This window comes from Neolamprologus brichardi, chromosome 10 (assembly GCF_056152115.1).
Source record: "Neolamprologus brichardi isolate AB-2024 chromosome 10, ASM5615211v1, whole genome shotgun sequence".
In the NCBI taxonomy this organism is placed as follows: domain Eukaryota; kingdom Metazoa; phylum Chordata; class Actinopteri; order Cichliformes; family Cichlidae; genus Neolamprologus; species Neolamprologus brichardi.
The window spans coordinates 22831152-23118906 of record NC_142113.1 but is presented as its reverse complement, the minus strand read 5'-3'; the positions used below and the strand labels follow the sequence as shown (position 1 = coordinate 23118906).

The 287755-nt window shown below is 37.6% G+C and overlaps 3 protein-coding genes across 6 annotated transcripts; 2 read left to right on the top strand and 1 right to left on the bottom strand.

Annotated features, from left to right (window-relative positions):
* Positions 1 to 117546: 117546 nt before the first annotated feature.
* Positions 117547 to 174709, bottom strand: gabrb2b (gamma-aminobutyric acid type A receptor subunit beta2b). The gene is made up of 10 exons (XM_006784992.3): positions 174289 to 174709; positions 174054 to 174151; positions 173446 to 173513; positions 145983 to 146203; positions 133767 to 133849; positions 128462 to 128599; positions 126397 to 126549; positions 122920 to 123164; positions 121669 to 121809; positions 117547 to 121541 (listed from the first exon to the last, which is right to left on the bottom strand). The coding sequence occupies exons 1-10, from the start codon at positions 174369 to 174371 to the stop codon at positions 121194 to 121196; spliced, it is 1578 nt and encodes a 525-aa protein (XP_006785055.1). The 5' UTR covers positions 174372 to 174709; the 3' UTR covers positions 117547 to 121193.
* A 12277-nt stretch (positions 174710 to 186986) lies between these two features.
* Positions 186987 to 218667, top strand: gabra6b (gamma-aminobutyric acid type A receptor subunit alpha6b). Its single transcript, XM_006784991.2, has 10 exons — positions 186987 to 187410; positions 187562 to 187686; positions 188073 to 188140; positions 189191 to 189411; positions 190834 to 190916; positions 191114 to 191257; positions 191542 to 191694; positions 196217 to 196494; positions 203587 to 203843; positions 213088 to 218667. Exons 1-10 carry the CDS (start codon positions 187325 to 187327, stop codon positions 213098 to 213100), a joined length of 1428 nt encoding a protein of 475 aa, XP_006785054.2. The 5' UTR covers positions 186987 to 187324; the 3' UTR covers positions 213101 to 218667.
* A 29610-nt stretch (positions 218668 to 248277) lies between these two features.
* On the top strand, positions 248278 to 285694 carry gabra1 (gamma-aminobutyric acid type A receptor subunit alpha1). Of its 4 annotated transcripts, none has more exons than XM_006784990.3 (10): positions 248278 to 248500; positions 250802 to 250904; positions 255694 to 255806; positions 256713 to 256780; positions 258466 to 258686; positions 260741 to 260823; positions 263681 to 263824; positions 267791 to 267943; positions 280809 to 281011; positions 281660 to 285694. In XM_006784990.3, the coding sequence occupies exons 2-10, from the start codon at positions 250825 to 250827 to the stop codon at positions 281978 to 281980; spliced, it is 1386 nt and encodes a 461-aa protein (XP_006785053.1). In that variant the 5' UTR covers positions 248278 to 248500; positions 250802 to 250824; the 3' UTR covers positions 281981 to 285694. The 4 variants fall into 4 exon arrangements, with proteins under 4 accessions (XP_006785053.1, XP_006785050.1, XP_006785052.1 ...); XM_006784987.3 differs by having other exon boundaries at positions 250799 to 250904; XM_006784989.3 differs by lacking the exon at positions 248278 to 248500 and adding an exon at positions 248524 to 249296.
* Positions 285695 to 287755: the final 2061 nt, after the last annotated feature.

Sequence of the window (287755 nt, the reverse complement as noted above, 5' to 3'; positions counted from 1 at the left end):
GATGCTACAAGTGTTTCCTAGCAACAGTTCGCTGCAAAACCCTTCTCCTCCTCCGCCTCCCACCTTCTCTCCTCCGCTCGCCTCCCCCTAGAACTCCCTCCATCCCTGAGATACGAGTTGCAGCAATGCACCACTTGCTTTAGACCTGAAATACATTCTAATTCTCCTGACCCTCCCTCCCTCTCCTTCCAGTTCCCTTCAGCACGCTGCCAGGCCTGCATCAAATGACATTCAGGCCGCTGTCATCTGTAAAGAAAAAGCATACAGCCAGGCTATTCCCTGTGAAGGTTGAAGGCGCTGCAACTGAGAAGTGTTGGCAGACAAAGTACTAAAAGAATGCAGCAATATTTTACCTTTTACACGGTGAGCGGTTAATGTGCATGAGCCTGACTCTTACTCTTTCATTTGATTTCTTTAGCACCTCTTTGCTGCTTAGGTAGAAAGAACATCTCACAAAAGCAGGCTTGTGAAAAGACTCTGTGCTCTGTTTATGGCCTGGAACAGCTTTGAGGGTCTAAATCAGCTTTCGCAACACAGCGGCCCAGTCACACCAACTTGGCTCTGTCGATTTGTAAACATATTCATGGGACTTGGGGAGCGGGTATTTAGCCAGCCTGAGCAGACAAACAGAGCGCTGTAGGGTGTGGGATAAACTTGATGGTGCTGGTGGCAGCAGACAGGGGGCACCAAAGTCTTAATAATTTGTTCTATTAAAAGCATTTCCTATGTTTGAAAGGGCATTGAACTGAAGTCTGCCCATATCTGTAGGGAACAAACCAACAGCATTTAGCGAGACAGTACATTTCAGCATATACAGCATGTCCATCTATGTTTTTCATCTGTCTTGTGAATTTTCATAAGCCGTAACAAGCAGTGAGACAATGGAGCAAGAGACTGAGGTAGCCGAGGCTTAAGATTTCAGTCACATTCAAAGGTGCGTCCTTACATCATATGGTTGCAGTGTTATTCTACAAATGTAATCATATAATGCAGTGTATGCACAGGGCCTGTGGGACACTACACTACAGCATATGGTTGCAAAAATCGTATCAAACTACAGTGGAAGGAGCCATAGACTCTTTAAAAACTCACCAGCGTCTGTCTGTCTCTTTATTTTCTAATGAAGCTGTCTGGTGAAGTACAAATTTACCAAAAGGTAGCCATGTAGTAGCACTTGTGCTGAAACAAATAATCAGTTGACACCTACATTTACGTCATGTTGCTTCAAAACCTTCATTCTCAGAGAACTAACACAGCCCGTGACACAGCAAAAAAAAGAAGTGAAGGACAGAAAAGCTGAAGTCACAGGTGACAACGTAAAACTAGCTCACTGGCGAGGAAGGGAAAGCTCAAAGGCTCAGACTGGAGCCTTTGAACTGTGCATGAGTGGACACAACAACAGAATGTGATAGGCCAAGAGGATGGACGTCTCACAGGCCACGTCCAGCGACATGCATGCATCAAGACACGGTTCTGTGATTGATAGATCATTGCGGAGGAGGGAGAGAATATCAAGCACAGCAAGAAAGATTTCTGAATCACATCCTTTTGCTTTGATGGGGAAGAAGGCAAAGGTAGGCAGCACAAGAAGGGACCGAGTAGGAAAAAAAATGAATGAAGAGAGAGCAAAAAAACCTGGAAGTCAGTCTCTCATTATCTGATCAGCTGGGGACTAAAAAAAGGAGAGATTTCTTAGAGAGAGTTTGATTCAGGGTCTCTCCTTTTATATAAAACTCCAAGATTTGCACCGGCTGAAAAAAGCCATGCAGGAAGAGCAATCACAAAACCCTCACAAATTTCACATTTGGCACTTAGCAGTACTTAGAAATTCTATTTTGAAAAGAAATTGAGAAACATATTGTGTTTATGAGAAAGCAGATCCCAGGTGTTAAATGTGGCAGACACAGACAGAGAAGCCACTGGGTCGATTAGCCTGCTCTGTGAGGTTGCATTGATGAGCAGACAGCCCAGATAACCCTTATTTTCACGTCCAATATTGTTGTTCCAAACTCGCATAGGTGAAATTGACTTGTGTAAGTGAGGACAATACATTTCAAGTAAGTTCCTATCTAATGCCTGCTCTCATCTAAACAACATCTCACTTGAAGTCTGTTCATTAAGAGGTACCTAATTACGCCCACATTATCTATAATTACAGTATTTTTACATCACGCTTCCAAGATAAAACTCCTTTAATGTAGCTTCAGTGTATAATTAGCATTAGTAGGCTCCTACTGCACACATAATTAGAGAGAAATTGATACTAATACACCTGTGTAACAGTGCAAAGGGAAAAAAAAAGTACTATTATATCCCCAAGTTACAAAGTAAACCATTTTACAGATATGATGGTTGCAAGACAATGTGTGTCTGTGAATATTATACACTGAAACCTGCAAAAGGCTTGGTTTTATTTGGGTCTACCTGCCCATGATGTTCAGTTTGCAGCTGAAATAGAATATCTCATCTTGATGAGCAAGATGAGGAGATGTATTTTAAGCAGCTTCAAGAACCACGAGAAAGAAGAGTGATTATTATGAATCTATAGCTACAACTGAGTAAAGCTAACTGATGTGCTATTTTTATCCAGCTGCTAAAGTCTATAGAAGGGCAGTGGCTTGCAGTATGTGTTAGCGGGATTGGTTCATTATTGGTTTTTGTCTCTTTGCTGAATAAGTAAATAACTGAAACCAGCTGATGCCTTTTATTTTATTTGTAATAGATGTGTGTATAAATGTTTGATTTTAGGGGCTCGTGGTTACATTCAAGAGGTGGTGAATTTCTTTCTTTTTTTCATGGTGGCCCCATCAAATTTTCTCAGGCTGTAGTTGCTTCTGTAGCGATATAAGACAGAGAGGGACAGAAACTGCATTTTGCATAGTTACCTGTTGGTCTCTTTTGACTCGGCTATCCATGATCTCAGAAAAAACTTGTCAGCTCCTTCCTCTGTCACATTTTTCTGTTTGCTGCAGGGATATCCATATTTAGACTTTTTTCCCCCCCAGAAGATGGCAGTAATAATCCACCAGACTAGGCCACTGAGGCAGGCAGGAAGCACGTTGCAAAAGCAAGAATCTCATAGGTTAATTACATAGCACTCTCATGCCAGGGAACGTGATCATTCAAACAGTATCTAACTTGATAGAAGCACAGAAAGAGATCGGGGGAGAGAGAGATAAACAGAAAATGTGTGCAAGAGAGAGAGAACCTAAACAGAGAAAAAAACCAAACTTTTGTGTTGCTTGCTAATAATCACCTTGGCTTGATTTGTTGTTACAGTTTTCAGTGCCTCTTTTTCCTCTTGTCACTGTCCACATAATTACAAACAAGGACTGGGAAAGCTGGTGGGTCAATTTAGACAAACGCACTGACTTATCTTGAAGGAGGTTAAGTGGTAAGTCAGATGAAATGTTCACAATCACAATGTTTACACACATAAACACAGAGTTGTGTCTAATCAGAGATGCCACGTGACGGGATCCGTTGTGCAGCACTTCATGAGAACAAAGAACGTCATGCTATAAATAAATGAATAAAGTAAATGAAGGAGTAAATGTTTAATGTTGTAAGCCTGAAGAATATCCACGAAAACATTCAAAGGAACATCTAACAGTTTATTCTAATGTCAAACTTTCACCTGCTGCATCGCAGCTCTAGATTGGTCATTGTTTTAAATATATTGAAAAGTCCATTGAAAGTCAGCAGACATATCAATAGACTGTGGTAAAAATATGATTTCCATAATCATTTTAAGGCTTTCAGGGAATTTCCATGCTTAGCAGTAGCAGGCTGATTACACAAATTTAAACAACCAAAGTCACACATTAACTCAAAAACATATGAAAAGAAAAGACCGAGACCTTGACTTTGCCTAACAGTACTTCAACTGGAATTGCTTCTCCTGAAGTTATTTTTTCTGCTATTTTTCAAACGCATTTATTTAGTTTTTCAACCTAATGATGGCTTTCTTCACATACGTCGTCATCTCTTTGGAGAATGTTCAATTACTTTAGAGTTTCATGAGGGACTATACATAAAGATGGATTGAATTCCTGCAAATGTGATACTTTTGCGAAACATATTTCCATCACTCATGAGAATTAAATGGTGTAGATTCAGTTATTACGCCGCCATAAGCTCTTGTGGTGGTGGGGAAGGTTTTTGTTGGTGGTTGGCATATGCAATGTGCACTTTGCACTTGTTTGCAGGCATCTTTCTGTTTAATTATGCCACATGGCTGTATGGCTGCTCATAATTAAACAGAAGCAATAAGGAAAAGTGAGGATGATAGCTATTGGAGAGAGCAAGGCTACAATTGCTTAAAAAGGACCTAAAAACTATAATCATTGGCTGGAAGCATGACCATTATTAACACAAGTAGTGTCCCCACAGCCAGATAGTTTAAAGAATGCAGGAATGCACAGGGGTACCTTTTAGTACAGAAAGCATTGACCAAATTGTTGAAGAAGCTCAGTATGTGTGGGAGACCCATTTATACTATACTCCCACGGTGGCAGTGTTCTTTTCTTATCCCCATTTCCTGATGAAAATTGCATTTTGCCACTCGAATAAAAATGGTTTGAATATTTTTCACAAACTGACACTGGGGAAAACCCCCCTACAGAATCTTCTAATAAAAGTGGTATAGCAATTTAGTTTTGGGGATATATGCTGCCTCACATTTTGAGTAAAGTGCAACTAAAAAGTTAAAACATGCAAAGTTTAGCTATATTTACAGATTGAATAACTATTCATATGTCATATCTTAAGATTCAGAGATTCAGATTTCTGTTATTATCAGTCAATTCAATGCATTTGCAGTATGGTCTAGGTAGTTGGTGACCCAGACCGTAATAAGCATCTGAGTTTTCAACAACAGATCTATTTAGTACATATGAAACTGTAGCCAACATTAACAAATAGATGATTAATCTTTAATTAATGTTTCTGGAGAAAACCATCGGTTATTGGCACAATAACATAACCATAGTGATCCATAAAAATAAACATAAACATGGCAGGTAAAGTTTCACATCTGTCACACTGAAAACTAATCTAAAAAAAAAAAAATACAGGTCAGATCTGACCTAGGACAGCCTCAACGTGCACAGTTTAATACATGTTTAACAGAACCTGTTCAAACTAATCCTGTTTTGGATTAGTTTAGGAAAGGTTATTTAATTTCATGGTGAAATAATAACATTTTTATAATTTTCAAGTGTCAAAATGGGTAAAATTTGACCCCAACAATAAGGTAACAGTCAGAGAATCATAGGAGCACCAATGCCCAGAAGCTACTGTGTTGATCTTGGAAATAGTTTTGATTATATAATTAAGATATTTTTGTAGTAGTAGTGACTCACTCTTAATATAGTTTAGCCAGACAGCTTTATTTGTATCTGTATTTTATTTTTATTATTTTGCCATAGTTACACAGTGAAATTAAGAGAGACAGGAATGTGGAGAATAGGGGGACACAGTGGTGAACACACCCAACTTTACTCATGTGTAGATGGTCATCGACACCCTCTACCCTCATGGTGTCGGAACATCCCAGTGCACCCACTGCACAATAATAAAGCCACTGCTGTGGTTAAAAACTATTACTAAAAATACTTATTTGTGGAGGGTTAGCTTTAAATAGTTACTGTCAGACTAAGCATGTCACAAAACATCCTATATTTTTATATCTATGCAGAGAGGCTCTTGTGACTGGGACTGAATGTTGAAGAATGTAAGTAAAAGGTAAATTTCTGTCTGAGAGAAAGGAGGCAGTAAAAAGCAACAACAGCAACAACAAAAAGACAAGACAAGAAAGTTATGTGACAAAAAAACAAGAGCTCTGAGAGTTCTGAGCAAAACTTTAAAAAAAGAATTTTCAATGAAATAACAAAATGAAAGGGGACAGGAGTCATTGTGTGCTGTGCAGGCTGATCCTCTTCAGACAGCAGGATGCCAGTGAGTGGGTAGTTGTGCTAGAGGGCCGCCCAGTAAGGAGTGACATACATCATAGACACTGCTTTCCCCTGCACCATTGTCTCCCCTGCTATCCTTCAAAAGTTACCTCACTGCTAACACATAATATATGACTTTTGCTAAAACTGGCAAAACTGAAACATTGTAAATATATGCGATCATTAAAATACTTGAAACATCTACATGACCCTGTAAGTGTACCATAACTCTACAAAACCCCAAATCTCTACGGGAAGATGAGCCTGTGTGCCTTTTTCGTGCTGTGCGCAGCTAGGCCCCACGGGCTAAGGCCCGACCACCCTCAGACACCCTCCACAGGCCTGGCTCCAGCCCTGGTAACCCTATCATTGGCACGGGGAACTGTTCCCTAGATTTTTCAATTCTTCTGCATTTTTTGAATCGCTTTTTGTCTGGTCCCTCACCCTGACCAATTTGCCAGGAGACTCCCAACAACATAATTCCTGGGATCCCTGGGACAGACAACCCCCTCTACCACGATAAGGAGGCGATTTACTGAGGTATCTGGGGGTCTTGAAGAAGGGAGCAAGAGATCGACATAGGGATTGTTGTCACGGCTGCAATGATGCGACCAGTGTCTGTCGTGGTGAAGAGAGATTTACCAGTCAATCTACGGCCCTAGCCTCAACTATGGGCACTATCTTTGGGTAATGACCGAGAGCAATATCGCAGATACAAGCAGTGGAAATGAGCTTTCTCTGAAGGGTGGCTAGCCTCTCCCTTAGATATAGGGTGAAGACTTTGGCCATCCGAGAGGAGCTCAGAGAAGAGCCGCTACTCCTCCACATCAAGAAGAGCCAGTTGAGGTGGCTCAGGAATCTGACAAGGATGCTTCCTGAGCACCTCCTGGGTGAGGTGTTCCAGGCATGTCCCACTGGGTGGAGGCCCTGAGGGAGATCCAGGACACGCTGGAGAGATTATATCTCTCATCTGACCTGCAAACACCTTGGTGTTTCCATGGATAATCTGGAGGAGGTTGCTAAAGAGAGGGAGGTCTGGGCTTCTCTGCTTAGGGTGCTGGCCCTGCTCCTTGGCCCTGGATAAGTGGAAGAAAATGGATGGACGGATAATTCATTAATTATGTACAACAATTTTTGACAAACTTTGTTTCATATCTAGGTGGTGTGCAGCGGATTTATTACGTTTTGCTGATGAAAAGAGCTACCAGACTGGGGAAACATTGATTTCTTTGAATACAAAATGACTACCTAAAAGATTCTAAAAGCCCATTTGATCTGTATTTAAAATAAGAAAACAAATAAGATGATAAATACTTAATTCATCCTATTTTTATGGAATTTTTTCAACATGAAAGACACACATCTAATGGACAAACAAAAAACGAAAAACACGTTTGGTATTATGTCATTCACAGATTCACAGATAACCAGTAGCCCTAACAAAATGATCAAAGCTTACTAACAGTGTGAGTAGAACCTGCAATGACCTGGAGTATTATATCTTTCTCTGGAGCTTTTTGATCCAGGGTCAGTTATAAGAATCTATTTATGTTTATGTTACAGTGAGCTGGCAAAGTTGAGGTTGTCTGAAGGCAAACAAATTATAAACTACTTTATATAAAATGACAAAGTTAGTGAGTCTCAAACTCTTTAATGATCCTTTACATACTACGAAGAAATTAAAAATAAAAAAGGCCATACCTCATTAATATCATCATTCATCAGATAGAGAGTATTATTAATTGAAATGGCTTTCCTCTGGTATAGACATTGCTCCTTACATAACTAAAAATCTGATTCCTTTTTCATGCTTGGAAACAACAGTCATGTTCGGTTATTTCGTGCATGTGTTTTAAGCCACATGCACCTAAAGCTCTGTTACTTATATTCTACTCATCCTTAACCTCAAGGATGAGTAGAATATAAGCAATAGGAACGATGTCCATAAATTAAATGAGCAAATTACGAGTGCTCTTCCGTCTGATAAGTTATGCAAAAATTTGTTCCATTAGCATGGAAACACTTGAATCTTTCTGCCTTCTGCCAAATGCTTTTAGGGAAAAGCTTTACGCGAGGTGACCGTGAAAAGGATTACGTTGGTAAGAAAAAAAAATGTAAGAATATAATTATGGAGATATTCTGAAAAGATGGATTTCAGGTGCCTTAAGGTATCAAATCCTTCAATGGGATTTTACAGAGTAAAGATGGTTTAGAATACTATGTCACCATAAACTACACAAAAACAAATCAAATACACACACCATCATCTAGACATGTATGCATATGGTGCACACATATTCAGATTCAGTCATAAATTTGAGCTCCTCCTGCAAACACTGAATCAAACACACACTCATATATTCACACGGAGAAAGCTCATATCTTCAGGGTTCACCTTGACTTAGCAGAGGGCTCCCTTTATAAATCCCACCTTATCTTGGGTCTCAAAGACACCCAGATATATGACAGAGGAATATGACTGAAATATGTAACACTATCAACAGCACTGATGGGCAAACCCTTCGCACATTCACCTACATACGCACGTGTGCAGTGGGAGAGTTGTGAAAAGTGTTATATCACAGAATAAATTGCATTGTTGTGGTTAGCATCTTTATAGTAGCACTGTAAAATGCTGTTGCAGAAACTGTGAAACTAAGCGGGTTACATCCCCCTCCAGTTTTGAACAGGGCCATTGGATAACCTTCTGTGGGTATCACTCAACATATACTTTCAGCACAATAACTTGTGATTTATAGCTGGCACAACAGTTCTTCTTCTGTCCTTCTACTGGATGCTATTTACTTTGCCCTTTGGTCCTTGCTCCAAGCTAACATGTAATGCATCAGTTTCTCCACTAAACAGAGACAGACTTGTGTCAAAGAGCAAACTTCAGAAAAACCTCCACACGTTCAAGCCGATCTTGTAAACTGTCAAAGTAACAAAAAGCTACCTTGACAGAATTACTTTTAAATACAAGTTTTTAACATTGCAAAATGCTGACAGGTAAATTGCATATACAGTACTGTGTATAACAGTCTTGAGTCACTCCTCATTTCTTTATATTTAGGAGAATGGGAAATAGGTGCAGTGGAAATACAGTGTCTAAGGGAAAGACAAGGTATTTACAATTCTACCAAGATTGAAAGTAAACTCTGTAAGTCAAGTCTTTTTGCAATTTCTTTATGTAATCTTCAAGAATAGGTTTCCAGGCTTCTTAAAGGACATTCCAAAGCTCTTGCTTGGATGTTGGCTGCTCTTTGATGCATTCGGTGTCAAAATGATCCCCCACTGCTTCAACAAGGTTGAGGTTAAGGCTCTGGAAAGGACAATCCATGTGTGTTGGTATCACCTTGTTGATGCAAAAATACTATTTCCTGCCTGTTAAACTTTACGTTCCCTATCCCTTTGGCATTTTTTGCACAGTCATCTAAAGACATGAGACGAATTATGTGTTTTTGTGATAGCTGCTAGTGACAAAGTGCCTAAAAATAAAACTGGTTCTTTGCTAAGCTGTCTGTTATGTGTAGGCACAACACTGTTTTATCACTGGTTAGGCGAGTTAGTGTCAACTGGCTTAACAAACAAGGACAAGAAGAGAAGTATGGTGGAGAGAACACAGGTAGAACACTGAGGTTGGAGCCCTGACATCCAGTGGGACAACCTACCTGGAGAGTTAAGCTACTGGGCATTTATATTGCCCCTCCCATGATTAATAGGGCTGTCACTTATGACAAATGTTGCACTGTGTATGCGACCTACTTCAAGATAGAAGACATGTAACATTTTGCTTCCTTTCCCCCCTCTTTCTTTCTTTCTTTCTTTCCTTCCTTCTTACTTTCTAAATGAAACACTCCCTCTACAGCTTCCCTATCTCCTGCTTTTTTGTTGCTGGAATTCTGCCAGTGTTCCGTCTTTATCTGGGGCTATAAAGTTCCTTTGCACTGACAATGGGTTCTTGCTTTTTCCATGTGACTGCAGAGGGACTGTCCTCAGTAGGGCATTACTGAGTCTTTGAGGCACTAAGGTCCCTTACAAGTGCATTCAATACTGACATCAGTGGGGGAAAGCAGGACAGATGTTCTGTGTTGGAGTCCTGCACCTTGTATCACTATGCCCAGAAAGTTAATGGAAATGCATGCAAAAATGATATCATTTTTTAAATTGGTAAAAACTGGTAAAGATTTCACATGCATTCTGTCATGGGTGAAGTAATTTGCTGGGAGGTCCTGGAAGAAGAAAAAATGAAAGAAAACTGGCAAAACTGGACTGATACTTGACTGTTTTAATTGTAACACAATCTTGGGGTGGGCCCGTTACTTTTAACTTTTGTCCAAAGTGGTGGAACAGTTCTGTGTCTATTTTTGGTACCTTTGTGGTTGTGTGGAGTACTTTTGAGCTCAGTCTCCCTAAGGGTCTGTCAACCTGCATGGAACAAAAGATTCTGAGCACAACACACCCACATCTTCATAAGCTCTATGTTTCTAGTATACTGTTTTGTTTGAGTAATCATAACATATAGATACTTTACACAAAATGTACACAGCTTCTTTTTTTTTTTTTTTTTGCAAAAGGTTGGATGTTATCTGCATTTCTTAATTTTGTTCCATTAAAGTAAAAAAACTTGGAGGCTGAGAAGGACAAGTGCTATTTAAAGTTGTAAAGTTTGACAGTGTGTGTACCTTCTGACTTGGCAACTTTGCAGTAAACCCTGAAAGTCACAAAAGAACAAGCTGCATGATAGCTGAGTGCCTCGGATGTATTTCAGGGTACAAAAAAAAAAAGTTTGAAAAAGGTAAAAAGCAGGAAAAGTAGAGGACACTGAGGAAACGTGTTTGTGCATGTAAGGGGATTTGAGTTCAATATTTTCAGTTATCATTTTGTATTGTTTAAGCTATTTAATTTCTATTCACTTTGCTGCATCAAATGTTAGGTGTATGCAAATATTTCTTACTTGAAACAAATAGCTCACTAAAGCAAGTTTATAAGACTTTTTATCCTGTAAACTCACCAATCAGAGATGCTAGATGGGATCGATCTGATGGTTTAAAATCCTCGTCATCATATATACAACAACCTAGTGTCGTGGCAAAGCGTGTAATAGACACACAGTCAAAGTGGGATATGGACACGCATGCAAAATTTGCAGTAATCTACAGTAAGAGCAGAGGGCCATATTTTATTTCAAGACAACATAAAAATAATCACGGGAAAGTGTTTAAACAGACATTAATAACACATTTACACGTAAATACATATTAGCCACCTAACGTAATCATTTCCAGCAATTAAGGACCCTGGAATGTACTAGATATGTTTTTGCACACTATGTGAGGACAATCGTGGTTTTAAATATATTATCTCCCCCAACTGGTAAATGCAACTTCTGCATGCGTGTCCATTTCATGCAGAGTGTGAAATGGCCATGGTGGACCAACGTGTCTATTACATGTTTTGCTGTGATATTGGGTGTATAAAGGAGGTCAAATCAAGTTCCATGAACTAAAAGGACAATTTCCTTTAAAAATAACTGAAATATTTTAATGCCAACTCTGTAAAATACATACGGTGTACATAAAGCACAGAAAATGGATGCAACTGTTAATGATTTAATACCTCTTAGCGGTATTCATAACTAATCTGTAGAAATTACTCATAACCAGTGTTGGGCAAGTTACTTTGAAAAAGTAATTAATTATAGTTACTAATTACTTCTTCAAAAAACGCCGCGTTTTCTTGTTAGTAACAGTAACGGCATTGTAACAATAGAAAAAGTAATTAGATTACTCGTTACTGAAAAAAGTAATGCCGTTACTTGTAACGCTGTTATTCCCATCACTGGTCATAACTAATCTCTACACATGTCTGGTGCTCTTTAAAAGCTAGGAGATTATAGATATGCTTAATTTCAATTCAATTTTATTCATATAACGACAAATCACAATAAAACAACCCCCTTTGAGCAAGCACTTGGCGACACTGGGAAGGAAGACCTCCCTTTTAACAGGAAGAAAGCTCCAGCAGAACCAGGCTCAGGGAGGGGCGGGGCCATTTGCTGCGGCCACTGAAGGAGGATGGGAGGAAGAAAAGATAACATGTAAGTCAAAATAGCAGATGAGCAAATAATTTGTGCATGTAATAGAAGTGTGAAGGCTTTGGAAGAAAACACCACAAATGAAGTTCCTGGACGACCATTTTTTTTTTTTTAACTTTTGATTAATTTGTTCCCACTTTTAATTGTTTACCACCTGCCTCTAACACACACACACACACACACACACACACACACACACACACGCACGCACGCACGCACACACAAAATAAATAATGAAAAATAATCACAAACTAGTTAATTATACACAACAGCAGCATAAGCCAGCCTCTTTCTCTGAGTAAAATGTAAAATGACTCCACAGAGAGTACACATCTGTACTATTTCTAACAAGCAGTACATTTACTGCTTGCAATAAACAAATATAGTAAATGTTCAACTTGGCATAGTAATTTAAGTGAAAAAGGTTTACCTTCAATGCGTGCATTTATAAATGCATCACTCTGAATGGTAATGCAATGCTAAGAAACATCAGGTAAGGCCATCAGGCTTTCTGAGAGCCTTGCTGAACTCATTAATGTCGAAACAAGATGGACTTTATGTTTAGTCAGACCAGTAGAATTAAATGAAAGTGGGCTTTACATTCAAGGGTTGCTCACAAAACTGGTGATGTTCCATTCAGCTCTGATTCCTGGGTTCACTAGGATGTGGCTTGTCTAATAAAGAAGAAAAAACAACAACTATCAAGACATGGTAGATACTATAAAAAAGTTAAAGGACTTAATGGGTGCCCTCGCTAATAGATTGATGCTTGGTGAGGAATGCTGAGATCAGAGTTCAGCAAACTGACTTGGGTCCCAACAGTGGGGTGGGTGTTAGTTAAATTACGCTTAAGATTACCCAGTGTATTCAAATGGGACACTAGAGGTGCTGACCAACCACCCATATGCAGTGAAGTGGTTGTAATATTGGTGTCACCACTGCTGTGAATCAAAGTGCCAAATAACACATAATCCGTAGAGAAATGAGACACCAGTGGTTTGACAAAATGAGTTTTTTTTTTCAATGCCTTGAGAATGACGACCAACTGTCAGTCAGCAGCCTCACTGTCTACGTTTTACTTGTGTTCTAATTTTATCTCCCTCAGTCACATGTGGCCCCAAATGGCTTATATGTGGCTGTACAATCTGCATTTGTCTGCTGATGTCTTCACACACCGTAACACATAGCTCCTGCCAATGTGTGAACGTTACGTCTGTATACTGAGACACACATCCTTGTGTTGTGAGGATGACCCTGTCTGTGACTTTATATTCCTTAGATTGTGTTTGAGATATTCTGGAGGTGTGTGTGCAGTGATGGAAAGGATCGTGACAGCTCATGTCACCCTTTTCACCAGCCACTGGGGCGAATCACAGAGAAAAATAAAAAATAAAAAAGGAAAAACTAAGACCCGTGTCTTGGCTTGCTCACTTGAGGCTACCTAGAACATGACAAGTCCATTCACACATCCTAGGGAAAAAAAAGACACACACACCCACACACACACAAAGGAATACGCTGGTAGATGAGCAGATATAGACACAGAAAGACGCATAGTCTAAGGTTAGACACAGGCTTTTAAAACTGACATTTAGCTTTTATCGACTGCATGTATTTTGTGAGCTCTAACACTGGGGCTTATCTTCCATTGGGAATGTAGGGAACATGCTAACCATACTTTCCCTTTATGATATCGACTGAACTTTGTTCTGACCTGGTTTTCAGCTGTTGACATGTTGAGCTTGTTGTAACCATGAAAGAACCCCGAAGGAAAAATTTCAGACTGAAAAATATGTATAACATTACTACCTAAACCCAATTTCTCACCTTAAAATTGTCTCATTGGAATTTTCAGATTTTGTAAGAGCACCTCTTTCTTTTATGAGTATTTATACGCATGACAATGTAGATGACAAAGACACGTATTTATGCTCAAAGGGCAGAATAATGGTCACGCATTCTATTTGCATAGTAAAGTCCAAGGTTAATCGGTTGCTTAGTGTCCTCAAGCAAGTGATGAAAGTCATTTTAGCTTTACAGTCCTGATGACATGTCAGCCAGCGTCCAGTGTCAAATCGATCAGTGGTTGCACCAATGCACAATTGTGTGCTTACGTGTAAATGGATCTCATGATCTTTCTTTCAGTAACCACGATATCTTGTTATTTCAGTCTCCTAATATCTATGCCTTCCTTTCTTTTTTGTTTAAACTTAATCACTTATCTTTAGACCCTTTTTTTCTCTTACCATTTGTTTACTTTCTCTTTCTTACTATTTTACTTACTTTTCTGACAAGAATCCACTTCTTTTCACTCCCCCCAAGTCTTACACCTCGTCTCTTTCTGTCACCCTTCTTCTTTTCCCCCAATAATCCTACGTTTATAAATCTACCCTATAGCTCCTATTTAATCTTATGTATCCTGTAATCCTGTATTTATCATCCACAATGTTTGTAACAGTGCTTTCTGTAGAGAGGTTTACTCTGTACTGCTCTCTGTACCTGTGAGGAGAAATGCCCCTGAATGGACATACATAACGTGCAAGAAGAAAAACACTTCTCAACTTATTTGGAATATATCTGTTTTTTTGTTTGTTTGTTGTTTTTAATGTGTCTCAGTGATCCCAGGGGCAGTGCCATCTAGTAGGGTCTCTCCATTCTATTTGAACCCAAACTATTTTTACTATTTCAATACTCAAGAAAATAAATATTAATACTAACAAACTAATAAAATAAAAATATAGCACCCTAAATAGTGAAACATGTTTTCAAAGAACACTACATGGATGATCATCGTGACTAAATTTCAAGCCAACTATTTACCATTTATGGTAGTATTTTTTTTTAATATTTATTGTTTAATAATTTGAATGTTTGTTAAGAACAGACAAAAGTAAAACTAAAAGGTTCATTAACTTACAGTTTGCTATTTATTAATGATGATTATGATTATTAGATTATGATTATTATAAAGTTTCACCCATTTAGCAATGTGAGAGGTGACTTGATGTCATATTGAATCTTGTTATTGTAGCCTTTTGCCTGGCTAGCTGAACTCAGTTGAAGTCAGTATTAATTTTACCTCTGTATGTTCACATGGACAATTTTTTTTTTTTTTAAAAAAAGGAGAAAATCCACATTTAAAAAAAATATCATGTGGATTTGGCATTACACTAATTGTCAATCAGTAGTCAGTCAGCACAGTGTGTCAGATCAGGCTATCTCAGAGTTTTGTGACCCAGGCTTAGTCATATCCCTTTAATTACGGGCCATTATTTGTGCTGCTGCCTCAGTATAAGTGAAAACCGATCACTGTGGCTGGGTCTACAAATCTGTACACTGTGCACTTATGTTTTGCTTTTATTTGGTATTGTAGTGTGATCCAGTAAATAGTAAAATAAGACCGCAATCCAGGATTTTCTTTCTTCACATTTACTGTTTCTGTCTGCAATTTAGTTATAGTAGTTACAAAATTGTAGTAACAAAAGATATAAATCAATTTATGTAACTATCGTTACTATTTGGAAAGCTATAGTCTTTCAGTCTTTATGGCATAGTTGCGTTTATGTATTCTTGTCACTTGTGAGAGAGTAGGGCCCAAAAGCTTTAACCAGCAAAGTAAGATTGATAACGTGATGGTAAGTCCAATAACTCACCAATTTCATCAAATGAAACCTCGGTGGAATAAAAAGAACATAAGGTTTCTCTCCCGAAGAGAATGAAAAATGTCTTTTTTCCCAAAAAGAACTTCTTTCTGCATGGACATGTACGGGTCTCACATACAGCCTTTGTGATGTTCACCACTTTTCCACTTCACATTTTTTAATGGATAGAGGGCTGAGATCTCACACGAAAGCATCATCTCTGTCTGTCTGTATCTGCTGTCTCACATCATCTTCCTCTCTACTTCTTTATTCTGGCACCTCTCCACATCCTTCACTCTCACATCACAGGGAACATTGTCCAGAGCAGACAGAAGATGCTGTCATGACGCATCTTAAGAGACAGATTGCGATGAGAGCTGCGTCTGACATAGAAGGTGGATATAACAAAGGCCCAGGAGAGTCTCTTGAGGTTTTGTAGCTGACAAGCATTGGGATCAAGCAATGGGACTGTGTGTTGCAGTATGCAATGAGGCACGCAATGAAGTGCTCAGAGCTTGGTTCTAAATGATGTGGGCTGCATATCAAATGAACAAATGATGGACAAAAAGATTTGAATGGACATCAAAGTAAACATAAAAGAGAAACCAGACAAACAAAAAAGGCTGCATGATAGAGAATGACTTCCTAAACCCAAATGTTGACAGACTATGATTTTATGATTCTGAAGTTGACTGCCCGGCATGGCAATGTGAATTTAAAAGGGTAGAGAACCGTGAGGCTGCATAAAAGGACCAGAAAGATAGGCAGTCTTTACCGCTCAGTTGCTATGGATACAGCTGCTGTGAAATCTCTCAAACAGCAAGCAGTCATCAAACTTGCACTGTCACCACTACCACATTGATCCCATTATGCCTTAATACATATGTATAGCACCTGATTTTCACCTTGGTCCGACCTCCGTACGCAGTCTATTCAGTTTATCACAATTTAGCAGTGAGATTTGCCAGAGTTCACTGAGTTCAGAGATTAGCTGATCAGAGATACAGCTAAATGTTATTCTGAATATTAACAGGCCCGTTCTTTACTTTCTTGATTAATCATTTGCTCTTCAATCTGCTGTGCCTAGACATACAGAAAACAGATAAAAGCTGCGAAAGATCACAGAGGAAAAGGTTTAAATATCAGATGTAAGCTGGCAATTAAGTGATTACCAAAATGCTTGATTTTGATGCTTTTCTGTAGAAATTATTCAGTTATTCATTTGCTGCTATTATAGCACACCTCTGAAACATTTAGTAGACACTTTAAGTTTTATTTAATTATTTGTACATTAGTCTGTGGAGTTCCTTTCACTTTTAAAATCATAGTTCAGTACTGAGGTTCTTGGTTTACACTTTCCCAAACTTTTATGAGGGGTTTAAGATGCTCATTTGTAGCATTAGCGACTACATCTGACACACAGCTTCGCTGCATCACTGCACACAGACACAGTTCCTACCCTTACTAACAGCTTAAGTCTTAAAAATTTAGGCAAATTTTGTAAAATTTTTTCAATAACATTGAAGTATTAAACGATTTACATAAATGTTAACCTGACTGCCAGACATATTAACATTAGCTGTTTAACTATTTACCAGATTTAGCCATCTGCTATCATTAGCATAGCGGCTAGCAGCTACGATCCAGCTAGGATAAGGGACACGTGAGGGACCTGGTGGGTTGCTTGCTGTGCAGAGCAGTGACGGAACGATAGGTGAAGTTTCTAGAGTGTGTCCATAGTGTGGTGAAGTGAAATCTGGACCCAAGCAATTGAATCAGATGGTTCCAGGTCTAAAGAGCACAGCTGAGGATGTAAAGAGCTGCAGACCGAGGCAGAGCAGCGCGATTGTTGGGCGAGAGCGATGGTGCAGGCAGATGTGTTTCTTATTTTGTTGTACTGCAGCCAGCTGTGAGGTCAGTTTTAAAATGCAGGCAGTGATCAGTTCAATCTATCACAGTGAGTGCTGTTTTTTTACATCTTCTAAATTTTAGCATAATTAATACAACACTTTATCCAAAGTTTATTTTTAACTTTTCCATAATGTTCTTCTTTTACAATAATTACATTATTTTGGTAGGTATTGCATCACCCATATGGAAAAGAAATAGTAAAAACATATGATTTACTCATGAAAGTGGCCACTTTCTCATTACTTTCATATATTTTGTTAGTAAGTATCCAAAACATACAAGTTTCATTATATAATTTTTCAAGGGATCTTATATGTGTTTTCACTCTTGTATGCTTTTCATACAAGACAGATACGAACTTTATAAGATTTATGTATATCTTTTCCATATGGGCACCTGTTGTACCCCTTGTTTATTAGTATGTTCTAAAATATATTTTACCTTAATAATCTGAAATGAAATGACTTACATTAAATTCTGCCTTTCACGTTTTACACAACTTTAATTTCCAAAATATGTAAAACCTCCAAACTTAATATTAAATATTTATTTTGCTGAATCTAATTTATAATTGGGAATATTGATTGAAAATGAACAATTTTAACAAAATTGTTAAAAAGTCGAACTTTCATTCTTCGCCATTATGTCTGTTCTCGCAGGTCAAATGCTTCCCCGGGGTATCACAAAAGGTAGTGAGTATTTTTCTGGATATTGGTACGGCAAGAATGCCTGCTATTAGCAGTGCTGAGAAAGTCACCAAAAGTACCCTGTATTTTACTAAAGTATTTTTATTTTTTATACCAGAAATGTAATTGTACTAATGTAAGAGCACTTTTGCTCAATTAAAGATTTTTCTCACTTTCTTTTGAGCCACTTGAATTATTTTCTGTTGGTGTGTCACGGACATAGTGTCAGGGCTCTGTGTGCAGGCGGATGGAGAGGAGGATCCAAATGCGAGACTCGGACACTGAATACAACTCAAAACCTCAGCTTTATTGCTGGCATGAAGACAAAATATGAAGTGACCACTGAATATTGAGAACAGACGCACACAGGAATAATCTGATGGTACGACGCAACACCGAGCACAGGAAAACACAGGGCTTATATACACAGGGTGGTAATGAGGGAATGGGCAACAGGAGGGAGACACAGCTGGGAGAGATCAGGGCTAACGAGACAGGGGGAGCAAAGCTGCACACACTAACATAAGACAAAGACTTTCACAATAAAACAGGAAACATGAATCACTACTCAAAGACACGGACTCAACACAGAGAGGCAGACAGAAAATAATACATGAAACTCAAACAATACATGAGACAACAAATCCTGCCAACGAATAAACAGAAAGATAGAATTCTAATAATAATTGACAAAGCACAAGAGGAACAAAACGATCATTCTAAAAACAAACCAAAACATAATAAACTCAAAATGCTGGGTCGAACCGACCCAGAACCGTGACACATAGGCTGGAGACTGGTATTACAAAAACAGTTTGCAGATTGAAAAACATTTATTCACGAATTCTATTCAGTGTAATGGAAAACTGATGTTGGATTTGATTTGAGGTATCAGAGAGTATCACCTGCTTCATCAGCAAAGTGTTTTTCTGAAAGCTCAGGGACAATGAAGTGAAAACACAGCCCTGAGCAACATGACATTCAACTGTCTTGCCTAGAAAAACAAGCAATGGCAAAATTCAATTCACAGGTCCCATCTCCTCGTCTGACCCTAAAGCGAGTTAAGCGATAGTTTGAGAGCATTCTCTGGAAGATTAAATTCCCCTCTAGCTAAATCTCCTTGTGTCCTATTTGATTCCCGAGGCAGAAAAGAGAGAGACATAATCACCTTCTCAAATATTTTGCTCTGTTCTTGGTCTGGGGGAACTTGAAATGTAGTAATGCTAAGAGAAACCTAATTTTATTGACGTATTTTGTTCCTAATATCTTTTTTAACAAATTTGATGAGCTCATAAAGTTTGTTGGTCACGTAGAGGCTACACAAAGAAATGAATACAGGCAAGCATTTAATTGATTTATTACTGTGAAAATATTAGTTAGTTAGCTTGTCTTACACACCAACAGGCATGAGCAACATTGGTATTAATCTGCCATTATTTATCTTGGTGTAAAATCTGTTTTGATTTCAAAAAACATCAAACTGAAGTGAACAACTCTACGGCCGCATATTAGCACATTTGCCCATTTGCCCATCAGCTGGTTTCTGCCTTTGCTACTGTTGCTGGGCAGATAAAAAGGTTTATTTGGTTGTTTAAAACAGCCTGCTGTTACACGAAATGAAGCTAAAGGCTTTAGAAACTGTCAAACAGGCAAATTTGTGATATTGGACTCAAGTCAAAAATGCTTCGACTTGAGTTTTATCAGTTAAGACTCTTAATATGTTGGTCATTTCTTGTTTTTCACATTTTAAAAATGCTTTAAAATGTTCCCATTTTGGTAACTGTAGGAAGACCTAAAAGAGACACAAAGCTGAACTAAATCACCCTAATACATCAACCTCTTATTCCTCACTGTCTTCAAAATGTAAGAATGGCTGTGGTTGGACCATTTCAGAGGTCATTAACATTTGAAATGGTTATTGTTCAGTCTGAGAAAGTACTGCAATTAAATACAAAGAGAGCAAAGACGGATCTCACATTGCTCCCTCAAATAAATCAACATCATTAACGTGAACAGCATTCTTCTTTATAGCACACCTGTGCAATCTCCTTTTAACAGCAAAATCTCGAACAGATTTCTAAATATACTCTTCATAAATAATAATATAGTCCAGCCAACAGAAGTATTTTCTTTTCGGTGTAAGTGAAAAACTATAACATCTATGAGCTTTTTGCGTTTCTCTGTATAACCTTTCTATTCAGCTGCATCCCAGTGCAAGATCTTATTCACTGCTGGCCATTTTGGGAGACATATGACAATGGCATCTGACAATGCTCATGCAAAGTTCTGTGTATAATGGTGATTCATGGAACCTCAGTGGCAAATTGCCTTCAGCCTCCTTCATGTCTAGAGCAACATTAGATATTATGCTCAGGCATATATGAGAAACCCTGTGCATAAAATGTTTTTGTTGCCTTGCTCTAAGTCAGACCTGACATTGGGCCTCTGCAATGGAACAGCCTGTGGCCACAAGCCTCACCAGTAATCAGCGAACAAAAGAGCTGAAATGGAGGATCAATGTGAGTTAGCGTTATCTCCCTTAGTGCCTGCAGCATGTTGCACAGGAAGGAAATGTCAGTGAGGTAAACTGATTCACATTCAGTGCTGGCTCATGGCTATCAGCTGCAGGCTCTATAGGGCGTGCAGCTCTAAGAAGGATTCACTGCTGGTCCTGTGAAGGTTCAACCAGCCATCTATGTTGCTAATGTCAGGCTAAGCAAGCCAGTCTCCATATCCTGGCGGCACACAGCCCCCTGCCCTCTACAGAGGGCTATAAATCTACCCTGAGGTAGAAAATCTATGCTTCTAACTTTGTGTGCTTTATTGTAGCCGTTTTGTTTTTTATCGTTTAGTTCATTGCTCTGCTCTTAATAACCCCGTCACAGCAGTTTTCCAATGCAAAAAGAAAATACTCATTCTGTTCTGTGTTTTCCATAAAAAATACAAAAGATGTTATTTACAACTTGTTCTGCTGTCTCCATGTTGCCCTCAAAATCTATGAATATTTAAATCCATGGGGAGATAAGATGTGCTATATTTAGTAAGTAAACCTTGGACAAGTGTAGCATGGGTTTCCTTGAAAGGCCATCCCAGATTAGGTAATCATGAAAAAAATATGACTGGTCCCCGGGCTGAATTCTGTTGCACGAGATGATTATGCACTTCAAATTCATTTTGTCCTGAACAGCTATGTTTATTTTTAGATTACAAAAAAGTACTTACCACTGTCTTGATAGTTTCTCAATAAATGCAGTTTCCAAAACATCTATCTATCTATCTATCTATCATACATCAGCATCTTCTTTTGCTCCTGCTTTTTTCCCTCGGGTGAGAACGGAGCGTCTGTTCCTTAACGACTTCCCACCTGCTTGACTAATTACCAGCCCACAACAAATCAACTGAGCATGCATGAAAGACAATGCTGTGTAATGTCTTTTAACATATGTGTACATCTACAAAACTGAGCTAAGTGATGTTAAATCGTGGGGAACTTAAGAGAAAAACAGAGAAACCTGTGATCGATCCTTTGAATCGATCAGATTGGTGATAATTTATGTGGCTTTGTGGACCTGTGTGTGATTGAAGTCAGTGCTGATGGCCACATATTTAATCAAACAGTATGATGAAACACAAGTACCCCCAACAAATGTTTGCCATACTGAGCAGTTAATGTTTGTTTTGTTTTAAGGCATAGTGCATACAAAGTATTCCTGTAACATTGAACTTTGAGCTTTTCAAGAGGAAATACCGAGTACTGAGGAAAATAAAGCAAGCTTAGTTTGATTCATTTCTTTTTTCTCCAGCCTTCATTTAGATTCCAGCTTCTAACACAACTGTAGACTGAATACTTGTGAGTGCTCTTGACCTTAGAAGAACCCTCCAAACATCAAAAATATAGAGACGAGAAGAACATCGCGTAGATGTGATTCATTTCAAATTGCTATATGAAAGCAGCTGGATTAAAAATGGCAATTTGTGTATGCAAATTATTATTTTTATATATATCTCTGTGTGTGCATTGCGTACATGGGCATTTTCTCTGCAAGTGTTTGTGCATTGTGACTGTGTGTGTTCTTGTGTGTGTGTTGAAAGTAAAAGCCCCGCCTCCCAAGTTTGGCCTGTTACATGCTGGCAAGCCAACGTATGGCTCAGAGCATTCCCAAGGCTTCCATCTAATTGGTTCTCTACAGGGAACATTGATGCTTCCATGCATCCCATATTGACATTGCTTATTATATCAGAGCCTGACAGTTAACTTTAATCACACACACTGAGCTCTAGACTTTAGCACACCCTGCATGTTGTAAGCATTCAAGGAAAAGTGCATGCCATTGAACATTATTATTGGCCATTTATGTTTTACTGTCACAGGATGTCCTCATTGACATTTAAATGAATGTCTGCTATGAACACAGTGATAAAATCTTTGCGATTACGGAGTAAACAAGTACACTAGATCAGGGATGTCGAACTCATTTTACATTGAGGGCCACATACACTTTAATTTTGAGTGTGCAGGATTAGTGAAAGTCCACTTTGTGTCAGGGTAAAGATGTTTAACTGCACATTTAATTCCTGGGTTATCTTAATATAAGAAATAAAAGTGCAATTTCAACAGCACTTCTCTGTTTTTCTACATGATAAATATGTAAAATTACAAAAGAAGTTCTGGTAGCTCACTGCCCAGTCTCCCGTATTTATGAAAATTTACTTTTTTTTAACCAATATTTGTATAGTAGACAGTGAAAAACACAGACCTTTCAGTCATTTAACATCTATTACTTAGCTACTTTGGTGCAGTTAGGCCCAGAGATACAGATTTTATCCATTATTGCCAGGTTGCAAGAATTAGTTCTTGTTGAATCTTACTTTTCCTAAATAAAATAATAATAATATAAGAGCTGAATTTTTGCCTTTTGCCTGTACATATGTACAATCCAAAGTTTTACTAAAGCACATAAAACTTTTAATACCTGTATTAAATATCTGTCAGTACTGAATTCATAACTGGCTGCTTACCCCTCTGTATACACTTCATCCGCAGTCTGTTTTTTTAAATTGGTAATCTTTTGACAGTAGGATTTAACAATACCTTCTGTGCAGTCTGCACACATTTTTAATCTATTCCACACAGATCTAAATTTATACTCTGAACTTTTTAAAAAACAAAAAAAACATAGCTGATTTTAAAACTCCTCGAACTCTGCAAATCTAAAAGGATAATTATACATTATTTTATTTGAAGGATACGTAATCATGTAAAACATTCATTAAAATACACAAAGTGCGCTCTATATTACACGCTGAAACATGCAATTGCATACCGTTCAGCTTGTGCACAGACGTGAGCATAGTGTGGAGAATCTCTTTCTAAGACCCCAAATTAAAGCAAAACATAACAACATACATGCAACATGTAGTATTTAATGTAGCCATTGCTTGTTCTAACTACTTAAAGTGCATTTCTCCACACTATCTTAAAAATAATTTAGAAGGAATTAAACCATATGTGAATGAATTAGGAAGCCTGTCTAAGCCTGTGCACGTTTGACAGGTGGATATATGTAGGCTGAATTAGAGAGCTGGAATGCAGCAGATGGTGAGACAGCCATATGGGGGCTAAAATACATTGAGACTGTCAAAATCAACGCCAAGTAATGTGTGGAGGTATAAAAGAGCATTTGCAAATGAATTCTCAAGAAACTCTCAAAATAAGTTACATATCACAAAATGCATAGCCCAAGACCTTAGGGAGACTTAATTCCATTATACACATATCACTTTCTAGCTTAATTTCTGTTGGTTGCACAAAGTCACACCTTTTAAATTGAGACCACCTATATGGATGCAATTTAAAGACAGACAATTACACCAGAAAGACTAAATTAAGTTCCGAAGAAAATTAAGTGAAAATTGTGCAAAGTGTGGCTGTAATGAATATACCTATCTCTAGCTGATGTAGCTCTACTTGCTCCCCCATAGAAAAGCCTGTAATGAGAGAATAAGGAATCAATCAATTACCAATGTTCTCACTTATAACACTGATTAAGCCGGGTTGGTGTGCTTCTCCTCCACTTGTAAGACAACTAATTTAAAGTTGGTTTGAATCTGACATGTGTGATTGAACAAGGGCCAGAACGCATAAGGAGCGTGGGCTGACGATCGATCTCCAGCAGTGCCAAAATGCTAATGTGGAAGGCGATTAAGGCCGACAGACCAACAGGGGCTAGTGACCTTAAATCCAAAGATGAGTCCTTCAGCCCAAAGTCAAGTCACATCTGCTGCCTGCAAAGCCACAGCTGTATTCTTAGCATCCTATTTATCATTAATAATTTTGAACACTGTCAGTGCTGCACACCTTAAATTCAGTATGTCCACTAAAGGACAACAAACATAAAAATCAGTAAAAAAGCATAGAAGAAAAAACTATAGAAAATATTTGTATGTATTTTTGCATGGTGCTAGCTAATGCCCAATAAAATACAAGGACCATTTGGTTAATTCCAATGATTTATTCTTGTAGGTCTTTAATCTGCTGTTTATAGATTACAAATAAAGTTATACTTTCAGTCCAGTTAAGAAAAGCAAAGTATCCAGCATTTAACCATTTAATTGGAAAAATGTCCTGGCATGGTCAAGATCCCTGTCAGATTGTCAACTGCTACACTGATCACATGTATGGAGATCTAGGCCATATGCCAGAATATCTGTACACATGTCTAGTGTCTAGACATATGTATGAGGAGTTTGGAGCACAACATTGTGGTATTCAAGAGCAACAGGAAAGTTAGGGAATGTGGAATGATGTTCAGTGTTACTAATCTTGTAACATACTTGTATACTCACTGTTATGTACTCACTCATAAACTTTGTTTTGACAGATTGCTAAAATCATTTTATGAATAAATCCTCTGAATAGAAACAAACAGTGTACTTCCGAGGTATTGGCTTTCACTACTAAATTGTTAATGATTTCTTTTGTTAATGCATATTCCAAATGCACGGCATATTTTGTTCATGCTTGGTATTGCTGAACACTGCGTAATACCCAGTTCAGTAAACTGATAAAACTGTACACATGCCCAACTATATGTTGACAGTTTTTGATAGAGCAATCTGGTGTCAGAATACAATGATTATTTGCATGTTGGCTTGAAATCCCCCACTGCTGGTACTGCAGCTTAATGTAACTTCTGCATCCATACATTTCACGCTTTGGAGAGGCAAAGTGTGAAATGTTCACAGTGGGCCGGCATGCCTATGACATGCTTTGTTGTGATTCTGGGTCGTTCAGGCCCCACACAATCTGGAGATGGATAAGTGGAAGAAAATGGATCGGTGGATGAATGAATGGTTGGAAAGTGCAGCAGAAGTGTAGAAACGACATGTATACTGTCCAACTCAAGCTAAAATGCTAATAAAATCCCAAAACAAGAGACGACGCTCTCTATCCACTGAACTTCACTCAGGGCCAGAATATTTTTTAACTCTGTATGGAGAGTATTTGTTGATGTCTTCAGAAAATGTCTTGTCCAAAGGAAGTGCAAGTGCAAGACCATTTCGGTGGATCTACCTTGGATATTTATTTCCCCTCTAACTGACCAAGTCCCAGTTTGTGCCATGTAAGTAATTCAGTTTTTGTATTCCCTGTACATAATAATAATAATAATAATAATAATAATAATAATGGATTGCAGTTATATAGCGCTTTTCAGCGCATATACATATAGCGCATGTAGTTGCACAGTGAGTTTACTTGTAATTCCTTTATTTTCTTGAGATGTTAACACAATACGTTGAGTGCAGATGGGAAATGAAAGCCCCACTCTATTTAGTTTGTTGAGAAAAACAGATGCAGAAATGGACTGATTGGGTCCACACGTCATTAGACATTCTACTATATAGCCCTCACCCATGGGCTGCCTTTGATGAAGAACAATGCAGTCAAGAGAAATTGGATTTACCATGTTTTATTTGTCAATGGGAAGTCTCTGAAAATGCAGACCTGTTAGTAGATGGCCTTCTTATCACTTAATAGGAAATGCTGAACAATCTGATTACCCCCCTCCCTTCTTATTTACTCTAGATCCATACAACTGAATAAGGTAGACATCTGGGTTTGTTAAGGTGTGGGCACAAATAACACATGGACAAGGTCATGCTGTAGCTTATGTATGACCTTATTAGGTGAGAAACCTATCAATTTCAAGGCTACTATTTATTAATTCTTTTGGTAAAAAGTTGCATGCCATATGTTTCATACAGACACGATAAGTAAGAGTTCATACATTTACCCTACTGTAATTAAGGGGATCTATTCCTGTATTCACTCAAAATGATTTATGTCAAATTAAGTAAAAAAATTATCCAAGTCAATAAATGTTTGTACTGAACATTGTGGTCCTTACCAAATAAAGTTGATTCCTTTTGCAGAAATTAAAAAAAGGAAGCTGATATTTTGTTTGATTAGTCTAAAAATGGGTAAACTGTTATTAATTCTCATGTTTGGATATTTATTTTCTCAGCATTTAAAGTTGTCAGCATGGTGCATTCTGTGTTGTGTTGCTTTGTTTACGCTGATTAGTCATACGCAAAAAAGCAATAATACCATCATCTGTGCAGAATGTCAATAAAATGTGTAGGATTTGTTGCTCTAGGCAAAAACACTTGCACTGTTTTATAACGCTCCCACTAGTCACATAATTGCCAAGCATTTGAGTAGACGAGTGATGCAAAATGTGGCAAATTCTCATAAATCCTGCCCTGTGTTCGCCCTCTGCATTTTGAATGTCTTACCTAGACTTGAATAGAATACCAATTTGGAACATGCAGTCACAAAAAATTCTAATCGAAATCAAAGTAAAATACACTTGCATTTATACAGCAATTCTCTAGTCTTAAAAACACTTATTCTTTAGATTACAAGTCACATTTAACCACACACATACATTTATACACACTTTACCTCAAATACATGGCCAATTTAGAATCGCCAATTAACCTAACATGCATGTGTTTTAATTGTGGGAGTAAGCCAGAGTAAAAAGAGAAAAAACATACATGCACAGTGAGACTTTTTAATTTCCAAACAGATATGCCCAAGACAACCTGGAGAATCAAACCAGGAAGTAGCTTGCTGTGGGGTAACCACTGGCCCATGACCCAGCCCACACCGGCTCTTTAACCCAACAAGTGTAATTGTCACGGTTCTGGGTAGGGATGGGTATTGATAAGATTTTCACGATTCCGATTCCATTTTCGATTCTGTTTAACGATTCGATTCTTTATCGATTCTCTTATCGATTCTTTTTAAAAAAGGAGAACACTAAGTTCGATTAGCTTAGAACTTTTTTTAATATCTTCTCTTTGAATAAGATAAAATTTAGGAGTAACATGGCCTTACAAACCCAACAGTGAGATCTTAAGAGATCCAGCCCATCTTCAATGGGGTGTCACAGGTCCCCAGGAAAGAAAATTGTAAATGTAAAATAATACAATAAATATTCTTCTGTAGCAATTACACAAGAATATCCAGTAATGTCCCTGCCTACAATTAAACACATTCACTTACCGAAAATCGGGGGCATCTGCTGTGGCAAATGGGTGCAAGCCTTTTACCACAAACTTAGTCACTGCTCGGTGACATTCGTCTATCCTGGCCTGAAAGGAGACGCTACCGGTAGAACTGCCAGCATCTGAGCCAGCTGCGTGAATCTCGTGAATCATCGTGAATCTCAACCCAGCTGCTGCTGGGTTGAGATTCACGAGTCCGGAGCGGAATTAAAAACACGACATTCATTTAAGGTTATCGCGTGTTTTGTGAGCAAATGCTTTTGCATATTCGTAGTGTTTCCTCCCTTAAATGAAATATCTACTTTTCAAGTATTGCAAGTTGCCCTGTTGTCATCCGTTCTCGTATATCAAACTTTTGAGCGTTTGAGCCGCCGTGTTTCCTGCCAGGTAAATGACGCTCCGCAACGTGGTGACGTCATTCCGGGCGACTGGAATCGATAAGGGAATCATTTGCAAAAATGGCAAACAATTCCAAGGAATTGAAACAGTGGGAACCGGTTCTCAACAAGAACCGGTTTTCGATACCCATCCCTAGTTCTGGGTCTTTCTGACCCAGCTTTTTGAGTTCTTGTGTTTTTATATTATGGTTTATGTTTTGTGTCCTTTGTTGTACTGTGTTTGTTACTTCCCTAGGTTTCAGTTATGGTTATCATAGGTTTATTTCTTAGGTTTTGTAATATGGCTTCCCTGTGTTCCATGTTGTGTCTACTGTGCCTTTCTGTACCATGTTTCAGGTTCCTATGTTCTGTCTCCCCAGTTGCTGTTAAGTTTACATGTCTAGAGTTCAGTCAGTGTGTTTCCTGTTTTACTTTGAAGGTCCGTGTCTCATGTCAGTGTTTCTAGTTTTGCTTCCCTTGTCTCGTCCAGCCTGATTACTCCCAGCTGTGCTCTCCTTCTGTGTCTCATTCCCTCGTTATCCCTCAGTATATTTCAGCCCTGTGTTTCTCTTTGTCAGTCTTGCGATCTCCCTCATGGCTGTGTTTCCCTGTGTGTTAGTTATCCATGTCCCGGTTTAGTTTTGTTATATTTTTCGTGCCATTCTGCAATAAAGCAGGTTTTTGGGTTTAATTCCTGTGTGGTAAATTTTGCGCTTGTGTTCTTCTCCTGCCTGCACACAGCTGAAACATGACAGTAATTACAATAAACTAGCGTCTGTGAATGTTGCTCAATGTTGTGTATAGTTTGATTTGAATAAGTTCTTTAATACAAGAGGGTCTTGAGAGGAAAGACTGTGCAGGGACTCATTTGACATGGAAATGCATTTGGAGACTTCAGCTTTATCTAACTGGCATCTCAAGAGATCTTAAGTCGTGTAAGTAGGTAAGAAGAGCAGATTCAGCTTGGTTTAAGGAAAAGCATCAAGTAGCAGTGTAACTGGATCAGGTAAAAAGAAACACATTGAAAATGTTTCATTGTTTTTCTTGAGCACTCACAAGGCATGACTACACTGAAAACAAGGGTGTAAATGTGTTTATGTAGACTTGCATGTATTACAAGATTACTTTTTGTACTCATGGGGGAAACAGGATCACACCAAAATAGGAGAGTGGCAGATGTCAAGTGTGGACAGTTTCAAGTGCTCTTCAAGCAGTTATAATCACAGTGTTCAGCATGTAATGTCTTGTGTAACATTTGAGTTTGTCAGCCTTGGCTGAACTTGACTAGAACTGGAAATAAGCAATCTGGTGAAAATTCTTCTAAAGTATACTTCCACGGTAAAGAAAAGAAAATCCAGAAAAGGTTACTTTGCTTCAGCTGTTTAATTAATGTGAGTTTTTTGATATTTTTTTAAAATTAGCTAACACGGTTGTAAAGGAAACTCAGGAAACTCTTTTTTTTCCCTAGTTTTAGGACCTAAATAAATCATGGTAAATGGAATAAGCCTTAACTTTATTTGTGACACGAAGTTACAAAAATAACTACAGTACTGTGCAAATCTCTAGCCACCTATCATTTCTTTATATTTTACAAGAAACCAGACTTTTTAAAGCAGTTGATCTTCAGACTTTCTGAAGATCTTTTGAAGGTTTTCTTTGGACATTGCCTCCTTTTTCACTAATTTCCAGTGCAATCTTTGTACCTGACCATTTCTTTGTTTGTTACGCCACCTAACACTGACCCATGAATAATTCTAGCATAGAGAAGGCAACCAACTCAAAGGATGAACCAGTGTTGTGTCTCCCCATAAGAATTTTAAATGGCATCTTTAGGCGCATAGATAATTTGTCCCTATTTGTTGAGCTAAATTTGCAGTTTGATGATTTTATTTTATTTTTTTAACCAACAAGGTGAATTCTAAAGAGCTATTAGCCAAATACGTATTGCACAGCATAATGTGCAGTCTGTCCTTAAATATTTGAGGAAACATGACAAGTGGAGGGCAAAAGTAGAAGTAGCAAGCCTTAAGAACACAGGACCTGAGAGATGCACCTGGCTCTTCATCAATCTACTATTCCCCAAAGCCTCATAAGAAAAGGTCTCAGTGGAAGAGTGACTGTCCATTCTCAAGGAAGGGAAACAGGGAGAAAAGGCTGGTGCATGTCAGGTCTCTGAATTGAAAAATCAGTGGTTTTAGTGTTTCTTCTACAAGGGAACATTTGGATCTTTGTTAGAAGGCCAAAAAGACTTTACTAAACTCACGAATCTTAATCATTAAGGCATCGCAGGAAATAAGCGTTTCAGGCGCTACAGCAGAGGGAGAGGAGGGTTATTGTCAGGCATTGAATACTGAAAGGAAGGTAAGTCTTTTCTTGAGATAATGCTTACTTGGAAAGCAGAGAGCAGGAAACTCTGGGGTGGAGGGAAGCCAGGTGTGTCAAGGTGGGATGTGAAGTGAGTGAACCAAGTTTTCTGACCTTTTCTCTCTTTTGCAGTGATCTGGAGGTAAGTGTTAGCAGGAGGGCAGGCAGGTGAGATGTCCGAGCTTCTCTAATTCCAGAGTACTGAGCAGAGGTGTCGAGCAGAAAAAAAAGGCAGGTGAGTATTTAGCAGTTGCGTGGTGGGAGAAAAACCAGAACACGAAGGCCAATTTGCCATGATAGCATAGCAGACACTCAACCTAGACCATGACAATCTTAGCATTTAAGCTTAGTGGAGTGAAACACTGCCATTTCTAAGACTACTGTGTTTTATATCTCAGCTAGCTAAAGGTTGTGATTAGCCAAATAGTGAGAATTGTTTTTTTTTTTTTTGAATAAGCTCTCGTGCAACCTTGATGATTCAAGTGACAACTTTGTTTATCAATGCCACGGAGAAAGTTAAATTCTATAGCTGTCCTCTAAACATCTGTTATGTGAGATTAAGGTAGCACCTCATGCACTAACATCAGGAAAAAGAGTGACATATCCAGTCAAGGGAAGAACATTAGCATGCTGGTGGCTGCTACGGATCACAGCATTCTCAGTCACTGATGAATTGCATGGTGTCCCAGTCTCTAGTCCTCTCCCTCCCAGAGGGCCAGTTAATCTGAGGTTTACCCCATCATCCACTGCCTTCTCCCTACCAGATGACTATTTTACTTTTAAAAGCTTTCATCAAAATTTAATTTGTATGTAAATAGAAATTCTATGTCACAAGATAAGTTCTGTATTTTGCAGAAAAGTTTAGAGAGGTAGAAAAAGAAACAATTTCATAGTAAACTGACCATGTAAAGAAGAGGCTGCGGTATTCTGATCGTGTGAGGCACTGAGCAAAATTAGAGTGTTCAAATTGAATATCAAATAAAAAGCTAAAAAACGTATGGGCTGGGATCATGATTTTTCTTTTGCTTTTTTTCTGAGGGGACGTACGACCTTGAATGTGGAGTGGAGTGAACATTACATGCACATGCAAATTCAGTAAATCTATAATGCCTTCTTCCCTGGATACACTTTAATAGGAAGTTGAGGGAGAAAGCGTAAGTCACACCTTTGTCTGAGCAAAGACTAAGCTAATCCCTCAGTTGTTTTATCAGTAAATGAGCCTTGATATGACTTCACTTTCAGAAAGACTAACTTTTTGTCTCATCACGCGCACATGCGCACAACCAGTAAGGATCACCTTGACATAGTGCTGCTCTTTAGCAGAAATTCAGAGGACCACAGATAAACTACTTAAGTGTACAAAAGGAGGACTGCACATGTTTTTTAATGTGAAACTTCCCTGAAATCATTTGGCAAGTATACTGCTCACTCCAGATAACAGAATGATGTATTCATTATATCAGTATGCCCTTGGGAAAGATAATATAGAAATAGAAGTGAATTCCTTTCTTTTCTGGCTTATCCCACTGTGAGCAGTGAGCTTCTGAGACAGCTATGCCAAAATACTGGAGGGATGATACAGGAGAGAGCACATACATTCAACCATGCAAATTCACACATGCAGACCTGGAGATGCACATTCAACATCTCCCAGGTCTGGTGCAAAAATAGGCTTTTTTTTAAAAATTTTTATCTCTGGAACACTTTCCTTCTTTGGGGAGATCTACCCAGTCTCAGTGTGCAGAGCTGAGCCAGAAGACTGGTGTCAGAGCACTGAGGCATTACGATGATATGACACAAGGAACCACCTTGTCACCGGAAACAGGGACACAGAGAGACAGCTGCCAGAGACTGGAGCCAGTGTACCAGTGGCTTGCTGAGACACAGGGTCCTCCTAGACATGCACATATGCATATAATTTCCATTTCACTTGATTAACCTCACATATGGTACTCTACAGCATGCTCAGACATGTTTGATATGCTCTCAGTCAAACAGATAAAACACATGACACAGATCGTTGCATTTACAAAGGAGGCACCACTAATCTAATAGATTATATTACAGACATTTAAAGGACTTAAACATTTGCTGTATACATGTTGAAGCATCTTTGAGCAACATAATTTCCATTTGTTTTGAGCTACAGCAACCCTTTAAAAAATAGTTTTTCTGATATAACAATAATTCAAGTTAGTAAAGCGTACAGTTGTTGTCAGAAGTATACATACACTCATCGTTAGCATCAGTGTAAACGTTAAGCCCTTTTTCCATTAGTACCTATTTGGATCAACTCGCCACGAATTCGCCAAAATTCGACTCGGATCAACCAGTTTTCCATTACAGTCCCGTAGTACGTAACGTGCGTGGTTGTCATCATATCAACACGTCATATCAATTTCCGACAGGAACACTTCAAAAAAGGTGGACGTCGAGACAAAAATATATCGGCTGCTTGGTTTGTGATTTTAGTCAGAATTGGGGATACAGCGTTGCTTTCTGTAGCCATTTCCCTCGTTGCTGGGTTTCAAAAATGGGGGTTTTAATTTTCATGAATGAGACGTTCACCAGCTAATCGGTGGCATGCAGTCTGACAACATCACATTATACTACCTGCTTAGATCGCTTGTAATTAAAAAAAGTACCTAGTGCCAGGTACTATGACCTAATGGAAAAAACTGAAAACCATAGCGAAATGTACCGAGTCAATCTGAGTAGGTACTAATGGAAAAGGGGCTTTAATGCCTTCAATTCTGCCACCTCCAGCTCTGCCTCCTTCTTTTTTTGTCAGTGTCACCATCTCCAAACCGTTATTGCAAATCTCACTACCATCTTGTTTTACTCTTGCTGCTCTCGTATGTAACAAATCACCCCAATACTCATCTCCACACTGCCTGCTCTCTCTTCTTCACTGTGTGTCACTTTGGATCGTTAACCCCAGGTTTTCATATTCGTCTGCCCTCAAAACAACAACAACAACAACAACAAACTTTATTTATAGAGCACATTTAAAAACCAGCGGTATACCAAAGTGCTTAACATAAAAGACAGAAAAGTAACATGAGTATTATAAGGCCTCAGCAAAGTATCAAATATACTCACAGGTCATTGCCACTAATACACAGGGGTAGTATAAAATGCATATCAAGTGTTGAGAATAGATTCCTTAATGTAGATCAGAGTTAAAGAGAATGTAGTTTGTGATTGCTTACAACATTATAATATTGTGGTAATGGGTGTAAGGATACAAAATAGAAAATAGGTCTGGGATGGGAACAAAGAACTGAGGTGCAGGGCAGAAGGACAATCAACCCCCACCCCCAGGGCATGAAGCAAGAGTTACTGAGGGTGAGGGGCAGACAAAGGGCAAACGGACACTACCTTAAAAGGAGGTGGGGGTCAGGGTGTCAGCACCCTTGGCCACTGTACTAGTGTATTTCCATTGTGGGGGTGTTTACTGTAGGGGGGAGAAGACCAGAGGTTATAACTGTAACTGTTGTGTGGAGTTCTTTAGATCAGCCTTTAGCATAGGACTGCATAGGAATGCAGTGTGCTGATCTCCAGATGCATCTGTAAGAATAATGGGTAATAAAAGGATTGTGTAAAACATGGAAACATCTCAGCGTGATCTCTACCAGGACCAAAAGAATCGCAGAGACCGGCGTTGTCTCGACACAAGTAAAAACATAGTAAAAGCACAAGCCATAAAAAATATGTATAAAGAAAAATAGAGTAAGTCTAAGAATCAGGTACGAGCATTAACAAGCAGGAAAAGCAAGATTAAACAAATAGGTTTTTAACCGTGATTTAAAAGATTGGATAGAATTGGACGCCCGGATCGCAATCGGAAGGTTATTCCACAACTCTGGTGCAGCCAGGGCAAACGGCCGGTCACCTCTAGATTTACTGAAACCTCTGCTCCTTGTGGCTTCCTCCTTACACCTGCGTCCCTCTCATTCCGACTTTCATTCCTCCTCTCTCCAGAGCATGCCTCCACCTCTCCATGTTGTCTTCCACCTGCTTTCTACCCCCATTTTAGATCAGAATGTTGTTTGTTAACATCACAGTCCATTACGATTGCATACCTGACCTCATCTGACAGTCTGTCCATCACCACCTCAAACAAGAAGGGGCTCAGAGCAGATCCCTGATTTAATCCCATCCAGACCTTGAACCTATCTGTTACTCCTACTGTACATCTCACCGCTGTCCTCATACATGTCCTGTACCACCCTCACATACTTCTCTTCCACTACTGTTTTTCCTGTGCAATATCACAGTTAGTCTGTTTGCACCGTGTGATATACTTTCTCTAAATCCACAAAAACACTGTGAAGGTCAGTCTGACCTTCACTATTCTTCTCCATCAACACTCAAAGCAAACATAACATCTGTAGTGCTCTTTTTTTTAGCATGAATGTATAATGCTGCTTATTGATCATCACCTCTTTCATCAGCCTGAAGAATAAGATTGCATAAGACACTTAAAATAGTCATGTATGGTAAACAAATTAATTAAACTAAATGTAAAACCATCCCCAAAAGAAACAAGGAAAACATTGTTTGTTGAAAAGGTCATGTCTTACATGACAAAGCTGAAACATTCAGACATGCATATGGGTGAAAAATGAAAATCAAATCATGAAACATAAGCCAATTTGTGTTATGCAAATAATCATCTAAAGCCTGTTGTGTGTGCTACATAATATCTCAGAAACAACATAAAATCTTAAATGAGTCTTTTTTTAAATAACAGAGACATATCAAACTATTAAATGAGCGACATTCAGGCTGAGAGCTATCAATTAAAAGGAAATTAGTTTTGTGCTCAGAGGGAATACAAAGTTACTCAGGTTCCTCCTTTTCATCAAAGTCTTCTGGTGGCTTATTAGCATCAAACAATTCATTCAAAGGAAACTTGATTTGAAAGCGCATGGCACTGAAAAATGAGGGCAAAGTTAGGCAAGACAAATAATGAGCAGAACTGTCAGAAAGAGAGCAATAGCAGACCAAATTTAGTAAAGGTCAGCAAGGCACTGAGTAAGAAGGCGGAACACTTCTACATGCATTTTCATGTGAAATTATTTAAATCTTCTCAGCTTGCTGCTTGAAGGACAAAAGTTTCCCACTACTCCCCCCTAGTATTCACAGTAGCGGATGAAACAGGAGGAAGCTGTAAAACTACTCTTCATTACAATGAAGAAGAGGAGATTTAAATCAAGATGACATTCAGCCCAAGTCTGTGCAATGTATGGAACCCACATCCATTGAAAAGCAGACTTCTGCTGCAGGAGGAAACCAGTCCAAGTAGAGCATATGGTCTGAAATGTAATTGACAGATCGACTTCAGTGGCCATGTACACTTTATCAGCATGAGGCCAGTGATTAAAAAGCTTGTCCCACTGGATCAATATGTTCAGGCTCCATATAATTAGCTTGGCCTTTACCTGTTTCATTCTAAGGACCTACTGCAGTAATTATTGCCAGTCATAGCATGCTTTAGGACATCATTGAAATGGATATTGGCTTAAATCCTGTCACCAGTCAATTTAATGATAATAGTATAGTGTCTGCTAAACATTGTATTAAAGTGCAGAATCACGCTGACATGGGTGGATGAAGCGAGGCTGGATTCCACCACAGGATTCCAGCCTGATTTGTGTCTATGCTCGTATCACACCTGTCATAAAGGAAGCCGCAAATGTAATTGGCCCAGCATGGTGGTTGACCTGCTGAGTTGAATGCAGGCCTATACAGTTTTGCTATTTAAAGCTTCTTACACATTCCTACATTATAAGTAAGCAAACAATAAAAAAGCATTTGTTTGGTCATTAATCCTTCTATTCAGCCTACCGATCTAAATTTTTACTATGTTTTTTGGGGGGGATGAAAAAAAGGTATTGTTCAGTTTAAAATGATCTTGTCAAACACAGTCAATTTGTGATATGGTAATGGCTTGGCCCTTTGCTACTTGCCTATTCTTCATGAAGGCGGTGCCTGGCCATGGGCCATTGCTAAGCTTGTAGCTCATTTTCACAGGCCAAGCCAGGGGGAAAATTATATGCCAACTAATAAAGACTCTAGGTGCCGCAGCAGAATCAATAAAATTGGACAAATGACTGCATTTGGATATGCATTACTCTGGGACAGAGCACACTCAATCAAGTTTTACAAGTGTACTGATGGATTTGCATACATATGATGCTAAATTTCCTGATATGAGCATAACAGTTGTGTCTTTTCAGTATGTTAATACTTCTGATTTGAGAAGCAGATTTAAATTCTTTATGGTGAAGGTTTAATATGGAGGCTGAGTCACTGCACTGTTGCAGTTGCCAAGTCTTTTGAGATCGTAGAAATGTAAGTGGGTGCTTGAAAGGCAGAAATTACAATTTCAGTTTAATTTTATTAGATTTAGAGTTGCAGTTTTATTTCATAGCACTGTGGCACCAATTTAGTTTTTAATGTTTTAATCAGCCTTTCTTTGTAGGATACATCATCAAGACACACTGACAGACAAAAATTGCTATTTTTAACATACGTATATAAATAACAGTTTTTAGTCAGTGTGCCACAAAATAAACAATTTATACTTGTTTTTAGGAATGAGAATTGAGATTCGGTTCTGGTAGAGAATTGTTAGTCTGTTGGAACGTCCCGACACAGATCACAGCAAAAAGGGGAAATGCCTCCAATATGCACAAATGCTTAATCACGCAACATGCAATTAATTTGCACAAATGTAATGTCTTTGATATGCTGCTTAGCAATAACGATGATGACTCTCAAAGCCTAGCCAATGAGAACCCAAGAAGAATTGATAAGAGAATCGATAAGGAATTGAATTGATAAGTGATATTGATAATGGAATTGCCAAATTCTTATCTATTCTCACCTTTACTTGTTATCAAGATAATATTATCAATATTTACTAACAAGAGGGAAAAGGTAAAGAGCCCCACTGGTCCAGTCATGCTATATTTAGAAATGATCTGTTGAAACCAGTCAGTCATGATAAAAAACAAACAAACACACAACTGACAACTGCAAGTAAAAGCAAGCACAATCTTATTTATTTGGCAACTTTCAAGATATATATGTATCCCAGACAGATGGTGACTGGTTACTTCATAGTGTTCTTGTGTTAGTATTTACTAATGATTATATCTACTAATTTACCCTTTCACTTGGCCACTCAGTAACAGCTTGACATGTTTTTTTTAATGATGTTTACAGTGGGGCAAAAAAGTATTTAGTCAGCCACCGATTGTGCAAGTTCCCCCACTTAAAATGATGACAGAGGTCAATAATTTGCACCAGAGGTACACTTCAACTGTGAGAGACAGAATGTGAAAAAAAAATCCATGAATTCACATGGTAGGATTTGTAAAGAATTTATTTGTAAATCAGGGTGGAAAATAAGTATTTGGTCACCTCAAACAAGGAAAATCCCTGGCTCTCACAGACCTGTAACGTCTTCTGTAAGAAGCTTTTCTGTCCCCCACTCGTTACCTGTATGAATGGCACCTGTTTGACCTCATCATCTGTATAAAAGACACCTGTCCACAGCCTCAACCAGTCAGACTCCAAACTCCGCCATGGCCAAGACCAAAGAGCTTTCGAAGGACACCAGGAAAAGAATTGTAGACCTGCACCAGACTGGGAAGAGTGAATCTACAATAGGCAAGCAGCTTGGTGTGAAAAAATCAACTGTGGGAGCAATCATCAGAAAATGGAAGACATACAAGACCACTGATAATCTCCCTCGATCTGGGGCTCCACGCAAGATCTCATCCCGTGGGGTCAAAATGATCATGAGAACGGTGAGCAAAGATCCCAGAACCACACGGGGGGACCTGGTGAATGACCTGCAGAGAGCTGGGACCAAAGTAACAAAGGTCACCATCAGTAACACACTACAACGGCAGGGAATCAAATCCCGCAGTGCCGGACGTGTTCCGCTGCTGAAGCCAGTGCATGTCCAGGCCCGTCTGAAGTTTGCCAGAGAGCACATGGATGATACAGCAGAGGATTGGGAGAATGTCATGTGGTCAGATGAAACCAAAGTAGAACTTTTTGGTATAAACTCAACTCGTCGTGTTTGGAGGAAGAAGAATACTGAGTTGCATCCCAAGAACACCATACCTACTGTGAAGCATGGGGGTGGAAACATCATGCTATGGGGCTGTTTTTCTGCCAAGGGGACAGGACGACTGATCCGTGTTAAGGACAGAATGAATGGGACCAAGTATCGTGAGATTTTGAGCCAAAACCTCCTTCCATCAGTGAGAACTTTGAAGATGAAACGAGGCTGGGTCTTCCAACATGACAATGATCCAAAACACACCGCCCGGGCAACAAAGGAGTGGCTCCGTAAGAAGCATTTGAAAGTCCTGGAGTGGCCTAGCCAGTCTCCAGACCTCAACCCCATAGAAAATCTGTGGCGGGAGTTGAAAGTCCGTGTTGCTCGGCGACAGCCCCAAAACATCACTGCTCTTGAGAAGATCTGCATGGAGGAATGGGCCAAAATACCAGCTACTGTGTGTGCAAACCTGGTAAAGACCTATAGTAAACGTTTGACCTCTGTTATTGCCAACAAAGGTTATGTTACAAAGTATTGAGTTGTATTTTTGTTATTGACCAAATACTTATTTTCCACCCTGATTTACGAATAAATTCTTTACAAATCCTACCATGTGAATTCATGGATTTTTTTTTCACATTCTGTCTCTCACAGTTGAAGTGTACCTCTGGTGCAAATTACTGACCTCTGTCATCATTTTAAGTGGGGGAACTTGCACAATCGGTGGCTGACTAAATACTTTTTTGCCCCACTGTATATGCACACTTGACCTAAGATGTTGGTATTAAGTTCTTTTTACATATAATAATAACATAATTTTACAAAACACTTTTCAGTTGTAATTCTAAAGGAGTGCTTAATAACAGACATTAAAACAATATTGTGTTTCCTGGTGTTACTAGCTAACTGTTAAATTTGTTTTTAAATTGTCCAGTGGGAAACTTTCATTGTTTGTTTATTTTCAGATTTTAGTTTAACTACACAGAGTCTAGTAGCAGTGAATTTTGTTCTTGGATCCAGTCTATTTCTTCATCTACAAACAAAACATCTACATTGCATCTAGCTTAATGAGAAGTAATTGAAGAATGAATTAAGAATTAAAAGAACGACAGGCACGAGTCAGTTTTGGTGAGCCTTTCACAACAAGGAAGAACATTCATTTAACAGTTTTATTTAACAGTTAGCATTCCATTAAAATTGAGAACATTTGTCTGCAGTTCTTTTCAAGTGAGCTGAGTTGTTGTTTTTTTGTTTTGCACTTCCTATTTTATTCATTGTATTCAAATTTTAACATTTTCTCAACTCCTCATAATATTTGGCTTCAGATTGTTTTTTTTTTAAAAAAAACAACATTTTTTAATTAATCAGTGATTTGTAAAGCACTTTGACAGTTTTAGTATGACTAAATAATTTACTTGTTATTCTGTGTTCTTACATAATACATATAGGCAGTGTATTTTGAACATGACCCACATTCAGTAAGGTTTGGAGCACACATCCTCCCCTAACTTCAAAGCAGTATTCCCAGATCTACAAACCCTTTAATTTCCTTCCTGACTGAGGCCTCACCAGACAGAAAGGTGAACCAGAGGCCAGCCAGTCAAGGCAAAAAGCTTGGCTTGTTATCACACAGAGGGAAAGGAGAGCAGAAGATTCTGTAGTCATTGTAAACAGAATGTAGTCTAGGTTGATCCAGGATGATACATCACTTTTTCTACTGCTATTATTATGTCTGTATAAATAATTGCACAAGTAATGATCATAAAACAATCTGATGGGATCATAAGATTAAATTTATGGCATGAACAGACGGTGGTAATTGGTGATGACATCAGTGTTCACAAAAAAATACAGCTCATTTTGGAGTAAGCTGACAGCTTAGTTAAGAGTGTGCTGAGAAATCAAAGTTGTCCAGAGTTGTCCATTTTAGCATGTACTCACTTTACTGGGTCAAACTGTAAACCACATAATTTTATACTCCTGGACACTCTCAGTTTATCCAATTTAAATAGCTATTAGTGGAAAATATCCAGTTTAAGAAAAGAAATTATCAGAAGACTAACACATTTTAAAGTCTGCAAAGTAAACTGATGAAAACATTCCAGGCAATGAATTGGATGTGTCCTTACATGACATGACTTTGCATCTCACACTTTCTCTCGCACACACTCACTCTTCAGTGCATGAATGAGCAGATGAATAAGCTCCATGCCTAATTTACACTTGATTTCTCCCATTAATCTGCAGTCTGCAGATGTTGTTAATTTATTTTACTCCTCTGACCTCCTGTTGTCGCAGCTGTTGGAGGTTGGGAAGGGGAAAGTGTGTGTGTGTGGGTGTGCAGGTGTGCATGTGTCTAAATGAGCGTTTGACAATATGTAGGTATTTGTTCATGCACATGACATTGTGTTTTTGTATATGCCGAACCTGTGCCAGTGTAGTCTGGTGTTAGGGCATAGGAACAGGTGGAGGACAAAGTGATACATGCACAACAAGGAAAGCTAGTTATGTTTTTTTGAACTGCAGCCACCTCAGTTCAAGAGATGACGTCTGTTCAGGATGTGAATGGACCTCATCTCAATTTTTTCTGTTCAATCAGCTACATGAGAACTAATGTGTCCGTTGGTATGTTGAGGTATAGTGTAGACCACTGTAATAGAGTTTTTTACACCAACCCTACAAAGCTGACCTTTCAGCTTTTTTATGTATGTGTAATGTCTTACACAGTACTTTTCTTAAAAGTATTGTAGTATGTTACTTAACCTCTTAAGCCCCAACGCCCCCTGATGCGGGGGCAAAAGGCAGGAGATCAGTAAGGCTTGGGGCTTAAGAAGTTAATTACTGCATTGTTTTCATGTTACTCTGTAAAAACAGTTCCACACACCAACACAAATTGCTGTTCTGATGAGGACATGAGATATGATCTTTACTTATGAAAATCATGAAGGAAAGTTGATAATCAGCCCAAAGAGACTTCAAAGCAATCATCACAGTGATTTTTCTTAAGGAACATGAACCAGTACAAATGGAGGCTACAGGGATACAAGCCTGACTGCTCATCACTACCTTTGTCACCTGTTGAGGAACAGGATCTGTCTGCTGAGCTGGGGTCAGTACACGCAGTGCTTTAATATTATTTTGGGGTCTTCACTAGGTTTGTTGTAGCATGCCTGTGCAGATGCTTGCAAAGAGCTGAAGTCTTGTTAGCAGTATAATGTAGTTGTGTTTTCCCTAGATGCACTTACCATCATACTCTTGTCCTTTCACAACATATGTAAATATCTCTGCTCCTCAAAAAGCTGCAGACCGCCGTACCATTTTCCTTCCCCCATCACAAAAACTAAAGTCACCTGATAATTTGAACTTTGTGACATGGTGCGTTATCCTGGTGGAACAAGCAGCCATAAGAAGATGGATACACTGTTGTCGTAAAGTCATGTACATGGTGGGGAACCATACTCAGGTATGCTGTTTAAACAAAGCTCAACTGTTGCTAATGGGCCACAATGTGCTAAAAAAAAAATATCGTCCACAGCACTACACAAACACCACCAGCAGTGTGAACTGTTCATACAAGGCAGAATGGATCAATGCTTTCAGGCAACACAGGTTTTTCCAATCTTCTATAGTCCAATTTTATTGAGCCTCTAGAGTCTCAGTTTCTCTCGGTGTGGTCTTCTGCTGCTGTAGTCCATCCGCTTCAAGGTTTTGCATTCAGAGATGTTCTTCTGCATAACTTAGTTGTAATGAGTTATTTGAGTTACTGTTGCCTTTCAGTCAGTTTGAAGCAGTCTGGCCATTCTAATCTGGCCTCTGGCATCACCAATCCAACTTTCGCCTGGGAGCTGTTGCTCACTGGGTGTTTTCAATTTTTCCACTGTCTGTAAACTCTAGAGATGGTTGTGTGGGAAAATCCCAGTAGATGAGAAGTTTCTGAAAAACTCAGACCAGTGACATTTGGCGCCACTGGATTCAGATTCACCTTCCTCCTCTTTTCTGATGGTCAATTTATACTTCACAAGGTTCTGTTCTCCATATCTACATGCCTAAAATCATTAAGCTGCTGCTTTGTGATAGGCTGATGGCTGTTTTGATGCTGCCAAAATACACAAAATATTTCACACAGATCAAAAAAATGAAACATAATAACTATAAAGAAGTGAAGGGCACATGTTAACTTAAGACTTATGTTGTTTTAAACCTCATTCTTGCTTCTATCATTGCATGCTGGTCTAATTTTTGTTATATATGAAGAGTAGAGAGTAAACAACTTAACGAGGAACCATGGAAACCCGTTTATTTGGTTCTCTATATAGGTTTGCATATGTGTAAATGCAGTCCTTTGTATTTTCTCTTATTGAATACATATGATTAGATGGAGATCGCATGAAATAAGCAGCAACAAACTGAAACTACAATGACTTTAATTTTTAAAATGATTTCATCATTTAATACCTCTGAAATTTGAACCTCTGGCAGACAAAAACTTCAACAAATTAAATGACTTAAAGCAGCGGTCTGTGAGTCGTTTGGTACCGGGCCGTGAGAGTTGAGGCTCAGGTGTCAAATGTATGGTTTTCAGGGTTTTTATCAGTTTTCAGCGTTATTTTGTTATCGTTTTTATTGTTAACTCGGTTTTCCTGGGTTTTTTCACGTGTGTTATGAATAAATCTTCTTTTTTCGGTACCGGTACTAGTTTTATTTTGTTGTATTTATCCGCGACACCTTAAAGGCCGGTCCGTGAAAATATTGTCGGGCATAAACTGGTCCGTGGTGCAAAAAAGGTTGGGGACCGCTGACTTAAAGGTTGGCAAATTTAACAAAAATGATAACTAAACTTCATAAACTCTTGTAATTATGGTGGTGTTGCATTCCTTTTTCTTGGAAAAAGGAATGCAAGATTTTTCAGCTTTGCTGGAGATCAATGGTGTTTGTTTTTTTTTGTTCATTCAGATACTTTAAGTTTTATTTCTAAACTTAATTGGAGGCTGTTAAGATATATCAGAAAATCGATTTGCCGTTTGTAAGTCTGAGAACAACTCTTGGTTGCAAATGCTTTCAACCTCCTAGACAAACAAACTTTTGGACTAATTCCAAAATGTTTTCCAGTCAACAGAAATTTATATTCTCTATATTTTAATGTACACATGGTACACATGTTTAGCAAAACCCTCCGCTTTTATCTCTTGTGTATCATGGCAAAAGTGATAGCAATAAATGGCTTAAACTAATGCGTGTGGCTGAACACCTGTTTCCACTATGATCACTTGTTATTACTTGCACCCGTATCAACAGTAGGCAGCCTACTCCACCAACTAATAAGCTCAGCAGATGTCCATATAAAGATGGTGTTGAGGTGTTTCCATAAAATCTGATGACTTTCACCTGGCAGAACTACTTTTGGATGTAGACTTAATTTTGACTCGCTGTTTAACATTTTTACTCAAATTTTCTCAAGGTTTTGGCCAAAAATCCACTTTGTGATATCAGATTTGTCTGTTGGAGAAAATTTAGTTTTGACCTAATCAGTCTCTGGAGAGCAACATATCCATGGCAGCGTATTAGTTTTTGTCCAGGATTTATTTTTAAAAGCAGACCAAAGTAAAACAATTCATTATTCACCAGTTCCCCAATTTGTCTTTTAGGGCCCATGGCTGGGCTTTATAGCATTTTCCAATTTTGCTCATGGTACTAATCATTATACTTATACTACCCACTGGACCATTTATTCTTTAATTAAGAAATGCCATAATACAGACCAATCAATTTACTCAGTGAAGGGGACAGGCTGAAAGGTATGGACCCAGGCAAGCACAATTTGTTGGCAAACTCGAGAAGGGATTAACATACTGGAGAAATCCACTGTATTTGATTGCTCGCATAACCCTGATTGTGATAGTGATTGATCCTTCTTCACGTTTTCCTAACCGCTAAACAGAAAGGTTAAAAGCTAATCATATTGATAACTCACTGACTCTATTGATCCTGCTCAAGAGTTAATTGGGTATTACTCATTAAAGTTTACACTAATTAAATAAACTAGAAGTTTAAGCAGTGGCACAGACTGAGCTTGTTATTGTAGACTTACTAATTGTCTTTGGAGAAGCCTCCTCATTACCTCCACAAACAGAAGTCTGCTGAGGTGTGAGCTAGCTCAGCAGAGGGAAGGGCACCTGTGGGTCAAGTTTCTTTTTATCATCACAATCAACGCTGGCTGTTTGTTATCAAAAGACACAGCATGAGCTCAGCCAAAGTATGTCAGGACATTCTCTAAATGCGCACTAATTAGAAGCAATGACTGACATGAGGAGAACAGCTTGAGGCCTCATCTCACAGCATGTTTGCTTTTACTGATAGATAGCTGTTTTACCTTAGTGCTTCCTCTCTATGAACAGTGTGTGCTAGAGCACAACAACTTGGGCATAATGGAACACGTGTGAGTGGCTGTATTGACCTGTCAGACAATGATCTGGCTGTGTTTTCAATATTTATAATAGAAAGAGAACTTTGCGGTTCCCTTTGAATTTCTGTCAATGTTAGCATATGTTCATGAATTGCAATAAGATGACAAACACACCTATTGTGTTGTTTTGTATGTCTGTGGTGTTTTTTAAATAATTTTATATCAGATTGCAACTGGCAGGAACCTTAAGTGAAAATATTTTAATTATTAATTCGAAGAAGCAGAAAAAATAGCTCTGCAATTACAAAGTATTCAATTTATAGTAAGTCATGTAATGTGCATGTCTTATTCTAATTATAGGCAACAAAAATAAGAGAAAAAAATGAACATTGCATGAGTAAAATACTTTTACTCTTCCTCAAAAGTTTAATTCCTGGCCTAAATAGAATGCTGATGCTCACGTCGAAGCCATACAGTGCCTCATACAGTATGTCTCCATTATACAGTGTTTCACACCAATTGCACAACCTGCTGCAGGGCTGATGCCTGTGGCAAGTAAACGAAAACATGACAGATACGGCGTGAGCCAAAAATGCTCAAAAACAACTGACTTTTCCATGTTGTCAGAAACCTCACTGACAGTGCAACTGTGGGTGGGTGTTACATGGCGGTGAGCTCGATGGTGGTAGCGGCTCTTGTATCATCTGCGCCAGTGGAGGCAGTGAGGCCATATGTCTGAACTGAGGGGAGCTAACCCACAGAGCCCTTGTCCTGTGGTCAACTGCTAGGGCCAAACTGGCAGACCATATGGAGATGAATAATCTGTGTGTTTTGAAGTATTCTCTGGACTCTCATTGCATGGTTCAGTGGCATATTAACAAGAACTGATACATTCCTGTTAAAGTCTCTTGTTGGGGAAAAAAATAATAATAATTGGAATGCCATTGCTTCTAGAGATGGTGGATGTTATGTGGCACCAAAAACAGATCGGTTGAGAATATTTTTAAAGCCAACATCTTGTGTCGTTAACCTTGTACTGTGTATGCCAAGTAAAACACACCCATTTTATTTACTTAGCTGGAGAGAAGTTTAATGACCGTGTATGTACTAATGCTTATCACACCATTAAACTTGTGATATAACGCTGAAGGTGACCTGAGGTGATATCGAGGTCTTGAAAGCATTTAAATATAGGCATATTGGCTCATAATTTGAGACAGCCTGTCAAAGATAGCTTTTATTGTGCTGCATTGCATTCATCTTTTCACACATATTAATTCAGCACTTTATTCTATGTGCTTAAACACTTTTTTGCCTTACACCTCACCCATAGCCATTATAGAATCACCATTTAACCTAAAGTGCATTCATTTGGATTGCAGGAGGAAGCTGGAATATTCAAAAGCAAAAAGGCTTTAGCTGTTAAGAATGCAGCGTTCTTAAAAATCTAGTAGTATAAATTGTCAACTATCCCTTTAGTTTTGTCTGAATCATACTTAGAAATCTGGCAGACACCTGACTTTAGTAAATATAAAGCAAAGTTATCTCATTTAACAGAATATTTTACCAAAAGGAGCACAGTGCATAGCAAACCTCTGCACTGTGTCTTGTATCATAAAAACCAGTTTATCCAAAAGGAAAAACAACAGAAAGGACCCGATTTTATTGTCATTCTGTGCAACAAAGCACAGCAATCATCTCTGCACTGAGAGTCAGGCCAGTTGAACTGGTGGTAGCATACTGCATGATAATAAGTGGCCAATTAGGAACACTGGTGAAAGGTTTCATGCTGTGTTGCAGTAATAGAATAATCAAGATGCCCGCTTTGACAGTAATTGAAGCTTTGCTTTGCCTGCACCTGCAAAACAGTCCACTAAATGAGATTCTCCTCTGTGTCTCTGTATACATGTATGTAACTGAAAAGCAGGTTGTGTTAACATATTTCATATTTCAACTTGACAACTAAGGACACAACAATTTAATAATTCTGAGATAGACAATCATTAATGTCATGAAGCAGTTTCCATTCACTCTTTTCACAGACTGGCATACCACTTATTTTATATCTTACATAATATGTAGAAACACTGAGTAAAACAACAAAAACAGGAAGTAGAGAGAGATAGAGTCCAAATGGATTAATTGAAACCTGCTGAAAAAAGTCAAGGATTTTAAGACCAACTGGCAAATGCCAAAACATGCAAATAAAATACAATTAAAGCTATTATGAATATGTAAATGCAAGTTAATACAATCTTCTCCTGTTTTTTGTTGTAAGAGCATTATGTATCTTGGAAAATAAAACAACCAGAGCTGCCATTTCCAGGGGCAATTGCAAATATCCCATTTCAAATTCACAGCCTGTAAGTATAGTGCCTTCGGCTCAGCAGCATCTCATTATCATAAATTTTCTGACAAGAACTTCTGCAGACATGGATCATTTAAGATGGAAGTGTAGATGAATATGCTACTGACCCTTGCCTGGCCCCCTTGAAAAGATGAGTAAACCAGGATAGAATGGTCTTCCAGAAATCAATACGGTATTACAATTTTATTGGCGTTTATGTAAGAACCACAGCTCCATAGCAACCAATCTGGAGTCAAAAAAATCTAATATAGCCAGAGGAGCAGAACACCATGTTGAAGTATCTTAATATGATTCGCTTACAGTGTTCGTCTCACTTCACATTACTTGTCAGCTCAGACTTTGGCAGAAGTTTAAACAGATTGCGATGGTTCCCATGCCACAGGTTTCCATTTGACCCACTCAGGGTGCTATTTTGCAGTGCATAAACAACTCTGACATTCATAAATAATACCTTTCCTTAGGGTAAAGGAGACATGCAGCCATGAAACTGACTGGCAGTTTTATGCATATTCTGTTGGCAACCTATGAGCGTCACTGTCCCAGCACTTTCTCTGTTTCTGATTCCCGGAGCCATCTATTTGCCATTCAGTCACTGTGCCTGGATGGTAAAATTCCTTCATCCGTATATTGCTTTGTTTTTTGCTACATTTTGAGTTCATTTTTCTCACAACACTTTGGCTCATTAATAATTTGTGTTTGTGTGCTGCAGAAAAGACACCGCAATTACATTTAATGAAAAATTGCAAGGATTGTGTGGACGGGTGTCAGACTTAATCTTTCTCTTCTCTGTCTTCTCCTGCTGTGTTTACCTCCTTATCAGTGCTCACCACCATAAGAGTTCCTTGTCAGAGTCAATCAATGCCAGCCCAAAAATGCTGCATTGTTCATCCCACTGGAAAAAAAAAAGGTAAACACTATCATTGGTCATGAATGAGACAAGTGTCGCAGGAACAAGGAGATTTGTGAAAATATTTTTTTTCTAAAGCTTCTCTCGCCTCTTTCTAGCTGCTTGTCATTGTCAGATCCCCTCATCTTAGTGTTTGCAAGGCTCTTGCAGTTTTGTATTGCCTTTTTACATGAGACTCTTTCATCCATATGCATGCCTTGTTCAAGGTAATAAGTTACGGCACTCCTGAGTCCCCCCCACGCGCTTGAGTGTGTATGCCTAATAGTTATGTGCGCAGATTAAAATCAATGAAAATTTGTAACGGTTGAGGTAGTCAAGGTTTGCTGTAATCGTTATTGAAAAGTGCACAGAGCTTATCAAAGTGCCAGGGCCAGGTGAAAAAGAAATATCTGACAGTCCATATTTAACAGCTATTTAAAGAGGCAAACCACAGTGGAAGTGAGTGTACCTGACAGTTTTCACAATCAGTTAATGTTTTGCTATGTTTGTCTTGAGGTAATGTGTAACCTTCGGAAAGGTGTGAATATGCTTGGTGAATTGTGAATAGAATACCTTTGGGTTTTAGGCTGTTTGTGGGATAACATTAGCAATTTGTTGTTTTAGACCCTGGGACCTTGTGATGGGCAATTTTGTTCCTGTAATTTCTGACATTTCACAGAATGCACTAATAATAATGCCAATTCTCCAAAAGTTGATTCTGTTCATCTGGACGTAGCGTTTTCTGGGAGAAACGTTTCGTCACTCATCCAAGTGACTTCTTCAGTCTCAGCTGACTGCAGGTTTCCCCAATGTTATAAACAGTACATTTGCATAATGACTGAAACCAGCCCACTGAAGGAACAATGGGCTGTGAGGTCAGTTCCTTAATCATAATTATGCAAATTCTCATCAACAACCACTGACCAAAACCCATTGATCAAAGACCACTGATCAATGGCCATGAGTACCATTCACAGAGAGTTGGGGAATGGCTGCAATCACAGCATTGTAAGATGGCGAAAGATGTACCCTTAGGCCCCCTCCTCGATTCAGAGATGGTCTTTCCCTTTTTACGTGAAAAGGGAAAGACCATCTCTGAATTGGAGATTTGGAGATTTATTTTCCTGGATGATTGAGAATGCATCAAGACGAAATAATGCCAATTAATAGGAAAAATAATTGCAATGGTAGAAAGATGCCCCAAAGCTATTAATTTTAGGCATATCAGGAGAACTTTTCTTTAATCTTTATTTTAGAATTATGGTGGGGGAAAGATTGCAGTACAGGAAGACAGGGACATGTGGAACTTCTGTTATTGTTGCTTCTTTACTCACAAGCATCTGAAGGTCAAATTCCATCATGTTGTACTCCTGGTGTGACCTCCTCTTGCTTCTACTTGCCAGAGATGGCTGCCAAGAGGGAGACATATCCTGTATTCCTCATAAAAGGTCATGTGGAGGTCTGCATGAGAGATATGAAAGGTCAGCGTGACTTAGCACTGATATTAAAGTGACCTATCTCCACCGCAGAAGAGAGTGATTAAGACCTATGCACAGACAACTGCAGACCCAGGCAACTAAAAGTGGTCCTGGATTGATGGTGTATGATTGTGTGAGTGCTGAGCCATCAGTGACACCTGCATGACAGTTACGCGAGTTTGAATCAGCCCAGTGTGAACAAGTGCATGACATACTTCTGCTCCAATGGCACCATGACATCAGTTCCTGAAAAGTACAAATAAGAAAATAAACAACTTGTGTAGTCAGCTGAAATGCTGCATATTGACTCTACAGTTTGATGTGAGCAAAAGGAACTTAAATTACCCAAAGATAAAAATAAAAAGTAGTTTTTAATGCATGACAGATCCAACGGCAATATCTAAAGAATGTTTTTGCCCTTGAATGGTGTATGACTTGTTATTTACCAACCTAATTCTCTTCTTTAAGAAGTAGAAAACAAACATCAACACATTTAGTTCAGTTCATGGATAAGAGATTAATATCTGTCAGTAACAGATTAATCCTACTGACAGACAACAAAAAACTTTACTATCCAGCCTGCAAAGGCTACATAATATGGCAGCGTTTGATTGGATTGTGAAAAATATTAGTCATCTTAGTTCATTTGCCATTACGATGCTAATCCAGGTGATTCTCAGGAAAGATGTTCTGGCCTCTTCATCTTAACAAACAAGAAGAAATAAAATTAATGCCAGCTACAAAAAAATATTGCCAGTGACTCAGTAGGTATATACATAGAATATACACTCACCAGCAGGTTAAAACACATGTCTAATTAGCTAAACAAATATCAGTCACTTGCATTTACGTACACAGACATAGTCAAGACAGCCATCTGAAGTTCAAAGCAAACATCAAAATGGGAAACAAATGAGATTTAAGTAACTTTGAATGTGGTGTGGTTGGTTGTTGTTGTTGTTGTTGTTGTTTTTTGCACAACCATCACTAGGGTTTTGAGGTGTTTTGGCCTCACCAAAATAATGGACAACAAAAGATTGGAACACAGTGTTGCAACACAGCAGGGTCAGAATTTGGTGTAAAAAATATGAAAGCTTGAATAATTCCAGCCTTGTGTGAATGGTTCAGGCTGATGGTGGCAATGTAGTTGTGTGGGGGATATTCTCTGGTTGGTACCAACTGAGCATTGTTTAAGTGCTACAGTTTCCTTGAGTATCATTGCTGGCTATGTTCATGCCTTTATGATCACATCTTCTAATGGCTGCTTTCAGCAGGATAATGCACAATATCACAAAGCTCATATTGTGTCAGACTGGTTTCTTGAACATGATAATGAGTTCACTATACTCTAATGACCTTCATACTTAATCTCAGTGTAATATAGCACCATTAGGACACAGTAGAACAGGAGGTTTGCTTTCTGAATTTGCAGCTGACAAATCTCTCGTGCTCTCCTTGTTGAAGAATTCAACAGAGTTCTGATTGGGTCCAATCCACCCCCTAACAATGTGTAACTGATGAAGTGACCGGTGAGTATAAAGTCATGAGTGATGCATCAGGTTAGGACCGCATGAAATGCATGACAGACATCCAGTTTTCTCATTCTGTTGATATGATATTCACTGTTTCTATCGACAATGTGGTCTCCACTCATTAATGACACCTGCATACTTTTAGACAAAAAAAGGGAAATAAAAATGTGTAAGGTAGAGTTTGCCACATTAATTAAATAATAGAATTGTTTCCAATAAGTGTGTGCTCAGGATAAATAGTATCCCAAGTCCTCTAATCTTCAGCCAGTTTCCTTCATTTTATTAGTAAGATCTGACTAAACAAAGAAATTATGAACAGAAAATACTTATTTTTGTATCTTGCCTTCCTTTGAAAAAAGAAAATCATGTACACAATACATGCTAATCTGATGATGTGCCTTTTCACTAAGATACTCCTAATTACGTTGCAACATCGATGGCCCTCCTGCCATTTTAGATTTTTCATCCCGTCTTGTGAGACTGTTCGCACACATCTGAATGAGTTTCATTGTCAGCGATAAGCTGAATTTAAATGTCACTTTCCTGCTGTCTCCATAACATCAGGAGGTCTGCTCTGATTTGCTCTGTCAGTTTATGGATGCTTGCCAACCACTGTTACTGCCTGTCCCTAGGTTTGATGGCTGGAGAGTGAGATGGGTGGTTTTGCATTCAGAACACACTTAGACTGTGTTTATGCCAAAGACATTTCCATTACCTGACAGGGGATCAAGAGAGCTTGGCTATGATCCCCATGGCAACGTGACACAGAGAGATTAGACCAGATAGGAGGATAATAGGACATAGAGCATTCTTATTTGTCTGTGGTATCCCTGCAAGTATTTTCAAATATTACCTTTGCATGTTCATGTTTAATGTTTAAAGTAAACCTTACTAGTCTTTCAACAGCATACCATATTGACATATTTCTGCTTTAAAGAAAAGAAAGCCAAAAAAGACCACCTTCGTCTAAGAGACTTCAGATACATTCAGTTCTCCAGTGCTGGACTCGTGTAGTTCACTTGTCAATAGAGAGATGTGCTTTTAGCCCTCATAAATGCTATATATTACGCAGCTATCCACCTCCTCTTTGTAGTGTACATATTGCTGTAATTGTATTAACTGCAGGGTCTTTGGAGGTCTGTAAAAAGCATATCCATTTTAGATATTGTGGATGCTGACTGAAACATGGGAAAAATATAGAGAAAAGACAAAGTGCATGCAAGCAGCTGGTTTGTTTATTTACAATACAGTGCAAAAATCTTGAGTCACCCTTCGCTTCTTTATATGTTGCTTGAAAAATAGGAAAGTGCAGTGATTTACTGAAACGTCCAAACCTACATGTAAATACAAAACAGAGTTTGTACAATTCTAACAAGCTTGGAAGTCAGTGTTTGGTATGACCACCTTTATTCTTCGCTGCAGTCTGAACTTTCAATGCTATCTGAGAAATAGCTTTTAGCTTAGCAATCAGGAAAATGAGTTATCAAGACATCTTGTTTCTTCAGAAATAGTTTTCTGCAATCATAATTTTTGATCACCAATCCCACTGGCTGAAATGCAGACTATGACAGAGCCTTTACTGTGACTTACAAACCAACATTTTCAAATTTGGATTCATTACTCCCGCTGATTTTCAGTCAGTTTCTTGTGTAAGTTGGCATACAGCATCCTCATCTCGCTGTTTCTTTCCCTCTACTTCTTTCGAGTCCTCAATTTTACACTATGCTGAGATATAGTCAGTTTTTTGGCTCATAATACTTTGTTTCACCTTGTTGGTGCACAAAAACTATTGTATACCAGTCTAACGGTGTTGTTTTTTTAGATTCAGCTGACAAAATGGGAACAGATTTTGTGTTTTTCCAAACTCGATGCTAGTAGTACAGTGCCAAAGACATACAATTGGTACTTTGATAAGTTGCCTTTTAAACATAATACTAGCTCATCCTTGAGTTAGGTGCCTTTTTATGCTTGAATGATTTATACTGTAGATTAGTGTTAAATAGTGCCACTCTCTTCTCCTCTGCCAAAAAATAATAAAATAAAATAACAAAAGAAAGAAACTTTCTCTGAAAATACATTAAAAGAAAATCCATGGAAGCAATATATATATATATATATATATATATATATTAGGGGCGCAACAATACTCGTATCGATATTGAACTGTTCGATACAGTGCTTTCGTTTCGGTACGCATATGTATCGAACAATACAAAATGTTTTATTTATTATATCAACTTTTATCACCTTTTCTTCTGACAATGCTGTCTGTGTTGAGCGCTCAGTGGGTCTGCGTTCGACTACTCCGCCTAGTCTGCACTGTCGAGTGCAGATCCACTGAGCGCAGCGCAAGCTAGCAAGACAGAAGCTAAGCTCGTTGCAACATGGCAACTGCCTCAACGCTACCCGAAATTGAACCTCCCCCACCCTCATTCAGATCTGGCGTTTGGAACTATCTTGGTTTTCATGTGAAGTATGACCCTGATGGTAAGCACGTCATGGACAAAAGTAAAACAGTATGTCGGATGTGCCACGCAATGCTCAATTGGTGGGAACTAGTGCGTTAGTGCAGTTAGCTTGTTAACGTGGAGATTTGCCATGTTATGGCATTAATGTCATTTTAACGAGATTAACGCTGACAGCACTAGTGGGAACACAACGAATATGACTGCACATTTACGCCGACATCATCCTAGTGCAAAGACAAGTGGAAGCAGACAAAAACAACAAGCACGCATGCTACGAATTTTACCCGAGTCATTTAGACAGCCGTTAGCACATGATTCTCCTTATGGGGACCTGATATGTTTAATATGCTGCTGAGAGTATACCCCAGAAGAAGCGTATAGTATAGCTTTTATTTTGGAAAGAGCCATTTCTCTGTAATAAACTCTCTTTTCCAAAGATGAGTGATTTCTCAATCAGATAGATTAATTTTTTTATTACTTTGTTGTTTCAGCAACATTAATTTAAAAACTGTACTTTTGAGTTAAAATATATATTTATAATTTTAATAAATGACAAATTAAAAAGGCATGAACACTTTTTTTGTATCGAAAAAATATCGAACGTGTATATATATATATACGTGTATATATATATATATATATATATATATATATATATATATATATATATATATATATATACACGTGTATATATATATCTATATACATATAGATATATATATATATATATATATATATCTATATGTATATATATATATATATATATATACGTGTATATATATATATATATATATATATATATATATATATACATATATATATACATATATATATATATATGTATATGTATGTATGTATGTATATATATATATGTATATGTATGTATGTTTGTGGTATAAGTTTGATTTCACATACTGTCTGTGTCACCACAGTGTTGCTATTAGCAAATACAAATTACAGACCCTGTCTGTCACTCACATAGTGAGTCATTTAAGAAGTGATGGTGTAGAAAATGAAGTAAGAGGAGAAACGAAACCTGATGGACATCATCAAGGTCACAATGTTGCACAATCAGGGAGCTAAGCTGCAGATCTTAATGTAAATGCAGAAACAATTAAAATGCAGATCACAAGCTGGGGAGGCTTTGGGAAATGAGGCGTTTTGCCAAGACACACTCTAATAAATTCTATGTACAACCTCATTGCAGCCTGCTGCCTCTCTGCAAACTCAAGCAGCTTCTATGGGCTGAAAACATAGTTTGTCCATTCTAAGTGCTTAGACAGACGGTCCATTAGTCTACTTTAACATTAATCTCCATCACAGCACTCCCACTATCTTTCTTCTCCTCCCACAATCCATTGTTCCCAAAATGAAACTGCTCGCAACATTTTAGTGGATTGATTGGGACTCACTACAACCATCTAAAAAATTGAGGTTTGACCTACTGATAATCCATCTCTGTAAATAGAAAATGAACTAAAATATAAAGTAGCCTGATCGACTGTCTCCCTCCCTATCCCTTCCTTACACATCTTTACCTGCAGTTTCTATATACACTATGCTCACTCTAAATATATCCAGTTATCTCTATGTCTTTAAACTGGAAAACACCAATATGTATTTCCCTACAAACCTAAACATCCTATTCAGTATTTAATTTACATGAGTTATAAACAGAAAGATCTGACCTCCACCATACTCCGATGTGGCATTTCCTTGAGTTCTCATGCAGTTGTACAAAATTAAAAGGAGACCTATCCACCATTAAAAGCATCATAGCACCCTGAAAGTTTTCCAAATGGCATGTTTTGTTAAGAATGTCATAAAGTATGTGCACTTAATAATTGTTTGGGGAAAAATGACTACATTCACAACCTGAAAACAGATAAAAAAAACATTGTCTGCCTCTTTTTTATTTTAATTTCAATTGTCAACTTATATCAGTGTATGTATATCAGCAGTTGTTCATTTTCATTATTGTATCATTCAATAAAGAACATTACCATCACTTTAATCATTAGAGGTGCCTCTACATGTTGCATTAGAGGTGCCTCTACATGTTGCATTGTGGTCCACTCACACGCAGCACCAAAAAGAGGTCTTTTTATGAAACTTACTTAGGTTTTAGTAAAGGTTTTGTAAAAGCAAAACTTTTTTTAATTTTTGGGATACATTACAACGTGATATAAAATTGTTATGTTTTTAAGTTACTTAAAATGGCAGTGGTCCCAGGCTAATGTTTTGCTGACTTGTCCATCTCTTCCCTCTGTGGGTTATAGATTTCTCAATAAAAATTATAGGAAAGTGGGGAATCATAATATGTAGCATTGGACTCTTTAATCTGAAACTTCTATACTGCAACTTCTGTTGTAAAATAGATTAAAATTACATGACTTTTCTTTTTTTGGAATAGAGACATTACATATCAACTCAGCTTTCCAAGTTTCTAGGTTTGCTTTCAGATGCTGGAAGAGCATGAAATGGCTGCATGGCAGGAGATTCAGGAGTGAGTACTAGTCCATCGGAGTCTGGGCTAGGGAAACAAACAATTGTCAGATTTTCTCAAAGCATGCGGTCAGAGACTTTCCCATATCATCTCATATGCAGAGACAATGCTTAAGCTTATCCAAGGCAACAATATGAAACAATGCAGCAACATTGGCCATGCTGTGAAATGCAATGAGCTACGGATCTATGCATATAAATAATACTGCCAAAACCCATTGTGTATCTTGCATTTTTGTTTTACCTAACTCTTTAATCACATGTGCAAGGGGTTGGCCTCTAAATGTAAATGTAAAAACTAAGAGCATAAAGTGGAATGCATCACAATCAATGAAAAAAAAACATCATAGCTTCTGTAAAGCTGTTCCTGTAAACAGGAATAATAGTGCTGATAACTCCTTGAGCTTTAACTTTTGGAAATTAGTATCAATAAAATTGATTTTAGAGGACTGGGTATCTTGCAGGGAAAATCTCATGCAGCTTATGAACTGTAGTTACAGAAAAGACAGCATTCACTAACATTTCCAAATACCAATTAAAATGTAATATTCAGCACTTTGGCACCCTGCTGAGCTGTGAATAAGCTGGTGCTTTTTGTGGTAAATTTTACAATTCTTTTTAAGAATTTATTTATTTATTAGATTTTGCATCTTTAACCATAAAAGAGAATGATCTAACAGAATACTCTGTCTGTCTGTCTGTATTTCTTTATTTCTGTTTCAAATAATTAGATCCCCAAATAAAGTTGTTATTTTGTTGGTGAAGGAAGCTAACACACAAACTATAACAATTACATAATGAAGCTGGGTTTGAGCTATTTTTGAAAACAGACCCCAAAATGTTTAAATTTAAACTCATATTGTAATTTACCTTATTTTCTGTAGTCTACCCATCTCTCACTTTCACATATCTAAATACACACCTGTCTATTTTCAATTCTCTGTGCCCACATGTGGTTGACTCGCTTAAGATATTCCAAAATACTAAAACACTGAGGAGAAATTGGAGTCTAAATTAAACATTCTGTAATGGGTGCAGGGGCATGATTTCTCAAGACACTCGTCTCTATGTTTTACAGCAACAATCTGAAAATACTTTTAAATTAAATTTAGATGCAGATCTGGTAAACTTATCTGGATTTGAGGCATGAGGTATGGAGGAGTGATATTTTTCTCACCTGTTAACACTTGGACAAGCTAGGTTTTGGTAACCTTATATTCACAGAAAGATACACTAAAAAGTACATGTAAGGTGCATGTGAAATAGCCATATATGTGACATGAATGTCACTTTGGGAACAGATGACATTGCAGAGTAGGCGATGTGTAACAATGGTAGTCATTGCATGCAAAAGATGTTGGCAAGCTTGTCAGGAAATATGACACATTCAAGCACAATTTTGCTAAAGGCCTAAGTGTTGCTGCCATATATAGAATAAACACAGACATGTTTTGAAGGCATGCCTAAGGGCATAAAGTTTATTCTGTACACATCCTGCTCTGCTTTATGGTGCTGCTGATTACTGGTTCACACTGCGACATAGGTGGATATGGTTTATTCATCTGAACCTCATCAAATCAGTTCTAATCACAGAATGAACCAAGTGTTTATAGGCAATAAAAATCAAGTGATTAGCTACTTATACATCTGCAGAATGGAATCACGTAATTGAAGTATAATTCAGTAATGCTAATTGTACGTTGACTGTTATGGGACTGGTAGCCTCAAAGTTGTGGCATAATAATGTGTCATACAAGTACACACACACACACACACACACACAGAGAGAGAGAGAGAACATTTTATTTTATAAATTAAACAGAACTGAATTAAATTACTTAATTCATATACAATGAATGAATGAATTTGGTACGTTGGATGGCAAGGGCATCCAACGTCCAACTTAAAGTGCTGGTTGCATTGGTTAATTTTATTAGTTTAGGAGTGAAAGCCTGAATCCAATGTGGTTTTTGATCCTGCTTCCATTTCCTCTATTAATGTTCAGTTTTTGTAAGTAATAACCTTTCTGTTATTAATCATTCCTTGAACTGCTGCAATGTTATTGCATCTCTGATTTTGGCTTCCTGTGAACTCAGTCCTTTATTATACTGTAGAAACACAGTGTAGGTAGAAAAGAAAGATAAGATAAGATAACCTTTATTAGTCCCACATGTGGGAAATTTGTTTTGTCACAGCAGGAAGTGGACAGTGCAAAAGTTATATAGCAAAAATTAGAATATAATAAGAATAAATACAATACACAACTGTACAGAATAGAATAAAATAAAATACTACATACAGTAGAATAAAATAGAATAAAATATACAACAGGATTAAAATACAAATTCTATATACGACTGAGTAAAAATACAACTTTGTCAGAAAAGAGTATTGCACTTAGTCTTATTTGTTTTGTGTGTGTTTGATCAGTTGAAGTTTTTGTTGTGGAGTCTTAGAGCAGTAGAGAAGAAAGACCTGCGAAATCTCTCCGTCCCACACCGTGAGTGCCGCAGCCTGCCACTGAAGGAGCTGCTCAGTGCTGTCAGAGTCTCCTGCATGGGGTGGAAGATGTTGTCCAACAGGGATGACAGCTTAGCCACCATTCTCCTGTCACTCACCACCTCCACTGGGTCCAGAGGGCATCCTAGAACAGAGCTGGCACAGAACACATAACTGTATATATTTCATGAAGTTGTTGAAAAAAAAAAGAAATGTGACGCTGGTTAAGTCTTACAACAGGGGAAGGTTTCAGTTGTGTTCAAGTGGTTAAATTATTCATGCTATTGTGGGTTGGTGACATGTCGGGTGAGTTAAGGTATTAAGAACCTTTACTACTGCAACAGCGATACATAATAATGGGCACACTTTGAAAACACCTTTCCCTTTTACCATTTTCTATTTTATTCTAAAACTGTGTGACCTTAATAAAACAACAGCAATTCTTTATACCTTTTACTTGTATTTTGCTAGTCTTACTTCTATCTCTAAATCTAAATTAAGTAACACAAACGGCATCGTATCCTGAAGCAAAAGGCTTCTCTGGAGATACAATGTCAGAAATGACACCAGACCGTGAATGTGTTTGACAGCTTTCACAACTGTAGGTAGAAGCCTTTTGAGTGTCAGACACTATCTGTCCTGCAGATGCAAAGCTATCACATCTTAATGCCTTTGTTCTACAATGCACTTCTATTCACCTGTTCATTTTTGCTATTATATTCAAAGGCTTTTCAGACAGGTGTTAACCCTTTAAATCCTGAACCATGAAATAATTGTTTATTTAAAGAGTTTTTCATAAACTTTGTGACAACTAAATAATAAATTAATTAATATGCAAACTAATACATTTGCATATATTTGTATCATATTTGCTATAGCTTGTAAAAAAAAGACAAAGGAAGAAAGATACAGGCCAATTTTCCGCAGTGTCAATGCAACACTTTGAAGTTTAACATAAGTTACTACACTGGTACATGTTACAAATAGAGATATACAATATAAAACAGTCAAATGAATAAATAACCCAAAAGCAAGACCAAATAATTTTCCCCCAGTGGTTCAGTTTTTGTAACACGTGTAGATTCTATTACTACTATGTGAAAAGTCTTCCAGTAGTATGGCCAATATCTTGTTTTAGCAGACACTATATTTAACAGAAGAGGAGAGGACTACCATAGTCGATATCTGCAATTCACTAACAGGACAAGGACATAAATGAGGTTTGAACGGAACATTTATTATGAGAGAAGATAAACCAAAATCAAATATTTTGGTGGATTGGTAATCTAGAAAAATAACTTATTTCTGCTTTTAATATTGCTAATGTGCTATTACTCCGCTTACTATTGCCAGCCTACACAAAAAGTATTATTATTAGCATCACTTTTCCTAATAATAATACAGTAATAATTATTATTATCATTCCAACTACTGTGGCAAAGGAAATGCCCAAATATGGGAGAAAAAAGTGTTTCTTATCTTATTGTAGGGACCATGTCTATACTGTCCTCTGTGAGCCATCAACTTCTGTCCAGTGATGTCAAGTAAGACCTGGAAAAAGTGTTATTTTGACTTCAAGACTTTATAATTGGCTGATTTAATTTGACAATCCTTTAAGACTGATGGATATCTACATGGTATTAGTCTTTAAGGTGTACTAGCTACTGTTTGGTTTGAGTGCAGTGTAGGGTAGTGAAGTATGTGCAAGAGTTTATCTTGACTGACAAAGCAAAGCAGAAGCCCACCTGAGCTTAATTAAGCGCTCTGTGTGACAAATGCAGATGATATGAACAGAACTCCTGATATGAACATGTATTGGCTACCTTTAAATGAAAGTGATCTTTCTTGGGGAAGATTTTATATAATTTGACCAGGATAATGTCTGGTCAGGGAAAGAATTATATTTATTTAGTGGCGTATCTAGGGTGTCCTTCATTAAAGAGGATGCACATTGTGTATTATACACCAGGGAAAACAGTTCGACCCCTTTTTTATAACCTGGACTTATTATTATCCTTTTTCTTATGCTTATGCTTTTGTGTTTTTTGCATTTTGTGTTTTATATCAGTATTTTGTGGAAATTTTGAGACAGAAAGAAGAACCAGTGGGTAAAATGTAAGAAATATACAGAGAATAAAGACACTGGTCTAATTTTTCTTGCAGTTATTTATGACATTTTCTCCAATGAGCCACACAAGAGAAGACATTCTCTTTTTGTGAAACCATCTTTGTCATAATAATTTCCTGAAACCTTATGCGATAGCTAGCTCTGATATTTGCAGATTTTTAATGAAGCCAAGTTCAGTCATAACAATGGTATGTTAAAATGGAATTACATAATTATGAGCTTCGAGTATTTTGTAGTATATATTGTGTTGTCTTTATTTTACTTGTCTTTTGTTCATAGCTTATATAAAGCATAGCTGTTTGGTGCATGCAAAGACAGAAATCCTTTTGCCTCACACAGCTGTCATGTTCCTTTCTTCTGAACTTATTTCTTAGTTTTAAACAAATATATGTTTATTATTAAGTAAATTGATACCTTAGTGGTGCCCTTATTATTGTGCTCAGATGAGAAGTAAATCTTCATTAAAAAAAATACACAATACCTATGTACAATGACATTCTGTTACACTTGCACCTGGACTGTAACACACTAGAGACTAAACTGACATCACTAAACCCAGCTGAAAATTGCTTTGCAGCCATTTGACAGAATCTCAATTTCTAGGTCACCAATTCCCCAAAGGACCCTCTGTAACTGGTGTAAGAACATAAAAAACCCCCAACAAACAAACAAAAAAACCCCCATCATTGTTACAGCAACAAATGATGCAGATGAGAAGATATAAACAGGACAAAATGCTGAATGTCATTCATGATTACAGCTTTATTGTTTTTCTAAATCCTGGATTTAGTTTTGGGTTTAATACAAGTACAATGACTGGTTGCAAAAATCCTCTATCTACAGAATTTGTTCATATTTCCAACAACACTGTCTTGCCGGTTGTCTCTTACAACAGTTAGCTTATATACTTTGTTAGGAAACAAGTCACCAAACGTTTAGGTCAACTTAAAATAAAAGTTTAATGCCATGAAAATTCTTAACTAACTAATGTACACCTCAAATATTACACTGAGGCTTATGCCAATACAGACGTATCTTAAAATGCAGTGCTACAACTTCCCAAGCTGTTTTCACAAAATCCCAGGCTTTCAGTGACTCATGTTGTATATGTAGTGAATGAGTTACACTAGGATAGCAAAATTGTGATAGATTTAATCTTTGCACTTGGTTTAGATATCTGCAGTCATGCTCTTGAAGTCATTTCACAACATGATGACCTGATTCTGTAGCTGACCTTTGGCTTCTACTCAAGCGTCTCTCATTGGTGTCTGTGAAGGCTAGTGAATCCTATTTGACTTAGTAAGACAGGAAGTTGATTTTCCCTTTAAGGCTAAAGGCCAAAGACCTGTGTTCATCTTAATGGGAGGTCAGCGCACTCAGAAAAGTAGATATATTGCGTATTAGAGAACAAATTCTATAGGATAATATGTCCTATAAAAATGTTCCAAGGTACCAACTTGCAATAGACAGTGGAGTCTCTTGACTGATGTGCTTGCATGAGAGAACACTTGGCCATACAAGACATTACAATTTTAATCTTGTAGTATTACTACTGTACCTTACGAATCTGAATAAAATCCTCAGCTCACAACTTATCAACCTATATGCTTGTGCTCTAACTGCAGATTCTACCCCCTCTACTTTGTTGGAATAATTCAGATAACCATTTATCAGAACAAAATTTAAAAAAAAACGTAGAAATGTGTATCCTTTTTACATTGTAATTTAAGGCCACTGGAAGGAGAACAAAATTCCTTAAGAGAACATTTTTTCCAAGAGGTACTAGTGCTGCCTAACAGGAGGCACTGCTTTAAAGATTACCATCAGGAAACAAAGGTCTTTGTGTACAGTAAACACTACTGATCAAGCGTTACTCTGCACTGTGTACCCTAAGACATATCAATGGCTGTTTTTAGCTAGGCGTGTGGAAAGCCACATTGCCCAGAGGTGTATATTTGCTGTCAGGTATATACAGTCATGTGAAAAATAAAGTTTTCACGTGACTGCATACAGTCTTGTGATACACTAAGTAAACCCTTACTGCTGCAAGGAATTAAGAGGCTAAGTATCAGCCGCATACTGCTACTCAAATGCAGCATCTGATTATGTGGCAGCTAGTGTGATCACTGCTATAAAAGCAGTAATTTCAGCAGTTTGATGATCTGTGGCATTAATGTGTGTGTTAACACAATGCCAAGGGGCAAAGACATCATCGATGATCTATCTGGAGTCTTTTCCAAATAATTTGAAGCCCATTATTCGACAGTGACAATTAGTATTCATAAGTTCACAATAATTGCTCAGAAGTACACTTTCCAGTAAATTCACCCCAAGGTTAGACTGTGCAATGGTTAGAGAAACTGTAAAAACCCCAAGGGTTGCCTTCTGTCAAGCATGGCTTAAATTTGCAAAGTTACATCTGAACAAACCATACGACTTCTAGAACATGGCCCTTTGGAATGATAAGATGAAAGCAGAGATGTATCCGCATCCGCAATCACGCCCAACCACATATACCAAATACCAAATGGTGAAATTGCCAGTGATCACAAGTGTGGCAAAATGGGGTATACAACGCACATAAAAAAATGGCAAAATCTGTAACAGAATGACTAAAAAAAGAACTAAGGATAAATGACTTAAAGAAAGATGGGCCAAAATTCCTACACATTTTGACTGACCGATAAAGTCATACTGAAACCATTTATGATACGTTATTGATGTTAAGGTGGTTTTAAAAGCTAATACATCATGGGGTGTACTTCATTTTCACGGGGCTGAAGAGAGTCCTGTGAAATCCCCTGGTTAGTTGTAGAAAATTTGACTAACACTGACACTAAATCCTGATAGAGACATGTGAGGTGCTGAAGCCAATGCTCGTGTGAGCAAACCTTCTTTAACACATTTTCCAAATGACTGCATTGACAATTCTTTAAAATCCCAGCTTTAGCACAAATTTCTGTTTTTACTGAAATTTGGTTGTTTTTGTAAGGTATTTCAGATTGTTTAATAAATTACATAAAGTTTTTGTGCTACTACACTTTTAATTTGGTTTCTTTATTGTCATGAAAACGTAAATATCTTAAATACATGAAACTTAAACGTCTTAGTGGTATGGATGCCTACTCTTCAGCCTGTGTGGTAGGGTCATTGTGCATTAGCCATGATCCCATAGGTTTTAAAGCTTGATTTGCTTATTGCAAAACTGCAGCACTCACTTTTTCCTGTAAAAATGAACATAACCTCAGGCTACTTAGGAAAGAAATATTAAACCCACGCTGCACTGTTATTCGATTTCCAAACTACAGTTAACAAGGCATTTGGTTAGATGGGTGGCTGGAAAGTACCAGAAAGTGTCAAAGTAAAGCTAATGAAGACAAACACCATAAAACTCAACCAGAGAACTACTTTGACCTAAAAATATAAAAAGGAAGCTTTGAAAGGAATTTCAAAATCCTCCAAACATACACATTATCATTGTAAGTTTTTTTTAAGGTAATGCAAAATGCTTTTACATGAAATATGAGTTTCTATTATGAAAAAACCTAAAGAACCAATTAATTGGTATTAATTTAAATAATTATTTATTTTTGTTTTTCTTATGGTGTTTTCTTAAGTTGCAGTCTTTTTGGCCTCTCAGGGTCACTGTACCATTTGGAACAATCCAGATATTTGCCAGAAAAAGAAAATGCATCATTTTTCATTGTGGCATGAGAAAGGGAAAAAAAATCTAGTACATGTTATACAGTGGAAGGTTTATTTCATTTAAATGCCTTGTATCAAAATAGAGAATCAGCAACAATAAATTTCTTTAATATCCGCAATGGAAATCTATTATCTAGGAAAAATTCGTCCCAGTCAAATGAATCTAGAAATACCTACTTCGGTAACAAAATTTTTAAATATCTGTACCCTTAAAATTCTCTATAGAACACAATATACAGGACAAAGGTTGATCCAAATGGCCTTATGCACTCAAACCTATGCACCTACTGAAAAGACAACTCTGCTGCAGAACTATATATATGCAATGTGGTCCTGACCCTTGTCCAGCAGTGTTCTTGTCCAGCAGGGTTCTAGGGTTCAGCAGGGGGTACTGTGCCGAGTACTGTGCGGTTCTTGTGCGCCTGGAGACCGGGAGCTATGAATGGGTTACTGCAGCTTCCCGCCCTCATTTTCAGATACATTTTGTGACAAAAGCACACATACTTTCACCCTCTCTCTTTCTCTTTCTTACACTCACACACACACACACACACATACACACACACCTACACACACACACACACACGCACCACAAGAAGGTTATTGTTTTATGTACCTGTGCATTTTCAAATGTTTGTGTTCCAGTTGTGTTTTTTTTCCTTACAGGTGCAGCAGAATTGCACAGTACATTGTGCAATTCTATTTGTACTCTGTCATTTTTACGTCTTTCCCAATCCCCCCATCTCTTCTTTTTCTGCCTGTACTGTCTTAGACATTGTCATACTGTATACCACATATAATGTAATAACTGAAATAACATGAATAATAATCAAGAAATAAACAGATGAACCTGAAAAAGTAATAAATAAAAGCAAGTTTGTGGCAGACCTCACAGCTTGACCTTTCATTTCCTTCAGTGTTTCTCTGTAATATGCCTCCCACATTACAGAGAAACACCTCGTTACCAGCTTATTCATGGCTATCCCACCTGTTTGACTCATGCAGTGGGTGTACTCACCTGGGTCCAGACCTTTGAATTTGTCCATTTCAGCTGGCTCGTATCGTGGTGACATGAAACACTGGATTCGCTTTTGAAAAAGCAACTTGTCCTGTTAACACAGAAAGAGGACTAATGATTAGCCAATGAGCACCATGGTTGAAATTAATTCCTACTTGAATTTTGATGCAGCTACAGTATACACACACAAATATAAAAAGACATAAATATGTTGGGATCAAAGGATTTAGTTTCCTAAATACTTTGTATCAGTAGCAAGTGAGGTTGGTGGATTTACTTTCCCTATGAAGGGGGGGGGGGGGGGGGGTAGAGTGGATGATGGATTATGTACTGTGTCTGTATGTGTCTGCCTCTTCTTTGTGAACTGTGTTGTTTGTGAAGTACAGTAGATTGTTCTTATTAGCAATCACTAGAGAGGAACACTCTCACATAGTTGCAGAGGGTGCCTGTCCAGAGAAACCACAAGTTCCCCAAACCCTTGAGATTGTTCATGGGGTTTCCAAACCCTGCTTCTTCCTGCCATGATGGATTCAGTGTATTAATAATGGACAGGGTCACTATTATTCTGGGACATCCAATTTAAAGTGATGAAAAAGTAATACAGTGAAGCTGAGTACAATGAGAAATACGAAGAAAGAGATATAAAGGGGTTTCTTAGAATGTAGAGATGTGCAGAATATCATATTAGTCCAGTGTAAATTACTCTAGTGCAATTCACTAAGTGCTCAGAGTATTGAAAGCTTTGGCTGGACTCCTGGGAGCAGAAGCATAAAACTTTATAGATTCAGTAAAAGCCTGTGTATGCACAAAAGCAAAAATGTACAGTCTACGCCAGATTTATGAACAGCTATAAGCACATTGTTTTTATTATATATCTCAGTCATCAGGAAATATACACACAAGCACCAACCTAATGACAACTCCCAAAAGTAGCGGATTCCGAGTCCATAGTTCCACCAGCTAGCGTCTTTAGAAATTTAATTTGTGAAGTCATAATTTTTGGGGAACTTACTAAACATATGGCTTGACTATGCTGGAACGGAAATGTCAATATGTCAAGAGATCTATGACGTCTGAGCTCACTCCATCTGCTAAGGAGGACCATATGATGCAGCTAAAAGTTCTGTAAAACTTGGAGAAGTTTAGCTTAACTTTAGAAAATCTAATCTGTTCCAGTTTTCCAGTAAGTTGTGCATGGAATTTCATCATCTTTTTGGGGCATATGTGTAGTTTTATATTGTACTCTACAAAAGTCACAAAGTGCACAATAAGTCTTAACAAAACTGAACAAAAACTGCAATTTTATTACTACATTTTTTCCATACATGCTTGTTGTGCAGGGATACTTCCCATTGTCCCATTTTCCATTAGCAAGGACTCTTTTACAATTAAATAATAGAAGAACTAATCTGAAATGTGGCTTCCCAAATTAATTGTGTCTTTATCTCTTTCAGTGTTAATGTGGGATATTTGGAAAGAAACAAAGTCAGAGGAAGGAGAAAGTGACAGTAAATGATTTCTTGACTTGAAGAGGTGTGAGATGATGTTTGAGAAATTAGCCAACGGAGGGGGTGTCCCCTAATACATGTATTCACCCCTGTCCCACACTGGGTGAATTAATTGAATCTATTCATCACAGTGACTGGATCAATTTACCCTTTGAGGACACCGGCCCCCTTTATACAAAATTAAGTCAATCTGATTTACCAAACTCCTCCTCTTTACTCTTTTCTCTCTCTCTCTCTTCTGCTGTTTTGTTATCCGTCTTTCCTCACTCAACATATTCTCTAAAAGCCTTAGGGCAGAGAGAAAAAGCACAAAGTATATAAATAAAGAGGCACGCACACACAGTGATGAGAAATCCACTCCAGGGTAATGGAATATAAAAACAACGTCTCCCTAATTTTCAATCCAATTATTTTATGATTAATTCTTTAAAGGCAGACTGGACTACAAAATGTGGTCATCATTCACTTCACCTGATTAGCTAGCCAGTCCTTTGCCAAAGGAGTTGCGGGCAGATTTGGTGCTGCAGCAAGAAACTCAAGGAACTGCAGAGGAGAGGCAGATTATAATTACATTGTTATGCAGATTACGGATATTGTCTGAGGTGGATGGTCTGAGCGTGTAGGTGCATGTTGAATCAGCCCCTCCGCTTCCCCCTCCGGACTCTTTTTTCCTCTTTTCTCACTCCCACTGGCTTGACAGGAAACAAGAGAACAAGAGAACCATTTATGGTTTGATATTTTGAAGCCTGAGGATAATTATCACGACATACAGTTATAGCTTGTTTTTGCTCATGTTGGACACGAATGGGTGAGCATTCAAAACGTACAAATACAGCATAATGAACCCGCCCAGTGATTGTGTTCTATTGCAAAGCACCTCCAGTTTACATTTCCCTGAGGCTTATCAGTACTGAAAATGTATTTTCACATTTGACACCAGCCTGATTTGGTTTATCCAATAATGAAACCTAATGTTTTGCATCAGGAAGGTCAGCGCTGTTGATGAGTGGGCCACTATAAATGTTTAAGGTTCGGATGTACATCCTGTATAACTGAAGGATTTATTTTGACACTGTGTTTGTGAATGTTTTCATTTTGTCCATCCATTTTTGTTTCTATTGTGTGACCCTGTCTGACTTTTTTTCTCATACAATAATCCTTAAGCTGTTTTAATGCTATATTGCTTCAGGCAACAAAATGTTATACTGGCCTTAAGTCATTACCTATTCTTTGACACCTTTTGTGCTTTATTGTCCAGGTGAAGATTGGAAATGTGAACTTAAGTGAAACTGTTCAGTGTCTGACTCACTCCCGATGGGTGTCACACCCCTTGTCACCAATTCTGTTCATAACTTTCATAGACAGAATTTTTATGTGCCATGGGGCAAAGGGTGTCATATCGGTTGGTCATTCAGAGAGATGAGACCCCAGCTCACACTGGGCTGGTTTGCAACTGAGTGTGAAGCAGCTGGAATGAGAATCAGCACCTCCAAGACTGAGGCCAGTGTTCTGAGTCGAAAAAGTGAGGATAGACTACTTCATGTTGAGGAGGAGTTCCTGCCTTAAGAATTAAAGTTCAAGTATCTTGAGGATCTTGTTCATGATTGAGGGAGGTAGTGAAGCTAGAAACTGACCGGCAGATTGGTGCAGCCTCTGCAGTGGTGCACATACTGTACTCGTGATTGTGGTGCAGAAAGACCAGAGCATAAAGGTGAAGAAGTCAGTTTACTTGTTGATTGATAAACCTACCCTCACCTTCAGTCACGAGCTGTGAGTAGTTACTGCAAGTAGTAGTGAATCACAGTATAGCCATTGTTCTCTTCTTTATCGAAAGAATCCACCTGAGGAGGTCAATCCAATATCCAAAATCAATCATTACATTCAATTGTCTGCCTAAAAACACATTAAAATGCAACTTTATGTTTGGTACCAATTCTGCTTAGATAAATATATTGTAATCCCTAAGTTTCACATCAACGCCAATTCACACAATGTATTTCATAAGGACGTTAATTTCTTTAATAATAATTAAAGTTCCAAAGATGGCTTACATGAAGATCTCCGGTTTTCAACTTTAACCAAAGATGGTAGATGTGCTTTTCATATGGGATGCAATGCTTATTACCACAAAAAGGCAAGTCAGAAAATGGTTTTTACCAATCCTGATGAGTATATTTTTGTCTTCTTTGTTAAGCACATTGAGTTTGCATGTATTGCAAAGTGCTATATAAATAAAATTGCTTTTGTCATTTATTTTATACTTAAAACACACTCAATTTCTTATAGATACACTAACCACCAAGATAAACGTTGCTGAGACAAACTTTCCCCACTGTAGTAGAAGACAAAAGCGTTGTGACAAATGCAACAAAAATTAAAAAAAAAAAACACTATAATGTGATGGGCTGTTATATGCCTTGAGGCTAAAGCGCTGAAATGAAGTGTTATTATAAGGAGACAGAACTTAAATCCTGAGCCAGAAAAAGTCCCAAAGGTTTTGTAAGGGCTTGTCACCGTAGGGTTAATTTAGAACGCACTTTTTTTGAGAACACACAAATCTTTTTGTTTTTGTTTTGTTGGCACTTGCCATTAAGATCCAATTAATTCTATTTTGTTTTGAGAAATTTCAGTAAGTGTTTGTACCGCGCTGTACCGTGAAGAAACATTAAGAAAAGTTGACCCATTAATTTCTCAACATGAAATATTTTTTGGAAGATAATAAATCTTGTCTTCGGTTAAGTGTTAAATAATGCATATTGTACGTTCACAATTTCTGCAAATTTCTCTCCGGTGTAATGAACTTTACTTCAATTAAGAGTTCACCACCTTAATTAACCCCTTGATTTTTTTTTTTTTTTGACTTTGTAAAACCTTTTTGATGACTTGCCAAAAGAAAGCACCTATCAGGAGCTGTCCACTCATCCATCACCCTGCTGTTGGGTGGACTTTAATGACCTTTCATCTATTATATCCCACTGGCAATAGTCCATGAATATTTCATTACAACAAGGTTGAACTTTATCATTTACAATGTAACCATATAAATTCATGGTTTCCCTCATTTCACCCAATTTTTTGTTACATTGATCTTTATCAATCTTTAGTAATATTCATACACCCTTTCAAAATAATGATTATGTTAGAAGTAGAAGCTTTTATTCTATAATGTTTAAATGCAGAAACAGAAGAAATGCTTTACAACAGGATCAGTGAATATCAAACCAGAGAGGTCTAATTCATAATGTACATTTTAGCCACCATACAAAAACCAATGATCTTTATTGTCCATTGGCAAGGCGTGCTGTTACACAAGAGTGTACCTCTTGGCTGCATTGCAGATATAAAATTCATATTCTGTGGCCGAAGCTTGATCTTCCTCCTTCTCCCTGCAACAATGCCTGAACAGAATGTAATCATGGTAGAAACAGGGCATCAGTCTTTTGCTGCACCTGCCACTCTGTATTTATTTCCAGTGTTCTCAAAAAACAACAAAGCAAATGTTAGTGTTTAATATGCAAAAAGTCATCGTCAAAGCTCATAAAAGTGTAAAAACATGAACTGAGTGGACTATGGTCGTTGCTGTGGTGACAAGCTTTGCGTTTATGAATCTTATAACCTCAAATCAACTGTCAAACATCTGCTCAAATGTGGCATAAGAACAAATAAGAAAAAAAGTCATGCTGTTCTCTAGGTCAACACTTCACAGTATAAATTTATCTTGCAACAGCTGGCTGTGAGCATCGTGTTCTAAATCTTTCCAGATGTAAAATGCACAAGCCATAATTGTTTCTGCCAGACAAAAAATGCCTCCCACTGAAATATTGCAGTTGTTTCTGTCTCACAGAGAACTGAGCAATTGTTCAAACATCCAGTTTTGGCTGTTCTGGAACCAAGCCAGCCCTATAATGCTGGGAGGAGAACAACAAAAGACCAAAAAGAAAAAAAAAAGAGAGAACTACATGTTCCTTCTAATACATCTATTTCTATATAGCTCACGCATAAACAACAGGTGAGCAAAGACAAAGACAGCAGGAGCAGCAACAACAAAAATATAGAAACACAACAATAATGAAAGAACAGGAATAGGAGGAGGAAAAAAAAGATGACTAAGTGGTTGAGCGATCAACCCAGAAATTGAATGAGTAATTCAACAACAGTATGAGGTGAGGGACTAAACTGATCAACCTCCTGACTGACAGTGAAACTGCTGACTGGTTGCCTGAGTGACTGATATCCATGTGAAGCTTTACTGATTCGTAGCATACTAATCATGACATTGCACAGGCAGGCAGGGCGAGAGGGTGAAAGTGAGAGTGAAGGCATAAAAGAGCAAAAATGGAAGGAAAAAATAGTGAGAAATAGAGCCAGAGATGGAATAGCAGTAGGTGAGCAGAGGGAGCTATGTGAGGCTTCGCTGGAGTGCAGTTTCAGGTTGCTCCAGATAAGACTCAAACAGGAAATTGCAATATGGTGGTAAAGTGTCTCAAGTGGAATACTAAGAGACTCTTTCTGCTTCCATAAGCCTTCAGCAGAGGACAGTATGTCATTGAAATCTTTTAATGCATTTTCTTGATGATTATTACCACAGAGGTCAGCTTGGTAATAGCCCTTTAAATGTTTGTAATTGCCCTAGTTATGAAGCCTCAATTTCTGCCTTACACTGCACCAAGCCAGCAGTATGTTTTCACCAGGACAAGTGGAGCATTTTTGAGAAATGTTTTACTGTTTACAAGATTTTTTCCAATTGTAATTTTTAAAGTACTCAAGAAAACATCTCATCCAGATAGAGGGTGTTTACATATATATATTTTTCTGCATATAATTCCTTCTGCTCCTGCAATCCTTTGAGAGGCTTCAAAGGACACATTTAAGTTTCAGCAGATCTGCCAAGTATCCAGCAGGGGGGAGTGCTGATCTCTACTAAAAGGGACAGAAAACACGCACCTATAAAAATCACATATTTGACCCACAACAGATCAATCTTAGAAAGGCTGTTTACAACCATATGAAACAGTGCAATCCTTTAACTTTATGATAAATATTTCTTGACCATTTCACCTCCCACCTAAGACAGAGCTTAATGTTTTAAAATGAACCATCAACCTACACTTAAAGAGAAGTTACTGACACAATGTCATCAAACTGCTGACTAAACTTTTTTTTTTTTCAAAGCGGCAAAATTGAAATCTGCACGTCCACTTACCAGTAGAATCACGTGCAGTAAATTAGGGACCACAGGTAAACATTCCACAGGGTATGCAGCATGGTGCAGATAGGAACACCACCTAATGAAAAATGACTAACTATAACAATACACCAATGCTGTGCCGCATTCTCCCACAGACAAACACACACACAAAATACACTGGTGCTGCAACAGACTGTGTTCTGCTTATTCAAGAATGCAGTTCATTTTCAAGCATTTTATTGCATGTACCAAAGTGATTGTATATTGGGTTCTGAATGCGTTAGAATATGACGGTGACCTACATCTAAATACTGTGCCTGAAGGTATCCTGCACAGACCAACTCAGTTTTGCAGAGAACTGTGTGTGTTAATAGTATTTTCCAAATATAAGATGTAATATTGAGCTCTTTCTTGTTATTTGAGTGGGTGCATTATAGAGCTGAAACTCTCAAAGCTTGGCACAATCGTATATGAAGCTTTGAATGTGGTTGTGAGTGTAATTTAAACCAGAATATATTTGTGTTTGTGTTATAAAAAGTAATAGTAACATGTGAAACACTAACCCTCTCTTGAAAGTTATACAACTGATGATGTCATGTGCTTGGAGGGGTCCAGGAAAAATGACTCAAATGCAAGAGTTTCAGGTAAAAGGAGACAAAAGAACGCTTTTTACGGCCTTTTATTAAGGCTGTTTTCAAAAGTTTCAAAAGTTAAAGGCTACACACACACACACACACACACACACACACACACACACACACACACACACACACACACACACACACACATACACAAAATAAAATAGGAAGTAACTGAACTTGGAAATATGCAATACAGAGACTGAGACTTGACAACAAGAAAACACTAAGAAGGCTGGACTAATAAATACCAGAATTTGAGTGAACTGAAAACAGAATAACAATGCTAAGAAAAAATAATATTACAAGAATAATCACAGAAACAACGACAAAGCTCAATCTACAAAAGTAATTGAAACTAAAGCTCTAGAATAATGAAAAGCAAACTAGAAACTCTCATTAACAACCAGAAATTCAATAAAACCCAATAAAAAGCCAACGGTCCATTACAGATGGTGTTTCTGCTTCCATGAGAATGTGAGGATTTACTTGGGTCTGAGTGATGCAAATTTTGATTTGGTGCAAGGCTATGTGCAGATATTATTTGTATTGATATTCAGTGTGACTGTTTGGATTTGACTGTTGTCCAAGTGCAATCTGCAAGTGACTATGACCCAGCTGATAACCAGTTCTTTAAATTCAGAATGTAAGTGGCGCTCACTGCAGAGTAAAATGAACAGAGGTTGACCTTGCCCAGGTTCTACGTTGGAAACAGTTTTAAATTAGTGTGTCCTCCACAGCTGTGATAGTAACTACACAACAAGAAAATACAATATGAAAACTTAATTTAAACTTTTTTTTTTTTTCCAAAAACAGCGATCACAGTTAAGTTAACCGTCTGGGGTCTAGGGCATAATTGAATACTTTACCTTTATATTTCTCCTTTTGCTTCTCTGTTATATTTCTCCATGTCTGTCTAGTCAGGTCAACCTCACATGTCTGAATTTACAGTTATTTTATTTATTCTATTTTGACATGCTTTTTTAATACAATTGACCTAAAATCCCACACACAAAATCAGAGTAGCAAGTAAGTACAATACTTTGTTACTTTACTTAAATAGCTTTTTTTCTGACTACTTTTTACTTTCTACATTTTTAAACAAATATCTGTACTTTCTACTTCTTACATTTTCAAATTAGGCTCGTTACTTTGGCTTTAATGCTTTTGGAGGGAGTTATTATTTCATCACTGCCAGCCTCCAAACATCAAACCTAAACAGTAACACATGACAGGCAGTCCGGTTCGTTTATCAGTTACCAGAGAATGTCGCATAAAAGAGATGATATGTGCTAAAGTCAGTGGTTAAAAATGGGTTGTGTTTTCTGTTTTTGTTGGGGTTTTTTGCCACAATACAAAAATGACTGCAGGTGTTTATAAATTGCGGTTGTGGTGCTTCAGCATCTAGCTAGCCCTACTGAAGATGATCGAGCATAAAGGGAGTGACTTTTTTTAAGTGTCATGTAATTTCAAATGCATTGTTTCTATCAGGTCAATGAACATCAGCAAACACACAAAACCTTTGTGTGCAGTTTGTCGTACAGTGGTTGCTAACTAAAGGTGGAGAAAGATAAGAAAAACAGGACAGGAGAGTTATTGCAGGAAAAACAGGTTAGTTTGCTGTACTGTGACAGATTTAAAGTAAAGAACAGTATGTGACTGGTGCACGGTGGCTGTGGTTTCATGATCAGATTTAGGTTACATCAAGTGTAGCAGAGATTAATATGAAGCCAATAGAGATCTATTCACAAAATTCCACCTTCACACCAACTTATTGCAACTTACAACTAACTATACTGTCTAGTATAAAAATGGCATAAACAGTGTACTGTTGGTGTAGAGGATGGAAATCAGCCAGGACAACTTCTGAAACATCTGCTCACATCTTGCTGAATTCAGCTGTGTAAATCCACAAAGAGCAGCTGATCACAGGAGCTCTCAATAGAAATTGTTGTGAGTTATGATTCTTTTTCCCACAGCGAACCCAATTTTAGGGTTTCCCCCACTCGCTGAATCTACTTTAACCACTGACTGTACACATTTTCCTGTTTAGAGATAGATATATGTTTTTTATTTTGCGTCTTTTTCTTCAGATTCAAGCTGAGTATAGATACAATTTAAAAAAACTTAGACTACAGTTTGTATTCCCTTCAACTGATATTATTTTGGCATTATGTTAATATAGCACAAGGTTCAGTTAGCTTTGCACAAAAATAGGAACAGCCTCCAAAGAGCTACTTTTAACTTTCTTATTTTCAGTACATTTAAGAACCTGTACTGTTTAACTTTTACTTGAGTAAAGAAGTTGAATAAGTTCTTCAACTTTTATTGGAGAATTTTTAACAGTAGTATTTGTAGTTCTAATTAAGTACAGAATTTCTGTAATTTTGCCAACTGTGGTTGCCATATAATTGTTGGGTGACAACAATTATATGCTGTGTAGCAGGTATGTTCGCTGTGTCTTTTTTTTTTTTTTTTGGGGGGGGGGGTTATTCAGAGTGCTTGCTAGAGCTGCCTTAGAAAACTATGTTTTTACCATTTCTTCCAGCACTAAACGTGATGATAGTATTAAGAAAAAACATTGGGTATATTTTTTTTGATTTCGTGTGGCCTATGGACACAATTTAAAAGCTTGTATATAGTTTGAAGTCCACACTTTCAATGTGACCAGATCTTGTCGCTATGCCATCTTAAATCAGTCATTTTATTTGGACATGCCAGCGTGACCCCAGAGGGTTACGTCTCTAAAGTCAAATAAGCAGAGATAATGTGGGAAGTTTATTTTAATGCAAGAAAGAGGCAGAGGAGGTTCTCAGAAAGCTGGATTTGATTGGCAGAGGTGAAAGTCCACTGAAGGTGTGACAGATTGTTGGCTAGAATGAGGCTGGCAGATCTGAAAGAGCTGTAACAGAGCTGAAAATCAATTGGTAGCTGCAGTGGTTGGGTTTGCCACTATAAAAGATCAGAGTAGTATAAATGGACATTATTATTCTAGGTTTAGTTCAGTGTCAAGTTTACGTCTTTCTGTTTTGTTTCTTGTGTCCTGTTTTACTTTGAAGGTTCACATCTTATGTCAGTGTATTCAGTTTTACTTCCCCTGTCTCGTTAGCCTAATTTCTCGCAGCTGTCTCTCCCCCGTTTCCCATTCCCTGATTACTCCCCTGTGTATATAAGCCCTGTGTTTTCCTTTACTTTCTGTCGTGTTTTACTCTCGAATTATTGTGTGTGGTTTGTTTACCTGTCCGTCAATTTTATTTCTCCCCAGTTTAGCTAGTCTGCTGTTCAGTCTGCAACCTGCAATAAAGCTGTTTATTTAAAGTTCACCTTTGCCTCTGTGAGTCCTGCATTTTGGATCCTTTCTCTCTGCCTGCTTGCACACAGCCAAGGTACTAGATGGATATACTGCAGTGTTTTAATAGGTGTGGCAAGTGAGTGATGATTTAATCTGTGAAGATAGATGGGGAAGTAGTGTTGAGATATATAATCAGAAGACACTGGAGATAAGTAATATAAAGGAAAACAAAATTACATTTAATTTGTGAATATTAAGAAATGTTAAAATGCTCAAAAGTGAAAAGAATTTAGTATGGTTAAGGTTAATGTAACTCTAACTGTGAAAGTAATAAATGCATTAATTAAAGAAAGCCTATGTCTGTGAAGGTTCTCAGTCATCCAAGGTCAAATGGTGGGGAGTCCCAGATATAAATCTGGGACTCCCCACCATTTGACCTTAGAACTGAAGAAGCTTCTCGGATGAGAGGTGAAACGTCTTCAAGCAACTTAAAGAAGTCCAGACGCTTTTCTTTGCAAGCTCCTTTGACTAAAGAAAGCCTACTTCCTCTTATAGTAAATATTCTGCTTTCAAAATAAAATAAAAAGGAAAGAGATTGCATTAATATATGAACACTTGATTGGAAACTAGTATATCTGGAGAAAGATGAATATGCTACCAATTAAAAAGTTGTATGCTCTGTTAGCTAAGAGGCTAAGATATGCTAAGCCAGCTGTGAAAACAACATTAGAGAGAGAAGAGCTGGTTTCTGACCTGACTTTTCAGTAGTAGTAGTTCTCTAGGTCATTGTGGCTGCAGGGGCAGTGACAGTACTGTTCCCCAATGCCTTGCTGTAGGATCATCTCCATCTGGTCCTTAAAAGTGAGCTCTGCAGCCTCATTTACACACCCCCGCACTGATGCTGCCCTGTCTGGAAACCTGATGGGACAGTTCAGGGCAAAAGTCATCATGCTGGTTTAAATATAGCACACACAGAGCTTGAAGGGATTGAATAGAGGCCAGGGTCAGGGGATAAACCCCTTTAAAATATGGTAGTCCGAAGTGTTCCTTAGTTCATGGTAATATGGGTTTTAGAGAGAATTTAAGCTTAAGTGTAATGTCATGCTGTAAGTGTTAAGTGGGCTTCTGCAGCCTGTCTCATGCAGCACAGCATCATCATAGTTCCTGGGGATGTAGTGAAAACTCTTTTTCCTCACAGGCAAGAGAAAGGGGAACACCTGGTAAGAGTCACACAGGTGCTGTGAGACAATTGCCATACCATACTAGGATTATGACACACTTATATTCAAGACAGGTACTTGGACACATAAAATACTATGCAAATGTTTTGAGACGCCCAACATTTTTAACCAAGCTTTCGTGTCTTTCTTCAGGAATTGTTCTCCAGGCTTCTTGAAGGAAATTCAAAGCTCCTCTGTGGCTGCCTTTTGTTCTGTTCTCTGTCAAGATGATCCCACTGTTCCCCAATGTTTCAATAATGCGGAGGTCTGGGCTCTGGAGAGGGCAATTCATGACTGATAGTGTCCCATTGGGTGTTTTTCTATCCAGGTATGCTTTTACTATACTGGCACTGTGTTTGGGACCAATCAAACACTTTGCAGACTGTAGTGGATCAGAATCTGACTGTACTTTTCTGTGTTCATAATTCCATAGATTTTGATCCCTAAAACCACTGGTTGAAATGCAGCTTCAATGCATGACAGAGTCTCCACCATGTTTTACAAATTGTAGACTGTTGTTGCTGTTCTGAACTCCTCCAAATACACTCATGATGATTTGAACCCAAAATTTTAAACTTGGATTCATCACCCAATAAGACCTGTTGCCACTGTTTGCCTCCCTTAAAAATGGCTTCTTAACAGCTACCCTTCCACTGACCATTTCCAACAGAGATAACTAACTGATATTACAATGTAAGGTTGATGCTGGGAGTACAAGTATTATTTTAAAGACATTTTTTTTCTCTTGAGCCCTATCGTCAGCAAATTTCAACAAACCCCCAAACCTTTTTGCTGGGTTGAAAAGAAAGTATGGTTAGACATATTGAGAAAACACCAATCAAGTCAGTAATACCAGCAATCAATTTATCACTTTGACAAATTGATTGACTGTCAATGTACTGGGACAGTTCTAATCTACCCAGACCTCACTTTGTAATCCATAATCCAATGGACCTAAAGGCACTGTCACTTTGAGTGTCTTGGTAATAGACACAGCACAATTCACCCAGAGGTCCTGTGTCCAAGCCCCAAAGTACAAGAACTGTTAGTTTTAATGTTGTGGCTGATGGATTTTTATGGGCTCAAGGTAATCCTATAAATAACTCTTGATCTAATAATGACTCGCGTAACTATGAGAGATTAGGATAGAGGCAATGCAAATACCTAAAGGAGGTGAGTTTTATGTCTGACCCAGACACTGAAACACTCCATTAACATGCGATTATAGACAGTACCTATGGGCACATGAAATGAAGGTCAATTGCAGAATGGCTGAATGGTTTGAGGGCAGACTGCCACAGCTCAGGCAGAGATTCTTTAGCTGATGGCACATAGTTTGATGCTTCCCTTGAGCTCTCATATTACTGGTGAAATCAGTAGTTAGGTTGCATGCTCAGGTATGTAAACCTTTCTGAGTTTTGGGAAAAGAAACAAAGAAACAAACAAAACAACAACAACAAACCTGTATGCCACTAATCAGCCTTTCAAGACATTGGCAAAGTAAGTAATGACAAAATGAAAATGGTGGTTATAAAATTTTAGTGACAGTCCAGCTTTTACCCGCTGGCTCTATAAACCTTTTCACTCCTTGACTCAGTTATTTATGGGAATACATTGAAGCAATATACACAAAGCCCACAAAGGCTTAACCTGCCTTACAGCATCCCTTCAGTGATGGAAACAGAAGACAGAGTTTACTTTGCCACAGCATCCTTTTATTTGTGACATGCTTCTGTCCTCTGTTTTCCCTTGATGTGTGGAGTGATTTAGTAATATGAAAGATCAATGTTTCTTTATTAATCCCTAGCAATAATAGTGTTACCTGGATCTTAAGCAATATTCCAAATACTGATGTCAATTAAGAAAATATACTGTACTTATTGTATGTGCTTCTTTTCAACTTCAGTCACTGCAACAGTAATAACTTTATTGTCATCTACACCTAAGGATTTGACAAACTGGTGATATACTAGGACTTTCTTGTTGATACCAGAGGTCAACTGGTGAGACTGGCCAGACTGCACCAAAATTGGACAATAGAAGACTGGAAAAAACTTTGCCTATTCTGACGAGTTTTGATTTCTCCTGCAGGATTTGAGTGGTACAGGGTCAGGTTTTGCATAAACAACATCAAAGCATCCATCCTGCCTTGTATCAGTGGTTCAGGCTGCTGGTGATTGTGGTGGAACATTTTCTTGACACACTTTGGGGCACTTAGTACTAATAGAGAATTATTTAAATTCCATAGCCTACCCGAATATTGTTGCTGACCATGTTGATCCCACTGAACCCATCTTCTGACGGTTGCTTCAAAGAGCATAACATGCAAATGAACATGAAAATGAGTTCATTATATTCAGTGGCCTCCATGGTCACCATATTTCATTCCAATAGAGCACCGTAGGATGTGGTGGAATTGCAATTTGCGTCATTATTTTGCAATCTTGAAATCTGCAGAAACTGCAATGCTATCATATCAATATGAATAAAAATCTCCAAACGTTTCCAGCACCTTGTTTAAACTATGTGAACAAGAATTACAGCATTCCTGAAGGCAAAATGGAGGTCCAGCCCAGCATCAGCAAGGTTTATCTAATAAAGTGGCTGCAGAGTGTATGTTCGGGATTTGCCATAGCTGGCAAGATGTGTTGTAATGGCTGAATCAAACATTACATTCAGATGCGATCAATGTCCAATGGTCAAACACAGGTAGATGGTTCAGGAAGCAAACAGTTAACTAAAGGGACACAATCTGAAAACAGCCCAAAAATTTCAACAAGCAAATCTGACGGAGTGGTCTAAAAATGTCAGGGGTCCAAATGAGAGACAAGAAAATACTGGAAAGCAACAAACTGCTGAGATAATCTGACAGTAAATAAAGGGAAACATTCACTATCTGTGCTGAGTGAATGATTTGCTGTTGGGAAACAGGTATGGCAGGCCTGTGTCTGAAAAACAGAAACGAGTGGAGGCAGCAGAACTAGCAATTGTAAAATGGAGTGGGCTGTTACGTACATTATATCTTTAGCTATGCATAACTTTGCTAAGGGCATTTTTGCAGTCATCCACTAGGTTCTATAGCAGTAATGCAAATTTGGCTCAGGGATGCTGCCCTGAAGTGTTGGGATAATGAAACCCTCTTTGGAGCCTCCATGTCAGTGTCAGCACATTCAGTAGCTAAAGTGGTAATAAACTGCTCTGGCATACAGGCTCCCAGCCTTCATGGGTACAGCTCACACAATATTGGCTAATGAGGCTCAGGATCTGTGCGTGGTTTTTATGTTTGGACCATGTCCTGAATAACTTTTTTTAAAATGTTATTTATGTATTTTGCATTGTATTCTCAATTTTATTGTTGAGACTAAGATGGATTAATCATCTGTAATGTGCAATTTCCCACAGCTTCTTTTGGAATGGTATGCCATACCATTGTGACTTAGTGGCTCTTAGTTTATACAGGTTTATAGTCTATGACATTTTATTTCATCTAAGGGAAGCTTTTACTGCCTTTACCTTTGGAAGGCTGGATAGCGTAAACGTTTAAAACCCACAAGAACATAAATGGGAAAGAAGGTCAAAGCACACTGAGTGCGCTATTAATAGGACTTATTTTCTGTGGTGATATTTAAAGCACATTTCTAAACCTTTCTGAAGGTACACTGTTTTTATACCATCTTTCTTTTTGTCTTCTTTTCTATATTTTGTTTTCCTTTTAACCCAACAAATGAATTCTCTTTGAACTTGTAAGGACTTTTGATGATCAATAAATGAAACTGAAATCATTTGGAATGTAGTGAAAACTTCTGTGAGTTAGAACTTTACGTTTTCCCACACTGAAAATGTAAGCGCTTTAAACCTTAGCACTCAAAGTGAGGTTTTATAGTTTTATTCTGTTACAGTAATTATTGTAAAGACCCTATGCACAGAATATACATTCTGAATTATTTTAATATTGCCCTCAACATGACACAAAGGGCATTTCAGTTTCATTAGCTGTAGTTACTCATTTTATATGAGCCACTTAAAGCTCTGTTGTCAGTCTGCATAGTCTTCTGAATTCTCGACTTAGTAAAACTGAGACAATATTTTTCAAATGAAGACTGAAATAGACTTACTAATATACATGGTATTTAGCAATTAGCTGACATTTGTCCAAAGCAATGAGTGAGCTAGCAGCAGGAATTCACTGATTTCCTCTTGATTGTGAAATTAGCTGCAGCTCAGATTGAGAGAGCCTCTGATTACAGAGTAATGACTTTGGGTTTATTCTGGTAATTTTAGTATCTGCTTTGTAAATGATACAGCCTGTAAGTTCTCGTTGTTATGTTAATACCAATTCTCTTTTCAGAAACCAAGTGAATAAATTAATTAATATTAGGTAGTGACTGTGTTTCTTGGTATGGGAAGATGCAGGGAAATCTGGAAAGCTGTTCTCATTTAGCCGACAAGCTTTATTTCATTATGAAGTGTTCGATGGCTCTGCTGCAAAGTAATTTTGAATCCAAGTGGAAACCATGCAGTAATGCTCTATTCAGGAACAACAATGTGTTTTTTTTTCTCTATCATGTGAGGTTTTTGTAAAGCTGCTCAAACACAAACAACCATTTAAACTCCCTCTACAGACTCAGACACTCCACACGTACACATGCAAACAAATGTCAAAACCAATTGCACATCTACTGCAAAACCAAGTGGTACCTCCAAAAGAGACTGAAAATGGTTGCAGCTATGAATAATGCACAGGCCTGCAAATAGGTTAGGATTGATTTAAATGTATTACTTGTTGCAAAGTGATTTGATACCATCATTTATTCTCTGAATCGCTCAAATGCACAAGAGCACATGGGGCATGCAGGAAAGCCTCTGAATAATTATATGGCATTAGATGGAAATGGAAACTGCAAGCAAAAAAACTTAATTCACTAAAGGTGTATTGTCATGCATATATATGTACATGTGTATAATGCAATTCTGTGCTTCTGAGTGCATTTTAATTGACCTGAAAAGGGAAATGAATCTTAAATGTAATGTGTAGAAAAAGAACCCTCAAATACGTATGATCTGTGAGCCTACTCAGTGTTAGTATGCCAAAGAACCTGCTTGCCAGTTGATTTCAGCTCACTTTTGGAACAATACTAAACATAAGGCTTAGCTAATAACGGCGGACAGCAAGTGAATGACCTCTACTTACAAAAGACAAGGATAGTTGCACCTTGTCTATAGCTACTGTATATTTCATTCTGACACTGCATTTCTGTAGCTCAAACAGTCACAATGAGAGCTGAAGCATACACAGCTGATAGTCACATACCCACAGAGTCTGGATAAGGAGTTTCTTTTAACCATAACAAGTCCATATGTTTAATGACACAAATGTCCTAACAGCTAGCAAACCATGGTTTTGAATTTTGCTATGACATTTATTTTAACTAGAGCATATAAATTTGCATGCCGTTATCAGTGTTTATACCATTTCACATCACATCTTTCATGCATTGTTCCTTTTGGTTTGCATTAGCAAGTGAACTACATTAAAGATAGAGCTGTAGAAATCTACAAGAAGAAAACTGTGTCTATATTAAAAAAAAGAGATTAATTTTGAAATTAATTAGATTAAATTAAGTTAAATTCACGTGAAGAGCAAAACAATGCCATGTGAGGTGCCAGAGGCAAGTGGTAATAGCACAAGTCTTTTATTTAACTTTGATTCTGTTGAGAATAGACTCCTTGATATAGATCAGAGTTAAAGAGAATATAGTTTGTGATTGCTTGCAACATTATAATATTGCGGTTAATGAGTGTAAGAATACAAAATAGAAAATAGGCCTGGGATGGGAACAAAGAACTGAGGTGCAAGGACAATTAACCCCCACCCCCAGGGCATGAAGCAAGAGTTACTGAGGGTGAGGGGCAGACAAAGGGCAAACGGACACTACCTTAAAAGGAGGTGGGGGTCAGGGTGTCAGTACCCTTGGCCACTGTACTAGTGTATTTCCATTGTGGGGGTGTTTACTGTAGGGGGGAGGAGACCAGAGGTTATAACTGTAACTGTTGTGTGGAGTTCTTTAGATCAGCCTTTAGCATAGGACTGCATAGGAATGCAGTGTGCTGATCTCCAGATGCATCTGTAAGAATAATGGGTAATAAAAGGATTGTGTAAAACATGGAAACATCTCAGAGTGATCTCTACCAGGACCAAAAGAATCGCAGAGACCGGCGTTTGTCTCAACAATTCCTAGACAGTTACTACTGCTAAAGGCTGTAAAACCTGTGAAAATACAGTTAAAAGACCAATGTGTTCACAGGCTGTTCACAGGCTGTATCGACAGATGTGTTCTTCTTAGTTCATGTGATTAGCAGGTTAAAAGTTTATTTCTCCTAAAATATTTATTAACTTATCATAAGGTATTCTCATTGTTATCTGTAGTTTGTGGATTTCAGCTTATTTAAAAAATATGACTGTAGGCAGAAACTAGATTTAGTAGAGCTGAGCATCTTCAGTTATCAAAGCCCCCAACTCCCAAGTAAACTATAATAGACTAATCCTCATCTAGCATTATTATACCAGGCACTTTTGTATAATAGTTGACGTCTGTATATGTAGTTTTACTCACAGCTTTGTGTTTCATGCTGATGTTGGAAGTGGGTAACATATGAGACCATAGTCCTGTTTAGCAGTCTTTTTAATTTTTCTCCTTCCACTCTTTATGTCGTCTTACTCTGGCTGTTATGTGCTTGCAACATGACTGGCTGGAACAGTTAATTCCAGCAGTGTCCTCTCTGTTGTAATAAAAGTTCAGTTCAAGATGTGCTAGGTTTAAAATTGAATTATCCTTAGATGTAGTAAGATTTGAACAGAGCATGACTGTGCTTCTGTATGCCTGTGTGTTTGGTTGAGAAAGAGAAAGAGGTCAGGAGGTGGGAGAAAAGAATTGGGAGCTTTCCCCCTGTCAGCATTCAGAGACACTGGATTTCCGTTTATGATACATTTAATAGAAGATTTATAGTACACATGAACAGCCTGTAGATTTCCAGAGTACAGAATCATTTTAGACTTAAAAAAAAACCCAAACACGGTTCATGAATTAAATTGTTTATGTATTGCGAAGCACTGAAGATTGCAATCTCAGATTCAAGTGTATTACAATCCTATACTGATACAAGGAGCATAAAGCTGTCTCTTAAAATCATTGTAGAGAGCCATAGTGACAAACGGCAATGAGGTCGCTAGAGAAGCATAACATTGCCATGAACTGCTGTGTATGCTTGTGCATAAACCATGAAGTAAAAATCTATAAATCACTTGCGGAACTTGACAGAAGAATACCAGATGCAAAAAATGTTGTTTACGCAAAGTGCTGTTGTAAATTCTTTTCCGTGTTGTCATCCATAATATTTGTTATCATTTTTTCCAACATTTGTGGGCCTCCAGATGTATTAAATGAAGTAAAGGGAATTCAGGGTTATATTGTATCACTGCTTACAGTTGGATTATATTACTTTACATTCATTTACAAGCAGTTAAAAGTTTGTACGTGTTGTTTTCATGCCTATTAAGCTGTAAAACCCATTCATTGTTTTGTCTTTTTACGTCTCTGAGCCTGTGGCACCGTGGAACTTTGTTTCCAGTCACCTTTCCAGTCACCGTAATTGTCGTGAATGGGACAACTTTAGTGGACTGGCATAGAGAAGGATAGACAGGAGAAGCCACTCTAGAAGTGTGGAGGAAGAACTAAATTCAGGACTAATCAGCAGTGATGGGAATAATGGCGTTACAAGTAACGGCATTACTTTTTTCAGTAACGAGTAATCTAACTAATTACTATTCCTATCGTTACAACGCCGTTACCGTTACTAACAATAAAATGCGGTGCGGTCGCATTACTATTTTTTAACAAACAGACGGTAGAAGCTGTCTTCACCTTACCGCTTCTTATATCAGTTGCACGGAAGTAGCTGTAAGTAAGTAATCTGGGCGCTACAGCTTTAAGCGCTCCCGCGCTCATTTTCTGGCAGACGATCACTTTTTGGCACAACACCTGGAGCAAAACAATCGCATGTGTGCTGCTGTTTGACTGAGGAAGAATAAAGTAGTCTGGTAAGCCAATCACATGACTACTTCAAGATTACAAAGCAACAAGGTGATATATACCAGTTTTTCAAATTGTGTTGATAGGCCACATAAAACCAGAGTCATGATAAACAATATATACGCGTGTTTTTTCCTCAATAGTTTCGTCACGTTTACTGTTTAAGGACACCGCCAGCAAGCACTCTCTGCTTATGACCAAAAAAATAAAAAAACAAAACAAAAGCAGCCCTTTTGTGTTGGTGGAAAAATGCACCATGTCGACCAATCAAAAAAAAAATGATATGGCAACATGACATTTGGTTGTTTAGGAAGATGGGGAAGTTTTAGGCGTGACGGAGAGAGAGAGAGAGACACACACACACAGGAAGACAGCAGAAACAGAGAGAGAGAGCGAGTTTTGAGATGTGAGAGATTTGTGACGTTTAGCGTGTTTGGAGTGTGCAGTTAATGTGTTGTCTTGTGTAGTTAGTGTGTAGTGTTGTGGATAGTTTTGTGTTGTGTGTCAGAACAATGAGGCGACTGCTGAATGAAAACAGGAGCAGTGATACACCTGCTGCTGTCAGACCTGCAGGTATCAGGCTGTGATGGTCTCCTTTATAGTGGACAGAAATGATTTTTTTGGAGTGGCACAAATAATTTATGTGGCATCTTATTTAATGCAGAACAGCTGATTGTTATATAAATAGTTTGAAATGGTTATTTTAAAAAAAGGTAAAAGGTAAATGGCTGCAAATAACTTTGTTGTTTGCAAAACTTTGTACATAGGATTTTAAAATTGACAATTTATATTTGCATTTAAAGTTATGAAATATGATTCAATAAACATGTTTGTGGTTGTTACAGCAAAAAAAATAACCTTTTTTACTCGGATTTTATGTTTTTTGTCTGATTTTAGATCAATTGTGTTAATACAGTATGTCAAAATGAAAACATAACTGTAAATTCAGACACGTGAGGTTGTGCTGAAAAGGATGATACCAAACAAGGCAAAGAAAATAGTTTTAAAGGTTAAATGTGGAGGGAAAATCAAAAGTAGTTAAAAATGGCCAATTATACCCTGGACCCCAGAGGGTTAAACATTTTTTTATAACGCAATAGTTACTTTTCAAGTAATTAATTACTTTTAGAATATTGTAACTCAGTTACTAACTCAGTTACTTTTTTGAAGAAGTAACCAGTAACTATAATTAATTACTTTTTCGAAGTAACTTGCCCAACACTGCTAATCAGTACAAAGCTTGAACGTAAATAATTTCTTAAAGCAAAAGAAAAAAATCAGGTCAAAATGTAAAAAAAAAAAATACAACAGTCTTTTATTGCAGAGTACACCTCATATGATATGATGGGTTAGTCATGCACTTTGACTGCGCTGAGAGTACAAAAGTGTTTTGCATGTCTGTCAGTTGAAAGATCATAGATATGAAAGAGTATGGCATCCTTTTTATTTTTACATGGGACAGACATGACTGGGGGAAAGAAAAACAGCGGGGAAGAGGAACGATGATAAAGGGCAAAAAACAAAAACCAACAAAACAAACAGACAAAAAATACAAATCAATCACCTGTTGAGAAAAAAGATAAAACAAGCAAAAAAAAAAGAGCAATATAATAAACAACATCATCGCGATGATCTATGTGAATATAACAGTAAATATTGAATATTATTGTGCAGCACGTAGGATCGACAAGAGTATGCCATCTTAATAAAATACTACTGTCCTGGTGTGTGTGGGTGGGTGTGTGCATCTGTAAACATGCATATGTATCTGTGTGCTTGTAAGTGTGTATGTGTGTCTGTTTTCTTGAAAGAGACCAGCTGCTCACAGAAGCACCATTGCTGGCTGCAGGGATGTGATTCCTCATATCAGCAATTCTTATGGATGAGAAATAGAAATGTAAAAAGGCAATGTATGATGCACATCATCAACCACATGCGTTGTATGAATGTATGCATAAGTTCTTTTTATTCTTCTATTTTATTCTTATATAATTTGGTCACTCACAAACGTGCATGTAAGGAATAATCAAAGCTTCCCAAAACTTGTTTTCCTCCACATGTAAAATCCACACATCAAACAGTTTGGGTGTTTCAGTTGGGTGTCTCTGAACCTTTATGGCACCAGGTGTACTTGTCGATGTTAGGAATGTTTAACCTTGTGCTTAGTCATTTTCCAATGCTATAGTATGACATGGGCATTAAATGTACAGCTTACTTCTTATGTTTAAGGGCTACATAAAAGTTCCAATGGTGCCACTTTGAGCAACCTGCTTGTAGAGTGTCAGTGCAGCTGACAGTGATATACAGAGGTAGACTGCAGTGAAAATGAGCTAAAGAAAATTTGTTTTGCAATAACTTAAAAGTGACTCCCAGAATTTTCGGCATCTTTTTGAATATTCTGTTGATGTGCACCGTCCTTTGCTCTCGGGGCTCAAAATTATAAGTGCAGTAACACAAAACAACAAAATTACTAGTAAGCAAAAATAGCTGCCTTGCAATAATGGTAAGATTAAGTGAAATTATGCATCCAAATGATTTAAAATGACCTTATTTGTATTCTGCAGCTCCCAAAGATGATTCTTAGCATTAAAAAGCATTAAAGACTTTCTGATCCATATCAACACTCACACAAATAACAATTACGCAAAGACAATTTAAGTGATCATTTGGATCACACAGTTCATTACAATTATGATGATAAAAAATAAGTATAAGCTATGGAAATTATTATCCACTGCATTATTCATGCACTGCCTAAAGCGGACAGAAAAAGGGAAAAAAAGCACTACTTTGTTAAGTCAGTTTTGCAATTTGAAAGGATTTAAGTAATTAATTGTATCTTAAACATGTTTTACTCTGCTCCTTTACTACATACTGTACATAGAAGGAAGTCAGCGCAAAACATACAGTTCAGGTCAGTAGGTCATGGGATTAAAATTTAATAAGGGACCAACACACTTTTTTATTAAAAAAAAAAGGGGGGGGGGAGGGGGGTTGGTGGGTACAACTGTCTCAGCATTTCATAAAGGCTTTTTTTCTTAATTCTTTTCATAGTGTGAAAACAATACTATTGACTAAATATTGTGAGTAAATATGAATCTTGAAGGCTCTAATTTAGGGAGATGATAAAAAACAGTTTTATCCATTCTCAGTGGAATCCTGTTTGATTCATTTAAAGCTGAAATGTGGATGTGATTTAACTCATATACAATGATTTAGCATAAACAGGTACATCCTTTAGGATATTAATACAAAGACCCAGAAGAGAATTTAACTAAAAGCAAGAGAAGCAGGAGAGCAGTGATGGTAAAGTATTAAGTCTATATGACAGAGCAGGACATGTTTAGTCTTTGGCCCATTTTGTCATGTTGTTTTGATGTCATGTTAGACAATTTCACCCCTCATGCAGTACAACTGACAGCCATTCAAAAAGGGCTAAAATGTGTGGGCATTTCCTTTCAGCTAGCCTCAAAGTGAAAACTCCTGTGTCTAGAAAAGGAAACTGGGCATGACACTGACTTTGACACAATCAATCTGATTCAAGCGCGAGACCGTGCCATAGAGCATACAGTAAGCTTTTTCTAAAGACGATGGTGAGTGGCTCAAAGGATCACTGCCACCTGTTTGACACAAACAGATGTCTTTTACTTATGCCTTGGCAGCTGAGAAAATAGGTTTTGAATTTCCGGGCCTTTTTTGTGTAGCTGTGATGAAAACGGATCTCTTTTAGTACATTGAAGGGTTTCTCGAGTCGTTCATATTAATAACCTGCCAACCTTATGTGCATGTACTGAAGGAACAAAACCACAAAAAGAGGATGATAATCAATGAAACTGGATTGTTATTGCCAGCCACACATAGATCAAAAAAGCAATTGGAATTCTGTTGCCCTGTGTATTTTAAAGTGCTTGAACAGTCAGCCCCATTTAAAAGCCAGGACAGCTGATTGCAGGGCCACCTGCACAAAGTGTGGGGAGGACTACTTACCAGCGTCAGGTTCTATTTGCTGCATTTGCAGCGTTGGTAGGTTACGAGGACAGCTGACCTCAATAGACAAATGCAGGGTGCAGTGAGAATGCCTGCTTGTTGGCTCCAGTGCAGATCACTACAAGTGTGGGTGAGCGCACACTGTTAGATAAACACACAGGAAGACGATTGGAGTCACAGATAAATGCACACAGAGAAGATTGCACCAACAGCCCTGTTCGTGCAAATATTTGAAGGTGCCAACCAAGGGCTGCTGCCGAATGTTAAAATGTGCAAAATCTTTTTTTTCTTTTTTTGCCGCTCTCTTTTGCCAGTTTCATGTGTTACTCAGTTATAGAACAACACAAACACCACACAATCACACACAGAGCAATAACAAGACAAACATCAAAAGGTCTCCTTTCTTTGTCCTTGACAAATATACATATGCGAACACCAATATTTAATACAACATGTGGCCTAATACTGAGTGTTTGCTCAATTCAAGACTATGAAAATGATTCTGCCATATAAAGAGGCAATTACAGAAAACGGTTACATCCACCTACATCGTCTTTAAAGCCTTGAATAGTTTAGTGTCTCTCTAAATATTCAGTATCTATAACTATAACCAGAACTTAATGATTTCTAATCCTAAACTGGTGACTGAGCTTCACTGTTGGTGTCTCTTAGTTGTGTAACTAACAAGTTGGTTTTCAAGAACAATGTTTTAAAATTTGTCTGTAGCAGTAGTTCAGTTTTTCTGTCTTAACCCACTTCGGAAGCTGAAAAGTTCATGGCCCACACATCGCAATTTTTAATCAATGAGTAACAATAACAATGATTCAAGATGGGGATGAGCTCATGGATGAACCTGAGTGCAAAAAGTAATATATTATCTCTATTCAGTGGTAAAGTCCCACTTTTTCAGTGATACAATTTATCAAGCAGCAGAGCTGTGCAGCCCACAGGCATGAGGAAGTATGATTAATACTTACCAAAGGGACAAATAGTTCCCTTAGTCTTTTCAATAGTAATTACAGCAAGATAATAGGTCTCAGGAGACTCATAAAAATTGTTAGCCTGCACAGGCAGTTTTATCAAAGTAATCATCTACTGTGTATTACTATTTATACCATTGCTAAACAAACTCCTGAAAGCCACATAGCATATAATTCAGAGAATTATAAAAAAATGAGTGGTGAAGTTTGAAGTAGATGATGTTGCACTGGAAGTAAGTCTTTTATTTTGGAAAAACAAAGCAAAATAAACCAACTGTTATAATTAATTGTATATTATATTTATACATGTATGCAAGCATAGAAATAGACTAATAGGCCGAATTATACCTACTGATCAAACTAAACCCAGTACAGCAATGTTGACTGAGGGGATCTTGATGTTCCACATGAACAATGAAAAAACCTAGGTCTGTTTCAAGTAAAAACTGGAAAATTCTCAAACATCTAATTTCTCAAACATCTAACTCAAACATTTAATTTCAAACCAATTAAGCATGTATTTATTTGCCTGAGATGGATGCAAATGCATAAAGATCTGGGTATAATTGTTGAAAAGGTCTGACAAAGTGTTAAAGGAGTAGCTTCAGTTTTTGCTTATGGTTTACATACTTCGGTCAGTCATCAGCTGATTTTGCCAGTGAAAATCAGCAGTAGTAGAAGAGGAAGTGAACTGCAGTGGTTGTGGGACTTGATATAATGCCATTGTGGCTAGGTTTCAACAGTACAATAGTCACCAATTAGCGTACAGCTATTAGCTGTCTTTTGCTGTTGTTCCCAATCTATCTAGGTAATGTTTTCTGAAGTACAGAAAATGACTTCTTTTGCGTCAATAGGTAAGTTTACATTGATGATTAACATGGTATAATGGATCCTTTTAACAAGGCTGTTCTGCATTAGAAAGCAGTAGGAAGTTTATATATTTGGCATGATTTGGCAAAAAATCCATAGCAACCTTTCAGCTACTCTAATTCAAGTAATCTGGGAGAAAACTAGACTTGCGCCTCCTTTTAACTGTGATTTCATGATTTAGAAAACAGTTGATGACATATTTGATTCAGGCCGTGGAGATAAAGCCATATCAAGAGCAAGAAATTCTCCAGAGAGAGTGAGATTTAGTGGCTTAATGGCATAGGATCATGAATTTCAATCACAGGAGTTTTCCTCCACTATGAAGCCACACATTTTATTTATTTTTTGCTTCACTATTTCCCTCTATATATTCATGGATGAAGCAACTACTGTAGCCACTGAGGCTTTATTTTCAAATCTGGAATTTTTTTCCCCTTTTAAACGTAATTTGTAGTTATGCATCCTGTAAGTATAGTTCATAAATCATTTAGCAACATACAATTAAGTTCTATCGTGTTTTGCTGCTAAAGTAAATCACTTCAGCATAAAATTGTATCAGAAAAACAGGTCAATAAATAAATTTCATTTATTTGTTGTTGCACTCACAAAAATGTAGGTCATGCAAGTATAGTAAACAGTTGCATTACTGACTGTTCTTCCAGGTGTTGTTGTTGGTGGGTGATGCACTTATTCAGATCTTTGAAGTAATCAATGATTTTGTAGCTTGCCATGAATTCTCTTTGTGCTATAATAGCAGTCCAAGATAAAAGTCACTGGCTCAGCTGCTTGTTGCTGCTACTGAAATTTCTATTGTCCCTTCCAGTATATTTCCTTTTGGCTGGTTAGTCTGTATGCTGCTGACTGTATTTACACTTGCAAAAAGCATAATATTTATTTTCCTTTAGTCTTTTCCAGTGTCTTAGGCAGTGCATTGAGGCTTTTTATTGTTTTTTTTATTTCATTTTAGAGACTGAAGCCTTCACATTGAAGTATTTAAACAACATAATAATGTGTTTCCCCCAGTAATGCGTCATTTGGGGAAGTTCTGACTTTAATTCTTCATCCATTCATTTATCCACTTCGCTTCAACCTGAGAATGGTAGTAATAATGGCTCAGTATAAAAATGACTATGTTTTACTTTCTTACTTTGAGTACGTTTCACATTTCATTCCTGCTGTAATTTTTACTCGCCATCCACACGCATCCATGCATGCGTGCTCATACATCTCTCCCTTTCTTGTTCATCCTCCTGTCTTTCCTAACCTGGTGGGATTTGCTCCTCTTGGATAGGCTCAGAACCAGATGGTGCTCAAAGGCTTAAAAGTTCTGACTGGCACCGTTTCTGATTTATGTTTATCTGTGAGCTGCCTCGCGTGCTGCTGAAAACATCCGGGCCAGTGGTTCATGTCTGTTTATGCATAGTGCAGCTGACCTTTGGGATTTCAGTCTTACAGTTTTCTGGGGACAATCTGCCCAATGAAGCAAGGCACTCGATGCTTCATAAAACCTTGACACCACAGGCGTACACGTGTGTGGGTTTAAGTGTGTATCCATGTACTTGAGACATGCTGAAAAAAATAAATAAAAACACAAATTTACGTAATTATCAGGTTCATGGTGGGCTTAACTTCAGAAATCACGTACACTGTCTCACAGAGTCACACAACTGTGAAAAACGGCAAACCACTGAAAAGGGCAATTTAATATCATGGTCTGAAACTCTGAACAGTATCTTTCCTTATCAGCCTTGTCATGCAAACAGCAGTTGGTGTTCATACTGCATGTGCTTCTGAAGAGGTGAGCGATAAGGAAAGGGAGGAGGAGAACTTAAAAAAAAAAATGAGGATGTGACTGAGATACTAAAATGAATCTGTTTGTCTGCTCCAAAAGACAAACACCATGGCAACCACATGATGACACAAAAGAAGAAAAGATTGTCCAAGTCTCAATTCTTGAAATTGCTCCTGAGTTGATTGGTTCAAACATTCAAATGTGTGCTGCATTTACAACCTTGTGAATCCAAGTAAGGATTAATGCATGATGGGATTTTCTGTGAATGTTGTAGAAAAAAAACACTTAAGTGTTTTATAAAACCTTTTTAAAAATAATGTTATGAAAATACACAAACTATCCAAATGACCATTATATTAAAACCTATCTAAATTATCAAATGTCAAGGCTTTAATGTGACACTTCCACTATTTCCGTATCATCATTCCGAGTCATAAATCTGGCTGTAAAGGCTTTAAAGATATATCTAATTTAACAGCTAAAATGACCAAAGTGAGTCAGTCCAGCAATGGGTATTGTCGTGTATCAATTATTCACCACGCACTGTTTTTAATAAATTGAGAGTAAACCATCAGGTGACACTGTTCTCTGTTTATAGATCTTTGACTTTGGAGTATGACTTGCAGGGTGTTTTGCCTCTAAAATGTTCCCTGAATAGAAAGGCAATGACAGAGAAGCACAGTGACAAAGAGGGACAGAGTAACAAACAAGAAAACTGCGTTTTTGTCTGGGCTTCTAATTGTCTCGTAGTATGATTGATTCTGTTTAAGAAATATAACTCTTTACTAAGGACAATGCCAGCCAATTGACTGTAAAAATAAAGCCACGTTTGTATCTCTGAGAAAAGGTGTGTGTGTTTGTATATATGTGTGTGTGTGTGCACTTTTGCCTGTGCTGCAGTTACCTAGATTTGATTTTGTCCTAGTTTGCTCAGGTCCGTAATTCTCGTGTATCAGCCATACGCAAAAACGATCAAAAGCACAGCCCATCTCCTCTGATTGGAGGATGAAAATTAGTCAACTTTACGTGCCCTTCAGAAACATGACTCATTAAATTGGTGGACATATAATCAGAAATGGATTTGTGTTTCAAAGGGATGAAGAGAATAGTGCGTGTGTTCAATGAATGGTACTGACGCACGAGGGAGTCACATCTTGTTCTTTGTGTACTTGTTGAGAAAACAAGCAAACATGTGACCGCAATCTAGAGAGGTTAGGCAGGATACAGAGTGCGTTATGTATGCTTTTTCATTTAAATGTAGGTTTAATTGTATTTTTTTACATGGATGTCCAACTATGGACAGTTGGAGGTGTTTTATCCTTTCTCTTGACTTTACATACCAATTTTGCTATTATTCATATTTTATCTTCTCTCAAAATAAACAAAATTACCTTGATCTCTCACTCACACACACACACTCTTTAGCTCCTCTGTGCCCTCATCATGGGCAACATTTTTCCTATTCCCCTTCCATTAGCAACTGAAGGTCATCTTAATGGGGCCACTGGCAGACCAGTGGAATTGCAATTTAAGACAAAGACAATTAGACATTGATAGGACAACCCACCCCCACCTCTGACACATCAAACCCACATGTCTATGTATGCACACATACAAATCATTCAACTCCTCTCACAAATCCTTGGCTTCATTGCCATCATTCTCCCACTCTCAGTCATTCCATCTGCCATTCTCTCACTCAGTCACTCCATCTGTCCCTTTCAAGTCTCATTGACCATTTTGCTCATTAGCTTCTTACTCACAGTTGCCCACACGTGGAGAATGCCAGTGTTTACAGCTTCAGAAAATTGCTTATTTGCAGCTGGAGAAAACGGATTCAAATATATAAAGAGAAACAATGAAAACTGTGTACACAGATTCTACATTTAAAGCATTTGACTCTACATATCATGTGCTAAATGGTAAAAGAAATGTTTCAATGAAATTCATCACACTGTGTCTGATTATCAGGCAACAAAAGCGCTTTGGCTGCTTTGCAGAGTTGTATATAAACATAACATATACACAAATATGTATCTTTTGAGAGGGCAGCTGGATCACTGAAACAGGGCTTAGAAGGAAGAAGGGACTCAGCTATATATTACATATATTTAAGCCATGGTTTTAAACCAAAGCCTATAAATATATAAATAATACAAAAAATATATTAAAATTTGTCCACCAACCTGTTGACCTCAATTATGCAAACAAGTGTCTTATAGAGCAGTTCATTAGCACAGTGACCATAAATAAAGCTTAACATGCCAAAGCAAAAAAAAGTGGTGCTTAACACAGACTTCTGTCCGACCATGGTTACAAACATTATTATATTTCGGTTACTTTAGCTAGGCTAAATTTACTTTAGTCTTGTGGTAACCTAGTTGAAAAAGATGGAGTAGGTTTATAGCAGTGTTTCCCAACCTTTTCGAGCCATGGCACATATTTCACATTAGAAGAATCACACGGCACACCACCAAACAAAAATGTCACAAAAAGCGCCAGGTATAGCGGAATTGGCTCGGTTTGTCCCCAGCAGTGTTGGTCAAGTTACTTGTAAAAAGTAATCAGTAACTATTTACTGATTACTTCCCCCAAAAAGTAATCCTGTTACTTTACTGATTACATATTTTCAAAAGTAATTAGTTACTTAGTTAGTTTTTAAAAACATGATTTACAACCCGAATAGGTGATAAAGCAATAGATCTTTCAGCCCAATTCTACTTTCTGCCTAATTCATCATGTAAAATGTAATCAAATGGAAAAGTCTCTTTTTAAAACTTGTTTTATTAGTTTTCAATTCAATTCAATTCAATTTTATTTATATAGCGCCAAATCACAACAAAAGTCGCCTCAAGGCGCTTCATAGATACAGAGAAAAACCCAACAATCATATGACCCCCTATGAGCAAGCACTTTGGCGACAGTGGGAAGGAAAAACTCCCTTTTAACAGGAAGAAACCTCCGGCAGAACCAGGCTCAGGGAGGGGCGGCCATCTGCTGCGACCGGTTGGGGTGAGAGAAGGAAGACAGGATAAAAGACATGCTGTGGAAGAGAGACAGAGGTTAATAACAGATATGATTCAATACAGAGAGGTCTGTTAATACATAGTGAGCGAGAAAGGTGACTGGAAAGGAAAAACTCAATGCATCATGGGAATCCCCCGGCAGCCTACATCTATTGCAGCATAACTAAGGGAGGATTCAGGTTCAGGTTATGCTTTAGCAAAAAGGAAAGTTTTAAGCCTAATCTTAAAAGTAGAGATAGTAAATTTTTAAAGTTTTAATCTTTTAACTTTATTCACCAAGCAAAAAATAAATTATATGCAACATTCTCTGACTGGAATAAATTTTTAACATTTAAACCTATTTTCTGCACATTCCATCACATAAAATAAAATATTTTTTTGTGTTTACACTCAGTCTTTCAAATAAATACAAGTGAAACACAACAGAAAATAAATAAAATCAAAGCCTCAGCGGTCCTGTTGCTCCTTTTTCACCTTTATAGCGGGTGTGGGGTAGGTGGAGGTTTGCCCTGGTGCAGGTGTGCCGCAGCGGTCAGTGAAGGAATCCGCGAGTTTGTCTGTGAATTTCACATTCCGTGGTAGTGCACTCGGTGCTTGCTCGGAAGTTTAGGGGTTTTTTTGCTGTAAAAAGTTTTCTTCCCACGCCCATCTCTGGTCCCCAGTATACTTTTTTTGCTTTCTTCTAACCACTACTCATGCTAGGGCCTTCATCTGGGTCAGAATTTTCTCCAGGACCAGGTCAGATTGAATACTTTTTCTTTTCAAATATTTATATATTGCTATTAAGTGCTGCCTCTTCTCACAGCATGACTATTATGTAATTTCTTCTGTCTTCTTCTGTTTTACTGGCAGTTGGTAACCCATTTAATTAGAGCAGGTAGTTGTACTGCCCTCTAGTAGAAGAGAATATAATTGTTCTGCCCATTACGCCGGTCACTTAGAGTATTAATCAGGTGTAACCAGATAATCTTCCACGGCACACCTGATCATTTCTCGCAGCACATAGTGGTTGGGAAACACTGGCTTATAGCATAAGCTGAAATAACAGTGTCAGTTCCCAAATGCTGCATTTGCTGTCTATGGTACTGATCACAAACTAGAAGGATGTTATTGATATGATTATTGCCATACGATTTTATTTTTGCACTTTCAGTATGTGTGAGAGAAAGAGACCAACAGAGAGTGAGAGAATGTGAGACCGTGTGTTTGCTCAGGTACAATGTGGCGGCAAGAATCTAAAAAAATGCCTGCCCAGGGGCCTATCATAGAGATGACATACATAGCAGTCAGGGCTGCTAACCCACGCATTTTATTTTAACAACTCTATTGTGAAATTACTTTGACGGAAAGTGAGTGTAAAGAAATCATGATTCGTATTACAAGGAAAACTTTCAGGAGGACCTATAGTCAAAGATATCATAGCAGGATTGATTTGGTTGGTTAAATATTTTGCTTAAGATACACTGAAATGCCAGTTAAGTGTCTGTACTTGCCTGGTCTGTAAGGATAAGTAGCACTACAAGTAGGAATAGTCACAGTAAGGATTTAAATATATCTCTTCCTCGAACTCATTTATGATAGCTACTGCATACTACAGTTATAATACAATCTTCATGCCAGACAAACTTTAAGATAATAATAGTGATGATACTAATGATAATCACAATTCTTAAGTCTCTTTCAAATGTGAAAGATGGAAATGACTACACCTAAATCGATCATTTAGTCAGCAAGAGAATTCATTCTTATCCAAAACAATTGCTATTGCAGGGATCATTTAACGCAATTTTGACAGCGTCTTTTTTATGTTTTGTTTTGTTTTTTGATGGAAACTGTACCGTACATACCATAATGATACAATGGAAGCAATGGGGAAGGGAAGATAAATGCTGAGATATCTAAATAGATTATACCTTCTGTCTTCTATCTAGCCAGTAAGATAAATCCCCCTAGGGTATGACTCATCTCAGGAAGTCAAAGCAGTGGAATCTAGTGTTTTCCGGTAATGCGTACAACACCAAGTCGCGACTGCTTTAATTTGGAGGGCTGTCGTGTTGAGTCAAGGGAGGCTAGGAAGCCCTCTTAGATTTTGTACATGTTTGTACGTGTGTGTGTGTGTGTGTGTGTGTGTGTGTGCGTATGGCTGGTTGCATGGGTACACCTAACACAATCCCAGTTGATGAATAGTTTAGCTGAGTTTCATTCCATCTCATTAAAGGCGTTACATGTCTCTGTGGTTCTGGATTCTTTCTAATCTCATTAAAGCTGTCAAAAAAAGAAAACCATCAGTGAGGAACCAGCAGGCCGAGATAAAGTTGCTGTCATAGCCCTTTATTGGATAAAAAGGGTGACGGTGTTTGGTCAAGTTAAATTATATGTCCATGTGTGTGTGTGTGTGTGTACGTTAGCGAGTGAGTGACAGAGATAAAGTGAGAGAGACAGAGACAGTGAAGAACATTTGTCTCTACACAACAATTTGCATAGGCTAGACTTACATCACAGATTGCCAGGAATGATAAATTGAATGGACAGGGAACAGTCTCACCATCATCAGACTATTACTTTCTCCTTCACTCCATTAAGATATTACCTAGATGTGGCTTATTAAAGTAATTTAGATAGAACTTTCTTGATATCACGGGTAATGAAACAAGGTCTAAAAGGATTATGTCTGGGTTTTTTTTCCGAAATAAACAGGATAGCTCATATGCTATCCTGTTTGACTCCAGAATGATGATAGGGTTGTATTCAATAATAATGTCTCATAGGTAAAAGTAATATCATACAGTACAGTGTGATTTCATGTGTTAAGCAACATAATAACTATCTTCACCACTAGGACATACATGAAAAACCCCTACACACTAGTTATGCATTTAAAATCTGTAAAGCTAGGCACAAAGGCACAAATGAATGCAGGCCTATGCAGCATTATACTCCTTTATGGTTTAACTAATTCATGCATATAATAATTAAAGGCAAAAACAGTAATAAGCTTGGCATCTTTGTTAAGTCTGTAATCTTACAAAATCAACATTATACACAATGAAAACCAATATGGCAACAAAATATTTACAACAACCTGCCATTACCGGAGCCAAGCATGGCATGTAATTATAACTGTCAAATCATTAAAATCACTTTTCCAACTTATTTTCTTCTTCAGAGAACATGCTTGGAAAACAGAATTATGCTGTGATTGCCTTGTAGTCCAGGCTAATGATTCACTCTCGAACAAATGAGTGATGAGTAAGCGATGAGTGACAATTTTATTTGCACACACACAAACACACACACTGGTTTTGACTATCTTAACTACTATTCCACGTGTGTGTCAATTTTCCTGCCAGAAGACGAGTTCACTTGACATTAATACATGTCAGTAAGTGAATGAGTCTCCACCAGTCCTGAGTTGAAACAGGTGCACCAGCTGGCAATGCTTGAGAGAAGCAAGTCCCATCTCTACTTCCAGCTTGTCCTCCAAACATACTCACCCATTCCACAAACAAATGTCCTCACAGCTTGCATCTTCACCACTTCCTTCTTCTAACATTTTCCTTTAAAGCATTCCCTCTCATGTCTAACCTCTTTAATAATCCATGACTTCTTCACTTGCTAGATACATTTCTCTGTCTTTTTTATGCTTTTATTTTCTAGGTAGCGTTGTGATGAAAATACTAATTTTGCTCCAAGGGTACTTAACTCAACACTAAGCTCTGCTTCAGTGTTTCTTTCAAGTGTAGCTGTGGTGGCATGAAAGAGCAGTGCATGTGTCTCAAACTCACTTACATACAGTATGCTGTTTAGGTTAGGTCAGAACAGTCAACAACAACTCCCGTACAGTTGTTTATTTGTATTAAGTATGTAAGTGTAAAGAAATGTAGTGATGCAAGTGCACACTAAACCACTAATACCTCCTCAAGTACCAGTAACTCAGTAAGTGAAAGGTTGACAATGAAGTGCAATGGTAGAGAATGTGAAGAGAGGAGGAGGTCCCAAATGCAGACATTTACAAGTGAGTGAAGTTGAACAGGAAGCGAGCTGTTTATTGAAGGCTGGAAGATACTACAAATAAAAGGCAAAATGAGAGACTGAGACTTGACTAACTAAACCGGGCAAACTGAAGCTAAGCTAAAACACAAGGAAACCAGAACATGAGACATGAACGAGGGAACTGGACCATGATGCAAGAAACACAGAGAGCTAATCAAAGGACAGAGGAAAACAGTCACAATATAATCAGAAGAGGGGAATTAGGGAAACTGGAAACACACAGGGAACAACTGGAAGGAGTTGACCTAACAACACAGAGGAAGCAAAACTAAACACACTAAACACAGGATGCGACACTGTCAAAGTAAAACAGGAAACACTAAGACGCAGACAGGGGAGACACGGAATGATATCATGAGGGGAATATGTAAACCAGAAAGGGAGACAAGACAAAGGGAAACACGGGCGTAACTTAAGAGACAAACACAGAGGACATGACAGACTCACCCAGGAAACAGGGAATGACACATTGACAAGAAAAAACAGATCATAGGACTAACTAAACTTAGAACCTAACCAAGACTGAACTCCATACCAACTGTAAACAATAGAACTTAAACATTTCCCCAAACAGCAAAAAGGAGTCAAAAATACGAAAGACATTCAAAATGCTGCATCAACAACCCAGCACCCTGACAGGTTTAGAGCAGCAACGTACAGCGCCACGAAAAAGTTTTAACTTTTTTCTGATTTCTCAGCTTTTTTTTAAGATCAGCAAACAAATTTAAATTTTAGATAAAGATAGCCTGCTTAAATACAAAATTCAGTTTTAAATGATTATCTCATTAATTAAGGGAAAAGAGCTATCCAACCCTCTTTGGCTTTACCACCCTTTCCATCATGTACTGCCATCAAACTTTTGTTATAACTGTAATGAATAATTTATGTTTTATTGTGGAGGAATGTTATTTACTTATTTGTTTAAGGTTATACCAAAGCATTTTGGACACAGACTTTGACTAGGCAACTCTACAATTGTCATTTCGTTTTTCTTGAGCAATTCAGACAATGACTTGCCAGTGTGTTTCAGATCAAAGTTTAAATTGTTAAACAATCTTACTGCCTGTAACAAGTTCAAATACCATGGATATTGTATTTCAGATCAAATGTAAATGGTAAATGGTAAATGGCCTGCATTTGTATAGCGCTTTACTCAATCCCTAGGGACCCCAAAGCGCTTTACACTACATTCAGTCATTCACCCATTCACACACACATTCACACACTGGCAATGGAAAGCTACATTGTAGCGACAGCTGCCCTGGGCGCACTGATGTATGTAAGACAATGGTGACATTTATAGCCAGTGTAGGATAACATATTTACAACTGAGTATCCTCTTATATAAATTAATTTTCAGGCTGAACACCTTGAGAATGAGACAGAGGTTTAGATTTAGGACCACAAGTTATCGGTTCATTGTGGAAACACTGGTGTTGTTATGTCTTTGTGGGAAGGTGATTTTGGTGTAGCTTTTATTTGATTTTTTTGTTGGGTTTTTTTTGTTATGTGATTTGTTTTGTTTTTGTTTTGAATTGTGGACTTTAAGTCTGGAATAAATAAAGATTATTGCTGAATCATGAACACTAACTTTAATGGAGACAAGTAAGCCTTGCAGTTTTTTAGATGATCCAGGGTTTTTTTTTTTTATGGCCTTCTGAATAAGCTCTCAATCACTCTTGGTTCACCAGGTTCACCATATTTCCAGGTATCTTTTTTCCAACTGTGGATAATGGCTCTCATCTCATCCAAAAGCCTTAGATATTGTATTACGGCCCTTTACAGACTGACTGTCTTGTTTCTCACCTGTTTCCTTAGATCATGTTTCATGTTTCTCTTTAGATTAGAGCATTATGTACTGGTTTTTGAGGTATTTCAGCCTAATTCACTTTGTAAGACAGGCTCTCTCAAGTGATGGAATCAATTTTTCACATAAGGCAAGGTTTGGAAAGCTTTTTTTTTTTCTTCCCCTTAATAGATGAAATCATCAAGAAAAAAAGTATTTTCTGTTTACTCAGGTTATCTTTGTCTAATATTATACTTGTGATTATTTGAAACATTTAAATGTGACAAATATGCAAATCAGGAAGGGGGGTTACATTTTCATGGGACTGATAGTGAGTTGTTGTTGGCATTCACCACCTGAAAGCAAATTTATTGTTTGGGGAGTGTTATTGATTACAGCCTCCTGGTAAAACTAACTAGTGTCATGACAACTGGGAAAGAAGTAATGAAATGATATTTAGGGACCACAGACCAGCAGTTTAAATGTGTCCTAATGTTTTGTTTTGTTTTTTCAAAATAAAGCACATTCTTAAAATAACAAATTTTTTGTATGTATGTATTTAATAATTACAAAATACAAAAAATATAACTTACTGTACACAAATATATGTTTGCGTACACTTGCATAATGTCATATATCAGTATTCTCAGTATCAGTATTCTCAGTGGATGCGTTAGATTAGTTTTGTTTTTTGTTTTTTTAAATTGGTGTTAATAAATACAGCATTGATCCTTGTTTCACTTCCATCACTATACTCAGTCTGGTGGAAATAAAAGGTGAAATTTTAGACACTGTTTACTATTTTTAGAATGCCCAAGGTTCCACAGTATAGCATATTATTATGGTGGTTTATATTATTGAAAACATCCCAATGCACCTCAGCAGTTTGTTCAGTTTGTTTGAGTGTGCAAACTTCTAATGTAGCAAACATTTCCCTATTGGAAAAGGCTAACAATCCAATTACTCTAAAAGGCAAAACCTCACTAATTAATCATAGTAACATGTTTGGGTTTCTGTAAGAGATTGATGAATTTCCCATCACATGTACCTTAATTAAACCGTGCCTAGGACATGTTTCCCACCCTCTTTTTTTTCCTTGAGGTTGCATTGTCTATTGGATACTCCTTCAACACTCAGCATAAAATAGTGGGTTACATGTTATAATTACCTTCCAGACTAGCTTTTTACTTATTGGCTAATTTGTCCCCCGATGATGAATTCAAGCCTTGCCAGTCCATGGTCCTTTGAAATATGCATACATAAAAATAAGTAGTTTTATTTTATGGAAAACGTAAACACTTCAAGTTTTTGCTGGATAAGCGCCAAAGAAAATAGATGAATGTTGTTGTTTTTTTAATTTTGCTGTACTAACTAGTAATATATCATCACCCTCTCTTCAGCAAGATGGTTAAATCAAATTTAAAAAAACAAAAGGGCTACAAAGTCACACCAAGACATTCCGTCTTTAAATATAGTCCATAACAAAAAATGGCTTTAACAGCAGTACAATTGTTCATCAACAATGTTATTATCTCTCAAGAGAACAGTTGCAAAATTTCATCTCATATAAAACATGCCAATGAAGAGGAAGGACTGCAGGGCAAGTCTCATTAGGGCTAGAATATTTTAAATTCACCTTCTTTTGAGATGCAAGGACAACAACAGTGACTTTAATTTGTTTCAGATTACTTTGGTGACCTCTGTGACTCTACAAATAATTAAGGTTGCTCTGTATCTTATTTTCAGTCTTTTATTTGACTGAAAGGACTAAGTCTGTTTTTTGGAATTGATGCTCTGTGGCCATGCAATGATCAGTTGGAGAGGTTTACACAATTAAACTGTAGGGAGCTACATCTCCTTTTTGTTTCATCAAGACTTCTGGCAATTAGACCACAAAAAAGGCCTGGGGATATTTAAATCTAAAGCCATTTCCTTCTCATTTATGTTGAAAAAGAGTCACACAAAGTCCCATGAGGTAAGTGGTTTCTTCACATTATAAATAATTCATTTCAATGTTATTTTTTTAGAGGTTTTTGCTCATCTACTGGGAATAACATTACATCTAACTGTTGTAAAAGTCTCAACAGTAAAGAGATTTGTTTCATACTGAGGAACCAAAGAGCCAAAAGCAGGAATTAGTCAATTACTTCACAAACGTTATGACATCTTGTGCCTTTCTTTCAAAGTCAGTTCTCGAGAGGGTGAGAATAATAGCATCATGTAACTCTGAAAAAGCATTAAATGAACGTTGTATGAATGAAACGGATTGATACAATATAAAGGTGTGATGTCAAGCATGTTATTTTATTATCTGCTATTAACTGGAGTTAATAAGCTCTTATTAATCATAGTTATTTTTTTTTTAATAAAAAAGCCTATTTTCATTGCTAAAACATCAACATCAAAGCATCATTCTTTTGTATAAAAATACTGGAAGCTGGCAGTGCTACCCGTCAGGCTCCTAGTAGATGCACCTATGATATTCGTTCAGGTCACCAGGATTTGAACTCAACCCAGAGTTTTAGTAGATGCATCTATTGTATTAACTTGAAAGTCTTATGTCGACTCATTTATTGTATTCACTTACACAACTCAATTGTCCACGCTTCCCGCCCGGCCAATGGGGTAACGACAATACCCCATCAACGTTTTACAGCTTTGGAGTAACACTGACATGGTACAATAAACAACAGATACTTACAGAAAGCACAGAAGTGAATAAGGCTGATATTGCTTACATACTAGTCAATCTGGGATGTATGTTGACAGATCCCATTAAAAACCAAAAATCCCTTAAGTAGTTCTCTACCTCGGCCCTCTGAGAACTGCAGCAATGTCCCTTTTGCATTTTAAATCCTACTAGAAATGCACAGAGCTTTAGAAATTTTTCAGTAATGCTAACACATCAATGTGGGCTCTGATTCAATTTTCTGACAATCCACACAAGGGGTTTACTCCATGTAAGACTCCTTGTTGAAAGACTTTCTCCCGACATCTCGTTTCAGATTCCCATGACACCCCAAGGAACAAATAGAATATTGCCAACACAGTGTTACAATTCAAGCAAGACGCTAAAATTGGAGAATGAGTCAAGGAGAGAGGGATTGGTTTTTTTTTTTTGTTGTTGTTGTTGTTGTTTTTTCATTATTCCTTATGTTTTGGGACACATGAAAGAATTCACAGTAGTTCTTCAATTTCCTTTGTTGTTTATCCATCTGCATTTGTCACAGCACATGTTGTGTAAGCTTCTCTCGAAAATGTTAAGCTGTTATTGTGAATAAAGTAACAGCAGTCCTGTTACAGAAATTAAAGCTTTGAGTATTGATAGTTTACAGCTCCTGCTGCTGTACTGTTTCATAACATTTAAACAGGTCACTGACATCAGAGAATACACAAAAAACAATATACCGATCTATAAATATTAGAATATAGACAGATTTGATTTCATTTATTTTACTTACTTACAAAGTGCTACGAAACCATTGCTGGAATCATTGCTGTGAGAGCCTGATTTTGCTCTTTTGTTTCCTCTGAACAGAGCTTCACTGACAACTTTGTGTTTTAGTGTTTACTGTTAAACATATTTCTTGCAGGGCCTTTGAGGTATTAACGTATGAAATTAGCTCCCTACCAAGTTGAAATCATCAGTATATTTTAATGTTTTTTCCTTTTGCAAAAAGAAAAACTTGTCAACATTGTTCAATTTCAGATGGTACCTTTTCATTGTCTTCCTCTTTGCATTTTGCTTATTGGAGTGTTTGCATTTTATAGCTTATTTACTGTGTGTACCTATCCAATGAATTCAGATGGAAATATGCTAGTGGCTAAATTTATGAGAGCAGGCTTCATTCATTTGTATTCACCCATTAACTAGAAAATACATGTGCATGAAAATACCACTGGGTTCATGAATTACCGTATTTTATTCTTACTATTGTGCATGTGTCAGTCAGAATCAATCTAAACCAACAGACCTGTACAATCTGTATACTATCTGCATACTGCCAGACCCCCATGTCTCTATGTAAGGTGAAGCTGAGAAAGCATTTGTGTTGTAAGAGAGAATCCTACATTGCTGAGGAAAAAAAGCAGTAGAAAGTCCAACTGAAGAAACTGAAACAATATTGTCTGAAGAGCACTGAATGAGGACCAGAGATTGTTTGAAACTGAAACTGAAAATTATTGAAAATTGACACTTCCAAAGTAAAAGTAAGTGGTGGGTTTTTTTTTTAAATTTACCCTTTATTCATACAGGTAGTCCCATTGAGATCCAATGTCTCATTTGCAAGAGAAACCTGTTCCAGACAAAATTATTAAAATGTCATATTAAAATTAAATAATTATTAATTTAAAAACAAAAAAAGCAAAACAAAAACAAAACAAAAACTAATGTACATAGTCATATTATAAACAAAAACAACTTCCCAGAGACGATTTCACAAAAACATTTGTATGTATTTTGAAGTCTGCAAGTGAAATCAATTGAGAAAGCTTCAAATCCTTCTGCAACATGTTCCATGAAGATGGAGAAGAAAAGGAGATTGCCTTAGTCCAATCTCTGCACGAACTGATGGAATGATGAATGTAGGTGTTTGTGGACAATGACGCTTAAGTGTTTACCAAGAAGCTCTAGAATTTATAGTTCTTAAAACAGCCTCTTATTTTGCATGCTTTTTGTATTGTGTTGCAACTTCCCCCTTGTTGTGCCCACCTACCTTTAGTCTCCAACTCTTTAGTTTGTCTTTTGTGAAATAGACATTTTTGAGGTTTTAGTTTTAAAACCTTTTGTGTACATTGGGACCAAATGGGCCTCATCACAGTTTACATTTAGTTAATTTCTCTTCACAGCACCTATTTCATGGTGGAAAACCTGAGATGTATGTAGATATATACCTATATAGACTTTCTTTTTTTTTACATAAACAAAATAATAACGTAAATATGCAAAGAAAATGATGTTTTATGGAATCTGTGGCTTCATAACCAGGGAAAAAGGACTGTTTTCTATTTACAAAAAAATACGAGTTATAATCATATCTTTGGTCTCTGTTCTTTTGCAGCACTAATTTTTTCCCCTGTGTTTTTTCTATAACGCTGCAAATAGAGATAGCCTTATTAAATCAACTCTGGTGTGTTGCCATTTGTTAGCATATTAATTAACACAACAGGCCAGTGTCAGCACCCTACATCTACTGTTCAAAATTGATTTGGGGATTGTAATATTGACACAGGAGCAGAAAGCTTGATTGAAGCTACAGGGAAAAAAAACTCCCAGCAAAATTCATTAACACACTCCTTGTTAGCTTGTAAACAATAAACAAAACTAGTTGTGTGGTATTAGTTATACGCTCTTGAGAAACATAATATTACCATAGTTTAATTAATAAACTAATTTATTTGACTTCGATGCAGGTACAAACACGTGAACTTTGCAACCTCTCCAGCTGAGGCCCTTTTCTCCATATAGATGGGTAATAACCAATAATGCTTGGTTATTGCTTGCAGACATGCTGAGAATCAGCAAAGAAGCAATGCCAACATGAGACTGCTGCCAATAATGAGCTAAGAGCAGGTACTCACCAGGCACCGTCTGTGCTGCGGTGCCATTTCAGCACTGGCCAGTTTAAATGGCCACACATCTACTAACCAAATGGCCTTCAGGAGGAGCCAAGAGGGGCTGGCTAACTGAGCAAGTAAATGACTCATCGTGCACAGCCACATGGTTTCAGTAAAACAACACACAAAAATAAGGCTAGATGCGTTAGGTGAAGCACATTAGCGTTCACATACAGTATCACATGCATCCTAGACTCCTAGAACAAATACAACTTAACAATACTGAAGCTTGGTAACTGTATGAAAACTATGGTGTAAGAATTGGCAACATAATTTTACAGTTTGGGGTCATCAGTAAAGGTTATGCTTTATTTTGAAATTGTTCAATTTTCCTACCTCTAATATCTATGATTTATATGCAACACTTCAATTAATTAGTTTTAAACTTCTATTTAGCAACAAAATGGGAACTTTTTAGAATTAATAGGGGGTATGTTATATCAGCTGTTAGAAATCCATCCATCCATCCATTCTCTTCCCAGCTACTATAGGGTGAGAGGCAGGGTACACTCTGGACAGGTAACTCAATTCCCCTTCTTTGCAAGCCAGTGTGGCAGAGGACACATTAATGTTGGTGGTCTATTGAGTACACATTATTCTTCAAATAAAAAAAAACAAAACCGTGGTCTTATATTTTTATTATTTATTCATGGGTCCACAATTATGCTAACAAGTAGCATAGCTTCCAAATAATATTCTGCATGAAGTTTGAAAATCAAAATGCACTCAACTGCTCAATGTAGGCACTGAATGGGTCTGTTGAGAATAACTAAAACAGTCCAGTGCATTTTAATGCTAAGAAGATATTTAATCCCTTGTGCAAGGACATATAGTACAAGTAACCCTATGGTAGCAGGGTAACATGTTTTTGAAACCAAAACTTATATAATCCCTTAAATTCCTAATGTTAGCCACATTGTTCAGGTCTTTGTTTATTTGTTTAGGTTTTTTTCACTAAGAAAACTGAGAGCTAAATTCTTTAATTTAAGTGTTAAAATGTTTAAACTTTGTGTTGTGACTGCTGTTGTAATGTTGTATAATATGCAAATCTCAGTGTGAAGGTGCCTTTCCGTGATTGGTGGCTCCAGAGGGCGGCTCATACGGATTGGCTAGCTACCTGGAGACAGCTTATATCATAGGTGCCAAATTTGGCCCGCAGCCTAATCATATTTGGCCCGCGAAGCCATACCAAATTACTATTAGAACTAGCCTACTGGTATTATACAGCTAATATATATATTGTTTAGTATTAAGCTTTGCTTGTTCCATATTCAGTTTTTCAGCAAAAGTTGTTCGAGTCCATAAGAAAAGATTCATTCTTATATCTAGAGGAAGATTTTTTTTTTTTCCAATAAATATTAATGTTAGCCCGCGGCTTTGTTCCAATTTTGAATTTTGGCCCACTGTGTATTTGAGTTTGACACCCCTGGCTTATATGATGTCACCGCCATGGACGGCCAGTCATTTATCCTCGGCTCATCCCAGCCAGCAGACCTTTTGTTACTTGCCCAGCGCTGTTTGCTTATATACAGGAGTAAGTAGGGGTGGACTGCATTTTTGTTGATTGTAGTTTTCTCATGTTTTTCTTAGTTAGGGAGGCACGTTGCTGTCATTTGGTCTGTTTCTTTTGAGAAATTTGTTAAATCCTTGAGATAGGCTCCTTGTTTGTTGTTTTGGCGTCAGCTCCTACTTTTGTGTTGAATAACCTAATGAATCAACATATTGTAAATAAACCATTATCAAACTTTACCAATTGTGTGATGTGGCTGTTTGGGGTCTGGCGAGGATGGATGACCCTTATGTTGTGAACAAATCCCAAACACAATTAGTATATAGTGTGTTTACTGTAGTGTAAAATTTTATCCAGTTCATTCTGTGGTAGCAGTTTATTGTTATTATTATTAGCAGTAGTATTAGTATGCAGGTGGTGTACAATTTACTTTATTACAATAAAACCATGATGGAAGAGAGAGTGAAGCAGGGTAATGTAGTGCATTGCAAATTAAAATGACACATCTGTCAGTTTTAATTTCTCTATACGTCCTACTCTAGTTCTTATTTGTTGTTTTCAGTTACATTTTTGTCCTTCACTTTTTCCGATTTTTATTCTATATTTATCCCTTTTCTCCCATTATATAAATTAAGGTCATTGATGCAAACATGGATTATATGCAGCCCATCCTAATGCAACTGATACTGGGATTTATCTTGTAACACAGGTTGGGTGGACAAATTGTTTGTTCGGTGTTATGCAATTAATCTGCTTTGCCATTTAGAATTTCTTTATTGTTAAGGATAAAATGGGTAAGCTCTATGTATTTGCATATGGATTAGTAGAATGGTGTCAAAATCCTTATGGAAATACACTTGGACATTTTTCCGTTCTTAAGAAAACATGAGTACTATTTTTTCAATTTCTCACCATCATATTAGTATAAATTCTGAGCTTATTCAGTACTTCGTTTATTGGAATAGATTTTTTTGGCTTCAGAAATTTTTCATAGACATAGCCAATAAAAATGAATGCAACACATGAAACTGGAAATTATATTGAAAATAATTTGCCCATGAAAGCAATACTTTATGTATTATGCTTTCACATTCTTAATCCCTGCTAATGTAAAGAGATTGCGGGTCTGTTCTCCCACGCAACCATTTCTGTTCCATAGCTTTTTTTATTCCTCTGGATCTTTTCACAATGAAATTAATTAAAGACACAGGGAATAACGTATTGAAATAATATTCCTGGCAGAGAAAAGTGATTTTATAAATACAATTTCCGGTCCTTTTAATAGCATCAAGTGCTTTGGAAGATTAGGGACAAACAAGGATTCATACATTATGTCTTCATTTACAGATTATCCTATTCAAGTGGATTTGTTCATTAAACTCGCTAACCACAAGGAATCAAAAACATTTTTGTTCAAGGGTGGCACAGAGAAACTTCTGTCTGAATTTCTTTTAAAATTTAAATAATGTTGCTAAACTGGCCTTATTTAATGCTACTAATGTTGTGTAACAGGAAGGATGTTAGTGCTTTTAAGTGGAAGTGGAGCTATTTCAGATATATTCAGCCATGTAATTTAGGGCTAATGTAGCTAATGTACCATTTTCTTGGCACTGACAGACAGTCCAGTCTTTAAGGTTCAGCTTCTTCCTTCACTCGTCTTTCCTATCCACATGGGCAAATTAACACATAATTGTACAACATTTCTGCACAGCTATAGGGCACCCTGTGGGTTTGGTGTAAGCATCTCATGGTGTGGTATTCAAAGAGCCTCTCTTCCTCTCCTCATGCTACTCCCAGGAAGTAGAAGCCATGTTAAAAGAAACAAGTTATTTTCTAAGTGTTCAGTGGGCTTTTATACTGTATACAAGTTATGACATCACTAATCTTGACTTTAGAAAATGGCAGGACAGGAGTGGAGGGAGGAGAGTCTGGATGATGTATCATTTTCCATCTGGTCTATTTTTGGTCACCTTTGGATCTTTACCTAGAAACATTTCCTGGGGGCCGTCATTGTCTAATTTACGTTGTCATATAGACCGTACATGATGTGCTGAATACCCCTGTAAATGTCTGGGCACGGAAACGTAAAATACATACACAAAAAGGAAATTGTGAAACACATCAAACTATTTACAGTATTTGTGTTACTACACTATCCCATTTGTCCTACATATTGCTCGTACCCTTCTTACTTCCTGCTACCCCCTTTGCTATACCTCTGAGGGCAGCTGGTATTGTCAGAAAAATAGCAGAGAGGTAGAAGTAGCCAAGGGTATAAAGCCTGCTCTTTCAGTCCATTTTCTCTCCCTCTAGGGAGCTCCATCTTCCTCATGATTTTCTTGCTGTTTTCTTTTCTTGCAGCCTTATTCAATGCACATTTCAATCAGCCATCCATATAATCCATAGGTAAATTTCATCTGTAGTTTTTCAGGCATGCAGGCCACTGTAGTCTTTGGAGCTTGAAAAAGAAGCCGAGTAGACTTCTTTAAACTCAAGCAGCCTGAAAATTGACTTTTATCTCAGAGAGTTTATAACAACATTAAGGACAATGTTTAAAGAAGTCCAGTCGTCGTCTTTTTCAAGCACCCAACATTGGACATGTAGCAACACATTTGTAAGAACCTTTGCTATATCTTGATGTATGTTGATCAACCAAGTCACTGTCAAAAGAGACTAAATGAGACATTCTGTTTTTTAAAAACATTAAAAATGTCTAACATCAAACAAAAGTGAGAACATAAATAATATTCATAACCAAATATGGATGACCAAGACAATAAAAAGTCATGTATATTTGGTTTGTAAATGTGTTTGTATGTGAATGCATATTTCTATGTACTGTATCTATCCAATCCTTCTGGGTCTTTGCTGGTATGTGATATTCATTCATAATAGAATATACTAAATGCCTACATTCATCAGTTGGCTTTATATGACATTTGAATCAGGAAAATATACCAGATGAGAACTGCTATCGATATTAAGGTGTAGAAAAAGCAGTTTTCCTCACTGGTGATTTTTCTGTGTGAGTGAAGTGAGAAGTGACGCTCTTAAAAAGCACAAGGCGGTAGCTACCTAGTGACAGTCAGTATGACCTTAACTCCATATCCTGAGTAGTGTTAAAAAGAAACCGAACTGCAGTTGTTTGTGTTTATGCTATGTGAACACATGGCCTCGTTAGAAGATGTAAAATGATTACAGAATTTAAACTGGGAATGTCTGAAAATTGTTTTATTGTTGAAAATCTTGAAAAACTGTGCACACTCGTATTCAGCAGATTTGCTTTTTGAATCTTGGGCTTTGTGACAGCAACGTGGGATTTTTATCTACACTCACTTTGTATTTTGCTCACTTAATGAATGCTTTATCAAGATTTCTTTAATTATCTACAGATTCCTGATGTAGATGCATAGCAAAATTGCTTTTACTTTAAATGTGTTTATCGGACCTATATTAAACATATTTCTGAATAGACTGCACAAAAGAGAATAATTAATTAAAGAGCTTAATGTATTCATCTAAGAAAACAAAAAAACATTACTACACAAAGTTGGAATATATGCATTTTGTTGATTAGCTGCCAGTATTTTTTTTTAAATCACTGTTGAATGGAATGAACATTTTTTTCAATTTGTAGGAAAATCTGGCTTTTAGCCCAGAATTTTAAAACAGTTTCTTACAATAGATTACGCTCATTCTAAGACCAAAGCAATGCATTAAGAAAATGTGTTTTCTGCTCCCAAAGTAGACAAATTATTGCAGTTCTAAACGTCCCACAAATGGACATTAGTGGTTGTAGCAGATCTATACATTTGTTTATCTTCATCCAACAACCTGTTTGTACATAAGGAGAAAAGAGTGTGCTTTCATGATGATACCTAATGACACCACCTTATTATCTGATGTGTAATTATTTTAATTCAACCAATGTGTTTCTCACATTAGTACACATCAAAGTCCTCTAATGCATGTACTGTATCGATAAAGGATTAAGATCAGACCTTTTTGGGTCACTGCTGTCCCTTAAGGTATTGCTAATATTTTTCTAGATTATTTAAACCAGGGGTCGGCAACCTTTCTGATGATGAGTGCCATCTATAATTTCCTCAGAAGTCAATGTGCCATAGAATTGCACTAGCAATAAATTTAATAACGCCTTATATTAACAGTTACACACTATATAGAACAACTTTATAGAATTATATTTGTTCGCAGATGTTGGCAGCTATCAGCGAATAGTTTTCAGCTATTTTGAAACAAAAAAAGGACACATTTTATCCATAACAAGAACTCCATAACAGCAAATGCACCATACAACAGAAAATGCAAGTGCTATTTATGGTCTCCTCACAACAATGATAAAAAATAAAATAAACTGGACCAATATGGCATGTTTGTTAATACAGGGATGCTCATGTTAATGTGATCTCTGGTCTCCCACTCAGAGACACAGGTCTCTGAGTGTCCTGCATTCAGAAAGCTACCTGAGGACACTCTTTGTGTGAGAGAAAATCTGCTCACACTGATATGTAGAGCCAAACACTGTCAAAAAGGCCTCTGCAATGTTCTGAAGACAGTTAAACTTGTCAGGTAGTGATGTCCAGCAGGTGAAAATGCAAGTTTCATGAACACGCACAGCTATGGATTACAGCTGCGTTCGTAGTTCTTCAAACCTTGACCCCCACAGAGTCGAGCTTTTCAGTTCAATCAGCTGAATTTTTATGTCCTCTGTGTCCAGCCAGTTAATGCGAGACAAATCCAGCTGCTCATTAAATTTCTGGTTTGATACAACTTGTTGGTATATGTATGATTTATATACATTTTATATCAGATAAAAACTTTGGTTGTAAGATTCAGATAACTATTTATTAAAAGCTAGACATTTTAAATGAGAATAAGAAAGAAAAGTATTTCTTTGTGCCCCCCTTTCCCTGTTAATGAGACCCGCCCCTGCACAGTTACCAGCCGTCAGCTACAAAGGATCCTGGTGTTATTTGTCTCTCAGAAACAGTTCATAACTTTCGGTCCAACTCATTCATGTCACCTAAAAGGTAAACCTGCTTCCCCATCACCTGTTCAGCTCTGATGACTTAGTAAGGACATCTCCTGGTTTCATCTTCATGTTTCCCTCTCACCACATATCCAAACCGATATCATAACTGATACTGATGACTTGTAGACAATAAAGTGAAAGTGAAAAAAAAAACCCTGAAATAAGTACTTTTAAATACAGGTTTATTTAATATTTCATATTACTTTTTGGTCTCTTATCAATATGTTTCGCACAGACTTGACAATAAGTCCAGTATCTTCCTGATTTAAATTCTGCCTATTCTGCAATCCAAACTAGAAGTTTGTACCCTCTTATTTAAAAATCCACCGCTAATGTTATGTCTGAGAGAAATAATCAAATGGGATATTTTCATGAAGTATGAGTCACCATAAGAGCTAAGAATTAGTTTCATTTTCTAACCATAGACAAAATGCATGTTAGAGTTTGGGTGATTTCCTCAACAAGTAAACCAGAGGCAAGACACACATATAAGCACACATAATCACAAGGGCACACACAGTGGGACTGGCTGACAGTATCTTAAGTCTAATCAGAATCTTAATTAGTCTGCTAGCAGCGTCCCATTAACATATATTCCTCCTAATTAACTAGGGACACACACATGCAGAAGAAGAGAAGCAGAGGCACAGAAATTAAAGATGTTTCATGAAGTTACATAATATGGGAAAATAAATTAACAAAGTAGAATAACAAAAGTAAAGCTTGAATCCACCAACCTTATTCTGCCTTTCTCATAGGAAAAGGTCATCTCAATAGATACAGTGGGAAAAGAGCTTTTCAAGCAAAGTCAACAAACACATTTAACCATTACTTTACTCTAGATAATGAAAATGAAGGTGAAAGTAATTGGTCAGTTATCTCACAGGTTAGTGTCAGACAACATCTGAATAAACACAGATTTAATACATAAAGTATATAAAAGGAAAGCTGAGTAGAAGAGTAAGATGTGTTAGGAACAGGGGTACGAGGAACACAGATGACCACAGGCTTCAGAAGATTGTCAAGAATCATTATTTCATGGGTAGGTGCATCAAGTGCCACTATGCACAGATTTGTACAGGAAATGGGCTACAACTATTGCATTCATAATATCAAGCAATTCCTAAACCAATGTCAGAATATTCTTACCTGGGCTAAGCAGAAAAAGAACTGGAACAGATTCTGTAGATGATTGCTAGAGTTGAGTCTTGGATTATCAAAAATTGAATCACATAAGCATTTATATAAAAATGGAAGGTGGGCTTTTATATTAGGATACACTGAAACACACTGAAACACACATAAACACGCGCACATATACTTCCGGTGTCTATATTTATCCAGATGCTCTAACACAAAGTCATACTTTTGTATTACAATTATCCTTCAACACTGAGTCACCATTAAAAAAATGCTGGTATGATATATTGGCTGAACAGTCACTGCTTCCCTTTGTAAGTTTAATCTTAAACTGAAGACTGTGGGTGATGACCAAAAAAGGTGTTGTGGGTGAAAGATAAAAAGACACATTTCACACTTGTTCTAATGTCTTTGTTGCGATGCCAAGCTTGCCTACCGCTCTATGTCATGACTCATGTACTCCTATTCAGAGCCACAAGAGCTCTATTTCTACACCACGGTGGCTCTGTTTCAAATCTCAGCATAACACTCTGCTTGTGTGGAATGGAAAAGGTTATGCATAGTTACATACAATTTTGTTGCTATCACATGCAAGTTCTTTTGATTTATCTGGCTTAGGTTGGACTACAGTCATGTTAAAACATAGGTGTGTGTGTGTTTCATTATAATGGGAAGAGTGTTTAGAGAAAACTCCAGCTCCAGTGAAAATGGGCCCTTTCAATTTTTCATTCAACAAAATTCTTCAGTGGGAAATCTACAGGTGCAGAGGCTTCTTATGGCAGTTTTACTAATTTTACAGATTTGTGTACAATATTCCAAAGTTCATACTCATTAACCTTCTGAAGTGTTGGTATGTGCTTTCCAGAAGATCAATCACAAAAAGAAGCCATCATGTGAAGATATGCGTAGCCTATTTTAGAGTTTAGAAATGTGTTAGAATGTAGAATTATTGTAGAGACACTGACACTGCCCTCGATGTAATAAAGGCCTGTGTGTTAGGAATTTAGGAGTAGATTTCTAGGAGACCCTTCCCCAGTTTGAACTGTGAAAGTGGGACAAAGAGAGGTTAATATAGAGTAGAAATTCCTCAGGGCATGCCTGGGTGGGAGTCTCAAAGTTTGTAACTAAATAACTTTGGTTTGGAAGGGAAATGGACTTTTATGACCCTCAGGAAGGCACGTACATAGAGATATACGCACATAGTGCTTTAACTGTTACGCACACACATCCACGCGCATACACTCACTCACGTGCACTCACATAGACACACGGATACGTGCACACACAGGCACTCACGTGCTCGTGCACATAGACACAGAGTTTGCAGCACACCGTGGGGGTTTTATGATAGGGTCGCTCCTACAAAACTGTGTTTCACAGACAAAGGAGTAAAGATTTTGCAGAGGGACACCGGCCTGGCAAGTCTTCCCTTCTAGAAGAATGCATGCTTAAATGAAGATGAATGAAGATGAATAAAGATGAATAAAGTTTTTGTGAAAATGACTACTGAGTCCGGTGCATCTCTGGAGGCCCGAGGAATAAAAAAGAACCAGGGTAAAACTGATTTCCCAACACATGTCAGAAAATGACCAGTTTTAGCTATATTGTACTGCATAAGCATCAACTGCATTATATGTTGCAGTTGGTCATAATTCAAGTGCATTTGTCTACATTTTGTTAATTTTACACAACTGGGATTACTTGCCATGCATTGAGATCACTCTGCTTTTCCCCCTCATTTGAAATAAGTGCAAAACAGGCATTCTCTGAACTGTATATAATATTTATTATCAGGGAAATAATTTCACTTCCCAAGTAAAGACATAATTTTTACAGAGCTTGTCTTTCAAAAATGTGCAGCTATGTTCTTATGAGTGCTATATACAAGGGTTTTCCAAGGTGGAGGGTGTTGAGAGTGAGTAGGATTGATGCTGCTTGGAAAGAGGTCCAGGGCAGCAGGAGGCTAAGGCTTCTTCTGTGACTATGTGCAGACATACTCAGCCAGAAAGATGTGTCATTTAGGCTTTTAAGATGTCATTCGTTCCAGATTCTCCTAAATAGAATCTAGAATTTCCAAAACCCCTAACTTTCCAGGAATTAAGAAAAAAAAACATTTTCAAACCATTTACAACCATGTATTTTATATGAATTAAATTTTAAACAAGGTATCTTGACAGGATTTCATTATCATACAAATCATTACATTTTCACTATCCCTAAGGGGCAATGCAACCAATAAGCATTGTATAAATATGAAAAATGCTCAAACTTGTTTTACAAGGTTTAGAGAAAAATGGGTTTTGCCATTTTTACATTGGAATATAGAAGTATAAAAATATATGAAACAAAAAAGTGCTGTGAAGTACAAACACACATCCAAACTGTGCTTTGGAAATGCATTGCTATCTGGCCAACATGCACCCACTTCCCACACTCATACTCAGATACATCATGTGTTACAGCACTATTATTAAGATTTGTTTTTAAAATCTGAGTTATCTTTATATGTCTACAGCTGATGTGGATAGAATAACTTTGTTTATTATCGTACTTTAAAAAAAAATATTAGCCATGTCTAGATTGTGGTTATGGTCAAATACTGTACCATACTTTTAATATAGTTACTGTGTACTGTACTGTATCATGAGCATTATATTAAACAGGAGAAGGGAAATAAATTACAGGGAGAACAGATAAAACAAATGCACCAAGCCGCTTTTTTTTTTTTTTTTTTTTAAAGTACAAGTATATTGTAGTCGGTGTTGTTAATAGTGTGAACTGTGCTGACCTGAGATGTTTCACTTTGGGTCTGATACAAGGCATTATTAGCCTCTTAATCACATGACCTTTTGTATTTGTGTGTTTTTGTGTTAGTGGTGGTGTGGTGGTGTGGACTAAGCTGTGTTTAGCTAATTATTGGTACAAAAATCTCGTATACATTTGCTGAAACATTATAGCAAAAACACCCTGCAAAGGAACATCAACTACATTCATCAAGACATGTTTACATTTTGGCAAAAACAAATACTTATTCTCCGATTAATAGCATAAGATCAAAGTGATCAAGTGACATTGTTGAATAGATTATTTACATTACATCTGCTTTTGCATTCTCTCTTTCCATGTTACAATATAAATGCTATTGAAAATCTTTTTTGTTTTTGTTTTTTTTGTTGTGTAGAAAGTTCGTAAGTATTTATTAATATGTATTAATATGTTTCAATTTCTGATTAACAATATATATGTTTGCTATATACATATATAAATATGCTTTTGGAACATGTTCCCAAATTTTTTGTTGAACTCCTCAGAGATTTACACCAACAATCATTTTCTAGTAGATCTCTCTAAAAGTGACCCAAAAAGAGAGCAAGAGAGAGAGAGAGATAGAAAGATATATTAAAACAACAAAGACGACAAATTTTGTGACATAATCACCATAACCATTGAACAAAAATACAATATTTCACTTACAATGCACAGTTTTCAATCTTAAGAAAGCAGTGTGAAATTGACTATTTTGATAATTAACATATAAATACCAGAGCTGAAAGCTCACTTGAATCTGCACTTTATTGATAATTAAAAGTGTGTCTAACTTGTTTGTGAGCTGTTGGAGAGTGACTATAATGGTTAAGTAAATTATTTCTAGAAAAGAAAATTGTATTTTAATAACACCACAAGTAACTATTAAGACATTTTTTAATAAACCTGTAAACATTATGTATATGTATTTGTGAAATGAATTAAACACAAAAACTGAGTGAACATTTGGGAATTAAAAAAAAAAGATTTACTTCTACACAGAGCATGCAGTGGGTCATAACTGTTCTTGGCCACACTTTGATTCAACATTAACATATTAATGCTTAGAGTATTCACTCATGCCTTAAGACTCAAAATGAATATCACTCCAGAGGACTTCAGCAATATGCGCAAGATTGTGTTTTAGGTAAATATCTGAAGTTAGCTTTCCCCTCTTCCACTATATTTAACAATGTTTATGTAGGTACAATTTCGCATGTGAGGCTTTGCTACTCTTTTTTTTTTTTACCTCTAGTTTTGTTTTTGTTTTTTAACAGAGCAATTTGATGATCTAAATAGTATAGAGCTACAGGAAAGGGACTTTGAAACTGGTGTATCGCTGCCCTAGGTTTGTTTTAAATTGAAATTGAAATATATAGTGTAAAAAGATCAATAAGGTTTCTCTTAAAACCACTCCCATGAGCACCAGATGTTAGAAGAACTATTGAGCCTCTATGGCTTATAACAACTTTTGTGCATAATCAGTTGTTCCACATAAATTCCACCTTCTGGGCAGTACTGTTAGCAAGTATTTTGTCATTGTTCTAAATTCATTGTGTATTGACAGCTGTATATTTTGTGATTGTCAAAATATTTTTCAATGTAAAAACAATACATGATAATTTTACACCCATATATAGTATACAAGTCTGGCTTGGGATTAAGATGAATAAATAAACACATTTGAGTCAAAGAAACAGAGAAACAGTCAAAATAAATATTCAAATCGTGGTGTCAGTTGCTACTATAATGACATAATGCTTGTATATTTATGAATTCTATTCTTTCCATCAAACACAGGCACCCATTTAATTTCACTGACTGTTTTTTTTTTGTACAAAACAAGAGACAAAGAAACAATCATTATATCATCAAGCAATTTAAAGCAAACCCATGTATTAAGAATAACAACGATAAACAGATAAGAAACAAATTAAAGGAAAAACAATGAAGTCATTGATCACTGAAGTGGGGAGAACCGGTGGCTTTGTTTTGCTGATAGTGGCATTTTGTGGGAAGGTGGTCCAAAAACTTACCAACCAATAAACCAAACAGAGATTTTGGTTATTAGATTAGAATACAACTAAGAGAATATGTTTTGGATTAATTTTCCATCTCTTCAGCAGAGTTCCACAAAATTGGGGAATGAATGTGAAAATGTACTGAATTGATTTTTGTGACACATGGTGGCCCAGCACCATCTTAATAGATTATATGTTGGATTATCCTTTAATTTGTCATGCATCTGTTAAAATAAATCTCATTTATGTGAATAACAGGAATAATATTGTTTGTTCCCTTAGCTGTCTGACACAGTGGATAGCACCCAACAATCACAATAAACTCACTGTATTTCCTTTTAACATGCAACTCTTACTCAATCAATCTGGAATGTTTTGGTAATTTCCCCATTTTAAAATGATTTTTCAAATAACAAAATCCTAAAAAAGTATATTTCAGGCCCCCGTGTCCCATATAAACATGACATTTTGATATAATTGAGACAGAAAGCCCTATTAACCTGAAACTTGCTTCAAGCACTTTGAATTAGTATCGGTAAAAGTAAATGGTCATTATAAAGTGTCAGCTTATCCATTCATATCTCATTTATATAACAGTTTGGCAATTACTGTTTAGTTTAAATCTAAAGTAATAAAAACATAAGAAACGCAAACATTTTAAATAACGGAAAGATGCACACATCCCATAATACATACAATGTTAAACAAATACTCAGGAACAGGCACCTTATGTTTGTAATCTCTAGTGTAAGGTTTTCACGTGTAAGCCAGCAAATGTTCTTTTCCAAGTTATGACAGATCCAGTCCGTAATTTACCAATTCAGTCTAGCAATTACAAGATCACATGGATAGAAAACAAACAAGATACAAAGACAAAATTAGCAACATATTTGCTGTTTGGTCTTGCCCTCATGAATGTCCTTTTTTTAAAACATTTTTTTTATCCTAATTAACGTAATAAAGCCAGTAAACAACATTAAAGAAAGAAAAAACAGTTGGAAAGATCATCCGTGACCATTTGTCAATAGAGTTTACATCAGACAAGTCAGGGATGGTGATTTTTAGCTGTGAAGCACGCCTCCGTAGTCTGCTTTTCTTTTGAGTCATGTGACGCTCCAATGCATTTCGGCCAAAATTGTGCCTGGCCAGCCCTGCTTTGCGATACTGTAGAGCTGAGCTGTCATATGTCAACATGGTATTCCGTGGGTCATTGAGACCCAGAGCCAGCTCTGAAACACCCATATCGTTCTTAATATCCAGGGTGCCCAAAAGGATGTTTTCATGTGGGTCCATCTGCCCAAGTAAAAGAGTAAAGTTAGTTAGATTCAGGTTTATGTAGTGTTGGGTTTATTTTTGAGACATTGGCATTGACATTAGCACAAAATTCATTTGAAATCACCTGCACATCATTTTCAGATACCTTATTTTTTTGATCACCAAGTCCAATTGCTGCATCATCCACAAAGATTGGTTCCCACAATGACTCATGGCCATCCATGTCACGTTGTTTCATTCTTGCATACAGCGTGTCATCTCTGCCAACTACATTCCCCACCAGCCACTGCAAGGACATTCAAACAAAACAATATTGCTGTGGTTCAGTTGATGGACTGGATTAAAAAAATGTGTTACTGTTACATTTTGCAGTTTATGAAATAATTATCTTCTAGTGTTTCCATTTCAAATTCCATGTAGACATAACCTAAATGGTTAACAGAACAGAATTCCTAAATTGCTATATAGACTGTGCACTCTTTGAAATAGGTCACAGGATATAAATGCAGTTATTTTTCTATTTGGTTCTCTTTGGCATTTTGCCTTGAGTATTTCAGCAGTCCAGGTGCAGCCATGTTATGGTGACCATTTGCATTTTGTCAAGGCAAAAAGCTATCTGTCTCTGAGACCCTCCTTCTCTTTTTCACGAGTCATTTTGGCTTCCAAACACGGGCTACAACAATCCTACTAAGCTGCTTTAACAGTGAATGTTGTTAATTATTATTCTGGACTCTTTAGACAATCGGAATAATCCATTTTCACTGTAAATGCGATTTCATGCATTTTCATGCATGTAGAAGTAAAACATCCGATGTGGTTTGCCTATGTATTCAAATATATGTTTCTAGTTTTTAATTGTTTATGTAAACATTTTTCTGAAAACCATACTAATTCTCAATAAGGGCCCCATTATACCGGTCCTCTTGTGGTGGCAGAGCAGCATTATACAACAAAGTTGACGTCAATTTGACACCAAGTTGCAACAGTTCTGTTGCAAGCCACCCTTTTGCCAATTGTGTAACCCGGGACATTGTACTACTGCTGCCAATGCTGGGTTGAAGACACAAGGATCACATTGGTTCTCATCACCATTTTATTGATTGCAGACTCTACAAAGTGAGATGTTGCAGCAGTTTGAAAAGATGAGACTTTGTGGAAAAAAAAAAAACTTCCAGTTTTGGCTTCTTATTATCTAGATATTATCTATTGTTCAGGAGAATACTGCAGTGGGTACCTTACCTCAGGCGAGCATAAATGGATGTGGCTGTGTGAAGATGTCAACTATGTTGTGCAAAGTGACCAATGCAGTGAGTATACTGGACTCAACAAGTCCTTTCTAAATGCTGGTAGGCAGGTAGATGACCAAATTACAGGGACAAGCTAAGCTATTAGTTACCTTGTTTGGATCCATTCTCATCTTTTCATTGTTGGCCATAGCTGTCTTCTCTGCTGCCTTTTTCTGACGCTGAGGGCCCCGGCCAAAGAAGATGTAGTTTACTAGGGCATACTCCAGCAAAGCCAGGAAAACAAAGACGAAGCAGCCCATCAGGTACATGTCTATGGCCTTGACATATGGGATTTTGGGGAGCGTTTCTCTCAGGTGAGTGTTAATGGTAGTCATGGTCAGCACAGTGGTAATACCTTAACCACAAAAAAACACAAAAAAAGACATTGAGAAATTCAATAGTCAGATTTAAAACTGCAATTTTGCCCTTTGACCTCAAGATCAAGGTCAGAGGTCCAGTTTTCAGAAAATCGTGTCAAACTAATAACTCAAGAAAGAAGTCATACCATAGAGAAATCTACGACAAATCTTGGACAAGTTTGAGTCCCGGTGCCTGTGAGTCTAAGGTCAAGGTCAGAGGTATACTTATACTGAAAATCTTACCAATGCAATAACTCCTGAATGTGGCGATGTAGGATTTTCAAATTGATGCCATAGGTGCATCAACTAATAATCTCAAATGAGTTCAAATCTAAGTGACCTTGAACCTCAATGACAAAGTCAGAAGTCAATTTTTTTAAAAACCTCATGAGTACAATAATTCAAGAAGGAAGGAATATTAATAACATTGTGAAAGTAAGGCCTTCACATATGGTGAAGGCCTTAGTGTATAATATTGGGAAGTGTAAAATCTTCTTAATAATAGTGACCAAATAAAAGAAAATAAAATTGAAAAAAGACTGAGATTGTGGAAAATAGATTTCTTGCAAATAGCAGAGCAAATCAATAATATGTACTCTTTTTTAAAAATGTCAGTAAGAGGGACAAATATAGAAATGTGTGAGGAAGCTTATGTTCTGACAGTTGTGTTCACCTTTCAGAAAAAGGGAAAGCTTGCTGTGCACCATTGGCTGATATGCCTCCAAATACTGGCTGCTGATTCGATTGATTAGGTGACCTTGATCAGTGAAAGTAAAGGGTTTGCCCCATGATTTTAAAAATATGCTTTAGAGAAAGGACCTGAAGTGGAGTATTTTGAAATTCAAATGTCAACCTTGATCTTGTTCATTAGTGGAGAACTCCTATTGAGAAAGACAGTTTTTCCAAAGCCTTCCCAAGCAAACTGTCAGACTATGCATATCAATGTGTTGAGAATTTGCTTATTATGCACGGCACACAAACCCCTGCAAGAGTTATTACATGGCAATTTTTCCCTTTTTTTGTAATTTTTAACACAATGTTCGCTCTTGGATGTACATGTGTTGGGCTTACATTAGCACTGTTCTATTCATATAAAGGAAATAAGAAATGGTAAGAGAAGCCAGATTCTAATGCTTATATAAGAACTTACTAAAATGGTTAAATTACAGTGCTTACGTATCCTCCTACATATGCCTCATTCATTGAAAAAACAGCAGTAAAATTCTAGTGAACAATTGGAACAAAATTTCTTAAGTAGCGAGTAACATATAAATAAATTAGAATACATTAATTTAACAACCATTAAAATGCTGCATTTAAATTAAATGACAATAAGAACAACAACAAAAAATAACATCAAGTACTATAAAAGTGCAAACTCTGCTGAGGCAGTTCACTCATTTCATTTTAATGGAGTAGTATTGTGTTTTGTATATCAGAATTATCTGTGTTTGGCCAAGTTTGTGCACACAAACACTGTATATTCAGTGTATATTTATTTAGTTAATTTTGTTGTTTTTTTTAACGTACTTGTTGTACAGTAAAAATTGGTTAAGGGCAGCACGACGTGTGTTTACTTTGATTACACAAACATTATGTACACAAACTTTATTTTATATTACACTACAGTATATTTCTAACTAACTATGCAGTTCATTTTCTTTCTCTTGCCAATACTTTCTTTAAAGATTTAATACATTTTCGGGTAAACCTGAAAGAAAGGAAGATGTGAAATGTAAAACTGAGATCAGAGGTCAAATGGCATGACCTTACAGTATTCTGTAGGGCCATGATATCCTGTCTCTCAAATGAAAATACCATGAAAACTAGACACTGTTCATATTTTTGTAAGTGAGCAAACCCAGAAATTCAGCAGAAAATCAAATAATAATTCCACCCACTGTATATTCACTGTATATATTATTTGGGGTGATCATGGTTCAGGGGGTTGGGATGCTCATCTTGTAACTGGAAGGTTACCGATTCAATCCCCAGCTCTGTCTGTTTTGGTCATTGTGTCCTTGGGCAAGACACTTCACCTACTGCCTACTGGTGGTGGCCAGAGGGGCTGATGGTGCAATATGGCAGCCTCGCTTCTGCCAGTCTGCCCCAGGGCAGCTGTGGCTACAACTGTAGCTTGCCTCCACCAGTGTGTGAATGTGAGAGTGAATCAATATTGGAATTGTAAAGCGCTTTGAGGGTCTCGAAAAGCGCTATATAAATGCAATCCATTATTATTATTATTATTATTATTATTATTATTATTATTAATGCATCACATTCAAAATGAGCAACATTATCAACTTATTTTACTTTTTTTATATATTTAATTTGATTTTTATAGCATTTAAATTGTGCTAGTCATTGCATCCAGGCTTTAAGAAACATTTAAGAAACATTTTGCAGAGCATCCCAATTAATTAATATAAATTAATACTGGTCAAAATAGGATTCAGACAATTTTCCCAAGCTGTTGTGATAAGAGCTTAACAACAGCACATAGTGATCATGTGATATAGCCCTTACAAGTCCATTTTAATGCCTGAAAGGAGGTCAGGATAAAGTAGATCCTGAATCTAGTATGGTGAAGGAGGTGGCCAAACATTTCCCAATTCTGATCTGCCTCTATTATAAAACATTAACTTTTTTTATTAAATCCCATGCGTGCCTTCCCCTGGACCGCTACATATAGCCCAGTCGTCAATCAGCAAAATTGCCTTGTTGACAAAAGGGAGGGGTTGGGTAGAAATATAGATGAAGCTGAATGAAATTCGGTAAAAAGAAGACAGTGAACCACTGATAAACACAGAGTAGCTCGTTACAAATCTCCCAGGCAACATGGGATTTACATAATCAAGGATGACTGGAGGAAATTGCGGCTCCCCAAAAAAGAACAGACGGTTTCTGGTTTAAAAGTAGAAACAAATCAGCCTAGTCAACCATCATTATAGTTCTATGATTTAACGCTATACTTGATTAATATTTGACCCACTAACACCCACAATACTTGAAAAAGATACAGTAACAGTGTGGTTTATGTGTAAAGTTCAAAATGTTCACAAAATCGAGGAAATAAGCAACTAGAGATAAAATGAGAAAAGACGAACAAGAGAATGTAACATGCATGCTCTTCATTTTTGTATTTAGTACAGCCAGCACACAGGTTGGGCAAGCTTTCAAATACATATTCCCCTTTTATTGGCATATTTATTGTTTTATGAACCTTACCTAGAGCCACTCTGGCAGCAGAGGCATCGTAGTTGATCCAGAAGGAGACCCAGGAAAGGATGGTGATGAGAATAGAAGGCATGTATGTCTGTAGGATGAAGTAACCAATGTTTCTCTTCAGCTTAAAACTCAGAGACAGACGAGGGTAAGAACCTTTGGATAAAGGAGAATAATAATAATAATTAAAAATAATGTTTAAAAAAGAGAAAATGTCACGGTCTGTGGAGACAGACCGTGCGGTGGTGTGTGTGGTGGACCCAGGTGCGAAAACAAATGAGTAGACGGGAGTGAACCTAAACTGAAAGCGAGCCTTTATTATGGCTGAACATAGAGTTCAAACAAAAGCAGAAATACTGTGACTAAACTATAACTAAACTGGGAAACTGATACTGTGATAAACTATGAAGACTCAGAAAACTATGACGATGACTGCAAAGACTGGCCGTGAAAACATGGAGGGGGGGAACACAGACGACGCGACACAGACTGAATGAAACACAGAGACTAAATACACATAAGGGATGATCATGGGAAGTGGAAACACATGAGGGGGAACAGCTAATACACATGAACCTAATGACAGGATAGGGAAAGCGAAACTACACTGACATTAGACACAGACTTTCAAAGTAAAACAGGAAACATGGAGATTAGACGTGACCTGACCTTAACATAACCACACAGACATGACGCATGACAGGTAGACGCACGAACCAGGGAGACTGAGTACAGGAGGAGATGACATAAACAACTAAGAAAACAAAGGGCTAAACAGCACCCTAGAAACCCTAAGCTAGAGCATAAATGAATACAAACGATACATAAAACTCAACACTGGGTCGCACGACCCAGGACCATGACAGAAAAGATGTGAAATGCCAAAGATATCAGGTGTGTGGCAAAAAAATATGAACACAATCATCAGTAATCAGGATCAGTTTGAACCAAGTAATTTAAATTTGTTCTTTCCAATATCACTGACTGATGAGCAACTGTTTTTTTACTACCTTCCTTAAAAAAGGTCATGGCAGACACTCAAAATAAAGCTTAAAAATCTGAAGGCTGAAACATGCTTCATTAGGAAAACAGGGGTTTGTGACCATGTTGATCATGTGGTTCTGTCAATGACAGTGGTGTTCTGTCAGGCCCGAGGAAAAATCTCTGCAACTCTTGACTAAAATTTGTTTTGTGGTATCCACAGGATAAAGTCTAACTTTCGTGATCTTGTGACTTTTGTTCTATGAAGATGAATGAGGACAAATCCAGGTTATTCCTGTATAGCCTGTTATTTGAAATGTCAACATATATGTGATAGAAACAAAATTTGGTATACAATAAAGTCTTACTACAATTGTCCAACTACAACACATTTCTTTGAGGTTTTTCAAATTAGCACTATAATTATGACAGTTTTATAACCAAGCTGTAGCCAGTGAATGTTTGACACCAGGGGAATTCCCTCATTTCTGTACCAGGTAATAAAATCCAGCACACTTCAGGTAGACACTTGGGTAAAGTTTCTTGCATACTAATAGTATACCAATACACAACAACACACATACATACACGCACAAGCAGTGTGTGCAGACAAAACAAGCTTTCATTGGTGCAGCTGCAACATTCATATTGAATTTACGTTATGCTATCATTCAGTACAGCGGCTTTAACTAATTACCAAAAAAAAAAAATCACTGTCCTGCTTACAAATGCTTGTTTGCATGACAAAATTATGAATAGGAAAAACTTGAACATATGAATATTTCATTATATCAGGCAGTGTTCTTTTGTGTTTGCTGTTAAAATGTTATGGTATCATCTGCCTCCGAAGATAATGATTCATTCAAAGATCTGCATGCCTGTTTGTTTTCATGATGTTTAGGATTTCTGGAAATTATTTTTTCATATATATAAGTTGAAACAGTGAAAAAAGTCAGTACTGATAAAGTATGAAACATCGAAACTATTTTATGAATATACAGAGACACTGAGAGATATAATAATGAAGTAAAATTACTAGTAATAATAGTAACAATGATAATGAATCATGATTTTTCTGATGCGTTACCTGTGGAGAAGACAACATTCTTGGAAATGAGCTTATGATCCACAATGGAGAACTGGGGAAGTTCGATCTTGTCTACTCCTGTCACAGCATTATCTCCTCCTCGCCAGTAGAATTCAATGTCATCTGTAGTGTAACCATCTGCGAGACAGTACAAGGAACAAGAATCACTGATTGACAATAAGGTCTCTGTTCACAATCCATCCCATGTCATTCTTGTATATTTAATTAGTAACGATTAGGTTTGCATTTGTTACCAGTTTACAGTCTTTTGACTTTAGATGCAGTCACTGGGCTTTGGTTTACTGGTGAAAAATTCATGGCAGTCCGCAAGGAAAAACTCTTTTATTCATTTGAATTTTTTTTGTAAAAGTATGTGCATTTTAAATATGCTTCCTATTCCTATTTGCTTCCTTCTCCTCAAAAGGCCTGCATAGTGTATATATGGTTTGAAATGTTTTTAAGTTGTGGGTTTGTTTAACTGCTATTATTTTCTAGTCAAAACAATCTACTTTTGTGCTCTTAACACTCCTTGAACCACACATATAACAGTTCGCCATACTGCAACCTTGGAAGAATGAATGCTGGTTATTAATTTTTGAGTAACTAACATATTAATTCTGTGCAGATACAACTTTCTGAGCCATGTGCTTATGGTGAATTGACAATAAAAAAGCAGTGATTATCAATCTGTGTTGTGGACACACTCAGGGGGGAACAGAGCTACTGCATGACTGAAGTAGATGACTGAATGGGGGCATGTTAGGAAAAACTGTCAACAAACAAGGACTACACACACCTCTGCACTGTAATAGCATAGATGAGTAGAAGTTTGACCCAGTGCTCTTATAACTTAGTTTTTAGTTACCTAAAAACTTTAACCCTTAGACTTACTTTGCAATTTTATTTTACTTTCATACTGAAGTTATTGTGTCAAAGTGTTTAGCACATTCAGATTGTCTTGATTCCCATCCCATATGAAATTAACTGCAAGGAATATAGTAAGAGACACAAAATAAATAATTAGTTGAGAGTATATCTATTAATTACAAAATGGTGAAATAAGAAACTTGGCTTTGTAACTATTAACTGGCACAAGATTACAGAACTTAGATAAAACAAAAAAAACCCAATACGTTTTAAATAATAAAAAAAACACGGGGTGACGATATCTATTTTACACTAGCACAAAACCTTCTCTTATGGATTCCAATGTCAGAGAGCACCGCCAGACCAAAAATAAATGAAACTGTTCACGATAACATCAGAGGAGATAGCAATACAATACCAAAGCTATTTAACTGGGATTCTGGCATATCTCCCTGACCAAATCTGACTCCAGGCATTTTTATCAAGCTTATGAAATAATGTCTCAGTTGATTTGTTTTAATGGGCAAAGAAGGATTTTGGAAGGAGATAAAACACTGGCTTTGATATTGCTATGGGCAGAAGATAATCAGGGATAATAAAAAAAAGTTTTTTTTTTATATACTTATTATAAAAGAATACCAAGTTCTAATACATATATTAAATACCACTGACATGCGAGGTCATAATAAAGCATTAAGAATCAAAACAATCATGTTATTCTTCACATCTATACTTTTTTTTCTAAATATATTGTAAATAAAACTTGAAAACACATTTAGCATTTGCAAACATTTGAAATAAGAATACTTTGAAAGATGCTGTGACTCCCTAAATTTTGACTGTTTATTGAAAATTATATGAATTAAAGTCACCAAGCAAGTCCTTTGGATTATTTTTTCCCACAGTTTATCAGATGAAATGCATATCAACTTAATACATATTAATAGACATTCTGTGATGCGTAAACACATGTGTCCACATACACATTCGCAAACATCACCATCACTCTCACACAAAAATCGACACTTGAAATCCACCCCCACGACAAATGCCTGCTTCACGCGTATCCCAGCGAAGCTGAGAAGGATACTCCACTCTAAATATGTCTGCAACTAACTTTGATTTTACAAAGTTCAAAGCGACTTTAATGTTATTCCTAGTAATTAAAAAATATCTTTAAAGTTTTGCAGTATACAGCAAGCTGCGGCTCACTTGGATGCCTGGACAGGGGCGGAACATCTAAAGATAAGATAAATAAATAAGCCATGCAAGCCCACGTGTGGAAACCATTCACACCCCAGAGAATGTCTGCAGTTTCCAAAATGGGCTCTGATAAGCAGTGATGGCAACAGCGAGATAGAGTGGAAGTGGCTGTACATATGATGGGGATCGCTGGTGCAGAAAATATAACTATAACTTGACAGAGATGCTGTAATGAAATGATGGTTTCATTGTGAGCACACATCGACTGAAACATCAAATGTAATGTGCCTTTTACTTTCCCCTCAGTATATGTAAAAGTTATCTAATACATACATAGCTGTCTTAATTAGTTTGTTTCATTCTATGGCTTTTAAAACAGCTTTGCTAAAATGACCAATTTTGTCGTCTTGTGTAGAGCCATACATTTTGTAAAGTCAAAGCTGCTACACGAGGCCCAAAAAATGCTTCTTGGCTAGTGTTCAATGTTTAACGGCTGACTGATCCTAATCTTGGTATGATTTATTGAAAAGGTTCACAGCTACTGTTGTTATGAAGTCAGTGTTGTATCTTTTGATCAAATCAGTTTCCTTTTGAAGGTAGGACTATACAGCAGCATATAAACTGTATATTACTGTAACAGCGACACTGAGCATTATAAATAATGTAGGAATGGTATTTTCAAATGCGAGAAAATCCTTCAATAATAGTCTAGGTATGAAATTTTGTATACAAATTCAAACTTTTGTACCATAGGATCTTAGTTGATCTGAATTGAAGCATGATTAATACTTTGAGATTTGTGTGCACGGTAACAGATTAATTAACTTTAACAGTTTTACATCTCGCTATGCTGATAAAGTTTCCGCTGTTCCAAAACCTTATTTACTTGTTATGGAGCACTTTTGCCATAGCATGAATAAAAGCTGGTAAATCAGTGGTTTTACATTTGCCTCTAAGTCACATAAAGTTCGATTTGAAAATAGAATGGCTAATGGAACGATACATACAGAGTACGAAAGAAACACTTGTGGTGGAACTTTGAGAAAGGAAAAAAAAACACTGATGAATTTATAAAGGAGATAGATGGATGGAAACCAGCACTCTACCCTTTTATATTAGCACTGGGAGTCCTTTAAACCTTTTAAGTGTGCATGTGTGTGTGTTTTCAGAAGTTTTGTCTATTGGGTATTTTGGGCATGTTTTAGTGGCTATGATAATTACACATACACAACCATATCTATATGATGGATGCTCACAGCCACAGTTAGTAATATCCAGCTAGTTTCTTAAGAGAAAGAAAACACTCCAACCACATTAAAAGAGAAGGATGTGCGCTTGTGGTACTAATGACTAGACATATTGTGAGGTGAGCTCATATGTACACCACTAATGGTCCACTCCTCTCCATCTTCCCCTCAGTTGTTTACCATCATTCTCTGAACTCAGACAATTTGTTCAACTGGACACTACAAAGCAGGGGGTTACATCTGCAGTAAAAATATACATGAAGTTCCCAATTAGATTTTATTATAGTATTTTTTCTTGTCTGTCCCCTTGGCATGACAAACTATATATAGATGATATGTGGCAGTTGTGTGCATTTGTGTATGCAAACAGCAACAAGGACCTGCCATGATCCACTTCTATTCAAAGATCACATGAGTGACTAACAATACTCAGACTGGCCATACCCACAAAGGTATAATTCGTATAAATACCAGGTAACAAACTGGTAGATAAACTTCTTCTACATAACATGGAAGCTCCACACATATGAGCAAAGCTCAAAAGGGTATTGGAACAACAAAATATCAAAGAACCAGGAACTGGCGGGTAAAGCAGCAAATAGATAATAGACAGTGAGACAATGTACAATATTAAGCCTTAACAATAATGAGCACCTTGAAGCAACTGTTATTGTAATTTGGTGCTATATAAATAAAGCTCAATTGAAATGAACAAGTGCTGATGAGCCCTTTCCATTGTAGGAATAAGGCCCATACCATCAACGCTTTCAATGTCAAAATAGATATTGGCTTAAATAATAAAATGGCCACAAGAGTTGGTGTGCCAGTAACATCAATACAAACAAACTTCTGAGGGCACTGGTGGGTTATAAATTCAGCAATCAGTTTACTTTCTAAGCAATAACTAAATGACAATAATGACATAACTGACAAAACATGCATGATACATTTAAAATGTTTTCTTCCATTCTACTTCCCTTTATTACCCCTTTCCTCAAATAAATCACCCAATTTATTTATTTATTTACTTACAAATGTGTGTGTGTATTTATTTTTATTTTTTTATTTATACAGTTTCCACTTCAGAATATGCCTTGATGTATTTTGTAACTATTTAACCGAATACAGAAAGCTTGATTTTAATTATTTTCTTATTGGCATTTATTCTGTCAATGTATTTTTTGTTCTATAAATGTCTTTCAGAATGGATACAGAATATATCCATAACTGAAATGCAGTTATCGAGCTTTATATGCCTATCATGAACCAAGCAAACATTGGGGTATGGACAATGTGGTTTGTGTATAATAATCATGAATTACTACAACAATACTCTCACAGACACTTTTGTAGCAGGCTGCTAGATTACAAATAGCGTGTTTCATTTGAACAGTTTGTAAAGCAGCTGTGAAGTTGCATGAACCCTTAGCCATGAGTACAGAAAGTAAAGTTCCAGTCAAAATAAAATCATCTGACATGACAGTCATCGTAAAACTATGATAATAGCAATCTTAATAACAGATAACTGTTACAACAAGCATATTTGCATTACTGTTTTGTGTTAAAATCCATGTATTGTGTGATCCTGATGTCCTTTAAACCTTCATGCTATAATTCCCTTCATACATTAACACCAGATTTACGCCTTTCAGTGTGTAATGCCCTTTAGCTGCATTGCAGGCATTCAGATGTATTTATCATTATTCACCATTAGTTCTTACTAAAGCTAAATTTCAACCATTTCTGTTTGGAGGTAAATTAAATTTCTTTGTAAATGAGTGGCACATTCACTCATTTTACTTTAACTTTACTTTACTATTAAAGTACAAAGGAAGAACACGGGCTAAAAGGGACAAATATAAATTGCTAGACATAAACTTAGAATTTTAAACTGTTAAACTGAGTCGACATATTAATTCAGCTCTGATAGGAAAACACATTAATCAAAAAAAGAACACATTGTGGTCATTAATGAATCAATTACTTACAACTTTCTATCTCAAGTGTGCAGTTTTGCTCATCCAGTGGATACCTTCTCAGGTCCATCATACAAGCAGCAGTGGTAGTTATCCTGAAAAGAAATCACAGCAAAATGAGAGAACAAACTCTATTTTTCAACAGGGTAACTACAGCAGGGACTAGACAAAGATATATAATATAGATGCTGTTAGTTGTGAGAATCAACTTTTTGTTTTGTTTTTTTCTTTTAATTGCCTCGTTTTATTTACTTTTAATTTATTTTCTAAATAAAATTGATGACCATTTGCTAGCTGCATGGCACTGAGTAACTGAACAAAATCCAAATCTTGCAAAAATAAAATAATACATAAATAAATAACCCCAAATTATTTTATATATATTTTTTAAAGACTGGAATGGTGGTAGTGGTGGGAACTCCACTGGGCATTATAGCTGAATAGCTAATATGTCCCAATTCTAGCTTTGTTTGGATAATCCTGTGGGTTCTCTGTTAGGTTTCACCTGGAATATGAATCACTGTGGGGTTTATACTCTGTGGGACAGTGGTGACAGCAACAGAAGAGAGAGATATACTGCAAAAGTCAATTGAATGTAATAATGCCATAAAATCCCATATGGAAAAGATCTAGATAAATCTTATAAAGTTTGTTTCTGTCTTGTGTGAAACTTGTATGAAAAGCATACAAGAGTGAAAACAGATATAAGATCCTTTGAAAAATTGTATAATGAAACTTGTATGTTTTGGATACTTACTAAAACAATATATGAAAGTAATGGGAAAGTGGCCACTTTCATGAGTAAATCATATAAGTTTTTATTATTTCTTTTCCATATGGGATGTATGAGATAAAATTAACCTTATTGAAAACTTTGACTTTGTAGGTCATTATTGTTGTGTGAATAAAATGATGATGTTAGTGTAACTGGAATCAGCACAATAAATGAAAAACTTCAGACTGAAAGATCAATATTATAATTTCATTTGTTTACTTATAGCAGTTACAAAAAATGTCATATAACTTAAATAAGTACGATGTTACGTTAGGGTCAGAGTTTTATTTAAGTGTGCACCCGTCTTGTCAGACATTACCTTTTTCATGAACATTACTGTTTATTGTGAGATGCTGCACAGACAAACAAAAATGACATAAATTGTACAAAGCTATTCTTTTAATAATTAAAAGAAGAATCTAAGTTTCTTTGAATATTAAACAAGGAAATAGCTTTATTATAGCATTATTACAGCATGGTACTGATGGGTAAAAACTCCTAACATACAGCTATATAAAAACCTCAAATATCTGAGTTGTTCAGTTAATACATTCCATTAAAAAAGTACTTTAAATGACATTTTCACATAATTTCCTGTTTTCAAGCTTAAATGGGACTTGGCTTTCAAATATAGCACCTGATGTGCCACAAATGAACACTTCATGACTCCATGGAGCATGCGAACATCAATAAAATCATAGATTATTATCTTCATGGGAAATGGTAAAGATAGATAAAACAGCTTGGAGGGAAAAGAGAAATGTTAGATTACTGCCCCCCAAGGCTTAACTTATCCTTTCCCTTTAGCATAATAATTCAAATGTGAAAATATGTCATGATTTCAAGTGAGGGATGAGAGGCAATCTAAATAGAATCTTGGTGTTTTCTTTGTTTGTTTTGTTTAACATTTTTTATTAGATGGTATTCCTATGTTTCATGTTTTACTAAAAAGACACTCGAGGAATTGATCTCAGCAATTTGTCAAGACCCTCTTTGACCACATAACTCTGACTCTTTTGATGTGAACCACAATCAGGAGCATAATCTTTATAGTTCTACTACACATACTATTCTGATTTCTAAATTGCTGTTTTTTTATTGCTATTAATACTATTTAATGCTTTAGTTTGATATAGTTACTCCACAGTGTCGCATTCACCTAACACATGAAAGCTTTGAGACCAGGAGGAGACACAAATTTCTTTAGGGTTGTATCAGGAGAGGCATTTAGTGTAAAAAAAAGAAAAAGAAAAAGAAAAAGTAGAGTTAGCTAAATCGAGCATGTTAAAACAACCACTGTGTTAACCCTTTGTGAATAACAGAACAACCTAAAGCAGTTTCTATCTTAATTTCTTGTCATGGATTATGAGAAATTAACCAAAGAAATGTGCTGCTGTGGTAAATGTGCTTATATGTGTAAACAACCCTGGTCAAAGAACCAGAGCTTACTGTTTTACTACTTCTATCCTATCATATTCTGTGGATATCTATCACCATAAAGGCATTCAGCCTTTCAGTCAATATCAAAACAAATAGGCAGTAAGGGATAATAAGGGATAATAACAGAAGGCAACCATGAGTCAATAGATAAGGTTATGTTGTCCATCAGACTTTGTGAAAGGAACATAAGGATGAGGCTGTGAGTAATAGGCTGCCATTCTTTCCTTGACTCTGGTCTTGTGTGAGAACTTCACTCCCACTGAGGGAGTTGCCACAGAGCAGCACAGCATGGTGGGTAATCGTCTAGGCACACCTGACAACATAGATAAATTTGTGCCAGAGGAGAGGCTCATCTTGAGTCCAATCCTCTGTTACACAGCAGAGATAACCATGCTTATGTGCCTCTGTGCCTCTTTCGCTTTCTTTGTTCTATCTCTCTTTTACTATGCCATTATTCAAACAGCCACTATGATGCCAATACATTTATATTCATAAATTACAAACACCTACTATACAAACACAGAAAGATTAATGGACATTCAAATTAAGGATATAATCAACATTACATGATATTATTTATAAGCAAAGATTTGGAAACAATCATGCAGCAGCGTTACAAGATTTTACTAACACCTAAGAGGCATCCCATAGTCTGTGTCTATGGCAAATATATTAAAAAAAATCCAACAACTGACAACATGTGTGCAAAGAAGCTAACATTGGAATTGGAGACAATATTCACCTTTTATGCTCCACTTGCTGGATTATGGGACGTTTTAAAAAAGAAGACCTGAAAGATTATTTTTATTATTAAAGAACTTATCCCTGCCTCACTTAAACTGAGCATCCATCACATCAGTTATTCTTCTGTGGCCCACTTCCTACCATGGAGAGGGGAATAGGATCTTTTAGGAGACTACTTAGTTCAAACACCTTGTTAACTTCAGCATGTCTCACCTATTGGATAACGTTTATTGACAACTTCAGTTTATTCTGGAACTGTAAAGATCACTCCAAGATACTTGCTGCCAATCTATGTCCTGCTCTTGGGACATCTAATACTAATTAAACTCTGTGAATAATTCAATTCAATTTTATTTATGTAGCGCCAAATCACAACAACAGTCGCCTCAAGGCGCAACAAGGACAGAATACATAGGCAGGACACCATACATAGTCAGACAGAATATGCTCCTTCCTCCTTAGCTAACTCCATCCACCCTATTATCCAAAGCTTCCAGAGGATGTCCCTGTAACAACCTGCAGCCAAGCCACCTGTCACAGCCAGGTGGCTTGGCCAGAACTCACTCACTGGTCAACGTTCCACACTGAAGCTGAGCCAAATTGAAGATATATTACGCAGTAGTGGTCACACACATCACCAATCAGATGCTTATCATAGATTAGACAGACTCCATGCCACTTGTCTAAACAGTGATCCTATGTGGCAAGATCAAAAGCATTAACCAAGTGTACTCAGAGTGCACAGCTAATGCATTTAATTTATAAAGTAATATATTACAAAAATGATCTTGATTTTATGTTTTAACCCAAGCCTGGTTAAACAAACACAACAGTGCTATGATTACTTTTCAAAAATCTCCTCTGCGTTTCCAATTCATCGTTTCGACTATAAAAGGCCAAAAGAGTGCGAATGGGCATTGTATACAATGCCAGTGACAAGCAGCTTTCATAAAGAAGATGAATTTAGAAGCTTTCCTGCTTCTAAAACCAGGTAAAACTGAGGTATTTGTACAAACAAACAGTGGTAAAGGTAAAAAAAAAAATGTGGTAGAAAACAAGGCGATGCCTACCAGTGTAAGTGTCTAACCAGACACTTGTTGCTCTCCTTTCATGCAGGATCTCTCAAATTACAAAAACATCCTGCCTCAAAGTGATGCTGAAAAACTAGTTTCATCCATTTATTGCTTCTAGGATATCTATTGTAATTCATTTATTATTATCATCTTGTTCTAAAAGCTCCCTGCAATGCTTAAGTTACTCCAGAATGCTGCAGTACTGTCAGGACTATAAAGACCATATATCACCTATATTGTGACATGGTCCTCATATCAGAGTACCCTATCATCCCAATAGATATTTTTTTCTCAGACTGCAGGCCTACTTGTGACTCCTAGGGTATTTAAATGTAACATGTGAGGCAGAACCTTCAGCTTTCACGCCCCTGTTCAGTAGAACCAGCTCCAAGTTCAGGAGACTGTTTTAAAGAGTTGGCTTAAAACTTATAGTTAGAGCTGGATCAGATGAGCCTGAACCATCCTTCCATTATGCAGCAGTAGGGCTAGTCTGCTGGGGCTTTCCATGCTGCTCTGAGCACTTCTTCTTCACTCTCTGTGTTTACAAATCTGTGTTTGTATTTAACCATTAGTTATTATTAAACTCTGGCTCTCTTCCACTCCCTTCTTTTCTCCTCTCTCTTTCTCTCCCCTCACCACCAACAGATTGTGGTAAATGGCTGCCCTTTCTGAGTCGGGTTCTTCCAGAGGTTTTTTTTTTCCTATCAAAAGGAAGTTTTTCCTTCCCAGTGTCCCCAAGTGCTTGTTCGTAGGGATTGTGTGATTGCTTGTCTTTCTGATATTGCAGGATTTTTACCTTACAATATAAAGAATCTTGAGGTGACTGCTTTTGTGTTTATGGTAAAATTAGGGCTGTTCAATATAACAATATCAGATGGCGATATGAAAACGTCTATCGTTTCATATTACGCTATTGTTTGTTTCGTGGTGTCGCAAGATAAACTGTTTACGGCAATATTTTTCATAGTTTTGATGGTCACTGTAGAATTTCTTAAAGTTCTTTCTTTCTCTTATACTTAATATAACCACCCTACGGACAGACAAGCGCCTGTTTTTATGCGTTGTCATTAGCAACAACGACGGTAAAACCATCTCGTGGCTCTGCCGTCCGCTTGTTTATTTTCCACATAAACCTTTCACAATAAAGCTGAAGATCCTGTTGAGATTTTTCAAAATAAACCGAATCATGTGAAATAGTATGCACAGTGTTTACAGACGAGAAGCTAAAAAGAGCCATCAGGTGCTAAAAAATAAACCTTAGAACAGGCTTTTCCCCGCAGCACGCTGTGTAAAAAAATACTCAGAGAAAACTGCAGCCGTTTCAACTTATGTAACACTCGACTCCAGGTACACCTCGCCTAGCTGAAAACACTTCACGCAAGTAGAGTTGCCGAGATTCACAGAATTTACAGAAAATGTACAATTTTTGTGATATATATATCGTTGTCGGCACGATAAATGTCTTATATCGCGATAAGAGATTTTGGTCATATTGCAGAGCCCTACGTAAAATTAAATTGAATTGAACAGTACTGAATCTGAACAAACAACACTTAAATGTGGAGTTCCTCAAGGCTCCATTCTTGGACCTCCACCATTTAACGTACAGTATGCACGTTCCCTGTTGCTCAGATTACATAATATTATAATTTCCTATCATTGTTAGCTAGAATATACACAAAGAAAAAAAAAGTCTCTGCCAATAGAAAGTGTGACACTTAAATCTTGAAATCGTGGAGTCATTCGTTCACCTAATTTTCACAGCCACACAACGACAATTACAGTCTCAGGCTTTTCCCATCTTTTCCCCAGCTTTTTCCCATTTAAAGCAAATACAAAAAACAAAACAATTTTTTTTAGGAGATTACTTAATGTTACTTATAATTTCAATATTAATATTACACATTACTATTACTTTACAGGTATAGTAAAATAAGATCAGACAGCTCTTATGATAAACTTAAGTATTACTTTTTAAATATGTTTGCTAAGAAAAAGAAATGTTGTAATTTACTTAGTTATTCAAAAAATGGAGGTAAAATAATAAAACGAAAGCCATAGAAAGAATATTTTAGGACAGAGGATGTGAAGAGAGACAGTGAGCAGTCTATCATAACATTTCCTTCTAATGCCAGTAAAGAAGTTCAAAGGGAAGAGTTCTAACATTAACATGCTGTTTCATATTACACACCTCAGGGATTACCACCCCACAGAGTGTGACGGTGAGGTTGTTTGAGCCTAAGAGGTTTAGATAGATTCTCCTTTTCTTTCTCTCTTGTCCCCTGTCTTTGTCAGCATTTATTTCACACTGATGGATTTACTGCTGGTGATGGGCCTCTGTGGCTTCCATGTGTTTAACCAAGGAGTAAATTGCCGGTTACTTTTCGGCAACTTTCTGATCTCTGTGTCAAGTCGGAGTCACCGGTGTAGAACTCAGAGCACAAGCGTCTGGCAGGGCTTTTAGAAAAGATAAAGGTTATGCATGTTTGTATGAGGTAATGTGTGAGCATGTTACGTAGCTGTTACACTGTAGAAGTGTGCATCAGATTGCCTATGTTTACTGCTGTCTTGCTCTCCATTTACCCTCTCATTTCCCCCAGTTGTTCCATCCATTAAATGATGCAAAGCCACATTTTTCAGTCTGCTTACGCTCCCTGGTTGCTAAAAAAAAATAAAAAACATTCCCTGAAAAAGCTGCCAACCACACTAAGTCCCATATGTTGCATCACCTGCAGTGACCCTCCATATTTTTCAAGCTGTGCTCAGAGATTGGCTTGCTGGATTGATCTAACTTGTGAGGTCAAATCAGGGCCAAGTAGCTTTAAGGGAAGAGACTGGATTTCAGGCCAAAGAAATGTGCGGGCTGTTGGTCACAATCACAATAAAAGTATTCAGGGTGATAAATATGAGTGATTAATGCGTTGCAATGATTTACTTTTGTTTTTTACTTAAATATTCTCAGTCACTTATTTGTACTCAATTTATGCTGATCTTAGTTTATAGTAGTTGCAACAGAAACATTTTAACTTTTACAGTCAAAAACATAACAAATAATTAATTGTACAAAAACATTATAATTTAGTACAGTTAATTTATAAATACATAAAAAAAACAGTAGCACTCAGAGAAGTAGGTCCCTTTTATTTGGGGTTTTCAGTGAAAAATATCGTAAATGTTCCTTGCACTGTACTTGGAATAGAGTACCCCTGCATAATTGTAGTCTAGCCATTTTCTGTGATTATAAACAAAATACTCCACTCTGATTGCTCGCAGAGCTCAGAGCTCATTGAAACAGTGAAACAGAATGTGCTGTGCACCAGAGCTGCATTATTTGATATTTAAGATAATGACAGCATTTAGAGAGTCATCATCCCCCATAGCCAGCTGCTTCCCACCCACTGATGTCCATGAAAATATAGTAAGTAGGATGCTCTAGGTAAAACATTAACATTTAATCTTAATATTCAAAGACATTTTTTTGTTAATTCTCAATCAGGCATTAGTTGTGCATGCTAAGAGCTCTCCTAAAGCTGGGTTTAAAGGTGGGTATTTTTCAGTGATAAACACCCTATCTACCAACAAATACTCCCTATATATAACAAAGACAAAACACCAACTCTTGTTTTGGTTTCTCAGCCCAAAAATGCTTGCAGTCTTATTATTTTATATTTGCTTTTGCACAAGTAATATTTGCCCTGGAGTCAATTTTAGCTTTTTGCTTTTCTTGAAAGCTGCAACAATTGTGGGTTTAGTTCTAAAACATCTGCAGATGCTACATTTAATTATATTTTCAAAGCATTTTTCTTTGTGACAGTACATCTTCCTGAAACACCACAGGTCACTGAACATGGTTGTAGGGATATTTATTTTGGTCATCCTGTAACTTCATATGCCAAAACTGTAGAAGTCCCTGCACCTGGCTTGTTTTCATCTAGAAATAAATCTTTATAAAGCTTGAAATTGCTGTTTTATCTTTATGCGCCTATAATAACAAAATAGCCAAAATTTATTAATCTGTCACGGGTACGGTGTACATTTTAGGACATCGTCAGGTCTCAAGAAAAAAGTTGTCAGGTATCAGACAACTTTTTTCTTGAGAACTGAGACCTGACAATTTTTTGTCTGATACCTGACAACTTTTTTCTTAAGAACTGAGACCTGACAATTTTTTGTCTGATACCTGACAACTTTTTTCTTGAGACCTGACGATGTCCTAAAATGTACACCGTACACAGGTTTTGTTAGATACATGATGGACTTAGTTCAGACTGCTTCCAGTCTAACCTAAATCTAATTTTTTGAATTGCATCCACCTATCCATTTTTCTAAACCATTTATCCAAATAGAGCTGTAGAGATAGAGGGCACGTTCTAGAGAAGCTGATAGTCCATCGTGTCACTATGTTTTCGTACTGATTTTATTATGCATTATTGTTACATTTTTTCATTCAAATGTTTTTAATTGATGTCAGACTACAAGAATTTCCACTTGCATAAATTTAATTTTAATGCATGCTTGTGTCTACACATTTTTGTAGTCTAATTGAATTTATTAACATAATAAATTAAATAACTGCACAGCTTTAGTAGGTCTTCAGTGGGCATTAATATGCTGTATCTGCATGTGCTGTGTGGATTTATGAACACTCACTGACCTGCACAAGATTCCATGACCCAATTTAGGATTTGCAAAAATCTGGTCATCCTACTTACATGATATTGAGTGTCAAAGGTGAAGGATTTCTTCCTCCAATTTCAGTCTAATCCTACTCCATCCAAAGTAATATTTGCACTTTGTGTCAGGTTCTTCAGTGGATGGGAAACGTTCAAACCCATATTTTGTGTGATTATGGATTTTTTTTTTCATTTGAATATTGCATCAGTGTGTTGATAGCTGTTCATTTTACATTTAACTTGGATGACCTGACACAAGAATGATTTGTACTATTTGAGTTCTATTTCAGTATAATCTGACCTTCACAATCTGCTACTGCCTCGAGCTTTCTTCTGTTGAGTTTTGTTCACTTTAGACATTCTACACATGAAGCACTTTGGCTTTGAAGCAACAGAGACTTTTTGGCTGCTGCTCGATCCATCAAAGTTTAAATCTGGTAGGTGTCCTTTATATGAAAAGTTTATTGAACTGTGTGCAAGATAAGACAGTATAAATGAGAAATATATCAGTCCAAAACTGTTAAATACAAATGAATTAAAAAACAAACAAAGGAAAACATTTCACACACACACACTCCTCCTTGAATCGCAACCTTATCGTGGTGGAGGGGTTTGTGTGTCCCAGGGATCCCAGGGGCTATGTTGTCTGGGGGCTTTAGCCCCCTGGTAGGGTCTCCCATGGCAAATTGGTCCTGGGTGAGGGACCAGACAAAGAGCGATTCAGAAGACCCTTATGAAAAAAACACAGAGGGAACAGTTTACCCTGCCCGGGATAGGGTTACCGGGGCCCCGCCCTGGAGCCAGGCCCGGGGAGGGTGCCCGAGGGCGAGCGTCTGGTGGCCGGGCCTTAGTCCATGGGGCCTGGCCGGGCACAGCCCAAAGAGGAGACATGGGCCCATCCTCCCGCAGGCCCACCATCCGCAGGAGGCGCCATAGGGGTCGGGTGCATTGTGTGCTTTTGCTTAGGCTGCTGCCCCCGCGACCCGGCCCCGGATAAAGCGGATGAAGATGGATGGATGGATGGATGGAAAACATTTCCTCCCAATTATAAAGGAAAGGTTTGTCAATTAAAATATTTTTATTATTCTTACACTACACTTTTAAAAGATTACTAGTGATATATTTTGCAAATATAGCTTGCTCTGCATAATTAATCAAGCAATTGATAGTATGTGATGAGCAAACAAAACAACAATAACCTAAGAAGTGCAGCCAAGTGAACCCTACTATTAGGCCCTTGAAATTTGCTGATGATACAGTGCTCATAATTATCACTTCATCTGCCAAAACAAGGAGGAGAAGTGGATTATCTGATGGTGCAGCTCTAACAAGCAGTTAAACATGCTTGGAGACACTGGGCTGCAATCCGTACTGACCACTCAAGCACACAAAAAATATTGAATAAATAATTAAAAAAAAAAAACTACCAGCAGAAACTCAAAGCATTTTAAAATTATATTGAGTTTATTCTTGGCTCTATCAATTTGCTATTTAGTTCTTCAACCATGCTTCAAAAATTTGAAAAGGAGAATTCTCTCCAGCCTTTGTGCACCTTCAGGGTCAGGGAACATACAGGTAAAGTCATCCTGACCCCAAACATCTCTAGACAACCTTTTTGACTATCTCCCTAGCTGAAAAGAACAAATGATTTTGTTGATTTTCTTTCATGATTGGCCACATGATTGGATTGTTAAAGTGGAGGTCCTCTATAATGCAATGGGGCATAACATTTGAAAAAGTCTTATAAAATTTAGAGTATTTATAGACAAATTCACAAATATAACAATACATTTTTAAAGCTTTGTATGTTGTTTTTTTTTTTATTCCATTTTCTTTCATTTTCCCTTTTTTGCATAAGAGCTTTGGATTTCTTCCATGAAAATTGACTGTTGATTATTCTGATTTTAGCACAAGACAATGTATTATTTAGAATTTTCCACATAGTGCTTTCTTCTTCCATTTCTTCATCTCAGAAAAAAATGTCTTATTCTTCCTTCTCCATCCACTTTATCCAACAACAGCAATGAAGAGTATCACAGAAAAATATAATAGCAAGATTCCATTTTAATCCTCTTCTTAACACATCTCTCATCCTTTGTCTTGTGCTCTCTCAATCTCTATTAAATTTCACCGTCCCAGAGCAGATCCGGTTCATCGTCATGGTAGCCATTAAAGTGTTATGATTTTCAATAACATTTTATAGACTTTGGGCATAAGAGGCCTATTTACACAATGAAATGATGAGACATCAGTGAGGAGTAAGAAACGCATGGTCATCATGTTAACTTCGAGAGGTTGAAACTCAGTGGAATGATCAATCAATTTATATAGTGCAACTAGGATTTCTGCTTCGGGTCTCTGGGAAAGAGCTAGGTTATGTCATATTATCATATCAAATACCTGCATGGAGAAAAACCATTGAGATATTTAAAGTAGTTGCCCTCCTAAAAGTTTGTTTTAAAAAACGTTGCAAAAGCTGTGGTTTTTTTAGGTAGAGAAGTATCTTGCTGAATGCGTACAGCATCGTTGTCAGCAAAGATTACCAATCGTACTTCATAATTTGTCACCTAATGCGCTTTGATTTTCAGTAGGTTAAATAAATTTAATGGCTTAAATATTTAATCATCTCACAGTGTTAGTCAACCCCATCAAAATTACTTTGATCATGAAAATGTTTAACTATTGTTAGGAAGAAAAACTAATCTAACATCATTTGTGCAAATCTAGTTGACATGTAGTAACATTGGGGTAACAGGAAAAAAACACCAATGTGCTCAGAAAGGTGTAGCTGGCAAGGCAACAACAGAAACGGTTTTATTAGCAGTGGTACTGAAGAACAAGATCTAAACTAACTGAAATGACATTTACAGAGTTCAGCGTGCTGCAGCTGACTATCTAATCAGCCTTCAAATGAGCAATGTTAGTACTGAACGTCCCTGGTGGATCTCGAAAGAAACAAAAAAGTAATTTAATTTCAGATGAACTTTCAAGGCTTTACACCTACAGCTATTCTAAGTACATCTGCTTTTTATACTTGGTGGTGAGGTAAATTATGCAGAGAGCATGCAAAAGACTTGAATTTAGTGTTACACAAGCCTTTAGTGAGGCTTGGCTTGGTGATGTGCAGACGTCTTTTAAATGAGGACACAAGTAGGTCACTTCCTCAACATTATCATTTTTGCTTAGGGGGAATGTTGCACCTCCCATCAGTAGTTTTCTTCATCTGGCTCTAATGAGCTAATTACTGACTTGGTCCAGTGCAGCAATGGTTGTCTCACTGTTACCTCACCTGCAAGATTTTCTTTTTTCCAGGATGTTTTCAAGATGTTTAAAATAGAAAGTATGCTGACAAGGATTAAGTGTGAATTGTCTGACAACATGAAGTAAACGAGAACACAATTCTTGTGCAGCATGTTTGTCATTATTTCTTACCAAGGTCATGCAGCGTTTATGCATTTAACATTTTTAGTTCTTGTTCTTGTTGTGTTGACAAAAATGTTATTTTAAGAGATTAAAATCTCACCTTAGACCATATAATACGGTACCATCTGGGTGCAGTCGGATCATTCTGTTTTTTACTGTGACACCATGGACAAACGATTTCTTGTCGTTGAGGAAATAGGTGTCAGGCACCCAGAGCTGGTCAGCAACCCGGTTATCTAAGGTCAGGTTGAGGGGGATGTCAGAGTAGGACAGCCGCTTGTCTCGCCATGCCTGCTGGAAGTACATTGTCAATGTGTAGTCCTGCAAGTGCACAAAGAGGGGCAAAGGAGGACAGAGAAAAGAAAAGAGCAAGAAAATAGAGGGAAAAGATAAAATGGTAGGAAAGGAGTTGGGGAAGCATGGAGGAATAAAACAGAGAGATGGAGAAAAACAACAGAAGAGGTGGTTACTTCCCCCAAAAAAACAAGCATTTTACACAGCTGGTCTGTAAGACTTTTCTTATGCAAACTCCTAGATTAGACCAGACTAGACAGGCTTCAATATTGGATGAAGTTCCCTTTAAAGCAAATGAAATAGTAGCACTACAGGCCAAAAAACCCTCAGTACAAAGCAACTGGGAATTCCTTCTGTTCATAGAAACATGAGGTTAAGACAGATAGTGTGAGAGAGTGTGTATGTGTCAGAGAGAGGAAGAGAGCGAGGGAGAAAGATGGCTCGGGTTTGGTGTGTAAGTGTGTGTATGTTTTTGTCAGTATGGCTCTGGAGTATAGCACATGTCGGTGGCATGTCCAGTTGGTTTAATGCGAGCGCTTGTGTGTTTTTGACTCATGTGACTCATACATAGAAGAGAGAGAGAAAGACAAAGCGAGAGAGACTGCATATTTGAGAAAAATCAAAATAACATCCAAGCAACCTCAAAAAATAAGTTTTACCGAGTATTTCCTACATGCTCTATTTGCTTTGACAGTGGCTGTCTTTCTGGGATTAAGAACTGTTTGGGTTATGGGTTTGCTGTGTTGTGCTTGCATAACATATTCACCCATCTACTGTTTGCTCAGCCCAAAAGTGGAACGCTAGATATCTCAGTCAAGTCAAATGAAGAAATGTATAGAAAGCGCGCTCTCTCACAGAATGTATTCGAATTGCAGAAATCACAAACAGGAAAGGATCTGTTAGTATCTGTTAGTAATGAGACAGAGAGCTTACCTGCCTACCACACAACTAAGGGCTCAGCTTATCAAAGGAAAGCTGAGCTCTTCTTTAGTTCAACATTTGTTAAAAACCCTTAATAAATTCTACAAATTTTGATCATTGTAGTTCTATGTGTGACCTGAATTAAGCTGAATGGTATTCTTTTTTTTCTGTCACTGGCTTTTGGATTTGGACAGTAGTTCTGCTGTGAAGCAATGTTTTGATAAGAGTGTTCCTGTTACAAGCATTCAAGGTTGAGGGTGCATGGAGTGCAATGCAAATTACTGCTGACTGTTTATTTCACTTTTGCAATTAGTGGGGTAATGTGCCAGGAAATGTACCACTGCAAAAACAACTACATTAGCAAACCTTAAAAAAAGATGATCAAATAAATCCCTCAAATCTACTATGTGAGCCAGCATGTTGACTGTGATCTTAGCATTTAAATTCAAAGAGCAGCAAGCACTGACTGTGATTTTTGTCACAGCTAATTTAGGCTTGCTATTACCTTGCTCTGTCTGTAAAATGCCATGATGATAATACAACATTACAGTAAATACTGACACCAACATTACATCACACAGAACATGCAACTTGTAGGATGTTACTGAAAAAAAAGAGAAGTGGTGATATGAGCTGCAGTTATGGAAGCACAGTTTGCTCAATTTGTTTATTTATGAATGCAATTGTTTATCATGAAGTTTGTATACAACACTGCACAGCATTGTCCACAGCTCAGTCTATTGAACTATTTATTTGTATTATTTAATCTTATATTTTTATATAGCTAACATTGCAGCTTCCTTCCACTTATGGTGTATTAAAGCTGACCTTGTGGCCTAGGAGGTGAATAAATGATCAAACTCTGTACACTAGCAAAACTGAACATGAGGATTTGTCAGTAAAAAACTTGTCAAAATAAACCCATAAGTCATAGCGGTAGATGTGAAAAACACCATTGTAATAATACAGTATCATTCTATATTGTACTTTACAGTATAGAGCAGTAGTACAGTACTTTTGTGGTAGAAACTATGCTGCCAGTAACAGACAATGACTATATGAATAAATGTACAAGGAAATCTGATCTACAGTGCACACATCACCTGAAACTCATAGAGCAGCTTAATAATTTATTTTAAAAAAATACAAGAAGTGTGATAAATTGCAAGAAAATTCCCTGTTGGTAAATCTGGGGCACGTTAAAAATAGTCAAGCCAGCAGTCAGATGCTCATGTAGCTTACTGCAGTAAGAAGCCTACCAATCATCCATGAAAAACTAAGTTAAACAAACTTGCTGTCTCAGGGAACTTTTTGTCATGACTGGCACATCCACTTCCTGGCAAAGAGGCTGAACATGCATTTTTGAGTATGCCTGTTGGCTACAGATCTGACATCCAACAGCACCTTGGGAACTAGAGGCTTGGATATCGACTGTATGGAGTCAGGAAAATGGGAGCAGCTTTCAGAGTAAAACCGCTGTCTGACTTAAATCGGTTTTGTCATGTTGTTGTTGTTTGTACCTTATTTGGCTTGGGTGCTGACAACCATAGGTTTGGGAACTGGGTTTTTCAAGACAGTAGAGTGGCAATACTAGCATCCAATACTATAATTAGACTTGGAATAGGAACAGAGTGACACTGGTAAATTTAGGGTCACACATAGTTTGGGATTGTGTAAACACCCATTTCATATAATTTCATTATAGTCTTTGTGCCATTTACATGGATTCATGCACATAATACCTTACTGGCAATAAATCAAGAATGTACATTATTTACTTAATTTATGATAAAAAATAATGGGAAACCTCACTTCTGCATCTCCATTTAAAAGTTCATTAGGAGGCTTAATAACATGTTGGAAGACTTTTGGAAACAAGAGATGCTAAAACCCAACGTTAAAGAGACATTAAAATTAAAACAAATGTTTTATTGTGTCTTTTCAGTAAATAACTACAGTGATCTAATTTCTGGGTAGCCTCAGTCTTGCGCCAACAGATCCTTTACTGCACGTGCTGCCTTTGCAACATTTCTGTCCCGGATTGGAGGTTACGTAACAGCTCACACTCTGCTCTTTCTGCCATGCTATGCACCACAGCACGTGTGGCTGAAGAGATGCTTGTTGAAATGTTCCCCTCCTATACTATCTCCGATGCCCTCATTAGACACAGCATCACACAAAAGCATTGATGTGATACATGAAACATTAGGAATGCTTTTGTACCTCTTCCTCACAAACACACAGATGTTTTTGTCTGGACACTGAAAATGACATTTCAGTTATGTGTTGCACCATTTTACAAATGTTCCTTGTAGAACTGTAGTTTGTACACAAGGGTCTGTTAATGTGTTGTAAATGTGTATGCTCTTCTTGTGGCATTACAGTCTTGACTAATAAAGGAACACAAGAAAAGAACAGTGATTTTTACCTACAACTCTCTACAAGTTTTCCATTCTTAAAGAATTCTTTGCACTACATAATAACTCTTTCGATCTTATGTTGCACTCACAATTAGGTCCATATCTATTTGGACAATGACAATATTGTAGCCGACACACAGAGACTACACTGATGATAATTGCATCGTGATTTCTTTCACGCTCAAATTCAGAGCTCCAATGAACAGATGTTTCATCTGCATAGTCTGATCATTTAGGTTTGAGACTCTGAACTGTTGGGATTATGTGTAAATTTGATTATAATTTGTAAACAGTTAATTCAATGCTTTTGATTTAAAGGTTAAAATTGTATCTTTTTGATTAAATATCCACTCCAATGGTGCACAGAGGCAACATTACAAAAAACAAAACAAAACTGTGCCACTGCCCAAAAACTTCATTTAAAGCCACAATTCCCACAAGGCAAAGTCCACTTTCTGAATCTGAAATACTCTTTAGAAATTGTGTAAAAAAATAAATAAATAAAGGACAGCCTTGGTGGAAAAAGAAGGGTGCTAAATGGCCTGCGGTTTGGTTATTAAACTGAGTGAATGTTTCAGTTGTCATCCCCGAGAGCCTATTATTGCACACCGATCTGCTTGAGGAGGCTGTGGTTTGCTGAGCAGGACAGGCCCTGTGGAGGTGCCACTGTGGCTAGTTTACAGTGAACATAAAGCTCCCCTCAAAAACAGTTATAGTGCATCTCTCTTGTGGAGGAAAGAGGTTGTAAATCACCAGAATAACTGCAGCGGGTGTGTGCATGTAAGTGCAAGGGAGGCTGTCATAACAACAATCATAATGAGCATCGGTATATAAACTATGCTGGAGAGAGATAGAAAGATGGAGAGAAATGAAGAAGGAGACAGAGTGAAGCAGGAAGAATGATATTGAATTTATGTGTGCAGAATATGCTGTGCTCCCACACTGTCAAAGAGGGGACAATGCGAAGTGATCATTAAATTTTCACACACAACCCTATGACATGATCCATTATATCTAATAACCAATATCCAATTCAGCAGGATGTTTTACACTCTGCAATAAATGTTTCTTTTTGGAAGGTTAAATATATTATTAGAGTTTTTTTGGAACAACTAAAAAAAGAAATTCTATAATCTATAAGACAGTTGGTCAAACTGCTTTTGATTGCTTGTCTATAACATGTTGTTAGTAAGTAAGTCTGTTAAAATACTGTAGAAATTTTATTTTATAGAAATTACAACTCCATATATAGACACTGGAAATATATAGTACTCTTCTGAAAAAGCAGTAGAGTCAATCATGTCATGGGTGCACTCCACTCTATATCCTGCTGTAAGATTGTTTCTATATGCTTATTCTGCTCAGCTTGCCATCAGCATTCATCGCTATAGAGGTACTGTCATTATAAGTCTTAAGTTGCAGCTATCTCAGTGAAATGCAAATGGGAAAGGCAACAATTATTTCCCAGAGTATATTCAAGTAAGTCCTTTAAACTGCTTATAATCTTGAGCTATCTTACTCCTAGCTATGGATGATGACCCTCAATTAGTTGTAATGACCAAGATTTCTTCTAAAATAAAACAAATCTGTGTTTAATCCAAGCACGTATCTTATCTAAAAACAGTACACGGGAGAGTTATGAGTCATATACAACACAGAAGAACACATGGAAAGCCCCTCCATCCACTTAGGAAAGTGATTCAATTCCAGACAGTTTAGCTCAGGTCATTATGTTGAAAGAGTGACAAAAAAGATACTCAGAGTCACGCAGCAAATTAAGTGATAATCAGTAGCTCTATATAGTATAAACTACTTCATGCCCATGTGTGTATATGTATATCTTAAGTGAGCAGGTAATCTGCAACAAACTCCAACATATTCTGAAAGGCCATGCAGATGGTTTGTTCCCAAAATGCTCAAACCATTATTTCTGTCATAAATTGTCCTTGAATATCTTTTCTCCAGTACACTAGAAAAAAATAAAACTATAGCTCCTTCTACATCTTTTTCAAATACATTGGTGAAGACCAGTTTTGTGAACTTACAAAGAAGAAAAACTACTGAAAACCCCAAAATAAAGGTGCTCCAGCTACCCAGTCTGACCTCGTCAACACCACTCATCCTTCAAGCCGCCCTGTCTACTAACCCTTCACATCTCATCCTCATCGCTGCACGGCATTAAAGCTTTTTCTTCAGGTCTTTCTGTCTTATTCTTTTTTGTCTTGTGTTGTAAGCCCTTGTATAAACTCTGCTTTGTGTATCTGACAATTATGTTTTCTTCTTGTTTTTGGAAAAATAAGTAAAACAAAACAAAACAAAAACAACAAAAAACAAACAAACTATATAGTAGCATACTTTTTTTTTATCAGCATCTTACCAAGACGACACAAAAATATATACAATCATCCATTTGTGATCTACATATTTGTTTTTTAGTACAGGTTTTACATCGAAGGCTCTTCCTGATACTAATTATCTCAATTTATCCTAGTCAATGATAAAATATTTTTTTCATATTTAGGGGAGACTAAAAAGATGGTATGTTTTTGCATTCAACTTCAACCAATTATCCACTATCAAGTCTGGGTCACAGGGGCCTCAGTCTAAGCAGAGGCACCCAGACATCCGTCTCCATAGGTAACTTTTCAAGTATATTGCCTTTAGCATGTCCTAGGACTCCCTCGGAGCGTCCAGCAGGACATGACCAAAATATGTGACTTAGGTGGCTCCAAAGAGACATCCTAGTTAGATGTCAAATTAACTCACTACACCTTTCTCCCTTTCCCCCCGCTTCTAAACAAAACAGTAACTAGGGATGGGTACCGGTATCCGGTGCCATGATGGCACCTCAAATCCGATGAAACACTTGGTGACGCATAGCGTTTTTTTAAAAAGCCAAGAAATGCGCCGTATTTGATAGCTTGCTGCGAGACCTCACACCGTGCACATCTACTGCGGATGTGGTGCCTGTTATCGGACCCGGAGTTATCAACATCCCCCAAAAACCCGAAGAGTAGAGTCCTGGCCCCTAGCCCTGCCAGTGTAGCAGAAATGATGACGGATGATGATGGCAACAGCAGCCGTTCTTCTCTGCGTGAGTAGCTTAATGTTGTTCGTGTGTAATTTACGTTGAGTAGGCTAACCACGTTATTACATTAATGCATGTAAGGTGAACTAGCAAACACTGTTGTAGTTACATGCGGCTGTCTTCTTGTTTGATGGCAGATACTCCCTTCACCCTGGCCAAAAAGGCTAAAATGACCAAAGAAAAAGTGGAAAACAGCTAAACATGAGAGGTTTTTGGACAAAGTTTATGTTTTTTTCCATTGTTTAAGCACTGCTTCCAGCCAAGAGTGATACCATATATGCCCCATAGCTGCAGAAAAGGCTAACATTGTTATCTTTTTACAAAAAAACAGCTGAACATGAGAGGTTTTTGGACCAATTTTGTGTTCTTTAAGCACCGGTTTGAGCACCGGTTTGAGCACTGTTTAAGCACCGGCACCATTTCAAAAGTACCGGTTTGGCACCGGTATCGGATAAAACCTAAACGATACCCATCCCTAACAGTAACATTAGAATGCCACATTAGAACTTGGGGCAGCAAGTTCACTCCAACCTGGAGTGTCCATCTTTTTCCAGTCTGAAGCCACAACCCTCTCATAGTTTCAGACTTGGAGGTGCTATTTCTCATCCCAAGCACTTCCCACTCAACTACAAACCACTCTAGTGTAAGCTGGAGTTCATGGCTTGGTAAAGTCAAAAGCACAACATCAGCAAAAGGCAGAGACAACATCCTGAAATCATCAAACCTGATAACCTCAACCTCTTGGCTGTGACCTGGCTGAGTGGCTGACTCTAAGTCTGAGTTATTGCTACCAATGCAAAACAAGCTCACACTATGGTAACACACGGACTGGACTCAGTAGCTTGCAACAACTGGACTGATATCCGACACTCTGAAGAACTCTAAGGACACCCTGAAGGATGTGATTGGATACCTTGACTAAGTACCTTGACAAAACATATTGATTGGGCAAACTCCAACTGACCTTTAAATGTCCTTGGGAGGATAATGAACTGGTCCAGTATTTTGCAACCAGGATGCAAACCAAATTGTTGCTATTGAATATGGGGTTTGACAAATGGAGGGACGCTCTTCTTCAGTACACTGGAACAGACCTTCCCAGGGAGGCTTAAGAGTATTGGAATACACCCTCCAGCCAATCCTGAGGTACCAGTCCATGTAATGTTGCAGAGGTGTGTGTCAGCTAACCTAGGTCAGGCCCACAATATCCGGGGCATTAAGGAACTCAATGTGAACTTCATTTGACCCAACTTCTTAGTGGCAGGGTTGTTTAATTATCTACTCCAGTGATTGGCACAATATTTGCCTAGTTCGCAGACTTCTCCCAATATGGGAATTGGATTGAGGAAATGCAGTAGCATCCCATTATCACTGTATACTGTGTGAGCAGAGCAGCGCTTTCCCCTTCTCAGCAGGCTTATTCACTCATTCACACACATTCATACAAGCATATTTTTCTAGTGTCTACATGCTTTCTATCTAAACTTCACAAACACATTCACACTCTGATAAATGCATTGGGAGAAACTCAGAATTCAGTATCTTGCCCAAAAGTACTTTGGCAGACTGGAGCAGCCAATGATCAAACCACTAACCTCCAAACTACAACCTACTCCACCTTCTGAGACACAAACACCCCAACAGTTTGGAAAAATCAGTTTAAGACCAACATGGCTGCCAAAGCTGCATTCCACTTGGCCTACTACCCTTGAAAAGGTCTTTTTAGCTTGATGGCCCTCTGTTCACCTTCAGTTTATGGGTTGCCACCACAAGTATAGGCTCCAACTGTGTTAAAGCCACAGCTCCATACAGACATTTTAGCAATGCAGGTGTGGAACATGGTACGCTGCCACCATATTGAATGGTACACTAGGACGGTACACCACCTGATCCAGGTTACAACCAAGTTGTGTTCAGCTGATTGCTCAGCTCACACTCTATTTAGTGTTTATATATTTTTTTTCTTTGCAAGCTCCTTTGACTATAATATATATACAATTTTAAAGCTTAAGGAGTATATATAGCTATATATTCTAAGGCATAATGTAACTTTGATATGGTAAATTAACAAAAACTGTGAACCAAATACACAAAGCAGAAAAATACATAACAGAAGTCATGGAAAGTGATTTGTTTTGATTGTAAGTGTACAAGGCTGGACTAGAGAGGAATACAAAGTCTACATCAAGAGAGAAAAGGTGAGGTCCAGAATAAGGATTACTAAATACTATAGATCTCCTTCTTCTAACTAACCTTGAAGAAAGTTTTCCTATTGAGAGATGTGGAACAGTGTGGTTAGTTTGCAGAAAGGAATAGTGTGTGTGTGCATATGGGGTGGAGTGGAGAGGTATGGGGGCAAATGAAAGGCACTGGAAAGCTCAGTGGAACGGTAATGCAAATTGCTTTTATTCTCACTGCTCTTCATTCCCAGTCAGCACCAGCTATGACCTCCCTCTGAAACATTGTCTCCCCTCCATTTTTATTTCCTCATCTCCTCCAACTATTTATTTTTTTCTTATTTCATGCTATTTTTTCCCATTTGAGCTCAGATTTTCCCCACTCCTTTGATGAATATCCTTCCATCTATTTCCCCTGGAGCTTTTCCTCTCTCCCTAGATTCTTCTCTCCATCTTTCTTAATCTCAGAGGACTTCTTGTTGCATTTACTGCATGTGGTTTGGGAAATAAATAGGTGGGAATTCATCAACGGGGAATTTTAATAGCTGGTATCATGATCACTAAGCAGATGGAAGCCATCTTGAGAACATGAAATTTCCCCTTGTGGGACTAATAAAGGTATCTTATCTTATCTTATCTTATGACAGGTGGTGTATCAGCCTCTAAGGTGCTATATGAGTTCTGTAGCTGTTCAATTCCATTAAGGATTCTGATTTAAATATCTTCTCTCCAGTTTATTCCCCCAAACTGTATATCCTGCATTCAGGCAAAATCAACCAAATTTTGACCGAAAAAAACAAAAAACAAACACAAAACAATGATTTTCATATTTAACACATTCACCTAATTTTGTTTAAATTTATTTCTGAAGTGCAGTAACCTTGAATACTGGGGTTGAATACTAAAGCATCTTGACTGTAAGGCCTCTATCACTCTTTCTGCTTCATTTTCTCTGTTCTTCCTCTATTTTGCAATATCTTTAGTGAGGACGAGAAGTGATCACTTCACCACTCACCGATATGCCCATACTGTAGTACACCAGTACTTCAGTTCCTCCAAAAAGCCCTCCGACAACAAGTGGCTTTCAATTTCCTGTCTCACATGGCCCTCACCCCATCATTGACAGGGTACGAGAAACCTGGAATAGGGCACAGCATTTCTAAAGAAGTCTAATAATAAACATCCATCCCTCCAGAGCAGAGTGACATATATTTCCCAGTCTGGGGTGATCTGTCTTTGGAGTCTTTATGATTCAGAGCTGTATCTAGAACAGCTTGCACACTACATGGAGTAAATAGGCAACAGGAAACCACACAAGGGCTGCTGCAGGGGTTTTGTTTGGCCTGTTTGCTCCAGAATTAATAACACTAGTATTTGTTTATATGTGGTCAAGCTGAGAGAATATACATATAATGTAAAAATATATCAAACAGATGCAAAAAATAAATAAATTAGTTTTTTTAAATCTTCTTTTTCAGTGAATAAACCTCATAATCACAATCCATCCATCCATCCATTTGCTTCCGCTTATCCTTTTTAGGGTCGCGGGGGGCGCTGGAGCCTATCCCAGCTGTCATAGGGCGAGAGGCAGGGTACACCCTGGACAGGTCGCCAGTCTGTCGCAGGGCCAACACACAGGGACAGACAACCATTCACGCTCACATTCATTCGCACATTCACACCTAGTGACAATTTGGGTTATCCAATTAACCTATCCCCACAAGCTGCATGTCTTTGGACGGTGGGAGGAAGCCGGAGTACCCGGAGGGAACCCACGCAAACACGGGGAGAACATGCAAACTCCACACAGAAAGACCCCGGCCTGATGTTGGAATTGAACTCAGGACCTTCTTGCTGTGCGGCAACAGTGCTAACCACCGTGCCACCATGCTGCCTCTCATAATCACAAGTGTAAGCAAATTTAAGGGATTCTTGTAAAATTTTCCCAAATTATTAGGACCAGTATTATTAGTGTTCTCTTGATTAATACATGACATTGGAGTGATAAGAGTAGTAAATGTGAGTCTATTAGACAGAGAATGATCAGTTTTGTTTGTTGCTCAGGTCTTGAGATTTAATTTCCATGAGGATATTTATCTGACCAAAGCTGTTTATACTCTTTTTATATATAAAATACATCATCTGGTCAAAATCCAGATGATGTATTTTAATGACTGCCAGATTCTTGTTTGTTTACTTTGCTTAATCTTTCTTTCCATCATGTAGCTCCTGTCTCTCTATTTTGCCTCTTTCTGTGTGTCACCCATTTTCCCCCTCTATACTTTTCATCATTTACTTTGGCCTGGACATAGCTTTCAAAAGCGATCGCTGAAGGTGAATTGAATTTAGAGGAACCTTTATTTCCCAGAGTTCTCCCAAAGCAGAGGTTAAAATCTTTGCCAGTTGGCAGCTGTGTAGCGTAACTGACTACATACAATTTATTAGAGACGATTGGAGCATCTGCAGGCCCTTTTGCATCCCCGGAGAGTAGTAGAGTGGAGTGGCAATTCAGAGAGGGGGTCAGTGGGGGGTGATGGGGAAGAGAAGAGAGGACAGAGTAGGACGCAGATTATTAGGGTGCTTTTGAATTTCACTGAAAGACAGGGTGTAGCTGATGGAGCTTTCAATCTCATTCACATCAGAAGGCTAGCTAGCCAAAGAGATGAAGGGGAAAAAAATTAGTCTGTCTCAGTGCATGTTATTTGTTCCACTTACCGCTCCTGCTTTCAAAGATTGCATGTGGGGGTTTTGGGTGGGGGTATGTGTGTGTGGGCAGGTATATGTGTGTGAGCTGCATGTCTCATGAAGCTAAATGTGTGGTGCACACTGCATGCATATACTCATTTGAAAACTTGTCAAATATCTACCTTTCTGATGCTACTGAGGCTCTCTACAACTATCCTTTTACTACAGCACATATACAATGCACATAGAAATACGCTGATCTACTGGACTCCAGCATCTCATGCATTATGGACGTTTGGGGAACTGAGGAAGAACCTGTTTGTTATTCAAGTTGTGTAACAAGAAGTACACAGCACACATACACATTGTCAACAGTGAGCTAATGCAGTATATAGACATCTCCAGATCGAAGGAAAATATACAACCACAGTGAGCATAAAAAAAATTGGCTATAAAGATGACCCACAAATACAGTTCATTCCAGTTTCCCTATGTAGCTAGGAGCAAATGTCTCTTTCTTTTTTCATGCACATAGTTTAGTGACTTCAGATTTGATGGTCTGAATACAGTATCTCCTTGAGCTAGGATACCCTTGAAGAAGCAATATTTCCTCACAGCTGGATTGACCTACAATACACACAGGGGTGCTTTAGGGGTGTCAGTGCCAAAATGTATGTATGTGTATGTGGGGCAATGACATACAAGGATAACACTAGAAATGTGTTATTTTGGACCATAATTCTATCCGTCTTGACAACACTACCAAAAACATATAAAATATCAGTGAAGGGAAGGGCATAAAGTGGAATGATAACTGCAAAGCCATTTTAAGTACGAACAAATGATGATTTGAAACAGATGACCTACATACTTGAATTTGCATTGCTTTCACTGAAACTAAATGTAATAGGGTGCAAATGTATCACCTTTTTAGGAAGGTGCAAGTCCATATATGATAGTGCGGGAGAGATCCTAAGGAAATAGGTCCGTTTGAATTGTTTTGAGAACTATATTTGCCATCATGAATGTATACCATTAATAATCTCAGATGAGCATCAAGAAGCCTTAATGCTCAAAGTGCTCTACAAACAAAAATACAATTCAACATTTTTTCATATTTCGCCTTCCATTTAAAAATATTTAAGTATCTGCTTCAAAAAGTACATGTAAGACAGTAACAGGTAAGTTTCTTAGATTTGTGTGCATTTACTAACACACCAATTAGGCATTCAAAAAACATTGAACTTTGATATTTAATTAATAATAAAATCTCCTTTGGCCACAGTTACTTAAACATTAACTTTTAATCGGAAACTTTAGTCATGCATACTATTCAAGATGACTACAGGGCAATCCGTTTTCACACAGCTGTGTTAGTGAAGCCATATTCTTTGAATGTCCAATGTGAATAAGTCCCTTGAGATCATATCTGTTTGGTCAAGGTTTGAGGTCTTACATGGCAACTCCAAAAGGCTGAATATCTTTGTGTGGTTTGATCTGTCTAATGTGGAACCACCCTGGGGGATTCTGTAGTCTAACTGGGAGACTTCAACGCTCATGTGGGCAATGACAGTGAGACCTGGGGGGGAAGTGATTAGGAAGAACGATCTGCCAGATCTGAACCCAAGGGGTGTTTTGATACTGTGCAAACCACAATCTGTCCATAACAAACACCATGTTCGAAAATAAGGGTGTCCATGAGTGCATGTACACCAGGATACACTAGGTCAACGGTTGATGATCGATTTTGTAATCGCATACCATATATTCCGCACACTCACGTGAAGAAAGGTGCTGAGCTGTCAACTGATCACCACCTGGCCATGAGTTAGATCAGGTTACAGGGGAGGATTCTGGACATACCTGGGGTCACTAAACGTATAGCGAGGGTAAACTGGGAACACCTGACAGAAGCCCCCATCCATGAGATCTACAAGTCCAAAAGTCCAACCTCTGGCAGATGTTCAACAGTGTTCCAAGAGCAAGTAGGGACATTGCGTCCTAATGAACCATGTTTAGCACTTCCAATGCTGAAGCTGCTGAACTGACCTGTGGCCGCAAGGTGGTTGGTGCATGCTATGGTTGTAACCCCCAAACCAGATGGTGCACACTGGAGATGAACAGAGCCATCAGGCTGATGAAGGAGACCTATCCATCTTGGTTAGCCTTTGGAATTCAGAGGCATCCGATAGATACCAACAGGCCAAGCAGAACGTGTTTTTTGGTGGTGGCTGAAGAAAAATCTCGGCTGGGGGAGGAGTTTGGAGAGGCCACGGAAAAAGACTTTTGGATTGCCCGAAAGAGATTCGGGCAAACTGTCAGGCAACTGAGGAAGTTCTCTTTTTGCACTGTGTATGGTGGAAGAGTGTGGGTGAAGTGCTGCTGATTTCAACTGAGGATATTTTTGGACAGTGGAAGGAATACTTCAAGGACTTCCTTAATCCCATCGACAAGTTTTCCATAGAAGAAGCAGAGTTTGGGGACAAGGGGGATGACTCGTCCATCACCGGGGGCAAGGTCACTGAGCCAGTTAAATAACTTCTTAGTGGCAGGCCCCCTGGGGTGGATGAGATTTGCCCTGAGATCCTGAAAACTCTAGATGTTGTAGGGCTGTCTTGGTTGACACACCTCCACGATGTTTAGTGGAGATCAGGTGCAGTACCTCTAGATTGGCAGATTAGGGTAGTGCTTCCCATTTTTGAAGAAGGGGACCGAAGGATATGCTCCAACTAGAGGTGGATCACACTCCTCAGCCTCAATGCCAGTGTTACGTTCCCCCCGGTGCTGGAAAAGAACTGGTCATGTCCATGGTCATGGAACACTGGAACACCTCCTTACCCCCTCAATGATACTTCAGAGTACATGACATTTTGCCCAAGTGGTCTACATGTGTTTTGTGGACTTGGAGAAGGCATTCGACTGTGTCACTTGCGCGTTCTGTGAGAGGTGCTTTGGGAGCATGTGGTATCTGTCCCGCTGCTAGGAGCCATTCGATCCTTATACAACTGTTTGAAGAGAATTCTTTTGTTTATCTACAACTGTAACTTTGACAGGGATCTCACAAATTCCCAAAGGTCTGATGAACATTTTAAGCCATTGCAATGTGCAGAAAACAAACTGTATTTCATATATGGGAGTGACAAAAAGTACAGTACTTTCTTCTGGCTATCAAGTTGTACCACCATTTATCGATCAAGAAACTGTTAGTATTGCAATATAAAATGTATTTGTTTTGTCCGTTCTCTCTAAGCTTTTCTTTTTCCCCCTCTTTCTCATGATCTCCCAAATGGTCATGGCAGAATGCTGCCCCTCCCAAAATGTACTTATTATATTATACATACATAAACACAAATCACAGTTAGAGAGAGACGTAAGAGAGAGAGAATCTGCAACAGCAAAAGGTAAAGCCCTTCAAAAGACTCATTTCATACTTTATCACAGCTGTCCATACAAGGTTGAATAAGATAGAAATTGTTTCATGATTCATATTCAACACGGGTGCTGGACATAAAACTCCCTTTAATGGCACAACAGGCAACCACAGAACTTGTTCTATCTTGTTGGAAACAAATACGAGAAGGAAAATCATACCTAGCCCATACCTAAGACTATGATCAACAAGCTTGTATTGTTTGTGTTTTGGGGTTTTTTGGACCGAAAAATGGCCATCTAAATTTAAACTAAACTTGTAACTTGCATAAAAGTAACAATGCTAAAATGCTTTCCCATAAGACAGAAGTGAGAGCAAACATATCCTTTAGGCCAAGTGCTACTGCTGCATTACACCACTCAACGCTATCCCATTATCAACTCTGTGCCACGTTCAACTGCTGTGAAAACCAATCCACACCCCCTGGTTCTCCTGCCAAGCCATTATCAACTTCTCGTATTTTGACAAGCTGCGATAAAGTAGAATATAGTCCTGTGCTCCATTGACAGCTAGTATCATGAGTTTTCACACACTGTAAAATCGATGTTATTGCCAGACATGAAGCAAATCATGTGACCAACAGTCAAATTTATAGCAAAGATAAACAGTCACAAACACGTTAATAAATCTGTTTAATCAGAGAAGGATGAAAATATATACACACAAGAATATACACAAGGAAAAAAAATATTGTAGCTTTGTAATTGCTGGCCTCATGTAAGGTTTATTAAAAGATTAGCGTCAAGAATCTTCCGAATAACTTTCTCATTTGGTTTTTTATACATTACAGTTATTGCAACTGACAACATTCTCAGTTGGTTGGTAAAATGAAATAATTTTAATGAAATAGTGATTCGATTTAGACTCCTAATGTAGCACCCCGGTAAGTATTACTGTTGTATTTAAACAGGTATCATTGATTAGATCATTATTCTCTGATAATAGGAGGGGGAAAAAAATAGCGTTGTTAAGAATTTTTGCAAAGCAAGTTTAGCATACCCAGGATAACTTTTTCTTATCTGGGCTCAGTTATCTTAATACTAGCAATTCAGCAATGTGGTCACACTATGGTGGTTATCAAATGTAGACTCAGCTTGCCTATAAATTTGGATTAAAAGTCAGCAAAGGGAAATAGTTATCCTGTTTTAGGATTAAACCACTGTATCTCTTAGTGGCCACACTTTTGTACACACTGTATTTTAATGTATGTGAATAACATCTACACTAACAATAAACTGACAGTAAGAAAAAAAAAGACTTGTGTCATTTTCCTAGTCTTTATGTGATTCAACTCAAATGTTTTGACTGCTGTGGTAAGGGTAGCCTGTCAAATCATTGTTTACCTCAAATGTCAGGTGTGAAGTCCATGTCTATGTGTTATAATTAACACTTTTCAATTGTGTTTTGGTCAAGGTGTTTACAATGTCTATCTTACAACTCATTATATATTGCTAATCAGAAAGAAAAACAAGAACAACACCTTTAACACTTAAAAAAAACCTTAGTCCCTATTACTGTCCTATCACTGGGAGATAAGGGGTCTTCCATGTATGGTTATGTTATTTTCCTGAGCACTGATTGGTCAGTAGAGAGTGATTTTGTAACTTCTAATCCTTTATCTCAAATATTACCTGCTGTAGTGCAGGTGCTTAACTGGCTTTAATTCATCAGTCATTATAGAATTATGAAAAACAAAAACAAACAAACAATTGTACATTACATATTATTAGTGTCTTATTTGCTTAGTTCTGATGACTATAAATGTCATCTGACTTTTATAACCTGTACCCTTCATGTCACTCTAAAATTTTGCCCTACTGACATGTTTAACTTTGTTCAAAAGGTTGTACTAAATGTGAGTGGCTACGCTATGTTGTATTGTTTGCTGGATAATTACGGCATCTTTCTGTGTCATGACCGTTCTTGTTTCATAATAGACGTTTTAGAAAAAAAACATATCTTTACCCTTCCCTCATGTCCAATTTTTGGGATGCATTTAAACAGAACAAACACATACAAATAAAGAGAAGCAAATCTCTGTAAATGTGTCTGGCACCCTTTGCATCTGGAACACACTGTACAGAGCTATTTTGTTGTTTGACAACAGGCACTAAAGCAAAGACTTGCATCTGCACTCTCACACACATCATTTTGACCTCTGGTAGGTCACTGCGGTGGGATGAGCCAAAATGAAGCAATCTCCCTGCACTCACACTTCATGGGATATCATACTGAGTGTGTCAGTCAGAACATGTTACTTGATTAACAACCTAAAAATAGATCCCACGCAGTGATGAGTGTTATCCCTGGTACACAACACTCGACAGCAATGCTTACACACTAACACTCATATTTTGAACACACAGAGTCGATCGTGATTCAACTCGTGCCCTTCCTATTAAGAAAAAGAGCAGGCAAAATGGAAAGTGCACCCACATGTGGCTGTGACTATGAGTATTATATGCATCTGTCTTTGCTTTTCTGTAACACAACTTCAGTGACACAACATACTGTGCAGCTCTCAGCTTTGAAGATAAATGTGTGCACAGTAAACTGTGAGTGTCAGAGACATATCATACCATCTTTAATGCATAAATAGTCACCTGGCATCCAGCCATGACAGCATATGGCTAAAAAACTGTTTCAATCAAAGGAAAATAGCTGCCACTAAACATTTATAGACCTGTTTGTGTCCTAGTCCAGTCCATTCCACACTGTGCTGACTGTCTTACTTTCAGCAACTAACAGGATTTTAAGAATATTCATCAGTATGTGGGGTTGAATAAAAAGGTTCTAAAGCTCAGCACATAGTTCATGCTACATTTTCTCCTTGGAAGTCTAGGACTAAACTTGCAAATCCTCATTTGTGATTTAAACATGGACTTCAAACTTGTGCAAAGAGCTCTGAATGTGACCCAATCTTCATGTGCAGGATGATGCCTGGCGTGGAGAGTTTTCTGCTGCACACAAAAAATCAAACAGCAGTCTCCAAAAAAAAAGACTCCAAACCTGAAGGCAGGAGAATCACCAGAACCATGCTCATCAACTGACTTTGTATGCAACCACACAAGCCATCTTGGATTTATTTCCTGAAAGCGGATGGTTGATTGTACTGTCACTACCAATTTGTCTCTCCAAAGGTGAGTCCATAAAAAGTTCAAAAGAAGTATGTTGTGATATTTTTTGCTCATTTTTGTTTTAACGAATAAACTAACAACAACAACAAAAAAAAACCGTTGAGCAGCTGTGCGCAAACACTACAGTAACACACAAACAAATAGAGTAGTGGGACCACTGAACTGAGAGATGCCTGCAAAAATGGTAGGCTAGCCGATTAACCCACTTTGATTTGTAACTCTGTCTAATCCCCCCTGCAGCAGGGCCTCAGCCTTGTGTCATTATCAAATAGGCATAGAAAAAATGAAAATGAGAGATACACTTTGGAGGGAGAGAGAGAAAGAGAGAGACAGACGAGAAAATATAACAGAGCAACATAATTTAGGGGTAGAAATTATTACCTTGCAATACTCAATAGAACAGTGGCAATATGCTGTTAAATCGCCCTGCTCTGTCCACCGACACGAAAACAAGATGATGTTAGACCTACTGCTGCAGGGAATGTGCTGTTGTCTGAACATCCAGCCCATCATTCTCTGTCACAGGCAACAGTGAATCAGATGCTTAACTAGTGAGCTTGTTTAACCTGAGGGAATTGATTACACGCCTTCCTTCCCTTGACATTTAGAGCTATGGTACTAATTGTACAATATGCAATGTCTGTAATATTAATAGAAATCTAAGAAGTACATTTCTGGTGCATGTGTGGATACAGTGATGGGTGTGTGAAACTCAGCTGATTATATTTCAAAGATAACCAGATTTGAGTTATATCAAGACGTGAAAATGCAGTGGCCAAACACTTAAAGGATTCCTCAATGTACAATTTAGTGTACCCATGGGACACCCAGCTTTTAATATTTTGAAAAGTTTTAGTGGGTTTGTTTTTTTGCATTTGCGAAAGTGTTGATCTCCATATGTTCCTTTCTTTGTTCTGCCTATCCAGTTTCCTTAACAGGAAAGAGTGCAGAGAGGCAAAGTGCAGTAAGACAATGGTATTCTGGCAGTAAATATAACCATCTTTGCTGTTTAGCTTGCATTCAACCCAGCACAGAAACTTTTTAACAGCTTAAGGTTCAACACTTTTAACCTTATGATGGAACAGGATGAAAAGTGAGAGGCTAAGTATAGCAAGGCTGTGAACTGTGCCTAAACTTTGAACCTAATTAAATACCATCCATCCATCCATACATACATGTTCTTCCACCTATATGGGGCTGGGTCACGGGGCAGGAGCCTAAGCGGATAACCACCACCTCCAGCTTGTCCGTGGGAACAAAGAAGGTGTACTCCGGCCAGCCGAGAGATATAATCTCTCCAGCGTGTCCTGGGTCTACCCCATGGCCTCCTGCGGGTGGGACATGCCCGGAACACCTCACCGAGTAGGCGCCCATGAGGCATCCTCATCAGATGCCCGAATGACCTCAACTGGCTCCTTTCGATTTGTAGGAGTAGTACCTCCTGGATGGCCACACTCTTCACCCTATATCTAAGGGAAAAGCTAGGTTTCCTTCGGCGAAAGCTCTTTTCCACTGCTTGTATCCGTTTACTTTTTCCTTTCAGTCGCTACACAAAGCTTGTGGCCATTGGTGAGGGTAGGGACATAGATTGACCGTTAAATTGAGGGCTTGGCTTTTACATTCAGCTCTCTCTTTAGAATGACGAACTGATGGCCATACCAGCATTATTGCAGTCACTGCAACAATCTGTCGGTTGATCTCCCGCTCTTTTCACTCGTGAACAAGACCCCGAGATACTTAAACTCCTTCTTTCAGTAACTCATCCTGGACCTGGAGTGGGCACTCCACCTATTTCCAGCTGAAGACCATGGCCTTAGACTTGGAGGCCACCACCCAATGAAGCCAACAGAACCACATCATCTGCAAAAAGGGATTGTGAGACTGCCCAAGTGAAAGCTTTTCAACACTTGGCTACGCCTAATTAAATATAGTGATTGAAAAACTACTTTTGAATCATAACTCGGGGCTGAGGACAGGTTTTGTAAAGACGAGTTGTGTGATTTTAAAAAGATACCTGCAGTGAGATGAGAAATAATGGCAAGCTAACTCCTTAGTCACTATTTAGTCAGACATCTTTGTACACACGGCTTAAGAGATTTCGACTGCACAAAAACCTGTGGTAATCTTGTCATGGGGACAGCTGCTCCATCTTTCTCTCCTCCCTCCTCTGCCTCTGACTATTTCCTGTGCTCTCAGTAATATAATATCACTTTCAGCTGTGTCATTCTTTCTTCATGCCCACCAGCCACTGTTTTTGAATTTTCCTGTTGCTTCTTGACACTGATCACAATGACTTCTCTTTCTACCTTATCTGAAATTAATAGCACATAGAAAGCATTTTCCAGGTTGCCTAAGTTGTCTTATTCCCGTGTTGCTGCAGCCTTCACTGTGTTCCACTTGTCTGTACCTGCTTATATGATCATCAGCCTCCTTTTTGATTTACTGCCTACCCACGGCATTTTAAATGTGTTTGCTACATCCGATTGACTTTGGTTCCAACTGTTAGCTTGCTTATTGAGCAACTAAATACTCGATCTTCTCTACAGTTTCAGGCTACACTCAGCAATCCAGATTGGAGATCCTTCAGCACTCTCTTTATAACAGTTGTTGCTAGGCAGTTGTGTCATGGCGCTCAGTTTGGTACTACTTTAGTTGCTTTTAATTGCTATTAGACACAGTGTGAGTGGTAAGTGGTCTAGTTAAGAAATATGTTAATTTGTTAAATTTGCAATTGTTTTTTAAAAATATAACACGAGTGGAAATCTTTGTTTTTATTACTGTAAAACATTTTAGGATAACATTTAATAAAATTGCATTACAAGTGCTTTTTGATGTCCATGTCCTGTCTCTAAAACAATCAATACTTAAAATAAAGAAATTTAGTAATGAATAATTCCAACTAGTTTCCAAAATATGTGAACACCGAAGCAATACTTGCTTTGTATGTGTTAACGAATTTACATTTACTTTACATACTACATTCATAAAGCCAAAAAACAGAGTCTTAGGGCTCTGACACATGTTTTTTTTACCCTAAACTTATTGGTATTTTATTGGTGAGGCACATCCTTGGTGATCACTTTATTGTGTACAGTTCTCATCAAAGGAGGAAATTCCTCATTTATGTTTATTCTGTTCAAGTTTTATATTCATTTTCTTAATCTCCCTAATGAAGAGGATCATTTAGAACCTTATTTCTGTTTACCTGCTTTATTATATCATGGTCTTATCGCAGAAACACAATTATTAGCTTCAGCCTCATTTATATTCTGCTAATAGCTTCTGCTAACACCTACCTGTAGGTTATTGTTGTTGACATAAAAAAGTAATCCTATGTTGTGTACACAAACACCCACATAAATTATGCCTTTTTTTTTTAACAAGATTCAAGTGGCCCATGACTTAACTGTAAATAGATTACTAAAACTCTATAGGCTGGCATCCATCCATCTGTTTTCATAACCATGTATCCAATTCAGGATCATAGGCAGAGCTGGAGCCTATCACACATAGGAAAGAGGTGGGGGACACCCATGACAGGTTGCCAGTCTACCACAGAGACATGGGTATAGGTGTGAATGTGAGCAGTCACAACTATACAGCCAAAATAGAATCACTTATTACCCTAATATACACGTCTTTGGACTTGTGAAAAATGTTGGTGCACCCACACATGCAGAGGGAGAACGTACTAACACACAGAAATGCCTCAGAACCTAGAATCTTTCTCCAGTGAGGAACAGGGTCTAACCATGTCATCACTACAACACAATTTCATCTCCAACATCCTCTGCACAATGTCATATTTACTTGTTGTTTTCTATGCAAGGTGAAGAATTTCCATTTCCGTTTTATGTTTTTCCTCTTTATGCTGATTAGACAGAGGAAAGTCATGGCCAGATTTACAGGTGGAAAGAGGTATCACAATGAAAACTGCCATGAAAGAAAATATTAAGAGAGTGAGAGGGTGGAGAATATTCTGTGACACAAGGGTTTCCGTCTGAAGAACAAACTATACCAAGGAAACAGGTTACACCTGGAAGCAGTGGGAGAGACAAGGGAATGCCAAGGACAGGAACTTATTAGACAAGTACAGTTCAAAATGCATCACAGCTTAATAACGAGGGAGTTGAAAATATTGCCTGTGAATATAAATGTATGAGTAAACTCATTTCACTAAAATACTCACTGTGATAAATATTTTTATTTGGACTGACCTCCATATCAACCTTTTTTCCCCTTTCACACTTTTGCTACAATAAGAGTAAACAAACCTGAAAGTATTCACAAATAAATTATAAGCTTTTCCTACCAAATAACATGGTAGCATCAATATACAATAAAGGAGGTCTTTTATTTCCAAATGTATTCTTCTATTCATATATCAAGTTTGTTCACAATTCTTACATAACATTTTCCAGTGCTTTCATAATCAGCTGATTAAATACTACAAATTAAGGATGCTTCAGATGTTGTAGGTTTTGGAAGCAAAAGACACTGTGGCAGACTGCAACGCACAATGCAAACCTTTATGAATGCATCTGTCCATAGTCTCTTTTAGCTTATAAAGTAGTTTTATGGCCTGCAACTGTACAATTATTGTGTTCAGCTTGTTTTCTTCTTAATTAAATAAATAAAAACCCTGAATGTGACCATGGGTGCATTTGTCTGGACTCTGGTCTCTTGCATTATTCCAACAACTTCACTGAGGATCTGTTAAAATACCAGTTTATGAGATGAGACATGACTATAGACCAGCGAGGGCTTTGGATTTGCAAATGTATGCATGTGCATGGGAGAAACACAGAGACACTGTACTTCTCATTAAAGACACTCTAAATTTTAAGTATGTCCATGTCTGTTCACAGACTGAGGATAAGAAGCCACTTCACTACACCAGGCACTTCAATGAGCTTTTAGCAAGTGTAACTTTTAATGAAGACGTTTTGACTAGTTATAGCCTTCCCAAAGTTAGAGGCATGGTTATAACTTTTACACTGAAAAAAGACGATTTTTTTTTAGTCATTTTAAACAAAGTATGCCATCAAGTTGCAAAATTTCCAACTCAAATAAATATTACCAATATTTTCTAAATTGCTTGTTTCAAATTTATACCTGAGCAAAGATGATTTAATAGTTTCACATTTAATTTGACACTTTACACACCAAAAAACATTGGTGTGTCTTCACAAATTCACACATTTTGATTGAGTTTTAGCACATTTCTTTTTATCTCCTTCCACAAAGGAAAGGTGTTTCAGTTTGTGAATCTTCACACATTGCTTCTGCGCTTTCATTAGTTACTATGCAACAACCATGGAGCAGGAGTATGGGAATAATTGGAGTACTGGCAAAGCCTGCAGCAATCAACCTGTGTATAGCTTTGGTGAAACCCTGCCAAAGTGTGTGGGCTTTGACAAAAAAAAAGACAATAGAGCTGATGTATTCTTTAATGAAAATAGATTTAGTGGCGCTCATTATTTTCTAAGATTACATGACACCCATCAATTGGTTTAACCTTATTATGATCTGATTAAGCAGATGTTTTCTTCCCCACTGACATTTTATACTAAGTGTTCTTCAGTGTTCAAACCCATGTCATGGAAACCTATTTAAACTAATACTGACACGGTTGAACATTTCTCCATACGTCATCTGCTCATTGGTATACAGCTCTATCCAGATTACTGAAGGTGGCTGTGACATAGATTTAGACATATCTATAGAAGCAGGCTTAATATCATTTTAAAGCTCTTAGGTCTGGGATGAGATATTGTGCAATAGCACATAAGTGCTATCACAATCTTTCTTCCTTTTTAATATCATGTGGTAAGCAATAATCTCCTGCCTTTCAGCCAACATCCATTATAATGTATCTTTATGATATATAGTATAAGCAGTAGAGTTTTCAGTACAGTCTTCATGCGTTTACACCAGACGTGCTGAGAGGTGGTACCAAAATTGAAGGGGGTCTGAAGTTTGCAGTCCCTCTCCAACAATCAATAAGCTCCTTTCGACCTTTATGTGCATCAATAATGGTATTTCTGCCTTTTGGAAGGGGATAAGAACTTTTCTTCATCCTCAGACAGGAATATTTTTCTCCTGTGAAAACTGCTGGCTTAAACTTCAAGTGCTCAGGAGCTAAACCAAAAGTAAATATTGAGACTTGAGCAGCAGAGAAGCAGAAGACAATTACTGAGAGGATTGAAGGGAGATCTACTAATGCCTCTATATTCCCACTTAATTTCCACTATTTTTTCTATTTTTTTTATTTTGACCACAACATGAATCAAGGCTTGCAAGCCACTTGCCTTAGGTTGAATGTCTAACATGTCATTGGTATTCCGAGTGTGCGTCCCTCTCTGTATGTCCACCTCTGAGTCACGCAGAATGAACCCTCTGCAGCACTAGGTACATGACCTTCCCTCCAACACCAGCACCGCTGCTGGCTCTCCACATGGTAACTTGTTAATGTCAGAGCTCTTTCTCTTATCTGTCTCTGTCTCTCTCTCTGTCTCTTTATGTCACATACTGAAAAGTGAAAAATGTGACCCCTAGGTCTTAGACAATCATATCCAAAGTCCCAAGCCAAAGATTGTGACACTGGGTCCAAAACACAGGAACAAGTGACCTTTCACTGGCCACATCCTCTTCATTGTCAAGCCGCAATCCTAAAAAAAAAACTTGTAATACAGTTTTCTACATGGCACAATCATCAGTGAAGATATGCATGTACAGTTTTAATATTAAAACCCCTCATAAATATTATGAGGGGTTATGTGATGAATACCAGAGACGGCCACCCATGCTTAAAGGCTCATTTAGGTTGAGAACTCATCTAAAGTGAGTTTGATGCAAATGGATCTACGACACTGAGGACAAATGGGGCAAAAGATGTATTTATTTTAAAAGGTCTTTTGCAAAATGTCAACAAATACATATGTCATCACCTGGTGTCTCTGCTTCAGATGTGAGGCCTCCAACAAAGAGTAATGCCAGACTAGCAGATTCAATTGATATATACATACCAAAACATGGATGTTCTGTTCTACCATGAAGATAAATGCAGCTCTGCTGGATGCATTCCTCTGTGACATCTCTCCATTATCCTCGACCCTCAACCCTTTTCCGTTCAATAAAGAAAGTACACAGGGAGGTTCTATCCCTGCACTGAAATAAGTGGCAGACAGAGAGCCAGATGGGGTAGAGGAAATGGAAGAAAGGAAAGTGCTTCTACACCAGCTGCTATCCTGAAAAGTGGCTACATTTAGAGGAAGACAAGAGATCAAAGATGCCGAGACCATTACACACACATGTGGCCTCTTCTTTTTATGAGGCTCCAGTGGGTCAGGTGGTAATGACTCTGCTTTCACATTAGAGGGTGTTTAGTAGGCCAAACCTAACAAAGGCTTCACATGATCAAAAGAAGCAGCTTTTTTGTGTTTAGATGGAGAGTGGGATTTTTTTTGTTGTTGTTTGTCCGTGTGGGGGTGCATGAATATAAATCCCAGCTGTGGTGTGCTTGTAGGCAAGAATAATGATGTTAGGTTAGGTCAGTTTTTTTCTGAATGTTGTTGGGAGTTGAAAGTATTAGCAAAAATAGTTTTGGCACACCATGGTATCTAGCTCATAATCTATTACAGTTTCCTGATTTGCTTCCCGCACGGCTCCATGTAATCTAAATAACATAAATATCATTATTTACTTTCTAGCACTATTGTCATTTAATAATAAGTTCCTGCTGTTGTGTATTTTCTGAGAAAATATACAGATAGGACACAAATTAAATGAAAAACCATGATGCTCGACCCCCAATGTACAGTGAGGTGATGTAATGACTTGTTATGCTGTGGGAACCTGAACCCTGCCATTTGGGTAGACTTGATCAAAATAGGAGAAAAGTATAAGGTTATTCTAATAATAACTTTTTGCTACGATGAAACACTTCTATCGTGTCATCCTGGATGACAATTTCCCCATCCATGTGGCATAAGGGTCCCAACATGGTTTAATGAGTTTGAAAATAATGTGAATCACTAGTAACGTAACACAAGGTATGCTGTCCTTTTTTCCTAACCAGCCTGCATCTATAAATTGCATAAACATCTTCACATGCTTAGTTATTCTATAATTAATCTGGATGGGGATGGAAAGAACATCATGAATGCATTTGATACTTGAAAATACATCTTATTTTAGCACATACAGTACAGTACTGAACCTACACTCTTTTTAACAAGTACATATACATGAACAACCTCTATGTAAGGCAGCTTTCAACATCCTTCACATGGAGAAAACATGGCTTTAATTAAGAATTCAAAGCCACAGTGCTAGGCTCCGGAGACTTGCATTGTGTATGCACGTGTGTGCGTACCTGTGTATGTGTGTGTATGTGGGTGTGTGTGTGACTGATTGTGCAAGTCCTCAAATACATGCAAATAGACATATTATCATCTGTTTTCTCACTCTTGCGAATCAACAGAGGCACGGAGATAACAACACAAGCGACAGTGTTTGGGTGCTGCAGCCCACAATTTCCTAGAGTGAAACATATGCAACATATCACAGATAGCAACACCAAAACAACTGCTGCAGCAGGACACAGCTAGACATTTCATGTAAAAGTTGTAAATACTAATGTGGCAGCTCCCACTGTTGAAGTAAAACATTAAAAGAAAAGAAGTTTTAAAAAAAATGTAGGAGTGACAATGCACCTATCAAAAGCTAATGCATAACATCATAAATATCATTTTTGCTCCCCTTTGCTTGGTGTATTATAAGTGTCAAGCTGACCTTCCAGTGTGATAAAATACATGTCTCTGTTTCTCTCAAAACCGAGGCGATGTTCTATAATATCGTCACTAGGAGGCGCACTTGTATGAAACTTAATCACCTCTCATAGCTACAGCTGCTGAAGTTCCTCCACTGTCACTATTACTAGCAAAATCCCAGCTTTGACAGACTCGTCAAAAACGATGTTTCAGAAAATCTTGTCAGCGTTGAGACTTTTGTTAATATCAAAACTTCCCTCAAGATAGATGGAAGTACACTGCAGGTGCGTGCCATGTATGCAGATTGAACTTTATTCCCTAAAACAATTGATTATGTTAGGTTAGTGATGCTTGGCTGTGCAGCCTTTTTGCTCAGAAAATGAGGCTGCAATCAGCTTAAAAGACCAAAAACCAATCGTCCATTTATTCCAGTCAATTTAAAAGCTCCAAAGAGGTTTAATTCGTGTCATGACACACAATGATCAGTGGCTTTGAAGTCTCAAACTCACACCCACTGATTTGATCTGGCACGTTCACACAGCCTATGGTGGGCATCTCCCACCATAGGCTTAAGCATAACAGTTATCACTATCGTCACACACTGTCCCAAAAGTAGAGGTGATAATGGCCTACTTACCATATTGACTTCTGATACCATGTCTATGCTGGCTATATCTATATTCATTCCCACTCCAACCGGAGCACCTGGGCAAATGAAAACAAGCACACACAAAAAAGAAGACACTGCACATCAGATGTAGCCCGAGTGATTCGCTGACATATCGGTTAATAATGAGTACGTGACTAGGAAGCACACAGTTGTGAATTTAGCCCTTGTCAGCTGAATAATAGTTTACAGTGTTCATTTCGGTTGGGATTAGATGCGTTGGCCAGCAGTGAAAGTATTGGTATTACCTCTAAAAGTTGCTGACTTTAGCTCAGATAGTTCTAACGTATTTCCGTGACAATAAACGCCTGAGTTGGACGTTAATATTAAGAAAAATGGGCAGGTACTGTTTTTCCCCCAACTCTGGAGACTCGTCATTCAAATAAATGTGCTGGTGCAATTTATCATCCACATGTGTTCTGGCGTTAGTCGTATTTTATCTACACTGTCATTCTAGAGCTGATATATTTCCCCCCCTACTTGCTTAAAACTGCCCAGTTAACACATTAACTGTAATATTTCACAGGCTGACAACGCGCTGCCTTTAACATAGTATCGGAAAATAGAAGTATATTTACCTCCGAAATCTGGCCTCAATCGTATATCATAACCTTTTAACAGTCTGTCCACCGTTTCTTTGACCAAAGACATATTGCTAGGGTCACTGACACTGGCACTATGGACGAAGAAAACACAGAAAGAGACAAAATCAGATTCAAACAGGATATATTCTTCAAACAGAAGTGCCTAAGTATTTCCCATGCCGTCTGTAATACACTTAGTAAAACGAGTGGAGCATCCTCCGTCACTTACCTTTGAGCGCACACCATGGCCACAATGACGGGGAGCAAGCAGACGATAAAACACATCATTCTTCGTCTTCTGAACACTACCATATTTAAACTCTGTGTTTTTTCGCTCTTTTAGGAAAGACGAGGTCTAACTTATTCTTGCCAGCGCAGTAATTCCAATGCCGGGCGCATGCGTACTCCCGACCACAACACCGAGAGGCAGCACCGCTGCCGCTGATGGTACTGGCAAATCTAGGAGAAAATTTAAAGGAGAATCAAGACTTTAGGTTGCTCAGGGGCATATGGGGGTCTCCCCGTTTCTTTCCTTTTTTTTGTTTTGTTTTGGATATGCGTGAGAGAGAGAGAATGCGTGGGCGTGTGTTTTGATTTTTTACACGTTGAGCGGTTGTTTAAAAAGCGACAACTGTGATAGAAAAAGCGATAGTTCGACACTCGTGAGATTACTGAAAATCGTGGGTGTGGTTGTGTCTTTCCACTAGCTTTTTTTCTGGACATCAGTTAGCCAACTCGTCAGTCCCCGAGCAAACCACTGAAGGCACTAAATCTCTTTGCTCCTGCAGAGCAACTCAGTAGCTCTCAGTTGAAGTCTGCACGACACAGTTCATATTCTAAATTTAGCATCTTTGTTTGTGAAACAGCAGCACTGTGGTGAAGCATTTAACTAAAATCTAGTTTTATAGATTCTGGAATTGGTCACAGACCTAAGCGTTGGCCCGGTGAAGAGGAAAGGATATATATGATACGTTCTTAAACCAAAGATCTAATCGACATAGGATATGTGCAAATATTATCAGATATGAGTATACATCAGTGACATTGTTTGTCCAAACCAGGAGACAAAACTTTTTCTACAGCTGGGGTACACAACAGGTCCGCAGTTTGCTCAACGCCCAGAGAAAGAGAAAAAAAAGCCTCTCTGTCCATGATGCTTAAACCAGTGAATTCAGTCAGCCGCTCCCCTTGACATTGTCCATGGAGCTCTCTGCCCCCCCCACCCCACCCCTCTCTCTCTCTCTCTCCCCTGTATATCGTGTCTAAACCAGCAGTTGCTCACACATCGACCTCAACGCATTGAGGCCTCTGACAAAAAGAGCAGCTTGGCTTTACATTCTGGGAAGCGCCTTGCCAGCGCAGTGCCTCGAGGTTGGAAGCGGGTTTCATGGAGGAGAGCACTATGCGCTGAAGCTTGCACTCTGCGCGTCTCACACAGCCGTGCACGCTGGTGGCTCCACGCACCGGTAAGCAGGATGTGCGCCGCTGTGTAAACTCGGACACGAAGCGTCATGAATATGGTGGGATCAGAGGCGGATGCAAAAGGCTGTGAGCCCCGTGTAGGAGTCCAGTAGCGATTCACAGCGTGTGTGTGTGTGTGTGGTAGTGGTGGTGGTGGTGGGGGGGGGATCCTGCCAGGAAGCTGCTGAATTTTCTCTTCAATTCAAAGCACAACTCTCTTCATATTGAGACTTCTATTCATTACTGTGATTTATTCACATAAATCAATGGAATCCCTGTATTATCAAGACAACAAGTGCAATTTTTGCACCTTATTCGACCTGATGGCGTTTCTGGAACTAAAAATTGTGCAAAAATCTGAAAACAAAAACCAAAGTAAATTTAACTTAAAGTCTAAGTAAATCAAATAATAATCAGGGTATATTTGAAGCCCCATTGCACACATTGAAACTTTATCTGCAGGGGGCTGATATGACACGTTAAGAGACAAACATTAGGTTGCCAGATTTATTATTTATTTTTCGTTAATTTTATACAAACCCATACATCAAAACCAAACATTTTTTATTGCTGTAAGTTATGAAGTAGCTTGCATTTCACTACAGGGGGGTACAATCATTTCAATAGTCTTTAATGAACACTGGCCATTCGCAAATCATCTTTTGCACACAAATGCACAAATCCTAGCTAAAAAAAAAAAAAGAAAAAACCTGAACAAGTTTGAAGTTTTGCACATCAGCATTATGGGCTTTTGGCCTGTTTTACTAATAAGTCTTTGTACGGTTTTACACTGAAACACATTCACATATGCTTTGGTCCTCATAAAGCCTTGAAAACTCATATATCACTGTGCTCCTCTTGGGTAGTTAACAGTTGGCATTCCACTTTACATGGTCACCCATAAGAATGTTTACCACCATTATTTTGGCTGAATTCATTCAAACTCAAATTATTTTTATGGTGCTTTAATGACTTTGTCCCCATTTTTGCCAACTGGAAGCCACCATAGATACGTTTAATTGTGCTTCAAATCTGCTATAGTTGTAAGGTATTTATTTGGTCTTGCTAAAATTATTTCTGGCACAAAGCCCAGCTATAACTATAGACAAAAAAGGACGAAATTTAGGGACTTGGAAACTCAAGATGAACACATGGAAATACAGTTTTAGTTTAATGAGCTATCCTTTCAATACCATGATATGCAAAAGTATTCCACCACCCCACATTTCTTTATATTTTGTTGGCAAATTAGGAAATAGGTGAAGCAATTTATCGAAACATGCAGACATACATGGAAAAAGAGTATATAAAGCAAAGAGTTTTTACGCATTTAACAAGCTTGAAAGTCAGTGTTTGGTATGGCAATCTGAACGTTTTATCTCTTAGGCAACCTTTATTGTCATTTCCTCATCTAGTTTTCAGGAATAGTTCTCCAGACTTCCTGAAGAAGACTCAAATAATTTCTTTAGATGTAGGGTACCTTTTCTTCATTTCTCTCTCAAGATGATCCCATAGTTCTTCAATAATTTTGATGTCTAGACTCTGTGGTGCTCATTCAATGACTGATAGTGTTCCATTGTGTGTGCGTTTTGTTTCGCCATCCAGGTATGCTTTTACTGGATTGGCAGAGTGTTTGGAATCATTGTTATGCTGAAAAATAAAGCCATTACCAATTGGATGCATTCCAGATGGTGTTGCATGACAGGTCAAAATCTGACTGTACTTTTCTACATTCATAAATACATTAATCAAGATCCCCAAGACTACTTGTTGAATTGCAGAATCAGAAAGTCTGTCTCCTTGGAAGCAAAATCTAAAGAAATGGGTTAAGACTTTTGTGAAATGTTGTACTTGGTCACTTGCTGATAGAAATCCAAATGAACAAGAGCACAAATCACATGCTTTCTGTTGATTTTATTAGTTGGTATGTTTGTGCATTCAGAAATGGGCTTCTGCATATGTTGGGTGTAACAAATGGTTCCTTGAGTTACTGTTGCCTTCCTATCAGCTCAAAGCAGTCGGACCATTCTCTTCTGATCTTGGGCATTAACAAAGCAATTTTATAAAGAGAACTGGCACTTACTGAATGTTTTGCCTTTTTTCAGGCTATTCTCTGCAAATCCTACAGATGGTATATCAGCAGTTTCTGAATTACAGGCCTGGCCAAGTCCATTTGGCATTAACAGCCATCAGTGTCACTTAAATCATTTTTCTTCCTCATTCTCCTACACAATTTCCTGTAAATCATGATGTATTTCCGAAGTTAGTCGGGCTTTAACGTGAATATTGTGTGCTTGTGTCTATTTATTTAATTTAATCCTGCCAGCATGTCTTATATGAAAGTAGCTCACATAATTAATCACACATGGTTGTATAAACAAAACAGTTTATGAAATGAATATGTTGGTTTGAAGACTATGACATATCTTTGACTCACCAATACTCATTCGAAGATAAACAGATGGAGGAATTACACAATTCTACACAAGTTATAATACTGTGTGTATAAAAAAACATAATGCTGTAATCTAGCCCTCAAATCTCAGTGTGTAGATTCAGACATTACCTTGAATCTGCCACTGAAGAAAGCAATTAAATATTTTGACCTGCTCTGCTGTTCTTAATGCCTGGATTGGCCAATTGTTAAACATCCTCAAATGGGCTCTCATGCTTCCATTTCCTCTCTCTGTCTTTCTGCATCTTTGCACTAAGAGGAATGTAATGACTGCCTTTCTGAGCGTCCCAGTAAAACACTTCTTCCAAAGCTATACTCAGGCTGCCCTGTGCTGAGGAATGAAAAAGGATGTCCGCAATGTTTTCAAAGAAGCATTTGTGTTGTTTCATGTCAGTAAACATGGGTTTGTTTGCTGGGATCTTGGCAATATGATGGAAGTATTCAGGGAAGAGGCTTGTGATCTCGCTGTGTGTGTGTGTGTGAGAGAGAGAGAGAGAGGGAGAGAGAGAGAGATAGCATTCTGTGCCTGAGCACACAGATAGCAGATCTCGGTTAATCATCTGCCATAACGTTGACTTAGGTTTTGAACATGACGGAAAACTCAAATAATGGCAGAGGATGTCAAACACTGACTGTTTGGATGGGCACTAGATTCAGTATTCTAATAGTTTGATCTTCACACATATACAAACATATTTAACTGAAGGGCGATCAGCTTTTTGGCCACAAATTGAAAGTGACACATTGTGACTATAGATAGGAAATATATTTTTCCCCATATGTCACTGATACGTAAATGTAACGTTCAAAGATACTGGATCTTTTTTTTAAAAAAATGGCCATTTATTGATACTTTTAATTTCATAGCAAATTCATTATGATGCGTTAACCGTTGTACCTATAATGTCATCTCAACTCACCATTTATCTTATTAATGAATTGTTACACATTAAAATCTTGTCAAAGCTTTTATAAAACCTAAACAAATATTAGCAAAACAATCAGACCAAAGCAGTTTACTTGTATTTATTTATTTATCACGCATATGTTGTGGGAAGGTGGGAAGGGAAGAATATTGATTACTGTGCAGTACTTAATAAACCTCTACTGGTTGTTGTCTTACTGTGGAGTTTGCACCTGGTATGTTCTCAGCAGGTAAGGCTTCCCATGGATTGACTGTCTGATATCCATCCAGATGGACAGAGATGGACCAGCAGCATGCCAAAGCTGATGGCCAAAATAAAGTGCCGTCATTTCATCTTCTCTCTCTCTCTCTGTGTGTCTTTCTCTTTCTCTCACCATGTCCCTGTGTCATAAAGTTGGATTGACTGTCAGATCTAAAATTACAAAACAACATAGGATCCCACAGTTAACGTACATCACATTTATAATATAATCAAACACAATTTGTCAGGCAGGGAAGGAAATTGCACTCTGCCTTTCCCTGTAATTAAAACACCTCTCTGTATTTCTCTTTTATGCGAACTGCAATTACAGCATTGACACCACTGATTAGAGCTCCTTAACTCAGCAGGAGAGCTCCATTAGAGGACTTGGGAAGGCGCTTTTAAATTATGTCAATGCGAGACTGTCCTCGCGTAAAGTACGACCCAATAGGTTGTTTGTGCAAGCAGCTAATATGACTTATCCTTGTGTTTTTAAAATTGACCGACCTCTAGTGGTAAATGCATGTAAAATATGCGCAGGCGGTGTCGCTGGTTATATGGGGCAGAACTCATCACCCTGGTAACCTAGAAAATGGAGCTTTCTAACATGTGTTTATCCTTGTAAAAGGTTCTGTTTTATCCCAAACTATAATCTGGTCCTAATCCTGACGAGTAGCCTAGTTTTAATGCCAAAATCTGGGCAAACAGCGAATGAAAATGAAAGTAAACATCGATTGACTCTAAATGTAAAAAAATGACTCAAAAAATGACTCTAAAGCTCAGCCTCTCAGTTGAAAGTCATGCATGTTGCTAAGTACCCAGAAACCTTTCTTTACTATTTCAGTAATTATTTTGTTTTATTTCATTTTTTCAGGCATGGTGCAAACAACCATTGATTGTTTATATAGAGGGCCTTTTGAAAATATTACTTGTATTTTTTCATTTATTTTAGTGTTTGGGTCAATTAAATTGTTAAAAGGGTATTTCAGATGTACTTGAGGTAATGCAATATTTTAAAATATTCTCAATCAGCCTTCTGCTTTGGTGACAGTGGTATATTTTTCCATCATCTTGAAATTATAGAAGTTATTTAAATATTTAAGTTTATTTAAGTTATGTTTCACTTATTGTGTGTTGTGTGTAACTTGAATCTGTTGTGTTGATCTGACTTGTTAACTTAAGTTCAATTTAAAATAAAATAATTAAAATTTTTAAAAAAAGAACTTCACAAAAAGACGATCACCAGTGTGTAGTCTAAGCATAGTTGACCCAGATAAAGTTATTGATAGCTAGACCTGGGAAAGAAAAAAAAAGCTTGCAACAGTTGCTTCTCAGGCATAACTAATCTTACGAGGTAAAAGTTCTCTCTCGCAAGTTTAAGTTTTGTAGAGAAGACATTCACCTCCAGGCTGCAAAGTGTTATATAGTGGCCTTTAAAATGAAAGCCAAAGGTACAAATTAGCATAAAGTAGCAGTGCAGTACTTAAATCGGCCCCTATTAAAAAAACCTCTTCACACTTAAAGGTTCTGAAATGAGTACCCACACAATGAAAGTCTCCCAGGTGAATCCTAAAAAGTCAATATATACTAGTTAAAGATAAAGAAGGAGAGACCATTTACAACCACCAACTGACAATGTCCCAAACACATCCTAAACAGAGGAAGAAAGGTACTACTTTAAAACAATCAATAATAATAATAAAGGGTCAATTAATGTGTAATCAAACTTTTGTAAATGGTTACTTCCAAGTTAGAAACATGTTTTGTTTACTAATCATCAGTCATGCTATTGATGTAAGTAGCTTGTGTAATATAAAGCACATTATTGCATCCATTCAAAGCAATGGACAGTGCACAAGAAAGGTGAAGGAGAGAGTACCGGCAGGGTGAAGTAGATGGAGACGACTGTCAGCGGTGACTGGTGACAGAAGGATAGCAAGCAGCAAAATTAAAGATGCGCTGATTTTCAGTGGGACTGACCAGGAGGAGGGCTATAGAGGTTGAGTGGTTTAGAGACAAAGTTAAGAGAGACAAGACTGAGATCATTTGGACTTGTGCAAAGGAAGGATAGTGGATAGACTAGAGTGATGAGTGCTTTTTAATACATATATTAGATCAAAACTTCCTTCATTTAGGATCCCATGATTTGAAGACTAAAGAAAAAGAAAAGAAACAATTCATGCTCTAATGTACAACACATTTTTTTAATTTCTTTAAATTGCATATTCTTTAAATGGCATATTGAGGATTTTGCATCAGGAATGAATTAAATAGAAACACTCTTATCAGTCCTCTGAATAATGAATACATAAAAATCTGACGGTCCTCTCTTGCACTTCACCAACATTTATGTTCATGAATGTTTCACCAGATCTAATAGATTCAAAATCCTATATTGGCTGCACTCCATCCATTACAGTTAAAATCTACCCATCAGCACTGCTTTGAGCTCTCAGTGAATGCGTCCTGAACAGGGTTAATACTGACAACGCGCTTACACCAAACAAATTGTTAGGATAGTGGTATCGACCTTTACCATGTAGATTAAAATAAATAAATAAATAAATAAAAAAAGTCCATAACCCAAGTTTTATGCTTCATTAGCTTGCCTTAACTAGCTTCACTACCAGAGGAAGCACCACCTGCTAGCTTTTCAAGGTTATGGTGTCCTTACCTGCCCAGCTAACACCAAAACAGCAGATAGTTGGCCAACTCCATTTTCACCTCCACATTTTCGTTCTCTTCATTTCTGTCTCAGTATTTCACTCTGGCCCCAACAGACGTCGGCCATTGCTGCCAGAACTGCAGACAGGAGTCCAGGGTGAGTGTCAGCTTTAGCCACAGTTGGATGGGTGGAAAGATGAAGGGAGTGATGGAAGGAGGGAAGGGTGGGAGGATTATTTGGAGGCCTCTGCCAGAAACCTCACGTTTGGTGTCTTGGCATCAAAAGCGATGATTTAGACTGCGACACAGGATGACAGCGATGTAGTTGGCTTCTTGTGTCGCCGTTCCACCATGCCACCTGCAGATTTCAAAGATCAAGAGCTACGGTTACACAGTGAGGCTTATACTTGATGCACTTTAAAGGGGCACTTTATTTTTAACATGTGATCTCAGCTACAAAATTAAGGGAGCCTTACTTTTGTATAGCAAATTATATGTTGACAGCACAAAACTAAATCTAATCCCAAATCTTTTTACTATCTATCTATCTATCTATCTATCTATATATATATATATATATATATATATATATATATATATATATATACATCTATATATAAATAAAAAAGTTGGACTCATTTTTTTTTTCAATTTCAAGGACAAACTTAACAAGCAGTCCAGTGATAAAAAGTATGAGAAAGATTCTCAATATATAATCAATATGCCATCATTTGTATTTTTTCTGCATCTTTTCTTCAAATAATCTGATTCAATCAAGTTTAATCAACTCAGTTCGCAGATTTAGGAAGGCACTGCCTCTGCAGGCACACTGACTTTAACTTGACATTGACTTTTTTTTCTTCCCATGGAGACTGAATATCAACTCTTTATTCTTGCATATGCAAAAGAAGGAATACCATACGCATGACAAGATTTCAGAATGTCAGCAATCAAATAGTTTCTGTTTCATAATTAAACCAGCATCTACAGAGCAAAACATTTAACTTTCACATCATATATATAAATATTATTATTTTCTATTATGTATTCTGTGGCTTTCTGTTTTGTTGCACCACTTTTATTTCCACTCTCCTTACAGCAGGACGTTGGCAGCTATCCAGCACAGTTCATTGTGAAGCTTTTGGCTGTAGTCAGGCAAGAGGTCAACTGAGGCAGCGAGGACAACTGTTTTCTCCAAATCAACATTTTATCGTACTATGATATGGTTTGGTCTCCATGGAAACTGCAATGGAAATTTCTTCCTAATGTTGAAAACCACGGGAACTGGTGCAGCACATCATGTGTAAGGAACAGCGATTTTAAAGAACTACTGCTTTGTGTGCGCTGTTATGGATGTGTGACTACGGGGGCTGACGGGAAAAAAAAAGATAGAACCAGGCCGAGTCCCAAAGATTTCAAAGACTGAATTTAATGTAGGTGTTATGCAACGGCGTTATTGATGGAGGAACACTCGCAAGCACTAACTTTATATTTCTAGCCATTAACCTACAGACGAGCGGAAAAACAAAATTCAGATACACAAAATTATTTTATAACCTCTCCCACTAGACCCCCTACAACAACCTAATACTAAACTCTAACTAGCACTTTGAAATACAAATTCTAACTCCTTTATACCACCACATACTGAAACATATCAGTCACTTAATAAAACTTAATCCTGGCGTTAACCCTAAAGTCATCCAAAAATTACTTTTAGAAGCACTGACCTAAAATTGTTCACCGTTCTTGAGCACATTTAGTTCATGCCATCTCCAAACACGCATCCACATTACACCACACATGCTGAGTTTCTTCTACTGTAAGTGGTTACCATAGATACTGCATTGTGAGGCACATGAAGTACAGTGGGTCCATCTCACGTGGGAAAAATCATTTATTTATAGAAGCACTGTGATGCGGCCAGAAACGAGTTTAGACAATGCACTTTTTTTTTGACTAATCACAGGCACCGTAAGAGGGGCTGCGGAGTATGATGTGCAAGTTTGTCAGCAGTGACTTTGAATTCTTATTGTGTTTTTCTTTGGCAAAATAGAACCAAGTCGCATGTCAGAGCTGTCCATGGTGCTGAAGGACAGATGCACAAGAGAGGATATCTTCAAATCTTCTGTCATCTGTTTTTCTTTCTGTCTATCTACAGTGTAGCGTGCTTCCTCACACCAATTTCAGTCTCTTTAAAAAGAATTCAAACACTCCACTTCTACCATCTGAAAGTTCCTCCTCCCTCAAAAAGGTCAGCAAGTTGTGAAAAGTTTCTTGCAATAATCTCCTAGCTCTGCATCTTGCTCCTTGAGAGGCTGCTATATGTGTTCAAGTACAGAGTGCATATCATGACATGTTTAATTAAATCCTGTTTTGTTGAATAATGAACTAATTAACAAACTCCTTCTGAAGGCTTTTTCCTCCTTCATCAAAACACATTGGATTTTCAAGTATGTCCCGTTATCTTCCCGAAGTAATTGTACTTCCTAAATTGACATAATTGAATTGCTATTCATCCTGGCATACGAGGTGTATTGTTCTCATGGAACGAAGCATACCTAATTGCAATCCATCAGAATCACTGTGCCTTTTTCATCTCAGTTCAGAACTTAAGACTAATGAATGGTTTAGTGATTATATTTTATGGAAATATGCTCTGTTAGATATAATGACCTCTCATTAATTGCAATTGTTCTCTTGACATGGGCTTTAGAATGTAGCGACCGGTTACAAAGAAATTATAAATTGGGAAGATAGAATTGCGACTAACATGTCAGATCACGGTCACCATGCCAGGACAATCAATAAAACTGATGTAAGGAGTTGCCATAGCTGAATTTTATCTCTGCTGACTTTCAGGCTTTTCATATAACAATATGGATTTAGACGGCTCCCAATTTAGCCAGCCTAACCATCTGTTTCTCTGCTCGCTGCACCACTGATTGTGGATGTTTGGTTGGAGGACTGACAGAGTGCACTTCTAGATGTAGTCTCCAGGCAGAAAATGATCCAGTCAGCATTTAAATATCTGTCTATAAGTCAGTCATTATGCTATTTAGGCAAAACGTCAAACTAGCAAGCGCGTCGTTCTATCAATCAGCTATACAGTCAGGTAATTATCCAGGCAGCAACTTGTCTGTCTAGGAAAAAAAAATGCTATGATGGAAGGAAATTAGGTGAGCAAACAGGCAGACAAGTTACAGATATATTCAAAAGTGCATGTCAGTCTCTGATTTGGGTCAAGCCAATCTTCTCCCACACAAACAACATCATGTAGCTTCAGATCCTTCTCTTTTCAGAAGTGCTAATTTTTGTAAATGTTAAATATTCTTATAAGTGGTGGCATGCTTAAAAAAACAGTCTACTAAATGTGTGGTGTGTCCAGTACTACTTAAAACAACCAAATTGCAGAGGTGGCTTAAATAGTGATGGCCCTTGTCTGCATCACAAGTATTTGTGTGCGTATACTTGTGACTGCTTTTCTGAGATATCAGAAGCTTTACAAAGCATGTTTAGCACATTCACAGCAGGGAGGAATAGAATATGTTCGCTTTTGCTGTGGCTCATCCAAAATCTCAGCTAGTGCCAGCAATGCAAATCAGGTCAGAAGCCTTTCATGGTCAGTGCACTGTGGTTGGTCAGATGAGTTGACCTCATGCTTTAAAAGATCAAGTTGATCGCGGCATTAGAGTCAGATAACATTATGTACCAGCAAGTCAACAGAGAAACTGAAACTGCCACTGGAATTGCTTCTAATACAGTACTACCTCAGTATATGCCTGGTCTGTATTTCCTACTATTGCCACTGTTGCAATTATACCCACCACTTCTAGGATGGCCACTGCTCTCACCACAATACTCGTGTTGTATAAAATAGTGTCAAAGCTTTCAGTTCTGCTCCCATACCTGTAACAAATGCTGTGTTCTATTTTGAAATATCAAATCTTAGTTTTATCATCCAGTATGCAAAGTGAAATTATGCCCTGCATGTACTTATAATAATGCAGCATACATGATATTTCTTTAAAGAATTATAAATGTTCACCAAACTCTTTCTTAAACTTTCGATTTTTACTTTGATGATATGTCTAACAATACAAGATTGGGGTTTAAAGAGAAAACCAAGAGAATAACTTCAATTTATCAGACAAATTACAGCAATATCCAGTTTTCTTTTAAAAGAATTAAATCTGAATATGCTTGAACTGAAAGTTTCCATATGATTTAAACAATATTTTGAGATCATTATATAACTTCAGCTTTGAGTACAAAGAGACCACAGTTGCATAATCAGTCTTCACAATTTAATGCCTTTAGAAGAATTTCCTATATTTGTATCCCTCTTATGAATTATTGATGGAATCACTATGATATCACTTATGATATGATACCTCTAATGAAAAAGTAATGGTGCACTGGAAGAAAGTATTGTAGTTCATTGATCACTGAGCATATAACCTTACAGAGGCTTGCTGGCATTCGTCAGTGAATATTGGCTTTCACTTTTTTTTTTCTCTTAAAGTTGTTGCTGTTTTCAAGAGAAAAAATCAGTTTATGATTATTGCATGAGTTATAATTAGCGTTTTTCCACATAGTGGTGGTACAGTAACTATTCCTCCCACACAATACTGTCTTTGACTTTTTTTTTTGCACCAACCTAGATGAATAATAAATAAATACATAAAGTGATAAATTTCGCTTTTGCACTTCATTTGCAGGGTTTACTTTTCCGATATTTTTCTTTCTTCCATACACCTTGCACAAAAGGTGCTACTGGAAACTCACTCAGCAGGGTGCAATTTCTTGAACTGCGCTTTTGCAACAGAAATAAATTCATGTTAACTCAGTTCTGACTTTTACAGTATGGTGTTTTACCCCCTTGTTCTGGGTCTGTGGAGTTTGAAGGTGCACTAAATGTACCTACCGCCCACTCCACTCAACCACCTAACTACTATATGAATCATGCTTTCGCTCTACTTGCAGTTTTCGGGTTTTGTATGAACAAAGTCCCGCAATTACACACACACACACACATACAGACAGAAAAATGAATTTGAAATCAATCTGTACTCAAAAAGGTCCCTTGCTATACTGTCCATTGATATAACAGTATTGTATTTGTGCAAGCTCTCTTCCTCTACTTCTCCCTCCTCCCCTTCTGTATCTCTCTTCGCGCTTTTCTTTTCCATCGTCTTTAAAAACACATATAAATAAATAAATGACGACATTCTTCGTTATTTAACCTTCAAAACGATCTAAATAGCAAAGTTGCCGTCGAGACCGATGTATTCCCTGCAAACTGCTTTGTCCCGTTAACGTTAAAGCTCGCGTCGTTCTTCCTCTTCACTCTCTTAAAAACTCTTCAGGTTTTTCCAGCTGAGCGATTCAGGCTGAGGCGGGCGCAACCGCACTAGAGGGAAAGTCAAGTCGTGCTGGACTGGCGCGGTATCCTCTCACGGTTTACAAGTAAAGCAAGATCGGACTCGCATTTTATCAAGCTTTGAAAATGATGGAATATGCTGATTTTAAAAGTTGACCTGGGATTTCTAGTTGTCAGGTGTCGAGGCATGGCTTTCCTTGTAACTTGCTTATTTTTGTCTTGGTGAGTATGGCAACTCTTTTCTCTGCATGTTCTCAGACTTTTACGCATCTTAACCACAGACTGTGGATGCTTGTGCCTTTGAGAAACTCAGTATATTCAACTGATTTTCTATGTGTTGAAATGGGCTTTGAGCAGTGCATATGTACTTTAGTTACAGTGCTAGCAGTGTTTGGGGAAATCAGCACAGTGAGACCAGTATATATTTGGATAACATCACGCGTATATTGGATAGATTACTGGATGGCTATGACAACAGACTGCGACCTGGATTTGGAGGTATGCTAATGGACGTATTATATTGTATTTTGTATAATGTTTCTTCATGATGATTAGATCCATATCCTTCCTTAAAGGATAAAGTTTTACTCAACTAGTTGTGTGTATCTCATCTAGTTTACGTTATCTCTTAGCCGTTTTTCCCTCTTACATTATAATAAAATCACAAGTTTACTATTAGAAACTGTTCATAAAATTATCACATCTAAAGCATACTGTTTTGTTGTGTGTTCGTTTGATCTGATGTGGTTATTTTAAGTCTATAAATGGCACATTTTATACATATAACTTTATCCCTTAACCTCTTTATATTTTAAGAAATTAACAAATAAGCTGGTCCAAAATTTTTGTCTGCATCAAAGCAACCACTTATCTTTCTGCTGTAGGTCCAGTTACAGAGGTCAAAACAGACATCTTTGTCACCAGCTTTGGACCTGTTTCAGATGTTGAGATGGTATGTCAACTATGCCGACCACTGAAGTACTGATACAGGATACACAAGGAAAAATGTGTGGATGTTATTCACATACATGTGTTTGGTTGATTGTAAACAAAGAACATGTGAAAACAAGATTTCACTGACCACTGTATATGGTCTTTCAACCTCAACTCATGTTACTCCCAGCATTCATTATTCCAACATTTGGGCAGGATGTCATTAGTGCAGCTTAGGATTTTAATCTGGTTGACAATCCCCCCCCACTCCCCCACCCTCCGCCATAGCGATGTGGCTGTGTTAGGATGGAATAGGCGGGCTACTTCTGCCACGGGATAGGCTGAGTGATGTATGTCTGTTGTACTCTACTATCTTTGGTCTTAAGCTTTAGATACTGCTTCACAGCCTCTAAAGCCTACTAGAACTGCCATGCGATATGCTAGGGGCAGTTCTATAGAGGGGTATGTAAAGCTTTTAAGGGAAGCAAGGCCATCCGTGTGATCTAAAAGCTGGATAGACTCATAATACTGACTTACTGCTGACTCTACAGATGAAATAAACTGTGTCTATTTTAACTGTGTATTAATAATGAATTACTCAATCAATTCACTTAACTTTCAGAGCTGGTAGGGAATAAAACATGGAAAACAGAAGTTAAATTTGCAAGAATTGAATAAAAACTATATATATATATATATATATATATATATATATATATATATATATATATATATATATATATATATATATATAAAGGTGACCAAAGTGTACATTATGCTATGTCTTGAGGGTTTTCATCATAAACAAGGTTTTAGTTTTGGCAGTATTGGGCATTAATAACATAATCCTCCAGAAAGAAAAAGAGACCGAGAAAGAGAGAACAATTCATCACATTGCCAATACTCTATCCAGCAGGTTCCTTCGAAACCATGGCTCACAAACCCATCTGCCATTATCTCCGGGGGAAGCAGATAATAATGGCAGGAGATAGTAGATGCAGCACCAGCAGTGGGAGTGGTCATAGTAGTAGTAAATACATTCGTAACCCACGCTCTCACCTCCATCCAGGAATACACCATGGATGTGTTCTTTCGTCAGACGTGGATTGACGAACGACTAAAATTTGAGGGCCCCATTGAGATCCTGCGGCTCAACAACTTGATGGTCAGCAAGATCTGGACACCGGACACATTTTTCCGCAATGGCAAGAGGTCGATCTCTCACAACATGACCACCCCCAACAAGCTGTTCCGCATCATGCAGAACGGAACTATCCTCTACACCATGAGGTAACAGTGCTGGACAGTGAGATACAAACCTAGCCAAGACCGGAATAGAGCACAGACCTGGAAAACAAATTAGATGAACAGGCATCCAAGAATATGCACAGACATGAAAAGAAACAGCGTGCCATTCCAAAAACAAGATATGTGCCATCTGATACTGAAAACAGCCCTGGAAAGTGATTCAAACAAACATGACTCCAGCTTTGTTCCAAAAGGAGATATGTGGAATGAAAAAAAAGCCCCTAGAGTCAATAATGGCACAAAAACAGATTTTTTTGTTTTTAATTAGATTATCTAAGTGGATGAACTCTAAAACATTTAAAAGTAAATAAAAAGGCTTTATCTAAGAAAATTTGTAAACTATATTACAATAAAGGGATGCCACCTTTATATCTACATTACAGATTTTAAGAGGGTGGGGTGGGGGGCTATAGACAAGATGGCAGACACAAACCAACTTGCTTGTTTTTTTATTGTTTTTTTTTTTTTTTACATATATGAAATAGTGCTACATTTATTGGTTCACTGGCTGAAAAGAAGATACATCCGAAGACTTTTAGAGGCAATAGATGTTTAGATAACAGATAAGCTAACTGTAGTTTTGTGTGTATAATGATGCAGTTTCTACAGTCTCAGCTTGAATTTTGTCCTTTTATTAGCTTTGGGTAAAAGATCTAAACTTTTTCTGAAAACTTTTTTTAAAAAGTAGTTTAACTTGAATCATTTCATTTGGGATCAGTTTCCCCCCTTCGTCTGTGAGCCTGAGAAATTTCCTCAAAGCTCTGAGCTGCTTATTAGCTGTGAGTTCTTGTATAAACTGTCACTCTGGTAAACAAGAATATTATAACAACATTGTCAGTAGAACTGAATAACCCAAGTCGTTTATTACATTAACAATAAAACCAATATAATATCACTGGAAATGTTTTAACAACTAAGGATATTATTAAGATGTTGTGTTCTGTGAATTTTATAACTTGAATAATTCCAAAGAATCAAATGTGTTTTACAAGTAAATAAACAAATAAAAAAAAAAAAAATACAAATAGAAAATAACATTAAGTTGTTATTAAAAATAACAAAGTTATGAAAATATGTAAGAATATGTTTTATTTATGAGCAGACAACAAACATGGGATTCTTCCTCTGCCATTAAAAATAAATAAATAAATAAAAACATCCTTTGTGAAATGTGTTATCCACGGTTGTCCTTCACCAAGTTGTGTGTTCACCACAGTGAAATGGTCTTGCAGGTTTTAGGTCATCTATGTTACCAAAAATATTGTATAATCCTATATTCTGTACTTGTTTTTTGCTATAATGCTGAATGGCACCACACCAGACCCAGCTTGAAAGAGCAGTGTTTATAAAGCTAGTATGAAATATAAATCATACACTTAATTAAACTGTTCTCTATTCCTACAGATTAACTATAAATGCAGAGTGCCCCATGCGTCTGATGAACTTCCCCATGGACGGCCATGCCTGCCCACTTAAGTTTGGGAGTTGTGAGTTAGTTTTCTTTCAGCCTTACTCACCCGACAGATGGTGTCACTTTCAATCGCTGATTACTCTGTCACTGAGCAGATGACTGACAAGATATCGTCAAAGATCTTCATTTGAAATGCCATACATATGTGTGTATGTGTGTGTGAATTTTTGAAAGTTTTCATTTTTAATCTCCTTTTTTATCCATGCTGTCTAGATGCTTACCCCATCAGTGAAATTGTGTACACATGGAAGAAAGGTCCTCTGTCATCTGTTGAAGTGCCACAAGAATCATCCAGTTTGCTGCAGTATGACCTTATTGGTCAGACAGTTTCCAGTGAGAGACTAAAATCCAATACAGGTGAGCAGATGTTTAACATCACCTGTCATAAAGAGTGTGCAGTGGTCACTGTGTTAAAACTAAAACCTGCTAAGGACACTTCAGTGAATCAGTGAACTCTTTACCATTACATGTTTGTGGAATGTTATGTCATGCATGAACTTGCATTCTTTTTAAAAATTTCATCATAAATAGAACAATACTTTTCACCAGTCAGTATTAAAAGACTGGTGTATTCATCAGATGGCAACCGTGTCAAATAAATTCTCAGCATTGACAAATCTTTTCGGTATTTACTCTTCCAGGTGAATATGTCATTATGACCGTTCATTTTCACCTGCAAAGGAAAATGGGCTTCTTCTTGATTCAGACTTACATTCCCTGTATCATGACTGTCATCCTGGCCCAAGTCTCATTCTGGATTAATAAGGAATCAGTTCCAGCTCGGACTGTGTTCGGTAAGAGCTCCTTAAATTCTCATACTCATTTAGTGTATAAATTTCAATGTCAGTTTCAAGATTTGAAAAAAAAAAAATCAGAAAAAGGGGATTTTGATGTAGACTCCAGAGCTAACACATTTCACACAGCCATTGACTACTTGGATTGAAATATTTGGAACGCTGAAGAACATTTTCAGTTTGTCTTCCAAAAATAACTCTGGCAATTTTGTGTAAATATTCAGGTTTTCTCAGTTCTAATTTTGCACTATTGCAGTTAGCTTCAGATTATGACACAACTTGAGTGCCCATAAATTATCTGAACAAAATAGCCAAGGATACATTATCTATTATTTTGTTGTGGCTTACTTCTTTTTAGTAAAGTATCAAAGTATCAAAAAGCCAAATAATAAACTGTCTGGATTTATTGACTTGCCGCCCACTGGTTGACCCCACAACTCCTGACTCTCACTTTACAAACTTTAAGCAAGTATATTTTCTCTGTTTGTTGGACCCTAAATTAAACTGCAATGAGCTGTCTTTAAAATGAAACCTCCTGCAATAGAACAAAGACCACCACAGTCATCACAGTCAGGTTTTACCTTCATTATCTCTATTCCTCCTCCACTATGGTAGAGCTGAATTAATTGGGAATAGATGTCCTTTTTGAAATTGGTCATGCAAGGGCTGAGAGGGGGAGGATGTTTACTTGGCCCTTTTCCGAGCACTCACAGGTTCCGCTTGCTCACATTACATTACGCTACAGTTGCTACCAAGCTCTAGCCTCAGGAGCAGCAAGGGTGAGATACACTGAACAAAAACAGAGATAGACTAAGAGGAATGACAGCAACAGAAAGACAGAAAAAGCGCAGATGCAAAAAGTGAGGATAATGTGCAAAAGTGCACAGATTTTGCTATCATTTTTAACTGAATTTCCATCATTTGTAAAACTCAAGATGCAGCTGTGCACAGAAGCAGTGCTAGCCCTTGTCTTTGGAAACGAGCCAGCGCTCCAACAAGTCTGCATTCTCCTTCAGAGAATAGATCCCCGTCATTAATGTTTGCATGGAAGTTGAAGCCTCATGTAGAAAGCTCATCTGTGGCAACTCATTAGCCTCACTCATCCTGCTGTTCTCAATTCACTCAATACTGGCTGGAATGAAAAGATACAGACAAGCAAAAAAAACGAAACAAACCCAAAAACCTGCTCATTCTCAATCGAGGACAGAGGACACAAGAGATTATGTACAAAACAAGTTGCATTGCAAGTGATGGCCAAAAAGCCACTGCTTGAATAAATTGAATTAACACACATGTTTTGGGTTGTGACTAAAAGATAGACAGTTTAGTTAAGTTTGAGACGAACAGATAAGTTATAGGTGACCTATAGGTGTAAGAATATTAAACATACAAAACTTGTATTAAGGGAGTTCGAAACAAACAATTATTGTGTCTATGAAGTCATAATTCATTTATGAACTTTAAACACTTCTTTGACTTCACAAGACATACATTTGCTACAACAACAGAAAACAGTGAATAGTTGTGTGTATTAATCCGATAATCATTATTTGGAAGGTAACCAGAGTTAGTGCACTCTCATTTTCTTCAGACGCATCCTAGGTTGTTTTGTTCTGGAGACAGGCCTGACACTGACAGTGCATTAAACCATACCATGTTGCGTGCTGAATTGTCAACAACCTAAGAGCTGAAAGTCCCTTGAGCACAAGTCTTACAGACTTAATTGAGTGTGGCCTAATTTGTACCTTGCTTTTTTTCCTATAAAAGCCCATAAATGCCCCAAGCATTTCATTTGTATCCTGTCTTTATACTTCATCCCCCTCCCTCCCACACTCTTTCTTTCTTTTTCTTTTGCCTCTCCCTCCTACCCTGACAGGCTTTCTTTCCATGTTCCTCCTCCCTTTTGCAGTCATTTAACTTGTGCTTCAGATTTAAACAGTCAGACTGGTTGACTGTTGGAGGAGGTTGCATCTGAGGGTTGTTCGGTTTTACCATCAAAGTGCTGTGTAGAAAATGTTTTTGAGACATTATTAGGTGCATTAAAACCCCCATAAGTTCCTACAGTGCTAATGAAAAGTGCACAGCTACAGTGCACATTTGGTAAACCATGGGAACAGTGTTCAATGGCCCTTTATCCCTGCTTGCTTTAGCTTGATGAAAGTGAATTAGATATGTACTTTGGTAATGGGCTATTAAAAGAGATGTTCATTGTCAGCATCTTTATCTGACTTAATAAGGAAGGAATCTGGGTGGGGAAAAGGGAAATTCTTATCTAATGATTAAGAACTACGGATCATTTCTATTTATGAATTAAGTAGTATTAGGGGCTATGTCTTAAATGTTATATCTAAAATGCACATGTAATGGACCTTTTGTGTGATAAACTACTCTTCCCCCAAATGAAAATTACTTAGAAAAAAATAAATAAATAATAATTATATATATATATATATATATATATATATATATATATATATATATATATATATATATGTGTGTGTGTGTGTGTGTGTGTGTGTGTGTGTGTGTGTGTGTGTGTGTGTGTGTGTGTATATTGATTTCCTACTCAAAGGAAATCTGTTAGTCTTAGTCTAAGCTTCAAGTTCCGACATGTTCATTCTTTCTTCTGATCATCTCTCTCCATCATCTTGTCTGTACCTCATATTAGACAAGCAAACAAATATTAGCAAATACCATACAGCCTGGATGGCTTTCTCCAGAATGTTTATAGATATTCGGTCTCATTACCGACCTGCCAATGTGGGGGCAGGGGTTAGTCTGCTTATGGACAGATTAGCATTCCCTCAAGTGACTTTTTGGCAACACTTTCTGATTTGAAATGCCACATTCTAGTTATATGCCATAAAACAGGACTGCTGCCACATGTTAAAAATATTCCATGGGAAAAAAATATCCTCTGTTATTTTCTTGTTACATCATATACACATATATTTTTATCAAAGATTTATGACATCAACATCTTAACTTGTGTTACACAGTATCTTTTGTTGTATGATGTGCAATGTGCCTTTTTTTAAAAGTATATCTTTCTCTATAAATATTAATAACACGAAGCTAAGATTTCGATTGGCACCTGGAGGTGCAGGATTAGAAATAAACAGCTGAAATTAACAGAAAAGAACAGCTCAGGTTCAATCATTTGGAGGGAAAGTAAGAGAAAAGGATGAGATGGTATGAATATGAGAAGAGGAGGGACACGGGGTATATTGGAGAAAAGATCTTAAAGATGGAGCTGCTAAGCAAAAGGAAAAAAGGAAGACCACAGAGAAGGTTCATATATATGTTGCAAACGAGGATATGCAGAGGGTAGGGATGATAGATTTGGATATAAGTGATGAGGTGAAATCTAAGCAGATGATCCATTAGCAACCCCTAAAGGAAGCAGCTGAAGAAGAAGATGTATAAATGTGTATGTCAACTTAGCTTATTATGATATTTATCAGTAACAAGTACGAGTCCATCATGATGGTTTGTTTGCAGTCTCATCATGGATATTGCTGATACTATTGATATTTTGATGAAAGTATAATTTTGAAATCTCAAATTTAGCAACTGCATGAAGAAACTGTAAGATTTTTCCCAATATTTAGGTTAACAATCATTGTTAACCTAAATTGTTAACTTGTTTGTTCTTTAGGAACAAATGTCCCAGTATTGCATATTTGTGTGTGGATTGTTACTGTCAGTGTCTTTTATTTTTTTACTTTTTGAGAAGCAATGAACACCTAAACATCCAGTTTCCTCAAATCAGTCTTTACAGAAGAGCTTCAACTTTGCATTGTTAGTGGGTTTCCTCGTGAACTGCTTGTCCAGATCCTTCCACATCATTTCTGCTGGATGTATATCAGAACATCCAGCATCCAGCATCCAGCATCACAGAACATCATAGACCTGAATTCCAAAAAATAATCTTTCTTTTACTACAAAAACTTTTTGGTAGAACGACCGATCAGTGTTTGTTTACTGGTTGTCTTTTTCTTTCACGTTTTCTCTGGTAAAATTAAGAATTTCTTGTTCCATCACTAATGGCAAGCTGCCCTGGACCAGATGCACCAAAACATGCCCAAACTACAATACTCCCACCACCATGTTTCACAGATGGGATAAAGTTCCTTTGCTGGAATGCAGTGTTCTCCTTTCTCCAAACAGAAACTTCTCATTTCAACCAGAAAGCTTGATTTTTGACTCATATACATCCAATAAAATGTGTTCAGACAATCCTTTGGCTGGTAATCTTGAGCAAACTGCAGGTTTACAGTGATGATCTGTTTGAACAGCAGTGCTTTCTTTTTAAAATCCTGACATGCGTAAAATAGTTTTTTTTTCTCTTTTTTGGTGTTAAACACCATTGTAATAAGTGGTGTGAAGATTTGGGTAAAATGATAAATGATTTCTAAGATTTGATCTACAGATTTTGAGAAAAAAAAGGCTCAATTTAAACAGGCAGGCTCAGCATCCTTATTTAACAATATATCTACTGCTGTCTCCTTCCCATATGCAGGTATCACCACTGTCTTGACGATGACAACACTCAGCATCAGTGCCCGCCACTCACTCCCGAAAGTCTCCTATGCCACAGCCATGGATTGGTTCATTGCTGTTTGCTTTGCCTTTGTCTTCTCCGCCCTGATTGAGTTTGCAGCCGTCAACTACTTCTCCACCTTACAGGCCAACAGGGAACACCGGAAAGCAGCGGCCATGAAGGCAGCAGCTCAGGAGGCAGCCGCTGCGGCCGCAGCTCCCGCTGTGGCTGCAGGGAATGACGTAGAGGTGTCCTCAGTAAGTCTAGCTCACCTTTTCAAACTTCTGTTTACATGTATCAACAAATATTCTGGTAATTAGCTAGTTGAAGATGACCAGCCTGCTGTTGTTTCTTTCAGATAAAACATCTTAATATCACTTAATATCACTAGAGAGTAGAGAAATGCCACCTTTACTTTTTGCTTTTCTTTACTTAAACCAGTAAAGGACATGCAGAAGTGATGGTATAGTATTAGCTCCAGCTTTAAACATTAGAAATTGGTTAATCCCAGCAAATGAATGAAGCATGCCATTTAAAAAATGTGGCTCAGTAACATCTGGCTAATACTAACTTTTTTTGCACTAATTGCTCTGTGAAATGGCTTGCTCATATTGATATATGCCCCTATTTGAATTACACAAATTCTAGAAATTTACTTATTAGTTTTGGTTTTTCTGAATTATAACTCAAGGAAGGTGGGAAGCAGTTTTTTTGTGAAGTATGAGTCATTTGTTTGGGAAAGGCTAAAAACGCAAAAATGAGGTGGCCAAAAGTGCTTGTGGCTCTAAGGTTGAGGTATATAACATGTGCATTATGACACCATCTCTATATATTGTATATCAGGTTCTTCTCCCTAATCATGTGTTTATTTAGATCTGAGGTTTGACTTGACTTTCAGTATCTTGCTAAGCTTCTGTATTTTTATTCATCCTGTCTAGCTTGTGTTTGTCTCTCTTTAGCTGATGAAATCCATTCTTTGCTCTGTGCTGTTATATAACAATTTCAGCGTTTCATTCTTTTCACAGTTTATGTTGGCTCTGTCAGCATGACATAAGCACATCTGTGTGGCAAACAGAGAGCAGTAGATAAAAAAATTGTAATTGTGTTAAAAAAGGCAAGTACTACAATATGCAACCTTTTGTTTAACCTACGTTGAGTCTAATTCTTGAATTCTAAATTGTCTAATCCTGAGTTAGAAAAGAGTTTGCTGAAAAAGACCTGAATTACCTGAACACCTGAATTTTTTTTAGCTAACTCTGACTATAGACAAGTGTCTGACGAAGTTGTATGTATAATAAAAAAAAAAGCCATTGTTAACTGAGCTCTGATACAATGATTCATGATGGCAGTGATATAAAGAGCAGAGCTGTCTTGAAAAACAGCAATGAATCACACAGCTTGAAATGTAATTATTCAAATTTAGTTCAATTCATTTCTGATATTTACAATAGGAGTTATCTTAGAGCACTCTACACTTTAAATAAAGCCATACTGTAGGAAAAATATAGGTAGTACTCCCTATGAAAACCCACGTGGGGAGAAAACACATATTCAAACTATATGCTGTCTATAGAGTAAAATTATTTAAACCACATTTACTTCAGTTTTATGATCGTATAGTTGTTTCAGCTTCATGCCAGCAATGACAAGAATATTTCATCACTGTGACCGATATCTCCACGACAAATGATTGTTCATTGATCAATGTTTAAAGCTTAGTCTGTACTTATTGCGTCAACACAGTGTGCATCAAAAGCCATGTCACTACCGGAGCCACTCACTTTGATGTCTTTTTTGACTAGTTCGACAACTCCTGTTATTTGTGCCATTTTTTAGAGAATGCTACATGGACACACAAATGCAAAAAGAGTTAGCTGGAGTTTTGAGTCTGTATCCATCATATAGCAGAAGACTCCTACATGGGCCAGTATTTCTTGGAGGGATACAATTACAGCAATTTGAAAGCATCAGACTTTCTACAGAGCAATGTGATGGATCACACAATTGTGCTTGTGTCCGAAAACTGCTTTATTAAATCTTAAAGGCCGCTTTGAAGGAGAAAGAGCAGGTAAAATTGGTTGTTTGAGCTCTGGTTGCTCCAGTCTGCATGCCAAATATCCTTGGTTAAGATACTGACCCCGAGTTGCTCTCCAATGCATCCATAAGAGTAAGAACCTTTATTAATTTTAGATAAAAACACTTACCAAAAAGGAAAAAAATCATAGGAAAATGTACTTGAATGAATGGGGGTGAATGAGACAAGTTGTATAAAGCACTTAAAAGTGGTATATAGTCCATAATGTCCATTTACCAACCACTTTCATTTTCATATTTGTTGTTTACCCTCTGTTTAGTGAAGATTTAGTTTGCGTTCCAATTTAATAATATTAGAAATGTTCCCATTTTAGTGTTACGGCAGATGTTCGTGTTTTTGTTCCCTTTATTTTAAACAGCCTTTTAATTTAAAGAACTTTGTTTCAATATATGAGTGTTGTCTTCAGTCGAATATCTAATAAAAAGAACAATAACAATATTTAAAAAAAATGTTTAACAGCAAAGCCTTTCAGGAAAGACATTTAACAAATATAATAAACAGAAACATAAGAGAAATACCAAATTACCTGAAAAAAATCTTTAATTTTTTGTTTGTATGTAAATGAGAAAGGCAGGCTTTAACAAGTGTAGACCATGCCAAGTCCCTGCTGCATACATGAAGCAATCATGTCAATGCAGTGTTTGTGATATATTGTGAAATTCTGCAAAGAAAATTAAAGGTTGTTCTGTGAGACCTTACCCCTGCTTTAGCATGTTGGTCCTGCTTGACAAGAATAGATTTGATTCTACTCTTAACCTTTTTCCCGTAAGTTCTTTCTGTCGTATTTTTTGCTGACAGAACAAATACGACATTTGCCACATCTATAATGTAAACAGAACACAATACATGAAAAATCAGAAAATCATGCTGTTGTTTGCAATTTATCCAATGCTTCCATCTCATCCTTTCGATCATTTAAATGTTACATAACAACCTTCTCTTTTTCCAGTTTTGCACTCACATAACTCACATGCAGATATAATCTGCAACACACACCTAACCAACCCGTGTATATACATCATCTGCAACAAACTATGTCCCTTGCATCCATATAGTTCACTCATCGCTTTCACCAATGCCTTATCTATCCATCTAGCTACAGTATATCATCCATCCAGCCCTTTCTCCCAGTCCTTTATTCATCCCTGTAAGTGTGTGATAACCACAGTGAGTGACACGGGGAGACAGCCAGTGGCTCAGTGAATGATGTTGCTGCCGATTATGTAAGAGCCATAGATTAAGGGAATATCCAGCATATCACTGCACGCTCACAAGAAGGAGGGCAACCACCACCACAATGAAGCAGAGAGGGGGCTGAGAAAGCAGGCACAGTCCATTTAAAAAAATAAATAAATAAATATTTTTTTTTATATGGAACAAGATGGAAAGATGGATGATGGGCCAGTGTGGTTTGTTTTTTGTGTTTTGTGTGAGTGTGCATTCGTGTGTGTGTGTGTATGCATTAAAGTTACACTGAGAGGAGAAATGGAGTGGGAGGGATGCATCATGGAAAAGGACTGCTTTCACCAAATATGTAGGAGGAAAGACTCTTTATTACATAGAAAAAAAACACAACAATGGTGTATCACTGGGAATAGAAATAGCCATCTACCAGTCACGATTTAAAAGACCACGACCTGTTATGACTGTCAAGTAAAACACAGCAGGCATGGAAACCTTACAAAAGCTAATTGGTTCAGTTAATGAATCAAATATACAACTGTAAACATAATGGGGGATCGAGTGTTTATCAGTGTGAGTAACGGGTGCTGAATGCATTTCCAGTGGTGAGTAGGTGGTGCAGTATTTAGTGCTGGAAATAAAGAAAATATTTTTTTCATATTAAGAGAAAAAAATAAGGTGAGAGATGGAAAGATGTGATCTTTATGCAGAGGTTGAGCCACGGGTACTTGCAATCAAAGAATTTGAAAAGATTGCGATGAGACACTGATTAAATCAGGACATTTTTAGGGAAATTCTTTTGCTGTCCTGTTGGATTAATAACTAGACTGAAAGAGAGGATTTTCAGGTTCAGGGATCAACACTAACTAAAAAGTAGCGTCATGGATGGTGCATAACATTTTGACTTTTGTTGCCAAGATGTCAGGTCTCTCTTGGAAATGAGATTTTTAATCTCAATGAGATTTTTAATCTCAATGAGATTTTTAATCTCAATGAGATTTTTTTTTTTTACCTGAATAAATAAAGGACTAATAAAAAATTAGTTTAGTAAGTATATTGTAATGAAGTAACACTTGTTGAATGCACTGATTACAGGTATTTATTTAGAAACTTCTATTTCTACATCATCTAGCAGTCTTCCACCCCCACCCCCTATTTTTGCTGTTTGTAGCTAACTCTATAATAATTCAGTATGTGAAACATGACCATAAATATCCACCTTTATCAACGGTATTATTAAATGATAATTTAGTCATGGTAATCATAAGACATCCAGTTTTTGGGGAAAATTCTGCTGTGAAAAACACTGAACAACTGTTATCTTTCAGTCAACATGAGACAGGAAATAATCAAACCATCAGGGACCAGCACTACATGAAGCTTACATCTCTAGCCTATTCATTATTTAGTCAGCACAGTTAAAGTTTCCAGGCCTAAAATGACTGCCTGCCAGGCTTAATCATTGGGAAATTTTGTATTTTTAAGAACTTTTTAGTAACAAGCTACAACCATTAAGCCAGCTAATGTATGTCATTAGCCTACTTTCGCTTCCCATAATGGCAGTAGTGTAGGAAAGTTAAGTAACTTTCCCACACAGTATGTAGAAATGCATGCCTCCCACTGTTTCCCACCAACTCTTTATTGAAATTTTCAGACGTCATACTAGTAGCAGTTTTGCAATGTAATTTAGTCATGTAAGTTAATTTAGTCATCTAAAATGTGCAACTGTGCCTTAAACTGTGCAATCACCTTGATCAACCATGCTATGATTCAAAGAAGTCATCTGAATTCACTTCGCCTAGGGCAAGATCTCTGTGTTACTGAATTTGCGAGGTTAAAAGAGTTATTTTGTCGCCAGTGTTTTTGAAGGCTTTGATATATGTGTGAACAATTTGTTTCTTATCCTTATTTCTCTGCCAGTAATCTCTCGGTACTGTACGTAAAAGTAAAAAAACAAAACAAAAACAAAACAGTTTCGTGAACCCTTCGTGAGATTAATATGGTCTAAATGTGCAAAATGACAATGATCAGGAAGTTTTTGTCTTTTCATTCATTTATCTGTATCCTTCGATGGTTCATCTTATTGGATCATAACTGTTGTGTGTGACTGTGTGTGTAATATCCATGGCTTTTAATTTGGAATAATTATTTACATATATTCACCCACTTACATCCAAACACCCACAGAGATGAGGCTCCTTAGTGGACAGAAAGTAAAATCTTGCTGTCTATTAACCCCTTCGCACACTATGAAACATAAACACACTGGTGTGTAGCTCTTAACCTGCTCTACTCATGGAGACCCACATCCAAACATGATCCATATATCCGTTAGTCAGCACCCAACCTTTCTGTGAGTCTGCTGAAAACTAGAGCAGTGAATAAGGGACAAGGACTTGATCTCCCATGAGATTTAAGAGGAAGCCAAGAGATCCTGTTGTCATCATGAGCAATAGCTTGTCATTTGGTTCAACTGCAGACATGTGCAGTACACCATGCAGAAGTAATGCATGCGGTGTGTGTACTCACTGCATGGTCTTACCTAAAAGGGAAACAGAAACAGGTAGCTGACATTTGAAGCTACAGCCTGGTGTTGTGAAGCATACAGTACACCACTCACAGATAAGAGGATACACTATTATTCACTGAAGAGTGAACTTAACCTCGAAAATGACTGGTGGTAATGGTCGTTAGATCATCTGGACCTGCTCTCTCACTCACAGCCCTTCCCCAGTGTTGCTATAGAATTTTACAGAGCTTGATATATTCATCAAGCCCATAATAATATAGCTTAAAGAGAATAGAAAGGTTTAAAATGTTGCTCAAACATTAGCTTTTTTGTCTTTGTCCAACACCTCCATATCAAATGTTTGTGACTTGCACTCCTGTGAACTGCCTCAAATGATAAACACATTTAAACCCCCAGACGTATAATATATTAAGATTTTACAGCATGATTGCACTACTCAGCATAGCTGCCATGGAATGACTGATAAATATTTTATATTTAATTTGATTCAGTATTAATGTTGTTAATAACTCTAACTTAACTGCTAATGTATTTTTAGACTGGCCACCATGGGTTTTTTTTTTAGATGGGTTTTTCTTTTTTGGAATGTTTCCCCTAAGCCTCAGGATTGTAACAGTTTAATAGTTTCTTAACCTGTAGAGGAGCATGTAATCCCGTAGCCTCACAAATCCTGCCTAAATCTCACAAGTTCCGTTTTTGTTCCAAGACTGCCAAAAAATATCCACACTGAAGTGAGAAACACTGAATGCTTTAGTAAACTACTAGGAGTTTTTCCCCAAAAAATAAAATGTAAAGAACTGTTCAAACTCTGCTCTGCAATAAATATTGTTCTAGAAACTTGCAAATTTAACAAGGAATATATTTGAAATTTCCATGTAAACAAAAAGTGTCCTATAAAGCATAAATATGGCACAAAACAGCATATATATAATAAATAGTAAATTATATTATTATAAAGTTCAGTGCTTACTCAGTGAAGCTGCTGATCAATACAAGGCCATCGTGTTTGTTCCTTTAAAAGGCAACGTGCTCTTCAGTCGTGTTCTTTCTCACTTACTCTACCTGGAGGCAACACATTGTTACTTGACCCACTTTCCAGATGTACACTCCCCTTACTTTCTGTACACATACTGTATATGATTTACAACTATTGGAGCAGGGAGCATGTGTTGCGATCACGCTAGTTTACTGAAAGTTGATGAGGCGTGAGAAACCCATGCGTCAATATATTGAGCTTCTTTTGTTTAATATGGTTTGTTTGCCTCCTACAACTACACCAGCCTTGACAGAATGGGCTGAAGTTTTTGCTGGGTGTAATTACTGTGATACTCATACTCATTTTAGATATGGATCTGAAAAAAACATATGGACTTATCTACTTACAGTAGTTTAAACACACCACTATCATCAGAATGGATTTTTCCTTTTTTCCTTATTTCCTCCCTTAACACTAACTAGCATTGATGTTATAAGATACTGACATTATAACATTTTGTTTTCCCCTGGTCTTTACTTTGTATCGTTTTTATTTTCCTCTCCAAGGTGGATGCCAGTAGTGTGCTTAAGAAGAGGATGAACTCCACCTCGATGTTTGAGCGTCCTGCCAAGACATTTCCCAACCCACCGGTCAATGCCCAAGCATTCCTCCAGCAAGGTTCGGCTGTACCGGCCAACAATGTTCTGACTGGCACCAGCATCATCGACAAATACTCACGCATCCTTTTCCCCCTTTCGTTTGGCGCCTTCAACCTGGTCTACTGGATTGTCTATCTTACCAAGGACACAATGGAGATGTCCAGGTGAACAGATGGCATGTTGTTACAAATGATTCCAGCATTTGTTTTTATGTGTTTGTAGAGAGACAACAAACAGATTTTAGGATGACTACTGCCTTACTGAATATAACTGAATGGGTTTTTTTCCCCCCACTCGGCCATGAAAGCCAGATGGGATATTGTCGGCAACCTGCTGGGTGGGTGGGTGGGCGGGCAGGCGGCGTCGACACCCACATTTGTGAATGCAATAACTTGAGAGCAACGCGACATAGCAGTATTAAATTAGCTAAAATACTAAAATACTAAAATCTCACACAATTTTGAATCTCACAGAGCTCAGCCTCAAGGTCAAGGTCAGAGGTCAAGCATTAATCTGACTACTGCGAAACATATGTACAGCTTCTGTACTTATAAAAGATATAATGATATATGGAATGTTCATCAAATTATTGACATATGAACAAGAAAATTATTTGCACTTTACATTACTGCTTAGTAACAGTGTGGTAATAATAGAGTAATAAGGTGGAAATGACAAGGTAATAATATGGAAATAGGAATTTACTATGAATTAAATACAAATTAATATCAAAGTAATATCATGCCTAATCAGTGGCTTTAGCTGAGTAATAGAGTAATAGTAATAGCTGAGTAATAATAATATTGGGTGAGAAGGTGGAGTCTGAAGGAGCAGTGAGGACGTTGGATGGGAAACTGCAGGTTTAGTTATTTTGCTACTTTCATATTAATACCACAATACCACATTATTACCAAACTGTAATAGAAAGTCTTTTCTTTTCTCTGTCAAGTTTGCATGCTGAGGTTCTCACACACAGTTGGTGTTGCTCTTTTCATCAGTTACAATTACCTACTTTGATTCCAGATCTTCATAATAAACTTGAAAAGTCAATATGTGGTAAATTTTAAAAGACGCAAAACATGCTTTTTGCTCAAAAAATGCTCATAAGGTTCCACAATATGACTGTGTAATCTGGTTTATGTCCCCACAACAATAATACAATACACATACATGCATACACATTTCTCACAATCAAGAAAAATGTGCGAGTTTTGCCCCGTGTGGTTGTGTTAAACATGCCAGCTGAAGGAGGAAGAGAAAGGCAGTATGCTGATTATGTGGGCAGGTGGTTCTGGAAGTTTACATTTTGCTAAGTCTCCAAGTGTGTGAGAAATAGCTTATATTGTCTTCCTTATTGGTAGATTTTGTTGCGCTTTGGGACCTTGGGCTATTGAGCAAAATATAACTGAAAATATACCCATCTGTGTTCTAAAGTTTGTCTGCTGTCTGTGTGTGTACTTGTGTGTTTGTATATCAATGGGTCTCTGTGTGTAAGAGATAAAGGAAGTTAGAGACAGAGAGAGAAAACAGAATATGGGAATGTCAAGTATTCATTATATATATTGTTTTACATTTTTTCTTTCTTCATTGTGCATTTGCTATTCTGGAAGGACATATATTATTCATCAAATACACAAAGATATTTCAACTTACAGAGACTTTTTCCAATATGACTTTTTCCAAACGTGTTAGAGACTGGTCACGGGGTTGATACTGAACGGACTGCATTATTTACAGGTTTTATGAGTATGTACTTTCAATACATAATGAATTCTTGCCCAAATAGGATGACCATGCAATTATCTTCTGTTTCTCTTAGCAACATTACTAAAAATATATCTCCTAGCCATCATTTGCCATGCATAGATTGCACTTGTAAACAGACATAATAGCTGTGTGCAAAGCTTTAATGAGCCATGCCTGTCCAAGCCAGAGAAAATAAAGACAAAATAATTAATGTATAATTGCTTGACCTCTTTATAAAGTCATAATTCTCTTATATTTGGGCTAATGTGGTACAAAACTGTGAAATATCTGTAATGGCCAGCAGGGGTTGGCTCTCCTAGCTTAAAACAAGTCAAAGTGTAGAGAAGACTAGGATAAAATTAGCCTAATTCACGCATAATTTATTGTCTCAGTCAACATTTCACTAATGACTTAATGGTCTCATTTGGGAATTTCAAGTCATATTGAATGCAAAATTAACTTTATGTTGAATCTGCAGTCACATTAAGTGAAATATATGGTAAAAAGGGACCGCTTGCTCTCTTTATAATTGGTAACTTCATTAATCCACCAGAAAACAACCCTTCTACTCACTTGATCTGTGACCTCAGTAAACACTTTCCTGATAGGTTTATTATCTCAACTGCTAATTTAATGTCTTATTAAAACTTTAATTTATAGTCTAATGAAAATTTAAAGTTTGTTATTGAATAACACATCATGCTAACTTTTTTAATCAATCCACTTTTTAACCTCCTAAGACCTGAACTCTTCCACTGCATGGATTTTTAATTTCTCTTTGATATTTGGACATATTGGGGCCCGATGAATGTAAAAACAAAGATTTGCCAGATTTTTGTTTTTTGCCTTATTTTTGTTTTTAAGAAAAATGAGAGCCACATATGAGCATATTCGTTTAAAATTTTGATAGCACAGTAGCAGTGTAATGTCCTCGTAAGTAGATATCAGGACCTTGTAGAGCAAAATTCAGTATTTTGGTCTAAATAGGGCGATCGTGGCTCAAGAGTTGGGAGTTCGCCTTGTAATCGGAAGGTTGCCAGTTCGAGCCCCGGCTTGGACAGTCTCGGTCGTTGTGTCCTTGGGCAAGACACTTCACCCGTTGCCTACTGGTGGTGGTCAGAGGGCCCGGTGGCGCCAGTGTCCGGCAGCCTCGCATCTGTCAGTGCGTCCCAGGGTGGCTGTGGCTACAATGTAGCTTGCCATCACCAGTGAGTGAATGTGTGTGAATGGGTGGATGACTGGATGTGTAAAGTGCTTTGGGGGTCCTTTGGGGTCCTTAGGGACTAGTAGTATACAGGCCATTTACCATAACCCAAAATGTGATGTCCACATATGTGGACACCAGGTCCTAGGAGGTTAAATAGTCATTGATCAGACACACACTCTGTATGATGATCTTTGCTGTGTGCTAACTAAGCTCCCACTAATATTTAGTTTTTCTAAATTTTCATTCAAAATTTCATACAAAATGTGATCTCAAAGAAATCCTTTAGCTTTTTGTAAACATCAGGATTTCTACATATTGAATTCAGCGAAGGAGACAGCTTTCAAACAATACACCTTAAGCTTACACTAACTCAGTTTAGTAAACAGCATCAAATCATATATAGGATGTGACTAGCAAATTGAGAAGCTAATACGCAAAACAGACTATATTATGAATACTTATAGTACAACATAGTAAACTAAATCTGAATCTATTTTTCTGTTTTTTCAGGTGCTGTCTTTTAAATTGTATACTGCACATAACTTACAGTTATTGCTGATATACACAGCAGTCGTGCTGCTTCTTGGCTTTGTTATTGCTAAAGCACAAATAGCGCTACGGTTCTTTTGATGACATCAAGAGATGCATTGTGCTCTCTTATATTACATCTATAGTTCCCGTATGACACTTTGACAGGATGTTGAGATTTATACTAGTTAGAGATAAAAAGGCTCACTTTATTGTGTATGTGTGCAACTTAGTGTGCTCGATTTGTCCCGGCCATATGCTCTAAACAAATGTGTCTGCCTGGTTGTGCGTTTATGTTCACACTATCGATATACTCACTATCAATGTGCATCAACACTGACTCTGGGACTTTTCAACTGTGTGGGTTCAGCTCCTTTTATTCTCCTTTCTTGCTCTTTCTCTAAAAAGAGAAAAGCCCCCTGGCATGAGCTGAGACAAGTCAGATGACATGACAGTGTTGGAAGGCATCGGGATAGCTGTGTGTGACTAACCCGCTTAGTGACACTCTCCTAACTGTTTCTGTTAATTGATAGGAACTGCAAGCTTGAAAGGAGATCCTGACAAACGTCCTGTAGAAAAATTGCAGAGTGACAGCATTTCAGCTCTGGGAATCAGGAGCAATTAAAAATAAGAAAATGGCATATAATAAAGTATGCATGTGTTTCTTTTGGAATTCATGTGCATATGTCACAGAGGAATTTCTTCACATACAGTGCATTTAAGTGTGACTGAGAGAAAGTGCAGTGAGTGGGGAGGATTGATGAAAGGAAAGAAGGAGGTGATACAATACACAGAGCCCCAGGGCTAATAACTGAAACCCCCAGTGGTCTTAGAAGCAGCTAGTGCAAAGAACAAGTATAACCACAGGTTGTCATTCTGATCGATAACGGCTACATGGCTGTAAGAGTTGAATCGTCTAACATCGACAAAAACTGCCACTGAACACGCTTGCTGCAGGTGGTGTTGTAGAGATGGTTCTTATATTCATCCTGAGAAAGATTAGAAGGTCTTCTCCAATACAGAACATCTCATGTCTGGAATCCTACTTGCAAACTTGGCAAGTTAGCAGACGACAACAACCGCAAACAGACCCTTTTTGGGGAAAATAATCTTATTGACAGTGATATTCTGTGAAGAGATGCACCTGTTAAAATGTTATCCAGCAGTTTTTCAGCAGTAGATATTACATCTTTGGAACAAAATTACTTCTTTTCAAATCACAGTGGGTCTCAGAGGCAGCAATAAGTTACTATCGGGCTTGGCAAGGGAATAGAGTTCCTGGCAGGATGATCAGAGGTTTTTGGTGTGCTCGTCATGTCAGGAGCTGGGCAGTTATCTGCTGAGATGACTTTAAAAAGTAACAGTACTGCACCTCAATCCATTCCATGAAAATAGCCAAGTGCAGAGAAAAACTCAAAACGCTTTTGTTGACATAATGACGATTTCTAAAACACTAAAAACAGTCATAAAACATTTCTTGGCCTGCGTTTTGTTATTATGAAATATATATAGTTGCTTGATAATTCACTTTTGGCATCTTGCCAACAGACTCACCCAAAGGATAACCTTTACAAGTAAAATCACACTGAAATTTGCTGCCAATATTTATGCCACATGGAGGTAAACATGAATAAAGAGGTTATAAAGCTGCCAACAGTTGACTTTTCTCCATAAATAAACTGTTTTGTATTGTAAAGTTCACCCTTTTCTCAATTAAACATGCTGATTATCAGCATGGAAGAAGGGAAACATATCAACGTGGGTGAGTACCTCAATGGTGAATTGCATTTTTACCTAATTTGCTTGTTGCCTGGGATAATTGAGATATATTTGGCTGATATTTTGAGTTGTGGCTAAAGTGGTGCAAACACTGCCTATGATTATAAGTTAAATTACAGTTAAAATAGCGGGAGCGCTATAGATTACGACTGAAACACGGTCCACTGCACAATACTTTCACAGTTAACACTTTACATTTCTTTGCTTTTGTGTGCAGCACCACCTACACTAGTAACCTCTTGATTCTCAGTAAGACCCACATGAATCCAAATATTGTATCCATTAAATGAAAGTGAGCAGCTCTTTTCATTTCAGAGAAATAAATATACAACTCCAGCGGCCCTAACTGAAAGCAGATGGCTGTGCAAGCAACAGACCCTTTTTCTCTCTTTGTGTCTTTGTTTTTTTTATTGAAGGGCCTCCTGCAAAGATGAGGTGAACCAAAAGAAAAGATTTTCGTCTGGTGTGAGTGTATATGCAGGTGGATTTGTGTGCGAGTGTGTGTCTACTTCAGTGAGGATACAGGCATACAAGTGTATAAATGTGCCATGGCAGCAGTGCCTACCGACTGCAGGCTATTTTAATGAATAGCACCATTCAGGGTGAGACATGAAGGAAACAAATTTGCTGAAAACACTTCCTTCCGTGAAGGGCCCCAGCTGGTTGGTTGACTGGTTGCTGGCTGCCTAGCAGGCTAAATGGTGTATGTGTGTCAGAGTGGGTACAGCAGGCGATAAGCCTTGCTCCTCTTTATTGGCCATCAGAGTTCCAGGCTTGAAAAAACAACTTCCCTATTGTTGCTCATAAATCAAAACCACTAAATGCTCTTTCAAACTCAATTCCTATTTTCGACTGCAGGGCCATAGCCATAGCTTTGGTGTAATGATCATTCAATTACAGGCCACTCATACAGGGAGTAAAGAAGACCGATATAAACAATGATCCCCTATCTATCATTTTTCTCTCCTGGGTCTTGAGAGAACTGTTTACATCTGCCTTTGTCTGTCAGGCGTTTATCACACATCTACCTTTGTTTGCATGGAAGCCTGTGTGAACACTCATGCAGAAAAAAAACACGAGCATTTACAAATCTTAATAGGATGATTTGTTATCAAACAAGAAATCTGTTCTCTTTTTTCTTTTTTTCGCATCGTCTATCACCCCTTGCTCCCATTTGCTTTTTCTATTTCTTACTCTATCTAGTGTCACTCTTTTAAACGCTTCCTTTCTCAGTCACCATCTCTCCACTATATTACCACATCTTCCACTCTGCCACGGTGCACAGTCTGCAGTCTGAATCTTCCTTGATAAAACGGGACAGCCTGACAGGCTAAGCAGAGTGCTGTCCCTCTACCTCATTTTCTCAGCATTAATCACCAAGGCTTTCAACTGCAAAGAAGAGACTTGTCTCTGTGGGACTCTCCCAGTGCTTTGCTGATCAGTCCTCTTTAGCAACTGTACAGATGCAAATTTGTCATTTGGTTAGTTGAACAAATGCAGTTAATAAGGAAAGGCAGCCTTGTTTTAAGATAAATGGTGCTGTTACCAAAAGGTCACAAGTTCACTTTCTTTAAGAGCCTGTCTGCAGTTCTTTGACCTGTCAGTGCACCCTAGAACAAGACTGATGATTCATTTTAAGTCAGACTCTTTGAATCTTTTTCTTAAAGACATATGAATTGTTTTGACAGTAAAATATTGTGAGAATGGAATGACAAATGTCGTAGCAAATGTCACATATATAATTTCTGTCACCTGGACACATGCATATTGCAAATTGTTTTGTTTAATCTATGCAGTGTTTCCAGGGGTCGCCAAGTGGGTTTTGCCAAGTGGAGGTAGTGTAGGTAAGGGGGCAAAAGGGGAAAAAGACTCATTTACAACTAAGTCTTACAATAATTTTGTAGGGTGTATTCATATAAATGTTGCTCCTTCTTTAGGTTTTCCTTTGCTCTTTGTCGTACATGCTACATAGTATATGCAGGAGTTACGTGAGATATTGTATTATGGCTGCTTTCCAAAACCTAGCCTTTATATACATGGAAATTGAGAAGAGTTGCTAAAGAAATTCAAATTCAACTCGACTTCATCTTGAAACAAGTCCTGTTACTTAGCAACGATAATGAATCAAATTTTGGGCAGTTATTTTAGTAATTATTTTGAAACATTATCAAAATTACTCTTCATTTCAATGGTCAGGAGACCATAAAAACTGCATGTACAAAATATCCAAATCCAATGAAATATACTTAAACATTTGTTGACTTTGCCCATAAATAAGACTTTTTTTTTTCACTTTTTCCAGCATATTTGCTGTTATAAAATCTCCCATGAATTTCATTTTTAGAAATTGTTTGAGTTTCATGTCTATCTTTCTTATGATGCTACTGCTGCTAGCTCAACCCAACAGTTGTGTAGCAAAGACCACAGTCTGCCTACTGCACAACGTGCCCAATAAGTCTTTTGCACACTGCCCAGTTTGGCCAGCACCTGCTGTCCTCCATGACTTTAAATAAGATGAATTTCAAAAATCATTTAATTTGATTTCATCATATGAATTGCCAACTTTAGCCATAAATCATACAGAGATCCACTGAAAGCTAATATGAATTAGTCCTAAGCCTTAAATTTTCAGCTTACCAAATGTCACATGCTCAGCAGCACTTACATTTGAAATTAATCTCTCAGTGTCCTCTCTTTGTTGCATTTTTCTCCACCTAAAGTGGGACGTTTTCAAACATCTTTGTTCTTCCTGGAAAATACGTGAACTGTGCACATCTAGCTAGCACACAGATTCTGTGCCAAACTGCACAGAGAACCTGTTTGTCAGTGGTGATGTTTGTTGAACTGCTAGAAAGGTTTCATTTGAGATTACCCATAAAAAGGTTATTTTGTTAATGTAGTGCTAGCTAGATGCTGAAGTACTGCTGGTGCAACATTATTGATATCTGCATACTTGTTATTAATCTCTGGCTGTCTTCACCAGAATGTCTTTTATACTGTCTTCCTTCTCTTACCCCAACCGGTTGTGGCAGATGGCTGCCCCTCCCTGAGCCTGGTTCTGCTGGAGGTTTCTTCCTGTTAAAAGGGAGTTTTTCCTTCTCACTGTCGCCAAAGTGCTTGCCCATAGCGGGCCATTTCATTGTTGGGTTCCTCTCTGTTTGTATTATTGTAGGGTCTACCTTACAATATAAAATGCCTTGAGGCGACTGTTGAATTCAATTGAATGCATAACAAAAATGAATCAATGGTGGAGAAGGGGCTGCAGTAGGTAGGGTAGGGTCAAGTGGTGAATTAACCGTAGCATCAGCTGGAAAGATGGAGTTAGTAAGTTAGGCAGTTTCATACAAAATACTAACTATCAGATTTATTTAGTCATTGATCGAAGATTCTGTAATGCTATTCTGGATCATTCCAGCCCTCTTAAACCCCAGAGTGTACCAATAATACAAGGCAGTGACAATAAATTATAACAAATCAGTATACAATGCTACATTTGTTGTCATACTCCACTGTGTTTTACTTTTGACTGGAATGTCATGACACTATGGTTAAACACTTATGTCTACTGGATTTACAAATGCTAAATGCCTATTTTTAATCTGTCACAGCATATCACAGTTAAAACTTGATGATATAAAGGATGAAGTCAAAAGACACAAAAAAATACATTTGCATACTGAAACTATTAAAGATTTTGTTTTCATTTTTGTATTGCAGTGAATTCTAACTAAAAACACACAGAAAACCTCCAACTTTTGCCAGCAGGCATGTAAAGTTCTCTGGCTAAAAATGGCTCTCAGTGCTGTCAAAAGTGTCACCTGCTTCAACACATAAGGCAGAGATGGTAAAGATGTAAACTACCTTAGCTGAGTTTCCCAGATGGGTTTCACGAAGTCTTTCAGGAGAACAGTGGCAGTGAGACACTGAATAATTTCAGATTTATTTTACCTTTAAATTCAGTCTGGAATGGTATTCAGGCAGATATGGACAGATGCAGATTTGAATAGGTATGCATGTATAGGTTTCTGTAAGCATATATTAGTTTAGTTGAATGTGTTAAAATCCATTCTTCATGATCAATTCTTTCTATTTTATTTTAAATAATTTTTACTAATTCAACATTTTCTTCTTTGCTTTTTGTCTTACAGGGATACCATCTAGGCCTAGTGTTTGTTCTTCTGGATGGCACACACACACTTACATGCATACATTTACATTTATATGTATCAGCCACAACCTTAAAACCAGCGACCGTTGAAGTGAACAACATTGATCAGTTCATTTAAATGCAGCACTCTTCTGGGAAACCTTGGGCTCTGACATTCATATGGATATTACTTTGACTTGAACTGCTTACCTAACCTTTGTTCCAGACTAAGCACACCCCACCATTGCAACAACACTCCCCAACAACTGCAACCTTCCCAAGCAGTATAATTTACCCCAGTGATATAAAAACTCCTCAGGAATGGGTGAAGAACACGACAAAGACAAAAGTTTCCAGATACTTATCTGATGATGAATCAGTGGAATTCTCCAGAATGAGCCACAAATTCACAGGAGATATACTCTACAGAAGCCAGACACCAGAGGACACCCAGCCTCAGACACCCCATATCCATATCGTTACAGGTTAGAGTTGCTTTTGTAGATCAAGTGGAACCCAGTGCTAGGCAATTAGATTTATTGTTATGGCTAATCTGATAAAAATTTAAGAGGCATTTACAAAAAGTTCCACTTCTCCATAAAAAAGCAAAACCCAGTTAAGTAAGTTATTAAGTTCTTTTGATGTCTTGCACTACTTACAATGCTCCTACTCCATTTATCATATCAAGTAGCCAACTCATGTAGGTAAGTAATAATGGTGGTAAGTGACAGTTGGATTGTTATGACTAAAAACTGCTATGTACACATTGCAACACAAGCTAGATTATTTGTGCCAAATGCTTCCCCTTAAACACTTCAGGATGTAAGCAAAAAGTCTGAACCTGGAGTTACACAGTACATGAAACAAAAGATAACCATGACTTTGGTCATGCTCCTGACCTGATGTACCACCTATTTGGACATTATATTCCCTTCTACTACTGACTGCTGCTTAGTCACTTGGCTCTATCTGACCCATCTCTAATCATTGTTATTTACATTTTGAAGAGATCTAGTTCCTTAATCCAGAAAGAATACCACAGGAGATTCAGATATTAATTGTAGGATATGTTTACCTGGCTGCAGAACTAGGGCAGCCACACATCTATAAGTTATAAAAGTTCTAAGTTATTTTTGAACTGCCAAAAATATTATGCTCATCCATTTATTCAGATAAAATATTTTCTAATTTAATATCAGCTCACTGACTTTTATATGGCTGCAAATACAAGTAAACATAGTATAGAAAGACTCCAGATAAAGGCTTCAAAGCTACCTGTAGAATTTATTCTTTATGTTACAAATCACAATCCCTAACATTAACCCACTGAACCCTTCCTAACAGCAAAGCAGGTATAATCTAAAAATATAATATAGAGTAAGTTTGCCACTAAACTTTGTCTATAAGTTACAGGACAAAAACAAATATATATATATATAAAAAAAAAAAAACAAACAAACAAAAAAAACAGGTTGCCGGATTCTAGTGCTGGAGAAGATAGAACATTTATGGGGAGATTCACCACATAGAGCAATCTGATCACTTAATAAACTGGATTTTCACACAAAGAAAAAAAAATGCTTGCCAAGCTCTCTTTTCTGCCACCTCAGTGCATTGTGTTTCATTTTATCTTGTTGCATGGAAAGCAAGTGCTTTGAGAGCAGATGTACCTGATCCTTTTGCCAACTTGACCAGGCAACTCAAAGCCATATGAGCTCCAGAGCCCCATGCTCTGGTATCATTTAAAACAGAAACTACATCTCTCTACCACTCTTTCTCATTCATTTCAAATCTCTGAGATATAACAAAAAAATACCCATTAGGAATAGCTGGGGTAGGACCTACTTTGGGAGAGCAAGAGCTAAAGCATCCACACAGATCCACTTTGTTGTATGTATTGATTTTCTGTGTGCATGCAATTCACATGCAGTTCCAGACATCAGAATGATATTGCGTCTGTGGTTGAAATGACGCATTTCCTGCTTCAATATTTAGAACACACGTAAGAGAATAAGTGTACTTGTCCTGATATTGCATCCATTGTGACTGAGTGACTGAATTGCAGGAACTCTCTCACTGCCAGCTCTACTTTCCACTATTCATTTTTTTCCCTTCCAACACTCTATTTTTTGGTTCATTGGCTTAATTTCCCTCTGCTGGAGTATAGAGGATGTGAAGAAAAATCTTCAAAGGGTTTAGATGGTGTGTTCCACAGATTCATTGGCTGCACTGAATATTTAGTGTCACATGCAGATGCAGATGGAAAAAACGTGTGCATACAGTTACTAGAGCGTTAAAAACATCCACGCATACCACTTATTTACACTTTATGTTTGTTACGATTTGGGGTCAAATTATATATCCTAGAAGTATATATATATATATATATATATATATATATATATATATATATATATATATATATATATATATATATATATAATGTGAAAATTACACTTTGTTTGAGCCACATTTTTGGACTAAAATATTGACATTACCATTTAATACAGCGAGGCATGGCAATAACTCCCTTTTCACAGAAAATATTTAAACCTTTTTATGCTAATGTAAGCATTTTATTATTCAATACTTATTTTTTCTCCTTTTTTTCATAATTTTAATTGAAGTTAAATGATTCCTGCATTGGTTTGCAATAATTTGTCCAGATGACAGCCATTGCTCTAGTTTTTCATTAAAAAGCAGCAGAAATAGAAAATTAAACCTATCATCACCAATTATACAAAATGCCAAGACATATTCATTAATAATCCACTTATGTGGATTAGCATATGATTATGCAGTGTTTCCAATTAAGTAAAAAGGGTAACATGCTCAAGATATGTGGTGTCTACATCTAAACCAGTGTGTTTACTGCCTCATTGCATGCATCATGCACGAAGGGTGATTTGATTTAAAGCACTTTTATTGACAAAGACACAAAAAATTATATTATTTAATATTTGATAGTATTAACAAGTATTATTCATATTAAATTAAAAAAAAAAACACCTGACTACAGCACCAAAAGATTGTATGAAGTCTGAAGTCTGTGTCTGTTGAGTGGCTGATTGATATTGATGAAACATAAACAAACTTTATGGTGGAGAAGTTTTTCCCCATCTTCTTGTTCAGTTTTGAATATTCAGTTCGAAGCAAGAAATAACATCATGTTTAGTAGTACTCAATCATTTTATGTAATTATTGTATCTTATATGAACATTTGTGAAAACACAGATTAATCAGTAATGCAAAGGTCAAATGAAGACAATATGCAATGCAACAAAAAATGCAATAATAAATCAGTTTGAACTCTAAGGTTCAGATCAATTTCATAGAAAATGTTGGTAGGATGCAAATGTTTTCTTTTTTTTCTAAATTAGCATTTTAAATCTGTTAATAATAATAATAATAATAATAATAATAATAATAATAATACATTAATAGAAGGGTCTTTGAATATTGCCAAGGATTATACATAGCTGTTTTGTATGCCATCACTGCATGGTATGATCACAGTTGCCATTAGGTTAGCCACTTTATTAGGGTTAAGCAAAGACGTGTTCTGCTTGTTCTGTTTTAATAAGTTTGTAGATCTGTGAAAGATAAAATGTCTTGTATCCTACATGAAAAATCTGATGTTTTAGGTAAATTGTGTTTGAGATCCTTGTTCAGTTGACACTGAAATAAAGTGTATTGTGATCTATGATCTTTGTAAACTGATTTTCAAAGATTTGCTCATTTTAAAACCTGTTGTGCATTTTTTTCACATGTAAATTAGAAAACTAAAGTAACAATAATGGCAGTCTCTATAAACTGTCCTTGTATCTTCCTTCTTTCCCTACTTTATTCATCACCCTCTTCCCCTCTGTCTATGAGGCAGAGGCTGAAGAGATGGGACGTTTCAACCCTTAATGCCCTGTATGTCAGGCTGTGTTGTGGAACTGCCAGTGAAATCAGACTGCCAGAGAACTATTGGTGCAACCCCAATGGAGCCTCAGAGCACTGACTTTGTTCCACCTCCAGCAGTGACTGGGCATTTTCTCTGCAGAACAATAGTCAGTCAAATAATCAGTTTAAACAGTGCTGAGAAACTTTTTTTCTATACGACTGAACTTGTATGCATTTACCCAAAGCCTAGTTGCAAGAATCACATATGCATGAACTCTGACCCTTTATGTGTATGTTAGGGTTGTTGAATGTAGAAGATAACGGACTCTATATAAAATAGAATTCTATTGTTCTGGTGACTTTGGCCACAAATTGGCCTTTGCAGTTTTTATTTTTATTTTTATTTTTTTTGGTCATTCCACAGACATGGCTTATTGATTCTTTATTGAATAATGTTTTGTTCTGTTTTTCTTATTTGCCTAGAAGTTTTTACCACACCTTAGAAGACAGTGAATGCCATATACTGTTATATTATGTGTATATTTTGTGAATATAATGAGATATTTCTGTATGTACTCCTATTGTATGGCTCTGCTTGATGATCATCTCCACATCTTCACAATATTAGCCATTTGTACCTGTTTGAATGACTACAGCTTTTTACATTTTATGAATTTAGTTGATCCCTTTTTCCTCCTTTATACACTGTTACCAAGTAAGGCTTGTTTTTTGTTTGTGTTTATTTATTAATTTATTTTCCAAAGATAATATGTGCATATGTCCATGTTTTGTCAATAAATGACCCCTGCTCATTTTCCCATATATATATATATATATATATATATATATATATATATATATATATATATATATATATATATACATTGAGTCATCACTCAAAGTGCAGACTGAAAAAAGAAATCAGAACAACAATGAGATATATTTGCACTATTTCTCCTTATAAAACCTTATCAAACTCTGAGCTCACGCTACAGCATCTCAGTTGGGTTGAGGACTCATTTCAAGCCTTTTTTCTTGTTTTCCAAACATTCTGCTTTAATTTGCATCAGGTAATTTTAATATTGCAACACCCAACCTTTAGATCATACACTATTGCTCTGATTTTTTCCTTTAAGAGTTTCAAACTCACTGTTCCGTCAGTGATTACGGAATAACCCGGGCTTAAGATAGGAAAAGAGTCTCAAACTGCGATGCTCTATTTTGGTATTGGCGTGCGGTGCCTATTCCCGCTAACAAAATGCTGTGCAAGTTATCTAGATTTCTTCTATTTTTCACGTCTTTTATGATGCATGTTATACTCCCAGTGTGCTCTTTTGAGGGAAGCGCCTAAATGTCCTGTTTGTAGACAGTTTTGGACTGGTGAACACCTCTCTGTATAAATGCTTTTCTAGCTTTATATCAGGTTCATACATCTATGTAATACATCACTTATGGTCCTATGAAAGTTGTTTCAATTCAGAGATGGTTTAGACCAGCTCCCAAACTTAGCATGTTTTTATTTATAAGGAGAGAAATCTTTACAAACCTCATATAAGATGGCATTAACTTAATTGGAACACCTGACTTCAAGTAGCCTCTGAAGAAGTCATTAAAATAGGTTCATCTACTTTTTTGCTTTAGCCTGCACCGTGAATGATTACTCTATGTGTTTAATAAAGACACGGCAAAATTACCTTTGTTTGTGTGTTATTAGTTTAGTCAGAAAATCTTTGAGGCTCTTGTGAGATTTGTAAGACACAATCTGTTGTTTGTAAAACGTTCAATATGCAATTTATGTAGTTCTTCTCAATAGGACACATTTCCTTATTATTGACAAAATAGAAACTCGATACGGTTTAATATAGCTTAATTTGTTTCCTTTAACTACATTATATGAAGACCATATCTTGCTGTAACTCAGTGGGTTTAGGCATATTCAAACTGAGCATTAGAATGGGGAAGAAAGGTGACTTAAGTTACTTTAAATACAGCATGATTGTTGCTGCTAGACTGGATGTCTAAGGATTTAAAAAAACTGCTAATCCAATTGGATTTTCTACAGAATCATCTCTAGAGGTTACAGAGAATGGTCCGAAAAGGTGAAAATATCCATTGAGTACCAGTTGTCTGAATGAAAATCCCTTTTCAGAGGTCAAAGGAGAATGGTGAGACTGCTTTGAGCAAAGGTATGCAACAGTAACTCAAATAGCCACTTGTAACAACCAAGTAAATCACAAGAGCATCTGTGGAAGCACAAGACATCTGGTGGTACTGGTGTAAAACTTGGGGGGGGGGTTTATGACTGTAGTGTACCCATCTTCTGATCTGCTTCAATCCATCAGAAACAAGCCATATTATTTGGTACAAATCATCTTGAACTGGTTTCTTGAACATGAAACAGTCACAAGATCTCAGTCCAACAGAGTGTCAAAGCAATTTGATAGATCAGAAGATTAGCATCATGGATGTTCAGTCAATAGATATGCAGCAAGTGTGCGATGCTATTGTGTCAGTATGAACCGGATCTCTGAGGAATGTTTCCACTACCTTGTTGAATTCAAGCCATAAAGAATTATGGCAGTTTGGGAGGCAAAACAGGGTTCAACTTAGGACTATAAGGTGTATAAGGTGTACCTAATCAAGTTTCCACTAATTGGAGCATGTCATGACAAAAAAGGTAGAGGAATGATTTATGTTGACTCATTCAAGCATTTATGTAATTCACTCTGAGTATTATCTGCTCCATGAGTGGGGGTATGCTACAATAAACTACAGCTGATCACACTGCAAACACAGAGTGCACTGCAAACAGGTACACAAGCAATCATGTTTAGACAGCTAATATACAAGCATGAACACGTATGCAGGCAACACATGGCCAGGTGTAGGTGAAATATTGCGCCTCAACCTCTATCACACGCTCTAATCCCTCTGCATTTCAGCTTCTCTACATTAAGAGCAGCTGGCAGGCAGAAATAACCCAGACCACGGAGGGAAAAAGTACATTTTATTATCCAACTTCCTCTTCCGTTTGGATGGTGCTTGTGAGACCTGTCTTAGTCTTGGTCACAGCAGCCAATCAAAAAAGGGTAGAGTGCCATCTATTGGCGTATAACCTGAATCCTCAATTTTCTCCATCCCCACCTATCCACTCTCCCTCCCCCCACAGACACACAGGCACACGGCTCCGACACACTGACTCACCATATGTTTTTACACACGCAAAAGGAAACACAGTTTGAGCACACACTGTAACCCCGCACACACAAAGACTGACACGTGGAAACGTTCTGGTTTTTTTTTACCCACACAGTTGCAAGGACACACGGATTCATACATTTATTAATACTAATAAATACAAATCAGCAATAATTTCTACAGAAAGTTAAAATAAAAGAAAAGAAAATATCATAAAAATAAAAAATGAATAATATTAAACACTACTACATCACACTATTAAGCTATATTAAGGTATTAGTAAGCTATTAGCAAGTTGTTATTTCATTTCATGGTAATACTCCTCCTTAGTATGTCATTTATAAATACATAAATATAATTATGACTGTGATTAAGATTTTTAATAGCAGTAATGTAGTAGCAGTGATAGCTGTACATTGTGTAACAGTAACACACCCAAGTAAGGAGGACAATGATACATAAATGTATTAATGCTTAATAGTGTGACTTTATATGTATGTAATTTGGGGTGACATTTTTTTCTGAGATTTGATGATTATTTCAGAATAAATTGTGACAGTATTTTATTTATTGAATTTTAGTACAAATAAGGAACTTATCTTTGTTCATAAACATTTTCACTTGGATTTACCAGGTGATCATAAACAAAATGAAAGAAAGAAATGCAAAAACATAATTTAAATACTTATTTGAAGCTGTCTCTATGAAGGTAACTTTTTCCCTTTTTTTGGGGGGGGGGGGGGGGGGGGGGGCAGGAAGTTATCATAGCCAAACTATTGTGTAAAATAGGTTTTGTTTGCACATGCTTCGTTTCCTTTATGTAAAAGTGTACACATAGAGTATCATTTTAATTCATCCAGTAAGCCTGTTTGGCTTCCACGGTCACTGGAGTTTGAACTCTTGAAGGTAGAGCTGCAAGAACAAGGATGACTCGTGTAGGTAGAGTAAATTGAAGGCAGCTTATTCTTCTTTGACCACTGTGAGAAAAATGTTTATTTACACCCACAAGTACACACATGCAAGTAAACAAGTGCACCCTCCATGCAGACATGCTAGCCGCAAATAGAGTGTGCAAAGTTGGGCCAAAATGTAGCTGTCTATGAGTGCTCATGACGATTTCCACAGCACTGTCAGCAGGCACCATATTAACCACATCAGATTCACTCAAATGCCAGACTGTCACATGCAGTCTGATTCATCATCTTTCCACACTGTCAACACAGGAGAAAACGAAGACAGAGAAACAGAAGGAGGGAGTGAGCGAGGGGAAGCAGAAACAGAAAGGTGAGGGAAAAGATCCAAAGATGCAGAGGTGAGAGAAAACGGGATAGTGGAAATGGATAATATGACAAACCGGGAGGAGTGAAAGAAAATAAGCAGGAATAGGGAGGGGGAGAGTGGATTCAGATAAAAGATGAATAAATAGAAGCAGCACACAAGCAGAACTCAAGCCCTCTCGTGCCTGACGAGGCAAGTTGGTGCTCAATAGGAAACGTAACGGCACAAACCAGCCACTAACCCGGGAACTCTGAGTGTCACACAGATGGGAAACTGTCTCAGGCTCTCTCTTCTTGTCTCTCCTTCTGTGACAGAGCCACCGACACACTAACTGTAGCGTTTTGTGTGGAGGTGCTTCCTGAATCTCATTTCATTTTGTTCCATGTTGTTTTCTTCTGAAGCATTAATATAGTTTGACGCACACAGATCTCCAATTCCATTTGCTGCTCAGTAGCAACACAGCACATGAAGGTTTGGAGGCTTCACTTGATGTGGAGTATTTTGAATGAAGCTAAAACCAGACGTATCACAGTTCAGCTGTTAAATATATGGAAATATATAGACCTGAAGTATTTAAGAGCACTTATTCAACAATGCTTTGTGGCTCTTTCCACTGTATCTTTTCATCAACCTAAAGAGAAAATCCTCAGTGTTTCATGATATTATGCAATGTGTCACTGTGTAAAATGTGAATGAGATCTAAAGTGGCACATTACAGCTGGAGTGACTTTTTAACTGTCACTTGTTTCAAAAATAATTTTGAACAGGGAGAGAGTGTGCTGTATGGTGATGATGATATACACCTAAATTACAGCTTTTATTACCTGCTCATTTCTTAAATATGGAAATTTTAACAGAACTTGGAATACTCTACAATGAAAACACTACATAAACAATACAACAGCAGGAAGAATGTCTTTTAAATTTGATTATGCAGGTGGCTGTAAAACAATTATTTTTTTGTTTTTAGTTCTTTTATGCTTCATGATATGATGGCAGCTCTGTGTGACAGATTATTGCTGATTTATCTGATTGATTGCATATTCACAAGCTAGTCTACTCTTACTGCTGGGCCCAAGCCTGGATAAATGGGAGGGTTGTGTCAAGAAGGGCATCCAGTGTGGAAATCTGTACCAAATCAAATATGCAGATTCATCCACTGCAGTGTTCCTTGGGAAATAAGGGAGCAGTCGAAAGTACTTTTAGCTGTAGTTTCTACACCATCCTGAAATACTTCACTGACACAGAAGCAAGATTGGAAACTACAGAGATGATTATTATGTAAAATATGACTTTGCTTTTGGTTTAGCTTCCCCCCAAAAAACACCTGCTCACACACACATGCACAGACAAACACAAAAAACAAATATTTTTTGTGGAGGAATTAAAAAACTCAACCGAAATCTGCACTAAACAACATTAAATTTCCTGCTCAACTGATGTGGGTCTGCTAAATTAATGTAAGGCATACATAGACACAGTCTCATTTCATGAAAATATACTTCCTGGTTAATCTGATGAACATCCTGTTCTGATTAGATCTGCACGTGGGGAACGGTTAAATATAACCACAGAATCGGTGACAAATGACCTCCTTCAATACACTCCAGTGCCCCCCGCACATTTGAAACTGAAACATCCCATTAGGCAGATGAGGAGCTTCGAAGAGTTTGTAGTTCATTTACGGTTCTCTTTGAACTCAATAGCACATAAATGTATTGGCGTAAGAAGATCTTCAAATCCCACATGACAGTAGATTCTGTCCCATGCACATTTACTTCTGGTGAACAGGTGTCATTGAAAATTTACGTAGTTTGAATCTCCTTTAATAAATTTATTTAAAAAATAGATATTATAGCTATGTTATATAGACTTTTGTGGCATTTTGTCTTTATTGGATAGCAATACTGAAGATAGACAAGAAGGCGGAGAGACAGAGGGGAAGACACGCAACAATGGTGTTCAAGCATTTCAGCTTGAACCCTAGAACCAGTTTTCACAGAACATCTAAAGTCAGGACAAACATCTTTATCTTAACATCATCTTCTATAGTTTATTAATGTGTATCTACAATGAATTTCAAGCATCATTGTTCTACCAAAAAGACACTAATTCTAACAGTGTGTTAATGTGTGCAGGTGCCAGCTCTTATGTGGTCGGGTTTTTGGCAAAAATTAGGACACTGGTTACATTTTTTCCACATGTGTAAATATGTCAGTAAAAAAGCAATAACATTTGTTTTGCTGTATATTTTCTCCTAAGCACACTGAAATTTATCAGCATACACTGATGGCTAAACAGTATGCAGTGCAATAGTCATAAAATGGAACACAACAGGGCACTACCACCTGGGCCCCACTTAAAACAATACATTGTTCTAACCACCTTTGACAGTACAAATAACTATTGCTTCTGTTGCCTTATTGGCATGGAGATGTAGTGCCCTCATCTGCGTTCTAAAGCTGGTTCCTATGACGTCTCTTCATACGAAATCCTTTAAGTATATCATTAAAATTCTTCTTGATACCATAGCAACTGAGCTTTTCCTAATGCAGGAGGTCAGTGGGAGCCTTTAGAGAAAACAGCAGGTTACCAACGGCTGGGTCTCCCACGCTGACAGGTGAGAGGTTACATCTCAACTTCTGCATCAGGTTTGAACTCTCCTCCACCAGATTACTCACGAGTATACATTTGTATTGTATTTGGTGTTACTCCAATCCCATGTCAAAGACACTCAAGGGGCCTACTGTAGGCTTTTTTAGTATTCTCATCTGATCTGTTATTTTGGTTCTTGAATTGTTAGCATAACACTTTTTGTACAGAAGAAGATGATGGTAGCCTTAGTTTAGCTGCTGCCTGTAGTTTTGACATTCATGCATTGTATTCTAAGAGTAGATATCACCAATTTTAACTCATCAAGCATTCATGCAATAAAGGAAAGGAGTACATAAATAGGGTTTGATCACACAGTGAAATAAATTAATGTAATCTAAAGGCCACTTCCTGCAGTTTATGAATTTATTTTGAATCAGCATCAGCAAAACCATCATGTTTTTAGTGTTTTACTGCAGTAAACACTAAAAATATTCATTGTTTTCTAATCTAAAACCAAGTCAAAACAACTAGGAATTGTTTTTTTTTTCTTTTAATGATAAGTACATAGTAGAATGATAACGTAGATGCTCAGAGAATCGGGATAGTGAATAGCCTCCTGAAACCTGTATTGTGAAACAACTGACAAGCTGGAGGAGGTGAAAGCATAACCTTCATGACCCCCATCAGGGTGTTGAACATGAGCAATCTACCATATGTGCCTGTGTGGGCTTGTGTACTTATATTCATCACATTATGGGTATATACTGTAAATCTGTAAACACACAGTCACTGTTTTTTTTTTTCCAAACATATCACTGATATGCCAGACTTGCAATCTTTATTTAATTTTATTTTATTCTATTTCCAACTCTCCTGTGGTTTCAAACCCACTCCGAGCTTCACCTTTTCCCGTTATTTATCTTCCCTACCTGAATCCACTTGACTGATAAGCCCTGTCAATATTTTTCCCAGCTTCTACTTTTTGCCAGATAGTTTTGGCCCGCTCTGCTTGAGCTCTGTAACCTTGTTTTTGACCTGTTTTGATTCCTGTGTTTCTTCCTGCTTCGATTTTGCCTACCTGTTGTAGTTTATTTTTTTATTTACTTTGGAGCCCTGTAAGAGAAGTTTCCAAAAAAGATTCTCAGAAAAAAGATTCCAGTAAGCTATTCTAGAGTGCTTTCTCTGTCTTTGCTCAATTTTTGGCCTAGATGTGTAAATAAATCACACTTCCGAGCACATCCTTGTTAACAGGGACGATAAAGCTAAAAACGTCTAATGCTTTAGAAGATTAATGAGTTACATGATGTTTGTAATGCAAACCAAAACAGTGCCGGTGCCTGACTATATATTCTGCCTTTAAGTTTTATAATTACAAATGCACTGGCAAATGTAATATATTTGTCTGTCCTGATCAAGGGTCAAGGACTGTTAGTGCTGTATTAAAAATCCAATTTTTTCAAGATTTAAAAATTAAAAAACAGCAGTACTTTCCAGCTCCTTGTGAAAATGTATGAAAATCAATACAGTCATCTTTATTTCCAAACAAATAATAAAATGGTAAATGGCCTGTATTTGTGTAGCACTTTACTTAGTCCCTAAGGACCCCACAGCGCTTCACACTACATTCAGTCATTCACACACTGGTGATGACAAGCTACATTGTAGCCACATTTGCATTTGTGCCCTGGGGCACACTGATAGAGGCGAGGCTGCTGGACACTGGCGCCACCGGGCCCTCTGACCACCACCAGTAGGCAACAGGTGAACTGTCTTTCCCAAGAACACAACGACCGAGCCATGTATTTATGGCACACGTTCATGCATGCCTCTAAATGTCTCAATTGTATTCTACATACATGTTTAGTCCATTAGTCCATTCACACTAATGGACTAAATAACAATGCTGGTTTGGCTGCTCAGCTATCCGGTAATGTTTAACTCTGTGCCTAACCACAAACATGTATCTAATTCCCTACATTTGCATAGTGTGAAGAATAGTGTTACTCCTAACCCTGCGGTTTAGATGAAAAAAAAAAACCATTTATTGCGAGCATTACAGCAGGGGAGGATGACAGAAAGAAACATTGTGAGAGAAAAAGAGCACATACTGGGTGATGGGAAAATCTCATCTGTACTTAAAGAGAAACCAGTGCTATTAAGCAGCTTGGTGTGAGCTTGACGTCTAAATTATACTCTACATTATAAAATACCAATGACGCACTTGGCCATTAATCCATATACCACAAATAAGAAGCTAGCTCATAGTCTGCAGGTAGTTGATTCAAATGTAAAATATTAACATGGTTACCACATATCAGCTATTAATGGTTTTACATTGGGAGAACAATATTTAGAATTTCAGCACAGAAAAGGAAGAATATGAAGATATGCACATCTTGAAACTCAACCAGCACTTATAAATACATATATAAACATTTATATTATCTAAGAGTGTATTAGGTACCAAAGCATCTCTACACTTCAAATGGGTTTCCCTGCTCTGTGCTATTTAAAAATAATTGTAGTGTTGTGAAGACCTACCATGTTAGCAGTTACAACTTTGCAATAAAATCAGTGTATACATTGTTAGTTTTTAGGCATTTACGATTAGGCCATGAAGAAGGAAGGCAGAAGTGAGGAGGAGCAGGGACCAGATAAAGCTGAAAGGAAGTTCTTAAGTTGTCTATGGGGGGTTTAGAGTTAAAGTGTTAAAGGTTCACTGTAAAATGTAATTGCATGGTAATAACTTAGTAATAAATTTGAAATTACCACATTTTTATGTTTTATGTTAATATGTTAAAAAAGTAAGTATGTCATATCTAGCTTTATTGAGGATTATCCTGCCTTGTAGAAAAAAATATACTGGGAACTTTTATTTCAAATTGCTAACAGATTTGCTAATTTTGACCTGTAGCGAAAAAGTCGACGTGAAGTGTAACAAACCTGAAGTAGACATTAAAAATATAAAGAAAAATGGGCTATAATCCGTTTAGGGAAATTCCTAAATAACAGATCTACTCTACCAACAAGATAAAGCAAAAAAAAAAAAAACTTACAAGATTACCTTAAGTAGAAGAATGATAAGAGGCTAGATTGTGTGGACAGAATTATGCTAATATGGAACACAGGGGACCTCCCCTGGGTATAGGAAGCGAGCTGAATGAGAAGAGACTACAGTGCACAGTTGGTAAATTTGTGCATTTTTATGCTGTTGTTATTGTTATTTGTATTTTTTTTAAAAATCCTTTTACTGTTATAATGAGTATGAGCAATGAGAGTTTGATGTGCTTAAGTCATATGGCTTATGTTGTTTGTGAATATATGTGAATATAGGCTACCGTTTATGTCCATATTGTTAAAGAATGCATTTGTGGCGGGTGCAGCATTAAAGACAAATAAGGTCAAATCCACATTACCATGGTAACCCACCAGAAGAGACCAGCTGGTCCATCTGTTATTCAGCTAACTTTGAGTCGGCTCTCCCACACCTCATACCAGCTGCTGCTGTTATAGTCATACAGGATCTGCTTGTTCACTCAAGCAGCAACATCCTGTGCTGCGCTGTTTCCATGGAATATAATTGTGAGGGATTCAGCCCCCCCCCCCTCCCCCCCCTAAAAAAAAAGACTGTCATGCCCTTTTTTTTTTGTAAGCGGAAAGGTCAGACAAATGGAGGTATCTTATTTTGCCTTGCTGCTTAAGGTAGAGAAAGGGGTAAGGCAGGGAGAGTTTTCTGTGCTGTGGGTCATAAAGGTAAGCAGTTTTGTCTGGTCTGTTTTTTAGATGTTTTTTCGCAACTATCCAACAAGTAATATTGCCTTTGTTGCAAGCACGGTGGTTGTACTGACAGCTTTTAATACACCTTACCAAGTTTGCTTGCATTAGCTGAACTTAACACTTCACCCTCTTACATGGCCTCTTCCCTCATTAGTCCATGACAAATTAAGATAGGAGTGTGTTGAACTTGTATTTGGTAGATTTTCACTGGAACTCTTAACCTGAGGTCCAATATCATGTTGGAGATATTGGAGACTGATTCAGAATAAGGCTAACATTAGGCTGAAAAATCGAAATAAACCTATCAGAGAGACAGCAAAAACTGGTGTGTAAATAGTGTAATTACAGTTAGAATACGTTTGTTTATCCTGTTGAATTAAAGCTGAAAGTCTGAACAGAGGCAAAAATGATGAAAACTGTGTCATTGTCCAAATATTTGTGAACTTCCTGTTTGCCTTCTTCTTTATAATCTTATGTACACAGATGACTTAGCTGTTCTGGCTCCCTGTAGTTCTGGCAACTGCTATGTTATGGTGTGCGGTATGACACTGAATTTAACACTAAAAAGACTTCAGAATCAGAAGCAAATTTTCCTCTCATTCTGTTTGGCTGATCAAGAACTAAATGTGGTGATTAAGGTGAGATATCTGGGTCACATGTGATGATGATTTTTTTGCACCGTAAGTGTTGTATACTGTATGCACAAGCAAACTGGCTGACACGCAAATTTCATATGTGTACAGATGATGTCAAAATAGCTCTTTTTATAGCCTAATGATTTCCACTTTATGCAGCACATTTATGGTGCAATTATAATAAAGTAAAAATAAAAAAAGCTTCACTTACCATATAATGATGCATTCAGGATTTTGCTCAAGCTACCAAGACGGATTATATTTTGTATTAGTAATGTTCCTACATTTAATGCTCTGTTGATTAATTTTATGTGCAAACTTATGTGGCTTTTAGTTGATTCTGGGGATGTAATCACAGTTGCCTTAACTGGCCCTATTCTAAATTACACAGATTTTTTTCACATCCAGGTGTTGGCATACCTGTTGTTCTCTCTCTCTCTCTCTCTCTCTGTGTGTGTGTGTGTGTGTGTGTGTGTGTGTGTGTGTGTACATTTTTCTATTTATTTTCTTTTATTTTGGACTTCCATCCATTGATTTTCTTAACTGCTTATTCAATTCAGGGTCACAGGGGTTGGAACGTACCCCAGCTGGAAGGGCAAGGGGCAGCACACCCTGGTCAGGTCATCAGTCTGTTACAGGGCAAACACATAAAGCCAGGGAACCATCCAAACTCACATTCACACCTACAGCCTATTTAGTATCACCAATAAACCTAACATGCAGGTCTTTGGACTGTAGGAGGAAGCCAGAGCAGCTGGAGAAAACCCATGAAGAAGGATTATACAAAGTCCACAAAGAAAGACCTATGACTTGGATTTACACATCTGAAAATGGAGTAATTACATAATATATATATATATATATATATATATATATATATATATATATATATATATATATATATATATATATATATATTGTTTAAAACAAATCTGAGATAACTGACACAAAAAGGAAAAATAAAAATATTGTCAAATTTCACAATACATTTGTATTCACTAGATCCTTCTTTTAATGACTCAATGCAATCAAGGTCATAGACTCTCAAAAGTTTGTGCAAAACATAAGGCAGGGTATAAAATCCAGCTTGACAATTTATAAAGTACTTCTTGCGCTGTAAGGGGATGCTTGGCATTCTCACATTTCAAGTATAGCCTCATAAATGTTCAGTGGATCTGAGGTCAGGTGACTGCGAAGAAAAGTACATGACAGTCAGCTTTCCTTAGTCCTCTTTGATCTTCAAATAGTTCTTGTAAAGCTTTGAGGTTTGTTTGGGATCATTATGCTGCTACAGTAGGAATCCTCCTCCACACAGATGTAAACCACAGAGTGTAGCATGTCTTTGGAGAATGCATTTGTACTCTTTTTATGAGGTAGTAGTTTATTCAATAATGCAGGTGTCCAATTCCAGAGTTCAGAAAAAGGAAAATGTAAAAAAGCACAGATACATATTGCTTTTATTCTGGCATTGATACACTACTGGATCATTTATTCTCCTTTTATATATTGATGCACATTCACATTTATAACAAGAGAACGAAGGCTGTAAGCTTATTTACTTAAATAAGGATTTGAGCTTCTCATCTAATATCACATATATAAATATCACGGAGTTAAAAAGCTTGTTATCTTATCTTTACAGTAATTTTAGTGTATATTTTAAAATATAACAGATTTTCAGATTTTCTATTTTTTCCAATTTAGCTCTAATTTATGTACGATTTCAATATACAACAATGTGTAATGCATGCAAAATTGTAATTAAATGGCTGTATTTCTATTAAACATTTACCAAAACACTTTACATCATCCTGCTTATCCACATGTGCATTTTTTAAAACAATAGCAACGATCCACAATGCAAGCTGCATGTCTAACCAATAGGAGAAGTCTGGTCTTACCCAAGGACACGTCCATGATATTAAATCAAAAAACATGTTTTTCCAAAGCTCACTTCAGAAGGTTTCTCTTGTACAAATGCTGAAACTGTAAAGGTAAATAAAGCCCTTTTATCTTGTCCTTTTATAAAAGTGGCTTTTTCTGCCACAAATCGCTCTCACTTTTGTAGCACAAAGAAAGCACAGATACAGCTGCCTAGTGTGTCCGGCTGGAGTATTTTCAGTCTAGATGTCAAATGGATATTTTTCTGGTTCCTCACCATGGCAGCCACTCTTATTATCATGTGAATCTAGGTGGTGGTGGGGGGTGTCTGGAACCAAGAAAAACTAATGAATTGGTTACATAAAGTCTTCTGCAAAGATTGTCTCAGTCTGTCAGGATGTCTGGGAGAAAAGCTCACCGCTCATTGGAGCACAGTGTCCATAACATGGACGAGCTTTAGAAGAGAGAGAAAGCAAACAAGAGTGAGAGGGGTGGAAAATGGAGAACAGATGAGAGAGGTAGATTTAAGGATAGCAGAGAGCAGGAGAAAAGTTGAGAAAATAACAGATGGCCAGTTATACTGTAGCTGAAAGAGTGGTTGGGTGGGTCGATGGATGAGAGAATAAGTGGGGGATGGATAGCGTTAAACATTCTTAGATATATAGCTGGATGGCTTTAACTCAAAATCTGACAATGGTTTGTTTCAAAATAATTTTTTTTTGTAAAATAGCACAAGTTATTGAATAAGAAAAAGTTTTCAAGTGATTGATAATCACTGACCACATAGTTTTGTCATGTGGATCAACTCACACTTGTTTCATTGAATTTTTTGATTGCCTGCCACGCCATGCAGCTTTTGTTGATTGCCTAATTCTCAGGAACTGGATGAAAAAATAAGATAATGAAGGAAACGAATGACAAAAATGTAAAAACGGGAAATAATAATTTACAATGTGTCTACAATATAATAGATAAAGGACCCGTGATTCATCAGTGATTGAGCTCATACAAAAATTTAAAAAAAAACACAGAAATATGCACTCTTAAGATGTAGTTACGGATTCAGTACGGTTGATGCACAAAAGAAAAGAAAATTAAATGTACTGACAGTAGTTTATAAGCAGGCATATATATTTATAAATTAGACTTAGCAGTTATTCAAGTTCCAAAACATTGAGCTAAGATGACAGTAGACCAGCAGTTATTCGTCTTTATTATTATTAAGTCAGTCCATTATTATTTATCATTATTTAATGTTGTTTTACTTCTTACTAGATTACTTGTTGTTAATAACAAGGAAAGTGTACAGCAAACTAATGTCAAATCACATCAGAGTGATGCGGAGTTCTCTCTTTTGTAACGTTCATGCTCGAGATTCCTGGGAATTTTGCAGGCAGTTAGCTACTTCCTCAACACTCCTGTAAAGAGGAAGGCATGTCATGTCACTGTCCGACCCCAGTAGCAAACATTAGCCTAATATTGGGATAGAAACTATCGGGAAATTGGACCTTCATTTCTAATTATTAGTGGCTCATTAAATTTTCTTAGAATCACATTTTTAGAGGCGAGCAGCACTGTTCTGAGTAGAGTAGCAGCAACTGTTGCTCACTAAACTGTCTGTACTGTGCTTGTGATCAATGCACCCATCACCTTTGGTTAGCTGTTGAGTGTTGTTATTCTTGTGTTTTGAGTGCAAATATTTAATGATTTCACAGCTTTACTACATGATTATATGATGTGATACCAGGAGACTCCATAAAGTGCATCCTGTTGTTTATTGTTTTTCTTGTTCTTGCCCAGTTTACTGGTGTTTTTCACCTAGCTCATTTACTGTTTTGCCTCTTTTGCTTTGTTTGTTTTATTGAACTGAAAACCAGTGTACTAAACAAAGCCTTCTCTTTGGAGTCATGCGTTTGGGTCCCTATTCTGAGTATAACAGTCGGTAAATTACCTTCACGTATGGTTTCTTATAGACACGAGTTTACACTTTTTCCACAGTATTGTTGGTGTCATTTTATTTGAGATATGCCATTTTCTCTTTTCCAATTGCTGTCATTGAATTAGAAGATAGTATTTAGAAAAGTATTTGCATTTTTTCTATTACTAAAACCTCAAAGTATTTTGTTTGTTTAGTTGTTTAGTTGTTTGTATTTAATTGGATGTGCACCTACACAAACAACGAGGCAGAAAACTAGCTTGAATGTTTGAGTGAAGCTTCTGCAGTACAGTGAAAAGGTTGAGCGAAGGTTAAGAAATGATTGGGTTGTCAGAAAAAAGAAACAGAGCAAAATGCATTTAAACTGCTGAAAGTGTATATGAAAACGATACTATACTGTACAATACTGTAAGTACATTACAGTAGACTACGAATCTGTTTTATATTCCTTTTATTTGTCTTTAAGGCTCTTAAAGGTTGTGCCCTATTATATCTGTGGTCTGCTCATCCATCTGTCCCGTCTTATTCTCTCAGGTCAGCAGACCAGACGCTTTTGCTTGTTTGAAAGACACAGCACAAACTCAGAGGTGATACAGCTTGCGCAGTTACAGCTCCAAAATTGTGGAACAATTTGTCATTGCACATCAGGCAGGCTCCTTCACATACAGTTCATTTGCTGGCCTTCGACCCAGTGTGAGACATTGACTGTGATATATATATACTGCCTATTTAAACAAATGTTTCCTTTTTTTGCATGTACAGGAGTAAACGGGAGTCAAATTTCTTAGTTGTTTGTCATTTCTGTTTGGTGTCATTGTACACCAAACAAAATAACATATTATGTTTACGTAATATGTTATATTATATTATATATTATATGGGTGGTGCAGTTGTCAGCACTTTTGCCTTACATTGTTGCCCGAGTTCGACTCCACCACAGCCCGTGTGGAGTTTGCGTGTTCGCGTGGATGCTCTCCAGGTTCTTTGTGGGTTTTCTGGTGAATCTCAACCACCCTAGGGAAAAGTTTGACCTTGGGATTTCCAGGCCATGTTTGGTACAGATGTTCCTGTATACCAGTGGTGTTCAAACCCAGGCCTCGAGGGCCGGTGTCCTGCAGGGTTTAGATGTGTCCTTGATCCATCACAGCATCACACACATCACAGTTACCTCCTCAATATGTCTTGAAGTTCTCCAGAAGCCTGGTAATGAACTAATCATTTGGTTCAGGTGTGTAGACCCAGGGTGAGATCTAAAACCTGCAGGACACTGGCCCTCGAGGCCTGGAGTGGGTCAAGCCTGCTGTATACTATGCCAGCCACTTTGTTATGGCATTCCATGTATGCTTGGTCCAGGATTTCTCCATATCAACCACTTCTTTTATCTGGCGGTGGTAAATGCCATACAAGAGCCAGACCTTCCATGCATAGTTCATGTTCTTGCTCTTCTTCTTTATCGGGTTTCTGCTGCCTGAGGTATTCACTAAGCCCATGATCTGTTGTGACCTACTTCTCCATGTACTCATGGACTCAAAGGCATTTGTACCTCAAATACCTTGGAATCCATGCCTTCTTGTAGTGTGATCCTCTCACGTCTGACTACTACTTCTCCACTCTAAATGACATTCCGATGTTGTATCTGTAGATCTTGGTGGTTTGGATCAGTGAATCCAAACCACCATAAATGTAGAGGAAGCGGCTGATGTCTCTTTACTAGACATTACTCAAAATGTCTAATAACATCCTTTTCCAAAATAGATCAATGGCAGTTTCTTCTTATCTATGTTAAAGCCACGTGAAGTTGAAAAAAGCATGGAGAATCAATGGGAAAGCTAGACCTCATGTCTTGAAATTTACCACACGCTTTGATAAATGCAATGATCATAAAGTGAACTGGTCATCTTAGAAGAGTGAATAGCTCCAGGCTTCCAACACAATTCTATTCCCTCTTCAGAGATAGATGTCTTAGCCCCAGGGGTCAGAAGAAGCATTTATATGACAATTCCAAATCATGAGGCACACATGACACTGGCGACAAAACAGAGGAGGGTTACTACATTGGATTTAGGGCCAGTGTGATATATGTAGTATATAAAGCATGCCCCTCAAATGCTTGGCTGACAAGGCAGCAGCAATTTGTACTTCAAATAGCATCATGTTGATTTAGATTAAATGCCATCCCTATTTGAACACTAACTGTTACATATTAACAATTACACTTCACTGGATTATTATACAGAAAATGGCTTGCCTTGTGTTACTTTCTTTCACTGTGTCCATGTATTTTAATTCAAAAACTGATGTGCTAAAGTAGACAAATTTAAGTTTGTCTGTGCTTTAAACTACATATCTTAGTTTGACTACAAAAAAAAATGATAAGATAAACAAGAAAGATACCAACCTTTCAAGTACTATGCATTAGGAGCATGCAGAATAACCCCTTTTCAATCATGTTGTCAAATACTGACAAGTTCTATGAATGTATAAAAACCACAAGGTCAACTCTAAAAGTGTTATGGTTTTAGAGGCATCAGCCAGGACACTTCCTGTAAAATGGGATTGATGCTTAAAAGAATCTGAACCTACATTCTACTGTATAAGGCACAATACACCCACTGCAACCATCTCAACACCATCACGCCCTATTACACATGTAAGCTCCAGTGGTCACCCCCCTCGCCAATGTGGTCTAGTGCCCTCCATCAATCAAGATCAACTAGCTATAGCGGCTGAATGGAGGTGTGGTAGGGACTGAAAAGCATTTGGGATATGCTAACGTAGCCCCAAATGACAGCCATAACCACTATTTAAAGACGCGTGACCTGACCTTAATTTAATTCACATTGCTTAAACAGCTTCTCTGTAAAATGAAACACTAGCAAAGGCTGTTTTAAGGTTGGGGGGTTTTTTTTTCCAAGTGTCAAGCTTCAATTTTTTCTCGTCCATAAGCACAGAAAAACACTATCGGAAACATTACACAACTGCCAGTGCTGTCAGTTTCAGTCAACATCACACAATGTCCATCTTGATTAAGCATTTGACCTTGGATGTCACCACTAAAGGGTGGGTGATATCACCTGGCACAGCTCTTGGTTCATGCGTGCTCAGTAGTGTGCTGCATTGTTATGCCGCAGCAGATCCGACTCCCCTGCGTATTCTTAAACAGTGTAAGTATAAAAGGCAAAACTTGTTTACAAGACTGCTATGTCAGTAAACACGCACAACAAAAGATTGTGTCTACAATCAATCAATCATCGTCAGAAGCCGCAAGGAGTTTTTTTATTGTATGTTTTTTAACAGCATCAACTTAGTTTTGATTTGTCTCTATAACTGCCATAAATATGAATATTTTAACATTGCATCTCAGAATGGCAGCGACTACATCAGCAGCTTCGCCATTACTCATTATAATGTTTACTACATAGTATTAATTACTACTTTCTGCTAATTTACTACTAATTGCTACATGTTTAACTAGTTATTGAGTTCTCCGCTGTTAGATACCGTGGTGTATCTCCTCAATATTCCGTAGAACCCTTAAGCTGGTTTTCCAACTGCTACGTCATTTGGCTTTTGTCCTGCTCTTCGAAACCGTCACTTGACTGTGGGTCGTGGACGAAGGCAGGATTTTCTGAGCAAAGACAATTTTTCTCATGCCAGCTGCTGAGGTTTTTTCTCTGTGCTAGGGCTTAAGGGGTTGAGCCAAAAGCAAAAGCCAAATCACAGGCTCCACTTTCTGGTATTGATTCGCTGGCTCTGAGGTAAAAGGGACAATTCAATCATTTACTTTTAGTTTTTTGTTCTTCGGTGTTTAAAATTGATAACATGTCACCAGCATCATTTTACTCATTAAAAAGATGACATGTCAGATGACATCATTTCAAATCAAACTACAGTAAGTCTAGTCCTGTATTGTGCATTGTTTGCAGTAAGGTAACACATAGAATGGATTACTGAGTATCCACAACACTGAGATTCTCACCTTTTTCCTCCTCACTCCACAAAAGGGAATGTGTAGTGTGGTTTACCAGGACAAAGACAACAATAATTTCAAATGCTATAGAAACAGATGCATGGTTATAACTGCGAATGTCACCATAGAGTTAAGAAGATCAGCACTCATTATTATTTGAATATTTGTAATTACCCAGATGTCTGCACTGAGCAGCATCTGAAAGAAATGCCTGTATTGATAAAATATCTGGGACCATTATAATCTGAATATGTCATGTTGGTGTGCAACAATCTATTGATTTTTCTTTTGTTAATAAACTGTGCAATTAAATATTTCGGTGCTGTGTCTTTTTTTTTTTTATCCTTTCCACGTTACACTGATTAGATTTGCTTTAATAACAGAAAGTAGGACTGCATGTGGCCAGAAGCTTTATTTGTGACAAGACTTTGTGAAAAGATTTTTTCACTGGTGCTCAAAATATCAATTTTTCTGCATGTCTGTCTTTTTTTATTTTCTACTCCTGCTAATGTATTCTGAGTGGCAGCAGCTCAACGAGTGCTAAAAGAGCAAAAACAAAAATAAGCATCACGTTTTACCACTTGTTCCTGCTAGACTCTGATCAAAGGGGGGTTTAATTGTAGGTCTGTGTCTGATGGATTTTCGTATGAAAGCAACAAGAGACAGAAATGATGATGCCTGCAGCCATTTAATTAGGTATCTAAGCTTTATCTTTTGATTATGATGCCAGAGTTGTTTATTTTCTTCATCCTCTGAATCCTGTGCTTTACTTAACTGCTTCTAGCTTCTTCAGCCACCTTCAGTTGTCTGTAGACGCCAGAACTTGCCTATAAATTTAGCAAACCTGGCTTCACTAACAAGCAAGTAAAGCTTGTGTTCACAATCTTTAAGTTCACACGTACACGCCCACACGCAGATGTGGTTAGCCGGGTCCCTTCACACAGCTAGCAGTTTTAACTGTTGAAACAAAGTTGTGAGAGACAGGACAGAGAAAGTCAATCCAACGATGGAGATGTGCAAGAAGTCAGATGCAGATGAGGAAGAGCGGATGCAGAAACAAGAAGCTGTTATGTACATTACATAGACAAAATTTTGGCTTCAGTGAACACAAAATAGAAAAAAAGACACATAAAAACTACTGCTGCTCTGAAGAGACTTACAGACAATTTGTTTTAACGATTCTTTAACACGATCATGTCACAAACTGGGTCACATACAGGTTTCAAAAGCCATATGTGAAACCTGAAGACTCAGTTCTTTTCTACTACATGTAAATCTATAACTATTTAATGTTGTAATGAAAATCTAGAACTTTTGTTTTACAATTTAAGAGGCTTTTTCCACATCCCTCTTTGTTTATAAGTGTTGGAAAAATTGCATTTCATGTTAAGAAGAATCATTGACTGTTATTGCAAGACATGGGGTTTATAACCAGTGTTGGGACTAACGCGTTATTAAGTAACAGGTTACAGTAACTACGTTATTATTGTGGTAACGAGCACGGTAACTAGTTATTATGCCAAAATCAGGAACGCGTTAATCGTTACTGGGATTTAGATAAGCTCGTTATTCGTTACTTCGTGTGCTGGCTATCGCGGAGCTTCCACAGATTCAGTAACATTAGCAAGTGGTGGAGGCCAGCAGGTGGAGGAGGGAAAGGGGAGTCAAGAGGAGAAACCCGAAGCGGCCGCCGGTCCGGAGAACTGAACTTCAGGTAAGAAGTTATGACCCACAGTCTATCCGGGTCAGATATAAACCACGTTTAGGTGTAGTTTATTTTCGTTGTGCTGACTTTTTCGTACTGCGTGCTAGCTAGCATGACGGAGTTTCTATACAGCTGGGTGGGTGCTATGTTACTGATGTTGAACTTTATTTTGTTCATAAGGTTAATTATTAGAGTTGCCAACAGTCCCCTAAAAAACGGAGTCGTCTCATATTCAGAGAAAACATTACGCGTTTCGTATTGAGGTGAAAAGGAACACAGTTTGTCCCGACTTCAGCTACAATGAAATAGACACAAAGCTGGAGTTATTCTGTCTTTATGCTGTCAGCTGCCTCTTCTTCTCTCATTATCTCCCCCTCCCTCTCCCGTTTCTACTTCAATCATGAAACTGACCAATGATCAGCTGATCGGCTTTTCTCTCTTGTTTGTTTATCGCCCACTTTGCGCTAAACGACAGCAGCACGTTTAAGCTTGATCAGCTGTTGTTAGAATTTATTTAATATTACTTTCTAGTGTCAGCTGATGTTTGCTGGAGCCACAGCTGCACAAAAGCTGCTGGTCATGATGTCAGTTTGGTTATCTGATGGGAGGGAAACATGAAGATGAAACCAGGAGATGTCCTTACTGAATCATCAGAGCTGAACAGGTGATGGAGAAACAGGTTTACCTTTTAGGTGACATGAATGAGTTGAAGGGAAGTTGTGAATTGTTTCTGAGAAATAACCCCAGGATCCTTTTCTACATAGCTGACAGCTGGTAACTGCGCAGGGGCGGGTCTAGCAAAGTTTTGTCAGGGGGGCAGGTAGGGCATTAACAGGGAGAGGGGGGCACAAAGAAATACTTTTCTTTCTTATTCTCATTTAAAATGTCTCGCTTTTAAAAGCAAAATATTATCTGAATCTTACAACAAACGATTAATGCATATATACCATAAAAACAGTGTTCATCACTGTCACAACAGCGTTTGTTTTCATTCAAAGGCTTTATGATTTTTCCTATAATGGCAGGCCGGTCAACAGTCAAAACGCCCAGGCCGATTTTTTTGTCCAAGTCCAGCCCTGTATGCAGCTCATCTGCAGTCTGGAGTTGCCTACATCTTCCTATTCAGAAGGCAGAATTTCTGAGTTCTGAGTACAATCAAAGCACCACGACTGCAGTTTTGTGTTGGATGTAAAAAGCGCACATGACGCTGTGACGTAGGCTAGAATCATGGCGGCGGTCAACGACGGTCCAGGCATGGGATTTCTCTCGTGGAAATATGCACATTATTTTTTCCTTTCTATTGGTAGGTGGCACAGTGCACTTGTGTCAAGTAAGCAAGCTAGAAGACTGGCAAAGTTATGGAAGCAACACATTAACAAAAGAATTCTGAGTAAAACCAAAGTTACTTTCCCTAGTAACTAGTAACTTTAAGTAACTGAATTACTTTTGATGGAAGTAACTAGTAATGTAACTAAGTTACTAATTTAAAGTAACTTACCCAAAACTGTTTATAACAGAACAAATAATGTACAACTGATGGTTCAAAGCAAACCTAACATTCACTGATTAGACTTTAACAAGATTATCAATCAAAGGGGAAATTTGTGCCTGTTTTACAGTAGTTCACAGTAAAAATGATCTTTGGAAAGAATGCTATGAATTCACTCATATTTTTGCAGCGTGTGCATATAGGTGTATGTATGTTAAGCCATTTTTCAGCATAATTCAAATTTTAAAACTCTGAAATCCACAAACTGCTTTAGAAATTGAGGCCGAATTATAAAAAAAATACAGGTTAAAAAAAGAAGGAAGAAATAGTGTCTTTTGTTGGCTGTATGGTGGAAAGTGAAGCGCAGCTTTTTGTGGCTGCATCCTAGAATAGCACCTCCATACAAATTTATAGTTTTGCTGAATGAGTGAATGATGAGCTCTAATGAGTTAGGAGATGTGTGAAAAATAGTTCTTTTCCTCCATTCCCTCTCTCTGTTTTTTTTAATGCTGTCACTTTCTCCCTTTCTCACACATTCACATGCACGCTCTGACACCATTCGTTTCTCTGTCACGCAGACACACAGCAATTTGCACAAATCCACACTCACACATGCATACACAAATACTCCTACACCTCCAGAAATAGAGGCAGCAACAGTCTCACTGAATCTCTCCGCCCCCATGTTGATAATGTCACCTTTTCAGAGTTTCATTACCTTGTGCTAACAATCAGAGAACATCTTTCTCTCTCTGCCGATCTACTCTATCACGTTCGCTCTGTCTTTATTTTGGGATCAGTGGGATGTTTGAAAGGAACTGTCATTCCATATAATTGCCACAGTTAATGCCGCTGCACTGTAATTTCTTCATCACATCTGGGCAGGAAAAAGATTTTATGATCCATTAGTGTCAGCACTTAAATGTAAACTGCACTCAGTGGAAATATTGGGCAAAGGGACAACAGCATGGAACCGAGGTGCATCACGAAGGAGGCTTAGTCACAATTACAAATTAAGAGAGCCCCTCAACTCTAACATCCCGTTGATCTTCATAGCTTCGATTATTACTTAAAGCTGATTCGTTTTAGTTACAATGCAGTCCCAGACAATCAAATCTTATTGTGTGCAGCCTGCCACAATTTGATTTATAAACACAAACAAGCAGTAAGCACATGGTAAAACAAGGGTTGAGAAACTGAGACTTTATCCATGACTGAAGGTAAGACCTCAGGAGGGCTAATGGTCAGCGAGTCAGCTAACATGCCGAAGAACAACAAAAATACTCAAAAATGAGCATCTAATGCAGTAATTATATTTTTCAGAGCTTGCAGTTGTGTTTGGCTTTATTCACGGGCTGGCTGGGATAACATCCACTGATGTAAGGAATACTGCCAAGAAAGCTTTGGAAGAATATACAAGACAACAATCAAATAAACATTCCCCGTTGAACAGAATGAAAACCGGTCAACCTGAGACATTAATCAACAATACCTATAACAAAATGTAAAAAAAAATAATCTTCCTCCCATACTGTATTGTTATACCCTGAAGCATTTACAACATCCAAATAAATATCCATCCCCTGAAGGGAAATTGGTTTCTTATAAGTCAAATGTGTTTCTCAACCTGGCTCACTTTGGAGAATAAATAAAATACAAAAACAAACCAACATACACTTGACAAGGAAAGTTTGATATCCTGCTCAATGCAACAGAAAAGAATTGGCCTAAGTGTGTTAATAATATTTTATAAATCCCAAAGATAACATTATGACAGAATAAAAAAAAAACAGCATAAAGGGCTACATTGTATCTGCAGCTGATTTATTTTGAAGGTGATTTGCTGTGAAACCACCGTGTGAGGCATGACCGGCAGCAGCGGACAATTTTACTAAGTAGAATAAGTGTCCTGGAAAACTATTTGAAGGAAGTCAACTATGCAGTTGAACAGATGGTCAGTGAAACCCAGGCCAACTAAACTGTTGCGCATTGGTTGGCTAAATCTCAGGGTTATAATCAGTGTTATGTAAACTGACGAGTGAAAGCGCTGCTGCTGCTGCTGTGTGGTCTGCCTCTGCTCTGTGGCCTGGCTTGGATGCTTCCGCAGTGCTGTTTGTGTTTAGTGTGCTTTCATGTGCAGGCGTCCATGTTTTTGAGATGAACCCCCCCCCCCCCCACACACACACACACACACAAAAAAAACCCACAAAAAAACCCCCAAAAAACAAAACTGAAGGCAGTTTGGCTATAAATCAAGCAGGACAGTAGGAGCAAAAGAGAGCTCAAGATGTGTGAGAGAGAAGCAGATAAATTCAGACATTTAGTGCAATTCAGATGCACTTGGTAGAGCAGAGATATTTAGGTGGCGTAGTCACATCTCTTTCATGGAGACCCGAGTTAAACACTGAAATCCAAACAGCCGAATGCTGCAGTTACTGCAAATAATCCTTAAGTTGCATTTCCTCTAGTGACCACTAGAGGCTGGATAAAACAAGTTGTATTGAGGTGACTGTGTGAAACTCTGTGGGAAAGGATGAGTTTAGTTAGGACCTGGTGAAATTCAGGCACCACATGAAGAAATTGAAAGCTTTTCTAAATATAGAAAATAAATAAAACATATTTTAAAGCACAAGTTTAAACAAATGGTCAAAATTGAAGTTATATTTGTAGCAGAAGACATAAAAATCAGTTAATTCTCAAATAAATAATGCTGGCAGAAATAATAGGAAAATTACTTAAATATTCTGAAGCTGTATTTAAATTGTCTTTCTCCCCTTTTACCATTCCTTGGAAACTCTTTTTTGATTATAAAATTATTCAAGTTTTTTACACTGGTCCCGTAAAGGTCCTTTAAACGAATCCCTGGCTGTTTTCTTCATGTATTCAAACATAAGACACACCATGAAAACTGAACACATTGTTTAGATTTTAGATAGATTTTAGCTACCACAAATCAAACCACAGAGCAAATTTCATATATGCAGTGCTATTGTTGCAAGCAGCTGTAAGCATGTGTGTTTGTGTCCATATTCAATATGATTGCTTTATTTTACATATACCCATGTGGCCTGTGTGTGTCAGCAAGCATTTCAGCTTGCACGGATGATTCATACGCACATCTACATAGGTACCATATCTGTATATGAGTGTGCATGACTGCATATATGAGTTCATATAAATGTGTGTGTGTGTGTGTGTGTGTGTGTGTGTGTGCGTGTGTGTGCACCTATGCTAGCGTGTGTTACACTGGACTTGGCCTAAAACTGTGAGTCAGAGAAGATGTCAGCTTTGGCTGATTGCAGAAAGCAGCTCACAGAGGGGAAGCACTCTTTTGTCCTCTGCACAGCCTGATTTATTTCTCTGAACAACTGATTGAGGCAAGTCACTCCTAATACTCTGCAGAAGGAGAACTACAGACAACAGTGACAGCGGATTTGTGTCTACTTGTGAAACTGCTAGAACGACAGGTACCCAGCAATTTGGTGATATTAGCTTGTGACTACATTCAGGTTCACTTAGTGCCTCCTTAAAGTCATTTATTAAAGGAACTATGCAAACACTAGTAATATGTGGATTCATTGTTAGTGTCTCTACTTCTTAGTACCACTTATGGATAACACTGCAATGAAAATCTTTCCACTATACTTGTAAGAGTTTTGTCCTGATTGGAAGGCTGATGATGATGAAATTGGAATCCAGGTGGAGACGAAGACAACACACTACAGAACAGTGCAAAAGTCTTGAGACTTGATACATTTTGAGAAAAATATTTTGTTAGAAAAATGGGGGGAAAGGTGTGACGACTTGTTGAAAAATGCACAAACATACATGAAAATTAAGTATATAAAGCAGAAATTAAGTTTGTAAGCTTGATAGTAGATATTTGACATCACCTTTAATCTTCAACATAGTTTGAACTCTCTTAGTCAAGCTTTCTTAATTGTTCAGATTTATTCAAGCAGTCTTCCAGGCTTCTTGAACTACATTCTGACCTGAAACAGTTACACCTGTACATTTTACTGTCCTGCTGTATAGTCTATGTGACAAAATAATATGGGTTTGAGGGTTTAGGATCATTGTCATGCAGAGAAATAGGCATTTCCAATCAGATGATTTCCAGATGCAAATCAGTTCAATTAAATATTATTAATACAGCACCAAATCACAACAACAGTCTCCTCAAGGTGCTTTATATTGTAAGGTAAACCCCACAATAATACGTACAGAGAAAAGACCCCCTATGAGCAAGCACTTTGGCGACGGTGGGAAGGAAAAACTCCCTTTTAACAGGAAGAAAACCTCCAACAGAACCAGGCTCAGGGAGGGGAGGCCATCTTCCACGACTGGTTCGGGTGAGAGAAGGAAGACAGGACAAGAGACATGCTGTGGAAGAGAGCCAGAGATTAATAACAAGTATGATTCCGTGCAGAGAGGTCTATTAACACATAGTAAGTGAGAAGGGTGACTGAAGAAGAAACACACAGTGGATCATGGGAATCCCCCAGCACCCCTATGCTATGCTTTGCAGCATAACTAAGAGAGGATTATGGGTCACCTGATGCAGCCCTAACTATATGCTTTAACAAAAAAGAAAGTTTTAAGCCTAATCTTAAAAGTAGAGATAGTGTCTGTCTCCCAAATCCAAGCTAGAAGCTGGTTCCATAGAAGAGGGGCCTGAAAACTGAAGGCTCTGCCTCCCATTCTACTTTTAAATACTCTGGGAACAACAAGTATGCCTGCAGTGCGAGAGCGAACTGCTCTAGTGGGGTGATATGGTACTACAAGGTCATTAAGATAAGATGGGGCCTGATTATTTAAGACCTTGTATGTGAGGAGCAGGATTTTGAATTAAATTCTGGATTTAACAAGGAGCCAATGAAGGGAAGCCAATATAGGAGAAATATGCTCTCTCTTTCTAGTCCCTGTCAGTACTCTTGCTGCAACATTTTTGATGATCCTACATGGTGGGTTATAGCTGACAACACTTTTTTGCATTATTAATTACATAATTTTTGACAAGATCCACAACACCACTGTCTGAAATCGAGTCCCAAACCATGACAGAGCCTCCAACATGTCTTACAGAAGGCTGTAGACACTCACTGTTGCACTTCTCTCCTGACATCATCAATACATACTGATAATGATTTGAACCAACAATTTAACATTTTGATTCATAAATCCATAAAACCTGCTGCTAATTTTAGACCAGTTATTGTGTAATGTGGCATACCTCAGTCTTTTCTCCCTGTTTCCTTGCTTAAGGATAGTTACCTATCGGGTACCCTTTCATTAAGAGTAGGGGTGGGTTTTTATAATCGATTTATCGATTAAAATCGATTCTGGCTTGGATAACGTAAAATCGATTCATTAAAATCCTGAATCGATTTTTTAATATAAATTAATTTTGCCCGAAATGCCAGAATCTCTGGTGAAATCTCACAAAATTTCAACAACCACCAAACAGCTAAAACAGTAAATGAGAGCAGGAACACGGATTCTGCACAAAGACTTAAACACACAGCGCAGCCCGCGGATCAGAATCAGTTAGATGTCGCCTTTCTCACGGTCGGGGCTGAAAGCCGACAGCGCGCTGATTCTGATCTGTCGGCGGGTCCGCGCTTTGTGTTCACGCCCTTTATGCGCTGATTCTAAAGCTGTTAGTTTGATGTCTCTCCAAACAATATTGACCGAACCAGCAGCAAAAGAAGATCCAAACTATGCATCACATAAACATCGTCATGTATTCACTCTGACTTTTACTGTTTTGCTTCGACCACGATGCACAGCTCTCTCGCGCGCGTGCTCGCGCTCTCTCTCCCTCTCCCCCCCCCTCTGTACTGTTTTCTGCTTTATTCGCTTGCTTGTTACGCACAAGTCTACCGCTGTTTACAGCGCTGTCGGCCGACGTTTTTTTTTTTTTCCGTTTTATATACTTCCGAAAAGAAAACCTAATTTCTGCCGTTCAATAGGCTTCTGAACAAATTTAAACTTTTTAAAATTATGCAAAATGCAAAACGCGTAGCCGTGTCTCTAATAAAACCGCTGTAACGTCAGAGGTAATGTTCATGTGTTGATTATTGGTTTTCTTTCATTTTTGATGTACTGCAGAATATTTTTATAAAATCCCAGGCCAGGAAAATCACCTTCATGTTTTTCTGTGTTTTATCTTCAGCTACTTTGACACAAAGGCCTCTGCTGTGACGCTCACACCTCTGTTAAAGTCTTGCGTGTGTCAGCTTCCTTTTTATAGATACAAAAATATGTAAATGTACTGATCTGAATTATAATATTTCTGACTGTCAAAATTTCCCAGATTCAAATCGAAGTGAATCGAATCGAATCGAATTAAATCGAATCGTGGATCGAATCGATTCGGGACCTTGTGAATCGGAATTGAATCGATTCTAGAAATCAGTGACGATACCCAGCCCTAATTAAGAGCATGTCTGAAGAGGTTTTGACAAACTGTGGATAGATCACACAAATGCATCTCTCAGATCCCATGTCACGTCTTTGCATGATTTTATTTTCTATTTCTTAAGGACATGACTTTCATATACTGTTCACCTGCTGTTTTAGGCCTCTGCTTGTACAGCTTCTTCCATCTTTCAAGGGACAAACTGCACACTGTGCAGTGTGAAAATTAGTAAAAAGGCACTCAATGTCTAAAGAAAAACTTTGACAGACATTCAAAAAGCCTGGAGAACTACTGGTCAAGACCTCTTTCAAAATGGCAAAAGGTCTGACTCTTTGTAATTAAAACATAAAGAAATAAGGAATGATTCAAGATGTTTCCACAGTACTTTACATCCAGGTTCAAAGGCCACACCAGCATCAGAGTTTAAACCAACTGACACCATGAAATGCACTAGCCCTGTGGATAATAAAAAGGCAAGTGCAAATCACTGCAGTAATTGAAATAAAGTACTGCACTTGAGTTTATATCTCCATCTCTATCTCCTGGTAGAGCCTTAGATGGAGTCAGCCAAGGGGGGAACCCTGCCTGTCGTTGCATATGGACAGAGTAATCTAGAGTGGACTAAACAAAGCTAAAATGTGCAATTGGCTAGAACAGCCCAAAATCATGGAGACTGGATTTCCAATCTAGTGACGTCACATCCCAAATTAAGACATTTTTGCCTTGCGATGTGCATACTCCTCAAGAAATATACTGGGACTTTCTCATATCATGCTTCATCTATTTTTTAAATGTTCTTCAAAGCCTGCAAATAATTTGAAATTAGACTGGAGCTACAAATAAAGCTGAGGTGTTAAAGATTGTGTCACAGTGAGACCGCATGTGTTGACTAAACTTAAAATAAGAGTACAGTAAAAGCTTTCAGGGTCATGGGCCACAACAATCCTGATGCTTCAAGCGCATCCACGGAACATCCCAAACAGCAAATAACTGTCTTCTGGCATGTGCGGCCACGTGGCACCGACTTGGGCAACAGAGAATGCAAAAACATATTGACTCTGTGAACACATAGACGAGTTGGCAGTTGGTTGCTATTTGCGTTAATTTGTCATTAATACAAGGCTGCAACACATGGTGTATGAAAGCCAATTTACCGCAGTTGGTACTTTAAGATTGTGTGAAATGAAACAACTTATCACCACATACAGCACTTTGATGGATGCACAAAAGGAAGGAAGAGGGAAAGTGAGAGGGGGTGGAGGCGTACTTTCAAAATTCAAAAACACTGTTCACAGCGAGTGATTATTTCCACATAACCTGCACACCTCTCACCTAAATTACCATCATCCATCTCTCTCTGCAAACACACACACACACACAGCTCACGTCACTATCCGTTCCCATCACCTGTCCAGAGATGGAGCTGTGAGGAGCCAAGACGCCTTTGTTTGCCATTTGTTTAAGCGGAGTCCCTAGATATTCATCTTAACTGATCACTTGCGCTGTTTGGTAGAGGCTCTACGTTGTTGCCCAAGAAGTCCCCCTCTTCGGCACAACGGAAGGTTAATAAAACGCCGGGAGGAGGAGAAGGAGGAGGAGGCGAGGAAGAAACGACAGTCATACTTTTCCCTCTCCACTATCCATCGCGGGCGTGCGCGTCGATTTGAGCGCACACGGGCACGTGTTGGTTGTGCATGAGCTCAAATCGAGTCACATGCAGCGGTGGCGTCTGGCTTTGGGAGAAGGGAGGCAGCTTGAGACGATACCCCACTTGCATTCTGATAGCATTATGAGCTGGGTGGGGTTGTGGACCTGTTAAATATATATACACAAACACACACCCGTGCAGCATCAGGTTAAGAGCGCAAGTGTGTGTATGCGTGTGTGAGGTAGTGGATATGGTGGTAGGGGTCCTTGTGGAATACATTTTCATAGATAGATTGATAGATAGGTAGATGAAATACATGTCTTATTGAATACAGACATAAAGGAGGCATACAAACCCATGACGTCCGTCACAACTAATCACTCACATGCACTACTTTAACCACGCGTGAAGAGGCACACACATACACACACTCACGCTCACAGAGGAAACGTTGCACTGCAGACCAGACTGACGTGACTACACTGCCAGCTCACTCTGCCTGCTCTGATGAAAATAAACCCCCAGTCAAAACTGAAGGCGAAAAAAAAGAGTTGTTCCTCTGTCAAAATCATTCTAGGATCAACAGACGGGATTTATAAGAGGCTTATGCGACCATCAGTCATAGTGATATGATGTAAACTGCCCATAAGAATGCCCTTGCTTTCCACTTATGCCTTCTTTCAGAGTCCTTGGTGATGAAAATGTCCCCTGATTTGTAGTTTAACTTGAAATACGCAGATGACTACAAAAATATACGCCGGTTATCATAAGCTCGTTTTTTTTCCCTCCCTTGCAGATGCACGCAGCTCAGCGCTCCTCGTCGTTCTGTGCTCAGTCTGGAGCGGCGCGGCTGTAGCAGCAGAATATTTGGCTGTAAACAGAAACAGTGTTGGGGTCTCGATGCGAAACGTGGGTTTTTAGTAGACGGCGAGTGATTCGAGGAGGATTTTTTTTTATTGCAGAGAGAGAAGCTCGTGTCATCAGTGCAAGCTGGTGAGGGAACACGATTTTCTTAACATTGTGGATGTGTCTTTTTCCCCCGCTGGTGCGCGGGAATCTGTGCCATAGCATCGTTTTTTAATTCATTTTTCCTCTTCATTGCGAGAACTCACTGTCCGTTTTATGGCCGTAACTCTTGTCCATACGATGTCCTAGCTGTTTCAGGTCGTGAGACGGTCTTTTTGATGAATGCCAATATAATCTCTTTGGAAATCATCACGTAGGAGTCAGGGAGAGAGGGAGAGCGAGATGGTGAAAAAATAACAAGGAATTCCAATCAAAAAATGTAAGAGGATTTTTATTTAGCAGCCAGTGAAAAGAGATTAGTGCGACAGCAGTGGAAGTTAAATTGTGCTGCATATGAAATGGGCGGGCTTGTCTTTATATTAGGTCTGCACAGCCTATTCTAAAATTATATAGTCTGCGCTTGGACATAGTCTGTTTGGTGTGCGCTTTATTTACAGATACGGTCGGTGAACAGCAATAATTTGGAGGGGGATGTCGGTACACAGACCAGATTTGGTAGTTTAGCAGAAGATTTCTCCTTTTTTTCTTTTCTTTTTTTTCTTTGCTGCTGACAGACTGAGAGTTGAACTCACTACGGCACCACCAATGAACAGTGAGAGAGACCTGCGCATATCGTCAGCAGCCGCTTCTCCAGCCTCAAGCTAAAATTCGTCAGATCTGAGATCACAGAGGATTTTTTCTCATTCAGTCCGGCTAGAAAAGCTATTCGTAAAAGTTTGAGGATATAGGCAGCGGGCAACGAATATACCCCGACTCATCTGCTGTAAGTGATTTCTTCGTTTTTTTTCTCGCCTTTCTGTCAGGCAAAAGCGCGAGAGAACAGTCGGATTCAGAAAGGGATGGTTTGTTGCTGGACACCGCTATAACCGAAGACGAGTTTTATTGGGGAGAAAGGGGCAGTTTGTCGTCGAAATTAGAAGCGATTTAGGCGATTTTAAAAAATGATTTCTGTGGAGAACACGAGCTGCTTGATGTTTTGAAGGGAGGCAGCTTGGTTTCATCACCACGGACAGCGCTCCGAATAAAATAGCATCAACGTACATTTGCTTAATTACTCTGCCACGCACGAATCCGATCGTCATGCATGTATTTAGACCGTCCATGCAACGATGCCAGTTGCATGCCAAATGTCTGTCCGTGTCAAATATGTATTCATATGTTGTTGGGGACAGGGTGACATTTCCTCTGAATAACTTAGAAAGTGTGCCTATGCGGGATTTTCTCCTCCGTTCCTTAATCTGTAGTATCCTCGCTTATCAAGTCCTTGTCAGCCTCGGGATTTATTTTCATTTCATTTCATTTTAACAGAGCAGTGCATGTTCATTTCACTGTGCATCCCGCTCACTGTGCATCTTGGCACACCACAGCCAAGTATCAGGGGTATTGTCTTCTATCTGGGCTGTGGTTTTTTTGGCACCATTTTATGGTCGTTTGTGAAATTTTAGCGCTTTTTTTTAATAACTTAGTAACTGGCCCTCTCGTGGACACACTGAATATGCTTTCAGGAATGGATTGTGATTTGGGGCATTGTGATCTACATGCACAATAACCCTTTCTATCGTCTGTACACTTTATGACCCGACTGCCACAGCTAAATGAATAGAGAAGATGCAAATATTGGTCTTTTAGGGCGATTTGGTTTAATGCTGCGGTAACGCAGTTTCAAATTATAGGGTATTAGAGGAGGCTGTGTACAGGTGCTACAAGCTCACGGGGGGTGTTATTTGGTCAGTGATGTGTTTCCTTGTTATTTCTGCTTAATTATTATGCGCTACAGATGCAGCCATATCCTCTGCATATGGATTAAGCATCAATTATGAAAAATGTGTTTACACTGTATGCCTTTTTGGTAATCAAAACGTTGATCAGTTCTTATCTCTCTCGTGGCTTGGGTGTAGAATGTGGCTCTGTCAGCGTGACATGTAATGCAAAATTTGATGTCAAATCTTTGATGTAATGTTGGATGTAATGGCCCAGTGCATCAGTGCATGTGGCTTGGCTATTTGGTTTTTGATTCATGTGCTGTCAGTGAATCTGTTAGTGATGTTGAGAGTCAGGACCAAAAAACCTCACATAAAGCATCCTGGTCCATAATCATGTTTGCTGGTGTTTTACCACATCCCATTTGCTGACACTGAAATATTAGGAATGACGGTGTGCCACTGGCTCATATGACTTGATAATGATGTCCATTCTCTCTCTCTCTCTCCATCTCTCTCTGTCTCTCTCTCTCTTTGTCTCTCGCTCTCTCTCTTTGAACCCCAGCAGTGAAAGGTCTTCATATTGCAACCATGTGTGGACGGGGCCGGACGCTCTTTCTGTATCTGTGGGCTTGCTTGCTTTTTACCAACAGCGTACTGTTTGGGAAAAGGTAAGAATAAACTTGAACTTGTGATTGCACATATCCTGTATTTCTATCGGATTCACTGGACAAGTCATTAAAGTCACAAATCTGCATAAGATGCCTCACAGATTCATATTTATGTCTTCACACTGTTAACATGTTTTGGTTTTGAAGGCTTGCACAGTGCTAGAGGGGGAAAAAAACAATGTTGAGGGTGATCATTCTTGTAGGCATAGATACAGCCCATACGATCATGCTATTATTGGAACTCTAATTGCACATCATGATTTGAACATCAGACTGCATCAGGCAAAAAATAAAAAAATAATTGTGGACACTTTTATGAAAAAGCAGAAGTACCTTTTAAAGCTGGTGTCTTTGCTTACAAAATGGTCAACAGGCTTGTACTGTAAATATGTCAGTGAATCAGCTAAACATGGAGGTAACTAGTTCTGTTCACCTGAAATGCTGATAGTCTGTCTTCCTACCTATTGCTTGGTGTATTGGGCTCCTCTCTATCAAAGCATATTCACTGTGGTTGTAACTGGGGCATCCTCACAGGACACCTCCATGCTTTTAATTGCATAGTGGTAATATTAAGTGGCGCATAGTGGGGGGAAGATGAAAGCCAAAATAGCCTCTATCAGCTTTATCACAGTGTTACACTTTTTTTGGTTCACTAGCCATGCAAGACACATTTACATTCCTAGATTTCAGTCCTGGGTTGTGTACAGTAGATGGTGTGTGTTGCACAGAGACATTTGGCAAGGGTTATTGCACATGTGTTTTTGACGGTGGCTGCAGGGACAGCGGGGGTTGAGTTACACACACTTCTTCTCAGTGTCAACACTGAAGTGTTGGACGTCAGCTAAACCTGAAGCAAACCAGCAAGGACAGAGAGGGAGAGGAAAGTTGAAAATACATGACACAATTAAAAAAAAAACCACTGCCATGCATTAATTCCCATACGATTCAAAAGCGGGAAAGCATAAAAGCATACGGTTAAAGATTCAAGAACACAAATGAAACCGTTCCAAAAGGACAAGTAATTTATTAAACAAGACCATTGAAACTTTAACCCCTTTTTAAATCACGTGTACAATATTGGAGAAACTAAAGGGATTGGATCTGCCTCACAGCTGAATAATCCAGGAAGGCAGTTAACTTCACTGGAGATAAATTGATGGTCCAGAATGCTTTTTCTATGTCACACAAACACACATGGAGCATGCAGTTTGTGTCTCAGATAACACGCCTTGAGAACATGCAGAAGACATATAAAATGTTTCCCATTTTAAATATTTGATGAATTGCAGCATCTCTGTATTTTTAACTCATTGTTTCCAATTAAGCACAACAGCAGCTTTAGCTTGCGAAGCACTGACTTGCAAATAGAGGGTCTGGTTCATGGGGTTTGATATGTTGTACATTAGAGAAAATCTAAAAGTACTCATTACCTTACTGAGGAACTGTCAACGCAAACTGCAAAGCAATTATCACCCAAAGATTTACTGTATAATCCAGTCCCCTTTTTGAAGTCAAATACAAAATCACGAACACAAACACACAGAGACGCGCGCACACATACACACACACACACACACACACACACACACGCACACACACACACACACACACACACACCTTGGGGGATTTCAACAAGACACGGTAATCAGGAAGACCTAGAACTCTGCTACAGCATGTTGCCAACGAAAGAAATTGCCTTATAATTAGATATCCGGCTGACAAGATAGACAGATATAGAGAGAGCGAAGGAGGGAGAAAGAGAGAGACAGATACAGGTTAACAGAGAAAGAGAGACACTGGCAGAGAGTGTGTGAGCAGCATTGTTGCTGTTCAGATGACCTGTAGATGGGGATGGTGTACAATGTTTCAGTAGGAAGTAGCCCCTGGCTGATAAACATGTGTATTCTTCCACATCACCTTTTTTCTGCTTTCTTTTCTTGTCCTTGACATACAGCTCTAACCTCTACACTCAACTATTTCCCACATATACCTTAAAAAATATCTGTCTCTAATGAAGATCACAGTTTGTCAAGTTAAGATAAAATAAATGTCATTCAAGAAATGTGAAAAAGGATTTAATAGATAGAGTGACAGTGAATTTTTCCAATTAGTTTTACCGATTATGAACATTTTCATTGCATCCTGTTAAATACCTGTTGACCGTAAAGGAGCGTGGCTTGTATTCTATATTGGTGGAGATTATAAGAGGAAGGCTATATTTTGGGGTGACTTACTCTAGTTTGGCAAATCTGAAAAATACCAGATAAATACTGTGAAAATGGGAAATACACAAAACTAAGGCAAAGTAGACTGTGATTTATTTTAGTCTTAACTGATGTGCCATGGATGCAGTTTGTGCTGTCTGTTTTCATACATAATTGGCTCCTCAGACCAGAACAAAAAAGAAAAAAAAAATTATTATTTTGAATTACAGCACTTCAAAGCAGTTACCGACTGTGTTTGTGGGCGAAGAAATTGCTCATCAGTCTCTAAAGTTTGAATGTTTTTTTTATTTATTTATTAATTTTCAGAGAAAAGTGGACACTTGTGAATTAAGGGAAACTGGAGGCAGAGTTAGATTAAGCATCTCTTAAAAACCCATGCGGATGTGGATGGTGCATCTTTATTTACAAAGAAGTGTTTAGCACCTTCATGTTGAAATCTGTAGACTCTGCCTCAGACCTATAGCTTTTATTGAGAGCTATGTATCTATGTGGTTGTGGCAGTCGAAACTGTATCTTCACCTTTCCAAGGCTTTTGAGTCTCTATTCCCTTGTTTTTTGTCTTTTTAGACTATACATTGAAGCTTTAACTCCCATTCTTAATAGGCGTCACTCTCCCACCCGCTATCCCTCCTACTTTTCCCTCCAACCTTATGCAGGTCCCCGCTAACTAATCTCGATGACCTCTCTCTCTCCTTGGAGCTGTTCAGCTAGCAGAGCTTGTTTCCAAACACTTGCTGTTTATTTTGCATGCAATCAAACCAAATCCTTTTGGCACAGCAAAGGAGGAGAAGATGATAGCAGAATAAAATATGCTGTTGAAGATATTAATTGTGCTATCATATATGGAAGGTTGTGGGTGCAGATGGTACATGCATGCATGCCTTCATGGACACACGTGCTCTTTCACTGCAGTCCTTGTGCTACACATTGTAATTAGGGGCTGTATCCCAGATTATGAGTGCGTTGAAATATTTATGTGTGGAGATGCAAACCCTCCTCTAACAATTACTGATTGTGAGTGTTTTCAGCATTGCTCTAAGCATTTTGTTTCATGTTGTTCAAAGAGCACATTCAGCAAGGCCTTTGTGATCTAAAAGACCATATTAAGGCATCAATAATGTATTATGGTTTCTCTATGTCTACTCTGTATTTCACTCTCTATTTTCTCTGCTGAGGGTACCTAAAGGCTGTGTGTGCACATACACATACGGTACATGCTATGCAGCCCACACGCCCCACTGATAATAAATAAATAAATCCAGTGTCAAATTGGTCTCACTATCAAGTCAACATATACTGACGTTTGGGATGGACCCCCCTTGGCGTAGCATTTTAACAAACTGGATACCCCTTGAGCCATTTGTCATTGTGCATGGTGGCCTGTAAAACTATAGCCAGATGCACCCTGCTGTGCCGTCACTGTTATGGGATGAGACAATGGCAGAGAGGTGGCTAACATGTAAAGTTGTTCTACTCCTAAACCTATCCATATAGTAACTGAGACTAATAAGTCAAAACTAATGTTTAGTTGAAATCAGTTCAATTCAATTGTATTTCTACGGGGCCAAATCAAACAACAGTTGCCTCAAGGTGCTTTATATTGTAAGATGTAAACCCTACAAAAATGCAAGAAAAACAGAAAACGACAACTGTCATATAAGCCCCTATGAGCAAGCACTTTGGCGGATGTGGGAAGGAAAACTCCCTTTTAACAGGAAGAAACCTTTAGCAGAACCAGGCTCAGCCCCGACCGGTTAGGGGTGAGCAGATGAAGACAAGAGGGAGACATGCTGTGAAAGGATCCAGAGATGAATAATAATTAATAATTAAATGCAGAAAATCACTCAGTGCATCATTGGAATCCCCCAGCAGCCTAAACCTATTGCAGTGTAACCAAGGGAGGTTTCAGGGTCACGTGAGCCAAAATAAAGTTTTAAGCCTAATCTTAAAACTGAAGGCTCTGCCTCCCATTCTACTTTTCAAAACAAAAGCCAAAGAAACTGGAACTCCTGCTACAATAGCACTTTTCAATGCTATCCACTAGCCCAAGTTCTATTTTATCCAGACATTTCTTTCAGTTGCTATACTTTGTCGTCTGACAAAAATGTAATCTGTGCTTTGGAATGTAATGCTATAGTGTGTGAACATGTTACGCCAAGTGGTTCTGACCAAGCGTCAGTGATGACTTGGAAGTGAGAATGTGCTAATAGTAGAGAAAAACTTGGCCTCGTGGGATACGTTCGTTTTCAGTCCACCTCTGAACAATCACTTGCTTATTTATTTCATATCAATATGATCTGAAACCTCATGCTCGTGCTCACACACTGAATTCTAATTTAGCAGCTAAATTTGTCAGTGTCATATAGGATTTGGATGAGTTTTCTTTGTGTTATCACAATGTGATTCACGCAGCATTTATGCTACCCACGTGCATTAACTACAGAGCTGAAACCGTCCTTCTTCCCCTTTGATCTATAAAACAGTTTGTTCTTACACAGTTGATAGTTCTGACTGTGGTTTTGGATTCTAGCTGTGACTTTAAATCTTATTCTTTGCGTTCCCAGCTCTGGGCAGAACGGCATGACAGATCAACAGAAAGATAACACTACAGTCTTCACAAAGATCTTAGACAGCCTTCTGGATGGCTATGACAATCGCCTCAGGCCAGGACTAGGAGGTCAGTAAACCCAAGTCATTGCATATATTTTGTCCCACATAATGGCTGCTGTTTGTCTTTTTTTTTTTTTTTAACTTGCAATAGAATAATCTCCAAGGGTTTAAATGTTACAGAGGGGAGCTTGCAGTAAGTGTCAGACTTTAAAAGGTAAAACAATCTGAGACCTGGCCCTTCTATCCTGCTTTTGTGTGTGTTTGTTCCTTCTATTGTCAACTATCCATTGACAAAAGACGGAAGCAAAATGGCAGGAATTCAAGGACAAATCCAGGAAATGAAAAGGTGCAAACTAGATAAAGAAAGAAAAACAGAGAGTAAAAGGGAGAGGAGGGAGTGATGATGTGAGAATTAGTGTGTGAAGGACACTGAGGATTGCACAGTATGATGCAGCAGGCATCAAACAGACAGGCGAATAAAACAACGCCTGCTAGAAGTTCAGCAGCCAAAGGGAAGAAATTATGGATTATGATGGGTATCATTCATAAATTGTCTCTCACACACACACACACACACACACACACACACACACACACACACACACACACACACACACACGGTCTCTGCAGCCCATTCCAAAAGAATTCCCACTGGTCCCATTTTGGCTATCAGCATTATGGGACTAGAATGGCACATTTCCAACAATGCAGCAATGCACAAATTTATTAAGAGATTAAACCTCTGTCCGGTTTCAATAACAACAGAAATGGTTATTGACATCCAAAGTGGACATTTTTTTTAAGTGTTTTGTTTTTTTGTTTGTTTCTTGTGTGCATGTCTAAGTGCTAAAAATATTTCTGAATAGATTTAGTGCTTCAGAGGCTATAGCCAGGTGGTCCTGTATTAACAGGTAGTTAGAAGCTAATGAATGCCACTGATAGTCACTCACTCAGCAATTTCCTGCTTCAACAGAGCGTGTAACTGAAGTCAAGACTGACATTTTCGTGACTAGTATTGGGCCAGTTTCGGACCATGACATGGTAAGACTCTTTTCGCCTCTATAAATGTCATTAGTTTTCTGGTATTCCTCCCCTCCATCTTTAGCCCTGCCTTATAGCTTTTCTGGACACAGTGTTCTTTAAGCTGTGAAATATCTATTGATTTGTAGATTCATTCTATTAACTTATGATGTGTTAATAAAACTGTCACCTGCAAACTAAATTTTCCGGTTCATGGTTTGTAAGCTCATGCTACAAAAATGCTGTGGTACCAGTGTGTACTACAAAAAAAAAAAAAAAAGCCTCAAATATCCTTCTTGTACAAGTTTGAAGGATAGACAATAGAATTACTTGCATTATTTTGGAACATTCACATGAACTAAAGTATAATTAAGAATAAATCAATACAATAACAAGCAAAATTGGGATTATGAGTGATTGATTATGACAAGCTTAAAGTTTAACCTGATTTAAAAACAAGTCATACTTTATTGTGTTTTTCTGCAGTTTGAAAGGTCAATTTATTTGAACCCATCTGAAATTACAAGAAGCTACAAAATGCAAAGAAATATTAATAAACATTTTTATTTTTTTTATCTTATTTAACATTCAACCTGAAAACACACACTCACACACACACACAAAATGTGAGTTGTTCCAACACAAGTGATCTTTACCCTGTTCACCAGAAACCAATTAATCTCATTTAAACGACTCACTAACCAGCCTTTAAAAAAAAAAACACTCCTGTTATAAGCACGTGAAGTGTGTCTGCTCTGTTTGATATAATCTCAGTTAATTGCACTGGTTGACATACAGGCCAGAACTATTTTGCTTCTGTTAAAGCCAGAAGGAAGAGCTGAGGAATATTTTCTCCATCTCTAGCCTTTCCTTATCCTGCTTTATTGCCTTGAAGCTCTGTTTCACTTCATACTAATTATCTTACGAGAACTGAGAGGTAAAGAGGCGGGGGAGAACAAAAAAAAAACCCCACGCTGTTCTGTAATTTTTACTGGCTCGCTTTACTCTGCCGGGCGGTCATGTGGAACCATTAAAATCTGCTCTCAGCTAGTCATTAGCTGGCTTGAAAATGAAATGTCCTCCTAATTTTGTGTCCAGTGCTTCCTTTTTGTGTCCGGTTTAATTTAGATTACTGAGCAAAGAAGTTCCCCCAAAGATAAATGCTAACAATGATCATTTTTGGCACTTACCTGACAATGCAAAACCAAATGGCCAGATAATTAATGATTCTGTATTTGCATAGGGCACATTAAACTGACCAGACAATAATTATATAAATAGCATAAAAGAAGAAAATGGAAAGGCAAAGCCACATATTACTGTTTGAAACACAGCAAAGTTACTGTACAAAGGAGGCGTTCTTTGAAAAAAAGAATACACTTACCAGCCAGGAAACCTTCTTCTTCCATCCACTAGATTCTTTATATGTTCGGCAAAACCGTTAATGTAAAAAGACAGTTACCAGCAGGGAAACTAGGCCAACCATAAGAAAGTCAAAGTGACATGAGGCAAAAAGAGGAAAAAAAGAGAGAAGAAAAGTGAGAACATGGCAACAGGGGAAAAATGAGGTTAGATTACTCAGCATCTTCCTCAAGCCAGCTGAAGGTAAAAGTACAAAGAAAACTGCTACAAGGTGGTGGAGCACAACTTTTTGTTGACTTGTGTGCTTTTTTTTTTTTTGTCTGTGCCTCACCTGCTTCTTGTAGGAGTACACAATTGATGTGTTCTTCAGACAAAGCTGGAAGGATGAAAGATTAAAGTTCAAAGGCCCCATGGCTGTGCTACGTCTCAACAACCTGATGGCCAGCAAGATCTGGACCCCCGATACTTTCTTCCACAATGGCAAAAAGTCAGTGGCGCACAACATGACCATGCCAAACAAGCTTCTGCGAATTACAGAGGAAGGCACACTACTTTATACCATGAGGTAGGCCAATGTATTCTACCGCACTGGTGCAATAAAGATTTTAAAAGGAACTAGATAATGTTTTGAGATTGACTGAAAAGCGACTGGTATTATTTCATTACATGCATCATTTGATGAGGAATCGGGGCTAAAGGAACAGTAGATCTTAATGGTCTAAACTGAAAAAGAAGAATTCAGTTATGGAAGACTGATGTGGAGAAATTGTGAGGAATGATGTGAAATTACTTAGCCTAGAGTTTCGCTTCGAGTTCTGAACTCCCTGTTCTAGTTGTGTCAGTCCTTCCCAAGACCATGTATTTATCAATCAAAAAAAAAGTCTGACATAGTTTGATGAGGACAGTAAAAGTCCAAGCCACACAGATGTATCCCCCAGTACTAATAACTGGACCTCAAAGTAACTATGTGTATCTTTTTTAAAGGTCTAAAAGACATAAATTTGTTCCCAAGCAGTAAAAAAGGTACTGGGGAGCTCTCACTAAAGGCACAGTGCTCTGCTTTTTTTTTCCCACATTCTGAAGACATGTGTGTTATAAGCACATTGTAATTCATGAGTAAGACTAGGAAAGCGTTTCCAAGTGTGTGAATAAATGATAATAAAAATGCACAGTGTAAAATAATGAATGCCCCCTTATTTTGCAGTTTTTTTAGAAGGTTCATTTCTGTACTTTTTACATTACGGTATAAAATTGTCACCAGAGGTTTAAGACTGAGCTCTATAAAATGCAAACCACAAATAATTACCCCCTGTCAAGGACACAACAGCAACACATCAAATTGTACTGCCCCAGTGACAAGGCACCATAAACCAGTAACAAGGTTTTGTATTTTCTGTGTCCAGCTAGAAAACATTTATAGCACACGACTCAGACACAACAGCCCGTTATTTATTAAATTTTTTGTTTCTCAAGACACATTTGGTGTATTAATAAGTAAAATTTTATATTTGATTGATTCATAATACATTTTAAATGCCATGGTCATAATAATGAAAGATAATATCATCCAGGGTTGTCTTTATTCATGTATTTTTAATGGATTTGGTGGTCATCATTGGATTTTGTCAGGCTTTAGCTAAACTTGCAAATGCTATAGGTCAGTTCTTGGTGTTTGGCATTAGAATGTGTTAAAAGGTATAAAATACTGGGGAAAAAAGCTTCATGTTACAAGTCACTATGTTCTGGAAAGGGCTGTCGACAGTGTTATCTGAGTTAATGTTTTATGTGCACTGCATCTACCCCATTTAATATAAGGAATATACTTTTTTTTTTGCTCCTTCACACAAATATGATTTACCATACAACTATATTTATATTTTTAAGTTCTGTCACATTGATGAAGTGTTTCAATGCTTGCATTTTAATGTCTGTATTACGGTAAGGCACCATAAATTTCCAGCACAGATGTTAATGTCATTGTAACTGCAATAGCATTCGTCAGGAAAATACATTTGTATTTATTTATTTATTTTTTAACCATATTATGATTTATTGCTTTGAAGATGCCACATGAACCATCGAGTTGATAAGGTGTGACACCTCAGTATCCATCCACAGAGTTGGTTAAAAAACCCATTTATGACAGTGCAAACCTCGATGCACAAAACAGACTGATGCTAATGTGAGATGTCTAAAGCAAGGATCATAAAGCATTTGTTTCAACATGTTTACTAGCAGGGGGAGGGGTGATAGGCGGAGCCCATATTGCTGTCACAGATGAGTGAGATGAGGGATAGATGGGAGATTAGTGTGTCACGGGTGGCCTGACATGCTGTTTTTCACCAGGCTGTCAGGAAATAGAAACTCACAGCTCAGGGAACTGGAGCACTTCTGTTGGTAGTACAGCTTCGTTCAACAGGCGCTGGTCCCAACATACTGGAAAAAGGAAGAATATACCGCATGTTTCTTGTGCCTAACTGTAACGAATTGTCATTCTGCCTTAATTCTACTGTCATCACACTTTCATTATTTTTCTGCTGGCTTTGCCACATGCTCTGTTTTCCTCTATACTCTGTTTTTTTCTAATTCACTGCCCATGTCTTTGTGAACATTTTCTAGGCTTACAGTAAGAGCAGAATGTCCTATGCATCTAGAGGACTTCCCTATGGATGCTCATGCTTGTCCATTGAAGTTTGGCAGCTGTAAGTAGCCTCTGTTATCACTTATAATCGTATGCAAGCTAGGTTTCAAAAAGCTTGCAAGACTGTGTAATCCTGTGGAAATTAAAACAAAATGCAATGATTTGCAAATCCATTAAAGCCCTATTTCCTTCAGATTAAAAAACTAGAAAACATTAAATGTTTGAACTGAGACCAAATGCTATTTGATGGAAAAATATTAGTTTACTTTAAAGTTTGATGGAAGCAACATGTGTTATAAATGTTGGGAGAGGTCAAAAATAAATGGTACTAAAAATAAATAACTGAAAGAACATTTTGAAATTATTTGGGTTAACTGAGAACAGATCAGTAACAGTGACTGGGTATGTAAAAAAAAAAGGCAGAAGTTCTCAGAACTAAAGACAGGCAGAGATTGACCATCTCCAAAAAACAAAAAACTGTCTACAAATTGTGGAACAATTTCATGGATACTCCAGCATCTACAGTACATAATATCACAAGATTTATAAAATCTGGAGAAATCTCTGTGCGCAAGGGGCAAGTCCAAAAGTTTATCTAGGATGCCTGCAATCTTTGGGTCAGGAACATTTATAGAAATTGCTGTCTATTAATACAAATAAAGTCCTTACATATTTCACCAAGACCATGCTAAACTGCATAGTACATACAGGCATAGAATTCTGACCATTGATAGGTAAAGTGAATAACAATGATTATCTCCTGATTATATTACCTGTCAGTGAGTGTGATATGTTAGTAAGCAACTGAACATTTTGTCCTCAAAGTTGACATGTTAGGAGCAGGAAAAATGGGCAAGCATAAGAATTTGGGTGAGTTTGACAAGGGCCACATTTTGATGCCTAAACAAATTGGTCAGAGGATCTTCAAAACTGCAACTGTTTTTGGGTGTTCAGGGTCTCCAATGGTCAGTATCTATCAAAAGTGGTCTAACGAAGGAACAGTGGTTAACCAAAGACAGGTAATGAATGGCCAAGGCTCAGTGATGTTTTGGGGAAGCGAAATCTAGCACGTGTGGACCGATTCAACAGACAAAGTACTGTAGCTCAAAATGCAGAAAAGGTTAATGCTGGTTGTAATAGAAGGGTGTCAGAACACACTGTGCATCACAGTTTGTTACATATAGGGCTTCAAAGCTGCAGACTAGAACATAATATCACAAGATTTATAAAATCTGAAGAGATCCCTGTCCACCACTGAAAGCACCAACAATGAAGAAGAACAGAGAAAAAGGGTAGCTGGTTTCATGAATCATGGTTTCTTTTACATCATGTGGATGTGTGGACTTGGTGCATGTGTGTTGCTTACCTGGGGAACACCTGGCACCAGGATGGACTATGGAATGCTTTGGGCAACGTTTTGCCTGGAAATCTTAGGTCCCGCCATCCATGCGGATGTTACTTTGACACGCAGCTACCTAAGAATTGCCGCAGACCATCTAGGTCCTTTCATGGAAAGATCATTCCCTGATCACTGTGGCTTCTTTCAGGAGGATTTTTTACCCTAACACAAAGCAAGCATGTTTCAGGAATAGTTTGATGAGCACAACAATTGGTTTGAGGTGTTCACTTGACCTCCAAATTCCCCAGATCTCAATCCAATCAAGCATCTGTGAGATGTGCTGAACAAACAAGTCCGATCCACGGAGTCCTCATCTCGCTACTGCTAACATCTTGGAGACCAAATGTTACTTGGTCTCCTCGGGTCTTAGATGCTTATGGACTATTTTTAAAAGATGATTGGATGCTACACAGTGGTAAATATAGTAAACATGTCCCTGGCCCAACTTTTTCGAGATAAATTGTTGTTATGAAATTCAAAATTACCTTTTTTCCTTAAAATCGTACATATGATGATGGCATTGTATTGTGAATAATGATTTTCAAATTATTTGATTTTGCAAATCACTGCATTTTGTTATTATTAACATTTTTTTACAGCATCCCAAATATTTTTGAAATTGAGTTTGTTGCTTATCCTGCTAGACATGCGAAGTGTAGACCTGTGTTTATTGGAGTACTCTAGATAGTATTGATAGTACCTTGCCTTAACTGTTCACTGGTAACAGCTACCTGTACCCTATATTACATTTGAAAAAACAAAACAAGAAGAAAAGAGACACAAATAAAGAATATCAAGAAAAAAAAATATGAATGTGGCAAAACTAAGCCAATAGAGAAGTGAATGTAACACCGCCTCTGTGCCACTTTTCAGACAGCTGCACAGCGTGACTGAGAGGACCAAGCCTTAACTGCTTTTAAATTGAACTCACTCCCTAAATATTTTAGTGATGAGCTCTCTTCCTTATGCTGCAGTCTGCAGTTGAGCCATCCTTTTCTCTGCAGTGGTGGAGCCACACTGCAGCTTTGACAGGTTGGGTGGCCGGAGGGAAGAATAGACTGACTTGTCTGGTTTAAGGTCATGTTGTCCTGATGGGAGGTTGTTTGCTTGTTTTCTTATAAATTAAGAGATGACATGATGTGTCATGACATAATGTGACACAACATCAACTCAAATTATAACACATGTGAGAAGTTATAAAATATATATAGGCCACAGACAAAAAATATATATAATAAAGATAAAGGTCTGTGGAAACTCAGTGGATAAAAAAGGGGGATAATGTGCTTGGATTGCAAATAAGCCATGATAGACAGCACTGAGGTGCTAAGATGAGAGAATAGCAGACAAGAAGACAGGATGATACAAAATGAGATGAGGTAGGACATGAAGAATTAAGAGCAAGACATCACTTCAGATTTATCTTTTTTCCACCTGGTATCCCTGGCAGCTCCAAAAATATAATGTTCACGGCAGAGCACAGTATTTCATAACTTCTTACTCTTTTGTTTCTTGTCAGATGCCTACACTAGAGCTGAGGTGGTGTATGTGTGGACTAGAGGGGCTGCCCAGTCTGTAGTGGTGGCAGAGGATGGATCCAGATTAAACCAGTATGATCTGATGGGGCAGCATGTGGATTCTGGTGTGGTCCAGTCCAGCACAGGTAGGTGTCATTTTGGTTGTAGGTCTGCTCTTCATTAACTGGTCTGTTGTAAATTAAATGAATGTCTTTTAAGGGATTTTTTTCTTCAGTTACTAGACATTTTAATATTCACATGGCATTTATTTGCTGGGAAAGATCAATACATAAAGAGCCATGTAGACCCTTTTGTTATCCTCTTGAGGTCTTCTTGCTAATTATTTCTTAATGCTCAAAGGATGGTGTAGACAGTCTGAATGTACAAATTTTGAGAACTGCATCAATGCATTGGCATCTGTAGTGGCATCACTTTGAGCCTCACAAATGACAGACTATGTCCCACATACTTATTTCCCTACTGGCCACCACATATTTTTTCCATCCACCTCATTTTGGTTGATTGATACTGGCGAAAATTAGTCGCAGCATAAAATGGGTGACCTGTTTGCAGTGATGTTAGCTGCTGGAAATAAAAAGTAATGCTTAATCCCAGGCCTCCATCCTTTGTTTGTTTTACTGGAAGCAGGTCCCCAATTGACTTAATACCATCTTATTATTATTATTTTGTTTTGTTTTGTTTTAGTTATTCGGGTCTCTGGAAAACCTCAAAATCAATGCATTCTTATGTCCACTTTAAGTCCCACTGCAGTTTATGTGAAAAGTATGACCAAGACAAACCATGCCAATAAATCTCAAGCACAAAAAAAGAAAAAAAAACTGAACAGAAGCAGAAGGGCAAAATACAGCAAAGCATTTACAGCACATAGACAGACTATGAGCTTTTTTAAATCTTGTACTTGTTTTGCTGGTACAAATTTGTTGATGAGTTTGTTAATTTGGAGCATTTTCCAATTGGTGGTTTATTTTCACAGAAAAAAACAAAGAAAAATCCATCACTTAACCTTGTGATAACTTATTGTTCACCTGTATCTGAAGTGGGAACAAGAAAGGGAAGGGGGCTTTGTGTTCTAGTCACTGCTAAAGTGTACTTTAACATGAGACAACAACAGTGTTAATATGTTTTCATGACAATGTCAAATATCTGAGCTAGATAAAACTATTCTAGGAAAATGCCAAATTTACTTGAAAGAAACATGAAAATCCTATCTTGCTCTGTACTATACTATAAGATGTTTATGAAGTCAGACGACTGAGCAGAAAAGGAGATTTTATAGTCATCATTTACAGTATCATGTTGCAGGTTTGAAAGTCTGATCATGTTCACACCACGAGCAAATAGTTTATTTTGTTACCAAACCTAGACCACATCATTTTAAGCACCTCGATGTGGTTGTTTTGGGCTACACCCAAGCACATTAACTTTGCTCCCACCTGCCCAAATGAGTTGTAGCAAGGAAGAAAATGAACCTGATTTAGGCAGAGTTAAAAACCAGAGATGTGAAAACACCCAGTGTTCATGGGGCATTCACATTAGTAACTGCAATTGAGAATAATAAATAAAGTGCAAAGTCCACGCTCTAATTTTAATAGCTTTATCAATAAGTTTGAATAGTTTTGTCAATACAGAATAAACTGTATTAGAGATACGGTCCTTTTTAGTGTCTGATGTCTAGTAGTGATAGAGACTATATAATCACAATAAAATCAGGTTTATTCCAGTCAGGACCACTTTTCTCAAAACAAGACAATTCTCTCCATCTGCCATTATTTATGTCATGACTCTTTTCTTGAACACAAAGCAAAAAGGTGGAGAGAGTATTATTCCCCACTATTCCCCTTCCATGTTCATGTACAGTGGTGTGAAAAAGTGTTTGCCCCCTTCCTGATTTCTTATTTTTTTTTATGTTTGTCACACTTGTTTGTTTCAGATCATCAAATAAATTTAAATATTAGACAAAGATAACACAAGTAAACAAAAATACAGTTTCTAAATGAAGGTGTTCATTATTAAGGGGAAAAAAATCAAAACCTGCATGGCCTTGTGTGAAAAAGTGATTGTTCCCTAAACCCAATTCCTGGTTTGGGCCACCCTTAGCAGTAACAACTGCAATAAAGTTTTTGCTATAAACTGGCAATGAGTATTTTACAGCGCTGTGGAGCATGTTTGCAAATTTGTTGTAATTCAGCCACACTGGAGGGTTTTCAAGCATGAACCGCCTTTTTAAGGTCACGCCACAGCATCTCAATCGGATTCAGGTCAGGACTTTGACCAGGCCCCTCCAAAGTCTTCATTTTGTTTTTCTTAAGCCAGTAAGAGCTTGACTTGCTGTTTGGAATCATTGTTCTGCTGATGATGTTCTAATGTTCCTTTTGCTCAGCAGTGGTTTTCATCGTGGAACTCTGCCATGCAGGCCATTTTTGCCCTGTCTATTTCTTATGGTGAAATCATGAACATTAACTTTAACTTAGGCAAGTGAGTCCTGCAGTTCTTTGGATGTTGTTCTGGGGTCTTTTGTGACTTCTTGGTTGAGTCCTTGCTGTACTCCTGTGGTAATTTTGGTTGGCTTGCCACTCCTGGCAAAGTACACCACCGTTCCACGTTTCTGCCATATGTGGATAATGGCTCTCACTGTGATTCGCTGCAATCCCAAAGCTTAAAAAATGGCTTTATAACCTTTTTGAGAAATTGAAAGAAAAATTCCAAACCATAGTTAATCTATGCTCTAACGGGGGTGGGGAGGGGGGGCAATCACTTTTTCACACAGGGCCCTGTAGGTTTGGATAACTCAATTAATGAAATCATCATTTAAAAACGGCATTTTGTGTTTAATTGTGTTACCTTTGTTTAATATTTAAATTAGTTTGAAGATTTAAAACATTTAAATGTGACAAACATACAAAAAAACTGAAAATCAGGAACACTTTTTCACATCACTGTATGTGGAAAACTGGAAGCCGAGGCAGAAGACATCAGTGACAGTAGACACAACTACGGATTAAAATAGCCACTGGAGCTGGGTTGCGAAGTATAAAGCTGATGTAGGCAGCTTGAAACAACTTAAATGGTGCATCCTATGTGAGATTTCCTTGTTGGATGTGTAAAAGCTGATGTGAAGATGACATTAGTTGATCTGCTGAGATTGAGATTTGACTCCATGTTGGGTCAGGCGTGGCTAAACTAATGCTAGGCTCGATTTTGTACATGTACATACGACCACAGTGTATAAATAATGCTCTTCATGAAATTTAACAAATAGCTTTACTTGCTTTGACATTTGTCAGACAACAAAACAAAATAAATGAAAATAAAAAGATGTTTCCAGGCTGGAAATATTGCCTGGAAACATATGTAACCTAGCTCGGTGAAGCTAAGGGTAGACAGATACAGAGAGACAGGAGTAAGATGCACTGCCAGGCTCATCAACTCACTGTTATTTGCTATCATTAAACCTGATTGCTTTTCGATCTCGTAGTGATTTGTTTGTTTTTTGTTTGTTCATTTGTTTTACCAGAACTATTTTCTACCTTATCAACGCTAGCTAATTTGCTAACAAAATGGGAACCAGGTCTCTAGCTTAATTTGTAGATCACTACGTGGGATTGGCCTGGCCACCTCTGGTCAGTCTCAGTCTTAAGAAGTAAACCAAAGCAGTGGTGTTAACGCTCGTGAAAAATACACAATAATTCCAAAAACAGACTGTTATTTCCCCAATTTAACAGCTAAAACCTTAACTTTTTCCCAAAACTTAAATCATTGTGTACATTACTAGATAGCTTTTAATTGATTTCTGCATCAGGTAATTGTCTAAGAATCTATGCTTATATCCTAGGGAATACTCTTGGCTTTCTGTGAAAACATAAAGGAACGTAAAGACAACACTGTTTCCATCACAAGGTTACTTTAGAATATGGCAATTAGTGTTAAAGAGATACCAAATTGCATTGCTCCATATCAAAAGAACTAAATGCATCATAAAAGCTCTTTCTGTGTTGATAAAAACCATGGCTAAGTACTTCAATCTAGTATCCATTAGTAAAGTTTTTTTTAATGATTGTAAATGTTCAATGCTTTCTGTTTGTGAACAACAGGAGAATATGTTGTGATGACAACCCACTTCCACCTGAAGAGGAAAATTGGTTACTTTGTGATCCAGACATACCTACCCTGCATCATGACAGTTATCCTCTCTCAAGTGTCTTTCTGGCTCAACAGAGAATCTGTCCCTGCCAGGACTGTCTTTGGTGAGTTGTTTTTTTTTTTCTCTTCAAAACATCTTTGGCTAGAGCCCATCGTCAGAAGTTTTCAAAACTGCTCTTGAAAAGTCTGGAAGATAATCAAATGATACATTAGGTAGTCACACAAAAGCTAGGCAACAAATCAACTAATTGCTTAAATATATAATAACAATAATTAATATATTAAAAACAATAATAAAAAAGAATACAACAAAAACTATTTAAAGCCAACACATGACTCTTAGACACACTGATATGAAATTATTTTCAACTGCATTTTTTACAATACCTTTTTTTAATTTACACATTTATTTAATGAAGAATACTTACTATTGATGAATACTTCAAACCATGTTCTTTTAATGAATAATATATCGCTTAAGAAATGCTTTGCTTTTTCTTATAAAGTAATGCCATCTGCATTGTCATCTGCAAACAGAAAGTCCAAAAACACACTCAACATAATATTGTTTTATTCTGCAGTACTACATCTGGCATTTTGATTTTTGCCTCAATACATGCACAGAAAAGCGTGTGAACAACATTTTTCAGATTTATAACACAAGCTTGAGTTTAAGTTGTTTCTAAAAAAGCTGTTGCTTAATGATGGTTTGATTTTTTGCTTTGTTTCGTTTTATTATTCTTTGATTTAGGGAAAAAAAAGTATTTTTCCATAAAGTACTATTTCACTATTTTAGAAATATATAAATGGAAATAAATGGGGGGAGAGTCAGCCTGGCTATGCTCAATGTTTTTGTAAAAAAAGACATAGCCTCTAAAATTCACAAATTAAAATGTGTGTCTCATTTGTTTGTGCATAAACAGAAATGTAAAAAAAGACGAGCTGCAAGCTACTTTTTCGGGGGATGTGGTGTCGGATTGCCGGGAAACCTTATAGTCATGACAAGCAATTTTCTCACAATTCCCCTGTAATAATAATAAATAAACAACAACAACTGGCCATCTAGTAACCACAGTTTTCGAGGGAAAAATGGGTATTCTTAGACTGGTTGTGAGTTATTGCTGGAAGTTCCTAGCAGTTGCTGTGACATTACTAAAACTTCATGAGGTATACAGCGCTGCACTGAAAAGCCTCTTTGTGAATGCTTTGATAACAGTTTGCATGGCAGATGCTGACACAGCTGCAAAACAGTAGCAAACTACTTGCTAAGCAATAGTGAAACTGTGAAAAATGCTACACAAACCAAAAGTCTTTTGAAATCTGTAGGTTGCAGTGGTAAGACACAACTCTGAAATAAAATGTTCCAGTTTTCCAGTGTGTATCACACCTTTTCAAGTGGCAAGTGTTTGCGGACAAGTTGGTGTCTTTCATGCAAACGAATGTGGTTATAATCAAAGCAATCGAAAGGAGTTTTAGTGCATTAGTTTTTCTGACTGACTTCACCCAGTATCAGCCAGTAACCTCCCGCAATCACTCACCAGCTGGCCAGGGAATACACGTTTTCCCCTTGTGACCGGTGGCTGCCAGATGGTTGATAAATAGCCTGTAGGCTTTTTTAACTGAAGGCTAAGATGGCTATGTCAAAAACATATTTTAAAATACGTGAGATATACCAGACATTTTATTGTCTCTGTTCAGTACATCCATACTGTTCTATTCTGTTTTGTTTTTTACTAAGGCGAAAAGAGCGTTAATCACTTGTGGCAAACTGCAGTAGAATTTTAAGCTCAGTGTGAATTTCGATTTACGTGCTTAGAATGTTTGACTACAGCTACTGCGTGTTTGTGCCTGCTTGTGTACATCAGTGCATGTGAGAATGTGAGTCTACACGTGCACATTGGCCTGAGTGTGTGTGTGTTTGTTATGTGAATGTGTGTTTGTGTGTGTCTGATGGTGTGTATGTAGAGTGTATCTGTCTGTCACACTAAGGTCTTACATAATACAGCCCACAAGGAAAGCTCTTGCTAGTCTGCAGCATGCTCTGTAGCAGCAAAGCACAGCAGCAGGCAGAATGTCCTTGAGTTACCTCACCCTCCACACTTTCTTCTTCTTTTTTCTTTATTCTCCTTCACTCCCTCTTTCTCTCTTCATCTTCTTCTCATGAATGTCAGTGTCTCCCCTGGCCCACTACTTAAAGAGCTTTCCCGGAATCATTATACAGACACCAGATTTGCAGCTCTGCAGTCTCCAGCAGGTTTTTCTACTCTCCCTGCAATGTTTTGGAGTCCGTTTGTGTGAGCTGTGAGTTTCTTCGTGTGTGTTTGTATGTGTGGGTGTGTGTATGTGTATGCCACAGCTTGCTACCTGAGGTGCTTGTCACGTGTTAAGGGGGGGGGGGGGGGGGGGGGGGGGATGAGGATGGCCTAGATTAGATTCAATCAACTATCTAGGGCGTGTGTGTGTGTGTGTGTGTGTGTATGTGTCCCTCAATACTGGTTGTGCTTCATGGGATTACATGTATGTAGCATGAGCATGACAGAGAGCAACACAGTGTCCCAGCACATTAGGATGGCCATTCATATGATTAATATGCATCAGCAGATGAATGAGCCTGTTCTTGAAAGAGGTTAGTAATGTCAGTATCGTCATGAATGAAGCATTATAAAGACAATCGATATCTTTCATTTCCATCTTAATCCTTTAACTATCATCAAAGTCAAACATTTATATGATCTATCAGACCATTGTACACATGTTCTGCGCTATTATAATCGTAGGGTAGAATGAGTGCCACACCACAGTGGCTTTTTTTATTGCTTGTGTGCAGTATATATGCTTACTGTATGCAAAAGACAACATCATTAGGAAGGTACTTGGCATCATAGAGGGATAAGACAGGCTTTGTTGTTCCAAAGTGTATAAACACTTTAAATATCACATCTGCTGCCAAAATATATGTCTAACATATTGCAAGTAACCCACATTTCCTTAAATCTTTGTCATTTTCATTCATTTTTTCTTGTTATTTACTTATTTTATGGGCATTTTAGGTTGTTTTCATTTTCAAAGACTCTCAATAATGGTGAAAATAAAAATGCTTGATTACTATAATTACATCCATAGCTTTCCACACATACACATGGAAATGCATAATGTACATCTAGTGATATCAACCAATAATATTATGTGATACGTTATGAGACATCACATGTGTCAGTGCTCTGGATGTTTGCTGCAGACTAGGAAAAAAGTGTTTGGGCACCTCTGTTCCTGTTTGTTGAAGGTCTCCTCCATGTATAAATTCACCTTGATATGATGTGTACAACTTTCACAGATTTGAAAGAAAACCCGTGGCACCTAAACCCAAATCTCTTGTCTTTATATACAGTAATTTTAGCTTCCTTTCAGGAATGTGCCTCATTATTTAGAAGAAACTGAAATTTTATAGTAGGTCTGATATTTTTAATCTATTTCTGTCTTCTAATTACTTACTGAAACTTCCATTGCTGGGTTTAGTAGATCTGATGTAATATTTCAAATAAGGAACGAGTTTGATTTCATGGCAAACATGTAGTGATTTACCTTATTAGGACTACTAATAAAAACAATGAAACCATTAAAAAAACTCATCATAGTCAGTGCATTTGTTTTGGGTGGAGGGGGGGGTTGGTTATGTGATCAACCAAAATGATAATCAGAGCCACACTAGCTCACTATATTTTGTATTTCCAATTATACCAACTTCATGGATGGATGGACAAAAAGTATTTTTGCAAAATGTACCACATCCATGTGGGTTAATAGGAATTAAATGAGTTTAATGCCTTGTCATTCTATTTGTGTCAGACATTATAAATGTGGCTGCACGCTTCCCTGGTAAATAAGGAGATTTATGAGAAGTTTTATTTGGAAGATTCCCTGTGAGAGGCAGGAAGAAGCATGACTCAAGTCCACATTAGGTCATTAATGAAATCTTTATCATAAATTAATTTTCAAAAGCAAAATAATATTTTGCAATATAGTAATGATGCAAACGAATGCACCTTTATATACTGTACATAAAAGCTCCGCAATATTGCGTAAGCACAGTGGCTCTGTCAGTCCGGCTATACCCAAATATGGCTCTGTAAATTTTATCCATGAACAGAGATCTAGGAATAAAAATAATGCTATTAATATTGAATAAATATACTCAACCATGCAAATTCTATTTAGTCATCCTGCCACAGATATTTCCTCATTTTCATCTCAGAACCGCGTCACAATGCATCAAACATTTCATACTAAGAATAAGCAAACAGCTACTGTAGTACTGTGTTTTGTTATTGCTACAGATGTGATCAGGTTGATGTTGCCACACAGTTGTGCACAGCTGACAAAGAAACAGTATTAACAAAAACAAATTGAACATTGAAAACCCTGTTTAAATTACATTATGTGACTATGAAGCACAGCTTCTGCACAGAATCTTTTTTTCCTAAAGCCTGCCCTGTAGATGAATAGGCAATTTAAAAACACAGCAGTGGGTAGAGTTATCTTATTTATCACTGTACCGATTAAGAGGCTGATTAGTTTATAGCTAGTTCAGTGTAGTGGAAAACTGTTGGCAATTTATTTATTTAGTCCAAATGAAAACCAAAACGAAACAGCCACTGATGGCTCTGATTTGAGCTCTCTCTTACATCCCACCTCCCTCTCCCGCTCCGTTTTTCTGTTTCTAAGCTGTCAGGGACAGCAGGGCTCAGAAGATAAGCTCCCTTTCTTCCATCTCTGTTTTAAGAGCGATTGGCTGGGTATTTATGGGTTTTCCCATGATGATGTTTGAGGTATCTGTTCATCAGGGAATAACACCTTGTATGTGAGTGGGTGGTGTATACTGGAGTTCGCACATGTGCGCTCATGCATCTGTGTGAAAATGTGTTTGTTTGCGATATGTGAAGAAATTGGGTACTCATCAATTTCTAATTAGTAGCTAACAACAGTGTAAGCACTATGTGTCTCCGAAGCTGCCTGTCTGTGTGTTACAAATCTCACATCTATAGTGTTGGCAGAGTTATTTAACTCACCTGCCCATCAACGTGTCCGTTTATTTCTTCATTATATGTCAGTCAGAGGTGATGTAATAATGCTGAAGGTATTGTGTGCGAGTGTGGCTTCCCAAGGGTTTCAGTTATTGATAAGACATGAATAAATAAATAGCTGCTGCACAGCGGGGGTGTTGATAGACATCCAGCAAAGACAGCTTTGCACTGGGGAATGTTTGAGGAAATTATTTTTAAAAAAAGTTATTTGACAACTCCACACACAGCAAACATATGAATTTACTCTTTAATACACAAGCATGCAGTCAAACTGGTCATCTTTGTCCTCCCACAAGCATAAAAAAAAACTGTTAAAATAAAAACCACTTATATTTCCTAATATAATATTGTGATTTAAATTGTGATTTCACAATGACAATTTAACAGGAAAATTTTAAACCAATGCATTTCATATGTTTCATTTTCAAATTCTTTACTCACATAATTCATCTGTTTACTACTTTCAGCTATTTGTTATTATGCCTTTTAGGGTTTGTAATGAGATGGCTGGCAGTAAATGTAGTAATAGGCCTCGTCTAACCTCAGTCGGCTTTTTATCTCTAATGTCACAGACCTGTGGTTGCATGCAAAATATCTGTACAATTAAATGATGGCATCCTGCCACACTATTGAGAGTCCAGAAACATTTTAGAAAGGTCATTATTAGGATGAAACATGTTATAACAGCCTTTTAAGACTTCAGCATAAACAAAGCTCGATGAACTTTACAAGTGAAACGAGAATTGAGTGTTGATGTTGTTTATGCATAAGTAAGCTGGTCATATTTTCAATCACCCAGTTAGACACAAGGTTTAAGTTGCACATAAAGTTTGCATATTCTTAAAGTAAACACACAACTCAGTTCATAAAGTACTTTTGACCTCTTGTAGCATTTTGAATGTCATGTGTGACAGGTTGCCTGTAGAAAACATTCTAACTGGAACCAGGGACGTTTTGCCGAAGGCTCACTCCTGAACAAAGATTTGTGGCTTGGCTCCAATGTGGTGGCTAAACAGTATATTTTTCTTACTCACGTAAGATTTGCCAGATTATTTGAAGTCTGTCATTTAAGGGTTGTCAGTGAAGGGCTAAATATAGAACAGAACAATCAACTTTGAACCTTACTGAAAAATGTTTTGACCTTGAGTTCAAGTTAATTTATTTTGCCGACAGCAATTTCTATTAGGCTGATTACTCTAATAAGCCCTAAATCAATTTTCTGTTATTTTTCTACTCTGTGTTTAACCAAGTTAACATTTTTGGCTCGCATTTCCCAAAGAAATAAAAATATACTTTTGAAGTTAGTAACCATTAACCTCTATACATGTGTTAATATTTAAAAAATAAGACAGAAAACCTTGTTAGAAGATTTGTATTATATAGAAAAAAAGCTTGTGCTTGTTCACACTGAGTTAAATTGAGTGGAAGAAACTCTCAAGAACTGAGTTACACCACTATTAATCCAGTTAGAACTTTCCAGATCAGTGACTTTGTTCATTAACAGCCTTCAAAGCCTCAAGTCTATTAGTTACAACATGTCAAAGAGAGTCATTTAAAACTAGCTCTGGAGACATGTTCTAATGAATCAAAATGCTAGGGCTCTAAATGATTTCAAGTTGGCCTGTTGCTTAACAGGCACAAAGGGAAATTGTTCTTACTAGAGTTTAAGAAACACACCTTGTCAGCCATGTTAATCAAGTCCCTGACATGCACACACCGACAACCCCCCCCCCCCCCCCCCAAAAAAAAAAACCCCCACACAAATGCACACACACACACACCTTTAGACTTGTGTGCAGTTGATTAAAAGCAGTGATACACCTGCAATTATTTTATGCAGTAATTTGTGTGCAATCAAACAGAACATCACTTAATGTTCAAATCAATGGAATATTTCATGTTTTAAAAGCAAAATGTTTTTATTTTCCTTTCTCCTCTTTTCTCTTGTGGTAATAAGACATTGGAGGAGTTAGAAGACTTGTTTCCATGACAACGGTGCTTACCAAACATAGTATATATGATACCAGCATCAGGGTGCTTTTGTGAAGGCTTGTGTAATACCCAGTGGTGCTGTCTTCATCCTCCCCCACAAAATTAACTGATTTACAGGCAAACAACGTATCTGACAAATTGACACTACTTTGTTGTCACCCATTTCTTCCACCTACCAATCTCTTCCCAAATATATATATATATATATATATATATATATATATATATATATATATATATATATATATATATATATATATATATTCATTTATTTTTTATTTTTGCTGCTGTATTCAGTATGTTTCTAAATAAATAATTCTTCATATGCAGGATGTAGTTTGTGAACTGTTGAAAAGTCGGAATATTTTAACTTAAATATGATCTAAAACATTGTACCACACAGGTCCTTAAAGTACATTAAAAAAATCAATTGAACAAATTAGACAAGAATATTCCACACTGGGCCAGATTTTCTAACAATTTTCACCTCCTTCTGGTTGGGGAGGAGAGTATTTGAATGAATCACATGATTAACCAAAGCTTGCAATATGCAGTTTACCGCACTATATCGAAAAATAGAATGTCTTGTTTTGCAACAGACATAGTCATGATAGTTGCCTCTGGAAGTGCTCATATATTTCAAATGAGAGGGGGGTAGAGGTTGTCAGAACGAGTTTGTTATTGGCGCGGGTGGATGGCTCAAAGCTGTGCACGTGGTGCTAAAGCTTTGGCTCTGTAGCTCTTCACTGAGTCCTCAAACCCCAAATCTTTACAGTCTAGCCCTACAAATTTGTCTTCCTCAGTAATATCTTGTATATTTTCATGAGAAAGAGAAGAACTTAACTGGACTGGAGGAAAATCTCAGTACAGCACACATACAAGGATTTGTCTTCATTTCCAGGTAGCCAAGTTACTTTTTATAGTATGATTGTTTTAGGCAGTAAATGGGCAGTCGGGAATGGGTAGTAAATAATGTTTGTCATTATAACGTCATTGTAACACAACACAATAATTAAATAACACAATATAATAGTATTAATGTAATAATAATGTAATAATAACCCTCCTCTGGATAGGTTCTGTGCGTAACCTTAATTGAACGCTTTATCCAAAGAATACCTGTCTCAGTCTACATGCCTTCACATAGTTCCCTTCTGACAGAAGAAGAGTAACCCTTTAAATCATATAAAGCCTCCTTCGGCTACAGTACATCTCATTGTTCTGGATTGTCTCGCTATTGACCAAGAGAAACACTTGCATGAAAACCTGTGCTTACACAGTATTATTTTGGTTAGTTGGTTAGCTAATTTGCATTGTTTTTGATAGGATGAAATCATTTGGCTGTCGTAGTTTATGAATTAGTGTATATTAATCAGATTGCTCGAAGAGCTTTCCGCTCCCATTGGTAACTGTGGCAGCTAATTTGTCACACTTAGTAAATTTGGCCTTTGTTCTTTAGTTAGTTAAGAAAAATGATCCAATATTTTATATCTATGAAAAGGAAAAAAAATCTAGGATTAATTGTATAATTGAAGGGGAAATTAGATACAGGTGCTTTCCATTAATGGTTGTGAGTGTGTACCTTGTTTGTTTTTGTTTTTATCAGGAACTACCAAAGTCTGCTTCTCAGAACACATTTGAGGAAGTAAATCACTCCATTAACAAATTAGATTTTTGAGGAAAAGGTTGTTCTTGCTCATCAGACTGGAAAGGGGTATTAAACCATGTTAGAGGGTTTGGAATGCTAGATGAGTCAGACTGTGTATAAATCGAGGACATTTAAGAGCATTGTTTTCTATCTCAGGAAAGGTCAACTAACAAAGTTTCCTACAAAAGCAAAGTGGACAAAAGTTTGGGACGGCACAAAGGAACCCAGGGTAGCTTCTAAGCAACTAAAGGTTTCTTTCACAGTGACTAATGTTTATCACCCCACCATCAAAAGAGCACAATGACAAAGCCACAGTCCTCCAAAAATGAAAAGTGCTGCCCATGTGCAGTTTCCTAAAGAAAGTAAAACCGATTGATGAGACCAAAATAAAACTTGCTGGTTTAAATGAAAAGGGTTTTGTTTAGCCACAAAGATTTATCACCATTCATGGACTAAAGCATGTTGAATTTTACCAGCGAATTCTAAAATAAAATAGACCTCATCTGCAAAAAGCATTAACAGAGAGAAACAAGACAACAGTCCTCAGCACACATGTTGTTCTAAAGTAAAGACAATCCCCTTTGAGCAAGCACTTGTTGACAGGAGGAAGGATGAACTCCTTTCTAACATAAAGAAACCTCTAGCAGAACGAAGCTCGGGGAGGGGCAGCCATCTGCTGCGACCAGTTGGAGGGTAAAGGCAAAGTGAAAAGAAAAAACGAGAACATAGAGAGACAAGGACAAAACACAAACTATGGGAGAGTGAAGGCAAACGTTAATGTAATGCAGTTGTGGCGCACATGGTGAGTGAGGTCAGTGGAGAAGAAATTCTGAGCAGCCAGAGCCAATGGAAAATTTGGTGTCTTTATAGCACTATTTGCCGTGTATTCCCTTAACCATAATTCAGCACCACTGCATAGCCTGCTTAGCATCTGGTACAGTGCAGAACATGGTCATGCATAGATTCCTAAATATCTGCATTAATACTCTTAACAAGGCATAAAATGTGCTTTTCTAGCCCTCGTTTTCATTGCATGTATCTAACTGTAGCAGCATTTAGTCTTCATGTAGCCACTCTTCATCTGTGAGCATCACTTGTGTGGGTGGCCGTGTTTTATCCTTATACCAAACAGGAATTGAATATAGCCGCTTTCATCTGAAGCTGTCATTTGTTTTTGTTTTTGTTTGTTTTTGTTTGTTTGTTTGTTCAGCTTGTGCTTATGCCAAGTGCAATTATGCCATCCACGAGAAGCAGTACATTTCAACAATAAATGACTTAACAATAAATAACTTTGACCTACTTAGTTGTTATTCCCCTTAGAGACATAATAAGCACAAAAAAATGTATGACCATGCACGTTGTGTTCCTAGTATGCAGATGCAGCAAACCCATTTAAGGTGCATTGTTTGCTCATGGCTGAGGACCAGTCGTTTATTTGGCTATGAGTAATGATAACGTAATAATCATTCTTTATGGTCCATGTCACAGCACCCAGTCAGCAATGGTAAAGGCTTGTGAAAAGAGAGTGGGAGGATGAGGAGTCTGTGAATCATCACTTAACACTTCACCACGAATGAGGAGGAAGCAAAAAAAAAAAGAATTCAGAATTATAAAGGGAAACCGTAACTTTTAATCTCAGTACAGCTGCTTTTGCTTCTCAGAGATGGTGGACACATGAGTAAGAGCAGTGTGCAGTATATAATTGGATTACGGTAAATGGTAGTTTTAGTCAGCTTTTTAAGCTTGTTTTAGAAAGATGTTTAACTCAGTATTAATCATTTGAAACTAGTTGGACATCTTTTTTTAGGTTAGCTGATTGAGATTGTTTTTGTTTTAATATAGATTCTCTATTTGCACACAGTATGTGACTGTGATATAATGTGAAGTGTAGTAGTGTTTTATTTTTTGTGTATTTCTAATTTAAAGGAAAACATCAAAAACAGCAATGACAGCCGTGATGTTAAATGGCAGCTAGTCTTTACTCTTTAACCGATTTGTAAAAGATCTTGTTGAGGAGTGTGTGTGTCTGTTCCTGTCTGCATTCTACTATACTTGTGAGAACCAGCAGTCACTTGTGAGGACATACTCACCAGTCCTCACAAGTTTGATGGCCTTTTTGAGGCTCAAAATGTGGTTTTAGTGTCAGGGTTACGATTAGGTTATGGTTAGGTCTAGGGTAAGGGTTAGGGTTAGGCATTCATTTTTAATGGTTATGGTTAGGGTATGGGGCTAGGGCAGGGGTCAGCAACCTTTAACACCCAAAGAGCCATTTGGACTCGGTTTCCACGCAAAAGAAAACACTGGGAGCCGCAAATACTTTTTGACATCTAAAATGAAGATAACACTGTATATATTGTTTTTTACTTTTATGCTCTGTGTGAACTACTAAGGTGTGTTGCTTATGAAATCCATGAAGTGCTACAGAGAAAATGACATTATATTTATGTAATTAACACATTTGAACTATGCAAATATAACAAAAGGAAAGACACCAACATGAACTAAAATGATCCATGTAGCAAACAAAAACTGTTGTGAGCCGCCACCCTTATATCGCCTTTGGATTTTGGAGCCTTAGCCTGGCTTTTAAAAAAATAATTGGAAAAAAGCACTATGCTGCTAAAAATAGAAAAATAGATATTTGCAAAATTCTGCCTAAATATGTATTTTACCTGGTTAATGTGTGTGGCGGGGCGTGATCTGCTGCGCCGCTGCAGGGGAGGCGGACGCACCTGAGCGGCACCCGCAATCACGCCTCAACGTCTGTGTGTTGTTGTGTTGGTATGTGTCGGGCTGTAAGCTGAAAAGCTACAGCCAGCTGTATGCGTACAGCAACTGTTTGTGAAAAGCGTGTTAATTCAAACATCGTCGGGTCTGCCGTGATATGTTTACAATGGGACTTCTGCTCCTGAACCTATGCGCACAGCGTCTGCAAATCGGGGCTGTACAAAGTCACTTTCATTTTTATGCAGGACTGTAAGCTGTCATCTGTGAGGCGTGAGCGGTGTTTGTTTTTAACATAGTTCACGGTTGAGAATAGCTGCTGACATAATGTGGATCCCAAGATCCATAATTGGCCTACCTGGGGTTGAAAGTCTCGATAAATGCACGGCGTTTCGGCGGGTACACCGGCTTCTGCGAGTGTGACGCTTATTTTGAGCGATGAAAAAATAATAGAATATAATTTTATTTTTATATTTCAATATCACAATAATCTTCCAATTTAGAACTACTAGTTAAAAAAAGAACTAACATAAATAAAATACACTTCAGCTAAATACTTTCCCCAAACCACGCGGAGCCGCACTATAAGGACTAAAGAGCCGCATGCGGCTCCGGAGCCCCAGGTTGCCAACCCCTGGGCTAGGGAAACCATCATGTCAATGAAGGTCTTCTCTAAGATAGCTGAACGGGCTTGTGTGTGTGTGTGTGTGTGTGTGTGTGTGTGTGTGTGTGTGAGATAAAAAGTGCTAAAACTGCACAGAATAAAATGCTTTATGAAACTGTGTGAATGGGTAAACATGGTTGTACTGTAGAAACACATTAAGTGCTTAATATGATTGGAAAACGTTATATAGATGCCTGTCTACTCTATATTGATGAAAACTGTTTGCATGACTGATATTGCTGATAATTACTTATCCCTGTATGGCATAACAATTTACAGAAAGTTGACTTTCTTAAGCTTACAAAGGATTAGTATATGCACATATATTTACATAAAGATCTCTCTGTATTGGAGAGGGTCTTCTTTCACACTCCAGCTGTTTATTGCATGATATTCCAGACCAAATTGGTGGATTATTTGCTGCTTGGGTTAATGTTATTTAGTTTGTTAACATCTGCAGTAACTGCTTGTGTGATATGCCCTCACTGCTTGAAATGCTGTGCTCCAGTTCCTCTTCTTCTCCATCTATTCTCTTCGCAGCTTTCATTTGTTCGGGGTGTAGACTAGCCTTTTAGACTTTTTAGTGTGGGGCATTTTAAATTAACACATGTATTTAAGCAGCTTTAAAAGCTATTGTAGCAGCTTGAATCATGTTCATGTTACTTCTGCTACTTTTTATTATAATTAAAATGTTTATTTTTTCTTATTTGAATAAAGTTATAACATCAAAATGCTTCGTGAACAAAGCGTCTCATTATACAATGTTGATAAAATGTGCACGCTTTTTGTTTTCATCTATTTATGATAATGATCAACAACATGAGATTTGATGTCTATGTTCTCTGTGTGTCTGTCTGCAGGAGTGACAACTGTCCTGACCATGACCACACTGAGTATCAGTGCCAGGAACTCTCTCCCGAAAGTGGCCTATGCCACAGCTATGGATTGGTTCATTGCTGTCTGCTATGCCTTTGTCTTCTCAGCCCTCATTGAGTTTGCAACAGTCAACTACTTCACCAAGAGGGGTTACGCTTGGGATGGAAAAAGTGTGGTGCCAGAGAAGGTAATTGACACCTTTTTAAAAATGGTCTTACTTATTTAAAGTGTGCTTTTATTATAATAAAAACATTTTTTAAAGCATTACCACTGGTATCAGTACATAGGAAAACCTTACCATGTTACCGTCCTCTAATGTTTTTTAAAAACCCAAACAAACAAAATATGAACATTAAAATGTTTAGTTTTTTTTTTTTTTTCACCAGCACATCACTTAACTGCTGATGGAACTGCATCAAGCAGGGAACATTTAATTATTGTCAGCGGCTCATCTAATAGAAAATCCAATTTGAGTAACATGACATGAACATTAATAGTTTAGTGTTCAGCTTGTGCTTTTCTGCTCTACTTGTCTCTGTGCTGCAGTTAGCAACAACATACTCTGCAGTCTCTGGGTATTTTTAAAAAGGCCCAATGCTGATTATAAAGATGTTATATTTCTGACATTAAAGCTTTCATTTGGATATATGCCAATGAGAGCAATTAATATTTCCCAATTAAGTACCTATTTAAACCCAGTTTGATTCACCAGGGTTTTGCATGCAACAGTGAATAGTGGCAGTTTGGGAAAGGATACAATAGCAGTGTGCGCAGTATTGCATCTCACAAAAAATGAACTCTTTATCCTTTTGCCTTTCTCCGACAAACAAATCAGCAAAAGAAAAAGAAGGAATCTCTCCTTAAGAAGAACAACACTACGGCCTACCCAGCTGCCACTGCTACAGCCTTCGCCCCCAATATTGCCAGGGACCCTGGATTGGCTACTATCGCTAAAAGCGCCCCACCACCCCCAACTGAGCCTAAGGAGGAGCCAAAGCCCAAGCCTCCAGAGGCCAAGAAGACCTTTAACAGTGTGAGCAAGATAGACAGGATTGCCAGAATAGCCTTCCCTCTGCTCTTTGGAACCTTTAACTTGGTCTACTGGGCGACCTACTTGAATAAGAAGCCCAAATTGCAGGGGGCCAATCCACACTAATCAAGTTTTTCATTCCTTTTAAACTATACCTGTAATTATTTCATTTTCTTATTCCTATAAACAGTGTTTATTTTCAGACAACATGGTGTCCATGCTGGTTTCCAATTCCCAGTTGTTGCATTGCTTCTATGTTGAACAAAATTTTGAAGATTTTGAAAAAACAAAATATAGGAAAAAAAAAAAAACGAAAACAATACAAACTTTTGAAAGAGTGTTGTTCAGGTCTGGGATGATGCTACTAGGAAAATGCTACTTTAAATATATAGCCAAGAGAATGCTATTCTACAACTGCACATAGCCCAAACTTGTTGAGAGGCATGTTTTTGTTGATTTATTTGTTACCTTTTATTTGATTCTACTTCATTTAAACATGGAATCACAGATACAGTGGGCATTTGTGTATATGCATGGACAGGACATCTTATAATTTGTATTTATTTATTCAAAATACAACTCATCATTGACTGTTGGCTTGGTTTATTTGACATCAGCAGCAAAATGCTACAGTCAGTCTCTTTCCAAATATCTTCCATTGTTTGTAGATGTTTTATGAGCCTAATTATACCATTCTCCATAATATGTTAGGATTTCTGCAATAGCAATAAAACATGTCTCAGTGGACACACCATTTATTTAGAGATCAAAAGATACAAAGATTCAATCATGGTTGTGATCAACATTGAAAAAAAATATAGTAAGTTATTTTCACAGCATTGTAAATATCAGGTGTTACAGATGTCAGTATTATGTTTAGGCTTTGCAAAGTGTAACTAAAGGGTAATTGTACACATGGAGAGAAAAAACCTTTTTGGATTAATTTGTTTTTGTTTCCTCTTTATGATACTTTCTACAAAAAAAGAGTATATACTGGTCTAATTCATGCTTAAGTGACTGTTTTTCACCAAGTTAATGTTCCATTCAAAGCTGCTTTTACATTGGATTAAAATATTAAACTGTGTGCTTGTGTACACATTGACGGCAACAACATCAACAACAAAATCAGTGGTAAACTGACATTGGCTAGTTACGAATAAGAATGTAAAAAAAAAAAAATATCACAAATCATGGAGTGCATTAGATTTAGAAATAAAACACTCATTACCTATGTAATTTTGTTTTTGTTTTTTGGAGCTTTTGACTACTTATGGTGGGGCCTCCTTTGTCAGAAACACCATTGGTAGGAAAGTTCTGTTAGCATCAATTGAAAAAAAAAGGGGCAGGGGCACATTGAGAGGGAGAAGTGCCTTTTCCATTTTCAGAGTTGAAGCTGTGAAGGCTGTTACTTTGGCGATTGACGGCACATCTGTATTTTCCATCCCACTGTGTCCCCTGACCATTTTTCCCATATTCAACCCCATCGCCATTCAGTTAAATATTGAGACATAACACTCAGAAAGTACCAGCTACACTGCCTTCAGTATCACATGCCCGTTAGGACTCATTTGTTGCTGCTTGTTGGTGTGCAACAGCGAGAGACAGGGACAGAGACAGAAAGGGACAAAAGCGAAAGGAGACATTTAGGTGAAGTGGCATTGTAAGCTTACTTTAGCCAGCGCTGTGTTTCACACAGAGGAATTGTCTTGTAGTTCTACGATAGTGACAAAGATGAATCTATTTTTGTAGCATGATGTCAATCCCTCTTCCGAGAAAAACCAACAGAAATTAACGCCAGTGTGAAAAGAATGCTTTTGTTTTTGTATTGAAAATTGCTTGCTACCTTCATTTCTTTAAAAACACACACACTCTTTAGGGAAATGCTCCTTCTCTGACGTGGCATGTTAAGGTTTCTGAACAGTCCAATTTAAATTATGTTAATGTAGCAATATTAATTAGCAAGGGCTTTTCTTAGGACCTGAACCTGACACTCAGTCTGGAGTTGATATCCATTGTAGCTTTACACTGACCCCTCTCTACTTGTAGTTTCATCTGTATGCTGTACTTGGAAATTTATTCTATTTAGATTTTGTTAAAGAAAACCGGCATCGCATTGTGTGTCCATGCTGGGTTCTAAAGCCTTTGGCTCGCACTCAAACTGTGTTTGATGAAGAATCAAGAGTGCTGGTGCATTGCGTCATATTACTGATTCAATGTCTTTTGCTGAATATATTTTACAGGGCACTAAACAGGCCAAAGGGCAAATTAGAAATGTGCAGAATTCTCTGTGTGCTTGTGCACTAAGGTGAAAAGATCATGCCACTACCAGAGGGAATCAAAAAGAGATTGGTTGCTGTTGCTATTGTTATTATTTGCATTATCATCATAACCAATATGGAATCTATCCCCTTATAGCAGACATCTTTACAAGCATATGCAAGCAGTCTACTGTTCACAGCCACTTAACCTACAAGCAGAGGATCATGGAACTGCAAAGTTCAGGGTGAAGAGTTGTATAAAGATATTTGAATTCTAAACTATTGTATGTATGTTTAATATCATAAAGAAAATCTATATATATATATACATATGTAAAATACTTAATGCATATAGTATTTGATTCTATCAATGAAGATATTAGCTAAGATGATGATGAATATTGTTTGTATTATCAACCTATTGTTATGCATTTTGCACATTTAGAACAATAACATTACATTTATGTAGTCAGCTTCGTGCTATGCAAGGACAGCTTTCAACCACATCACTGACCTTCTTTCCCTGACCATTGTGCTTCAGATTTACAAGCTATTACTGCAAAAAAAAAGGAAAAAAGCTTAGCTTTTATATCAGCTGTGCACCCATTAGCATTTTTTCTTCTTTTTTTTTCTCCAACCATGGCTATACAGGGTGACATCAAAGAAAACAGTGGATTATCTCTTTTGTTTGCGCTTTGGATTTGTCAGTGGTTGAAGGGAAAATGGCTTTCATTGTTGATTGCACTTTTTCTCCAGAGACATGCAATAAAGTGATTGAACTGGAAAACCAGGAGCAAAACCGTAACCTTGTTAATAACATTTCTGTTAAGTTCTTGAGCTTATTTGTCATTCTAAAAATGGAGGCGGGTGAAAATGTTACTTTACTAAATAGATCATTTTGTTTATCTTTTGCTTTCCAAAGCTCAGTGATATTACAGGAAGCAACAGTGAGTTTTGTTTCAAGTTTGTAAAGCCCCGAGTTCTACTCCAAGCAGAATAAAACAAAGGATCATTTCCAAATCTTTTTGAACGTGGTCTGTCTAGGTAATGCTCCAGAGAGAATGTGATATATGAGGCACAGTGCAATCATGAGCTTCCAACCTTTACCCTTACACTCATAGGCAGAGCATACATGTAAATATCACATCGGTAGGCACATCAGTCATTGATTTCATTGTTCGATGCAGTTCTCAGCAGCACTTGCTGTTCAACATTGAGTCTTTGGTTATTCCTAGATACCTACTGGAGTTTTTCTTGTATTTTTATCAAACAAAATATGTTCTGATTTTCACTGAAATGTAAAAAAAAAATAATTTTCTAAAGCACAAAAGTTGACTAGGGTAGGAGAGATAAGAATGACACTGTATACATATGGACATCAAAGAACAAACACAAAACACACACAAGCTCACAAACCTACATACAGTTCATGCTGGCAGTTCAATGATACTGACAAAAGGTTTTGGTGGATGTAGATGAACTGGTGAATCTTCTGTAAATGTTTTGTTTCTTTTGGTTATGATATGGCCCTGTAAAATCTGATTCTCTGCATTAGTCTTTAAATAAAAAGAAAACAAACTAATGTCACGGCTATACTTCTGTCTCTGTGCTATGTGCTACCTGACCAAGGCTATGATAGATTTTGAAAGTTAGACCTTGTTTTTGAGTGTTTAATTAATCATAAGAAACATTCTCCTGATCATAATTAATAAGATATAGAAATAAATAGACTGTTTATGATAACTGGCATCTGGTATCGGGCATGTGAAGAAATCTGAATGATTCAATTTTTGAGCTAAATGGCATTCAGATGATACCTGTGGGAAAGAAGGGTTACGTTAGCTTTATGTGGACAAGGAGGCAGAGGGATCGAAGGTGGGACCTCACCTAAAGGGATTGGTGCACAGGTGATTTTTGTTTATGTTGGCAGTTTACTGTTTGGACTTCATCTGGATTTCCAAGATCCAAAGAAGACTTGCTCTTAGATGACTAAATGCGGCAGGATATCACAAGCTATGAAGATTTGTTCCAACCATATAAAGTGAGTGTAACTCTCCCACGGGCAGAAGAACTCATAACACACCTCATTTATTCAATTAGTTGCACCACAGACAGGATCGGTCAGGAGACCTCGGACAGCTGAGCTGTTACGCACAGAGTCACGGTTTTCAGCTTAAATCATTTGTTACGCAGCAGCTGTCTTCCGAGTCTCAGCCCCGATCACAGCTCTTAGGACATTTTAAGCCTGATCCATTTTGCTAATATCAAAAATACATATTTTTTGCAGTAGTTTCAGCAGTTTATATTAGAAAAAATGGCGATAGATAGATAGATAGATAGATTTTGAGGCCTTTTATTGTGTTTATTGCTAACTAGCAAGTGTTAGCATACAAACAAAACCATTGCTTTTGATATGATATGATAAAAATGATAAAAACATGATAAAAAAGATCTTTCTCAAAATAAGCATCCTGTCACTGTAACCTGTTTTCATTCCAAGAGTGTCTAATAACTCGTGTACATAAAGCTGCAGGCACCACCTGTGCATGTGAAGTAATATTATTTGCTTGTGACTATCTGGCAAGAACAGCTATGTTCTTCAGCATGTTTTCTCCTGAATATTCCCTCTGCTCTCGCTGCCTCTGCTCACAAGCCTCCACCTCATCCTCGTCTTCTCCCACCGTGCCATGAGACTTCAGGTGCAGGGGAACGTGCGCTTCTTCCTTAAAAGCATGTGAGCTGCCAAGTCCTGAGGCTGTTATGTAATAAAGCTGCTTCTCCCTGGCAAGAGAGCAGAAAGAAGAACAATTTTTCCCTCTCTCTGTGTCTCTCTGCATAGTTCTCATCTTCTTCCCGCTCTCTGTTTGTGTCACCTTCCACTCATAAGCACAGATTAAAAATGGGGTTGTTAGGCGAGGAAATGATGGACATTTGGACATGTTCCATTCAGCCTTAGGCACTGGATGAATTGTGCTTAAAGTTTAAGCATCCACTGCACATGCAGTGTTTTTACTTAATCACGGTTTAAGGCACGTATTGGGATTTAATAAAAGCATTTTCTGCACGGTAATTGTCACAAGTACAAAGCCAATGCATCCTTCTTTGTCTGCTAGTTTCCCTAGAAACTTCATTTGGAGGTGCATTTAACAGTCTGTCCATTAATTGTTTGTAGTGTTGCCTGAAAAAAAGGCAAATGAGGAAAGTGATTATTAACTTTCTTAAATCAAAACAATCAATCTCAGACATCATCATTGCTAAATACCCTTAAAGGGCACATATCATGTTGCTGTTAAGAAACCAGCTTCCATTTTTGGTAATATAAGTGGAACTTGATAAATGTCTCAGGCAATCATTTAGAATGGCCCTCAGTGGACACCATCTATTGTGACTGCAGAAAAACAAAACTGAATAAATCAGAACAGTCAAGTTGCAAACTCTCAGAGTCACATTTTAAGCATACAAGTAGTGGAGTTATACATAAAGTAAATGGATTTTGTCATTCGCCAACAATGACATTATCAGCCTCAACAATGTATTGTGTTACCACAAGAAAACAATGAGATTAACACTGTGCCTGGAGTATATGATTATAAATTTAAGGCCTTTCTAAACTAAATCTCTATTTCTCATTGAAGTTAACATC

Bases quoted from the DNA above. Each gene is read 5' to 3' on its own strand.
- gabra1 (XM_006784990.3), top strand. From the start codon at position 250,825: ATGTGTGGACGGGGCCGGACGCTCTTTCTGTATCTGTGGGCTTGCTTG. The intron at 263,825-267,790 runs GTAGGTGTCATT...TGTGAACAACAG, and splicing joins TGTGGTCCAGTCCAGCACAG to GAGAATATGTTGTGATGACA. The intron at 281,012-281,659 runs GTAATTGACACC...CAAACAAATCAG, and splicing joins AAAGTGTGGTGCCAGAGAAG to CAAAAGAAAAAGAAGGAATC.
- gabra6b (XM_006784991.2), top strand. From the start codon at position 187,325: ATGCTGATTTTAAAAGTTGACCTGGGATTTCTAGTTGTCAGGTGTCGA. The intron at 187,411-187,561 runs GTGAGTATGGCA...TATGTACTTTAG, and splicing joins ACTTGCTTATTTTTGTCTTG to TTACAGTGCTAGCAGTGTTT. The intron at 187,687-188,072 runs GTATGCTAATGG...TTTCTGCTGTAG, and splicing joins ACTGCGACCTGGATTTGGAG to GTCCAGTTACAGAGGTCAAA.
- gabrb2b (XM_006784992.3), bottom strand. From the start codon at position 174,371: ATGGTAGTGTTCAGAAGACGAAGAATGATGTGTTTTATCGTCTGCTTG. The intron at 174,152-174,288 runs GTAAGTGACGGA...CTTCGTCCATAG, and splicing joins GCCATGGTGTGCGCTCAAAG to TGCCAGTGTCAGTGACCCTA. The intron at 173,514-174,053 runs GTAAATATACTT...TCATTTGCCCAG, and splicing joins ATTGAGGCCAGATTTCGGAG to GTGCTCCGGTTGGAGTGGGA.